The sequence below is a fragment of the Cryptomeria japonica genome, chromosome 4, assembly GCF_030272615.1.
Source record: "Cryptomeria japonica chromosome 4, Sugi_1.0, whole genome shotgun sequence".
NCBI classification, from domain to species: Eukaryota; Viridiplantae; Streptophyta; class Pinopsida; order Cupressales; family Cupressaceae; genus Cryptomeria; species Cryptomeria japonica.
This window is the reverse complement of record NC_081408.1, coordinates 656061157-656349514: the sequence shown is the minus strand read 5'-3', so window position 1 is coordinate 656349514 and position 288358 is coordinate 656061157. Positions and strand designations below refer to the sequence as shown.

Below are 288358 nucleotides of genomic sequence, written 5' to 3'. Positions count from 1 at the left end.
AAAAGCACTCTTCACATCCATCTGATGTACAACCCAACCATGAGCTGCAACAATAGCAAGTGTCAAGCGAATGGAGTTCATCTTGGCTACGAGCGCAAAGGTCTCAGTATAGTCAACACCTGCTACCTGGGAGAAACCATTCGCAACAAGTCGAGCCTTGTACTTATCCACACTACCATCCGCTGCAAACTTGGTCCAATAGATCCACTTACATCGAACCATCTTTCTCCCCTTAGGGAGATGAACTAAATCCCATGTGTTGTTCCTCATCAAGGAACTATACTCTTCCTCCATAGCTCGGTCCCACTCAGGAACACCTGATGCTTCCCAAAATGTCTGTGGATCAGAAGCGGTAGCAATGAATGCATGTGGAAGATCCTGATGTCGTGATCGAGTTCTCTGTGTATCTGAAGGATCCCCAACAAGAGAACCCGCGAACTCAAGTGTCTGTCGAGCCCAATGAGGTCTAGGTGGAGGTGGAGAACGAGGCTCCTCAACTGCAAGTGGACCCTGCGGAGGTGTAACCCTGCGAGTCAGAGTTGAAGGAGTCTCAACATTTGAATCACTAGCATCACTATCCACAATGGAGGAAGGTGGAGGAGGTAGAGAGGCTAAGCTAGGAGAGCTTTCCTCAAAGTGAACACTCCTCTCAATGAACACCTCATGTGTCTTAGGATCCATCAATCTATATGCCTTAACACCCTCAGGATATCCAACAAATATGCAAGGTCGACTCTGTGGTTCCAATGCCTTGCGTTTCTGCAGAGGTATGCAACCCATGTTGGACACCCAAAGACTCTGAAATGTCTCACAATCGGTTTCCTACCAGCCCAAGCTTCAAAAGGAGTAATACCTTACAAAGCTTTGTGAGGAACCCAATTTTGGATGTGTGTGGCACAACTGATAGCCTCGGCCCAAAAGGTGGGATCAAGAGAACGTGCATGAATCATATAACTAGCCATTTCTTTGAGAGTTCTATTCTTGCATTCTCCAACTCCATTCTGCTGTGGAGTGTATGCAACAAAATGCTGAAGATCAATTCCCTCAAGTGTACAAAAATCTTCAAGTCTCTTGTTCACATATTCCCTTCCATTATCTGTACGAAGAATCTTGACCACTTTCCTAGATTGCTTCTCCACACGAGTCTTGAAGTCCTGAAATCTGTCAAATACTTCACTCTTATGAATGAGAAAGTAGACCCAAGTGAAGCAGGAGTAGTCATCAATGAAGGTGAGGACATAGCGGGCCTTGCTAAATGAAGGTGCTCGAAATGGACCTGCTACATCGTTGTGAACAAGTTGAAGAACTTCCAAAGCTCTCCAAGCTTTCCCCTTATCAAACTTCTCTTCAGGATGCTTGCCCATGGAACAACCTGAACATACACCCTCTAAAAAACTGATTCGAGGTAGACCTATGACCATGTCTTTATTGCTGAGCTATTGAAGATAGCGGTAGTTGAGGTGACCAAACCGCTCATGCCATAGCTTACTTTCAGAATTTGAATGAGTAAGCAAGGCCCTAGAAGGTGAACTTGGCACAAAGTGGGAGAATGAATAAAGCCTTGAGTTGTCATTGACTTGTCCCACTACTACCAAGGCATCATCATCAAGTTCCTTTACCACAACTGAATCAGGTGTAAACTCAACCTTTTTCCCATTCCCATAGTGAGTGATTTGGTAGATAGAGAGAAGGTTGGTAAACAAGTTAGGAACATAGAGAACATTCTCAAATGTTCCATCATCCATGTCAACTGAACCTTTGCCTTCAACCTCTACTTGTGTATCATCACCTATGTAAATGTGAGGTACCTTAGATGGCTCCAATGAAGAAAATTGCTCCTTTGTAGAACCCATGTGACATGAGGCACCTAAGTCAAGTATCCACTGCTGTGAAGAACTTGTTGTAGCCACAAATGCTTGTCCTTTTCCCTTAGACTGTGAGGAAGAGGAAGGAGATGAATCCTTCTTTGTGTAGGCAGATGACAAGTTGATGTTGTTTTTCTTAAGAAGATTAGTTAACTCATCAACTTGCTTTGTGTGGCATCGATGCTCATCATGACCATACTTCTTGCAATATGCACATGTTGGCTTATCCTTCTTAGGTGGTGTCCCCTTCTTGGAAGAGGATGATTGTCCTTTTTCCTGTTGTGGCTATGACTTAGATTGCTTCTTCTTCTTGTTGGAATCTTTGCCTTGACTTCCTTGATTCCCTTGATTAGCCACCAAAGCCTTGGACTTGGAAGACTTGAGAAACCCCATGTTCAACAACTTAGATTGTTCCAATATCAACATTTCTGTGAAAGCATCAAATGAAGGCATAACATAGGAACTCCCCACTGTCAAACGATGAGTTTGGAAGCTAGACACAAATGTTGCATATTCTGGTGCAAGCTTGTCCAACAAGTTGAATATCAATTGAGCATCCTTTTTGTCAATTCCACAATCCTTAAGCTTTGCTCTTAGCTCATTTGCTTTGGTGACATAATCTTGAATTGTATCAAAACTCTTGGGATCCAAGTTGGCGAGCTTATTGTCAATCTTATAACCTCTGATTTCATCAACTTGACCATACAATTTTTGAAACATATCCCAAGCATCTTTGATTGTAGTACACTTTTCAATATGAAAGATGAGGTCATCTGATACATACTTGCGCAAAGTTCCAAGAGCCATGCAATTCTTAGTGAGCCATTCTAATTGAGCATTAGGATCAGCCTTAGGATCAGGTGGTGCTGCTATTGTTCCATCTATGTAATGCGTGAGACCTTTTTCCACTAATTTGCTCCATACTTTAATTTTCCATGATGCATAATTATGTGGAGTTAAAGGTGGAAATTTATGAGGACTCATTGCAACAAAAATGAAAGAGCACAAGGAAAGAGAGGCACAATCACACAAGACACCTCCCCAAATTCACTCAATCAAAGAACCCCCCCAAAAGTGATGATTTGACACTTTATACTTAGTGCATGTACAATGGGCCACTTGCAAAAAATGGCAAAGTGGACTTTTGATTTCAATTTTACAACTACCTCAATAAGGCCAAAAGAGACTCAAACTAATAATGCAAGAGATCTAAACTAAGATCCAAACAATTTACAAGTACCAAATAGGCCAAATAAGACCAATATCTGAAAGTACAATTTTTACTTAAAATCTCTGAAATTTGACCATAGATTATGAAAGTGGATGAAAAACATGCACTTTAAAAAAAAAAGACACCTGAAAAGGAGGTCGTATAAGCTCAAATGAGGCCTTTGAAGTTGCAGAATTGAGGATTGGACAGGTATAGTTGAGAGAATCTGAAAATTCTGAAAACCCTGTGCACCAAAACTAGAAAATAACCACACCACTGCAAAGAGCACGGAAAATTAGCCCAAATCAAAAAAAATTTCACCCAAAAAAGAGCAAAATTGAGCAAGTTATGGGCCTCCAAAGTTGACCCAAAAATCCAAACTGCTCAACGGAGAGGGGTGTAAAAATTTTCAAAGAAAATGTTGACTGGGCGCTGACTGGGCGTTGACTGTGCACTACTGACTGGGCAGAAGGTATGGATCCCAAAAAATAATTTTCAAAATTTTTTTTTTTCAATTTTTTTTTCAAACTAGAAAATAATTTTTTAGAATTTTTATTTTTGAAAAAAATCTGAAAATTCCATACCATACTGCCTGAATTGGGCAAAAAATTTTCTCCACACCCAAAAATCGATTTTCGCCAAAATAGGTTGAATTTATACTCGATTTTTATGGAAATGGCCTCCCGGACGCAATGGTGAGGTCGAAAACACTCCAAGATGCCTCCAAAAAGTGCAGTTCCTCAGATCTGAAAAATAGAAGACTTCCATGATGTCTCCAAAAACCAATCAATGAAGCCCCAATGGCTCTGATACCATGTGAGATTTTGCCAAGATCAAGGGCACAATGAAAAGTATTAAAATAGAGACAAAATAATGACAAGAACAAACTGTATTCTCATCAATATGAAAATGATCAACTGGATTCACCAATACAATGAATATAGACCTTCTTATATAGGCAAGGCCATATGGATGTATGAGCACACAATCATGACATGTGGCTCAATGAGAAACAAGGGTAGGTAAGAAATACTAGGGGTAGGTAGGAGAAACAATATAATATTCCACAAGAGGTGGATGACCCACCGAATGTGGAGTGTAACAACAAAACAAGACCACAAAAGGTGGAATTTCTCCTACAAGCTCTATCCCTATGTGCACACTTCCCTAAGTGTCTCAAATCCAAACTACGAAGAGATGCATTATCCTAAGTTAACTTAAGTAAAGTGTAATAATATCCATAATGAATATTTATTTACACCAACAAAAATGATAGAAAAATGTGTCCATTATTGAAAATTATAATTTCCTTTACACATAGGACACAAATATTAAAATTTCAACTCCATATGTCCCCTTGTATACTCTTCTAGGTGCATGACGACCTATCATATCTTGCATTCATCCCTTATTGAAAATACCAAACTTAACAAAATTAAATAAATATTTTTAGTTGATGCAAGATTGATCTTACACCCTTGGATGCTCCTACATCACATCTTTACTGTCAGTGGGAATGAGTGCATAGGAAGAGTCCATCCATATACTTTCCCCTATAGTTGTTGACCACCTCCTTGACAATAAAATGCAATACTGAGAAGGGATATCAACAAAAATCATATTCATCTTTTAGCCTTTCTTAGGAAATGCTATCAAATTGAATTCCACATCCTTCATAGCACTAATGGTTGACACCTCCCAAGAATCCATTGCAAAGCACTTCCCATAAGACTTAGTCACTTGTAGAACTAATTGATTCATGGCTTGTAGTGACATAATTATTTTTGAAACCCTTGAATCAATCATGCATTTCCTTACCAGTTTATCATTTACAACCAAATTAGTGTAAAATGGGTGCACTTGAGATGAAATTTTTCTTAGTTTGGTACCCAAGTATACTACAAGTATCTCAATACTCATCTGTTTATTATTATTTTTAGTAGGTTTTTTTCCTTCTTTTGGTATAAACCAATACTCTTTTCATCAATTGGACAATTAAGTGAAATATCACCTATGAAATCAAATGCTTTGTATTTATGAATAGTTTTTCTCATCAACTTTAATAATGACACAAGAACATTTGTTTGGTTGAGAATTTTTGTCATATCTAGTAGAATATATTTTAGTAATAGACTATTAGAAATATTTCTTGTACTCAAAGGCATAGGAGGTACATGCCTTTTTGTAGCAAGAAATTTTTTGTCCTTATCATTTCTTATGTTAACCTTTGAAGCTATGCCTCTTTATTACCATTGTGTTCCTCTTTTAAATTTTTCACTTTCACTTTAGGCTTAGGTGGGCCAACATCTTTATGTGATAGCTCAACATTTTTCAAATTTCCTTTGACATCTCCCTTTGTATCCCACATGTTGAACTCTATAATGAAAATGATTCTTGCATTGTCTTTATTGCTGAAATCTTGATCTCCTTTATTTCTCAATTATAATTTCTCTTAATGTAGTAATAGTAGGTGTAGTTAAAGACCTACTTATATTATAGTCTCCTTAATTTGAATCTGGCAATATTAAATTCAGTGTTGTGGACATGGTGTATATACTCCTCATCATTTCAAAATATTTTCTAATGTGAAGAGTTATTTGTATGTTTGTTTTCATCTACATCCAAGTCTAATATATTTTCATCCATAGATGACTATCCATCAATGTGTTCACACCATTGTGATGATAACATATTTATATATCAATTTTTATGGTCATTCTCATAACCATGATCTAGGTTGCTACACTCGTCACAAGGTCCCTCAACTTCAATAATCGATAGAGATGCAAAATACCTTAAAGGAGAGTGTGACGATTGACGTCATACCAAAGAGAATCTTCTATGTTACACACACCTTCCTTCTTCAGGGGATTAGGTGTCTATTTACTTGATATTCCTCTATGTCCTTAGTAGAAATGTTTTCCATTGCGTCAACTGTGTTATAAGGTTGATTAGGTATCTTTAGTATTCTATGTTGTTTCTCATTAAATAATCATCTCATTCCTAGAAATTTTTTAACTTAATTGTTTCAAAGAATCTATCACTTGATCTAACTTGTTATCAACTATAGGAGCTTTTCTATTCTGCCCCTTATCATGGGACCTAGAATTTTGAGGACACTTTTTTGTGAACCTTCATTAAGGCTCTTTGATTTCTCTTTATATTAGATTCCATTCTATATGCATCCCTCAAGGTGTGGAGAGATATATCTCTTAATAAGTATCTCATTTTAGCATCATAGGCATTGCAATATAGAACTAGGCACATAGATTCATTGGGCCTTATATATGTAGGGATCTTTGTCATGGATATAGAATTCATTGGGCCTTATATATGTAGGGATCTTTGCCATAGATAGAGAAAATATAGTATTAAAGTCAATAATAGACTCATTATACCCTTTAGTAATATAAATTCATTGATTATGAACCTTGGATTGATCTTAGCACCATAGTGTTTTGTAAACAATCTTTGAAGTTTGCCCTAAGAGTCAATGCTTGCTTCTAATAATCTGTATACCATTATCTAGCTACATTATCCAACGCACATATAACTCCATGAGGATATCTTCATCGTCAATCTTGGAGTTATCCATCAAATTATTAAAAGATCTTAGGTGATCTTCCCTAGACACAATATTATTTCCCTAGAATTTCACAATCTTATACCTCAATTTAGCTAGAAAATGGTTAGGATACCCATGTATCCATATGAAGTTTAATATTCTATACCTCTCCCTCTCCAAATTTAGAGATATACGGGGTTAAGCAATCTAAATATGGAAACTAGGAATCAAACTCATTCACATCAACATTCCATTAAAGAATAATCAATAGGACCAACTTCAAATTCTTGGGAGATTTGGTCACTAAGGTTGCTTATTCTTCTTTGAATTGGGGATTTTGACAAGAAGCAACATAAACAAGAATATACGTAACTATAAATTAGAAGAGAAGCTCAAATCTAGAAATGATGTACAAAGAGGAACTTGTGTCTGCAATCTAGTCTCAAAATGGCTAGGCACTAGAGCTAGGCACCATAGCTTTGGGGGTGTTTCCATTAGGCCAGGTGTCCAAAATTTAGATCAGGGTGCTTTGTAGATTGTCCTCCTCAATTAAATTAGAAAAAAAGTGTCAAACATTGTTACATTTTATGATAGTGTCTAGGGTTTTTTGTTTGTTCTAAATTTGAAATTATGTCTCTATCTACACTTTTTGGATTTGCAACTCTTTGTCATAGGATTTGTCACCTACACACAAAAAATAGAGAAAAAGTGTTGGGTTGTATAGGGGTTTTCCTAAGTCAAACACTGAGTAAATGTTAACCTCCACTACAACAATGATGATCGGAAAAAAGAGCTTACCCTCGGGACAAAAGAGGCTAAATCTGAAGGAAATATTTTTGATTAAGGCAAAAATAGGTTTTGAAGGGACCCGAAACCCTTTACAATGAGATTTTGAATGGATTTGGAACCCTTAACCAAAATGTTGTCATAAAAAAAAAAGTGAAAACACCACACAACCATTGGTTTTTTGGCTCCCATAGCCATATACATGGGTTTTAAAAATAGGCTCCCCACAACCAAAACAAAAGTTGCTAGAAGAACAACCAACAACCATCCTAAATCCTGAAAAAGACCAGAAAAAAACTCAAAACTAAGCTCCCTCAACCAAAAACCATCAAAATTTACATTTAGCACTACTCTTATGGGAGTAGAGAGTCATGTCAAAAGAGGGATTCAAAATCTTAGCTTTCTTACCCTTAACAGTAATCCAACCCTCTTCCACTTGTGTTGCCTTACCATGCTAAGCTAATGAACCATCACTAGTCCACTTTCATCCTAAGAATGAATGCCAACAAAAAGAGCATCCACCAACTTAGAGGTATCATCAGGTTTTCTCCCTAGAGGCATAACATTGTCAGAAAGACCACCAGATTTGATAGCTTGAACACTATCACAAGAATTTGCAGCTTGGGGCCCATTCCCTCTCTTTTTAGGAGATTCAACATGAATATCTTGCACAACTTCAACAACCTCTCAATTTGTGACATCCAGAGAGGATGCTGCATTACCCTTTGAATCAATCGTGACCACCTGAGAAAAGCTCCTTTGTTGCTTAGATTTTTTCTCAACCGTATAATGTTGTTCAGAAGCACCTTTCCACCACGAAGCCTTCAATATCTTTTTCTCAAATCCATATTGTGCAACCGCATGACCTATTTTAAAAAATCTTCTACACCAGAAGGGTATCCCTTCATAGTCCAAAGATTGAACCTAGCAACACTTAGAAGATTTAAGAAAAATCTCAGAAGGCAACCCTTTTGAAACATCCATTTCAACCATATTACGAACAAAGGTGGAATGAAGAATATTAGATGATTCATTAGCCACCATCAAAAAATCTCCAAGGGCTTCTCCCACTTCCTCTAAAAGAGGATCAACCCATAGATGATGGGGGAGATTAGGAAGCTGAACCCAAATCGAGATCTTGTTAAACATTTCTGAAGAAGGATTGAAATCAGAGTGCCAAGGTTTAATTATCAACAAAAATCTGTCCTCCCAACTAAAATAACGATCACATAATATTATATTTATGTCTTGAGCATTCTCAAACTTTGCAACAAAAAACCCTTTAGCCATGGGGGTAAATGTGAACTTTACCAGTAATGAGTGGCTCCTAATGTTCTAAGATCCAAGAATGCAGCTCAAGGAGGCTAGGCCAAAAACCCCTAAACCGACCAATCACACCTTGTGTGGAAAAAAAAAACATTGCAATCTATTTCCTCTTTCATCTCTGCCTTCAGCTTAATGGAAATGACATTTCCAACAAGAATAAAGCCTCCATCAAATGACCATCTCTTCAACCCTAACCGTGCCCTCAGAGCCTCACTTGTTCGTAGAATGCCTCCCTCACCAGAGAGGTCGTCCTTATTCTATCCACTAGAATTCAAGCCGACAGATGTAGTTGCACAAGAACCAGTGGTGGCAGTGAATGAAACCCCATCACGAGGGACAACCAACATAGAAGACGACATAACTTACAAGAGTCAAAGTAATAAATCTGAAGGAAATGTTGAATTGAAGTGGTGAAATTAAATGATTATACCTTTGATTGGTAACGCAATTTACTTAGATAAGTCCTCCAATTGTTGATGCAATAACATGATAACTCAAAACAAAATCCATCATAAAAACATTCTTGAAGACAACTTGTTGTAGCTTGATGCTCCTTGTACTCATATCTACTCCTAAGGAAGAATATTTTCTCTTAAATTTGAATTTCTATTAGCTTTTTTTTTTATTGATAAATATGTCTTTATATTGATATTAAAAAATAAAGTACTTTATCAAAAGAAGTCATCAAATTTATGTAGACCATCAAACATTCCCCGATCCATCTATAACAGACAAAACAGTCAGAACACCTATAACCTTCCTGACCTAAATACATAAAACACAAGGGCTTACCCCTAAGTGTTGCATTACTATTACAAGAAGAAACAAAAACTAACATGCTTCCATTGCCTTTGCCAACCACTAGCTCCCCCTGACCAACCATGAGTTCCATTCCATCTGCTTCGTCTTAATGGCTTGAAGGTTCTCCTATCATCAGAGCACGAACCGACTTCAACTTCATCAAGCCAATTGGCCTTCCTTGTTTGCGTTTCAATATCGAATCCCCTGTCATTGGTGTAAGTTACTCAACATGTAGCCCCCATTTAGCTAGCTCTTCTTTAATGCTATGTGCATTCTTATCCCTCAAGTACTCTTTGACATCGTTCATTGGACAATTTGGGGTGACACCTTGCACACTTCCTTGTTGTAGTTGGCACTCCAAAGGAGGAATGGCCTCATAGGTGGAGTGAACTTGCTCACATGTAGCCAGTTTTCGCCAGGGCAAACAAAACCTTTACCATCCCTCGCCATTCTCATGAATCTCTCCAAACCCCTACACCATTACTCTTTGACACAATTACTCATCAACCATTTCACTGTGTCTTTGGACTCCAATTCAAAACACCATGCCAAAAACATTGTGGCTATGTCTGCATTAGTTTGGTAGTGGAACTATGCATTCATATACTCATCTCCCAAAACAATTTTAACTCTAGTCAAGAAATCACGGTCTTCAAACTTGAAAGTTTGTGACAATCGCTCATCAGAAATGTGTGCCCAAAAGCCTACCATGGGTTTTGTCACCTATAAGAAAAAAATTGGTTCCATTCCCCTTTAGAAATGGCTTTGCACGTAGAGTGTATCTCAATCTTCCCTTGGATGCTAGAAATTGCACTAAATCTCTTCTCATATGAAGTACTCAAGGTCACAAAAACATACTGCCACCAGACTTAATAAATAATGTAGATTACACTTAATGTATTGATCTCGCCAACTAAGCCTTGAGAGATTTCCTTAAATGCACCTGACATATCAGGGAGTAGACAATTAAATTATCCCATTCTTATTTAGGCTCACCATCAAAATTGAGTACAAAGCTTAGTCTGTTTTTCACCAACAAAAATAAATTGTTGCACCATCTCTCATCAATAGTATGGTAGGATCTCCTTGCTTGGATACACATGTTACAAAATCAATTCAAATTACCTTCCATTAATTAGTCTAATTGGCAACATTGATACAAAGCCTCTTCTTTGATCATTCAAAATTCGAACCTATCCACCTCATCCACCAACTAGCCTACCACCTCACCCCCCATCATTTGGAACCCATCCACCAAGGCCTTAAATCCCCTTCAAAATTCTGGTCGTTTGGGTGGTCAATACACAATTTAATCTCCCCTTCTTGGAGATTGAAAGCTAGATTAGCAAACTCATCTGCCTCTTTGTTACCATATCTCAGGACATGGGATACCTTGTATCTTTGGAATTTGGAAAGAAGACTTTTAATAGATTGAATGTCTCGATCAATCTTCCAATTTTTGACCTTTCCCCTTAGTATAGCATGAATGATAATCTGAGAATCTCCTTCGAGGTGTAGATTCTCCACCCCCATCCTACTTGCCATTTGACCTGCCAAAAGAGCCATGTTGACCTCTGTATTGTTGGAATCCACCCCTAGTCATTGACAACAACTAGCGATAATATGGCTTTGACAATCTCTTGCCACACATCCAACACCAAATGGCCCAAGATTACCTCTTATAGCGCCATCAAACTTCACCTTTATCCATCCCTAATCTAGTGGCCACCATTTTGCTAGACTAGTAGCATGTTTTGAAGGATGGACCCTTTTAGGCCCATTAACAAGCCTAAAATCAATAAGAGGCCAATGAGCTTGAATCTTACTATCCATCTAGTTGTAAGGGTTTCTCCTTAGATTAACCCTAGACATTGCCCAACTAACCAATTCTGAGATGGATTGTTCTATTCTGTTCCACAATTGATCTTCATTTTCTTCTTTTTCTAGGAATATACACCTATTTCGTTCCTTCCACACCTCCCAAATTAAATATGAAGGGGAAATGTTCCAAACACTTGAATAAATAGATTTTCTTGCCCATATTCCCCAACTTTGAAACCATGTTATTATGTCAGTAGATATAGGGGAGCACCACTCCAATCTACTTAACAATTTCATCCAACTTTCTTGAGCAATTGGGTAATGTAACAAGAGATGATCTGTAGATTCAATTTCTTTCCTACACATGATGCACCTAAAAGGGCCCACGAACCCCAACTTAATTAATCGTTCTCTTATAATAATTCTGCCTCTCAGAGCCAGGCAAGAAAATGATCCTTCTTTTCACAAGCAGTTGGCATTCCAACACAAGTGGTACGACCAATTTTGAATCAAGCAAGTTGTACCCATTTTTTACTCAGTACTTACCACTTTTTGATTCGCACCATATCAATGTGTCCTCCTCCTCTATAATCTTAATGAATATTTGGTTCAACATTTCTCTAAATCAGTCTCCTAGACCAGCACCACTCAACATACTCCTAGCCTTCTCCATCAGTGTCCTATTCATTCTTTCTACAACTCCATTCTGTTGTGGACAATACAAAGTTGTCTTCTATTTGTTAATGCCACAGTCTTTATTAAATCTATCAAAATCATTAGAGCAAAATTCACCACCATTATAACTCCTCAAACATTTAATTTTCTTTTCAGTCTGCAACTGAACCATTGCTTTAAATTCTTTAAATTGACCGAAAACTTCAAATTTACTCTTTAGAAACTATACCCATTTCCTACTAAAATCATCAATAAATGAAACATAATATGTGGATTTTCCAATCAAAGGAATATCTACATGACCAAACACATCCGAATGAATAAGATCCAAAACACCACAAGATTTATGAGAACTTGAGTAAAACTGAACACCGTTTTGTTTTCCATAAATGCAATGCTCACAGAAATCAAAGTCAAGATTACAATCATTCAAACCTTCAACAAGGTTTTTATTTTTCAAGGTCCTTAGACCCTTTTCTCCAATGTGGCCAAGCCTTTGGTGCCATAACATAGTCTTCTCTACAGGTAACTTTGTTTAAGAAGAAAGAGCACCCTTAGGTACCCAAAAGCCATTTCCATCTCCTGAAGGTGAAACCCTCAAATCTTTCAATGAAGTATCCACATATTTAATTTTTACAGAAGTCTATTACACTCAACAGTGTATGCGTCTAGCTTATACAAAGTGTCGAACTTGACACCTCTAGCAATTACCATAGCACCCTTAATCATCTTACATCCTGCTTCATAAAAGACTACATGCACACTTGCATCTATCAGTTTGCTCACAGATAATAGATTTTGTTTTAATCCAGGGATATGCAACACACCATTAATCTTTTTTATTCTACCATCAGAAAACCTGATCCTAACTTTACCTCGACCAACGATGTCTAAATGTGAATCATCACCCAAGTACACCTTACCTCCATTAAATTCTTCATATTCAGAAAACCAATCTCTATTGGAAGTCATATGAAAAGATGCACCAAGTCAATTAACCAGGCATCATTACCTGCATGAGTCGCCAAAGCTATAATAAATGCATCACCATCTTCCTTCTCGGACTCAGAATCAGAATCAAAATTCTTCTTTTTCTTCTTTGCAGTCCTTATAGATGTGACCTGGTTTACCACAATTCCAACAAATGACTTTGGACTTTCTAGGAGATTTCGATCTCCCTCTCGATTTGGACTTATCGCGCTTCTCATTCTTCTTGCCTTTCTCTTTAGGTCCTCCATGAACAGTTAGGGCTTCCTTTGAACTGAGGGATACCTTCCTTCGCATCTCTTCACCAAGTAGGACACCCACCATATCTTCAAACTTCAAAACAACAGAAGTACTACCGATAGCCATAACAAGAGAATCCCACAAATAAGGCAAAGAACAAAGCAAGATCTGGCATTTCTCCTCTTCATTCATCTTAACACTGACGAATACTAATTGAGCCACCAACATATTGAATGCTTCTAGGTGGTTTGTAATTCATCCACCCTCTTCCATCTTCAAGGAATACAATTTCTTCCTCAAGAAAATCTGATTTAATAATGATTTCACTTGATACATTTCACCAAGCTTAGTCCATAACGTCTTTGCAGAGTTTTCTTCGTGGACATTGATTAGAACAGAGTCTACCAAGCACAATCTGATTAGACCCTTGGCTTTTCGGTCCATAACATCATATTGAGCCGTCATAATAGGATCTGAGGGATTTTGGACATTCGCATCAACAACATCCCACAAATCTCGATCTATTAGCAGATCTTCGATCTTCAACTTTCACATCTCAAAATTCATTCCATTAAATTTCTCCTCCTCTATTTTCCCTGACGAACTTGCCATCTAAAAATTCCCACAAGATCAAAAAGTGTTTTTTGCACAAGCTCCCACTCAAATTTGGATCAGTTAAAAAAATCCAACAATCCACAACTGAAACCAAAGGTGATCAAGCTCTGATACAACCTGTAAGGAAGTTAAGTAGCAGAACAACTTCCTACACTAACCTTGAGAGGAGGGTAATGTAATTTTTTTTACAAATCATCACAACAGTTACAAAAACTGAACAAAAATACTCATAAATAACATTCATACCACAACACAGGGATTTACTTGGGGAAAACCCTTTCGGGAAAAAAAAAAACCCCACTCCAAAAGCCACCCAATATATTATTCAACAATAAAAAATAGATTACAATATACTTGTAGAGAAAACTCTTCATAGGAATACTAGAGATTCAAAGGTAACTCAATAGCCATAAGACTCTTACACACAACCTCTATCTCACGCACCTCCTATATAGGAGATACAATATAAGAAATTGTCAAACGGTATTACAAAACCATGGGCTAAAACCACCCAATAAGGTGTATCCAACCTTATCTCCAATCTAGATGCCCTATGGCATGTTAAAACACACATCAACATGTGCCCCTCCCTTTTACAACTCATTTATGTGTCCGATACAAATTATATTTCCTATTTCAGGAGTACAAACTTCTGGAGGCCATAACTTGCGAACCGTTTGAAGCGTCGAAAAGCTTGCGAAGTTCTCTACCACCTCATAAGTCACTATGCCATTTACACCCACTTTTCAAGGTGTTTCAGGGCCTCTAAAGTCCTCAAAATTAAGTTTAAACCTTTCATTGGACCCATCCAAAATGAAAACTTTAATATCTTCAAAACAAGCTGTGATCTTGTGACAAAACTTTACCAGAATGCTTATCTAGCCAACCAGAAGCTTTGGGGAGAATTTCGCACCATTTCGTGCTGAAATGAAAACTTACTATAAATAGTAACCTCATGTAAATGCAAGGTTGAGACACCATTTTCCCTACATTGATTAGTTTATTCCAAAGATTTGATCTATTAGCTCCTACAAACATATGAATACCCTGAAAATTACCTGGTAGCCTCCCCATTCTTATTCCGAAGACCCTTGCAATTTCTCTCTGAACATCCACCTAAGTCTTTAAACAATAGAAATTTGACTTATGCCAATTAACTGCTTTCCCAAAGATTCTGTAGTATTTGTCTAGTGTAGATCAGATTACTCTAGCTTCCCTTGTAGTGGCCTCTCCCATGAGAAGTGTGTCATCAACAAATTGAGTGTGTAATTGCCTCCATCTCATGTGCTACCTTGATACCTTTCCATCTAGCACTTCCTTTGCATTTGCTAATCACCCTTCCTAAAGCTTCCACTGTAATCACAAATAGGAAAGGGGATAACTGGTCTCCTTGCTAATCCCTCTAGAGGTGGAGAAAAGTCCTTGGGGGCTTCCATTAACCAACACAAAGATGCACGAGGTGGATATGCAACTCTTGATCCATTCTAGCCATTGGGGATGAAATCCAAATTGATTGATGAATTTGAGAAGAATTTTTTGTTTCACATGATCATAAGCCTTCTTAATATCCAATTTAAGGAGCATTCTATTGGTTTTTGCCTGTCTTATTGACTAGATCACCTCATGTGCAACTATGATGCCTTCTATAATAGATCTATTTGGTGTGAAGCCGCTTTGTTTTTTTGAAATTATCTCAGGAAGAATTCATCTTAATCTATTTTCCATGACTTTCACTATGATTTTGTAGGTGGTATTGCACAATGAGATTGGATGAATGTCATCAAAGGTCTGCACTGCTTCTTTCTTGGGAATGAGTGCTATCAAATTATTATTCAACTCTTTTGACAAAAATCTTTTTTGTCTCAATTCTTCTACCATTTCCCATAAATCTATCTTAGTAATTTCTCAGAATTTTTGAAAAAAAAATAGGGGGAAGCCATCCAGACCCAACGCCTTATCTCCATCCATAGAGAATAACACTTGTTTTTCCTCTTCCATGGACACCTGTTGAAGAATCCTTGCATTATATTGGTCATTGATCAAATGGGGAATATATTCCAGAGCCTCCTCATCTCTCTCCATAAGATCCACATTAGCTGTAGACAACAGATTTTTGAAGTAGGATATTGCCTATCTATTGATGTCTTCCATGTTGGTGAGTAAGATTCCCTACATATTCTTAATTTAATTGATTCTATTATTCCTCCTAGCCTTTACAAAGATGTGGAATAACTTTATATTACGGTCCCCTTCCCATAACGAACACTCCCTCGATTTTTGATGCCAAAATATTTCCTCTCTTGTGAGCACCTCCAGTAGCTCTGTTGATGAAGGGTCTTTTCCTTCTGAAACTCCACTTCAATCATTCCTTGTTGAATGAAATTTTCATTTACCTCTACCAAATCCATCTCGATTATGGTCTTTTCTATAAAGGGCTTATTTCTTTATTACCGCCTTAAGATAATTAAACAGGTAATAGATAACCTTGTGTTCTAAGTTCTACTTAATAGCCCCTTGTTCTTTATCTCTTACTATTATTGATAAAAGGTATATGTTACTCCTTGACTAAAAACTAATATCAAATAAAATTTGTTAGAGAAGTGTGTACAAATAATCTAAAAGCCCTTAGTTCATCAATTCAAAGAAATAAGCAACTATAAATAGAGATCATATCCACTCTCACAGTGGTATCCTTAAGGAGTATGAAGCCAATGTTGTCAAGAACTGGGATTTTGGTCATCATATGGTTACACCTAAGGTAAACCCCAGGGACAACATTAGTTGGAACTTTCCACCCCAAGGATGGGTTAAAATAAATTTCGATGGAGCAGCCAGAGGGAATCTTGGTCAAGCTGGCTATGGTGGGGTGATACGGGATCACTATGGCAACTTCATTTCTGCTATTGCTCTCCCTCTTGGTAAACAGACTAATAATGTTGTTGAAGACATATGAGCTTATTACAGTTTAAAACATGCAAAACATAACAACTGTAAGCTTGTTTGAGTCGAGGGGGACTCAAAGAACATTATCAACTACCTAAAGGGCAATTCTACTATGGCTTGGAATGTTGATATTTGGATTAAAAAAGCTAAAGATATTATTAAACCTTTGATAAATGCACTTTTGTCCATGTTTATAGACAAGCCAATGTGATTGCTCACTTCCTTATCAACAGGGGAGTGACGTGTAAAGACGAGCTTTATTGGACCCATGGTGACAGGTTGGACTTGGAATTTGCCATGCATTTGCTCCACGAGCAAAGTCAGGGGAGTAAATTTAATAATTACTAGTGTCATAATGACTTTGAGTGTTTCTAGAATTGTGAATACCTTCCGTTCTGAGACAGGTGGCTAGAGAGGACATAAGAATCAATGCGAATTTATTTCGCATGCTTTGTGGACGATTTTATACATTTTCTGGAGGCTTGCTTTAACTCTAGAAATTCTTCCCAGAGAGTACTACAGAGAGCTCAATAAAATGGGTGGTGCGAGAAAAAGAATTGAGTCGCCTGGCTGTGTGCAGCTAAAAAATGAGAAGAAGCTTTGGCATATCTTGGAGAAAGGTGGGCTCACTCCATACATTGAGAGGCTTCAAGGGAGAAATCAAGATGTCACGAGCTATTTTGCTAAAAACTGGAAGGATGGAACAATTGTTGTTCATGGTCGGAAGGTCCTGGTTGATGAAGCCCTTATTGCACAAGTTACTAGGTTATCTATGGATGACATGAAGTATTAGTTTTGCAGAATTTCCCCAAGAAGGAGGCAAAGCGGGGGCTAAAATCGTTAAGAAGACGACCATCTACTATGATATTGCAGTCATTAAGTCTTTCTGGAGAAAGCTTCTCAAGGTAATTATGAATTACCTTACTTTGGATGGTCGATATACTAGGGTGTATGGCCACCACTTTGTTATTTTGAATCATTCCGCCATGATGTTAAGATGTCTTTCCCTTTCTACCTTATGTCTGCTCTTAGGGCTAATTTTAGTGACCACCGCAAGAACCCTGCTAAGTTTCCCATTGTGCATGAAGGCCTGCTCATCCTTATTGATGACCATTTCTATGCTCTTCCCCCCCTGATGATTTTATCCACATTTCTTCTGAGAATGATGAAACTAGTGCAGGAGAGTCTAATATTGAAGCTTCTGAGTCTGGGTCTGAGATTCCACCTCCCCTGAAAAAAGCTAAAATGGAAATTCCTTTGAGCTCTAAATCCAAGATGAGGAAGGTTTCCAAAGGTCATAAGAACATTGTTATGTCTTCCTCCTCTACTTCGGCTGAGAATGGCTCCCCCTCTTCGAGTGAGAAAGAAGATGATGTTAAGAACCCTAATAACCCTAATGTCCTGACCTCTCCTTCGTCCTCTAAGGAGACTAGTAATGTGGGTGGTTGGTATTGCTGACCTTCATCCTAAAAGTGATGAGCTAAATGATAAGAGGGAGGATTATGAAAATGTGCTGGGTATGGCTCGTGATCATGCAATTGACACTTTCATTTTGTTCAAGTGGTTGTTTCATGAACTTAAAGAGATCCAGATTAACCAAAGAGCCTTGGGAAGCAAAATGGATTCTTTCCCTACTGGTTCTTCTCATGGTAATCTGAATAATGAAGGGAATTGGACTGAGGCTGAGAAGAAGTCAGTCATGGACTGTATCAAGAAAATAGGGGAAGGGGTTGATCAGCTGAAAAAAGGTTGGAGGAACGCATAGCGCGTGTTGAGGAAGGCTACAACAAGATCCAGGACACCCTCAAGATTATTATGGTTAGTAGTCACAAAATTGCCAAACAGTCCGCAATGGTCATGAATACCATGGTGAATAGTCTGGAACAACCAAATAAGGTTGTTGTTGTTATTGGTGATGAAGCTGAGGTGGCTCAAAGTGGCGATGGACCCTACAAAAGAACCCGAGGGAACATGAAGAAAAAGGCGGCCTTTCAAAATTTGGATCATAAAGCTATGAAGGCTGTTGTTGACACTATGAATGCCTTTGAGGCTGAGTTCATTGAGACCCTCAGAAGCCTAATGTAATTGGGTTGTTTTTTGTTGCTGGTTCTTTCTGTGTCTGGGTTTGGTCTTTCTGCTATCTTTTTGTGCTCGACTGGGCTTTTGCTTTCTCTTTGGTTGCTATTTTTTATGCCTATCCTTGTAGCCTGTTTTGTTTTGGATGATGCTTTCTGATTCTATACCTCTTAGAATCATTTTGTAAAGGGTTTGAGGGCCCCTTCAAAACCCATTTTTGCCTTAATCCAAAACTAGAGATCATATCCATTTTTCAAAAACAATGTTATAATATAACTTCAACAACAACATGGACATTATATACTTCTAACAATTTGACATTATCATAATAAGAGCAGTTCCCTCTTTTTCCAACTCTTTACAATACAAATCCTTTCTCCTTTTAAAGAGAGAGTGCAAGACAAAGACTTCTTAGATGAGTGGCACTTGTCATGTTAGAATTTTATGATGGGTAACTATCTAATAGTTTGAGAAGTATCCATGTGAGTTACTTGGGAGGTCACATTCTAATTCTTGTTGTAGAATAGTTTGATTAGGATACAACTGCATTGTAATTGTTTACTGATGAGAGGATGCAATAGACAAATACATATGGTGAAGTGAAACAAAAAAGAATTGATCTTATTTTTTCCACATTAGTTGGATGTGCCTTCATGGATGTAGACACTATATTTGGCTCCCATTGCACAACATTCATTCAATTTAAGATTCATTATATTTTTTATTTTGCTTGTTATACTAGAGTTTTTGGCCTTTCACAAACCATGTCACACTTTCGATAAGTTCCCAAACTTGCTAACTCGTTGACATTTAGGATTTGACCACTTTTTTATCTTTCTTTCTTCTTTCTCTTTCTCTTTCTCTTTAGAGTGTTGCATGCTTCAAGTGAGTTGAAGAACCTATAAACTAGTGTTGTACTTTTTGTAAGTTTGTAAACTTATGGACTTAGTAAAATCAAGAGATTTGCAATTTTTTTTTTGTGTTTTTGTTCTTCAATCTTTCACAATTGCTATTGGCATAGTGAATCATATCTAAATTTACACTTTTTGTAAATAAGAACCACATCGCCCTTTCAAAAAGTTCATAAACCTAAGAAATTTTGAGACTTGAACTCATTCCTTTCCCTTGTCGCACTTTTGGAAGGTTCACAAACTTGTGAATCTATTGACATTTATAACCTTGTTGACATTTTGTCAAGTTCATAGACTAGAAAACTTAGCAATGTTCATAAGTTGGTGATCTTCACTCATTCCTTTGTCGAGGTTTTGGGAGGCTTTCAAGCTTGTGAACTTCTTGACTTTGGCAACAAAAGCACAAAGATAAACACTTCACCAATTTTAGTTTTTGACAACTTAGATGTTTGACTAAAGTATAAGGGATAAAATACCATAATAGAGACATCTTTTGAAATATACTTCCATTTGAGATCTCTAAGATCCGTTATAAACAATAGGTCAAATATGATTGTAACACAAAATGGAAGGAAATCAAGTAAAAAAATACACTCCATATTTGAGTCCCAATAAGTTGACATTTCACCTAAGCCTTAGTTGAGCCTAATTCTCCATCCCTAGAGGATCTAGATATGACCATCATGTCCCTTGTTTCTTGTCTTGGTTCAATCCCACAATTGTGACCTTGTTCATTTGGTTGAGGACTACAATTATAGCTCAAAACTTTGAATCCAAAACCAAAATGAATCTTAGGCTCAAGTTGATTCACTTCCAACTAGCTATCACTCAACAACTCAAGCATAAGTATTCAAATTTGCATGCTAAGGTGTTAAATAAAAATAAAAATTCCTAGTTAATTTAGGAAATCAATCACCGAATCTAAAAGCATTTAGAAAATATTAGTCACATCAAATAACATAACATCAACAATTGTAAAATATAAGGACAAAAATAGACATTTGCATTTTTGCTTTCCATGTCTTTGAACTTTTTTGAAATCATTAAATGACCCAAAGGCTTGACTAAGACATATGGTGGGAAGATTTTCAATTTCCTTTCTTAGCACAATAGGTTCCAATAGTGCTTATCAACAACACTGTGTTTAGATTTCAAATGCAAACACAAGTCTAAAGACTCAACATGTAATGTATAAAATTCTAAAGCACATATTCAAAATTGCAAAAATAGCATTAAGACTATAATATACAATTAAACTAATATGTCGTTTCCTAATTTATTAGAGCTTCATAAACACAAATAGAAAATCAAAATAAGATCATACACTTATAACAAATTTCCAATTAACATATCCAAAACAAGAGCTGTGATACAACTAGAGTCCCTACCTTTTGCCAAAAAAATGAGATTTGTTCTATGTTTGTGTTGAAAAATGTCAAGTTGAGCATTGAACATCGAAGATATTGTATGCACAAAATACCTAAGGTTATTTGGAATAAAGAATCAAATATAGAAAAAGGAATTTGAATCTCTAGTAACATATAACATGTAGATTAACATTATAATGTAATATTAGCACAACATCGATGCTTACATCCTATAGAGTGCATCATTTGTTTATCATGTCTTCAATTTTGTATTGGTGGTAGAGGGGATTGGTTTTAATTGAAGAATTTAACAACCTTCCCTTTTCTTGAGAACATATTTATATATTGACAACATAGTTAAAAATAAAAAAATGTTTATAATTTTTTAATTATTTATATGATTTTTATCTCAACTCTAACTTGTTTAAATTTAATTATATTAGTTACATAAATTAACTAATAAAATATTATATTTCTTTTCAATAAACGAAAAAGATACACAAGGAAAACATAACATTTAGATAAAGATGATAAAATATCTTCTTTACCATAGCTAGACTTTTGCATATAAATGATTTTATATAACAAAAGCTATATTTCCTTTTTCTACTTATATTTTGTTTTTATATACAAAGTCAAATTCAAATATATGATTAGGTGAACTAAACCTTAAAATAAATATTATATATAGTTTCTAGATAGATATTAGATTTCCTAAACAAATAATACAATTAGAATGCATAAATTACACAAGTAAAAAATAAAAGTAAAACTTGTATTCAAATTTAAAATTTAAAATGTATTTATTCAAAATTTAGTGTCATAGGTGTATTATAGGTGAATGTGAAATATTGACAAAAAATTTCTTAAAATATTGACTATTGATTTAAATTTATGTATTATTATATATTACAAAATATAACATTAATATAATCAAAATTACACATAATAAAAAAATTGAATTCAAACTATAATTTTTTCTGTTCAAATTTACTAAACAAATATTACAAATAGAATGCATCATTTACACATAAATAACAAATCAAAATCAAACTATACAAATTTACTAAACAAAAATTAAAAACTAAAAACTAAAAAATAAAATGAACATCATAAAACTAATAATAAAACTCGTGACTTCTTTTTACTTTCAAAATGTCTTCTATGATAGTATAAGCTGATTTAATAGTTAATGTGCTCATTTTTTTTGATAAACTAAATATAAATAATAAATATAATGAAATAAATATTTACTCATCTCATCAATGTATAGAAATGCTTGCAGATTTTTAATTTAGGCTTTCCTTGATTTGATGTGCTCATTTATTACCAGGCATTGCTTGCATTAATGGGCTCGCAATATTTAGAAAAGTTTAGAGAATGTTTTAGATTTTTCTTTGCTTATTGTTCATTGGTTGGAAGATTTGTTTTAAAAAGTTTTAATTGAAAAAAAAAAACCTTAGCAAATGATCAATCAGAAAAAAAAGAAAATTGTAAAAATAAAATTTCAAAAGTTAGAAGGGTGCAGACTATAGAATAAATGTTTAATGTTTAATGTTTGTTGACACAATTTCCAAACAGATATAATTGAAAACATTAGTCTGCAGCCTATAAGACTATAAGACAAGGGACTAATAAATATTAATACCCTTATCCATCTTTAGAGTTTCTTGTCATATTCCGTAGTTTTCCAAATACAATTTCATTATCAAAATTGATTGTAATATTTGAATGTTAAATTAATCAATTATCCTATAATTGAAAAAAAATCTATTTTATTGTTTTATATACAATCCTTTTCTTACAAGATTCATAGCAAAACAGCTATTTTTGAGGAATTTGGTTCTCCAATGTTAGATATTATAGCTCCTTCCTTAAATCGAGAATTTTATTTATTTAAATATTTATTTATAGATATTTTGGGTATTCCAACGTACGAAATTTTCATAAATCGAGAAATTAAATTATTTATGAGATCTTTATTAAAAGATAATTTATAAAATCTCTCATTTTTCTTTACAACATACGTGCTACTGTATAAGCCGCATACCTTCTCCGCACTTTAATCCTTTGTAACGTGTTCTCTGCAAGTAGTCAAAACCTCGTAAACAAAACTGCTTAAGAAAACCCAATTTCCCCAAATTAGGAATCTCGAACACAAAAACAAATTATAATCCATTGTTTCTTTTTTCAGAAAAATGATTTTTTCGGATCTTTCAATATTGCTAAAAATTTCTGCTAACGACAAGGAAGAAGGCCTTCAAATATATCTTGCTTGTTTGTACTCTTACTCGAACTGACTATCGGGCTTTCGAAAATTTTCAATTTTTTTCTGATACCCAGTTTCTTGTTTGTAATGGAGATAGAAGAGATCATGATGGTTTTATTGAGGGCATCGCAGCTGAATACTAAGATAAACGATGCAATTGAGCGTGCAGTCAAAGTGGATATTAATTTGAACAAGGAGAGATTCGAACAGGGGACGTCATCAAGTTGTGAAGGAGGGGCAGAGGCCAGAAATCTCATCTCCATTAGAGATGCTTTGGAGGCGCTAGAAGACCAGCTGGAATGCTTTCAGGTAAGACTACCCAAGTTTTTTTCAATTGTGTGCTGCATATTTTGTCTGGTCATAATTTGTGGAACTACTATAGGTTAGACAAATGTCAAATAATTTTTTCGAAGGGCTAATGGATTCACGGTAATGACCTAGCATTTTAATTTTTAAGTTTTAAGAAAGCTAAATAAAGCCTGGGGAATCGATTCTAATGCTGGAATTCAATAGAAACAATTTTGTAAACTAGTCGTATTTTGATAAGCGACTATTTTGGTCGTAATGGCTCATCCGGTCATCATGCGGGTGATCATTATTGAATTAGGATTTGAATCAATTCAAGATTGACAATACTATTATATGGATGTCAACCAATTCTTCTTGTTTCTCCTGCTCATCAACCTGTGTAGCATCTTTAAGATTAACATTCCAATATCGCTAAAGCTTGGCTATACTTAGGATTCTATTGATTTTGAAGCCACAAAACACTATGCATGACCATCAAGTTCTCTTCTTGTTGAGAGGTAAGTCTCTCCTCCTTTTATAGATTGGACGAAGTTGTATGTTTATCAATTCCTCTTTGTAGCAGAGGAATTGGCAACTTGTGAAAGAAGGTGAGTGGCAAGTATTCTCAACTGTCGTGCATTCTGGCATGCCACTTCCAACCTCCAATAATGTTAGTTTGAGCTAATGTAGCTCTTTCCATCCTCACCTTTGATTTGCTAAATAATGGACTGCAAAGATTGGAAAAAGCTAGCCACTACTTTCAAATTAAAGAAGACTTCTTATCTTTATTCATTTTTCAAAGGGCATTCATGAGCTCTTCTTTCACCTCTTCATTATGAGATGGATGCATTCTTCCAGGACTTGTTACATATCATTTGGGATTTAGAACATAGGCTGTAGCATGGATGGGGTGTTCATAGTGTTCCACCATTGCATCACAATAGGCCTTATATTCTCCTCATAAAATCCCAAATTAAGATCCCTGTTATGAATGACTCACACCATCTATCAAGTATAAATCTGTATGTCTAGGAGAGTTTGTATCAGTATATCTTATGACCTGCACGACAAATGAAATGAAGGAGCAAACATATCTGCACACAAGTTACAAAAATTAAAATTTAAATAATATTAAGACTCAAATGATAAGTGTGACAATGAATGAAAATGATTTATAAGTTTGAAACTTTAATAAATTGGTAGCAATTAAATAATTTAATAATAAAATCAACAATTTATTATGTCATTGTGGAGCATCAATCATCCTCAAGAATATTTTGTTTCACACTTTTACCTTTATTTGTGCTTGTGTCCACCCATCTACCCCTTAGGTTTCACCATCATTAATTGTTGAGGTTCTTGCACCTCAAAATTCCTCTAACAAAATTAAGTAGCTAGCATGTTTAGTATCTATGGGTCTGAGTTCTTTTCTTGAAAATTTCTAAACAAAGCAAGTGAGGTTTGATTGTTGCAAATAACCATTTGTATGTCTTTAAATTTTTCCACCACTACCTTCACCAAATTGATGTTCCAAGTGTTTTTCAATATGTTCTTCAACACATAAACACAACAACCACCATCAAACCAACTAACTTACGTACATAGGCTGAGTCAATCACCACTTTTACAACATGAGAGGGCCCAATCTCTACTATGGCATCCTTCAAATTGTAAAATTGAAAATTTGCATCTTTACTCATCTTTGAACAATTAATAATTATAATAAAATAAAAGCTAATTGAATACTCTTCATCAAGCAGGGTGGTGCATAGCTTATGTTCTACAAAAGGGGCAATTTCTTTTTTGAACATTTGTCTAAAGAGGGGAAAATGTGCCACATGAGATGATATGGTCTAGACAAAATAATAAAATTGGCATTAGAAGACAACCACTTATCATGATTGCATGTTATGCATCTCTACAACACTAGTAACCCTTCTCTTTCCCTTGGTAAAACTCTCCCCCCTTTGACTATCAACATCCATATTTTGGGTAGCAATGACATACTAAGTTGCGTAGTCTCTATTCCCATTCTTTTATTTTTTGCCTCACCCTCCATGTACAACCTAGTCACCTCAGCCTTCTCGTCTAGGTTTTCTTTTTTGGAACCTTCTATCCTTTGTCCACTTATGCACAAAAGATGAGAGTAAACCCTTGTGTAGTTGCCCTTAAAATTTTTGTTGCACAAATGATGTAGCCATACTCTACTCCCCATTTTTTTTCCTTTTCTTGTTTTAGTCTATGGTCGTCGCAAATTGTAGAAGGGGTTTTTTAGGATTGAATTGACCCTTTAGTTTTTGGGGAGTTTAGAAAGATATTCAAATAGTGTTCCACGGGGACGTGTCCCCCCTCAAAATGTAGGGGACATCCCCAAGAAATAGTGGTGTTGATGATGTCCCTTCGCCATCCCTCCTCCACCACCAAGTTTCCTTTGCCGTCTCCGAGACGTTTCCTCACCAGGGGGGCATTTCTCAGAAGTTTCTTGTGTTAGAAACGCCAATGGGGACTCTATAACATTCCCAAGACTCCTAGATGTCCCTCAACCTTGGAGGGGACTTGCAAACTGACTTGCAATTTTTTAAGACTGATTAGTATGGTTGAGTCTTAGGCTGTCTGGCATTGTTTGGGGGCGAACATAGTTGCATAGAGTGAGTTTTAAGAGGCTTTAAGGGGTTGTTTGGACCTACAATGGTGATGTCTCAGACCTGCAACATATTTTCCAATTGTATCAGACCTGCATTGTTGTATACAGTAATTTAAATCAAAATGTGTGTTCCCTACCTATAGTGATCATTTCAGCTGCCTTTTTAAGGTATTTTCCTTTATCATTTTCTATTGGATGCTAGTTTCATGCAATTTAGGCAATCTAGAAAGTGTCTTTTCAATGTGCTGCCCTGTACCAACATTTGTATCAGCTTGTAATCGTGATCAGTACTTAATAGCAGAGATAAGCATTGTTTCAGTTTGCATGGTTCTTATGCTTGTTAAAAAATAAAAGACCATCTAGAGTGGTCATTACACATAAAGATGTTTTTCATGATGACAAAATTGAAATAGATATATGCTATTATTTCTATACCTTGATCTGAAATGATAGGGGTAAGTTAATTAGAGCTTTTACTATCTTTAGGGTTGGATCCTTTTAAGATACTCCAACACAATCTTTCTAGTTTCTACTTATAACTTATAGTTCAAAGTTCATTGCAATCATTGCAATGTATTTACTTATTCCTTATACAGTTATATATATACATATTTCTAAACTAATGTTTCAAGTACTATATGTATTATGTCAGCACCACCCCCTACCTCTGTCCCCCTGCCGTCCCTCCGGTGTTTCCAAACTTAGGCCCCAAGTACCCTTGCACCCGAAACATGTTCCCCTATCCCTCCGAGGAAACGTCCCCAAACCCCGTGGAACTATGTATTCAAATGAGTTATTTGAATTCACATACCAACATCACTCCTACTTCCAAGGAAACCCCCAATACTATCTCAACAACCTTTTTCTTGAATTTGAACCTATTCATCCTCGCTATCCATATTGCTGCTCATTGTTTTGTTTTTTTGAAAATTCAAAACACAACTGCAAATGCAAACATAAAATAAAATGAGCAGAAAATTTTCCCTTTAAAAATGCAAAAATGCTTAAAAACAAAATTGTGCAAATGAACAATGGATGGTATAGTTACTTCAAGTAACATGGTTTTGATCCTCTCATGCCTCTTCTCACTATTGTAATCTTGTGTTCTCCCAGCGAATCTCTTTCTTTGCCTTCTTCACATTGTGGAAAATGGCAAAATGAGTTTGTTTTTGTTTTTAGTTACTAGTGTGGCTGTTTTAGGTTTAGGGTTAGTGCAAAAGGGTGTGGGGATACTTCTGGGCCCTCTCATCACTCAGATTTTTCAGTTCTGTGTCTTTTTAAAATTTTCATGTTGGCTAGGTCATAGGGGATGGCTAGCCATCCCCTGTCGTTCCATTCTGTTTCCTAAAAAATTCTGCTATTTTGGAAACGTTTCTGAATTTTCTTGGAATCAAGTATGGCTGGGGGCATTTTCGACCCATTCCTGTGTCCCTCAAATGTTTCCTATAGGGTATGGGTCAATATAAAATGTAAGGGGTGCATCCCTAGAGTGCATATAAACAAATGTTTCTTTTCCATCTGGTGCAACCCAAAAACAATTTAAATTTTTTTTATTTTTAAACTAGAGCAGGAGTTCAGGGGTGGCAAGCTCCTAGCGGTTTTGAGGAGCATTGTCCTTGCCACACCATTGTTTATGATTTTTTTGTTTCTAACCAAGCTCCAGACCCTTCAAAAATCATGCTTGTTGAGGCCATAAAGCAGTATTAGGCCATAACTGACTGAGAATAGATGGATCATTGCTGAAGAATGGGTGCTCTTGAGTGCAATCTTATCGATCAAATTTTTGGTTACTTATCAAAGTCTGCAACCTAAAAAATAGGTTTTGATAGAAAATTATAAAACAAGCATTTTGCAGGCAAACTGCAAAACTGGATGAAAAAACTGCAGTTTGTTTGTGATTAAACTTTCATCAGAAATTGTACTGGCAATCATAGGAAAATATCAAGCAGCCTCGGGAATCAGCCAGTCATCAGAGGAAAAATTGGCAGCCTGATACAGATCAGGTCACCAACTGGGCCAAGCAGTGATTTATTGAAGATTTTTGCTACTATGATTGTGCCTATAGATGTTTTTGTGTACGATTAGCCTGACCTATGAAGCAAACGATTTGAAGGGCATACATTTATTTGTAAGATCTCTTTGCATGTAATGCTTTTTATTGATTTTGCAGGCTCTACAACAACAGCAGAAAGCTGAAAAGGAAGCAACCTTGACTGACCTTGAAGAAAGCAGGAAAGAACTCTTGGGGAAGTTGAGGGACTATCAAGGGAGGGAATGGGAAGTTGTTCACGAAGCTCTGGCATTTGCAGGGGAGACACTGGATGAGAGTGATGAAATACCTCTTCAATCATATCATAAACTACCGTCACCAAATGCCTCATTTTCTGTAACAGATGGAAAGTCTGCAATCTACTATAAGAGTACAGACTGTTCTAGGGAGATTGCTGCTTTGAAGCAACTTCCGTGGAAGGAGGAAATGTATGAACTATGCATTTCTGAGGAGAGTAATGATAGGCAAGCAGGTGAGGAAGTGATTGGTAATGAAAACATGAAGAAGAGCAATAAAGTGCCAAAGCAAATTGTGGGCATTGTATGTAATAGTATTTCTAGATTTATAGGGACTCCAGTAGGTAAGTTCATTATAGTGGCAGCAAAAGCAGGATTTGCAGCAGCTGGTTTGCTAGCCGTTCTGCATTTAACAGAAACTGGGATGAAAAAGAAAAGGATGCAAGGTATCACTGGAGCCCATAATCCTCCGCAGAAGTCCATTTCCTCCCCACTGAGCGAGAAGACTCAGGATATAGTTCAAGAGAAATGGCCTTCTGGAAAATTTAGAAATATTGATTATGATATGGAAGATTGTGTTCAAAAGGAACGCAGTGATTTTCCATCTGATCAAGAAGGGGCAGTTCCTTATGTGTTTTATGGTCGTGGCTGAACAGATAATGGTTTGTCTGGACTTGCTTTTTTCATAAATTACTGACGAATGCAAATCATTAAGCATGAAGGTGAGACATGGACAAGTTAATAGGTAAGGTCATTTGGGGCAAGGCAGCTTCAGTGTATGATGAATGATTTTTATTTTCAGTTCCTGGGCTCAAATCTGTTCCTTGCACTTGTCTGTTTATGAACCATGCTTTATACCGGGTATGCTGAGAGCAGGCTATGCTATGCTATGTGTCAAAAATACTAGAATGGATGGCAAGAACTTTTGGAGTGTGTACCTTGAGATACCCAGACACTGGATCTGGACCTGAAGCATTTTGCAATCACCCCAGTAATGATGCAAAGGCTGTTGTGCTTGATCCATGTTATTTAAAATAATTTTAATTTTAATGGTGCCTAACGAGTTGCCCTTTTAAAAAGGACTAAGATAGAAAAACCATTTTAGGAAAATAACAAAGTGCTGGGCAATAATATCGTTTGTCCTACACATAAATTAAGCTGATTTAGCATTTGCATTAAGCCTCGTAGTCTATATTGGCTTATTCATTGAATATCCGAGTCCAAATTCAAGTCTGTAAGTCTGAATATCTGAGTCTGAATAGATGTCTGTAAGTTTGATATAAGCTTCATTTCTTTGGAGTTTGCCTGTGATGGATTCATGATGAAGCCGTTGAAGAAATTCTTAAAATACCCATTTTGTGCATTACATTGAAATAGGAATGAATTATTGATATGCTTTATCCAATAAGAACACAGCTCCATAAGTTTTGCAGATCTTAAATCTTGAATTCTCAAAATAATTTGAGACGTAATAGTAGTCTATTACATTATGTGGAAATACGTGGCTGCACTTTATTTTTACATAGATGTGACAGTGAAATGCCAATGCATATACAGAAATGCAATATGCACACTGAAATAGAATGCCTCTATTTAAGGTTATTGTCTTTGGAATGCTTACAAATTAAAAAGGAAAATAATGATTTGCAAAAGATGATTCTGCTGTGAGCAATACTTGTAAATTATATAGGATTTACTTGGGAGAGGTCTATGAATATAATGTGTTATCAAATCCTCAAGAAAACCAAGTCTACTGCTCCAACTTATTTGTTGTTCCTGCAAATCATTCACTGGATGTCCTAGATTTTTTCATTAGTAACTAGTTTTTGAAGTCTTGATGCAGACATTAGAAGGAGCTAAGCATCGTTCCCAATTGATTGTATATAAATATTTATATCTTGTATATTTGAAACTCTAACCAATAACTTCTTTCCAATGTTCAATTCAATTAAACTCAAATTGTATAGCAAAACTTTCTGTCATGTCTCAAACACCTAGATCTCACGAAAATGGGTGTATGTTTTGTTACGAGGAATATTTGTTAATGCCATTGAATTAATCTTCACTAATTCAAGAAGAACCTTTCCATTAAACTTACTCTAGTCATGTTGCAGAGCACAATTGAGAGCCACATGGCTTGCAGGCATTTGCATAATCAATTTTATATTTTATAAGATGAACTGCTTACTAGTTGTATCCTTGCAAAGATCAATTGATTGCTCTCAAATCATCTGGCGAAAGTTGCTTCAACACCTAATTATATATCTCATGCAACATTCTAAATAGTTGGTCTTCCACGGTACATTTTTTGAGTCTTGAGGAAAATCTTCAAGTTTTGAGGAGAAATTGATATTTTGTTAGTGCTGGAATTAGCCTCTGGTTCTTGTCTTTCAGCCTAATTTGCTTTATCCTTTTTCTGTATTTGCCAACTTTGAATTCTTCTTTACAGTGGTTAAAGAAAGCCATTTGTCTTGCTACAAACCATGGTAGTACTGTAGTAACAGATCTGATCATAAAAAATAGTAAGTACATTTGATCTGCGCTGGAAAGGAAGAATTATATAATCAATTATAGGGATGCGGTACATCACGATTTCAAACCGTTTGCATATTAGCGTGCTCTTATCAAATTGAAAGTGACATCAATCATGCTTACCTACTTGGCTTATTTAAGAAGTGAATCAATTCAAGCAGTTAATGGTCATGCAATTATCTTGAATTTTGACTTTGCTTGTGAATTTCTATCAAGATCCTGACAAGATCGATCGCCATGCAATTATCTTGAATTTTGATTGCAAATTTCTATCAGTTGCCAATGTTATAACAATCCCATCTAAATTTTGTCAACACCCAATGGCGTTTACTTTCATCTATGACCAATCCAAGGTGGATTTCAAACAGTATTGATAATCTAGTGCAACACGATTGGGTTGTTTCAAGGGAGAATCGCTCGGAAATGACCATATATAAATAAAAAAGATATGATGCTGGTTGATGTTGGGTAGATAATGTTGTTACATCACCAGTTCTAAAACATGGCAGGCAAGAAAAATTGAAATATAACAAGTTTTAAACAACATTTTAATACAAATAGGCTACACTAGTTAACAAAGGGTGCATGTGATCGGATAACAAACACCATCATTTTATTTATAAACTACTGAGTTTTCTATGGCTCTCCTTGCCAACATCTCTCTTGCTCAAATGTGTTTGAACTCCTAGACCGTCCTTGCCATGACTTCCTCCCCCTTGGATGCTCACATGGGGGTTGCCACTTCTGGCGCTGCCATTGCAGATGGGTTGGAGGCCCCCACGTTGATCGCTGACCCCTCTGCCTTTGCAAATGCTGCTAGTGATCTTGTTGTGTGCTCCCAAAACCTTTTCTTTTGGTCGACACAACTTTGCTCGTGTGGCTTATTCTGCGTTGCATCCCTCCAAGGGGATCCAACCTCTCCCTTGTGCCAAATCCTCCTCGATGGTGGTTTGTGGACAAGACGTTGTGGATAACATCAACTTCTACCAACGTTGCGCCCTGGTGCGCAGATTTACTGGTTTTTGGCCTTCTCTCTTGAACCTTCAGCGTTTGGTAAGTGGCTCCTGGAAGCCTTTGGTCGCGCATATCATTGAGCTTTTTCCTTGTGCCAAGGGTTTTTTAATTGTTTCCTTCACCTCCTCTCATGACCAGGACCTGATTTTGGGCATGCTATGGTCCTAGTGAGACCACTCTCTCTCCATTAAACCCTGGACAACTTCGTTTAACCCTCTTATTGAACCTCTTAATGTGCGTCTAGTTTGGGTTCACCTCCCTAATCTCCCCTTTTATTTTTGGGAGCATTCTTGCCATGAGGCCATTGGCAACTCTATTGGGCATTTCTTGAAGGTTAACGATGCTACCTCTTCTATGGGCCACTCCACTTTTGCTCGCATCTTAGTTGATATTGATATTTTTGTGCCTCTCCCTACGGATGTGGTTTTAATGGTTGGGGATAGGCCCTGGGCCCGACCATTGGACTTTGAGGGCCTCCCCTTTCGATGTAGGAGATGCTTCACTGAGTCATCTTGCTTCACTTTGTCTGTTGCCTCGACACAAAGGTGCTGCTACTTGGTGGAAAGATGCTACTGTTGAACACCTGATGATCAATGCTTTGGACTCTAACTTTGAGGGGTCCTCTCAGGAGGATGACGTCCCCTCCCGGATGATTTTGCTGCTGAAGCTTCAGACCCTCTTGTTTATTTGGTTGTTGCATCCTCCATCCCTGTGACTTCTCCGGATCTGCAATGCTATTCTCCTTTGGCCATTTCTGCTCACAAATCCTCTCTTTCACAACATCATAAAGCTGTTTCATCCCTTGCTATTGTTGTTGATCTGCTTTCTGCGGGTCCCTTCTTGCCAAACTCTCCTTTTGTTGAGCCTAATGATAGCATTGCCTGGACTGTGTTTTTGTCACAAAAGAAAAGGGAAATCTTCTCCCACCCCCCAAAAAATCTTCTCCCACCCCCAAAAACCTTCTTGGCCATGGCTCGAGTGTTTCGCCCCCTTCTTAAGTTGGGTTTTGGGTTGTTTTTGGTTTGAAAGGGTCTTGTTTTCATGTCAAGCCTTGTTGTTTTTGGGGTTTGTACCCTTGTAACTTGTCTTTACCGCCTATGGGCCGTTGTATTAAGGGTCAACACCCTTGTTTTTGCTGCTTCTTTAATAAAAAACAAAGGGTGTATGTGAAAGATTGAAAGCATGAACAACAATATTACATGGGAAGATATCGCTTTATATAAGCTGGCAACCCAATAATAAAAGCAAAAATAATATAACAAAATTCTAACCAATGATTGATTTAGGCATAACAATTTGCCTATTACCAAGCAAACTTCAACAACAAATAACTACAAATAATGACCATGTTGCCTAAATGTTTCTTTTTATAGGTAAATGCCAACCTTTAAAGTTGTAAAACACTGTACAAATTCAAACCACAAGCACAATAACCCTGCCAAGGCACAAGGCTTGCAAGCCTAGTGGCCCAACGAAAATTTGAACCTTGGTGGTGGCCTCACCTAGTGTTTCAACCACTACTCTAAATGATTCACCCCTATGTTGACTAAATGTTATTAGCTAGTAGTCCCCCTCAATGTCTAAACTAGATAAAATCTCAACTTTACTTAAATTTGACAAATTTATCTATTTCGAGAGCATTAGTCATTATGTCACAATTAGTTGATTGGTAGCACAAGAATAAAGATGGATATCATCATTCTCGACCAACTGGTGGATAAATGGTGATGAATATTAATATGTTTGGTTTTAGGATGATAGCTTGAATTCTTTACCATCCCAAGCATACTCCAATTGAGACATGATAAAAGGTTTGTGGTGTTCGCTCAAGTTGTAGATTGACTAAAATTCTTAGCAACCGCACAACCTCACGATTTTTACTAATGATTACCTTATATTCTGTTCTCATGGAAGACAAAACAACTGAATGTTGCAAGTTGGACCATCAAAAAGCTATTCAAAAGTATAAACATGAGTGTAAACATTCGACTATCAACCAATCCAACCCATTTAAATTTAGTATACATGAATAGCATGAAATCTACAAATTGTGTAATGGACACCCTAGAATGCCCAAAAACTAAACCAATTGCTGATAGGAATATAGTCAAACAATTTGCATCCAACTCCTTATTTCTCTGTTTAATGTTTAAACCCTCTTATGGCTTCGGAAATGAAATTTTTGTTTGTTTTTAAGTCTTTGCATTGATTTGAAATCACATAACATGAACTAGAAGGAAATTACAATAGTATGCAACATGAAGATTGAACTACTGCTGATATGATATTATTTTCAGAATTAATAAAATCAAATCCATAGCAGATTTTTTAACTCACTAAATACTCCAGCATTTTTGACATAATGTTCCAACAACGACTTCCCATCTTGCTGCTACAGTAACATGAATAGTGTCGTGCTACAGTAACATGAATAGTGTCGTGCTACAGTAATGTGAATAGTGCTACGCTACAGTGCTGCTACAATATTAATTGTTAGAGTAATTGGGTATTCACTTGATTAATTAAACAATATTTGTTTAATTCTTTAAATTCCCTATTATCTTTTTACACTTAAGCTAACATTAGGTGCATAATAATTAATTCTTTTATTAATTATTATGTGCAAGCCTAGGTTTTCCCTTTTAGGGTTTCTTGACCTATTAGAGGTTATTTTTCTTTTCTTTGTATCATTATGTCATTACACATTTTGGTGAATATTGAGCTCTCCTCTTTTGAGCATATTTTTTCTGTGTTTTGTTCTTTAGATTGTTTTGCTTCATTGCTTCTCCTTGTGACAAATTGTTTTAGCTTGCTAAAGATCTTTAGGCTCCTGTGGTGTTGTGTTTCTCAACTTCAACATGGTATCAGAGCTCAGATTTGCAGCTATCTCTTCCTGTTTTTGAGAATTTTTGTATTGGAAGCAGATCTGGGGTTTCAGACAATTTTTTTGTATGCTTAGGGATAGGCCCTTTTTTAAAAAAATAAATTTTGAGCACTTTGGGCCTAAACGGACCTCACCATCGTGCTCAGAAGGCCCAAAAACCCTTATAGTCATATAAAATTTGTCTATTTTTTACTCCTGAGCATTTGGGTGATTTTTTTCTCCAAAACCAGGGCGTACGACTTTGGCATGCAAATCGAGAAAAAAAAATTCAATTTTTTTTTTTTGTCTTTTTACGGCATGCAGGCCGGATTTTTTTATTTAAAAAAAAAAATCATAATAAAACAAAAAAAGGGTGCAAAAAGCAAGTTTTGTTTAAATTTTATTTTTTTGGTTTTTGAGTTGCGCATGGTACTAGATTGACAATCTGGCTGCCATACGACGACCGACCCTACTAGTCCGGCCCGCCAGCCAACCCACTGGCCCCCTGCCCCCGCCGCTCACCCCGCTCGGCCGCAGCACCGCCTTCTGCACCGCCCGCCCCGCAACGACCAACACCTCCCACCGCGGAGCCACTAGCACCGCTCGCCGCGCAACCAGCAACGCCGCTCGACCAACAACACCACTCCACCTCCGCCACCCGCCGCTCCGCCGCTCTTCATCGGAGTGCCACCGGAGCTTGGCTCCTCCACCAGACCACCACCCTTTAGCCTTTTTGAGGGGGGGTTCATTTTTTGGCCCTATCTTGAGCATCCAAAGTCGGTTTTTGGAAAACGAATAGGCGTCAGAAAGCTTGTTCTGAGCCGAACGTCATGGAGTTGGATTTTTTTCCCGAATCTGTTGTTTGACTGTACTTTTTTTTAGTCAAAGTCGGGCCTCTTTTCTGCACTTCCGGGGCCATAGATTGTGCAAACGGACTCCGTTTTTCGAAAATGAATAGGCGTTGGAAAGCTCTCAGCATGCTCTATTTAGATTTGTGGTCTTTTTTTCTCAAAATTTTCATCAAGTACATGAGATATCAATTTGAAGTTTTTTGGCTTATGCACTACTTCCTTCTCATCAGTATGTACTAGGGTTTGGGTTTATCTATTGTGGGGGGTGTTTTTTTCTCGCTTTTTGTCATTTATATTTGAAATCAAGAACACCAAAACTCTCGAAACAAACAAACCCTTCTACATCTTCTCTCTATTATGAAATATCACATAATAAAAAAAACCAAAAAACATGTGCAGGTGCAGAGTTTTGTTTTCATGGCAGATCCTTCAGTTGAGTTGTTGACTTCACACAACTATCACACCTGGAAGCCCCACATCACGAGGCTTCTCAGGGCACGAGGGTTGTGGTCTTGTTTGGATGAGTTTCAACCTGTATTGCAACGTCCTTATGAGATTCTTCAGCACAAGAACACGATGGATGAGGCCTTGGGTTTGCTCTCCTTGCATGTCTCAGAGGGCTATGTGGTTGAAGTTTGATTCTCTCTTTGGGAGGGTTAAGGAGATTCAAGCATTGCAGATTGAGGCAAAGTTGGTTTCTTTGTCACCTAATTCCTTTCCCACCATTGAGGATTTCTTGAACAAGTTCAAGACTACCAAATCTGTTCTTCAGGGATGTGGCAAGATCAAGACAGACACAGAGTCTTGATTCTTTCGAAACTTCGGGGTCATTTTCAGTTTTTTGCCTCTGCTTTCTACTCCACCATGGATGGCTTGGGTGCTCGTTTCAACATGCCTACCTTTGATGTCTTTTGTGAGCATTTGTCTCGTGAGCAATCTCATCTTTCTCAACTAGATATGCTTTCAGGATCCAAGAAAAAAGCATTGGTTGCTCAATCCTCTAAGGAGAAACAAAAGCAGAAACCGAAACCGAAGAAGCCTTCTGCAAGTAGTGAGCATTCCTCCAAGCCTGCTTCTAAGTCTAAATCTAAACCACGATTTCCTCCCAAGCATGGGAAATCTTCACAGTCTGGTGAGTCTTCCTCCAAGACTAAGAAGAAATCAGGAGATACTTGCAGTTTTTGTGGCAAAGAAGGACATCCAGTTTCCAAGTGTTGGAAATGTTTAGAGGCTTTAGAGGAAGCCATGTAGCAGCATCACATCTCCTCACCTCAGGCATCTCCTCCTTCCACAGGGAAAGGTCATGCTCTTACTTCTCGAGCTTTGACCTATGGGTCCACATGGATACTAGATTCTGGTGCTTCTCACCATATGACTCAAACTCAATAGTTGGTTACTTCTCTTGCCTCTTGTGGTACTTCACAGATTGCAGTGGATGACTCAGTTAAGCTTTTAGTCTTGGGTTTAGGTTCTGTCTCATTGGATGGGGGTACTCTGTAGGATGTTTTGGTTGTTCCCAACATCTCGACGAACCTCCTGTCCATTTATCAGATTTGCCACTCTGGCTCTGGTAAGACAGTTGAGTTCTCACCACATGATGTGGTTATTCGGGACCTCCATGATTCTGATTTAGTTGTTGCTACTGGGAGTGTTGATACTGCTTCTCGTCTATACAGATTTGATGGATTTGAGCCCTTAGTGGGTGCAGGTTCGTCTCTTATAGCACATGCAGATTCAGTGAGTAAGCTTTGGCATGAGCGCTTGGGCCATGTCAATTACAAACATCTTCAACAAATGAATACACAGGCACTTGTTTTTGGGCTCCCACAAATTCCTGCACTGATGGTGTTTGTCATAGTTGTGTGCTTGGCAAGCATCATAGAGATCCCTTTCCGAAGGGAAGAGCCCCTCGTGCTTTGGCACCCTTGGAGTTGATTCACAGTGATCTCATGTCATTTCCCACTCCTTTTTCTGGGGCCAAGTATGTGCTCACTTTTATTGATGACTTCTCCAGACGCACATGGGTGTACTTTCTTAAGTACAAGTCTGATGTCTTTGATTCATTTCGAATCTTCAAGACATTTGTTGAGAAGCAGTTAGGTTGTTCTATTCAGCGGATACATATAGATAATGGGGGGGAGTATGTGAATCAGGCTTTCAGAGATTTTTGCATTGAGCATGGTTTGCAACATCAGTTTACTGTTCCCTACACCCCTCAACAGAATGGTGTCGCTAAGCACAAGAACAAAACTTTACGGGAGATGACAAATTGTATGATTCAATCCAAGTCCATGGATTCGTCTTTTTGGGCTGAGGCAGTCAATTGTGCCAACTATATTCAGAATCAGATGCCTCACAAGGCTATTCGACATATGACTCCTGAGGAGGCTTGGTCTCATAACAAGCCTGATGTTTCTTTTTTCTGAGTGTTTGACAGTGAGGCATGGGCTTTTATTCCTGATGCTCAGAGGAAAGCCATGGAGCGAAAGAGCCAACCTCTCATTTTTGTTGGCTACTGTGAGGATGTTAAGGCGTACAGGTTGTTTGATCCTGATTCCAGAGAGGTTTTGTTTTGACGGGATGTTCAGTTTGATGAGTGCCTTGCCATAGTGGATACCTCGACTCCAATGTCTACTCCTCTACCTACTCCTTCCATTGCATCTCTTCAGGATCTTTTTGAGGATGATTCTGATGATGGTGCTGATGATCCACCATCCCCACCTCCACCTGCTCCACCTCAGATGCCCAAGTGGGCTCGCTTTACTGTTGAGGTGGTAGGTCGTCTGGCCGGTGATCCTTTAGATACTCGTCGGACCCGTTCTCATACTGTGGGTTCTAGTCTTTTGAGTCATGCTATTTCAGATGATCCTCAGAAGTTTTTAAAGGCTACCGGTCGTCCTGAGTGGGATTGTGCTATGGAGGAGGAGTATTCTTCTTTGATGAGGAATCATACTTGGGATCTCTGTCCTCTTCCTAAGGGCAGAAAGATGGTTAGGTGCCGCTGGTTATATCGCACCAAGTATGTTGTTGATGGTTCCATGGATAAGTACAAATCACGTCTTGTTGCGAAGGGTTTCTCACAGGTTGAGGGTATTGATTACTCCAAGACCTTTGCCCCTGTCGCCAAGATGAACTCCATTCGCTTTGTACTATCTCTTGCAGCTTCTTGGGGTTGGCCTGTTTTTTAGGTGGATGTGAAGAGTACCTTCTTGCATGGGGATCTACAGGAGGAAATCTACATGGAGCAGCCTCAGGGATTTGTGCAGGACAGTTCTTTGGTTTGCAGACCGACATTCATTGTATGGTCTTAAATAGGCCCCTCGGGCTTGGTATGAGAAGATGGATTCTTTCTTGCTTTCCACTAGTTTCATCCACAGTCATTCTGATCACACAATGTACATTCAACTTCTTGAGGGTGAGATCCTGATTCTTGTGCTATATGTTGATGATCTCCTCATCATCGGTAGCTCATCCTCTATGATTCAGCATACTCAGCGAGCCTTGATGGATCAGTTTGAGATGACAGATCTTGGTCTTCTGCACTATTTCCTTGGTCTTCAGGTGATTCAGTCTTCTAATGGGATCTACATTTACCAGCAGAAGTATGCTCTTGACATGCTTTGGCACTTCGGCATGCTTGATTGCAAGCCTACTCCCACTCCATTTCAGTCAGGGGTTGTTTTGATCACCACTTGCCCCACTCCTTCACTAGATTCTACACTTTACAGGGAGTTGGTTGGCAGCTTGTTGTACCTGACTCACACCCGTCTTGATATTTCCTTTGTGGTTGGCCTTGTCTCTCGATTCTCCCATGATCTTCATGAGAGTCATTGGCAAGCAGCCAAACGTATTTTGCAGTACATTCAGGGCTCTAGTTCTCATGGCATTCACTATACATCAGGGGACCCTCACATTGTTGGCTACACTGACTCAGATTGGGCTGGTGATGTCACTGATTGGAAGTCTACTTTTGGCTTTGTTTTCTGTCTTGGCTCTGGTCCTATCACATGGTCTTGCAAGAAGTAGACTGCTCATGCATTATCATCTACTGAGGCTGAGTACCGCACTGTGTGCTTGCCAGTCAGGAGATCTTATGGCTTCGACAGTTGATGACTGAGTTTGGTTTTCCTCCTGATAGTCCCACTGTTCTTTGGTGTGACAATCAGAGTGCTATTCATATTTCCCGCAGCCCGGTAGAGCATCAACGGACGAAGCACAATGAGCTTCACATGCATTTCATCCGCCAGTTGATTCAGGATGATGTTCTCATTCAATCAATCTTCAATCAGTTCAATATCTTCATAAAATCATCCCTTCAAAACGACATAAGCATTGGACAAGAAGTGAAGAAGGTATGAGCAAAAACACCCTGTAGCTGGAGATGCACCCAATCTGCCTGCTAATGAAGCTGATAGCAATGGATTCCAAAGGTCAAACCCTAAAGGAATGGCGTCTGTCCCCTAATGCCAAGAACGAATCTGCAACTCACACATCAATTTCTTCTCATATTCAACCCCCGAATGAAGCCACACAAGCTTCCTTTTATTCTTTCTCCAAGGGTCAACCCAACTCACTTGAGCAATGTGGGATAAAAGATGTGCAATATAAAACATATTAAAATATTCACTTACTATGTCACTGATCGGAAGTCTACTTCTGGCTTTGTTTTCTGTCTTGGCTTTGGTCCTATCACATGGTCTTGCAAGAAGCAGACTGCTCATGCATTATTGTCTACCGAGGCTGAGTACTGCGTTGCTGTGCTCGCCAGTCAGAAGATCTTATGGCTTTGATAGTTGATGACTGAGTTTGGTTTTCCTCCTGATAGTCCCATTGTTCTTTGGTGTGACAATCAGAGTGCTATTCATATTTCTCGCAACTCGGTAGAGCATCAACGGACAAAGCACATTGAGCTTCACATGTGTTTCATCCGCTAGTTGATTCAGGATGGTGTTCTCATTCAATCGGTCTTCAATCAGTTCAATATCTTTATAAAATCATCTCTTCAGAATGGCATAAGCATTGGACAAGAAGTGAAGAAGGTATGAGCAAAAACACCAAATCTGCCTGTAGTTGGAGATGCACCCAATTTGCCTGCTAATGAAGCTAATAGCAATGGATTCCAAAGGCCAAACCCCAAAGGAATGACTTTTAGAATGTCACAAGGGAGGATAGACGTCCCTTAATGCCAAGAACGAATCTGCAACTCACACATCAATTTCTTCTCATATTCAACCCCCGAATGAAGCCACAAAAGCTTCCTTTTATTCTTTCTCCAAGGGTCGACCCAACTCACTTGAGCAATGTGGGATAAAAGATGTGCAATATAAAACATATTAAAATATTCACTTATGTCTCCTTTGGGTGCCCCTTTGATTTGCACACATCCCCATAAAATAAATATTAAAGTAACACTTTAATATTTTATAATTAAATTAAATGTTACTTTAATAACACATTAGACATTAAAATATATTAGCAATCAGACTCCGAATAGCGCAAGTGATAGCTCGTCGGAAAGCTCTCACTGAGGAGTATCGAATCCAATCACCAAAGCTAGCCTCCATTGTGTCCTGCCGACTTACTAAAAATAGTAAGTATGCCTGAAACTAAGTAAATCAACTCCGTTTTAGCCCAAACTGGAAATGACTTGGCCAAAACACTCCAGGATCCCCTTAAACCCTTCGTTAGCCCTCGAGACCATGTAGAGCTAGGCTAATGCACATACACTTGGTCAACTGCTAAAGTGGGGACATTACAAATTGTTAGCATACAATGCCAAAGTTGAGGGTCCTTTGACATATCAAAGTGCACATTTTATAGCTTATCAATGTTCCTCTTGTGGCTTGGACATGAATCTAAAGGACAACTGATTACAAGACAAAGTATGCAATTGTAGTAATATAAATTGAGCTACCTACTAACTAATGATGCATTGTGGCAAAATAATGTAAGTTGATAGTATCGTTGCCATCTTGAACTCTACAAGTGCTTTGACATATTTAGTTTAGAAATTAATTAGTGTAGAACTTTCTACACCTTAATAGTTATGTAGAGGCAAAGATCTATCATGTAAAAAACATAACAAATTTAGATTTGACACATTGAGTAATATTGACTCTACTCTTAATGAGGGCAAGATGTTTGACAAAGACAACCAAGATCACTATGTCACTATGTCACCATCAGTAATTTTAGTGTAGAAAATGGGGTAAGTGTAACTTTTTCTAAACCCCCAATCTCTAAGATATTGGTCGATTTTAAATTATTAGGCTCTAGGAGCCTACTTAAATTCATACAAAGATTTAAACAACTTGCAAACCAAATATTCTTTTCTAGAAAGCTAAAATCCTTGTGGATAAATTATATAGACATTTATGCAAAGTCTCCATCTAAAAAAGCACCTTTAACATCCATTTGTTATATCCTCAATCCAAATTACACAATAAGTGAGACAATTAGCCAAAAGGATTACCATCTTCATAATTGGAACAAATATTTCTTCATAGCCTACTCTTTGATGTGCATATCATATAGCGACAAATCAACCTTTGCAATTATCCAAAGAACCACTTGATTTATATTTTACCTTGTAAAGATATTAAGCTTCTTTCCTTGATGTAATTTATGTAACACCCAAGTCTTATTTTGTGCCAAGGCCTAAAAGTCCACCTTCATTAATCCAAAAAGTGGACCAACAATATTAAGCTACGAGTTCACTTGTAACAAGTCAAATATTCACCTACAAGAATGCTACAAGTTTTAGTTCCACCCACAATAAGTTGAAAGTTCACATGCAGTAGTGCTGCAAATCTTAGTTTCATTTGCAATAGTGCGAAGAATTTTTAAGTATGAAGAAAACATCACTTGAAGTTGAACCATTCCTTGCAATATTATAACCTTGTAATATTTCATCATTGTAATTCATGTGTTTCTGATTAGACAAATGCTTTGGGCTGGAGCTATGAACTCAAAGAGGGTTTTGAAAAGGCCTAAAAACCTTGTACATCAAGAAAGACAACAACTTCCTAAAACTAGAACCAACAACAAAACATGCCTTAAAACTAAAAAGGTCCTAAAATAATAAACAACAAAGGGATAATCATGACAACAATCAAGGAGGTTTGAATCCATAAATCACCAAAGAGTATCGAAGTGGAGTTAAAGCCTGACTTTTTGGGCCATCCTACCTTTTTTGAAGATCTAGGCTAAACTGAAAGACATAGGCACAACATTTGGTTTTATCTTTGTCATAAAAGGGTATCTCCTCACATCCCCAAGAAAACCCACAACTACAATGTCTAACTCCTTTCCTTTGTTCCTCAAACCAAAACACTCCTAACAACATTCTAAAATTCTTTCCCATGATTGAGAGATGAAATGGTACTTTTTATAATAATATGGTGTTTTTCTTTGATATCTTGGCAAGAATGGAAGAAGTTCCCAACTTTATGGCAATAATTTAAACCTACAATTAGTACTCATAATGGATTCTCTTCTCACAAACATCAAGTTTGGAACATAGTTTATGGTATTTGGTAGCACCTTTTCAATATCAACACTCACACAAAATCTAGCAAAAACCTAATGTTTCATAGGTTTCATGACACTATCAATAGATAAAAACTAACCAAGTGAATTAACTATATCACATTAGTCTAATGAAAGCCTTGGGAGCCTAATTGAAATAAAGACCTTGTTAAAGTTTTCCTTGGCAACATTAAAGCCAATAGACCATCTTTTTAAAGAAGATCAAACTTACCAAGGAACTAATGAGCTTTTTGTAAAATTGTGTATTTCTCAATGGTTTCAAAAGAATAAGAAAAATGTATTTGTTATGGCAGTCGTCCAGATCTGATTGGATACTCACCATCTTTTAAAAGCTTGACATTGAGACAACATTAAACTTAGACAAAAGCTTGAGAATATTCCAATGATGAGATTTTCCAAGCAAGTAAAGGTTCTATCAACAACAACGTTAGGAACCGTTAGAATGAAAGGAGCTTCACTTTGGTGTAGTCTATAAACATTCTCGGTAGGGTTAGAAGAGGAACTACCACTGCCGGCTTCAAAGAAGATACTGCAACTTGCATAACATTAAGAAGCCTTGGATCATAGTCCTGAGTAACCATATTAGCTAGTAAAGCCTCACAAAACCAATGCCAAGAGGAGGCAATATACTAGAGGATTTTATACAACCTCCTTGCAAATTTATCAAGTGTAATAGTAGGTGGAGATCCTTTGTCCCCATTGTAACCCTAATGGAGTTCCCTAACATTTTGAAGTCATCCTCAACAAATGCCAAACCATTAACAATCACGCCCCTAATAGATACTATGACTAGAGGAGTCTCCACACAAGGCTTGATTGGGGTGGACCTAGAAAGGAATTGAGTTGAAGAAGCATCCATTGAGGAGAGAGAAACACCCTCACATAAGACCCCGAGAGAAAGATGAAACAACCCATCAATGAAGCCCTCCTCTTGCACCGAATTAGCAAGAAGCTTAAACACAACAGGGGAGATAAAAAACCCATTCAAAGTTCCTCCTTTGAAGCAAGAGGATTAAAAAACCCTCTCCAAAATAGACATTGATGGAGTGATAGTCATTTGATGCACTTCATAATTCACTAATCCTCTATTCATAAATCTAGCGAACTTTAATCCTTATCCTCTAAATCTGGAGTGTATAGCTAGTCCTCTTATTCATCACCATTTGAGTCATTGTCATCATCATTCTCACCATTGTCCTTGAAATCCTACAATTTCCCACTTCCTTGTTCAAAAGTTCCCACCCCCATTTGTCATCTTCACTTTTACAATTATTTAATTCATATATTAATAATAATAATCTACAACAACATTAAGATCCCTCAAAATGAAAGTAACTTTACTTTGGTGTAGGTTAGAAACATGCTTAGTAGGGTAAGAAGAGAAACCACCCATTGTTGGTTTCAAAAAAGATACCCCAACTTGCACAACATTAACAAGTCTCAAATCATAATCCTTAGTAACCAAGAAAGATTGCAAAGTCTCGACAAACCAATGCCAAGAGGAGTAACTATACTAGAGGACTTTATACAATCTCCCTGCAAATTTATCGAGTGCATTGGGTATTTAAAAGATGGCAAGGAACAACTATTAGACATTGTTGCAAAGAAAGTCGTCTTGCAAAGTATATTCTTGAGCAACAAAAACTTGCTCATAGTATCAAACAAAGGATTGGTGAATATCAAGAAACTCTTGGGAGAGCTATTACATTTCTTAAATATGCTTAATAGTATGGAAAGTATGGTGTAAATGAGGGTACAAATTTCAATTTTTGATGAATTGTTTAATCGACATTTACTGGTTAGCACTTGGTTTCAAAATTTAAATCGCCACAATCACATCTCATTGGGAAAGGCTTAAAGCTCGAGCAATGCAACTAGCCCGCTACCCCAAGCACCACTCGCCTCCTGTTCACTGCTGTATTGGCGGCATAAGAGTGATGAGTTTTTTTTTTACTAGATTAGTTAGCCACGATCCTAATTGTTTTACCATTTTGGGAACTTTACAATGATTTAGAAAATCATAATAACCTTTCACCAGTGTCCATTTTTCATAAATGAGATACCGTCAAAAAGCTAGATTAGTCTACTTTCTAATGAATGAGGTTTTTTTTTCAGATTCTACTGTTTGGTGCCAGTAATTGCTACTTGAATTTAGATCTATATTTTTGTCTCTCGATCTTGTATTTTTTTGCAACAATATTTGATTTTAATGATCCTAGTGATGTTGGAAAAGTATTTGGGATCTCTTCCAAGCCATCCATGCACTTTTTCCAAATTTGTTTCAAGAAAATTTTATTTCATTTTTTTGGGGTATCCTGGAGGACTACTTGAACATGCAAATATTTAGGAAGGTACTATTTTGATCAAATCACTTCATTTCAGCTCTAGATCATATATCGATCTCATGTTGCTTCAACCAAATTTCAAGGCTGCTTCGTAAAGAGTTTTCTAATGTTCCTTTGCAACAGGACAATTAATCATTTTTTCTATTGCTTCAATCAAATTCCAAGGTTGCTCCATAGAGAATTTTCCACTATTCTTTTGCAACAAGACTATTAATCATTTTTTCTATTACTTCAATCAAATTCCAAGGTTGCTCCATCGAGAGTTTCTAGTGTTTCTTTGCATTAGAATCATCTTGTCAATTAAGATTCCATAATTTGCTCCAAAATGAGCTTCCAAAGTTTCTTTGCAATAGGTTATTACCATTTTAGGGGGGCTCTATAGTCTCTTTTTCCTTCCTATGGAGGGATAATTCATTATGAATTCGTGATGGATGTAATCCTTGGGGGGTATCATTGAATCCATTCATCATCACTTGTTTGTATCTTTTCTTTCTTTTGGAGAGGAGTTTTGTTCTACTAGGTTTTTTCTTTTTCTTTGTTTGTGAGAGATCGCATTGTAAATAAGTACTTATTTATGGTCTAGTAGCCACAATCTATAATCATAATCATCATCTTTGCATCATTTTTACATGTCTACTACTCCCTAAGTTGCACTTAAGGTGTGAGGGTGGGGTGGGCGAGTGGGTTGGTGAAGGTAGTTTACCTAACTGATCCAACTAATAAGTCCTATTCACATGTCAAGCTTACTTAAGTTCTACAAATCTTTTTACAAGTCTTAGTTGTCATAAGATCTTATCTTACCATTTACATCTTGTCCTAAGTCATTTAATAGTTATCAAATTAGTTGTCTCAATGTCATAATCTTGTCTAATCCTACCTATCAACATTACCTTTATAAGTAAAGCCTCATATGTACATTGTATGATTGTATCACATATTCAATCTTCCATCCATAATCGAGCAAGCTATTCTTTCCATTCTCTTGTGGAGGGATAATTTTTTTTATACATGATCTTGGGGTGTGGGGAATTCACAATTCCTTGGAGACCTTATCCTGATCTTGGGCTAGTGCAGCCACGCTTTAATTTGAGCGCCACATACTACATGAGCATCCACAATTTGCTTTTGCTATTGTAGCTAAGCCAGTTGAAACTAGGCACCTGCGCTGAGTGAGTGAGCTTTGAGGGTGGTGGTCACTAGGCCAAGCTCTCAAGTGGCGGTTTCATATGAGCAATGAAAAAAATGAGCCAGTTGTCACCCAAAAATGTGAAAAAACTGTGAAGTACAGGTTATGGCATTATTCCACCAAACTATCCACCCAACGCCACGTAAAAAAAGGATGTGGCTCCAAATTCTAAACGTGTTTCATGTGTGATGTCGTGACTTTGTGATTAGATGATCAAGTAATCCCAAAAGATGCTCAACTTGATTTATGAATATTTATCATTTCATATTTAAATGCTATTTTTCACTGGACTCTACCACAACTCTTAGTTGAAAACTTGGCATGCAATTTACAAATCATAATGACTAACCAAATTAAAAAGTATGTTCTCTTTTGTTCATGGCTACAAATAATTGCTTTTATTGTAACCCAACAAAAAGAAATTATAGGTATAGATGCTTATTGACGAATTGTTACAATATCTTTTCTAGTTGATAGAATTAGGCTATTAGATCTCAGGCCTTACTGAAGAATTAGTCAAAGCTATCATCTTTTACAAGAGCACCGCTCCCTTTCTACCAAATAATTTATTCAGCTGCGTGTTACATATGCCTACATAAAATAATCTCTTCTAGAAAAATGTTTTCACATCTTTACTTTCTTAAACACATTTAACAGGGAAATATTGCAAAAACTAAAACGTGGTCAGGTTGACGATTTGCATGCAAGTGTTTTGAGTGCGCTCTCATAATATTCAGCAATTTATTTTCATATTGCAAACATTAAGGGCAGATAAATGAAAAGGAGTGTTTAAAACTTTAATGTTCGTTAGACCAAAGTGCATCAAGGAATCAGGAGATCATTTTTTTGAAAATAAAACTTTAAGAGGTCTCAGTAGAAATATACATGGGCATGGCATATAACTAAGCACACAATTTGAAGCCTTTTTTGTGATTTTGATTGATTCTTTAATTGAGCATTCTTGCAAACGGATTGGCAAATACCATTTTAAGTGCATCAGTCACAGAAATCTCCCAAATTGCTGTCAGCATAATACAAAAAGAAACTCTAAAGTTGTTAAATAAATAAATAAAATATTAGAGAAAACAATGTTTGATAAACAGTGGTTTCTTTATTATCTATTTTCTTTATGATCTTTCTTTCGAAAAATATAGGCATGTTGTTGTCTTATTATAATTTTTTTGACTAACTGACCATAACATTATTTAGAGAGATTCTTTTCAAATATGAGAGGACACTTTTGATGCCCACAAATGACCAGAAGCCAATCAATGGTACATCATATAACTTAATACTAGATACACCATGGGGAGGGATTAGCGTCTCCCATCATGTCTATAACGTGTAGCTGAATGAAATTGCCATCTTTTCTTTATAAACATATTTTACTTATGTACTTTCTTCAAAGTTTTGAGGGAATGTAATTTGTAGAGGAAGCTCGTTGATCAATGGGTAGTCGTAAATCTTCAAAGCCTTCTACTGGGGAGAAATAATGATCAATCATGTCTTGAGTCACATGCTCTAATTTGTCAGGATTCCACTGCACATTGAAAAGAGAGCTCATGACATTCCACTAAGATAATAATGATGGTTGCTTATTAATTCACTGTAACAATGAATTTTTGTCTCTTATGGGAAGGATACAACCAAAACATTCATTCAAAGAAATAAAAACCTGCTTATGGACTAAATCTTTTGGACATTTTTCTTCTATCAAAAGAAATCTTAAAATTAAAGCACACTAGTAATTGATTATCTTATATGAACATCAAAGGTTTAATAATACGTTTTCTTCACCAACCACTTCTAAGGCTAAAAACATAGAATTTTATGAGCAAGAACTGATATGTTGGCCCTTGTACTACATGTATCAATATTGTTTTATATTGTAATATATGATGCACACATTGAAAGAAAAAAGTGAGCAAATAAAATCTTAAACCACCCAAGACTTTTGAATTTTGAGTTTACCTTTGGATTTCTGTCTTTGTCCACCAATATTGCTCTGCACCCCTGTATGTAGGCCATGGACCTCATTAGAGTGCTAATTAATATAATATAAAGTTGAAAAAAATCATCAGGTTTACAAATATTTATGCTATCACCTCATAGAAATCATTGGAAATTTCCCGAAGAAGGCAATGACAACTCAGTCTATACTCTCTAATTAGACACTCGTGTAGATGTTGCTTCCTGCCTTCTCTTACCTGGAGCCAGATAGATACACCATAATTAGAATTTGTCTAAAAGAATTTAACCTTGATGAGCAAAATCAACAGATCTGAAGTCATTGATAAATTAAATTCCAGTAGAAAGCTGTTCTTGATCCAACGTGTGAAAAACATTTAGTACTGTTTTAAGAAACAAGTATATCCTCATGCAACAAGATATGATTCCCCATGTCTGGTGGAACAATCCCCAAAATTGATCAGTATGTTTTATGCTGGGGAAAACCCTGATAAAAAAGTATCCATAAGATGATCCTTCAAAGTCCTGGACATTAAAATCTTAAGCTATACTAAACTAATCATAAATGGTACATATATGCTTTGAAAATGCATAAGAGGAATCTGGACATCCAGATGGGCTCAGGATCACTTAATCCCCTTGGTAAAAACTTCTGAAATGTTATCAGTGACAGAATAAGAATTTATCCAAACAAGAAGATAGTTGACATATTATCCATGCTGATCTCCACACAGAACGCTCCCATAGAGTTGTGATTGGTACATAAGTTAGCTCAAGCTTTGTGATAGTGGACAACATACAATGTATTATAAGACATTTTTACACTAAGTATATCTGAGTTGACATTGATCAAATCTCCCATTTTTCACATCTAAAATGCACATATTCTTGTGAAGAGCAATAGAACATAGAGACAAGCTTCAAAAGGGAATTGGTAGGAGGTTGCCATCCCACCACATTGCTCAATTTTTCCTACAAAACTCTAGCAAAAGTTTTGTCAAGGAGGATTAGGGTGCTTGCTTCCAGGAATGTCAGAAAGAAGCAAACTCATTTTAGAGGAAGATATACCCTTAATAACCAGCTTGAGAAATTTTGAGTGGACACAAGAGTTGAGCAAAAGAAATTTCTTTTAAAATTTTATAAAGCCTCTAACAGGATTGATGGGACTTTATTCTGAACAGGTTTGATTGGCTCCTTTTTCCACTAGTAATTGGAGATTTTTTGTAAGCCTTTACAAGAGTCAGTGTGAGAAGAGCCCTTTCAGATTGAATTCACTCAGAGATCCATTCAACAATGTTGTGCTCTAGCCATCTTCCTTTGTGCAACTGCAGCGAATGTGCTTTCTTATTTATTGAGACGGTCAAGTGCAAGGGAAAACTAGATGTATTTCCTTAACAGAAGGTTATCAATTATTTGATGTTCATTTTGCCGATATTCTGCTTTGAAACCTGAGTCAACTCAACATTTTTTAGAAGACACTATTTTTCATGTAGACATGTTTTGAGAAGATATGGTGTCGTTCAAAGAAGAAAATGGAGGTTTTCCTAATTGGACAGGTTGAACCCAAAGTTAAGTTTATAAAACCAAGGGAAATGATCTGCTAATTGGGTATTCCTTTTGATGTACACTTGTTTATTGCTAATCAATGAAAAAAAGATTATGGCTAGATCTGAAAAACAATTCAAGTTCAAAATAACCATGATTTCCCTCTTGCTAGTAAGAATATGAATTGAATTTTTAGGTTTTAACTCTTCTTGCGCTTTCCCCTTAGTTACCAGTGTTTTGTTTGGGAGGTCAAAAAATCAGATATCTGGAAGTTCAGAAATATTTTGGTAGAGTTTATATAAGAATTGAAAAGTTTGGACCAAATTGGACAAATCCAACCAGTCCAAAAAATCCAGATCTGGATGGATTTGAACTAGATCCAGCTTGTTATGTTTTTCACTCTCATATGCCATAAAAGATATTGAAAAATTGTTGAGAAACTTTGTGTCCTATGCCCCACCTCCTACCCCCTATTTTCTTCTATCTTCTCTCCCGTCTTATACTTCTCTTTTTATGTCATGCCCCTGCCTTGACTTCCCTCATAAACTACCATAAGGAAAAGCAACTAAGGAATATATCTATACTTCCAGAAAATTGTCTTATTATAGAAGACTTCAAAATTTTATGTCATCTAAGTTGGACCCAGACAAACAGGGAGAAGGTGTTAATTCGATCCTAACAGATGCTAGCATTCTAATTTCTAACCCAGCACAGAAGCATAGGCCAATGTATACACACCAATGTATACCCAGACTTAAAGGAAAGGCTTCGTAAAATGACCCTCTCCAAATTTGATGGATCCAAAAAGTCTACAGCACGTCCATGGGTTCAAAAGTTGGACACCTATTTCCCATGATGGAATAAAACGCCATTAAATTTGCCATACTCCACTTAGAGGGAACAGACACGGCCAAAACCCACAACTTATGCCAACATTTACCTGCTAGAGTCAAATCAGAAGCTAACAACATATATACATACATCAAAGCATGAAAGATAAAAGGATTTAGTTCGATGTTGTAACAAATGGAATCGTAGCCAAGGCATGTGAACTGTTTGACAAATTGCCTTTAAGAGATGTCATTTCAAAGAACGCAATGATTGTGGGATGTGCACAAAGAGATTTGTTGAAAGGACTTTAGAAAGTTTCTAGCAAATGCGATTCGAAAGTGTAAAGCCTGATTCCATGACCTTAGCATTGCAATGGCATATTTCCAGTCATACAAGCATAAGAGACAAAGATTTCTGTCAGATGTTATACCTGGAAATGCACTGGTAGACATGCACACAAGAAATAGTTTTCATTGAAAACATGTATATTGTTTGACAAAATCCTTCAAAGAGAGTGTCATTGCATGGAATGCAATGATTGCAAGATGCACATAAAATGGATTTGTCAAAAAGCCTTAAAAAATTCAAGCAAATGTATCAGCAAGCGTAAAGCCAAATTCCACAACCTTACTCATGTCCTACTTGCTACATGCAAAGTTGGAGAAATTGGCATGACAAATGAAGGCAGTAGCCTATTTCTAGTTTCAAGATGTCTACTTAATGTAATGGAAGAGAAGGAAAAATAATTATGTATTTGTCGCCATAGTGAAAAGTTAGAAATTGTCGTTGGTTTGTTAAATGTGACCCCTAGAACATCTATTAAAGTTGTTAAGAACCTTCAAATACCTTTTGATTGCTACGCTGCATTTAAATTCATCTCTCGTGCTATGGATAGAGAAATTCTTCTAACAGATGTGAACCGTTTCCATCATTTTAAACATGGAAAATGTTCTTGTGGAAATTACTGCTGATGCTAAACGAAACAATGTGAAAAGTAGGCTTGGAGTATAATAATGTGCACTATATCAGATGTCTGGGCAACATCCATTAAAGCATGACAAAAGAAAAATTATTGTTAGATGTTGCAGTGACCTTGCTAGACACATGCAAAATGTGGTAGCATAGTTGAGGCATGTGAAATGTTTGACATAATGCATCAAAAAACGAAATCTCATGGAATGCAATACCCGACCAGATTTAAACAGAATGGTTTAATTAGGTGAGTGTTGGAAGTTTTAAGCAAATGGAACCTTCAGATGAACTTCTGAATAGTTTCTTAAGATTACCAAACTCTGTGAGTATGCAACCAACATTCCCCTGCGGATACCAAAGATGGCTAACATTTTGGAACAATGAGGGCTCAAAAGTCTTAGAAATGAGCTCTTTGGATCTATTTGTATTATAATTACTGCATATAGAAAAATTGTTTTGTTATGAAAAGATCAGATACTACCTTTTCTACCAGTTTCCTAAGTGCGATTCATACACTTCTCAAGCAGAACCAACAAAATGGCGAATTTTGGGTTTCCGTACGCTGGACGATTTCATTTATAGTTAGAGAGATGAGGCATACATGTATAATTTGAAAGGAATTGATTTCTAATGCTCCGTGGACTAACTTATGAGAATGGGAAACATAGTGAATGTCAATTTCTAATAGATATTAGTCTACAAATTTTTCTACAATGGTTTGGTTGATGAGAGAATGTTCACATATTTCAACTGCTTTTAATGACACTGCCTTTGTTGCTTTGAAGTTTGAACAATTATCAAGTTCCTATAGTTGATCTGGGCCATTATTAAGAGAGAAGTGATTCACCTCGTAGTTGGGCGAAGGAGGTTCTTGGATGCTGAGAGAGACTATGGAGATACTTCTTGCCATGAGAAAGATTAAATTTCAGCTTGCTTTTTGGAACTTATACGACTCTCATTGGTGCACTTGGAGAAGCTGGTGAGATGGTCATGATAGTTTTATGTTGAAAAAAATGCAAAAGATATCATACGAAGTTTACACCCACCTATTTACTACCTTAGTATGTACAATTTCTAGAGGAAGTAAGCTAAATGCTACATTATTATTGTTGGAGGAAATAAGAAGCGATACCTAGAATGCAAACACCAGTTTATATAATGTTTGCATAAATTATTTTAAAAGGTAGATAAGGTAGATATGGCTTGGAAATTTCCACATAAAATGAAGGTACAAAACGTTATGCTAGAGATGTGACATATACAACTACGATTCATGTGCTATCAAGAGAAATATATTGTGAAGAAGTTGATCTATGTGAGACTATGGAACTTACTAAGAGGGTGCCATACATCTATGCCTAGAATACATTGATTATGGGATTTCAAAATGTTGAAGACTTAGAAGAATCATATAAATCACTTAACAGAATGGGAGAGAAGAGGGCTGCAAATCAGATGTCATAGCATACAATTCTATTCTTACTTGCCTCGAAATAAGAGGAAAAATGGTGGAAGAGTACAAAGCTTAATGGCATAGATAGGCCTGTTTCCAAATGTAATAACAATGAACATCGTGATGGATAGGTTGCTTAAGGGCCTTGCTAACAGAATTGAGAATCTAAGTACTATTAAGAAGTCAGGTCATGTTTGGATCATTGCCTAAATGAATTCAATGCCAAGTCTTTCATTCAAAAAAGCCTAATATGAACATTGTTAATGTTTCGTCAAATTTAAAGAGTAGTAGAAGGAAAAGCTTAGGGAAATGTGTGAGATGCTTGGGAAGTGTGCATTATTTTTTTTATGACATGCATCTACAATTCATTTTTTTTTGACAAAATGCAATTAACGGATTGCTTTCATTTGAAAAATCATCTAATTTGGATCTTTGATATGTTGATTATGGACTAATGAGGCCTTGATTGAAGAGAATTTTATCCTAGACATCTTATCCCTTCTCTACTATGCACCATTTTGTGTTTTTCTATATGAAATATGCATCAGTTCATGCTATGCAACTAAGTTCAGACATGTTTAGATAATGCTCAGTTCCAAGGATGTCTTTGTTGAGACATGGACCAGCTAGGACTCGAACCTAGGACCTTCCATACACTGCTGGAGTGCTCTACCACTGAGCTACTGGCTCCTCTTGGACCAGTCCATCATCGGTTCAGGTGTGGCTTATTTCCAACACCAACACCCCCCTTAAGCCACACCTCTCATGTGCTTGGGGCTCCTAGCCTGGACCTGGCTCTAATACCATGTTGAGACATGGACCAGCTAGGTCTCGAACCTAGGACCTTCCATACACTGCTGGAGTGCTCTACCACTGAGCTACTGGCCCCTCTTGGACCAGTCCATCGTCGGTCCGGGTGTGGCTTATTTCCAACACCAACAGTCTTTAGAAAGTATTAGAGATGGTACAAGTAAAGGAAAAGGGGCTTTTAAATGAATTCAATTGTACAACTTGCTTCTTGGAATTTAAGGTCATAAGTCACGAGTTTTGTTTCTAATATTATCTTTTATAAAAGTGACTTTTGTCACATGTTTGTGATAGGTTAGAAAATAAGCTATGTTTGTGAAAAAATTGGGAGATATCTAACTAAAATGAAGCTTACTTTATTTTCCTCAAATTGTGTAATGTCCCCACTTTGAAATAGAATTTAATGGTAAATAATAATAATAAAATTAAAATGCAAAAGAATAAAAATTTAATAAAAATAGAAATATAAAAGAATATAATTAAATATAATTTAAATTTGAATAAGTTAAGGAATGCTCAAAAGACATGGAATGGAAAGTTGTGACTCCCTCAAACATGAGATATAGAAGGGTGAAGAGAACCTCATTTGAGAGGGGTATAATTTGGTAATCAGAAGTGCAGATCTGATTTAAATAAGAAGTGCCGATCTGATTGTGAAAGGTTGTGTCCCTTTCAAAGGGCAGAAATAATGAAGAGTTGCACTCTTTCAAAGGGTGGTAATGGTGAAAGGATATGTCTCTTGCCAAAGAGCATACATGATGAAGAGGTGTGGCCTCTCTCTCACATTGAGAGATATAAAGGAAAGGAATCAAAGCAGCCAGTGATATCACCATCGATCAGATCAGAACTGTTATTAAGTTGCAGGCAGTAACATCCTTGTTCTTGGTGGTATGCATGGGGATAGAGATCGGCATATTAATCAATCAGCAGTCAACAGTCAAGGGGAGAATTATTCAGCATCGAACAAGGATTGAAGGAAAAAAGGATATGGCATCATGTTTGGAATAATATCAAACAGCAACAAGAAGAAGAATAATACAAGCAAGGTTACAATAATTTGCACAACAGTCTGAATTCTATTGTAAAATATTAATTTATTGTGAAATGAGAATATGCATTAGCAGACCCAAGGGAGCATAAAATAAAAATATATAGAGATTGGAATTGCTGTCTAAGACAAACACCCAACCGTAAATAATGTTAATAACAGTTTGATTAATTTGTAATCTTTTTTTTCTTTTTTTAGACTGCAAGAATTGGGTATAGCACCCCCCTATAAGCTGCAGTGCGCCGGGTAAACTTTTTAACGGGACTGGTGATGCTGGCGCAACACGTCCTCTGGTACCACGTGGGCTGGTGGGGAGACTAGACCTCGTGACCTCGTGCTTCACCACTGGAAGCTCTCGCCAATCGAGCTAGGCCCCCAGCCCCTTGATTAATTTTTAATCTAACCAATAGCTGGAATGCACGGTTTATTATCATGTGACAGCGAATTAATTACGAGAATAATCTGTGGCTAATAGATGTGAAAGTGTGCAAGGAAAGTAGTGGTTATGAACAGCCAAGAGTCATATCTTTTGCAACATGACTTTCATTGCCATTGAATAGTATATAAGACAATCGTTCCAACTACAAGAAAGTGCAGCGATAAGTCTGGCTCTCAAACATTCAGTGAAATTGATTTATAGTTGCAAACAGCATATGGCCAGGTATATGGCATTACTTAATAATTTAAGCAATTCATTATTGAAGATTTATAAGCTAATAATCAATGAGGAATAAAGTTAAGCTGTAATGTATTAAAAAGTAAAATTATGTAAGAATTAATCACAATTTATAAATTCAGAATAGGAGCTGAATTTTATAAGGGTTGATAACAGTTATTATATATGTAATAAAAACAGAAGTATGAGAGCATAACAATAACTTTTGTATAGAAACCAACATTAATTAGAGGAATATGCATATACATTTATAAATTGTTAAATTCCATATGAGATGTATGCACTTGAAGAAGTGGTTCAATCTATTTGCTGCATCTCGTGGGAAGAGGTTTGAGGTGTAATCCAATGGTGACGAGGGGCTCACAAGTGGTCATAGGATCTTGGGAGTCAAGGAACCAGATTGCACTCTCCATACCGAACTCGCATACCGAACTCGCAAGATGCTGTGTGTATGGGTGATGTGCTTGAAGGACAAGCAACATGGGCTGCCAAGTCTAGCAAGGAGGTTAGAAGCAACCATTCCTTGGGCTTGGTAGACAATGGACCCGCACAACCCCTCTCATGTCTCATATACCAATTTCTATCTGTTTTTGCACTAGAATGAATTAGATCTAATTATAATTGAACATGTATGTAGGTGTTTGCTTTTCTTTTTGGGTGCAAGTTATCCTCACAAGACTACACTCATCTAACATAAGGTCTGTCTCAAACCTTAATCCTACTTATCTCATTCATGATTTCTTGATTAAGAAATAATTACATTGTAGTATTGAAATAATGATTTCATTCAGATGATAAGAATAGTAATTGTCTCCTAATTAATCAATTTAAATCATAAATGTGTTGAGACAGATTAATTATTATTAAACTGACCTACATCTAGTGGGGGACATTACAAATTGCAAAGGTAGCTAACCAGGTAGTTGTAAAGTGGTTACCATGTAGTTAGCTAAGAGGTAGATAAATGTAAGGCTCCTGCTATTGTAAAGGAGACTTTTACGAAGGGGAAACTCTGGAGAAATTCTCACAGAGAGACTTTTTGATGACTTTTGGCTTTACGCTTTGTACAAAAAGGGTTTATGAAATTGTATAATTTCATAAAGATAATACAAAATTCTTTTGGCTCGTATGTTCAGAACGTATCTTTGAGTTATTATTATTATTTTTTCGTATGTCAAATTGGTAATCCCTTTATGTCTGGTGGAAATATTCTATTATCTATTGAAATGCTTACTAACCATGCAATTGATATTATGAACACTCATACTTTGATATCTTGGTTTGACTATGCTAGGACAACTTGCTTCTTCATATGCTGTAATAGGATTTCCTTCTTTCATCATCATTGTACATCGAATTTTTTTTTATAAAACCCCATTGTAATTTGTCGTCATTTTTTGAATCTTGGTTGATATTCGTATGCCTATCACTGGGGTTTCTATTATCCATTTTCCTTTAGTTTTTTTTTCCTCCTTTTCATACTTTCAGGTTAATAGTACACAAAAACTTATAAAACCCTCATCATATGAGTGAGCTGCCAATCTCAAACACAGAGGAAGATTGCAATTTCGTAGCAATCTTTCCAACTGTTGGGACATTTGTCACTACTTGTTGGGCAATTCACTTTGAAATTTGTAGTGACAAATTTGTTTACCAACATACACCACGGCCCATTTATCAAAGTATTTTTATATCCTTGACAGGAAAATAAGGATAGTGCACATATGAGCTAATTAATTAAAAAGGGACATTATAGAGAATGCGTTAAATTATTTAAATTTCTTATCAATTGCTGTCATGATATTTTCTCAACCGCTTAAAAGGCATATGAGGGAGAAAAGATGTTCATTGGTCTTTCAACATCTTAGGTTTTCATCTTTCTAGATTGTGAGATTCTCAATCACACTACTTATTCTTGTTCACTAGTGCATTTGAGGTATTTAACTAAACAAAAAATGATATTGAGCTTACTTATGTATGTCTGGTCAAAGAAAATTCCACGTTCCAAAATTATCATTGCCAATAAGGAGAAATCTTCGTAAGGTCAGAAGTCTTGTAAATTGCTATTCAAGTAATAGGGTGACATAGAACAAATACACAATATTTATTTCCACGAAGTTATTTCAGACTTTAGTAATAGTTTCATAACACCACAGGGAAAAATAAACTTTTATGGAAGTATAAAAATATAGAAATTCTAGGCACTTATTTTGCTAGCCAAATGAAATTCTAATGCAAATTAGTAATCAATCCTGGTTTCAATGTAGTTCCTAAGTTTTATAAAATGGAAAACACAAGAGAGATTAGATCATAAATCAAACATAAAGATATAACACTTTGTTGTCCTCATTTTTGTTTTAAAAAATGATGGACCATTACATAAATTTTTTGTCAAAAAATAAAAGTTTTACTCTATGACACGCTTCCCGAGGCAAACTTTCACCTTACCCCTGGATTGGACTAATCCTCAAACCACGTTTCAAATTTCATCGCATTCTGGGTCCGTTTTCTATGTCATTCCTTCAATTTCGGGTTTTTTCTCCCTGACTGCAGGTGGGAAATTTTCCTTAAGTTGCAAGTTTTAATGTTTTCCTTTGTTTTAGTCTTTGTACGGAAATTTTTAGTTAATTACAAGTGCACTTTATGAAAAATAGAACTTGTAACTTACTTTTTATTTCCCCCTTGTTGCTTTTTGACTTTTAAGTCATTGTAGGAACTTTTTAGACATATTACATGTGAACTTTAAATTATAAAGTTTAAATAAAACTTGTAATTCTTTTAAAAAGTTCCACTTAAGTGATTTTAAGTTATGGTAGGGGTTTTCTCCTCCATTACAAGTTTTATAAAGTCACTTTAAGTTGTAATAGGGATTTTATTTCCCTATTACAAGTTTTAATTTTAAGTTGTTTTTGTGACTTGTAAAATGAATTTTATTTTCCATTTACTAGTCTTTTGTTGAGTTGTTTAAAACTTGTAATGGGAGTTTTATTTCCCTATTACAAGTATTTTAAACTTCTTGTTTGCTCTCAAAAACCTGATTTTGCCTTATGAGGGGAAAAGTGAACATTTTAAACATGTAAAAAAGGTTTAAGAAACCCGATTTTCCTTATTGCATGCATTTTAAACTTGTTCTTTCCCAAAAACCCGACTAGCATTGTTGAAGGATTTTGTTGACAATTTCCACCAATTTTTGTGGAGAAATCTTAGGAGGAAGGCGTTTTGGATTCCTTTTTATTTTCATGCATTTTCCAACTCTCTTCATGCCATTTGGAAGACATTATTGCTGGTTTTATGGTGTTTTAACAGCAAAAACGTTTTTAAAAAATGCCACAATTTTCTTCTTCAAATGCCACAAATCTTGCCTCTCCTAAGTCGTTTTGGATTCTTTCATCTAGGCGTGGAGGTTGAATGTATTATTTGACCAATTCTTCATGCTTTTGGAAGGTGTTTTGCTCCATATGGCATTTTGGCAAAAATGTGGCTAGGGTTTTGGAATGTGGTTTATTATCTATTTAAGAGTTTTCCTCTCTTCTTTCAAGAATTGTTTCTTGCTTCTTGGAGGACATTTTGATTGATCAAGGTATGTTCTTTTCTCTTTTTCTTGTTTGTTTGGTTTCCTTGATCAATTTGTATATATGTTTGTTTTGTTAGTTCTTGTCTAAAATCGGTTTTGTGAGAGATTTTCCCCTTTGTTCCAAGTTTGCAAACCAATTTGTGAATTGCATTGTCTTTCCCCATTTTCCCTCTTTGCTTTCATTCGGAATTTAAAAACCCGTGTAAAATTCTTCAACTTATATTTGTTTGAAATTTGAATGCCTCAAAAACATATTAGGAATTGTTTAATGCACACAATCATTGTTGGTATATTGTTGAACAGGAAACATTAATACACAGTTCTGGAGTAATACTAATATCTCAAGCCAAAGTCCACAAGTTACAGTCTGTTTGCAATTTTTAACCATAGACAAGTTCAAAGTATGACAATAGAAACTCTGTTGAAACTCCAAATTCTTACTAATGTTCAGTGCTTCAATGGCCTTAATTAATTCTCAACTATTTATATGCAACACTTTCAGGGATATTTGAAACATCTCTACAAGAATCCACAAAGAACACATACTTTGCTTTTTATTTTCAAATGCTAGGTACGAATGAAATTTTGTGTTACATTTGCAACTTAAGAATAAATAGGAATGAACAACAATGCACCTGGAAAGTAATCCGTTTGTCTCGAACCATTGAATGAATTTCCATCACCATGCTTGCAATCGGATTGCTAGGGCAACAGTAATAGTTACGATTCTTCCTTCTACTGTGTTGTCACAGAAATACCAAAGAATAGTGTGCGCTATATAATACGATTCCGCCAGGGAATGGAATGACATACGCTGCTATAGAATATGAATCCACATTGTACAGTTTAATTAATGCGAACTGGTCCACGAACTCAGCATGGAAAATGCCGGAAATTCACAAACTCCACGACGGTCTTATTTGGTCACGTTCGCATCATACGGTGTCAACACGGAAAGAATGTCAAATGCGGTAAGGACTTAAGAATCATGCAAGCCTTTTGCTTCCAAAGGAATAGAAGTCAATATAACATTCAATGCAACTGGTTCTACGCATATGCCAGAGAAATTATACTTCAAACTAAGCCACCGCTCCGGAATTTGAAATAGGAATGAACGCACACTGTGATATTCTCCTTCAACGGCTATAGACCAATAGGTCAAATTTTGATTTTGACGAAAGGCCGAGTAATGATACTTCAATTTCTCACGTAGAGAAATTAATTACCAATTCATCTGAAACCTCTGTAATCAAGCCTACCTGTATCTACTTGTGGTGACTTATTTAAAACCAAGCCATCGGGAAAAATATTCCCGTAGGAAAACCAACTAACTCTTGCAATGAATTATTAAATAATAGTTTATTTAGAAAACTAGTACTTAAATAATAAACTTTATTGAAAAAGTAAAATTAGCTAAATAGCTCAACTTAATAATTATAGTATATTAGTTCATTGGAAAACTAATATAAAATAATTAAAGTTTACTTTATTCCACCAGAAGACATTAATTTTTCGAGGACATCACAACCCGATTGCAAGTGAGATGAAAATAATTGATCTACCCCTTTGGTTGAAAAATCTTAACCATCTTATGGTGAAATTCCAAGTTTCAAAGTTGGAAAAAGCTTGTCTTTCCAAAATCGGGTTTTTAAAACTTGATTACAAGTAAAAGTTCTTCCCATTTTTCATATGGTCAACATGGAAAAGTTTTTCAAAAATCCATTCATAACCATCCGCACTTGTTGTTTTTGGTCATAAGCTTCATTTCCCTCATATCAACATATCATTCCCACCATTTCATCCACTCATTTCACACCTTCATTCATTTTTCCCATTTAAAGTCTTCACTTGCAGTCAACCATCCAGAACCCGAAATTGGTCCAAAATGCACTAAAAAAACACTTGAAAATGAGTTTTAAAGGTCCAATTACAAGTGCAAACTTGTAGTTACCCATTACACATATGAAGTTGCATGTTTGTTCTCCACAATTGCAAGTTAATGCTCTTGTTTTTCTCACACATGTAATACAACTTCCAGAACCCGAAATTCACTTGTGAGCCCATTTTTGCATCAATTTACCCCTTCCCTTGTTAGTTCGGTTTGCACACACGATCTACCAAATCAATGGATTAAGGCATGGGCCTTATTTGGCAAGTAGATTTCAAGATTGGAGGATGATACAAAGAAGAGATACAACAACAATACATGGTTGAGAGCATAGAATGCTTTCAAGACAAAGATGGTCATGACATGAAGAGAGGAAGGCAGCCCTTTCCCTCTTGAAAAGCTAGTACTACCCCAAAAAAGAAGATAAGGATGCAAGTTCCCATTCCAGTTCAAGGTGTCTTTACCAATCCAGAATACTTCAAGTTCTAGCATCCTGAAGTGACATGAAGATCATCACAAACAAAGGATGATGCAGTTAGAGTCGTGTCTTTAGACACATGGAATACTTTTAGGTATGCATTTGTAATTTTGTTTTGACAAGTTACATGTAAAAAAAATAACTTTGTAATTGCAAGTTAACTCATTACTTGCACTTTTGTAATTACATGTAAAGCAACTACAAGTTGTGTTCAATTAGGACTATAGTTGGAATAAGTCATAGTTAGTTATTGAATATGTCTTGGTGGTTGAGAGAATTTCTCAAGTTAGTTGGGATCCTCCCACCTTTTTCTCATGACTCCTCTGTTGAGACATGGACCAGCTAGGACTCGAACCTAGGACCTTCCATACGCTGCTGGAGTGCTCTACCACTGAGCTACTGGCCCCTCTTGGACCAATTCATCGTTGGTCTGGGTGTGGCTTATTTCCAACACCAACAGCCCCCCTTAAGCCACACCTCTCGTGTGCTTGGGGCTCCTAGCCTAGACCTAGCTTTGATACCATGTTGAAACATGGACCAACTAGGACTCGAACCTAGGACCTTCCATACCCTGCAGGAGTGCTCTACCACTGAGCTACTGGTCCCTCTTGGACCAGTCCATTGTCGGTCCGGGTGTGGCTTATTTCCAACACCAACATCCTCTCCTATAAATACTTGAGGGGGTCTATTGTAATAGATATCTTTTTGGCAATGCAACAAAATTCTGCCAGTTTGTATGTGCACTCTAAGACTTTGAGCGTAGATGTAAATCAGATTGCTTTCAATAAAAGAGGCAAGTTGTGTTGAGACTTTGTGCCAATTCAAGTTGTTATGTGATGACATTTTCTAGAGTTGATTGTGAATTTTGTTCTATTGTGAAAGAGGGATTTAAAGCCAATCTTGCAAACTTTGAGTTGCTAATTGTATTTAGAGTTGTATGTTTAGTTTTCATATTTGGTCTTATAGACTTTGAGTTGCTTATCATACCTGAAACTAGTGTGGAAAGCTCAAGTGGGAAGATAGCTTGTAGACTCTGTGCTGCTTCTATTTTTAAGACTTGTGCATGTAAGGTGAAGTGCATCATGTAGTTAGACTTTGAGTTGCTACATATTGTGCTTAATTAGCAGAAAATCATCTAAAAAGGTTGATAGGAGAATAGATAGTAAAAGACTTTGAGCTTTCTTTCTGTTTTCCCGTCCCAGGGAAGTGACGGAGGTCTTTGTGCCTTCATGGAAACTTTGCTTCCCTTTATGTTCCAAAAATCCTACAAAAAAGTCTCATTTCTATATTTACTATTTTTAAGTTAACTTGCTATCACTTTTCTGTGAAAAGAAAAGGATATTGGCTTTCTTGAAGAAAGAAGAAAGACTGTTGTTTCATCCTGTTTAGTTTTAGATTAGATATAGATAGGGGGAGCCTTCCCTTAATTAGGAGAGTTTTACTCACACACTGTGGTTGAAGCCACAATTTTGTATATTTCCCCAGGTGTACAATATTTTCAACCAACACACTTATTATATGTGAATTTCAAGTTTATAATAAATACATCCAGTTAATAAATTGAACAAGTGATCCATCAAATTTTTTCATGCTTCAGGTAATCAACCTGATATTTGATTGAAGATTGCAAGAATAGTCAAGCATGCACCCATGTATATATTAGATAACATTACGTTCTTCATCAATGATAATTTGATAAATAAGTTATCCATCTAAGTTAAACCACATACATAATTACTAAATCGGTTCTTTCCTTTGATGATCATCCATCTTAATAGCCATGAAACAATCAACCATAACACTGATGCCTTGAGTAACACATAGCCAACCTGAATTGCTCATAAATTTAACTAACAAAATGGATGAACAAAGAATTAGAAAATGTAATTAAATAAGATGCCATACCGATCTTAATGTAATTTTAAGGCTGACTGGTGATGCCTTCTTTATTGACTGAATGCTCATCTTCAGCCACTTATCAGCCACATATTTACTTTCAAGCTCCTGTTATTGTTAAAAAATAAAACACAAAACAACAAGTGTCATAAAGTGAAAACCATTTTCCATATTATTTGCCATTTACATATATTATAGACATTGTAGCATGTTTACAACGAAAGAAACCAACTTGCAAGTGATTATATTCAATTTTAGAAAATACCAAAAAATAAAAAAACTTAGTCCCTACTTTTAGAAGAGAAATGCCCTTGAATATTGGGAGAGCCACTAGGAGGATGCTATTTGTGTAATTGCACAAAATAATACCTGAGGTATATTCATCTTGCTTAGGTTGATATTAAAGATATAATGCATCTACATAATCTTTAGATAATCCTAGAATTAGTTTATTTTATTTCCTGATTTTCTCTAGATAAAATTTTGTGAAAGTCATGCTTTCATTTTATTTCAGGAGATTGAGTTCTTCCCTTATCTCCTCTTTCCTTCTTGTCATGTCCCCTCCATGATCGTTATATATATAAGACAATAATTAATTCATATAATAATTACCAACGAATGAATATTTGAAATTTATTTATTTATTAAATATTATTATTTAATTAACATTTATTAATAGTTATAACTAATAATATTCTGTAAATGATAAGGATTGGTAAAAAGAATACATACAAAGCAATCATATGGTTTCTCCAACAAACAAGAATATCATTTAGACTAATTGACATTAACATTTAATTGGACAAAAATTATGATAAGATCGTTTATGTGAAAGCAAGAATAATATCGGATATTAGTTCCGATCATTCGTAAATAGACAATACCATATGACACGAAACTTATGGAAACTACACAAACCTTCGACTAGTGATTGACTAATAGTCGATTGACTAAGACAAATCTGTTAGAAAATATATTAATTATATGAACCGTTAGTCACATATATATTCGATACAGAGAGCATAAGCTATGTTTGAAGGAAGGTGAACTACTATTATCTTATGTATGGCAACCATTGCTTTAAACTCCATATCATCTTCAACGTCAAGGATTTGGAAAGAGTTAGCATTAAGTCTCCAGTATGATCGAAGCTCTAAATTGGATAACACAATGATGTTATGGCTGACATGGAACTCATGGGAGAATGAAATAGTCAATACCGATGTTATTAGAGACAAAAACCTGGATAAGGACTTGTGTTACCCGTAAAACCTCAATTGCTATGTAAAGACTTTAAAGAAATGTCTCAAACCAAATATATTCCAATGCAAGAAAGGGAGCAGTCAAGTGTCTAAGTATCCAAGAGACACGAAAGAAGTATGTTGAAGACCAAATCGATAAGCCCTATACAATACCCAAGAACCGCCATCTTGGATTAAGATTAGTGATTAGGAGTTATTTGGAAGGATATGATAACCAAGACCAAATAAAATGATTAAGAATTATCGGCATCCACTAAAGTGTCTATTTAAGTTAATGCATCAATTTGTAAGAAGGAAAAAGACGACCATTAAACTAATGGACACAAAATATTAATGAAGAATCACAACTCTCAAATGGAAGGGCAGAAGGAATGCATATAATGCCGATCAAAATAGATTGGAAGAAAGGAAGGAGGGAGCGGGGGAAGATTGCGGACTGCGGAATGCAAATAGGTAAGCAATTAACTTACACTCCACAAGGATGTATATGTGTGTGGACGTGTGTGCCACAAACACACATATACATTAATGAGGATTCCGTCGTATGTGACATAGTATACCAATCTCTGGGGCAGATTTATAGTAGTATAATAATATTGTCTCATGGGTATGTAACAAATAAATATATGTATGTATGCAACATAATTGTAAATATTTAGGAACAATAATAGTAATTAAGGAATATGTAGATGCAGACATAAAATATGTATGCAGCATATTTGTAAATATTTAGGAACAATAATAGTAATTAAGGAATATGTAGATGCAGACATAAAATATAGATGATGATGAAATATAAAATGTTATATGAATAACAATAATTTGGCTATGTGATGGAGGCTATTGGGAGAAAAGTCCCTTAGCCTAATTCAAGGATTATGATAATCCCTGGTAGGCAGTATATATTGAGTATTCATATGCATATGTGTTAAGGCTTGGGTGTCAAAAGCTCACCCAAGAAAAGACGGATCTGGTCGATCCTCTCTAGTAGACTTCGATGATAAGATGTATCATCCAAGGCAAGGAATTGATCATATATGATGGTCTTCCTTGGTAGGCATGGATGTAAGATGTTACATCCAAGACAGGAATCGAATTATCCATCGATTTCTTGGTATGGCTTGGAACCAAGATGGTTTCCAAGAAGGCGAGCATTACAACCGCCTAAGGACATGTCCCATGATTGCACTCGTATCCTTTTTATTAAATAAGAATTGAGATTAGTTTTAATTAAGTAATTGAAGTTTAATTGCAAATTGGATTAGTTATATATATATTGTTGCATTCTAACAGTCTGTTTTGCAGGACAGTGATCTCTAACTAGTAGTGACATTACACTTCTCCATAAAAAGCAAATTCATTGCATTTGTGGAAGCATGGTTTGCAGACTCAATTTGGTGAATAAGATGTGTGCTCTATTCATTCATACTTCCATGTGATTAAGTCTTTATCTATGCATTAGGTAATTTGCTTTAATTCTATTTAAGCTCCTTAAGTTAGATTTAATACAATACAACATAGCATTGAATCTTACAATGTGTCAAAGCATCTTTGTAGCCATCCTACCAAAAATTTGAGCCTTAATCTTACACGGTATCCAAGCAGGTAAGATAAGATGAGCACACGGTTATACTCAGAGGTGGGGAGCGCGATGGGGGGGCGGGGGGGAGCGGGGTGGTGAATCAGTATAACAATATTCTTTCATCTTTTAAACCTTGTTTAATCACTTCAAGATTTAATCATAATTAGCACATATGTAAAATCAAATAATGAGCAACACAATTTATGTGGAAACCCTTGTGGGAGAAAACCACAGCAAAAATATTGCTTTTACTAATCTTCTTTCTACAAATTTTGTAGACACCAACCTACTAGAGGCAACAACCCTGAAGAAACTCCAATTTTTTCAATTTGTAGGCACCAACCCTTATAATATGAGGCACTAACGTCACCAATATGAAGCACCAACTTCACCAATATGAGGAACTGACCTGTATATCAATTTCTCCTCTATATTTGCTATAATTCTCTTCTCCAATCTGCTATAATGTTGATTACAAATCTGCCACAAAACTGATTACAATATCCTCATAAAACTTATTAAAAATCTGCCACAAAACTGATTACAATATCCTCATAAAACTTATTAAAAATCTGCCACAAAACTGATTACAATCTCCTCATAAAAATTAATACAAATCTGCCATGAAACTTCTCACAATCTCCCCATATAATCTGCAAATTAACTTCTCTTAAAACTTCTTCATCTGCTGGTGTATATGATATGCTTATTTGTCTTTTACTCGACAACACACACACTTCATCCCTATTCACCAACTCCTTTTATGCCTTCCAAGGAGTGTGATCGTCTTTGAAAGACATAGCATTTCATAAGATATGTCTTTTCCAAGTGAGGTGACCACTACAAGTAATTATTTTTGCATACAATGTTTAAGTCGCACCCTTTAGCTTATGAGAAAATCGCAACATTAACATATCTTTAGCAGACCATTACAAAGTTGCATCATATATGTGATGTCCCCGTGCACAGATGTACTTTGGCAGCCATGTCTCTATATGGAGTTGTCATAAATCCATGGACACTCAAGTGGAATGCCTGTAGGAGATGCACCTTGAGGCCACTCTTAATGCCTCTGGGTGCCACCCTCACCATCAGGTTGGTAATTTGGTGTAGTGGTTGGGCATTAGTGGTATCAGAGTTGACGTCTTGAGGTCAAGACCCACGAAGCATGGTGGGCATATGATGTCCTTGTGTGTGGGAGATGAGCCCTTGCGGCCACATGTCTATATGGAGTTGTCATAAATCCTCGGATGCTTGGGTGGAATGCCTACGGGAGATGTGCCCCTAGGCCACCCTTAACGCTTGTGGGTGCCACCCTCACCATGAAATATCCCCCTATGGATATTAATTTCCAAATTTTTTCACCCAATGTTCACAGAAATTCAACAGCCATTTTTGTATGCAATTGACTAAAATTTAATCAACAAGATTATACTGATAAACGTTAAATTTCAGATTGAAACAAGAATTTTGAAATAGGAAAGATTGTTGCTTGAAATCTTCAGTGATGCAATTACCAAAATCCAATCGTAGTCACAAAACTTATAGTTAGATTGGATAACTAGCATAACAATAAGCACAATTGAGTCACCTGTATGATAACTCCTCCTGCAATGGGTTTTCGTTCACCACCTCCAAGCTTGAGGGTTTTCGTCCCCAAACTAGCTGAAAGCCAAAGCTTCCCTGAATTTTTCAAGAGAATACAAAACCAAACATAAACCAAGCATGCCCAAAAGGAGCCTCTCCAAGTTAATAAATAGCTCAACCTGTGGCTCTTCGTTCACCCACTGCCTGTCTCTTGGAATTCCCTTCTATTTATTAAGTGACTTTACTTTATAATTTGTTGTTGACATAAAAAGTCACTTTTAATCTGCATTAATAAATAATTAGATTAAGTTGTCTTTTAAATTATTATGTTTGGACAACTTAAACTTAATTATTTAATGGGTTTTCCTTAAAAAGGGACATTACACACCATCAGGCTAGTCTTTTGGTGTAGTGGTTAGGCCTTAGTGTAATGTCCTGTTTTATTATTTAAGGCTAAAATGGTGCAAAAGAAATTAAAATTAATTATTTAATATTATTACCTTAAAAATAAATTAAAAAGGTAATTTTGTTAATAATTAATTAACATAACTTTAGTCAAAAAGAATAATTAAAGCCATTAACAAATAAATGTGTGGGAAAGCAAAAAAATGAAAATAATGTTATTTAATTGTTCTCTGCAATGGTGAATGATATGATTGGTTTTTAATAAATTCTCTTCAGTGATTTGAGAGTTTCTCAAATATTGGGTTCTTGGGTTGTGTGCCTGGAACTTACCATTTTTGTCAGTGGAAGATCTGACCTAGATGGGGCTTGGAAGATTCAAGCAAATTCTTCAGCTAGAGCATTAATGGAGTTTCACGATGATTAGGAAGTCACAACCTACAAGTATTTCAAAGTTATTTATTGTAACTAAAGTCTATTTATTTCCTGTTCTTTATTTGGCACAGTCATTGGAGGTTATTGCTATCTAGAGCCATGGAGTTGAAACATTATGCCGCTTAGTGGAAGCCTGATGAACTTTCGACATTTCTCGTTTCTATGAATTTCCGTGCATATGTTTGACGATTACTATTGTAGTCATATAATATTGGTGGAGAGATATTATTCTGCCATTCCCGTTGAATTTGGAAATAGAAAGACAAATATAAGATTGGAGGTTTTATATTTCAATATGGTCAGAATTACCAAATATGTTGGAAATAATTATTGATATTATCGGACTTAATATATTTATATGACTTTATGTTATATTATTATCTTTGATTGCCATGATATTTCATTCAAATGAGTCAAGTCAAAGAGAAGTTATATCACTTATTTGTATTAAAAAATTGAGGCCTATGGCAATTGTACTTTGTGATATTATCGGCCATAATATTATTGTTGTGGTATTATTGAAGACAAGAAATGGACAAGCCGATGGAGTATAGCAGATGGCTGAATATTGATTGAAAAAACTATATATTTGATAGGTGCGAAAGGATTAAGGCTGTGGAATACATTACGGGCACAAATCAAATGAAATGATTAATACCTGAAGTTTTCTCTACCTATGCGCATATAATATTCCTCGTCTGGTTTTGCTAATCGCCTTCCTTTACAAGATATTGGAGTTCCAATTCAAGAGATGTGAAGACTGAAATATGCCAAAGGCAACAGAGATTCTGAGACCCGAGCCTATACGAGGTGATTTCTGATGATATAATCTGAGTTATATTGCCGTGTGACTTTCTAGAGACAATAGGTTCATAAGCATATTCTAGAAGAATATTGATGTGTATTATGATTAGCATAGGTTCAGGATTATGATGACATTTCATCTATGAATTGATATTTAACGCCTGACACTTCTTGTGAATTGTTTTCTTCTGGTATCAACAAGACACTGCAAATTGGAGACTCTGTAATCAAGGAAGGAACTTCCTAGAAATTTATGCTCTAAGAGTTAACTCTTCCCAGACAGCAAATGATATCAGGTTTTTGCATTGCTTTATAACTATTCTAAATTTGTTAAACTTGATCACTGTTAAGATTGACACAATGGTATACATTGGTAGAATCATAAAAAACTACCAACAAACTCTTTAAATGTTTCACGCATGCAAAGTGTTTGTCATGACTCATAATTCTTGAAACAACAGTGTATTGGAAAATAAGATATGAGGTTTGGTTGATAATCTTTTGATAATCTTTTGTAGAATTAATTTTCAATATTTGTTGAGAAAGAGATCAATTTTCAATATTTGTGGGGGTTTTGGGGTTCCCTTGTTGGGTTGTCCCCTCCTTTTTGTGTTGCCATTGTTTATGTTGTTTTTGGTTTATTTCTTCGGGCACTGTTTTTTGGTGTTCCCGTTGTGGGCATGCCCCTTTTTCTGTGCTCTGCAGTCCTGTCGTGACCTTTTTCACACATCGCCCCATTGCAAATGGGGACCCTCTCCTTTCCGCTTTCTAGGGTTTTTTGTTAGTGCCCGTGGCCTTCCGCTTCAGTTTTGCTTGGTTTTGTCAAGTTTGAACGGTTTGAGTCCTAAAGATTGAAAGTCAGTTTGTGCAAGCCAAGTGATAACAAAGTTCAATTACCGTCAAAGTGCCTAGATAGGCCAAAGGACAAAGAACGCAATTGATTTGAACGAATTTGAACAACTTTCTCTTTTTAGAAAGTTTGCTTTTTTGCTTTTTCCTATTTTTTAGGAAGTTTCGTTTTTGGCATTTTTAGCCCGATCCCCGGTATGGCTATTTTTAGAAAGTTTTCTCTATTTTTTAGGGTTGTCTTCTTTTTTATTTTTCGAAGTGGGGACCTAGGGTTTGCACTGGTACCACTGACCTGCTTTGATCGCGATCGAAAATTTTCAAGTTTTGACCTAAAACGCTAAGTTCCTACATTTTAGGGGTCATGATGCTTCAGATGGTTTGCCTGAGTGTGGATTTCAAATTTCAATTTGGTTAAAATTGGAGAAATTGTGGAATTTTGAAGTTTTCCAAATATTTTCTAAGTCTGGCTAATCAATGATTGATGGTGAATGTTATGACAGGAAGACTCAAGTATCCGCCCAAGTTGAACTTCAAAAGTCCGCCCTCATGAAAGGAAAGTGGCATGAGTTCAAAAGTTCGCCCAAGCTGTGGTCTTCAAAAGTCCGCCCAAGGTGATAAGTCATGAACTCTCCAAAGTCCACCCCGTGAAGAGGGATGAAAAGTCCGCCCTATGGAGAGAGTTGAAAAAGTCTGCCCTATGGAGATGCCTAAAAAGTTTGCCCTAGGAGGAAGACATATGAAGTGAACATGAGAAAGTCCGCCCATGATGGAGACTCACAAAAAGTCTGCCCAAGGATATGGTGAATCGCAAGTGGTCATGAAAAGTCCGCCCTCCCACTTGAGAAGAAAATAAGTTGAACTCCAAAAGTCCGCCTTGATCAAGCTCTCCAAGGTCCGCCCATGATGAAGAAAGTCTGCCCTCCAAGTTGCCTAAGAGGTGAAAAGTCTGCCCAAGTTAAAAAGTATGATGCACAAAGTCTGCCATGAAGGAGAGGAGAAAAGTCCGCCCTATGGGATGATGGTGAATGGTTATGGCCTGTCTAAACTCCGCCCTATGGGATGATGGTGAATGGTTATGGCCTGTCTAAACTCCGCCCTATGGGATGATGACATCAAAGCATATCTATCAAACTCCGCTTTGAAGGTGTTAAGGGTAGCAAGAGGTAAGTCTAAGGCAACCAAAAGTCCACCTCGGAAGACATGAAAGATGATTTCAAAGTAAAGAAAGTCCGCTCTACTTGGAGGTTGAAAGATGGTGCCTATGTCAAGAAAGTTCGCCCAACCTTGCAACAAGTTAGAAGCATGAGCCAAAAATCTGCCATATGGGAGAGGTAAAAGTCCGCCTAAGGAGATGGTGAGTGGTCATGAGAAAATCCGCCCTCCCACTTGAGAAGAGAACAAGCCTATTGAAGTCCGCCTTGCTGCAGGTTGAAGTGCCTAACTCTTCTTCAAAGTTTGCCTTCTTGATGCCTTGGTGCCATGTGTTGCTCAAACTTTGCCATCCATGAGCTAGAAAGTCCGCCCTACACTTGGAGGTCAAGCAAAGTCAACAGCAAGTTCGAAAATAAGTTTAAAATGCAAGTGATGTCATCAAATCCATGAAAGAATTCGAATTGCTAACTGATTTAGAAAGTTTTAGAAGAAGATATAGTGCAGATTGAGAAAGAATTCGAACTGTGGATGGAATTAGAAAGTTTTGAAAGAAGATATCTCAAGATCAAGTTTGAATTTATGGACTAAAAATCAGTTTAGAAACTTGCACTTTGTGAACCATGAAGAAGATTTTCGAACTTGAAGAGATGACAAGCCAACTAAAGACTAAAATAGAAACTTTCTTTGTAGATACGATGGACTGAGGATGAAATAGAAACAAATTTTGAAAAGATTTGCGTGTTTCTAATTGTGAAAACCAACTCTAATACAAACACATTATTCATTCTCTCATTTTTGCACAATAAGAGTTTGAATTTTATGAAGAGCGAGAGCATTTTCAAGCAAGCTTCTTGCAGGTCTAATTTTTTTTAAGAAGTTTTATTGCAAATTGGAGGTGTTGTAGGGTGATTTCTTGCAGATTAAGCGAAATTTTAATTTTTCAACCTCTTTTTTATCAAGCATCTGCAGATTTTGGAGTCCAATCAACTAATAGAAGGCAGAACTTTCGAGTTTTTTGAGTTTTGTTCCTTCTATATTCTCATTTCTGTCAAAGGTGAAGTTGATTGGTGGGCAGACTTATCAATTTTCTCAAATTTTTTAAGTGTATTGGGGGTGCCTTTAACGGGTTTATCCAAAATTTTGATAAGAAGATTATTTTGGATTGAACGTTCTTTCTTTCAAGCATGACCTTCTAAGTATTCGCAGCTTGTTTCAAAGCTAAAAGTGTTGAGAAATCGGAAGATCAAAGCATTCTGCCATCTAACCTTCGAAACTTTGCACTAAAAGATAGTTTTCTAACTTAATTTCCTTTGGTTTTGCAAGTCGCAAATGGTAGTAGAAGCGGGATCATCATAGAGATCGCAGCTGGAGGTTTAAGTCAAACGGAGGATTGAGGACAAGTTCACGGGCAAGGTTCATCTGGGCGTGAAGATTATGGGAAATGTTTCACAAAGAAAATTCCACTTCCCTCAATTATGATGAAGGCATGGAGAAATTCTTCTCCAAATTTCAGGGTATCAAGAAGGAGGGCATGATCACAACGAATGTCTGAACAACTTGATCCTATCATTTCATATTTGCAAGGGGTTATCTAAAGCTTTCACCCTCCTCTTGCCCAACATAAATTGGGGCCACAAAGAAGCAAGCATAGAGTCGTCAACAAGCAATTATTCTAAGAAATTCAAACAATTTTCATTCCGAGCTTCATGGGCCTGCCAATCATTCCTCCTGAACCAGGTAGAGAACCTCGTCCAATACTTTAGAAGTTCAGCCAGATTTGGATTTCAGCGACGAACAAGAACACGTTATCACAAAATTGTATAGCTTGGCGTGGGAAGTGAAAAGAAAAACTCCTGATTGGCATCACATGTGTTTTATCCTTGATGAGGAACTAGAAATTGCTGCACGTAGCAACGCTGAGATAAGAAGAGAGCAAGAGCCAGCTCCTGTACCTGCTCTTGCACCGCCTCAACAAGATTAGGAGTAACTTACGCTGGGGTGGCACCTCGTCATCTTCCGACCAATCAGATTGGTCCAAGTCAACATGCCCAGATTCAATGAACTTGACTCGTTCGAAAAGGAAACTAGGCGCATACTTTAGTGAGAATGGCAACTGTGCCACTTGTTATGTTCTCATTAATTCAAAATGATAGAGTTCTGGGAAACCCTAATTAGGGTTTATAACTTTCAATCTGGGCCCTTGATCACTGTTTGATCTCGATCGTTCATCATTTTTCGAAAAACTATATAAGGCTACCTCCTCTCATTTGGAGAGTGTGAGGTTTCTGATATATTGTAGCGTGAAGGTCATGTTTTAAAATAATACATTGCATGTGCGCTTTCTCTTAAGGCTTTGTAATCTCTGTTATTTGAGTGATTAGCATGGTTTCAATTTCCTCAACACATTAGTTAAAGTTAATTTAGATTTGCTTTCATGTTGTTGTTAAGGAATCTGATCAGAGATAGAGAAGATAATAGTCTTATGATATTTAATAAGAATGGACTTAAATGAGATTATTTCAATGAATATAGTTTCCTTCGATTTGTATCTAAATACAAATCTGTGATATTAAATTTTCTATTGCAATGTCGACAGTTTTCTGAGAATTGCGATTTCCACAATTATTGATCACATTACCGAAAGTGTTGCTGCTCATTGCATACCTATACGGGGATGAAGGGCCATGTCCACGTAGGGGCATGACTCTCCATCTCCCCTCCATCGCATTAGTTAACAGCGATGGTGCTTGGCTGTCTTAACTAATGCAACTCGATAGTTATCGGGATTATATAGACCATGTCGATTTAATATATGTTATAAATAAATATGCATATATATATATATATATATATATATATATATTGATTTATTCAATCCGATGGAAGCTATACACTTAAGACTCCCTCTTAGCAAAAGAGGATTGAATTTCACAATTGAGTCTTAAGGAACAACCTTCTAGATATACATATTTATTTGACATGATCATTCACTTGGGAATATTTACTAATGAAATATTTCGTATCTCAAAGAGATATAGATTATCTGATATCCACCACTCTGGGACAACAACTATTTGAAGCCTTATCAGATTACTACCTTGATTCTAGTGACAATTATAACATGTCATTATCATTGGGGAAACAAATTTAGTATCATGATATTCGGCACATTCCGGGACAGCAAATTAATGTAGTCAATCATGATATTGTTGTTATCATAATTTCCGACATATTTCGGAACAACCATTTAATGATAACAACTCAGTAACTCGTCATAGGAATTTAGTATCAAGACTTCCGGCACATTCTGGGACATCAACTTAATGTAGTTAATCTTGATAACAGATCAGCTATTGTTAAAGTTGTCACCTTACAATAGTGATCTTACACTTACATGAAAGATCGTCACCTTTCACGACACAACACATACATGCAACATTGCATCCAAGATATTCATGAATATATCAAATCACATGTGAACAATATTAATATTAGAAATTTTCACTATAGTTTAGTCATACCAAGTTTACCTCTAAGGTATTCCACTTTCAATTTTGCAAGAGGTTTGGTGAATATGTCGACACTTTGCTCTTCAGTGCCGATGTAGGTCAATTTGATAACATCTCTCTCTACCATGTCTCTTATGTAATGGTATGGGATCTCTATATGCTTGGATCGATTATGAAAGACTGGATTTACAGAAAGTTTGATGCAGCTTTGATTATCACAGTGAATCACAGTGGGATCCAGTGGTTTCCCAAATAGTCCAACTAGTAATTTCCTTAACCACACTGCCTCACGAGCTCCCATGGAGGCAGCCATATATTCGGCTTCAGTGGAACTCTGAGCAACTGCTGATTGTTTTCTGCTAAACTAGGATATCATAGCTGATCCAAGACTAAAACAACACCCTGTTGTACTTTTACGATCAATGGAACTGCCTACCCAGTCGGAATCAAAATACCCTTGGAGTTGTATCTCAGATTCTCAACATTTTTATACTTCAGGCCAAGTCCAATAGTGCCACGCAAGTATCTCAGAATATGCTTAGCCGCCATTAGGTGAATCTTCTTAGGTTCGCACATGAAGTGGCTTAACACATTGGTAGCATAACAAATATCAGGGTGAGTATTTACTAGGTACATAAGAGATCCAATGATTTGTCTATAGTATGTAGGATCTGTAGGTTCTGAGTCTATTGCTTCACTTTTGAGCTTATGAAGATTTGTTTCCATTGGAATGGAGAGAGGTTTACAATCTATCATACCAAATCTGGTCAGGATATCTGTGGTGTGTTTTCCTTGATTTAGGAAAATATAGTTCTCTTTTTGCCATACTTCTAGGCCCAAAAAATAGTGTCGCAGACCTAGATCTTTCATATCGAATTCAACCATAAGATCTTGTTTGCATTTTGCAACGAGGTGATCTTCTCTTGTTATCAACAAGTCATCAACATAGAGAACAAGTATTAACATGTCACCATCCAATATTTTGAAGTATATGTTAGAATCTACTTCATTTTTGGAATATCCTAGTTTGGAGAGATAACTATCTATCCTTCCATACCACGCCCTGGGAGCTTGCTTAAGGCCGTAGAGAGCTTTTTTTAGTCTACACACATAGAGGTTTCCATCCTGTGTAGCAAAGCCTTCAGGTTGTTCTATGTATACTTCTTCCTCAATAATACCATTCAAAAAAGTGGTCTTTACGTCCATTTGGTGTATTTTCCACTTTTTGGAAGCTGCAATGGCAATGATTGTTCTGATAGAAGTATATCGGGCAACTGGAGCAAATGTCTCTTCGTAATCAATTCCAGCCTTTTGAGAGAAACCCCTGGCAATGAATCTGGCTTTGTGTTTTTCAATACTACCATCTGGTGCATATTTGATTTTGAATAACCACTTTGATGAGACAACTGATTTGTCTTTTGGTCTACATACAATATCCCAAACATCATTCTTTAATATAGATTGGTATTCCTCAATCATTGCATCTTTACAAGCTTGACATGTTAAGGCTTCTTCAACATTTGATGGTTTAGATTTTGTAAGTTCGGTCATGAGTGCAACATAGCATGATTGACTTCTTGTTTTCTTATTCTCTTTGAAGATTTCATCAAGTTCCACATTATTTTCTTCAATCATCTTTCTTGCCCATAGTGGTCTTTTCTTGTTGTTAAGATTTTCAGCAATCTCGAAATTAGGTGATTGAAGTTCATGATTTTCTATTGTATTCTCCCTCTGATTCTCAACTATAAGATTTTCATCTGATTTTGTGGTTTGATCATCTTTTGTACTTAGGGAGAGTTTATAAGCAGCATCTTCTTCAAATTTGACATCTCTACTGATTTCAATAGATCTTCGCCCTGGAATATAGACTCTATATCCTTTAGTGGTTTCATTGTAGCCAACAAATATACCTTTCTTCCCGAAGGGTTCTAGCTTGGTTCTCTTTTCTTTAGGAATGTGAATATACACATGGCAACCAAAGATTCTTAGATGGCTTAAATCTGGTTTATTTCCTGTAAAGGCTTCTTCAGGTGTTATATTCTCTAGGATTGAACGAGGGCATCTGTTTTGAATATACACAGTTGTATTTGAGGCTTCAGCCCAAAATGAGATATGTAGATTTTGATCATGCATCATGGATTTAGCGGCTTCAATGATGGTTCTGTTTTTCGTTCTGCGACTCCATTTTGTTGAGGATTATAAGGTACAATAGACTCCCTCTTAATCCCAACAGAAATGCAGAATTCTTCAAAATTTTCAGAGATGTATTCACCCGCATTATCTGATGTCTTTATTTTTATTCCAGTTTGAATTTCCACTAAGGCTTTAAATTCATTGAATTTTGATAGCACTTCATTTGGTTCCTTGAGTTTTATGAAATAGATCCAAGTTTTCCTAGAGTAGTCATCAACAAATATCACGTAATACAAGAAACCCCCTAGTGATGGTAATGACATTGGACCACACAAATCAGCGTGGACAAGTTCTAGAACAACTTTTGATTTGTGTTCACTTGAGGGAAAGGACCTTTTTGAGTTCTTCCCTAGAGCACATCCTTTACAAGTTCCAATATGATCAGATTTTAGGTTTGGTAATCCTGTGGTAATCTTTCATATAGAAGGCAGGGCACTAAATCGAAGATGTCCTAATCTTCTATGCCAAATTTCATTAGAGTTTGATACTTCATTATTTAGTGCTTGTTTTTGAATATTACATAATTTGTATAAACTACCATCTCTAGATCATATAGGAATAGCATTCTTTATATTAGAATTTTTAGGCCAGAGTAGAACTTTATCTTCATGGAAGGTGACATGATATCCTTGATCAACTAGTCTTGAAATAGAGACTAAGTTCCTTTTGATACCTGGTACAAAAAGAACATCTTTCAATTGTACTGTATCCCCTGTTCTTAGTTGAATTGAGAAGGTCCCAATTCCTTTCACTGGATAGGTAGAATTTTCTCTTATTGTAACTTTTTCAGTTAAGTGGCCTTCAAAGGTTTCGAATTGATCTCTAAATCCGGTTATGTGTCGATAGGCTCCACCGTCGATTATCCACATATGTTTGTTTCAGTTTAGTTCACTTGATAAAGCCAGGAAAAATAGAGGATTCTCTACTTCCTTAACTTCAACTATGGTTGCTTGAGCTTTCTTCCTTTTTGGACAGAATCTGTGAGTGTGTCCAAATTTATCACACTTGTAGCATTGAATCTTGGAGAAGTCTCTGCTTTTGTGGTTATTTTCTCTCTTCCGTTTGAACTTCCTTTTCTTCCCTCTATTGCTTGTGTTAGCATGTAGTGCTTGAATTTCTCCCTCTTTGTTTGGACCCAAACCTTGTAATATCCCTTGGCTAATCTGACCCTGTTTCGCTTATTTGAACCCCAAGGAATATTGTCAAACACTTGGCATACAATGTTTGAAGCCGCTGTAGTGAATTCTTTATTTGTCTTCTTTGGGTTTGTAGGTTGCAAATGAAGTTATGGAAAGCTTCTAACAATGCAAAGTTGTTATAGAAATGATATACTAGCTGTTTTAGACCTTTACACACACATGTAATGACTGAAATTAACTAGTACAGCTAGTTGACATTAAAACAAACACTTGTCATGCATCCCAATGTATACCTACAGCCATTAGGCATTTAAGCAAACAATTGGCATGAAAGCTAAGTTGCTGATCAATGTCGAATGTTACCATGAATGTGGAATATGCAGCTTATATCTCCATTAAACATATGCAACCTCCAAGTATTTCATGATATAATCATAATAGAAAATGATGCAATGAAATAATGATTTTCTAATACAATAACCATAGATAGAAAACCTGGAATTTCAATGGCTGCCTTGATATATTGGTTTGATTCTCCTAATACGCAAAGCCCTTGTCAAATATATATAGCTGTTCACCTTTCTAAATCCCCTTCTATAGAATTCAAACTACTGTAGCGCATTGTTCACGGCACTATAGCGCACTGTTCATGGCACTGTAGCATACTGTTCATGGCACTGTAGCGCACTGTTCATGCACACTGTTCACGGTACTGTAGCGCACTGTTCACGGCACTGTAGCGCACTGTAGTCTCTTTCAATTTGCAAACAAACTCTGAAATAAACCCTCCAATCAGCTCAATATTGACTTCTGAATGAGGCCAACTCTCACAAGCATAATCAGATGATATTGCACACCCTCTATATGCTGTTACAATGAAGAAGCCACGCTCTCCAATGCCGACAAACCTTGAATCCTGCAGAAACCCTTGGTATTCTACACTTCAATGCTCCAGAGAAACTTCAATCAAAAACTCCAATCACATAGTGAAGTTTGATTCCTTTTGCACACTTATATTTCCTCAAGAAGTTCGAACTTCTTCAAAAAGCTCTTAATTAACATTAAAATGTTATAATATTTCATTGGCATCAATAATGTAATTAAACCTCGGGTTATGTGCTCATAAATTATTAATAAACTTGGCCCCCTTATCATGATAAATAGACCCTCATTTAAGTGCTTTATAATATAAAGTCATTTTATAACTTAATAATATAATCTCCAAATAATTAATGTTTAATTGAGCCAATTAAACATTAATATCTCCATGAATACTTTGTATTTTCAAACGTCGTCTGAACTGGGAGATAACATGAGGAGACTGCATATGACCATACCCCCTTTACTAAAAATAGCAGGGGCCCATCTCTAACATCCCAAGACTTACTAAAAATAGGAAGTAGAGCAAATGATGTCCGAATGATGCCAAACAAAGACCAAACTGAAGCACTCTGAACACTGGAGATGATACCAATCCTCAAAAGACCCTCTATCCAACACATTAGCTTACGAGGGTCAGGATAATAGGCTAATCTCACAAAATCCAAGTCTGCTAAAATGGGGACATTACAAACCTCTTGTGATTAGCCAAGATTCTTCTTGAGTGCAATCATTCTTGAGATGATCGAACTTTGGTAGTGTCAGACGAGCACTAATGCCTTGAATGAAGGATTCCCAACTAGATGGTAATCCCTTAAGTGCTATTAGAGATAGCTCCAAATCATCTACATTATTTCCAATAGTTGATAATTGGTCTTTCAACTCTGAAATCCTCATGAAATAAGATGTAATTGATTCTCCTTTGTTCATGTAAATATGCATTAATTGCTGTTTTAAGGTGAGCAATCTACTTGCATTATTTATTTCATATGAGTTTGAGATGGTTTTGAACATATCATAAGCTGTAGTAAGTTTTGAGATGGTTGGAAGAATGTGATCTTTAACAGCGTCAATTATGATTTTCTTAGCCTTGTTGTTGTGTCTTTTCCAGGTTGTTTTCTCTGGCTCGTCTTCAAGCATCTTAGTGTCTTCTTCAATGTATGCATCTAATTCGAGTTCTTGAAGAATTGTTGTTATTCGAATTCTCCATGAGACAAAGTTGGATGCGCCTTCAAGTCTATCCTCCACTCTAACACTGTTCACCATGATTGCTTTCCTTCGCTTCTGAATGCAAGTCTGAAAATTGTCTCTCGTTTATTATTTCTCTACCAACCTGGCTCTGATACCATGTTAAGGAATCTGATCAGAGATAGAGAAGATAATAGTCTTATAATATTTAATAAGAATGGACTTTAAATGAGATTATTTCAATGAATATAGTTTCCTTCGATTTGTATCTAAATACAAATCTGTGATATTAAATTTTCTATTGCAATGTCGACAATTTTCTAAGAATTACGATTTCCACGGTTATTGATCACATTACCGAAAGTGTCGCTGCTCATTGCATATCTATATGGGGACGAAGGGCCATGTCCACGCTCCCCTCCATCGCATTAGTTAACAGCGATGGTGCTTGGCTGTCTTAACTAATGCAACCCGATAGTTATTGGGATTATATAGACCATGTCGATTTAATATATGTTATAAATAAATATGCATATATCTATATTTATGTTTATATATATATATATATATATATATATATATTGATTTATTCAATCCGATGGAAGCTATACACTTAACAGTTGCTAGAATTGAATGAAGGATTTGATAAGTATTAATTAATGGTGTCTCCACTCATACTTTTGGTGAATGGATGATTTCCAATTCACTATGCAAAGTTAGTCTGAGCCTATCCCCTATGTATGCCAAAACTTCGATCATAAGCACAACCCATTGAAGATTGCACCGGCTTTGTGTAGTTGTCCTTAGTGTGGCGAAGCAAAGTTTGGTTTCCCAAGAACACCTAGTTAATACCATCTTCAAAATTCGTAGGTTTAGATCAGCTTTCTTAACCCTATCCCCTTTTCCCCTTTTTTTTGATAGTCTAAATCCCGGAAAATCAAAAAAAAAGAGAGCGCCTAAAATTGATAAATCCATCTAAGTCCAGAAGCTTGAAAGACATTCATAAACGTAAGTCCCCCTTGAGATTTTCAGCATACACTACCCAAGTAGCTATCCCATTAAAGTCGCTTGTTCGCATATATAGACCTTGGAATCAGCAGTGATTTTTCAAGAGAGGATAGAATACCTTTGGGTATCTTATTCTAAATGTTTGGTAGATGATAAAACGTACACCAACAAGTCCCTTTGACCTTCTTTGTGGTCACTTGTTCGACATTAATAAATTTATCTTATCTTATCTACTTACGATCCACCAAATAAGCATTTAATCTTACAAACTGAAATTATTCATGGAACATTTGGCAAACAAATTGTTTGTCAAAAATGTTAGAGGGGTGTAATTGCAGATTTTGAGTTAGTAGCAACGAGGGATATTTCAGTGGTATTGGAGCTGGTTTTCTAGCCAGCCTGTCCGTTTCATGAGTGGAAGAGAGAGAAGATATTACAACAGGGAAATCAGAAAACACCCTAGCTATATTCATATTAGATATTATGCCTATTCATTCTAGATTTCTCTACATAATTCTACGATTAGTTTGCTTTATTTTTTTATTTTCTCTAGATAAAATTCTATCAATGCTGATTATGGATTTTTGTTCTAGTGGGATCAAAGGAAGCTTTTTCTATGGATTCCATATCAATGCTGATTATGGATTTTTGTTCTAGTGGGATCAAAGGAAGATTTTTCTATGGATTCCATCTCTAGTTCTATGTTGTGATCCCTCACAGGGCCTATAGCTAGGTTGCTGTCAAGTTTTACATTTCGAAGGAAGAAAACGCATTGTCCATAAGATAATAAAACTAATTAAAAATCATTCTAAAACCAATCGATGTTTATCTATGGATTGAAATTCCAACTCTAGTTTTATGTTGCATTTCGTCATGGACCCTGTAACTGGGTTGCTGTTTTTCAGTTGCAAAAAAAAAGAGCATTATGAGAAATATCTTGAAACTGATTAAGAATCATCACAAGAGTTAATCTTTCATGATTGTGAGATTTTGCCAAGAGCAAGAGTTCAATGAAAAGTACAAAAGAGAGACAAAATATAGGACAAGAATAAACTGTATTCTCATCAATAGATAAATGATCAATAGTTGTTCAATAGTTGTTACATATAATGTAGATGAGTTTGTTGATAGTTCTGATATTTAATATAAGTACAGATCCAATAGCCAACAAGATGAGAGGGGGGGGTGAATCACACAAACTTAATCATCAATGAAAACATTAGATTCAACCTCAGTAACATATATCAGTCATATAATAAAAAACTGTCAAACATGCACACTCAAAAGCATATGAACAATATAAATCTCATAACACCAAATTTAACGTGGAAACCCAAAATAGGGAAAAACCACTGTGAGATTTCGGACCCACTAAGAAATATACTCTTCTAGAGTATGCTCGGTTAAAAGCCAATCCTGTTAAAGATTAAAAAACACATTGCTAGATGTGACCCGGTTAAGGGATTTCCCTCAGATCTGTTAGGATCTTCACTTTGTTAGAAGTGACCTTGTCAAAGGATTTCAAACACTCATTTAGAATGTTACCTTGTTAGAGGATTTACATATAAGACTGTTAGGTCCACTCAGTTAAGAGATTTGTAATGTCCCCACTTCGAAATAGAATTTAATAATAAAATTAAAACATTAAAAATTAAATTAAAATATAAAATAATATAATTAAATATGACTAATTAAAAATTAATTAAGTTAATGAAAAGTCAAAAGACATGAAAGGAAAAGTTGTGACTCCCTCAACAATGAGATATAAAAAAGATAAGAGAACCTCATTTGAGAGGGAGGATAAATTGGAAATGAGAAGGGCAGATCTGATTTAAATAATAAGTGCAGATCTAATTACGAAAGGTTGTGTCCCTTTCAAAGGGTAGAAATAATGAAGAGTTGCACTCTTTCAAAGGGTGCTAATGGTGAAAGGGTATGTCTCTTGCCAAAGGGCATACATGATGAAGAGGTGTGATCTCTCCCTCATATTGAGAGATATAAAGGTAAGGAATCAAAAACATCTAGTGAGATCACCATCGATTAGAAAGTATAGCTGCGTAGGCAAAGGCAAGAGAGGACGGGGCACGGGAGAGCATTCGGGAGCAGACTTTCGTGACCAGCAGGTAAGAGGTAAGGTATAATATATTATAAACAACTAATGTATTAATGTTGACTAAACTTATAGTGTTTATTGAACATAAATAAGGAATGTGTTAAGGCACTAGTAATATGCATTAAAATTACCATTTACTAAGTATGATAATTAATATATTAATATTAATTAATGTATATTTCATTAAGCGTTGGTAAGAGTATATTAAGGCTAAAAATGTGTGCATTAATGAATACAATTAATTAATATACTAATCTACACATAGGGAATGGTTAAGGAATATAGATGTTATCAAGGAAGGTGTGATGCATATGTTAACAATGATAGGGTACATTTGATATGTATATATGTTAAAGAATACATTAGGAATACATGTTAACATAAAATGTGGATTAGGAAATAAAATAGTACTAAATCATCAAAGTGTATTATAAATGCAAATGTAAACACATGTTGGAGGCTATAGGGAGGAAACTCCCTTAGTCTAAGGGAGGGATTATGAAATTCCCTAGGGCAGTATATATACTGATTATTGATATGCATATGTAGGGCTTGGTTGATTAAGTTCAATCAAGAGGAGATGGATCTGGCCAGTCCACTCCAAGGACTTGGGTGATGGGATGCATCACCCAAGGCAAGGAATGACACCTGGTCTTCTTTGGAGGGCTTGGGCGTAAGAGGTTACACCCAAGACAGGAATCGAAATAACCTTCGACTTCTTGGAGGGCTTAGATGTAAGAAATTACATTCAAGACAGGAGTCGAATTCACCTTCGACTTCCTGGAGGGCTTGGAACCAAGAAGGCGAGCTTCACGGCCGCCTAAGGACATACTTTGTATGGCATTCGTATCCTTTTTTATTAGATTAAAATTATGATTATGTTGATTAAGTATTAGATAAGAATTGTGATTAGTGTTAATTAAGTATTTTAAGGTTAAATTGCAAGTTAAATTAGTTATATATGTATATTTGTTGTATTTCTAACAATCTATTTTGCAGGACAGTGATCCCTAACTAGTAGGGACATTACAGTGGTATCAGAGCTATGATCTCGCCATCCTGTAGGGTAATCATTGAATCATTCTAGTCAATAAGAAGTAATTTGACAATACGTGTATTCACGTGTATGCTTCGTGTTTGCAATTATCCATGTGTATGCTTCGTGTTTTTCATGTGTATGCCTCGTGTTTTGATTCATTTGGTAGATGACTTAGTTTGAAAAAGTTAAAATTGACATTGTTTGAGGACAAGCAAATTTGGGAGGGGTGGACTGTAATGTCACCACTTCGAAATAGAATTTAATAATAAATGATAATAATAAAATTAAAACATTAAAAATTAAATAAAATATAAAATAATATAATTAAATATGACTAATTAAAAGTTAATTAAGTTAATGAAAAGTCAAAAGACATGAAAGGAAAAGTTGTGACTCCCTCAACAATGAGATATAAAAAAGATAAGAGAACCTCATTTGAGAGGGAGGATAAATTGGAAATGAGAAGGGCAGATCTGATTTAAATAATAAGTGCAGATCTAATTACGAAAGGTTGTGTCCCTTTCAAAGGGTAGAAATAATGAAGAGTTACACTCTTTCAAAGGGTGCTAATGGTGAAAGGGTATGTCTCTTGCCAAAGGGCATACATGATGAAGAGGTGTGATCTCTCCCTCATATTGAGAGATATAAAGGTAAGGAATCAAAAACATCTAGTGAGATCACCATCGATTAGAAAAGATAGCTGCGTAGGCAAAGGCAAGAGAGGACGGGGCACGGGAAAGCATTCGGGAGCAGACTTTCGTGACCAGCAGGTAAGAGGTAAGGTATAATATATTATAAACAACTAATATATTAATGTTGACTAAACTTATAGTGTTTATTGAACATAGATAAGGAATGTGTTAAGGCAGTAGTAATATGCATTAAAATTACCATTTACTAAGTATGATAATTAATATATTAATATTAATTAATGTATATTTCATTAAGCGTTGGTAAGAGTATATTAAGGCTAAAAATGTGTGCATTAATGAATACAATTAATTAATATACTAATCTACACATAGGGAATGATTAAGGAATATAGATGTTATCAAGGAAGGTGTAATGCATATGTTAACGATGATAGGGTACATTTGATATGTATATATGTTAAAGAATACATTAGGAATACATGTTAACATAAAATGTGGATTAGGAAATAAAATAGTACTAAATCATCAAAGTGTATTATAAATGCAAATGTAAACACATGTTGGAGGCTATAGGGAGGAAACTCCCTTAGTCTAAGGGAGAGATTATGAAAATCCCTAGGGCAGTATATATACTGATTATTGATATGCATATGTAGGACTTGGTTGATTAAGTTCAATCAAGAGGAGATGGATCTGGCCGGTCCACTCCGACGACTTGGGTGATGGGATGCATCACCCAAGGCAAGGAATGACATCTGGTCTTCTTTGGAGGGCTTGGGCGTAAGAGGTTACACCCAAGACAGGAATCGAAATAACCTTCGATTTCCTATAGGGCTTGGATGTAAGAAATTACATTCAAGACAGGAGTCGAATTCACCTTCGACTTCCTGGAGGGCTTGGAACCAAGAAGGCGAGCTTCACAGCCGGCTAAGGACATACTTTGTATGGCATTCGTATCCTTTTTTATTAGATTAAAATTATGATTATGTTGATTAAGTATTAGATAAGAATTGTGATTAGTGTTAATTAAGTATTTTAAGGTTAAATTGCAAGTTAAATTAGTTATATATGTATATTTGTTGTATTTCTAACAATCTATTTTGCAGGACAGTGATCCCTAACTAGTAGGGACATTACAAGATTTCCTGTCACTTTCACAAAATAACAGTAATACAATCTATGTGCAACTTCACATCTAAAATGCTAAAGCAGATTCTTATTTGTTCAATACAATCTAGACATAGAACTAATCTTGTCTATCTGCTGGGCATCAATACTCTGTTATTCTAACAGGTCTTCAAGCTTCTGTGCTCGGTAATCACTAAGTAGCATCCCTTGTGCATACACTTGCCCGCATACATTGTTTATCAACAATTCCTTATTTATAAACAATCTTCTAACCGCTTAATCTCCTTGATCACATTTCCCATGATCAATCATAGCCATCAGATCTTCAATCTTGTCCAGGTTCATTGTATCTTTCAATCTGAAAACGTTTTACCCCACCTCGGAACTTGCACATTCATCTTGGAACTTGTGTTCGGGTAATGCGGTTCAATCTGAGCTGTAGATCTTCTTGCCAACTTTCCATTGCTTTAGATTCGTTAATAAACTTTTTCTACGGCTTGCCAATCATTGATCCGCTCCAGTTCATCAACATCTTTCATTAAATATCGCATGTAAACATTTAATGCATTCTATTATAGCTCAGTTACAACTCGATGAATACTAAACTTTACTCGATAGACATTCTGTCTTCATTAACCGACTGCGATAACCTTAGGGTTTACCGACTAGGTTCCTTGCTTGATAACATAGTATAGTATTGACCTTTACATTTTACAACATATGTATGATGTTAGAACAATATAAAACATCAATATTTCATCATTGTCTAACTTGGTAGAGTTGCCCATTGAATAACTTATCCCTTTATTCATCATATTCTTTCCTGTGTCTTTACCGACTTCTTTATAATCTTCATATCATATTTCTTAAGATATGGCAACATCATACTAAATTAAAAAATCAATTTCTTGACATCAATGACAAAATAATAATATCAAGACAGTAAAACATCTTTAATTAGTTATGTCCATAATCATCAACAACCTTCTCAATATCCTTCTAATATTGCCAACACCTGCTTATATAGGCAAGGCTATATGGATAAGTGAACACACAAACATGACATGTGGCTCAATAAGAAACAAGGGTAGGTAGGAAATAGGTGTAGTAGGTAGGAGAAACAATATAATATTCCACATGAGGTGGATCACCTACCGAAGGTGGAATTATCACTCCACAATAAGTGGATATGATAGAATAGTAACAAGATCACACCATAAAAGGTGGAAATTCTCCTACACACTATCCCAATGTGGCACAAACACCCAAGTGTCTCATACCCAAACTACTATGAAATGCATTATACTGAGTAAACTTAAGTAAGGTGTAATAATATCCAACATGAATAAATAATTACACCAACACCCCCCCCTTAAGTGCAACTTAGGGGAATGCACTTAAGTCTACAATGCAACTAAGCAATGCAAGATGGGTCTCGGCTACGAGGCCATGTTAGGTACCCATGTACAAATGCAAATGCATGCAAACCAATGCAATGAAATCTTTCATAAAGTGGGGAATGATTGAAAAACCCAATGGGAAAAAACCCTCCCCCAAAAGAGAGATGGAAACTATACAAGAGAACTCTCATAGAAGTGTGAGAGGAACAAAACCCCATGTGAGGAAAAAGTCCCCCCCATATGAGAGAAGAAGAGAAGCTAGGTAGCCCCACCTCAATGTAGAATTTGCACCAATAATAGAAGCTCGAGAATGAATGAAGAAACTGCTCCATGAACGTCAGACAACATTCCTCCCCTTAGGAAGAAACAAAACCAAAGGTGTATCCATGAAGGCTCCCCTATCATGAAGGGAAGATGTATGAAAAAAACTCATGATGAATGGAATCTCTGAAAACTACTCAAGTGTCCCCATGTCGATGCTGAAAAATAACCCCTCCAAAGGTGGTGAACTGCTCCACACTGTTGTAAAAGGCACTCCAAGATCTAGTGGAGATGAAAGTAGAACAAGTCCCAAAGACTCACATGTCTCCTGAAAGGATAAAAAGACCTCCAACTGCTATACATAAGAATTTACAATCATGTCAACCTCGAAAGAATGATCATGTAGAGAATGAACAAGAGGGTCAGAGTTTTCCCTCGCAACAATCGAAGAAGGATCATCTTCATCAAAGAGGAGATGAATATCACCAATGATGTCTCCCAAATCTGCAATGTAGGATTCCACAAACAAACCTGCAATGTCTATCAAGTAATCATCCCATGAAACTGAAGCTGGAAGACAAGATATATCCTGCTGCACTGAATCACAAGAAGGCAAAACTGTCGCACTATCCGCATCATCAGGTGCAATATGTGATGTGATATCAATAGGAGGAGATGAAACACAAGACTCAAGAACGAGGTCACATGTGAGAATCCCCAAGTTCAAGTACCCAAAGTTCTCAAAATCTGAATCATCGCAAGAAGTGTGATCATCATATGTAGAATCATCATATGTGAAATCATCCTCATCAACAAAATCTGAAAAGGAGTATAACCGAGATGAATGATCAAACACCCCAGTCGCAATGATAGCTCTAGTCTCCAAGTCTCTAATGAAAACCGACTCAAGTGTGAACTCCACAATTCTCTTAGTTGCCCCATGTGTGATTTGATAGATGGAAAGGAGATTGTTTGTCAAATGGGGTACACACAACACATCATTGTACCACATCATTGAAGAAGTTATCTGCAATGGCAATAGATCCTTTCCCAATCACATCCATATATGTATGATCGCCCATCAAAATCTACGGCATGGTGCAAGGCTCAAATGTAGAAAACATAGACTGCAAAGATGCCATATGATGAGAAGCCCCTGAATCTAGAAGCCATCTCCTTGAATCATGACTTGTAGTAGCACAAAGATCTTTTCTTTTTCTTGTTGCAAAAGAGTGAGTCTTCCCACTTTTAGAAGCCATGAATGATTGTCCTTTCCCTTTTGATTGTGAGGAAGTAGAAGGTGATGAATCCTCCTTCTTGTAGGCATTAGGCAAATCAATATTGTGCTTTTTGAGGATGTGTGTGGGCTCATCAATCTTCTTAGAATGGCAACGACGCTCCTCATGACCAACCTTTTACAATAGGCACAAGTAGGTCTCTCCCTCTTTGGTGAATTGTCCTTCTTGGAAGAGAATGAATCTCCTTGTTGTGGAGAAGGTGATGCTTTGTCCTTAGGCTTTGATTGCCATTTCTTCTTGTTTGAGTTGTCCTTTCCTTGATTTCCTTTGTTCCCTTGATTTGCCACTAATGTTGAAGACTTAGAAGTCTTAAGAATGCCCATGCTTATCAACTTAGTTTGTACCATCATCAACATTTCGGCGAAAGCATCAAATGTAGGCATTGTGTAGCTTGAACCCATTGTCATCCTATGGGTTTGGAAACTAGAAACAAATGTTGCATATTCTTGTCGAAGTTTGCCCATCAAATTGAAGATCAATTGAGTATCCTTCTTATCAATGCCACAATCCTTAAGTTGTGCCCTCAACTCTTTTGCCTTAGTGACATAATCTTGTATAGTATCAAAGTTCTTGGGATCTAAAATGGTGAGATCACTATCAATCCGATATCCCCTAATCTCATCAACTTGACCATACAAGTCTTGAAACTTTTGCCAAGCATCTTTGATTAGAGTACATTTCTCAATATGAAAAATGAGATCCTTTGATACATATTTTCTTAAGGTACCAATTGCCATGATATTTTTAGTGAGCCAATCCAAGTGAGCAACAGGAACAGCCTCAAGATCATCGGGAGCAACAATAGTTCCATCAATGTAATGAGTTAGTCTTTTTTCCATAAGTTTACTCCATTCATCAATTTTCCAAGTAGCATTATTATGAGGAGTTAAGAGAGGAAACTTAGGAGAACCCATAGCAGCAAAAAGGAAGGAACACGAGCACAAAAGAACAAGAGACACCCCCCCAAATTCAATCAATCAAAGTACCCTCCCCCAAAATGATGATTTTGGCACTTTATATGTAGTGTGTGTACAATAGGCCACTTGCAAACAATGGCAAGGTGGACTTTTGATTTTGTTTTACAATTGCCCCAATAGGCTGAGAACTACAATGCAAAAGACCAAAAAGATAGATCTATGCAATACAAGTGCCAAATTGGCCAAAAAAGGACCATATGCTGAAAGTACAATTTCTACTCAAAATCACTGCAAACTAATAGCAGATTATGAAAGTAGACGAAAAATTATGCACTTTAAAAAAAGAAACACTTGAAAATGAGTTCATATGAGCCCAAACAGAGTCCCAGAAGTTGCAGAAACGGGGATTGGACAAGTACAGTCACCAAAAACTGAGAATTCTGAAAAATCTGTCCAGCAAAATCAGAAAATAATTCCACTGCGAGAAAGTAAACGAAAAATTAGCCCATTTCAAAAAAAATGCACCAAAAAAGGAGCAAAAAAGAGCAAGATATGGCCTTCCAAAGTTGAACTGCAAAACTGTAAAGCTCAACGGGAGGGAGCTGATAATTTTTTTAAAATTGATGACGTCAGCAAACTGCGCGATTAAATTTGACGACCGTATGGCCGTCGCAGAAAACTTCACCCCTGCCTGCGTATCATTCGTACAGTACGGACTTGCTAACGTGGTGATGTGACTGGCCGAAAAAGATGACGTGTCGGATGACTGGCCGTATGGACCTGTTGATGTGTCATGTACTTCTAGTGAGGTGGCACGATGACTGTGCCTGCTGAGTTCGAGGCAGGTGGCACTCACGGGCTTGGGCAGAGAGGCCACATGGCACTGAGCTAGCTGGGGCACGAGCGGAGATGGCATTGCAGGGGTCGCTGGCAGACAGGGGCCTAACCGGCGGGAGGCAACGACAGGAGACCGACGGGATGAGGTCGGGTGTCGGAGGTCGTGCGCCATCGAGGAGGTGAGCGGCACCGAAGGTCAAGTGGCAACGGTGACAGGGGCCGACGTGAGTGCAAGTTGTCGGCAGAAGCGGTGTGGCCGGCAGGTACACGAGTGCCGACGTATGGGTGGCGGGAGTAGCCTGGAGGGAACCTAGCGTTGAACGGCCCTCGGGAAAGAGAATGCCAACAATGGAGGAAGGGAAAGCACGTGTCCCGACGAGAGAAAGTCTGCGAGTGCTGGCAAGTGTGGCTGCCAGTTGGTAGGTCTGGCGATAGCAGTGGGGCCCAAATATTGTACGGTCCCTGCCAAAAACAAGTACAATAGTCTATGACGAGTATGGAGGGGTGGTCACGGGACCCCCCGAAAATAATACAATTTTTTTTATTTTTAATAAAACTTTTCGAATCTAAAAAACTGTGAAATGATTTTTTTTTTTTTTGAAATAAATAAAATTCGCAAAAAAAATAATTTTAAAATTTTTTTTTTTTGAAAAAAATCCATACCGCTAGCCAAATTGGCTAAATTTTTTCTCCAAGGCCTTGAAATCGACTTTATAGTCCAAATTCTTGGAAACGGCCACCCAGACGCGATGGTGAGGTCGGATCTAGTCTAGGACGCCTCTAGAAGATGTTGCTCCTCAAATCTGCCTCTTGATGCCGCAATAATGCCTCTCAAAGACGAATCAATGACGCTCTAATGGCTCTAATACCATGTGAGATTTTGCCAAGATCAAGAGCTCAATGAAAAGTACAAAAAGGAGACAAAATATAGGACAAGAATAAACTGTATTCTCATCAATAGATAAATGATCAATAGTTGTTCAATAATTGTTACATACAATGTAGATGAGCCTACTTATACAAGCAAGGCTATATGGATAAGTGAACACACAAACATGACATGTGACTCAATAAGAAACAAGGGTAGGTAGGAAATAGGTGTGGTAGGTAGGAGAAACAATATAATATTCCACATGAGGTGGATCACCCACCGAAGGTGGAATTATCACTCCACAATAAGTGGATATGATAGAGTAGTAACAAGATCACACCATAAAAGGTGGAAATTCTCCTACACACTATCCCAATGTGGCACAAACACCCAAGTGTCTCATACCCAAACTACTATGAAATGCATTATCCTAAATAAACTTAAGTAAGGTGTAATAATATCCAGCATGAATAAATAATTACACCAACAATGATAGAAAGAAATGATATATTCAATTAGGATTTAATGCTAGAAGATTCCCTACAAAACCTACATGGCTATAAAAAGTTAAAAACAATTTAAAGCACAATAGCTTAAAACATATATAAGATAGCAAGCATAAATAAACCATTCAACATTGGATACCCAAGGCACATCATGAATAATAACATCAAATTCCATCATATGAATTCGGATTTTGTCTAAAACTGAACAATGTTAAAAAAATCCATGAAAGTCATATGCAGTAAAACAGTATGGCTAGCTCTCATCTTAGGAAGTTACATTAAGACGCAACTTACAAGAGTAGACAGAATATCTTCAACGGTTTCTTTCGCGAAGCACTTGTCAATTATATCCAACCTGTAAAGATCATAATGCATCACAACATCAGGCAAAGAATGTTTTATTACAACAACAAAAACAAGACACTATTTTTTACCCTTACATACCCAAGGCACATGACACAAATGTTAATTCAGACTAATAGATGGAAAACTTTTCTCTCAAGGGTATGTCTATGATTCTAGACCGTACCAATTAACCACACCTAGGTATGCATTCCCATTCTTACAATAACTGATTTATCTCTACATATTGCAAATTTGCAGCTATAAAAGTAAAGATTGTTATAATATTCTAGAAAAAGAGTTGAAATTTTGCCAACATGAATAACACAAAGGTTCATAGGAATGTAAGCCAGATTCATTCAATTAACCTTCAACCATGAGTTCCAATCTATGGTGGCCTATACTGTTGAGGATACTGAAGGTGCTCATATTTTTATACATATGCAGAAACTATATGTTTTAGTGTTAGTCTCATTTGAAAGTGGGGTAATAAGTCAATGCTTATTACCATAAATGCTAAAGCCTTGAATAGTTGTGTGCCATTCATCAATCCTTTGTTTACATATACCTGTTTATATCAAGCATTTGTGCCAAAAGCTATGTTAGTTACTATCACTTGCACTCAAAAGAGGTGCAAGGGTTATGCCCATAGGAAAATATGTGTAAGCTAATATGTTAGAGAGTACAAGATAATTTGTATGTAGAAGATACAATTGTTTTATTTACCAAATTTTGTAGGGCAATATTAAAATACAGTGTATCAGTATAACTATGTTGTATGTAATCATTAGATTCAAGGCCATTTATGCCAGAAGTTTTAGATGCCATGACAATAATCAACCTAAGACACCATACCTCCTACAAGAGGAAGGTCAATAGCTAAAGACACTAAAACTAACCTAGAAAGCAAAAAAAATTGGGGGTCCCCATTTGCAATGGGGCGATGTGTGAAAACGTCAGAACAGATATGAAAAAAAAATTAGGAATATAATATAATGGTGAATATGATTTAGATTTGTAAAAGAGTATTATCATATTTAGACAATAAGACTCCAATCACACATCATCTACTATAACAAAATAATTTAATTTAAAATTTGAATAAAATATTACTTGAATGACCAAAACAACATTGAACTAAATATTAACCTTTACCTTTACCTCAAGTAATCTCCATTGTTTCAAACCCTAAACCTAGAAACAATTTCATAAATGCGAGCTTGGAATAAAATAAAATTAAAAAAATTCCTAGTATAAAGCATGCAACAAGTTCGTGAACCCTGCAAATCCAACAATTAAAAAAATTATAAAAACAATAAATAAACCATAAATTAAACTTCATAAAACTTCTTTGCAGAGACTATGCAAGATCATTCATGCAGTAAAGTAACATCTAAGTACCATAAGCAGCCATGAGAAAAATAACAAAAATGAAGAGAATAACTATATTTAACATTTCAAAGCCTTAACAACTATGGTTGATCAAATCACTTACCACAAATAACAAAGTTAGAATCAAGCGCACGACCTCTACAACCTAAAGAACCAAACTAATGATAACAACTATACTAGAATTAAGGGAAATGGAAAATACAAAGAAGAAGAAATCTTGGTTTTGGAAACACGCTGGAAGTCACAAGTCACAAGTCAATGTGTCAACCTTTCATGGTAGGTAGTCCCATGCTAAATTCGAATGTCTACCTTCTACAGGCAATTTCCAAAGCAACTACTCCAATACTAAATGCATCTAATTCTGCATTGCTATGTATCAAATTAAGCTTTATAATAAAAAAAAATTCTGATACTTCTTTGTTGAACAACCTAAATCGGCCTCAACTTGCCATGAATTCAGGTTTAGTCCAAGCATTCTTTTTTTAATTTCTCTGTTGACCTTCAACTCTATTAACATGGATGATCTCAAGTACATCTTACATTTCAGAGTGTGCCATCAAGGGGATGGAATCTCTGTTTCCTGACACTAAGATTGGCATCAATGAAGTGATTGAAATTGTTACTCAAAATTCATCATTGACTGGAAAATCTTGTAAAGTCCCCTTCCTAGGTGACAAGCAGTTGAGTAGGGATTGGCCTATCATCTGGTTTCCATAGGCCAGTGGAGTGAAGAGGGAACCCATTCAGGAGTCATGGAGCCTTGCAAGGGGCTTTGTGAGCCAATTCAGACATTCAAATGACAGTTCCTAGTTTTTAGGAGGGATCCCTATTTTTAGGGAATGACTGAGAGTTGGTTTCGGGGTGTCTAGGAACCATTCTAGATCGTTTGAGACCATCTACTATATTTTAGGGAGGGGTCCTATTTTTCAGGAAAGACTACTAGTTGACAGGTTGACCACCCGGAGGGCCACAAAGCATAGCAGGATCGCTTTTGAGCATTTCCAAAGGTTTGGAGACAGTTTCCTACTTTCTAGGAGGATTCCTACTTTTTAGGGGATCACTGTCAGTTAGCCTGTAGGACTCAGGTGGCATAGGTGACCATAGCACCTCAAACGGAATTCCAATCTGAGTCCCGGATCTCATTTTATTAATAAATAAGGAAATATTTTAATATTTCTTAAGTTTGGACTTAATAAAATAATAATAAAGTGATATTATATTCACTTTATGGGGAAATAAGTTATAATAATTCATTGGCCCTCTTACCTTTAGCAAACATTACTATAATAATGAAGGGGCCAAATTAAAATAATGATGGAGGCCCCTTGTGGTTCGATTTTCATAAGGAGACATAAATAAAATAAAGTTATTTTATTAATAAAAAGGGAGATGAAACCCTAATTCGAAATTAGGGTTAGAGCTGAAATAAAAAGTGAATTTGATAATCATTTTGGCATTGAGTTGTTTAATTTTTGAGAGAATATTATCTTCTACAGGTCTGCAATGAGTTTGGTAGAGTTATGGAGTGGAATTGGGGACGAAAACCTCCATTTCTTGGTGGTAGGATGAAAACCCTCACTTTTCAACATACTGATTTGCCTGGAATGGTTATATTTGGTCAAGGAGGGCTAAAATCAGAGTTTTAATGACAGCTACAACAGGTTATCATTCTGAAATTCAGATCTGGGCAGGAATATGATCATTTCAATGAAATTTGTGCACATTTGGGGCCAGGCGTACTTTCCCACCTAGGCTGTACCATTCTAGCTAGCCTGGGAGATCAAATAAATAAACAAGAGGGTTTTGGAATCAACTTTTGCCAGAGAATTCATTGTTGGGATTGGATTAAGGCAGATTAGTGGTTATTTCAGAGAATCCATATCTCATTTGAGCCTACATGTGCAATTTATTGGGGAAAAGAGGTCAAATTTGGGGAGTTAGCATCTAAATCAGATCTAGCCTACTGTATCTTTAGCTCCTACATCTATTTCAGCTCCATCATTGTTTGCTCTTGTATTGCACCGTGTTGTGTGCTCTTCTCCTTCTTTATCAAGGGTTAAGGACAAACCATTCCTCAAGGTAGACCTCCCCATCCACTGAGGACTATGCAGCATCTTGTGGTACCTTTTGTTCCTATGGTTGTGCCTAGCACAAGCAAGGGAAAGGCATTTGCAATGTGAAAATCTAAGGCCCACCCTCCATTTGAGTTGCCAACCTAGCTGATATCCCTCGTCTTGGTTAGTCATGGTTAAGGTAGGCTTGTGCCTTATGCTTGTCCTTCACGTCTAGCTCCTCTATCTCAGCCTCGAAGGTTGCCCCATGTTCCTTCGACTACTCTAGATTAAAATGAGGAAGGGTGTTTGAAGTTGAGCCTGTGGTGCCTACTATAGTGGCACCTCCTACCTCATCAATTGGGCCTTCTTCTTTGTCAACAACAACATCAATGGCCTCTACTATGGAGCAAGAATGTGACCAACTTGCTCATGAGCGTAACCGTCATCAGCAGTTGATGGCTTTGAAATGTGAGTCATTGGTGTCCACTCTTGCTCCCGCTATGTCTATGCCTGATTTCACTCCCATTGCACCTACTGATAGCTCTGCATCTGGATCCACTTTCTCTCCATCCTCTGTGTTGCTTACCACTGCCCCAAGGTCTTCATCACTTCGTCCTTGGAGCATCTGCTTATCACCTCACTTCAAGATATCCCTCTATTTTCCCACTGATCAAAATGTTGCGTACACAGGTGGCGTCTAGTGCAAAATTGTCTAGTCCTCTCGCTTCGCCTTTGCATCTTCATCGCAACTTTGCTAGGGGTCCTCAAACTCGGTACAGTTGATGGAAGGCGTTTGCCTTTGCAACAAATTAAGGGTAAGTTTGACCAGAGCCTTGTTCCGAAGTTTCGTCATTGGAAATTGATTTCGACGACTTATGTGTTTGCTTATGTGCTTGTAGTGGAGCAAGCTCCACCTTCTCCTAAGTTTGTCACCACTCCTCTTTCAAGAGCCACTAGTGTGGCTCCTGTTTTGTTGCCTCAAGCCGAGTCACCCGCGTCTTCCTCGGATTGGGTCCTATTTGACTCTTTAGAGGTTATTCCAATATTGTCTACGATCTTTACACAGTCGCTAACTCTTGCCTCTCGAGCTCTTGTTGTTGGTGAGGTGCCTAGTATCAGCCTAGCGATTGTCCCTCTTTGAGCTTGTTCCCGCTCCTTGTATGATCAACTTTGGGAGGACGATGATCTAATAGGGATGATTTCTAGGACAATACTCTCCTTATCTTTTAGATTAGCGTGTGCCTATCTATGTTCCTTTGTGCTTTTCTTTGTATGTTTGTGCCCTCTTGGAAGACCCAAGTTACTCCATCGTCGGTACTTGGATATAGGGGGTCATATTTGTTTTTATATGTTTGTGCTCTCCTGGAGGACCCAAGTTACTCTGTAGGTGCTTGGAAATAGGGGATTATCAATCGTGGCCTTTCTTCTATTTATCGTATCTTGACTTTCAACATTCGAGGACAATGCAAAGTGTTTGGGCATTTAGGCCTTTTCCATATTGACCTGAATTTTTATTTTATCTATGTCTTCATGTGCCTTTCTTTAGATCCAAAAACAAAGGCACATGAAGACGAAGATAAAATAAAAATTCGAGTCAACATGGAAGAAGGCCTAAATGCCCCCGATGCTTGCATCCAAATGTTGAAAGTTAAGATACGTCAAATAAAGGAAAAGGTGATACAAATAAAAGGGCACAACAAATAATCAGTGTTCCATGGGGACGCGTCCCCTCCCCTTTTTGGCCACGTCTCCCTGTAAGAAACGTCTCGGGGACGAGGGGATGGGACGCGACTTCCCCTACCGTCCCATCACCGCCACCCAAGTCTGATTAGGCTCCATATAACAACACAATTAGCATTGAAGAAATCTTGGTATTTAGATTTAGTATTTCAAATTTCCTATAGTCATTTGAAATGTAATTCTTATACTGTAATACTGTCATACATCTTTTCAAAACTAGTTTTTCAAGTACTATATGTATATGTATAACTATATCAGCACCACCACCCCACCACCCCCCCGCTGCCGTCCCCCCCCCCCGTCCCCAATGCCCGTGGAACACTGCAAATAATCCCCTATTTCCAAGCACCTATAGAGTAACTTGGTTCCTCCATTAGAGCACAAACAAATAAAAATAGATATCACCCACTATATCCAAGTACCTATGAAGTAACTTGAATAGGGCCCTAGTCAAACATGTGCTTTGGTTGTTGTGGAAGCGAAGGCCTTACATCAACCATGGCAATTTAAGGACCCCACGAAAGTTGCAAGAAAGATGTGGAGGTAAAGCGTAAGGAATAGACAATGCTGCATTGGATACCACCTATGTATGCAACATGTCAATCGAATGGGAAAATAGAGAGATAACTAGAAGTAAGGTAATAAGCGGCGACTCCAAGGGCGAAGTGATAAAGAATTGTACCTGTTTAGGATGAGGCTCATCTACAATCCTCGGGGCAGCAGGAAGCAACATAGAGAATGGGGTAGAAGTGGATGTAGATGTAGAGCTAGTAGCAGGAGCAAAGGGAGCAAAAGCAGGCACAAACATAGTGGGAGTAGGAGCGGACACCAACAACTCAACCTCAACCCTCAAAGCAGCCTCACATTCACAAGCCATCAACCACTGATGATGCTTACTTTCAAATGCAAATTGGTTCTAGCATAGATGGAGACTAGGAAGAAAAGCCTAAGAAGGCCTAGTAGCATCCTACTCCATACGAGAGGCCATTGATGTTGTTGTCCACAGACAAGAAGGCCCAACCTATGAGGCATGAGGTGCCATTGCACGAGACAAACACCTACCATTATCATACCAAGCAGGATGAGAAATATCAGCTAGGATTGGCAACTCAAACAAAGGGCGAACCTTAGATTTCAACAGCGTGGGTGCCTTCCCTTGTCTGTGCTAGGCATAGTTGTAGGAACAAAAGACACCACAAGAGGCTGCATAGTCCTCAGTAGACAAGGAAGTCTGCCTTGAGGAAAGAGTTTGTCCTTAACCCTTGATGAAGAGGGAGTAGAGGACACAACACGTTGCAATACAAGAGAAAACACTGATGGAGGAGCTAAAACAAATGCAAGAGCTAAGGATAGAGCATGCTGGACCAATTTAGGCGCTAACTCCCCCATATTATACTTATAATATGACTTATACAGTAGATCACTACCGGTAAGCATAGGCCCAACCGAAGCAGGCCTAAAATGATGAAGCGAAAAACCCTCATGGGCCACCAATGGCTGGTATTCAATATCCTAAACGTGCATTGTACCCTCGTGAGGAAACTTTAAACATTTGTATACCACTAAGGGGACCACATCCATGGCAAATAGCTAGGTAATACCTGGTTTTACACAGAATAGATTCAACTTACGGATAACAACAAATGGGCTAAATACTGCCTTGGATCCCACAAGGACCATCAAGGTGGTGCACCCCAAGGTGGAACAAATAGCCCATCATGTGTCCAAATAGTAGCATGACACTCGTTATATCTCGCTTGATGAAGGCCATTAATGAACAAAGCTTCTTCCGAAATAACATCGACTCTGCACAAAGGGTCAATCAAAACATCCTTAACAATGTTACCATTGATCTTCACAGGGATGTAGAGAGGAGCAGGCTCCCCATAATACAAAGCATCCAGAGGTGTAAAAGATATATTTGAACATTTCGTCCTTTGGCTCAAGGGTGAGATCAGAGTGATAGTGACCATATTCACATAAGGGCCATCACTTGATGCAAGATTAGACGATGCAAAGATGAAATTGAACAAATGTGGTGAAAACGGATCAATGTAAATTTGAAGCTCACAGTTTTACTTATCAACAAATTTATTAGATTTTTTCTTTCTATCACCAAACCGAATGGCACTATTATCTATATGGTCGTGGACGATATGTCATAGACGCATATAGCTCTTAGTGTCATGGCCAAGCACAAAATGGTACTGGCAGAACTTTGAACCATCTTACTAGTGAGGGTATGGTTTGTTGTTAGGATGTGCTCTAATCTTGGGGAGACTCACTAGATTATCTTTCAACGACTTTTACAATATGCTGAAATAGGAATTGGATAACTTGGTGAGTACACGATTTCGTTGAGGTTCCTACACATTTTTCTCAATTGCTTGAGGAATAGTGATTACATTTGCCACAACTTTGTTCTTTCTAGATCCACCCAACGAAGATGCACCTCTAAAGGTATCGACACGAGAGTTCGAAGCATAATCTCCAAATTGAGTCAACATATGCTACTAATTAGTGAATGTGGAATAGAGATTAGTAAAGTTCCCATATTATTTAGAGAAAGTTTTTCCCTCAATGCCTGCTGCAAATTTCCAATAAACATTCTTTGGAGATCACCCTTTCGTAAGGCAAAGTGGACTTTCGTCAATGTAGATTGGTATCGCGACATAAAGTCAGTGATTTTCTCATTCGGCCTTCCTTTATGGCAAACTAGGTCAGCAATAGTGGCCTTGCTACCAATGTTTGCTTGGAACCGTTTGAGAAATAAATCCATTAACTAATCAAATGTTTGAATAGAATAATTTGGTAAAGAACTGTACCATTCTAACGAGGTCCCTTAAGAGATTCGGAGAATAGTTTCACTAAAACATAATCTAGATTATGATAGTCACTAGACAAAGTAAGAAAGGAATCTATATGCAAGTGCAGACCTCCATCTCCATCATACCAATTAAACTTCAACATCTTAGCTCACTAGGGAAGATGTTTAAAATGTGTAGCACAAGCCAATTGCAGCAATAGTATGGTGGAAGTGAAGATTGGTTAGCAGTAGTCACAAGGTTGGTGAGATGTTGTTGCAGCTATCACATGTTATGCAGGATGATATTTAGGATAGGATTATTAGGTGAAGGAGCCAAAGGCGAGTTATGCATAGCAGTGGAGACGTGTGCACTAGAACCACCACCAACACCAAAACCAATGCCAAGACTAGGGCTAGTATCAACACCCACGCCAACGCTAGCAAAAGCAGCATGAATAGTGGAAGTTGTAATAGAAGAGCTAGCAGCCATGCTAGTGTACACCAAGGGAGGTTGAGAGACATTGATACTCAGGATAGTACCACCAATCAAAGGGTCAACTGCAGGTCCAGTATCCACCATGTGAATTGTCGCTTCAGGAATAGTGGTATCAAACTGATTGTCCTAGGGGTTAGCATCAACAAGAGGAACATGGGATCTAACAATCATAGATAATGCCCTTAATACATCCAAGCCCCTACGATCTGAAATATGTATTTCCCTCAGATTGTTAACAACAAAGAGAGCCTAAAGAAGGACATTTCCCCGATTTAAAAATCCCAAGAAATCCCTTAAGTTCTCAAGAGATTGAATCTCATCAAACAAAAGTGTCAAAGAAGACTCGTGATCCACAAGAACAGGAGACCCTAGAGCAGTATTCACCAACGTATTATTTCGGGAATTGGGATTAGAAACAGATGTAGTAGAGCCTCCCTAAATAATGCCTAAAGGAAGAGTCCAGGAAGCAAAAGGATCATCGGGATCTACAGTCGCAAAGAACATTGGGCTAGGTTTTGTAGGACTATAGCGATTTGGTGGGATGGTAGGTTTAGAAGTTCTCCTCACTATAACCCCAAAAGTAGTCTACGCTATAAAGCTCATAGACTAGCCTCACAATGTTCTGACAACCTCAAGAGTACACAAGAGAGAAACCTAACACAAGCACAGAATTGTTTAAGTTGTGAAAAAAAAATTACGAGATTCTTTTTAAACAAAAAACCATACAAGAGGCAAGTTCACGTCGGGTTCACCAAAATGTAAAGTAGGAAAGTAAACCGCTTCAAAACGTGGTCAAACCCCTCAAAGACTCACTAACCTCCTCTCCACTTAGAGCAAACCTTCAAAGTCCTCTAACCTCCAAATCTACCTACTAGGGATGAAAGAAAAGTACAAAACCAACTAATGCTAATAGAATAATATTATTTTAATTATAGAACCCAAAAGTACCAATCACAGAGATTATTTGATGAGCTACGTACACTCTGTGTAGGACGTACGCGTAGGTCAAGGACAAAAGTATAGCATGCAAACATCCTGTACGAACGACGTACAAAAACCAATACAAAAAATACAAGGCAACCAGAAACCCTATGACTATACATTGGATGCTACGAAAACACAAAAAGAGATGATGAACAAAATTAAATACACAACACATGGTGCAAAGAAGAAATCTCAAAGAGGTCCAGCAAATGAAGTCTCCAATTAGCACAATGCTTACATTCGACGAACCTGCACATAGAAGAGTGGAGACGAAATTGTTGGGGCAATGATTTAGAGGTCTGCCAAAGTCAAACCCTCGTTTAGGTGTTTCCAACTCCACGAACAATCGAGGTTGATAGATTGATAAACAATAATAAAAGAAATGATAACAAGGAGATGATATGAAATGATATGCCAAACATAGAAAAATAAATAACAGATATGACATGCAAGATAGAGAGAAGAAATTCCCCTTCAACACCAAGAAAGCGGAAGCTTGCTAGGATGAAGATGAGAACAAGTCCTTCGAATACGTGAAGCTGCAATGATGGTAAGTATGCAATAAAACCAGTGATAAATCCTCAAGAAAAAAATTAGAGAGCTTCAAATAATGATAGAGAGCCAAAACAATCAAGAGAGAGAGCAAAATGAGCAAAATCGATAAGATAAAGGGGAGCAAAAGACATCCTGATGTTGGTCAATCCAAAAGGAACCGTTACACAGCCAGAACTAGCAGGTGTAATGTCTCAATGGCCACCTTCGATCTAAATATTTACAGGTCGAATGTTTGGCACGTGAACATCTCTACGGTAGTCACGTGTCTCAAAATAAAAAAGTCCAAATGATCGAGAACTCTGGCAAAAAGGATGACAAGACAGGAAACGTAGGCAAATGAGGTGGAAGCTTAGATGTCATTTGTCTTTCAACTTAAGGCAAAGGCACCATGTGACGTGGAGTTGCACAGGATGCAATTTACGATGTTACAAGGTCATTATAGACGGTGGGAGTAAGGACAATCTTGTTTCAATACAGATGGTGGAGAAACTAGGCTTGAAAAAGGTAGTGCGTCCTAGTCCTTACAAAGTATCATGGTTGCAAAAGGGGCCTCAGCTCTTGGTCAATGAACAATGCAAGGTGGATTTCCATATAGGAACTTACAAAGATCAAGTAGTATGTGATGTTACACCCATGGATGTTTGTCACATTTTGCTTGGGAGACCTTGGCAATATGACAAGAAGGCTATGCATCATGCGAAGTACAATACTTATACTTTTGATAAAGATGGATGAGAGCATACTCTTACACCCCTAAAAGAAGAACACGTTGCTACTGAACCAAACTCAAAAGTGTTGCTGATGAGTGGTAAGGAATTCTTACACCAAATGAAGGAAGAGGTAAACTTCGATTTGATAGTAAAGCCTAGAAGTGTAGTCACTAGTTCAAAGTTGACTGATTTGCCTCGAGAAGTACAAGATATGTTGAATGAGTATGTAGACATAGTAGTGTATGTTCTACCTAATGATTTACCTTCATTGAGAAGTATCATTCATCAAATAGACTCGACTCCAATAGAAAATCTTCCAATTAAGGCAGCTAACAAGATAATTCCAAAGGAGAATGAAGAAATCAAGAATCAGGTGCAAGAATCGTTGAAGAAAGCACTAATAATGGAAAGTTTGCTTCCTAAAAAGCTTTTCTTCCACCTTGAGTGCCAATTGATAAGCTTCATCAACTGATCTAGGAGAAAGTGTATTGATCTCATCTAGAATGGTGAACTTCAGACCATTAATATATCTTGCTACCTTTTCTAAGTCACCTACATGTCCTACTCTTATAGTTAGCCTACAGAACTCCTCTATGTAGTCTTTTACCGACATGTCTCTTTCTCTTAGATTTTGAAGTGTTTTGAATAGACTAGTTTGATAGTCTTTCGGTATGAACTTACCCTTTAGTTTGAAACCATTATGTCCCAATCTTTGATCTTGGACTTTCCCTTTCTTATCCTCTCCTTTTGCACTCCATCTCACCAAAATGGATGTGAGAACGTTCAACCTTGTAACAGAAAATTTCACCTTCTTTTCATTATCAACTTCTTCATATTCAAAGTACTTGTCTAATGCATCAATCCAATCAATAATTTCTTCAAGCTTCAGTCTACCCTCATACATAGGAATCTCCATCTTAGGTTTCTAACTGATTCCCATAATAGCCTTGATCATTCTATCTTCTGCCCTCTCTTCTTCTGAGACAAGTACATTCATATCTACTTCTCCTGCTACTGATTCTTCCTCAATGACAACTACTTGATCTATGCCTTTCCTCTGAGACATTTCAACATCCTGTAGTCTTGTCCTAAAATTCTTAATCTCCTCTAAAATTTCAGCATTTGTATCTGGTCTTCTTCGACCTCAGCCTCTTCCATGGACTCTGAATGCCATCTCTTGACAGAGAAAGTCTTCGTTCACCCCTACAGGAGTTGTTTTCTTCTCGGATACCAACAATGGTATAGGACTGAAAATTAATTTTCTTCTCATACAAATATTAATTCCCAATTGATCAACTGTTTCACTGATCTAAAATGAACTGAGATATCAATCTTCTAACATGCTCTGATGCCACAAATGATGTCAAACCTCCTTAGGGAACCCGTACACAACATTTGATGGTGATAATATATATTATACATGTAGATATTCACAGAACCTAACTAACTACACTGACACCATACACACATATAACCTAACCTATTAAAATGATAAGAAAACTCCTAGCACATTCCTAGACCCTATTTTGCTTAGGAGGTGACCTAGGTGCTTGTAGCCCTTCTCAGAGACATTTTTTGTCATATGTTTTTTCATACACCTGATAATGGAGATCTGAGACCTGATTTGGATACTTATTGGCCCTTATTAAACATAACTAAAATTTAGATGGGGTTGATTTGTACGGAATAGGTCAAAACTTTCCGTTTACAAATAAAATAGGCTTTTTTAAGGACTGTTTTATAACAGCAGAGAATAAATGGATTGATCACACCCTAAGATTGATAAGGAAGGTGTAAATAGGCATATATAACATGCCTAAACACTCTTCTAGCAGAAATCATACATTCAAGCACAAGAAATCGCAAAAGTACAGTCATACTGCCCTGTAGGACAATGCAGAGCAAGGGTTTGACGGAAAAGGCATCTGCACAGGTGGAAAACATATGAAATTTTGCACACTTTACTGTACACCTATAATAATTAATAATCCAAAATTTGGAGAAGTTTAGCCGGTGGAAACATAAAGTAAGCCGTTGCCCTAGTTTGAGGCCAAAAAACACAAAATTGGGTATCGAGACCTCAAATAAATTTTGTTTGCCTTATTTTGTCCTTGTTTAAATGTCTAGACCTTCACAGCAGTGAAGGGATTGCTATAGATTGCTGCTGTTAAAATCAAGCTTGCTGTCCTGTTTATCAACGACATGATAGTTTTGTAGCAGCATGAACAAATCTCAATAAAATTACTTCAAACTTCACACAATTGAAATATTCTTGTCATAAAACATCTGTACATACATAATTCTCACAGATTCATAAAGAAAAGGTTCTTCTCCTATGTTTAGCTCATCAAAATCCTTTCCTAAAGTCACTCACCTAACCCTAAAGAAGCTTAACAGCATGCTAGAGAGGGAAAATCCATTAACTATTACTGTAGCACGCCTATATGATTCCCTTTCCACCTCATTTTCATGATGGCAAGGCTTTATGGCCTTATTTAATTTATAACTACTCAAACTTGACTTTTTAACTTATTTACAAGGCCTTGTTTGCCTCCTCCATGACATTTACACAAATTTGAACTACATACAAATGGAGGAAAACAAGCTTGGAACATACCTAGGAACCTAGACCTTATGAAAGTATTATTATCTATCTCCTACCTAGCAAGGATGCTCCTATATCTCCATTCAACTTAGTTCTGAGATTCTCACCAGTGAAGCTGACCTTAGGGAGACCTCTCAGCCTGATGAAGCCAATCATTGTTGGTCTCCCTGTTGTACAATTCATGAGCCTCTTTTTTATAGATTTCCTTAGGGAGATTGTGTTGACACCAATTTGCTAGAGTTTGATTAGATTGGCCCCAGCAGGGACATGGTTGACCAAATGGTTCAAGACATGGCCATTAGCATACATTGGCAAAGTTTGTACACAAACGAGAGTTGCAGAAGGTGTTACTTCATGAACTGGAATACCAATGAGCCATTTGTATCAAAGATGTTTGTGGAAAACTGTGGATAAATGTAAGCAGTTCCTAATTTGTTTGTCCAATAAACATAGGATTCGTTAAAATAATCTAAACCACTGCCCATTCAGAGTTGTTGATCCAAACTAAAGAGTAAGGTGATGATCAGTGATGCACTATTTGGATCCACCATCACATTATAGTGGCATTGACTCAACCAATACAAATCAATTGGTAGTGGCATGAATCCCAATACTGGTAGGTGGGTGGCCAATAACAATACTGATCAGCAATAGCACCAATACCCAATCAATAGATTGGGTAGGTAGTGGTGTTGGTGGTCGAGCATGTTAATATCATCAAAAATCAATTGGTAGTGGCATGAATCCCAATACTGGTAGGTGGGTGGCCAATAACAATACTGATCAGCAGTAGCACCAATACCCAATCAATAGATTGGGTAGGTAGTGGTGTTGGTGGTCGAGCATGTTAATATCATCAACCTTTTGCTCTTATTTCATATCTAATAAGTACTAAACAAAGAGCAAACAGACACCTACCTACTCTCATACATAATAAAAACGATTTTTTATATGCACTATACTAACTATGACATAGCATTTACGCTACAAGCAAATGCACGTATTTCCCATAATACACATCAAAATTCAAGCAAAATAAGGAATTCATGAGACATGGCACCTTTGTTCTAAGGTCCACAAACTTTCTGAAGAATGTATTAATGGGGAGTAATGAGATACCTTTGAAATGCACTACCATCTTTGACACATATTTTATCTGAAAATCCATCAATCACAGAACTAACAAGATTTGGATCTGCTTTCTCCACTTTAGCTAAAGTTTCTTCCAACAATTGCAACCTCTGTTCATAGATGCCAGTTAAGTAACTGAGAGTTAATAACAAAATCTATTAAACACTAAAACAAGCCAATATATCAAATATATTGAGTATTAATTACAAGCAAAGAAAACAACAGAAGAACTAAGGCACATTCTTTACTTGTGATATTAATAAAGATCAGTGTGCCTTTCAATTTCCCATTCTCCACAAGTAGATAAGATATCGTTTCAGTCTAGTAATGGGACTACAAAGAAAATTTCCTTCTCCTTCAGAAGCTATTAAGCATAAAATCCTACTTATTGTCTTGGGAGATGCTATTTGTTCTCTTTATGAGGTAAACTAGGGTTGTAACATAGAAATAGGGATGAGATTGAAAACACAGAAGTCAAAAAACATATGGTTGTCCTTTAACTAAAAAGAAGTGAACTATAAAAAGCATGAACAGATCTTGGGGTGCACATCTTGCAATTGAATTCAGGAGAACCTATGAACAAGACATTGCTCCAGCATCTGAATGTGAGAAGGATCAATTGTACGTTGACGATACCAATGCACCTGATGAACAATGTATTACAATGGATAGCTCGCCATGCCTTGCACTTGAAAATGAACACCATGAAACAAAAGTTGAAGAGTCAGTTGAGAATACTCCGGCAGTAATAAAGGAAGATCCAGGAGTTGAACAAGCAATTAAAGAAGAGGACGACTCATTCTTTGAAGAATTCTCGTTTATGCTACAAAAGAGGATCCTTGAGATTGAATTGCAGGAGTTTTCAAGATATGAACAACAATTCAAAGGGGCGCTTGAAGATTTCATCACCATTATGCTATTTGAGGAAGTGTTGAAGGATCTTGTAGAGGAAACACAAATGGAATCACTGCCAAATTTTTTTCAAGATAAGCAAGTTACTGTGAGTGATGTGATCCATCATCAGCTCCGACCTCCTGAGACTATGCTTGAAGAAGAAAGGCCACCTGAGATTATCTTTGATCAACTAGAGGAGATGTTTGAAGCTCGATCCATCAGGGAGTGCTTGATTTTTTAAGATATGCTAACAAAATTTCATGAAGATGCCTGGTTTATGCAAGATATCTCAATGAAAATAGAGAATCTTGAGTTATTCAAAGGGGCGCTGAGCTTGTTTCTAGAAGAACTTCCTAATCAAGATCAACACGTTGTGAATGCTCGTGGAATAGTTCATCACCAATGGCGACCTCCTGAAGTAGTTGGTGACCTCGCTTCCGACAATACAGTTCCGTCTGACCCTGAAATATGCCAGGTTGTCTCTTTCCTTAATCCTAGCTTTGAAAGTTATTATGATTTTGATTATGGGGATTTTGGGAAAACAACTTGCATCTGGATTGATCATGGTCCTAACGAATTACCCTAGTTGATCATTTTGAGTGAAAATTTGCCTGAGTATGAGAGATGCATGGTGAGAGTTTGCCTATCTGTGTTTAAGGATGAATTTGCCCGATTGAGAACCATCACGTTTGCCATGCTCCTGTTGCACAACCTGAGAAATCATGTAAAGTCATGTACATATTTTGCTTCTTTGAGTCGTGTTGAGTCTGGGACTCTTGTATATAGGTTTAGAGTAGGTTTTCTTTTCGTGCCTTTAGTTAGAGGTCTTTTGAGCCTTGTTCTTAATTTGCCTTGAGTCATTTGACTCATGATCTAGTGTGGCTCGGGTAGTTTAGTTGTTTGCCTCCTTTTGGTAGTTTGCTTTTGGTGTGCACTTTAGTTTAGTTTGCTTTGGGTTAGTCCGTCGGTCGTTTGCTTTAGTTTAGGTGTCTTGAGTGGGAGCCTCCATTCGTGAGAAAGGCGTTTGTGTTGTTGCTCACACATTGGCTACATCCTGGATCTTATGTTAGACTCATTTCCTAGATATCTATTCATGAAGTGCTCGGAATCCGAGGTTGTTCCTTTCCAGTTTTATCATCTGATCAGGACCTGTATTTGACTTGGAAGGGAATCATTTTCTGTATCTTAATGCCAACATCTATTGAATACTATATCTTCACACATTAATAGACTCCGAGTCATTATGGTTATCAAGCAAAGCTGTGATTGGTGAAAAAACTAAAATCTGGCTTCAGCGCCACCGCAATCCTCAAACCCTAGTAAGCTTCACTGCTTACGAGCCAAAGGAATTGACGGAATGAAAAAGCAATATCAAAAAGAAAAAATGAGAAAATGAAAGAGAAAAATGAGAAAAATGAAATGAAATGAAATATCAAAATTGGCTAAGGGGAATATACGGATAACTCCATCGGGGCTATAGACGCCTGGCTGGCAATGGAGCAATGTTCGTGAGCTTGCGGCGATAACCTCGTCGGGACTATGGACGTCTAGCTGGCAGCGAGGCTCTATCCAGGATGCTTTTGAAGTTTAGATAAACTACGTAGCCGATCACAGGGGAACCTGAGGGTCATAATTGTCTTGTCGAGAGGAATGAATACACTTGCACACACCTGGGTAATCAAAGACTAAGTATTTTGATCTGATTGGGGATTCTTCTTCCACTTTGAGTACATTTTCTAATCTCTTGATGAGCTAGGTTGAATTTTCCGGAGGTTCTAGGTGTCAATTGAGTCTTTATCTCTGAAATGTTTCAGGAACATTTATTCAAGGTGGCCCTAGATGTTGTGACGTTTTCACACATCGCCCCATTGCAAATGGGGACCCCTGCTTTTTGCTTTTTAGGGTTTGTTTTTTTTAGGTCTTTTAGGGTTTTGTCGGTTAGCCTTTGCATTTTTTGAGTGCTGTTGGGGAGATCAATAGGATAGCAGGTCCTGCTTGAGTGATGTCCTGATCCTGAAATTTTGGCTAAGTCTGAAAGTCCTGATCCTGAAATTTGGCTAAGTCTGAAAGTCCTGATTCTGAAATTTGACTAAGTCTGGAAACTGAAAAACCTCAAAAAACTAGATTTTGCAATATAACTCCTGGAGGTCTGAAACCACTCTCAAACATCCTGAAGTATATATGGAATATAACTTAAAGTATAAGATCACTTATACTTAAATGTTATATTCCATAAAAATTATCCTGATAGAGAGTTCAAAAAGTCAAATTTCGCTCCTGTCCTTCACTGAGGATCCAGAGCGAATTTCGCTCCTAACCCTCTCAGGAGGTCCAAGGCGAATCGCTCCTATCCCTCACCAAGGGTCCAGGGCGAAAAGGTTTATTGGAGTCATTCCTGACCTTGTTTGGTCAAATTGGAACATCAAAGGCATGGTGGAGGACGAAATGAACGTGATAAAGCATCCAGACTTGATTAAAAACAATGAAATGATGAAGTTTTTGCCTAGAAGGTCAAAGGCGCTCCTGTCCCTCTCCAAGGAACCAGAGCGATTTTCTTTATATGCACAATTTTAGACCTTTTTGGACATTAACTCTTATTCATAGCGTGAAGTAAGATGAAATCTTCCCTAGCAAAAGAATTTCGAGATGAAAGATGAGACAATTTGATCATGGTGACAAAAATCGCTCCTGTCCCTCACTGAAGGACCGGAGCTTGATTTTCAAATTTGCGCTGTTCTTGCAGGATCAGGACAATTTTATGATTGGAAGAGATCAAGGAGGGCATGTTTTGTCCATTGAATATAATTTGAGTGGTCCACAAAGAAGGAAATCAACCCAAGTGATAAAAGGCGCTCCTGTCCCTCACTGAAGGAGCAGAGCTTGAATTTCAAATTTGCACTATTTTTGCAAGATCAAAATGATTTTATGATTTGAAGAGATCAAGGAAAACATGATTTGTGCGTTGAATATAATTTGAGTGGTCCACAAGCAAGGAAATATACCAAGATGACAAAAGGCGCTCCTGTCCCTTGCTGAAGGTCCAGGGCGATTTTTACAAAACCAATAACTTCCCTCCAAGGTTACACTAAGGCAAGATTGTGCAAGGATGAAAAAGTCTTCTAAGGCATGGTGAACAAAGATTTGACTTCAAAATTTGCTAATCCTAGGCTAAAATGCAAAAGTCGCTCCTGTCCTTCACTGAAGGCCCAGGGCGAAAAGCTTTGGAACAACTATTTTGCCTTGCAAAAACAAGTTAAACATGTATGGAATGGATGAAAGAGATCATCACTTACCCCACATTGAGAGTTGGCAATTAAAAGGACGAAGGAATAAGAGCAAAAGTAAAAATCGCTCCTGTCCCTCTCCAAGGGTCCAAGGCGAAAAAGTCTTAAAGGCACCTTCCTCTTAGAGATCAAGTGAAATCAAACTCAAAAAATCCAGTTAAAAATGCCATTTAAATGTCTAGATGAAGTTTTGGGCAGAAAAAGGGAGGTATGCAAGGACTAGATTGAAAAATCGCTCTTGTCCCTCTCCAAGGGTCCAGGGCGAAGTTAGTGGCGTTCTTCATTTTTTACCATATTTTAAACATTAATATCCTCCAAATCGCATGAGATACCAAACTTGCCAACTTCAAAATATTTGAAAAAATTAATTAAATTGGCATTTAATAAAGAACATATTGGCATTTAGTAAATTAATTTTGAGCCTCAAAAAATCGAACTTTTATTGTGGAGGCATCTAAAATTAATTTTGAATTTAAATAATTAAAAATTAAAGGTAGAGCGCACAAGGCATTATTTTGTCTTTATTTATCAAGTCGGCCTTCTTCTTAGTATTTTTTATATTTTATTTTAAGGCTTATTTGCTAGGTCGGCCTCATGGTTGAAGAAGTTGAGCGCTCTATAAGAGAGGAGTGTTGTGGACAAATGCAAATCATTCATTCATTGTTTTAAAATGCGAATTGGAGGAGCAAATTGGAGAGGCGAATTTCTTGCTAGATTGAAGGTGAATTTCCAGATTTTGGAGAAGCTAGTGGAAGGTGAAATTCTTTTGAAGCTAGAGGAGGCGTGATTCATCCAAGAGGAGGCTATGATCTACACTTTGCCTAGCGAAATTCATCTATTTTTGAAAGGGAGACACCGCTAAAGAAAAAGAAGAACTTAAGAGAAAAAACGTATGTTACCATTGTCATGAGAAATGGGAACGTGGCCACATTTGCAAAGAGGGAAATGAAAGAGATATGCTTAGAAGAAAAAATTTGTGTTTTAAGTGCAAAGACAAGTGGCAACTGGGTCACATATGTGGGAGGAAGAGCCAAGCACACAACTTGGAAGCCTTATCTAGCAATGAAGAAGAAGAACTCAATGAACCCCCAAGCAAAAAGAAAAAACTTACCGAAGACGTGCAAGTATCATTAGCAGCAATTTCCGTAGCCTCAAAACACCATCCCTTTAGAATCAAAAGTGTGATCAAAGGGCAGAGAGTAATTGCACTACTGGATAGCGGGGCTACCCACAACTTTATTGATAAAAGCTTGGTTAAGAGGTTGAAACTAACAACACAGGAGTTTAAAGGGTTCCAAGTAGCCCTTGCCGATGGATCCACTTCCTTGTGTAACAAAAAAATCCTTCAATTAAGCATAACATTAGGGAAATACCCCACCAAAGAAGATTTCTATGTGGTCGAGTTAGGGGATTCAGACGTAATCCTAGGAATTCATTGGATACACTCCTTGGGAAGATTCTACCTCGATCACCCCAAATTGGAATTATGTTTCACTCAAAATGGGCAGGAGGTACTAATCAAAGGGTTGCATGATGGCACAACCAGAATGGTAACCTCCAAAAGAATGGAAAGGATTTTTAGACGTAGTCAAGGAGAGTGGGCTGCCCAATGCATGGTACTAGACCAAACTTCAAACCAAGGGGAAGCCATTCATATTGATATTAAACCCATTATTAGAAAACATAAACGGGTGTTTGAAAACATCCCAAAAGGACTGCCACCCAAAAGAGGTTTTGAACACACTATTGAACTTGAAGAAGGTGCAAAACCAGTAATCTCCACCCCTTATCGCCATCCAAGGGGCTATAAGGAAGAAATTGAGAAAGCTATCAAAGAGCTTCTAGAAATGGGGCACATTCAACCTAGCTCCAGTCCTTTCGCCTCCTCCGTTGTATTGGTAAAAAAGAAGGATGGGACCATGCGGATGTGCATTGATTATAGAGCACTCAATAAGAAGACTATAAAAAACCGATACCCCATCCCTAGGGTGGATGAACTTATAGATGAATTACATGGAGCAGTATACTTCTCAAAAATAGATTTGAGATCAGGATACCATCAAATAAGATTGAGGAAGGAAGATGTTCAAAAAACAGCATTCCGATGCCATTATGGCCACTTTGAGTTTTTGGTCCTTCCATTTGGCCTTACAAATGCCCCTGCCACCTTCCAGTCATGCATGAACCACATCTTCAGGGGGCAGTTAAGGAAGTTCCTGTTAGTATTTTTTGATGATATATTGATTTACAACAAAACTTGGGAAGCACACTTGAGACATATAGATGAAATATTGGGCCTACTTGAACAACATTCTCTTTTTGCCAAAATGTCAAAATGTGAGTTTGGGATGGAAGAAATTTTGTATCTTGGTCATAAGATCAGTACCCATGGAGTTAAGGTGGATGAAGAAAAAATTGAAGCCATCAAAAACTGGCCAAAGCCCCGAACCCTCACTCATCTCAGAGGTTTCCTAGGTTTATGCAGTTACTATAGAAGATTTGTTAAAGGATTTTCGAAGTTAACTTCTCCCTTAACCAATTTAACTAAGAAGGGAGCATTTTTATGGTCAAATGAAGCCCAATCCGCATTTGAAAAGCTTAAAGAGGTGATGAGTTCTTGCCCCGTCTTAGCAATTCCGGACTTCTCAGCACCTTTTGAGCTTTATTGTGATGCCTCGGGAGAAGGCATCGGAGCTGTCTTAATGCAAAAGAAACATCCCATAGCTTTTGAAAGCAAGAAACTTAGAGACACAGAAAGGACCTATTCAGTTTATGATAAAGAAATGCTAGCTATTATGCATGCATTAGAGAAGTTTAGACAATACCAAGTTTATAGTTAAAACTGATCATAACAGCTTGAAGTTCTTTCTCAATCAAAAAGATTTAAATGATAGACAACAGAAATGGGTGAGTAAACTTCAGGCATATAATTTCGACATAGAATGTATGAAAGGGAAGTATAATGTTGTGGCAGATGCCCTCTCAAGGAAGCCCTACTTGGGGTCTTTATCAGTCCTATCTACAGATTGGAAGGCAGCTCTAAGTACCAAATATGCCAAAGACAAATTCTCTAGCAACATTCTAGATGGGAAAGAAACAGATGAAAATTACCGGGTAATTGATGACCTCATCCTCTACAAAAACAGAATCTATATTCCATCCGGATCAAATATGAAAGTAGACATTATAAGGACTTATCATGACCTTCCTTTAGCAGGTCATCAAGGGTATCATAAGACCTACAAGCAGATCAGAGAAAGATTTTCATGGAAGGGGCTAAAGGAAGATGTACTGAGGCACACCCAAGAGTGCATGGTGTGTCAAAGAAATAAAGAAGAACACACTTTTCCTTCAGGATTACTCCAACCACTACCCATCCCAAATCAAAAATGGGAGAGTATATCCATGGACTTCATAACAGGACTCCCAAAGGTACAGAATAAAGATTGCATTTTTGTAGTAGTAGACAGATTAACGAAATATGCACATTTTATGGCCATTCCTTCAAGTTTCGGAGCATCACAAGTGGTCGACATCTTCTTTAAGGAAATCTTCAAGCTACACAGTTTACCCAAGAATATTGTGAGTGACAGAGATAGACGATTTCTTAGCATATTTTGGCAAGAACTATTCAAGCTAGCGGGGACAGAGTTAACGCCAAGTACCAGTTATCATCCACAGACCGATGGGCAAACGGAAATCGTAAACAAATGGATAGAAGGTTATCTAAGGAATTATGTTTCAGGTCAGCAGAATGCTTGGGTAAAATGGCTTCATCTTGGAGAGTATTGTTACAACACAACCCATCATATGTCAATTAGAATGAGTCCCTTTAAAGCCCTCTACGGGTATGAAGCAACATCCTTTGGGGATCTCATCCGCTCAGAAAGTCATGTACCAGGTGCAAAAGATTTCCTCCAGCAAAACACGGATATCATGAATGCCCTTAAAGATAATCTTCACCAAGCACAAAATCAACAGAAACTGTATGCAAACAAAAAAAGAATTGAAAGATCTTTTGAAGTAGGAGACTTGGTATTTTTAAGACTCCAACCTTATAAGCAGTCATCCATTAAAATCAGTGGAGCTGAGAAATTGAAACCACGATTCTATGGTCCTTATAAAATTTTGAGAAGGATAGGTGAAGTGGCCTATGAATTGGAGCTACCAGATCACAGTAAAATACACAATGTGTTTCATGTATCCCAACTAAAAAAGCTTTTGGGTCTACACATTTCCCCTTGTACCGAGCTACCCCCAATTGATAATGAAGGGAAGTTGATTTTGGAGCCTGAGCTCATCCTTGACAAGTGAGAAAGAGAATTAAGAAGGAGGACCATAACGGAGTACTTAGTCAAATGGAAGAACCTTCCTAGGGAAGATGCCACATGGGAGGGAGATGAGACCATTAATCATCTTAATCCCAGATTGCTTGAGGACAAGCAATTTTGAGTAGGGAGGGCTGTCATAACCCCACATTTTTGTAATTATTTAATAAAAGATAACATTTATACCTTCCATTATTTAAATAGGAAATGACTCCTTGTTTATATTAATATAATGATCATGTTTTAATTATTAACTCTTAAATTAACTTTACCATAAAATATTGTTAAATAAATATATATTTATTGATACATAACATTTACCAGATAATGTGTTACTAAATAAATATAAACTATAAATATACAATATAAAACTTAATGCATTATAATTATTATTATTATATTATCACATGCGATATTATTAAATAGAACCATATCAATATACAAAAACAAAATACTTACAATATATCAATGCCTTATAAAATAATGTTAAAAACCTTAAATATTATTACGAGCATATTTTACCCAGCAAATCACATTATATGTGATACAATGCGTATAGTTTAAGGCATGATGCGGTGCGTAAGGTTTAAGGCGCCGAAAGGAGTTACGGGGGGAACCAGGGAGCGATGACTCCAATAGTCACCACCGCTCACCCCTCCCTCAGCAGTCACGACCCATGGTCGGGTCCACGCCAACCCCTCCCGATTGGTATTTAGAGCATGACGTGAGGCGGAAGTCAGAAAAAAAAAGGAGAAATGCACAAGGGATAGGATCGGGTGAAGACAAAGTCAAAAGCGGGAAGTACACAGGTAAGTCACTCATCCGCCAATATTACTTCTGCAGTAAGTTTATTTGTAAATCAGTAGGGTTACATACCTAAGGGTAGATGTTCATTAAAACCATCAATACATAAATGTATGTAGTTTATTTAATTTAGTACATAGCATATACATAGATGTGGCTAGAATATACATAGATATGGCTAGAATACAATGGTATAGAGATTAATATAATGAAAATCAATATAATATATTAACATATAATATATATATATATATATGGGTATACAATGTGAATAAATTTCCATGGACTAAATTAACTAATAAATAGATTACAACTACAATTTGAGGAATAAACAGCATTATTCAATTAAGGACTAGTAGGAATGAATTAAGATATTACCATGTTAATGAATGAGACAATTTGCATATCCAAACCTAATGAGATTAATGAAGAATAGAGTAATAAGGATAACAAGAACTAGGCCTCTGTCAGGTAGGCCACCCACTGCGGATGACTAAAGGTCTGCCGACGGTTGGGCCAAGGGGGAGTGTACCGCCCTTGGGCCTGATAAGCACTACGGGCATCCTATTGCAGCTAGACCTCTTGATCTCATTAGGAACTAAATATGGGAATTGACTTATTGATAACAAGTGACCTTAAGTGAATTGGCTAATTACACTCTAGGTAAATCATCCATACCAAAATCAATTGTTGAAATTCATTGTTTATATGTTTTTTTTTAGATTGCGGATTTGGGGGACATTACATAGAAAATTGAAATGAGCTGCCTATTTGTTTGCTTGAGCTATTTGCCTACCTAGTTGAGCTACTTGTTTACTTGCTTGAGCTACTTGCCTACTTGCTTGAGCTACTTGTCTGCCTAGTTGAGCTACCTGGTTGTCTGATTAAGCTACTCGGTTGTGTGGTTGAGCTCCTTGGGTGTCAAAATGAGCTGGATGCTTGTCCATGTCACCTGCCTACTTGTCTACTCTTGAGTGACTCATCACCATGGAATATTGGTGATCTATTTAAGCTGTTGCGATTTTAGTGGAATTGTATTATTTTTTCTGGTGCAATAATGCTTCGTGATTTAAATTCAAAAGTGGAATTGTATCAATTGATTTTTGCCACGATAGTGCCTGGTGAATGGTGGCTAAGTTAAAACGCACGTACTCCATGTGTTTGGACGGGGCCATAACTTATTGTTGAGCTTTTGTTTTTTAATCAAATTCATTTATTCTTTACTCTATTTTTGGGCGACGGCTTCAGGTTCTAAAGGAACCATTTATATATTCTAAAGAAAATATTTAATGATCTGTTTCTTCTCTTCCTTAGTGAAAAAAAGGTATATATTGTGGCTTATGTGTTGGAGAGTTAATAGATATACTGCCAGCTATTGATAACAAGGAGTGCCTTGAGAACGGAATCGGACTGGATATAGAAGTTTGTACTGTGGGTTTGACATATCAAGAAGGGAGCAGAACATCCTGACTAGAGATATAGGCAAGGTGTGAAGATGCTAAGTCATAATAGAGGAGTACTAAATACATTGTGTAGCATTAAAAGGACCAAGAGGTTGAGAGTTCTATGAGAAATTTGTAATCAGATTGTATTAGTTATGAGAAATTTGTAATCAGATTGTACTAAATACATTGTGTAGCATTAAAAGGACCAAGAGGTTGAGAGTTCTATGACAGATTTGTAACCAGATTGTATAAGTTGTGAAAAGGAGAGTTCTATGATAGATTTGTAACCATATTAAAGGAGTCGTGCTAAGGAAAATTCTATGAATTAAAGAAGAGAAACTTATCAAAATTAGAGATTCTGAGGTTGGTGCCTCATTTTTGTGGAATAGGTGCTTCACTGGTGCTATTCGTGATTCAAGACGAGTTGGTGCTCACTTGTGTAATCTAAGTTGGTGCCCAGTTTCAGTGAATAAAAGTTTTGTGTGCCATGGTTTTCTACCTGAAAGGATTTTCCACAAGAAATTTCGGTGTTTGCATCTTGTTGATTGCTCTTCTATGTTTTTTGTGGTTTCAATTTATTAAAAAGTTTAAAGTACTAATTCACCTTCCCCCTCCCCATCCTAGTATTTTTTGGGTTCTTTTCAGGTTCTTGGTCTTTAATGCATCAAACCAATGGATCCCAAGGGCACTGCACTAAATGTTAGATCAAAAATACAGACTGAAAATATGCTTAAATTTTCAAACAAAACTGTTCTTAAATAATTGTTCCATATTATACACATTTAAATTGACAAATGTAAACAATACCGTAGAATGCACAAAATGAGTTGCAAGACCGCAAGTGACTAATTCTGCTCCATCCAATCTCACGCCGGTCAGACCCACATATTCACCTGCAAAATAGAAACCCTGTCAAACAAGTGCAAAGAATTGTAAAAATGGACAATGATGCAGTAGGAAGGTATTAATTTTCATACAAACAAAACTACCAAAATTGAATAGCAAGATTAGCAATGCAAGGGAGTTGAGAAAGATTGTGCCATGTCTCCTAAGAGGTTCAAGATCAAATCCTTCATTGTCTGGTTATATACAGCATTTACAACATAAAAGAGCAATTTTGGCTACAATGCAACTAGCTATTATGAGGGTTCTATGCACAAATTGTCCATAGCAATGTAACTAGCCATATTTATAACAATACTTGTTTGTATATATTCATTCTAATTGCATCAGTCAGCTATAAACAGCTCTAAGCCTCCCTAAAATTCCCAAAAGAAAATCCATTCTCCCAAAATAGTAGTGGCTAAACAAACAGCACAAATCTTCAAAGCAGAACTTCATAAATTTCTACACTATCATGCCTAAAGAATAAGAACTACACCTAAATTTTCAACAAAGAAGGAAAATGGGTGCTACCTTAAAATGGACCATCAAAAAGTCTCTTAATGTATAGATGTAATGGAAACAAGACTATGGCTTATCGAAAGTGTTATTTTACACGTTATGCTGGAAATATAGATTACATTATATAGTGTATCATTTAGATAAGTAAATAATAAATTATCATGTTAGTATGTTAATAAATAAATAAACTTGTTAGTGGTTAGTTGTGCAGAAATGGTTTCCCGTAGCAAGTTATTTGGTTTGGGTAGTTGCATAAGAAGTTGAAAAGTGTAAAGGCTTTATAAAAGCCATTGTATTCTATCATCATCTATATTGATGATCATTAATATTAGTTTACATATTTGTTATCATCTATGAATTCAAATATGATGTAGTTTCAGTCTTGAATGCTCTACCTATTTTTCAATAGGTTCATATGGCACATCCAAGGCCTTGAACACTTTGAATCTAAGTGTGAGGGACTTGGAGACCTTTAGGTCAATGCAGATTTCAATGTTGCCCAAGGAATATTGCATGTGTGTATTTTAGTACAAAAAAGAAAGCAACAATGCTTTTTAAGGAGGCCCTTGATCTGTAATGAAATGGGGGTTGTCCCTGACGTATAAGTCACCCACCTTCAATCTTATTGAGAATCCTCCAAATATAGTTCTAACTCGATCAAGTCAAGAGGGTCACATAGGGTGAAATTTGTCCAAGTATGGGAAAACTTCCATTGCTCATGCTTTGGAGCGAACTTCCTTTGCCTTGGTTTTAGAGCGAATTCCTTCCTTGGCCATCAAAGCAGAGTGATTGCAGTTTTTCTAGAGGAAGGTAGCATGAGGAAGATGAGATTAAGATTGATAAACTTCCTTTGATCCTTTAGAGGGGCGAACTTCCTAAGTTGACTGACCTTGCTCGTTAGCTTGGCATAAGCAAGAGATAGAAAAGAATTTGATGGAGGAATCCCTTAGATCAAGTCTAGCTAAATATGCAGGTGTTCCTTCATCATCCAAGTGACCCAATTGTACGTCAGTAAGAGGTGAGATACAGAAGCAAAATTTGACCAAGTGTGCGAAAATTTCCATTGCTCCTCTCTAGGAGTGAAATTTACTTCATTTGCTCCAATCTTGGAGCGAATTTTGCTTCCTTTGCTCCTGAGAACGAGCAAAATCCCTCTCCTAGCCCTCCAAAGACTTCTAAAACCCCATTTGATCATCATATGATGTCTTAATTTGAGTGACAAATGCAATCCTCGCGCAACAATCATGAATTTGAGCTAAGTACGGGGTCATTTCCTTTGCTCCTTCTCAAGAGCAAAATGGACTTCCTTTGCTCCTTCACAGGCACGAAATTCTCTTCCTTTGCATATTTGAGGGTAAGAAATAAGCTTAAGTGCCTCTAACATCATTTTGATCAAGGAAATAGGTTAGAGCATCATGATTTTAACAAAGGGAAGCATCACGATGGTGAATTTGAAAGTTACTTCCATTGCTCCTCTCCAGGAGCGAAAAACAATTCCTTTGCTCTCCTTTGGGAACGAATATCCCTTCCATTGCCCTTGGTTAGGAGCGAAATCATCTCCAAAGCATTCATTGAGGGCTTTTCATAACCTTTTTGTGCATGAAACCAAAACCCTTTTGTATGAGTTGATAAGACTGAGATAGAGGGGCGAACTTGGGATCATTTCCATTGCTCCTCTCCAAAAGCGAAAAAGACTTCCTTTGCTCCCTCCCAAGAGCGAAATACTCTTCCATTGCTCTTCCATGAGAGCGAATTCACCTCTAAGGCATCACGTGAAGGTGGTTTGATGCATTTGAGGGGATGGAATGAAGGGTAAATGGAAGAAATTAAGTTAAGTATTGAATTTGAGGTCATTTCCTTTGCTCCCTCTAGGAGCGAATTTCACTTCCATTGCTCTTGGTTGAGAGCAAAATTCCTTCTAAAGCCTTGAAGTCAATTTGACACAATTTCACGCATGGATGGCTAAAATACTTAAAGGTTTGGGCCAATGGAATGAAGGTAAGTGGATGAGATTGAACTAAGTGTCCAAATTGCAATGACTTCCTTTGCTCCTCATTTGGAACAATTTTCACTTCAATTTCTCCTCATTGGGAGCAAATTTGCCTTCCTTTGCTTGAGCTTAGGAGCGAAATTGATTATGAGCCTTCCTTAAGGTTGTTTTGATACCTTAACATGCGTAGATAACAAAATACCCCAAACTTAGGATGATGAATAGTGAATTTGAAGTTACTTCCTTTGCTATCCTTTAGGAGCGAATTTCCCTTCCGTTGCCCTTGGTTAGGAGCGAAATCATCCTCAAAGCATTAGATGAAGGTGATCTAATGAATTTCGCACATAAAGACTAAAACTTAAGGAATGAGTTGGTGGAATGAAGAGTGTGTGTGACGATTGGCTAAGTATCAAAAAAATTCCATTGCCCTCCCCTTTGAGCAAAAAGTGCTTCCATTGCTCCTTCCTAGGAGCGTAATTACCTTCCTTTGCTCTCCTTGAAAGCGAAAATCCTTCATTAAGCATTTTGATGATGATTTAAAGCATTTCAAGGCACAAGAGGGTAAATTGATAACTAAGTGGGCTGAAATTAATGTCACTTCCTTTGCTCCTCAATTGGAGCGATTTTGCCTTCCTTTACTCCTTTATGAGAGCGAAATGGATTATAAGGCACACTTTGGAAATCATTTGAAGGATTTTCATGTTAGGAGGATGAGAAACCTTGAGGCATGAGTGGTAAAAGAGAGAAAAATTGATGAAATAGGGCTAAGAGCAGATTGGAAGGTGATTTGAACCTAATTTCCTTTGGCCCTCCTTAGGAGCGAAAATCACTTCCATTGCTCATCCACAAGAGAGAATTTCTTCTTTTGTCATCCAAGGAAGTTGATTGCACTTTATTAAGAGGTAAGTTTCGTATGCCAAGTTTTGCTAAGTGTTGCAGAACTTCCTTTGCTCTATGATAGGAGCGAAATTCCATTCCTTTGATCCTTCTTAAGAGCGATCTCCCCTATAGGTGTCCGTGTGCCTATCAGACCTGCAACACATAAAATAAGAGACCGTGTCAAATTAAGAGATTATGAAGGTTATATATCATGTATGTTTGATGCCATATTTGTTTTGTTTTGCAGATGTGAAAGGAAGATGAGGCAAATTGCAAAGCAACACCTTGAAGGAATAAGAGAGGGAGGATTACAACACCCCACCACCATGCAACTTCAAGAAGAAAACTTCATCGGCAAGCATAATGATATCAAGGAAGGTGACTACTGAAGAACATGATCCACACATCCAGGGATGTAAATGAAAGAATCCAAAACATGAAGGGAATCACAAAGAAAGAATTCCAAAGGAGTGAAGAAGAATTCATGACAAAAGGGTTCATTCCAAGCCAATATCAAGATCCAAAACTAAGAGGAAGTCAAAATCTACACCCTGCACCCTCATGGCTTTCGGCATTGATGATATTAAAGAAGATAGTTTCACAAGAGTTAATCAAAGTTAGAAGATCATCATCACTGCTGAAGTTGGATAATGTTAAGTATCAAGAGATATTATTTACTCATTCATCCTGTCCACAAGTGCAAGTTGAGGTGGCATCCTAGTCACCATTTCATCAATCAGAGGGTTTGTTGTGACGTTTTCACACATCGCCCCATTGCAAATGGGGACCCCTGTTTTTTGCTTTTTAGGGTTTGTTTTTTGGTCTTTTAGGGTTTTGTTAGTTAGCCTTTGCATTTTGAGTGCTGTCGGGAGATCAATAGGATAGTAGGTCCTGCTGGAGTGAAGTCCTGATCCTGAAATTTGGCTAAGTCTGGAATGTCCTGATCCTGAATTTGACTAAGTCTGGAAACTGACAAACCTCCAAAAACTAGATTTTGCAATATAACTCCTGGAGGCTTGAAACCACTCTCAAACATCCTGAAAGTATATATGGAATATAACTTAAAGTATAAGAAATGTCACTTATACTTAAATGTTATATTCCATAAAAATTATCCTGATAGAGAGTTCAAAAAGTCAAAATTCGCTCTTGTCCTTCACTGAGGATCCAGAGCGAAAACCGCTCCTGTCCCTCTCCAAGGGTCCAGAGCGAAAAGGCTTAGTGGAGTCATTCCTGACCTTGTTTGGACAAATTGAGACATCAAAGGCATGATGGAGGACAAAATGAACGTGATAGAGCATCCAGACTTGATTAAGGACGATGAAATGATGGAGTATTTGTCTAGAAAGGTAAATTCGCTCCTGTCCCTCACCAAGGGACCAGAGCGATTTTATTCATATACACATTTTTAGACCTTGTTTGGACTCGAACTTTTATTCATGGCGTGTAAAGAGATGATATTTTCCTCAGCGAAGGAAATTTGAAGTGAAAAGTAAAAAGATTTGGCCCTGAGAGCAAAAATCGCTCCTATCCCTCACTGAAGGACCGGAGCTTGAATTCCAATTTCGCATTATCCTTGCAAGATTTAAGTGGTTTTGCGATTTGAGGAGGTCAAGGGAAGTATGTTTTGCCCGTTGAATATAACTTAAGTACGCCACAATGAAGAAAATTGGCCTAAGTAACAAGTTCGCCCCTGTCCCTCTCCAAGGGACCAAGGTGATTGGCTAGGGCGCTCTTGTCCCTCTCCAAGGGACCAGAGCGATTTTCCCTCAAGGCAAGTTTTTGGCAAAAGGAAAGCAAGTTTCGCGTTTGAGGTGGATGGAGGAAGACACAATCGATCCGTTGAAGATAATTTTCGAAGCTAGCAAAGGACGAATTGGCTTGTAATTGCAAAAGTGCTCCCATCCCTCACTGAAGGACCGGAGCTTGAATTTCAAATTTGCACTGTTCTTGCAGGATCAAGACAATTTTATGATTTGAAGAGACCAAGGAAAACATGATTTATCCATTGAATATAATTTGGAAGGCTAACAAAGGACGGATAAGCTTGGATTTGCAAAATAGCTCCTGTCCCTCACCAAGGGACCAGGGCGAAAATGCTTTAAAGTGCACTCATTTCAAAGATCGAATAAATTGAACTCGAAATTCTAAGTAAAAATGCCATCTTGGACGTCAAAAATGAGGTCTTGGACGTAAAAAACAAGAAGTGTGAGGTCTAGAATGAGATCGCTCCTGTCCCTCACCAAGGGACCAGAGCGATCTTGTTAATAGCCATTATTTTTCATGATTGGACGCCAAATATCCTTCAAATTACATTAAATGCCAGATTCGATAAAACCTTGAAATATTTTTGGCATTTAATAAAAGCGCATGGTATTTAATAATTAATTTTGAGCCTAAAAAAATCGAATTTTTTAATTATAAAGGCATTTAAAATTAATTATTATTATTTTAAAAAATAAAATAAAATTGGAGCGCTTGGGGTATTATTTAATGTTTTTATCAAGTCGGCCTCTTCTTTTATTAATTTTTATTTATCTTTTGGCCTATTTTTCCAAGTCGGCCCAGGGAAATGAAAGGATGAGCGCCCATATAAGAGAGGTGTGTTGAGCGATTTTAATCCATCATTCATTCATTCACACAAGTACGATTTGGAGAAGAACAACAAGGTGCGAAATTTGGTCTAGGAAGGAGCGATTTTTGTTGAAGGCCAGAGGTGGAGCGAATTTTCCTCAAGGCGTTGAAGGCTAGAGGTGGTGAAGTTGATAGAAGAAGCACATTTTGAAGACTTCGATCCATATTTTGCCTAGCAAACTGGCTTAATTTTGCATCTTTTCTTAGATTTAGTTCTCAAGTGGAGGCATCAAGATGGCGACTCCAAGCTCGAAAGATCTACAAGTCGGAAGACTCTCCTCAAGGAAAATCAAGCCAGATCAAGGACGATCAAGCAAGGACAAGGACGACCTTCTTCGATCCAGTCTAGCATCGACAAGGACGGCCTTCTTTGGACTAACGTCATCAAGGGCGACTTCTCCAATCCAGTATTCCAAGGCGAGGTACATCAATCGTCCTGCACATCAAGGACACAAGAAGTCAAAGCAAAGCGTTCGTTGAAGAAGCAGATAGTACCAGATGAATTAATTAAAGCTAGCTTCTCAACAACATCAAGTTGAATATTTACCAAGTTACAAGTGTCAGATGAGGTGGCATCCTAGTCATCACTTCTCCAGTCAGTGTGGTCCACCTCAGCATTTCCAGATTCAATGTACCTAACTCATGGAAGGTGGCACAAACTCCGATGTACCTACCCCAGCTATCCATTGGTCGATTTTTCCAGAGAGGACATGTGTCCAAGCAATACAATTATTTCATTGGTCAAGCATTAAATGTTATGTAATGGTTGTAATAAACCCTAATTAGGGTTTTCATTGTTGAATCTTGGCCATTGATCTTGAATTGATCTAAGCCATCGAATTGTATTGAGGGCACTATATAAGCCCTGGCATTTCATTTTGTAAAGGGAATTAGAGGGAGTTAGAATATAGTTGAAAGCAATTAGATAGATAAGTAATAAGATAGAATAGCAATTAGAGTAGAGTAGAGAGAGAAGGCAAAGATTGTTGCCAAGATGTTGTTGTAAAAGACTTGTAACTTCATTGAAGAAATGGTGAAATTTATGGGTCGATTCGACAATTTGCATGGTCTTTATACTTCTCATGTTTGATTTTATGTTATTAGATGAGTGGAAGAAATGTGTTTGATTGATGGTGAAATTCGTACATCCATACTACTAGCAGTTTGTTGATTGCAGACTTGCCTTGTGTAGTCAACTGGAATCATTCAGCTTAAGCTTAACTTCAATTGTCGCTTCTTCATTGATATGCATCAACCTGATGGTGTCTATGCCTGCAGTGATGATTTGAACATCATAAAGCTTTCCTTCGAAGATCGCACTAACCTTGTGGAGATGGTCCTGGGATGTCAAAACAAGACTTAGTTAGAATTTCATCAAAGATCATTCATTGCTCTTACATTCTTAGTGTTAAGATTAGATCTTTTCCTCGCCCTCATCTTTTTCCTTTTTTTTCAAGTCAAAGCTAGTAAGAGCCTGTGTTCCAGCAATATTCAAAGCAGATCAGAAGTTCAGGCATCAAATGTAAGTCCCCTTGTGATTCCAGCAAATCACATCATACCACAGAGAGCCTATCCACACGTAGAGACCCTACATAAAAGAACATTGGAGTCACCCTGATTGATCCTTTTCTGCGACATCTTCAGCAATCAGAGACTTTATTCAAGAGAGGATAAGGTACCCTTGGGTATTTTATTCTGTGTATGATTGTGTACAAAATAAACGTCAACAGAATTGGCGCTAGAGGGAGGGCAGTACTATCACGCCTCGATCATTATCAAGTTGTTCATAGATAATCATATTCGCAAGGAGTTGTGCAGGACTTTTGTCCCTCCTCCCGCGCACAACAGAATTGGCGCTAGAAGGAGGGCTGAGCATTTGAAAGTTCGATCTTGTCAAGTCACATAGCTTTTGAAGAAATTTTCCAGAGCTTTTTACCTTCCTCCATGCTCGACCAAAATTGAAGCAGAATTGAATTAGGAGTGCCTGACAGCGAACACGAACTCTTGGATCCAAGGAAGATCAGTGGAAAGCTTTTTCTCAAACACTCGATGGAAGGTGATCGTTGGATCGTCAGTTGGACTTGCGCAAGAAGAAATCAAGCTGGAACCAGTTGAATGTTCAAGTTGAATCCGAGATATTCAAGATCTCTCTTATTCCAGAAAATCCAAAAAAAGTGAAAAATAGAAAATCAAAAAAAAAAATCAAAAAAAATCAAAAAAAAAAAAAGAGAAAAGATTTCTCAATGGAGCGGCAACAGTTTCACGAGGAGCAACATGTTGATTTTCCTGAACTTTGGTGGAGATTAGATACACAACTTTATCCACGCAGATTGTCCGAGTTCGCAAGACCAGGGCAGTGTCGAGTCCACGAGACAGAGGAACATGATGAAATGCATTGCTTGAAGTACTTATCAAGGATGGAATCGGCAGCACAGGGAAAAATCTTCTTTTGGGATGTCCAAAGGCCAGAAATAGAAGAAAACAATTTTAGTGTCCCAGAAACCAAAGATCCTCTTCTAAGCTTCATGTGGATGATCGAGAGTCAACTCATTTTGGATGGTGAAATGCGTTTGGAAAACATATTGCTACCATTGTGGTGTAGAATTCACAACTCACCGCACTCTGAATTTACTTGCTCAGCATGTGAAATGGCTATCAATCAAGTCAGAAACCAGTTTGGAATGCCAACTTTGTCCGAGGAAGAATGCATTATGAACAAATCTTGGGGTGTACATCTCGCAGCCGAATTTAGGAGAACCTATGAACAAGACATTGCTCCAGCATCTGAATGTGAGAAGGATCAATTGTACGTTGACGATACAAATGCACCTGAGGAACAATGTATTACAGTGGATAGCTCGCCATGCCTTGCACCTGAAAAAGAATACCATGAAACAAAAGTTGAAGAATCAGTTGAGAATACTCAAACAGTGATAAAGGAAGATCCAGGAGTTGAACAAGCAATTAAAGGAGAAGACGACTCATCCCTTGAAGAATTCTCGTTTATGCTACAAAAGGAGATCCTTGAGATTGAATTGCAGGAGTTTTCAAATGGCCTCATTGAAGAAGACAATCAAATTGAGATGTTGAACAAAGAGATGCAAATCGTCATAAGTGAGCCCAGATATGAAGAACAATTCAAAGGGGCGCTTGAAGATTTCATCACCATTATGCTATTTGAGGAAGCATTGAAGGATCTTGTAGAGGAAACGCAAATGGAATCACTGCCAAATTTTTTTCTAGATAAGCAAGTTACTGTGAGTGATATGATCCATCATCAGCTCCGACCTCCCGAGACTATACTTGAAGACGAGACATCACCTAAGATTATCTTTGATAGACTAGAGGAGATGTTTGAAGCTCAATCCATCAAGGAGACTCTCATTTTTGAGGATATGCTAACAAAATTTCATGAAGATGCCTAGTTTATGCAAGTGAAAACAGAGAATCTTGAGCTATTCGAAGGGGCGCTGAGCTTGTTTCAAGAGGTCTTTTCAAATCAAGATCAACATATTGCGCATGCTCGTGGAATAGTTCATCATCAATGGCGACCTCCTGAAGCAGCTGGTGACTTCACTTCCAACAATACAGTGTCGTTCGAGCCTGAAATGTGCCAGGTTGTCTCTTTCCTTAATCCTAGCTTTGAAAGTTATTATGATTTTGATTATGGGGATTTTGGGAAAACAACTTGCATCTGGATTGATCATGGTCCTAACGAATTACCTCAGTTGATCATTTTGAGTGAAAACTTGCTTGAGTATGAGAAATGCGTGGTGAGAGTTTGCCTTTCTGTGTTTAAGGATGAATTTGCCCGATTGAGAACCATCACGTTTGCCATGCTCCTGTTGCACAACCTGAGAAATCATGTAAAGTCATGTACATATTTTGCTTCTTTGAGTCGTGTCGAGTCTAGGACTCTTGTATATAGGTTTAGAGTAGGTTTTCTTTTCGTGTTTTTAGATTAGAGGTCTTTTGAGCCTTGTTCTTAATTTGCCTTGAGTCATTTGACTCATGATCTAGTGTGGCTCAGGTAGTTTAGTTGTTTGCTTTCTTTAGATAGTTTCCTTTTGGTGTGTGTTTTAGTTTAGTTTGCTTTGAGTCGGTTTGTCGGTCGGTTTGCTTTAGTTTAGGTGTCTTGAGTGGGAGCCTCCATTTTGTGAGAAAGGTGTTTGTGTTGTTGCTCACACGCTGGCAACATCCTGGATCTTATGTTAGACTCATTTCTTAGATATCCATTCATGAAGTGCTTGGAATCCGAGGTTGTTCCTCTTCAGCTTTATCATCTGATCAAGACCTGTATTTGACTGGGAAGGGAATCATTTTCTGTGTCTTGATGTCGACATCTGTTGATTACTATATCTTCACACATTAATAGACTCCGAGTCATTATGGTTTTCAGGCAAAGCTGTGATTGGTGAAAAATCTAAAATCTGGCTTCAGCGCCACCGCAATCCTCGAACCCTAGTAAGCTTCACTGCTTACGAGCCGAAGGAATTGACGGAATGAAAAAGCAATATCAAAAGGAAAATGAAAAAATGAGAAGAAAAAAAAAAAATGAAATGAAATATCAAAATTGGCTAAGGGGAATATGCGAGTAACTCCATCGAGGCTATAGACGCCTGGCTGGCAATGGAGCAATGTTCGTGAGCTTGCGGCGATAACCTCGTCGGGACTATGGACGTCTGACTGGCAACGGGGCTCTATCCAGGATGCTTTTGAAGTTCAGATAAACTACGTAGCTAATCACAGGGGAACCCGAAGGTTATAATTGTCTTGTCGAGAGGAATGAATACACTTGCACACACCTGGGTAATCAAAGACTAAGTCTCTGGGTTTGGTTAAGGATTTTCCTTCCACTTTAAGTACATTTTCTAATCTCCTGATGAGCTAGGTTGAATTTTCCGGAGGTTCTAGGTGTCGATTGAGTCTTTATCTCTGAAATGTTTCAGGAACATTTATTCAAGGTGGCGCTAGATGTTGTGACGTTTTCACACATCGCCCCATTGCAAATGGGGACCCCTGTTTTTTGCTTTTTAGGGTTTGTTTTTTGGTCTTTTAGGGTTTTGTTAGTTAGCCTTTGCATTTTGAGTGCTGTCGGGAGATCAATAGGATAGTAGGTCCTGCTGGAGTGAAGTCCTGATCCTAAAATTTGGCTAAGTCTGGAATGTCCTAATCCTGAATTTGACTAAGTCTGGAAACTGAAAAACCTCCAAAAACTAGATTTTGCAATATAACTCCTGGAGGCCTGAAACCACTCTCAAACATCCTGTAAGTTTTCCTTTTTGCTGATCGATTGAATTATGGGCATACATCCTATGTACCTTGTTGTTTTACCCTTATTCGGTGTTCTACTATTTTCTGTTTTCTGTTGTGTATTTATATAGGAATGTATTCATTTCTTCTGATACTGCAATTGTCTCCTCTAATCGCTCTGTGAATTTCATTGGTTAATATCTCAAATTTCATAGTGCTTATCGGCATGCTTTCCTCACTGTTATATTGGCATGTTTTCTTGCTTCGTTGTAGCCAGACTCTTTTACCTGTGCACATTCTTGTTTAATCGATAGGTATGACCGGTATGTAATGATCGATCAATACCATCGATTTTCTTTGGTTGACCGACTATTGATTCGGTGTGAAATGTCATGTTCGCTGACTTGTATATTTTGACACCAAACCTTGTTCGGGTCTGGCCTACATTCTTGTTTCTTAGGTGGGCAAAATTAAGGAGCTTATGGAATAGATGAATTAGCGGAATCTTTTACGATTGATAGTTATTTTAAGGAATCTTGAGAGCTAATGTTAATAAGCAAAGGTTGATGTATTAGTTGTGTTAATGCCTTAAGGTAAAGTAAAAGTGCCAATGAAAGGATGAATGAATTGTCAAAGTGTTAATGTAAGGGATTAGTGTATTAATGTACATGTTATATCAACCTTAGGAAGTTATGTGAAGCTATCATGTTGGGGTAATAGAGTTAATATTAACTATAGACTGAGGGACGTGAAGTGAATGGTTATCAAGTTGAATGTGTCTGCATTCTCCTTATCGATGCGAAGTGTTCTATGTATGTTAAGACTAGCTTGTATGATATGGAACCAAGGGGACTATTGATGGGTGACTTGTGTGTTTAAATCAAAAGTTGACTAATATTGAAATATAGATGAGCTTAATGCAATCTTCTTATTGTGAATTATATTATTTGTTTGGTTGGAATAAATATTTTGCCTTGGATAAAATGATAGAACATATAGAATGCTTGAGTTGAGATAATTTACAAGGTTCTTGGAAGGCATTTATTGATTTTCATTCGTGTTGTGCATTTTAGCTTGGCTTAAGTAGACACTTGTGCGAAATTTTGAGGAGTAATTGATATAATTTTCTTTTATGTATATATTATAGATTTGTTAATATTCATTAAGTATCACATAGTAGTTCCTTCTAGTATCCACCAAAGTTGACTAGATATTGGTTGGGTGCATGTTAGTATTTTCACGATTTCTTGATGTGCAAAAGGGTTCTTTGATGATGCAATAGAGCCCAACGGAATGGTAAGCATATAGTGGATTAGCATTCTTGTGATCATTCTAAATATTGATTTTACAACACCTTATTTCTTACTCTCATTTGAAAATTGTAAATTGTATTGACACATTGATCTTACTCAGTCTATGCTTCCACACACAATGTTTTGGGAGGTAAATGTTATGGCATCGTCTTATATGAGTTAATCACCCAAACTTGGTAGAGGAATCATATAGTCATTTTATTTATGTCCTTATAAAGTCCATGTCAAAACAAATAGGAGGACATTAGTTTTCATGAGGATTATGGTCATTAGAGAATGTTATGGATCCCATTGAGTAACAATTAGGATATTGTGGTCAGGTGGTTAAGCAAGTAGGGATTTTTAACTGAAACTACAATTCTTTCAAAATAATTGTAAGGGGTATAGAGATTTACTTATAATGTAATAGGGATGCTTGTATCTTGGTTATAAGAAGTTGTTATGTCATAGATGTTTTGATGGTTTACTAACCAATTTAAAATATTTATTGGCAAATATTTTCTTTGTAGTCTTAAACAATTAATCGGTGGTTTATTTTTAGCATATCGATTGATATTATATTAATGCATAGTCCTTGGATTATTTAACTTTGATCATCGATTAGAAGAGCACTAGACTATAGGAAAACATGAACTCTATGATAGGGTCTCAGTATGGTCAGCAACTTGATGTTTAATAGTATTGCATGCTCGACATGTACGTATTCTCAGTTGTTTTGTTGATCACTGCATCCCATTGAACTTGTGGAGAACCCACACCAAATAGTTTCTTGTAAAGAATGATTCAAATTCCAAGCAATTATTATAATACTATTAGCAGTAACATTTATCATGAATAGTAATGATTTTATGGTGAGTAATAAGACTTGAATAGTTGTAAAACAAGCCAAACCCTTGTCTATATCTAGGTATTCGTCTCTGTCTCACCTTAGTGGGTGGCAGCCAACGAGAGATCTGTCTGGGGAAACTGGACCCTAGAAAGGGTTGCATAGCCACTCTTATTCCATCATATTAGATGGGTTTTTAGTTGTTTTCACGAACTACGATGTCTCTGCACATTCACGTAGGCAAGGCCATCTGTGATGACCCCCGAGACATTAGGTCTAGCCCTTAGGTCATGCTCCTTTTGGGTCTCCATTGATCTTACTGTAGCTTTCCATTTGTATGTATATCTTAATCGTCGTTATAAAATCAATAATCATCTATTGTATGATCGAATTGGTTAAAGTATTAGTATGATTCGGTGTGGAAATCACTTATTCTAATATATGCTATTGTGTATCTAGACAAGTAGACAAATTTGTGGATGTAGGTCTTAGGAGTAAAGGAGTTGCATGATGATGGATTGGTGAGAGAAACTCGTGAACGAAGAAGGTATGAGTAATTGTACCCAGTAGAAGCCATGCGCTATTGTTTATCAACATTGTATGGAATTAGATACTTGCTATAATATACCTGTGTTGAATTTTTATAAATGCATTATGTGGTCTCAAAAAGAATATTAATTTGTTGAATCCATAAGTTGGACCGGGTTATTACAATTCACCATTGCGCTTCATTATCAGATTGTTGGAAATTTCAACTAGAAATCTCTCTTGAGGGTTTAAAAGGTGGAAGACATATTGCTTCAAATTTGGAAGCTTATTTGCCATATTTTCATAATTGCTTGGACCACTACAGTTTGGAGGTGAATGCCATGTTTTCGAAAGGTTTTATATTATTGTTGGCATTTACCATCATTCAGATTTGTGTTTCAGACCTAGCAAAATTTATATCAAATTTCAATTCAGAAGGGTTTGGATTTGTTTGAGCAAGAACTTGATAGAATTTCATTGCTAATTCGTACAAAGGGTTTGATCACTTACCTTGGAGACCTAGAACTAACCTTTGGAGGTGATTTAAGGAGCTATTTGAAACATTTGGGGCAGTTTCATCCTTGTTTCAGCATGCCATAAAAATCAGATTTATATTCAGATTTGTAATTAGCATCCATATCTGGTTGATTGGCATTTATGCATAATAATATTGAAGGCAACAATCGGATATGTCATTGTATTGATACTCATAAAATGACGAATAATGAGAGGCCTAGGTGTTTGGAAAGAAAGAAATAGCCAGGTGTTCAGGGACTCTCCCCTTAATGCTTACATGGTGTCCTCCAAAAATTGTAGAGCCATTAAGGAAAACTTTCATTTTGGGGTCTCTTCTTCTAAGCCTAGGGCTTGAATTCCACTGATTGACTATGATTTGTAGGTTGCTCATAGCTGGGATCTCCAAGTTGATATTTCAATTCGTATAAATAAACTCAAAGCTCCTAGAGATAACATTGTTTGGTAGGCCCCTCCTCCTGGTTGGGTTAAGTTTCACTTTGATGGGGCGGCTAAGGGAAGGTGTGAAATGTTGCCAACTCATACTAAAGATTTGATTGCCTATGACAGGCTTCAGACTGTGGGCTTTTTCCTTTACAATGATGTGTAATTATTGATGACACTACTCCTCATTATAGCCACACACTTTGTGGGTAGTAAGAATGACTATCCCTATGTAGTCAATTATAATGGCGTGCTTATCAACAACGATGGGGCTTTTTGTGGTGTCATACGCATAGTGAAGTGAAGGGATTTAGCTACGGGAGGTGACAAGAACTGTTTGGAGCCATTTACTTGTGAAGATGTGAAGAACAACAACATGATTTAGAGAATTCTTTATAAAGGTGGGTTTTCTCCTTACCTTGAACGGCTACATGGGTTCGACCCCAATTTATCTAAAATGTTCCTTCAAGGTTGAAAAGATGGTTATGTTTCTATGTATGGCCAGAGATTTAACATCACAGAGAAGTTGATTGCACATGTAACTGCGCTTTCAATGGAGGGTAGAAGTTCTTCAAGGACCGAAAGTCTACTGATGCGGCAGTTCAGAACTTCCTGAAAGGGAAAGAGAACAAGCATCCAGTGAAATGGCCTAACAATGGCTACGAAAAAAAGTCTCTTAAACCCCTATGGGTGGCAGTTCTCAAGGTACTCATAGAGTATTTTACCCTTGATGGTTGATATACTGTAGTTTATGGTCATCATTTTGTTTTACTCAACTATTTCAAACACAGAGATAAGATTTCCTTTCCGTTTTATCTTCTTTCTTTGTTGAGAATGGGAATTAGCGATCATTGAAAAACCCCTAACAACGCTATCGTTCATGAAGGGTTAATCTTGTTGATTATGGAACAATTAAAGTTGTCCAAAGGAAAGACCAAGATACCCCTGTTTTGGGAAATTCTGACAATGACGACAACAAGGATTTGAAGGATGTGGGCTCGAACAACCAAGATACAGATGAGGATGGTTGCCAAACTAAGGATGACGATGATCTTGATCTTATAGACAAAGATGTGAAAGGGAAGAAGTCTGGTAAGGAGGTTAAAACAAGCAGAGCCTCCCCTGTTTCTATAATGTTCCTACTAGGTAGAGATCACTCTCCTGCAAAACAGATTGTTAGAATAAAACAAATATATATATATGACTAATCTAATTTGCAATTAAACTTCAATTACTTAATTAACACTAATCTCAATTCTTATTTAATAAAAAGGATACGAGTACAGTACTGGGACATGTCCTTAGGCGGTTGTGAAGCTCGCCTTCTTGGAACCCATCTTGGTTCCAAGCCATACCAGGAGATCAAAGGTTAATTCGATTCCTGTCTTGGATGTAATTTCTTACACCCAAGCCATACCAGGAAATCGAAGGTTAATTTGATTCCCGTCTTGGGTGTAATTTCTTACACCCAAGCCATACCAAGGAAGACCATCATATATGATCAGTTCCTTGCCTTGGATGATGCATCTCATCATCCAAGTCTACCAGAGAGGACCGGCTAGATCCGTCTCTTCTTGGATGAACTTTGTCAACCAAGCCATAACATACATGCATATAGATATTCAATATATACTGCCTACCAAGGACTATCATAATCCCTGAATTAGGCTAAGGGAATTTCCTCCCAATAGCCTCCATCACATAGCCACATTATTCATATAACATTCTACATTTCATTATCATTTTTTTCAATCCATCATTTATGCCCATATTTACATATTCCTCAATTTCCCTTATTGATCCTATATACATATAAATATTCTACATACATTCATATATCATTTGCTACATACACATGAAATAATATCATTATCCTACTATACTGTGTCAAAGAGATTGGTATACCATTCATACGACAGAACCATCATAAATATATGTGTGTGTGGCACACACGTCCACACACATATATATCCTTGTGGCATGTAAATCAACCGCTTACCTGTTTCGCAGCGTGTAAATTATCTGATGTATTCCATTGTCTTCGTATAATTCCCTTCTTATATCATATTCAGTTCTATTATTGAAAACCATCCATTATATTCATAATAATATGTATATTTATAATTTATGCTCCTATAAATATATAAACATAATCTTATCGATATTATGTCAAGTATGTATGTATGTATATATATATATTATTATTTTCTGATTTGAATATAAATAAATTAATAAATTATATTATATTATCAAATATTTATCTATTACCTATTATATATATAAATTATTAATACTATTATTAGTCTATCTAGAGGTTGTAAGGCAGACAGATCTAACATGCGTCAGATCTGGTCTGCCACTATATATGATATTAAATATGACTGTCATGCATATTGCAGTCTATTTAATAATATTTATATTAATATTCACATATTACTATTACTATTAAATTCTGCATAAAAACATTGACCAGCTTCATATATTAAGCATAGCTAATAAGCACATCCCCATGCATCCCACCAAAAGCAGGGATGTTACTACCCGTCAATGAATATGGAACTGCAGATGATAATAATCTCTTATTCTTCGATCTCTCTTCTATGCCCTCCTCTCAGAAATATATTTAATTCCTTTATATGCTTAAGAAGACACAACTATTGAATGAGAGACATCTCTACGTAATAGTCACCATGCGTTAAATCGTGTCCCCTTCATTATTAACATATACTTTGTTTGCATTTTTATTCCCAAACTATTTATTAATCACACCTTTATGGCATCCCCTTTTTTTCTTTTAACAAATCGCACTTCATAAGATGTCTAATATAGACTCATCGCAGTTGTATTTAATCATTAGTGTGATTAAGATATAAATACATATATGTTTAATCTTCAATCGTTGTTCATTTGCTTGATTGTTATCTTTGTTGTTAAAGTCAATCATTGCTTGTATTTATAATGAAGTCGCTCCTTACTTTCGTGGATATAGTCGCTGCCTTTGGATATCATCACAGACACCTTTAGTATTAATCACATTTTGTCATTCCAAAAATAGCCACACATAACTTCCATCTTTAGTGAATTGTTATTTATATTATATTGTTATTACGGACTAATTCTTTGTCTTCCATAAATATATAAATTATATATTTATTATTTTAAATATATAATTTTTGTTTACAATTAAGAATATGTAAATTACGTTTATAATTTATAATGTATAGATTATGTTTAAAATATTAATTTATTTTTGTTTGAATATTTCAAGAATATTATTAGTAATAAATATTAATTAAATAATAATATTTAATAAATAAATAAATTTCAAATAATCATTTGTTGATAATTATTATATTAATAATAATACCTATTGCCTCATTTAGGATATATATAACGATCAAGGAGGGGACATGACAGTTTCCCCTGTTCACTCTATTTCTACAAATCTGGATGAAAGCGAATATAACAACTAGAGGTGTTCAGGGGATTCTCTTCCAGCAACTGACAGGGAAGGTCCACCTCCATTTCCAAGAGACCTTGACAAAATTCCCCGTTCCTTAATTCTGATAAAGAGAGCCCTGATGATCTCTTGGGAGTGGCCAGGAATGCGGCAGTGGATATTTTCAGGATGCAAAAGTGAGATTTCCATGAAATGAATGAAACTAATATCAAAATTCGGTCCCTTCAAGTAATTTTGATCTCATTCAGGCTTACGGTTATTTGTGGATTGAGAAGGAAAGAATGTGGTAGCCTCACAGCAAAAAGCTGTTAAGGATGTTGAGTATATGAAGCAGGACTATGAGGGTAGAATTACTAGATTGGAAGCCAATTTTAAGAAAATTAATGACAATCTCATTACCCTAGTCAACTTTAGCTATAAACTTATTAAGAACAGTGTTGACAGTGTGAAAATAATGACAGAAAAGTTTGAGAAAATGCATGAAGCCAAGGTACAATTTGTGGATTGGGATGCTTTTGACAAGGGTAAACAGGTTCTTCAGGAAGAGGAGAAAGGGTGCAGCACTCATCTCAAAAGAGCTGCTGAACAGTCAAATCAGAATCTTCAGAACATCAGAAAGATTTCTCTTAATGTTTCCCAGCTTGAAGCAGAAGCGGCTGATGCTTTAAAAAGCTTGAATTAGTTCTTGTGTTGGCTGTTTGTTTAGTCCTTTGTTTGCTATGGGTTGACTGTCTTTTTTCTGATTGTTTGCTGATGGCAGCTTTTTGTATTTAGAGTTTCAGGTCCCTTCAAAACCTGTTTGACCCTTAATCAAAAACATTTGGTCACACAGTTTGCAGGTTTGTGTGTTTCAGTTTAGCAGAAGTCTCTCATCATATTTGACAATGTAAAATTGTAAATCAAACATGAAAGAAGACTATAATGATATACCAATTGATATGATGACAAACAAACTGAAGTCCAAAATATGGAAATGATGATCTATTACAGAACTTACAGAATAATGATAAGTTATTTTTGTGACCTTTTTCAGCAGTCCTGAACTATTATAGCAGACATAGACATCATCTAAGTAATACAGAGCATTTTGTTAGAAAATTTCTGCCATTGGTGTGACCAAATGTTAATGGGTTAAGTGCCAAAATTTTGGTGAAAATTAAGTAGGGAATCTTACAGCATTCTTGAGATTGCACCAATGGCAAGGAAAAAGACGAATAAAGAAAAAACCCCTATGATTTAAATCACACAGAAACAGCAGAAAAGCACAATATGAAAAGACTTAAAGAACAGAACTCTGCATTATTTATTGAACAATCAAATCAAAGGGCAGATCAGGTAATATGAAAAATATCAGCAACTATGCGAAGCATGGCAATCACATACCCTCACAATATAAAAGACAGATTTCAGGCCTCCTGTATGATAGGCCTTCAAATGGCACAGAATTGAAACCTCCCCTTCTATTACAAGATGGCTAACATTAGAATTCTAGGAATCTAGTACCTCCAAAATTCAGTGAGAAAAATCAATTTTATGCAGTGATATAATAACAGAGACATACCCAAGAATCCTGGAAGTCTTGATAAGAAATATGATGCACCAACATCAGGGTGTAGACCTAGTCCTGTTTCTGGCATGGCATAAAGCTGCAAAATTGCATGTGTCTCAGATATAACACATCTTAAATTTAGAAATTAGAATACAAATATTCAAAGCAATCAAAGACCCACAATATATGGCTCAAAGCTCAACAATCTATCATCCCATCAACAACATAAACGTCTTTAATCTAAATTCAGTTGCATCCATTGATCGTGAGGATGAAAACACTGATGGAGGAAATAAAAAGTCAGAAAACAAAAGGCCTGAGGCAAACCATGACTGCAGATGATTTTACCAAGTGAAAAATGATTATCAACTAATCTGTCGTTAAGGATGTCCCCTAAGAAAAGGATCGGTGTTTAGTAACTGAGCATCATACAAAAAGCATGGAATGTTAACCATATCGCATCTAGATAGAAACAAAACCTACTCAAACTTTGGGCAAATGATATCACTTCAAAGTGTCTTTTGCTCAGGTGTAAATAGTATGTAAGGATTTCTCAATGGGAAATTTAACCAGAACTAAAGATAGTTTCTTGCAATTCACCCAACAACAGAAGATATAGTGGATCTAAACCAAAACCCTTTTGACAAGTTTGCTGCAAAAATTGCTGAGTATTTTATCAAATAAGCATGAAGAGTAAAATAAGTACAGTCTTCTCTGTTGCAACTCGAAACTTCCCATGAATGGAAATACCAGAACCTCCTCCCATGACAATCCCATTCAGCAAAGCAACCTTCAACAACAAAGCCATCAGCGATCTTAAGTCACATTTATGATATTTGGAAAGGGCAAGATTACAATTGATTTGTCAGACATTAATTAAAAAGCATTAGCTCGCTGTATTTTAATTTAAATGGAAATCATATTATGAAAGCCAACTCACTTGAGGTTTTCTGCAAGTTGCAAGAATATAGTTCATGATATATTCATTCCAGAAATACTGTGTACCATGACTGTAATCACCTGATTAGCAGAATCAAAAAAGTAAATATCAATGATAACAAAGGAATGAGCTGATCTTGCTTCTATGGCATTTTAGATTTAGCACCACACATAGAACAGTAGAAGATGCAGAAAGATAGAAAATCCCTGAAAACAAAGCAAATTATGGCAGAAAGACATAACAAAATAGTATTTTAAATCTATACACTTTAAACTCTGTTATATTATCTAATGGCAATTCAAACAAGCATCATGGCAAAGCCCTGTACATGGGTCAATAGTTGATATAATGAATAGAAGTGTAATATGTAAACCAGACTTATGAAGATGCTAAATTAAATTTTGATGGTGGTCCAAAGGCAAATTGGGTGAAGCCACGGCTGGTTTTATGATTTGTAACTTCGACAGAGAAATGTTGGTAGCTGATTTTATATAAATTGGCAACAAAACCAGTGATGTTGCAGAATGAGAAGCTCTCTTAGTGGACACCATGGTGATTTCTGTGGCAGGTTATAGGAGACTAGAGGTACATGGAGATTCCAAAATTTGTAGTGCAAGCTGTGAACAAAATATTGTACTAACTGGAGCCTTAGAGCAATTGTAGAAGCAATATAACATTGGATGAAGTTTGAAAAATAGTTGATATCTCATTACTTCAAGAACAAAACAGAGTAGTAGACTACCTTGCTAATCAAAGGTTAACCAATATAATTTTTCTGCAATAGAAAGCAATGATGTCAATAATTGGGACAATCTATGGAACATCGTTAAAGATGATCAACCCCTTGAATCATGCAATTAAATTTCATTGGAAGGCATTTATGAGAAGAGGTCATAAGATATGGTGTAAAACATGCACTGAAAGGATTGCTAAAGTAATAGCTAGAATCATTGACTGTATCTCCTAAATAATCCACCCTGCAATTGGTACAAGCTGATAGCAAGATGCAATAAATGGATGGCAATGGTGTCTCCTGTGGTGATCATTTGTTCTTGTTTGTGTTTCCTTCCTTGTGAGCTCTACAACAGTTTAGGTTTATTAGGTGGTTGTCATTGGATGTCAAGGTGGGGAGAGGGTTGTGATAGGGATCCTCTCCATCATGGAACAATCAACAATGTATTATCAATTCATCATAGACTCGTGAATATTTTAAGTAGACATCTCCCAATGTTCTCAAGGTGATCAAGGCAGTGTTGCATCCTAATAGTATCTATGACAATGGTTGTGTCCAGTCAAGTAGCTCCATCTTGGTAAATTTCAAACATAAACTAAAGGTGGGTGTGGAGAAAATGAGATTAGGGCTAGTTTCGAGGAGCTACTAACTATGTTGCATTATGTTGCATGGGGATGCATCCTCGGCCTTGGTACACCTGTCCCCATATCGAGGACACTATGGGGATGTGGGGACGTTCTTTTCCCGTTTCCTGCAGAACGGATGTTTCCTGTCATGAGAGGGGATGTTTTTGGGCCGTGGGGATGGCCAGAAGTCCCCAGGACGGCCAAGGGACTTTTTAATTTGGCATTGGAAATAAGTTTGGGCTATACGGAACAGCCACAAGTCCCCAAGACGGTCAGGGGACTACAAGGACACCCATGGCCATCCCCTACAGCCCAAACTTATTTCTAATGCCAAATTAAAAAAAAAAAAAAAAACCTTTTTACCTCGCATAAAAGGTCTAGCTGGCTCCACCAAGACCCCAAAAAAACAATAAAACAGTAGAAAACCTAATCTAAGCATTAAACAAACACATAGAAGCAAAACTCATTCATTTTTTACATTTGCAAACAACAAGAAGAGCAGCAAGAGGAGCCCCACATAGTGACAATGACTTACACAAACACTTGAGCTTTGATCTTGATTTAGACTCTTAGACCTACCATGTGCTGATTATAGACAGCCATTTATTTTCTAGGTTCAATCTTGACATAATTATGGACAGCTTATTATGGACTTCCATGTTTTTTGTTTATAGTTTGTCATTTCATAGTTATGGATGTTTAATATTTATGTCTATTATGGATGTTTATGACATATGTTTATTGACAATGATGAATGAAAGCATTTGAATTTTGGTAAAATGTTTGTCTATTCTCATATGAAATTTCAATTCAAGTCTAATGCTATGTATTAATGTCTATGATGAATGTTTTATCATTTTTATGATATGCGTATTTGAAATTTCTCTATATTTTTAAAAGTCCCCCTATTTTTAAGCAATCGTCCCGTACCAGAAACACGTCCCACTATCCCATGTCATCATTGTCCCCAAAACTCCATGGAACATAGACTAATAATAAATATTTTGGTATGCAAGAAGATGTTGTGGCAAAGGAAATGGTGATGTAACAACATGCATAGGTGTCGCAAGCATTAGGGAATGAGAAGACTCAAGTGGATGGCACTTGGCCCCTTAATGCATACATTCTATCCCTAATAGAGTGTAGTGTCCCCACTTTGAAATCGAATTTAATAATAAATGATTATAATAAAATTAAAACATTAAAAATTAAATTAAAATATAGAAAAAAAAAATTAAATATGATTAATTAAAAATTAATTAAGTTAATGAAAAGTCAAAAGACATGAAAGGAAAAGTTGCGACTCCCTCAACAATGAGATATAAAAGGGAGAAGAGAACCTCATTTGAGAGGGGGGATAATTTGGAAATGAGAAGTGCAGATCTGATTTAAATAATAAGTGCACATCTCATTATGAAAGGCTGTGTCCCTTTCAAAGGGTAGAAATAATTAAGAGTTGCACTCTTTCAAAGGGTGCTAATGGTGAAAGGGTATGTCTCTTGCCAAAGGGCATACATAATGAAGAGGTGTGACCTGTCCCTCAAATTGAGAGATATAAAGGGAAGGAATCAAAAGCATCTAGTGACATCACCATTGATCAAATCAGATCAGAATTGTTATCAAGTTACAGGCAGTAACATTTGTGTTCTTGGTGGTATGCATGGGGATGAGCTTAATATGTATGCTTAGTATATGAAGCCTGATAAAGTTGTTACGTAGAATCTAGTAATAATATTGTTATAAACTGCAATATGTATGACAAGTCATACTTAATATCATATATATTCATAATACATTAGAAGTTAGTGTACATATAGTCTAAATCATGTTATTGCTGTCAGTATTTAAGATGATGGGGATGAGATGTTCCAAAGAGGGGCAGTCTAAATCCAAGCAATAGGTTAAGTCCCAAGGTAGGGTGGGGATCAGCGACCCATAAACCTTGAGGGTATAGACCCAAGATAGGTAAGGGCTTGGATCTGTAAACTTTGAGGGAACCTATTGTAGTTGGTCTCTAAGCGCTTTGCTAACATACGTAAACCCTTCTCCCTTAAAACTGAAGTAGTAGCAGGGTTTGATATCTATATTATTAACGATATTAATCATCTAATGAGGAAAATACATAAGTACTTGTTAATAACTAATTTTAGAATATCAATCAATTTTAATATATTGAAATAGATCAGATAGGGGACATTACAAATGGTATGAGAGCTATGATCTTGCCATCCTGTAGGGTAAGATTGTGTGATAAACCCGCATCAGCCCCTGATATAAAGTTATGTAAATAATATTAAGGATAGGGATCGAGTAAATAAAATTATTGTAAATACATGACTAATACGATAAAATAAGCATTCTATTAAAAAGAGGAAATATATTTAAAATAAGTATTATATTAAATAGATTGAAATACATTTAATATAATAAGTATTATATTAAAGAGGAAATACATTTATATAATAAGGAAAGAATTAATTAAAATATCATATATTTTACATAATGAAAGAAGTGTCATTTTAATATATAACAAATAAAACAAAAAGAATTACGTTTAAATATTAAAGCAGATTTAATATCATTATATTTAAAAAAGCCACCCCCCGATTCCCCCGCACCAAGAGGTGCGATGGTAATCGCAGCATGGGCTGTGATTGCCACCGCACCCCTTGGTGTGGAAGGGGATCGTGGGGGTTCACATCCCTTCACAAGGATATAAAGGGAAGCAGCCACCGCAAGGAAAGGAGGGGGGAAAATAGAATACGGGAGAGCAGCCAGGAGCAGACCTCGGGACCAGCAGGTAAGAGGTAAGGTAAATATATTATAAATTAATATATGGGAATAGTAACCATTGTATATTTCATTAAATATTAATTAGGTATGATAATTAATAAATGTTAATGTTAATTAATATATGTTTCATTGCGCATTAATTAAGGATGATAATTAATATGTTAATATTAATTAAAGTACATTTCAATGAACAGTAGTAAGATTATATTAAGGCATTAAACATGTGTATATTAAGGAATACAATTAATTAATATACTAATCTGTTCATAAGGAATGATTAAGGAATATAGGTGTTATCAAGGAAGGTGTAATGCATATGTCAACAATAATAGGGTACATTTAATATGAATATATGTTAAAGTATACATCAGGAATACATGTTAACATAAAATGTAGATTAGGAAATTAAACAGTACTAATCTTCAAAGTGCATTATAGATACAAATGTAAACCCATGTTGGAGGCTATAGGGAGGAAACTCCTTTAGTCTAAGGAAGGGATTATGAAATCCCTAGGGCAGTATATATACTGATTATTGATATGCATATGTAGGGCTTGGTTGAATAAGTTCAACCAAGAGGAGATGGATCTGGCCGGTCCACTCCGAGGACTTGGGTGATGGGATGCATCACTCAAGGCAAGGAATGACTCATGGTCTTCCTTGGAGGACTTGGGTGCAAGAGGTTGCAGCCAAGACAGGAATCGAAATAACCTTCGATTTCCTGGAGAGCTTGGATGTAAGAAATTACATTCAAGACAGGAGTCGAATTCACCTTCAACTTCCTGGAGGGCTTGGAACCAAGATAGGTTCCAAGAAGGCGAGCTTCACGGCCGCCTAAGGACATACTTTGTATGGCATTCGTATCCTTATTTAGATTAAAATGATGATTATGTAATTAAGTATTTTAAAATTCAGTGGCAATTTAGATTATATATATATATTTATATCTTTGTTGTATTCTAACCAAAGTTCCCAGACTCGGACTCGGCAAGGCCGACTCGACTCGTGACTCGGCGACGACTCGGCTATGACTCGGCAAAATAAAAAACCCTTGAAATTTAGAGATTTTTAACGATTTAAAACTTGTTTCATGCACCCATTATTGAATAAAGCTTAAAGACACTATAACATCATCAAATAGAAGCTAATTTGATCACATACATAAACATACATCCATCACATGCGTAGAAATGTAAATTGTAGCTGAAGGAAATAGAAAACATAGATACATAGAGTTATAAATGTTGTCAAATGTATATAAAATCCATGACATCAAATGTTCCCAAACATATATATAACTGTAAACAAAAACAAGTCTATGGCTCAGGCTCTAGCTCATCCTCAGCCTCAGAGTAGTCTGTCTTCCTCCTACAAATGCATCTAAGGTAGGTCCTGGATGACTGAGAAGCCATAGTCTCCGCCCGTGAGGTGCCTGTGCCGGATCGTGCTCTATCCTCCTCCTCTGCCATAGCCACAGCCTCAACCTCTCTGTCTGCCTGGTCAACCCACTCATGGTCCTCCTCAGTGAAGACGGGATCGGTAGACTCAGTGATCCACTCAGACTCTGGATCGATCTCCGCTAAAGTGATCGGAGAGGAGTCAGTGTCCAAAATCTGTTTGGTCCTAAGACAGAGGTTGTAATCAACAAAAACAAGATCATTCAACCTCTCCACAGACAATCTATTATGCCTCTTCGAGTGGATGTGCTCGAACATGGACCAATTGCGCTCACATCCAGAAGCGTTGCATGGCTGGCTCAAAATACGGATGGCAATTTTTTGAAGGTTTGGGGTTGAGGGCCCAAACATTTGCTACCATCTATCTGAAATAACGAAAAAGAAAAAAAAATCAAACTCATTTCCAACTTTAAGGCTAGATTATAAAATCAAAAATTAAAATGCATTCCATAAACTTAAGAATCTTAAGTTTACATATATTTCTACCTGGCTGCAATTGTGTTCGAGCCTCTATGCACATGCTGCTTGCGAAGATTGCCCCTTCTCGATTATTATATTTATCCAGCTGGAGCGTTGTACTTGAGGCTGTGCCATCAGTACACAACTTTTGAACCACTGTATACAGGCCACTAAGAACCTCCTCATCTGCCTTGAAGTCATCACGGAATCGAAATGCCGGATTGAGGTAATAGGCTGCTGCATGGATGGGCCTGTGAAGCTGGTTTAGCCATCTCCTATCAATAATCTCCCAAATGGGGCCATACTTATCCTCATCTCCTGCATATATGGACCTAATGGCCTCCTTGGCCCTATCCATACCCTCATATATATAGCCCATAGAGGGCTTCTCCCCATCAACAACTCGTAGGAGAACTACGAGGGGCTCAGTGACCTACACATAATGTTAAACAAAAACAATTAAGTCACAAATTAAATAAAAAAAAAGAAAAATTGCGAAGTTAAATTGTTAATAAATTAAAATTAAATTACTAAATAGTAGATACTAGATAGTAGATACTAAATGTTAAATTGTAATAAGTTTACCTGCACGGTTTCTCCACAGGGGGTCCAAAAACCTGGCTCATCAAAAATGCAATTTACCACATCTATCCCTGCAGTGGTCGTAGCATAAGATGAGGAAGTCCACTCCTCACCAACAAACATACGCCTCAAAGCCGCCTTTGATTTTATCAAGGATTTCAGTGTGAGGAAGTTTGAGGCAAACCTCGTGATACCAGGACGAGCCAACTCCTTTTGCCCCGTGTATTGCCTCATAATGCTAAGGACCAATGCATGATTGTAGATAAACTTGCTGATATTTTTGGCCCTTTCAACTATTGATTTCACCCATTCAAGCTTACCAATATCCTTCAACATGAGGTCAAGGCAATGGGCCGCACAAGGAGACCAAAAAATTTTCGGGTGCCTCTCCATCAAAACTTTACCTGCAACAATTTTAAGTTAATTAGAAATTTTGAGGTGTTAAAAAAATTTTAAATAATCATAGATGCCTCTCCATCAAGACTTGAAAAGTTCAAAATTTACCTGCAGCAACATAACTTGCTGCATTATCTGTCACCACCTGCACCACATTTTCTTCCCCCACCTCTTGTATGACTTCCTCAATAGCCTCACATAAGTATGTGGCATTTTTCACATGTGAGGAAGCATCAATAGATTTCAAGAACATGGTGGATCCTGAAAATAGAGTTTCAAACTTTCAACAAATCAAAATTTAATTTATTCAATGCATTTAGGGAAGTACAAATTAGAATGAATCATGATCAATCACCTCCGCAGGAAACAAGAAAATTTAGGAGTGTTCTATTCCTCCTATCCGTCCAACCATCTGTCATGATGGTGCAACCCTTTTGGCTCCAAGACTGTCGGTGGTCCTCTAGCTCAACTTTCATATCCTCAACCATTTGTAACAAGAGGGGGCCACTTAACTCAGCATCGATAGGGGCTTTAAACCCCGCACCACAAATGGTTATGGAATCTACCATGCCTTGCCAATAAGGAGACCTGTCACAAATAGATTATGATTAGACAAAGTAGAGTTCAACTTCAAACTATAAATTTACTTTTAAACTTAAAGCAATCAAATCAAAAAGAATTACCTGGCTGCAATAAATGGAATGTTGCAAAAGTACCAAAACTTGCAAATTTGTTTTCTTGCAGCATCATGAACCTCCTTGTTCCAACCCATGCCCTCAAGCGAGGGTTGTGCCCCAGGAGTACTACGTGGCACAAAATAACTATCCAACCTGGATTTCCGAACTCTAGGGCCAAAGGTAATAGTGCCACTAGGAGGAGTAGAAGTAGAAGCACTAGCACTGGCAGAAGCACTAGGGTGAAAGGGAGGCATGGAAGAACCCTCTCCAACACAGCCTACGGATGTGGATGCGGATGCGGATGCGGATGCAGATGCGGATGCGGATGCGGATGCGGATGTGGGTGCATGGGAGCCAATAGCACTTAACTCTTCCAATTGCCTCTTCTTAGTTAACTTTTCTTGTTCATGTGTTTGTAATTGGACATAACAGAAACGTTTTGCCTTGGGAGTTTGTAATTTGCATACCTCAATATCATGGCCAGGTATGCCGGCAATATGGTATTTAAATCTATTGATGCCACCAAAATTAATTTCTTTACAAAAAAAACATTTTGTTAGATTTTTTTGTCTGCCAATAAAGTCTTCAGTATATTTCCAAGCCTCATCCTTTTTAGGCATTGTGAAAAATGAATGTTTTTAAACGTGAAGGCTGCTGCAATAAGAAAATTTAATAAAGTTATAAACTAATAGAAAAAATCAGCAAACCCTACTTTAAAAAAAAATAAAATTGTAAATACATGTTTACAATTTTTTTCTAAAAAAATGTAGGGTTTGCACTTTGCTATTATTCTACTTCTCTCATTGTAATTAAGCTAAAAAAAAAAAACATTCAAGATTTGGAAAGTTAACTGTTAAACTAAAAAAAAATTAACAAACAAATGAAAAAAATCCATTAACATACCTAAAAAAACCAGCAAAATCTACCTTACCTCTTTCAAATGAGTTGAGAAGTCTTGCTTTGGACTCCTTGATGCTCTCAATGCAAGCCTATGGCCTCCCCAATGTGATTTGTGGTCTCCTTGATGCTCTTCTTCCTTGCTGGTTGCAAACCTATGGCATCTTGTTTTCCTTCCTCTCTCTCACTTTTCCTCTCTTCTTCTCACAACTAACAATTAGAAGACATCTTAGGGTTATATGAAAGAGAAAGGTAAAAAAAAACAAATGAAAAAGCTTTTTTTTTTTTGTTTTTTAAAATCCGAATTGCCCATATCGCGCGGCCGAGTCCTGGAGCTCGGACTCGGCGAGTTTTGGCAAAACTCGCCGAGTCTGAGCCGCGAGTCAGCAAAACTCGCCGAGCTTGGCTCGACTAGTCAGGCGAGTTTTGCCAAAACTCGCTGAGTCTGAGCCGCGAGTCAGCAAAACTCGCCGAGCTTGGCTCGACTCACCAACTCGGCGAACTCGCCTGACTCGTGGCAAGTCTGGGAACTCTGTTATTCGCACATATGAGTTCCCGTAATTTATGTAAACCCTACTACGGGTTCCATAGAGTAAACATTGATTGGTATGTATTCTTACCTGCGTTCCTTGCTACGCTTTTCACCCTGTCGTTATTCCTTTGCACTCCCCTGTGTCCCTTTCCTCCTCACGGCTTGTGCTTTAATACCGGCGGGGAAGTGTTGGAGTGGACCCGTCCAGGGGTCGTGGCCATTGAGGGAGAAGGTGAGCGGCAGTGACTGTTGGAATCACCGCTCCCTGATCGACCCGCACTACCTCTTTGGCGCCTTGGTTTAACAGTCGCCGCATACCATACAATGTGCTCACTGGGTGTAATACGCCCTTTCCTAATGTAGTTAAGGTATGTCATAACTAGGATGCGTTAATTATAATATATTGATTTTAATATATTATAAATAATTTATATTGTATATGATACATTTTATATTGGTTCTATTAATAATATTGTATGGTAATATGATATTATTCCATAATAATAATTATAAAGTATTTTGATAATTTATATTGTATATCAATATTATATTTTCTATTTATTGAATAACACATTATATGGTAAATATAATATTATGTTATGTATCAATAATTATATATTTATGTTTATTCAATTAACAACATTTTTTGGTAAAGTTCGGTTAACAGTTAATATTAATAATTAAAATATGACCATTATATTAAAATAAAACAAGGAGTCATTTCTGATTAGGTTACAATAATAATGGAAGGTAGAAATGTTTTTATTAATTAATTACAAAAAACGTGGGGTTATGACACGAGGTTCCATCCTTAGCCCTTTTTCTTAGTTCCCCAGAACTTCGGAACCCCGAGGTTCCGAAGTTCTTTCCTTGTCTTCCCCACTTCAAGAAACCGAGTTTCCGAAGTCCCCAGACTTCTTTCCGACTGGCAACTCTTCCGGATGGCGTGATCAACACTCAAAGCTTTAAATGTTCGGATGACTTTTGTGACTTGTGCATCTTCTTTTATGGAGCCACAAGGGTGCATTTAATGTTTTGGCAAGATTTCCATCAAGAGAGGTAGGAGGCCATGCTTGTTGTAGTGACTTATGTCATGTCTGCACACTCTGACTTTGGAAGGTCAGTCAATCCACTCTTCTTAGGGTTGCCTTTTCAAGGTATAGCTAGGTTGCTTGCATGTACAAAGGTCAAGTGCATGCACTTCCCTGCACTCTCGGACTGACATACAGGGGTCATGATCACTCTTGTAACCATTTTTCTATGTAAAGGGTTCTCTCCCTGCTGGCTTGAGCTATTCTATGCTCTCTCACTTTTCTTGTATTATTATGTATTTTGCAATTGTAAGTTGGCCATTGGCCTTATAATTAATTGAAATCACCATTCTTGCCTTCTTTCAACTTATGTATGTTGTGTAGGTTTCCGTACCTTCATCATAGGTGTGTGTTATTTGGTTCTTCTCTCATATATGTTGTGTTAAATTTAGTTCTAAGTGTGACTTGTGGGAAACATTCTCCCCTCTTGACATTCAGCGAATTCTAACCTCCATACATGCATTGGGGTCCCTCATACAACTAAAGTTTATGCATCTCCTGGGTGTTTTAGTTCATTCTTTGTGTTATTTCGGGTAGGGGGAGAAACAATCTCTTCTTGGTGCATCACCTCCTTTTGTTTTAAGCATTTCTCTCTTCCCTTTACCTCTGCAATTTGTTAGGATAGCCTTAGGAGTAAGTTTTGAAGTGTTGAGTTGGTTCAACACCTGCACCTGGATTGAGAAGGAAGTCGGTCTTCTTCGAAGATTCAACCCCCTTGCGCAAGGTCCCACATTTCGGGGTTGTTTCCATGTTTCACAAGGTTGCTGAGTTTATAGCTCAACAAGGGTGCGATCTTTTCTTATAACAATAACATCCTCAAAACCCTAGACGCCCATCAAAAGAGTGTATGGCCGACAAGGGAGAATATAAAACCAGCAAAACAGGATTTATACCTGTAAGAATTGGCAATGACGGTGGCCACCCAAGATCCAAAGGCCTATTGAATAGCACAATAACAACAGAGGACAATACAGACAAGAACAAATTGTATTCTCATCAATGATTCAATAAGCTAAGCTAAAATACATAGGCGACCCCCTTGGTTATATAGCCAAGGTGAGTGAATGAGACAATGACGAGTGTTGTTGCCTCATCACATGATAAGAAGAGCGAAAAGCTATCAAGCCACCTAAAGTGGTAAAGTGATCACATGATAAGACCAATAAAGGTGGATCACACACCAAAGGTGGAAAAGTGCAACCACGAAAGGTGGATATGATATTGTAATAAGTCATATGTCCACCTAACGTGGAGATGCTCCAACTACTCGTATACAATTCCCTAAGTAAGCCTAAGTGTAATTAGGAACTAGGAAAGAATAAACCAAGGTAAAATGCCTTAATTACACCAACACCCCCCCTTAAGTGCAACTTAGGGGAATGTAGACTCAAGCTAACAATGTAAGATCGGTCCTGGCTACTAGGCCATGTTAGGTACCCATGAACAAATGAAATGCAGCCTCTCAAAAACAGAGAAAGGGAGAAGACCCAATGGGAAAAAACTTCCTCCCAAAAAAGAGATGAAAACACAAAATAACTCTCAGAGAAGAATGAGAAGAACAAAGCGACATGTGAGGAGGGCAATCATCATATACATCATAGAACCTTAACTCATATCTGCTAACAATTTGTTAGTTTTTAACTATGATATGTGCAGTAAAGAAGTAATTTTGAAAGTTTTCAAATCAAATCTACGTACCTTTACTTCAGAGCATCCATTTTTGTATTTTTTGCTTCTAAAAAACAAAGCAGCATGGAAATAGGAAAATAATGGCTGATCATGGGAACCTTCATATCAATGCTAGTCACTATATCAAACGAAACTTTTCAGGTCTATCTCCAATGAAGATCTGAGGACACATTTTTTATATCTTTGAGTTTTAAAAAATAAATGAACTTTTTACTTGTGTCATCAGAGATGACTAACCATCCCCAAACATTTCTGAGGTGTCCCTGCATCCCCTGGACATTATGTCCCCATTTTTTAGGATATTATAATAATAAAAATAATACAGAAATGGTCAAAGGCTATGAAATAGAGATTTCTGAATTTGACTATTCAGATTTATCAGGGCTGCTGTATTGAGTTGCTTCTGCAGATATAATATTATATCCCATGAATATTCCATTATATCTTCTAATGATTTATTTGAGAACATTATATCCGAAGACATCGCTGCAGTTTAAATATTAATGCAAATGCTCAAACGAATAAGTGGTATTTTATATTGCCAGTCGTACACCTCCAAAAGGGAACCCCATGTTTAGAGGGGAAAATTTCTGACAATATCTGAAACAAACTTATTTGTCTGATGTAATATACCTACATAAATACTTAATCAAATTAATAATGTTCTTATATTAATGTTAAATTGTATTATATATGTGCCCATCTAATTAGTCATTAACGTTAAAAATATGAAAGTAATCATCGTTGCAACAGCAAATCGAATCATTAAGGAAAGGCATGACAGTAATAACAATCAGGTCAGTATGAAGTGGTACGTTCTACATGAGACATGCCTCCTGTGACACAACCAATCCTTTCAGAAACATATAAGATGGAAATCCAAATTATTCCAGCAGGCATTGAATAAGAAAATGGATATTCTGGTTAACATATTGATTGCTGAAAAAAGCATTTGACATACAACCTGGTATGTTGAAATACTTACTATTACAATTCTGTTAATTCATTCTGATAACATTTTGCAGTAAATTTATAATAATGTCTCAAATATGTATATGTCTGAAATACTTACTACTACAGTTCTGATAATTCATTCTGATAACATTTTGCAGTAAATTTACAATACAATAATGTCTGAAACATGTATGTATGTATGCATGTATGGATGTATGCATCTATCCATGTATGCAATATGCATGTATGTATGTATGTATGATCAGACAAATAAATATTATGTAAATCAGAAAGAACTCTTAAGTTAATAACATTAAGAAGATTATGTTTGTATATAATGCTGGTTACTACAGTCAGTATTTTAGAAAGTTGGGGATGGAGTTGTTTCCAAAAAGGGGCAGTCTAAGTCCAATCAATAGGATGATTCCCAAGATAGGGTAAGGATCAGCATCCCTTAAACTTTGAGGGCATGGTCCCAAGATAGGATAAGGGCTTGGATCCGTAAACTTTGAGGGAGCCTATTGTATTTTGCTCTCTATGCACTTAACATGATCATCTCCTTCTTCCTTAGGACTGGGTACTAACAAGGATTGAGCATTGCATTAGAAATTATGGTTTATGAATGATAGAATTAATTATTGAGTATGATAGATTGGGAATTAGTTCACTAATAATTGATAATTGTTGGCAATATGACAGCTCCCAAGTAGGGGACATTACAAATGGTATCAGAGCCTTGATCCTACCATCCTACAAGGTAAGGGCTAAAACAATGAATACATTCTAGTCAATTAGAAGATCTATCAACACATTTATTCACGTATATGCTTCGTGGATTAAGTGAATTTATATGTATATTTCATGTGCTATGTATATTCTCATACATGCTTCATGATTTATGTGTGTTCAACATATACACTCCATAAGTGCATTTCTCATATATGCTTGTACCTTATTTGTATGCACTACTTCACTATTTACATGTATGATATGTGGATGACTCATGCCTTATACATATCCATGTGTATACTTCATGTGTATTTGTTTATCCATGCTTCATAATTGACATGTTCGATTTCTGCCTAATGTGTTTTCCACGCGTGTTTTTCTCATGTATGCCTTGGTCTTAAGTGTACTTATGTGCATGATTCATGCCTTACATGTCTTCCTCTGTATACTTCATGACTCATCCCTTTCGTGTATTCATATGTATGATTCATGCTTTGCGTAGCTGCTTCATGTTTTACGTATATCCATGTTGCTTCTCTCCTTACATGTATTCATTACTTCATGGCTTACAAAGACTCATGGCTTTGCTTCTCGCCTTACATGTGTCCATTATTTCATGCCTTATGTGTACACTTTATGTCTTATGGTGTTTATGTGCGTTACTTCATGCCTCACATGTATACTTTATGCTACGTGTATACCGCATGCCCTTAGTGAATTCATGTGCATACTTCATGCTTAATGCGTTACATGTATTCATGTGTACTCTTCATATGTATTCATACCTTATGTGTATACTTCATCTTTTACGAATATGCTTCTTGCCTTATGTGTTTCATGCTTTACAGCTTATGCATATTCACGTGTATGACTCACGTCCTATGTATTCATGTGCATGCTTCATACATGATATATTGGATTCATACATAATGTGTTTACAATGTATGTGTTTCATATGTACACTTTGCGCCTCTATGTAACATATGCGCTTCATTCATACCTAACGTGTATTGCTTCATGCATTACTTATGTTTATGTTTCAAGACCTGCATGTGTACTACAAACCTTGCATGTATTCATGCAATTTCTTTATGCTTTCCATGTGTGTATGACCATGCTTCATGTGTATCCATGGATGTGCTTCTATCTTATGGGATTACTTCATGATGTATATATTATTACCTGAATAGACCTTGCATTATGTGTTTTTAATATAGTTATTTTATTAGTGTTCTTATAAATAGCTTAAAGGCAATATTCTTACATTTAAATTAAAATGGAGTGCATGCTTTAGACTATCAATACACTTCTTTATACAGATAAATTGGTAAAACATTAGTAAAAAACATAGGCATTGTTGAACATAATCAATGCCATCAAAATCTATAACTGTATGCCCTAGGATGGAAAGGAAGAATGTGTGAAAATTAAAAAAAAAAGCTCAAACACCAAGAAGTGATAATGTAAGAACTCAACGATCATACAAAGTTTGCTTGTCATAAAATGTGAAAAGAAATATGTTGAGAATGTTGTCAAACAAAGATAATAATAGCCGTTTACAATATATTCTTGACAAAAAATAGCAAGAGCGCAATAGTCATAAAATCATGTAAGGAGCAGCCTATAATGACAGTACACGTTCACAAACCCTAGACAATAAATTGTATTTCCACTGTAGATGATGGTGTCAAACTTATGATATTAAGACTATATTGACCGCATGGTAAATACTTTAACAACTCGTCAAGGAAGTCATGGTAGGATAGGGTTGAATATAACCAAGATACTGAGAGAAACATCATTAGTGTAGAATCTTCAACTCATAAGTTATATTAGAGTAACGCACCAGAAGCTAATTATGGGGAATTAAGGATTACAAATCTCCAAAGGTTGATTTGATAAGATTAAAGCCGACGTTGCTTGAGGACAACCAATCTTGGGTGGGCTAGACTGTAATGTCCGCATTTGTAGGATATTCAAATTTATCAGGGCTGCTGTGTGCAGTTGCTTCTGCAGATATAATATTATACCCCATGAATATTCCATTATATCTTCTAATTATTTATTTGAGAACATTATATCATAAGACATCGCTAGAGTTTCAATATTAATTCAAATGTTCAAATGAATGAGTAGTATTTTATATTGCCAGCCGTTCACGTCCAAAAGGGAACCCCATGTTTAGAGGGGACAATTTCTGACAATATCTGATAAAAACTTGTTTGTCTGATGTAATATCCCTACATAAATACTTAATCAGATTAATAATGTTCTTATATCAATGTTAAATTGTATTATATATGTGCCGATCATATAATTAGTCATTACTGTTAAAAATATGAAAGTAATCACTATTGTCAAAATCAAATAACTAAACATTACTATTAGCAAATACAAGGGCACCGTTTTATGATGAAAAGGCATTGTTGCAACAGTAAATTGAATCGGGCATGATAGTAATAACAATTGGATCAGTATGAAGTGGTACGTTCTACATGAGACATGCCTCCTGTGACAACCAATCCTTTAAAAATAATATAAGATGCAAATCCATATTATTCCAGCAGGCATCGAATAAGGAGATGGGTATTCTGGTTAATATATTAATTGCTGAATAAAGCATTTGACATACAACCTGGTATGCTGAAATACTTACTATTACAATTCTGTTAATTCATTCTGATTGCATTTTGCAGTAAATTATAATAATGTCTCAAATGTATATATATAAGTTAATAACAGTAACAAGAATATGTTTATATATAATGCTTGTTACTACTGTCAGTATTTAAGAAAGTTGGGGATGGAGTTGCTTCCAAAGAGGGGCAGTCTAAATCCAATCAATCAGATGATTCCGAAGATAAGGTAAGTATCAGTGTCCCGCAAACTTTGAGGGCATGGTCCCAACATGGGGTAAGGCCTTGGATCTGTAAACTTTGAGGGAGCCTATTGTATTTTGCTCTCTAAGCGCTTTGGCAACATGATCATCTCCTTCTTCCTTAGGACTCGGTAGTAACAAGGATTGAACATTGCATTAGAAATTATGGATTATGAATAAAAAAATTAATTATTAAGTATGATAGATTGGGAATTAGTTCAGTAATAATTGATAATTGTTGGAAATATGACAGCTCCCAAGTAAGGGACATTACATTTCCACTCTAAGACGACCCTTCTTTTGCCGACTACATGTTCCCGGGATACATATGTCCGAAGTGAGAGCAGATTGATCAGTTTAAAGGCTCCATTGTTGGTCAACACACTATAGCAAGAGGATGTGGGTGATTTGCACAATTTGGAATCAAGTGTGAGGAGGCCTGGGATATGGGAGACCATTCCAAGTACTGTTGCAGCCTTAGGAAAAGCTACAGGCAGTTTGGACAAGAACGTGTTGGGTTTGAATGCGCTGGTAACCTGAATTACGCGCCTCTCAAAACAGCTGATTCTGATATACCAAATCTGCTGCTACCTAAGGTCAAAATATTCTTAAGACGCATGTTGTAATCTGCTTTTGGCCACAGCAAACTGTAATACAAAAAATAAATATAATAAGTCTTTTTATTAGTGCGAACTATGTGCTATTTTATCAATGAATGTTAAGTTTATCAATGTTTATTTATCATCATTGCATTCCAAAACCCATTAAACAAGCATGAAAAAAAATCTTGCATTCAGCAAACTCTTAAATAGTGTGCACAAGAACTGTTTGACGGAATATCCGAGAAATAAATTGATGAAAGTTGGCAGATATTGAGCATAGAAATTTGGGTAAGATCATTACACCAGGCTAAGTCAGCTAGGATTTGTTTTTCTTTTACATTTTTAAGTTTATTCTTTTAAAGTCTTTGTATAGGCACGTTGGTAACCAAAACCATATACCACTATAGAAGAAAGTCATTTGTATTGTTTTTTCTCTAAAACACTACATAGTGGCACATCCTAGCTGGTAAGTTTGCACCACTAATTACAACTATTTTTTTAAACTCTTCTTTTGAATTTGTTTCTATAGGTGCATTTTGCCTAACTATTTTGTGTCTTATAAGGAATGCTCTCCCTTTTTTTTAGCAAAACAATTATATGGCAAATGCAAATATCTAAAGAAATATTGAACTTCCATATGCTAGAGCATTGATGACGAGAGTCACACACCTATGGTCTTGGGCTATTTTTCAAACAAATCCAACTCTTTGTAAAGTTGCACACTACCAGGCATGTGCCACTAGTCATTAAAAAAAAAATTTGATGCCATCACATTTTGGAGATTATTCTTCGTCAACACACCTTCATGCACCTATGCATGCTAATGAAATGGAATGTTTGCAAAGTGCATTTGTTATCCCTCTTTGGCACATCTCTCACATTAAAATTCCATTGTAATGGTGTGTTGACAACCAAAGGTGTGCATAAATACTCTAACCAACATTTCTTTGTTTTATGGTAGAAACTAGTGGGGCTTTATATTGGCACATCAATAACCTTTGTCATGCATCACTAGCCTAGAAGCATTTAATGATGAAAAGTTTGCCACTTTGAATTGGCACATCTCGCATAATCTGCACGTGCCAATACATTGACCAAAACCTTTCCACAATGGCATACCTACAACCTCTCCCATGCACCTCCACATTGCCTTTGTGTCATCCTTTGTTGTGAGCATGTATCATTCACTATGCAAGAGTTTTCCATTCTTCTATGCACCTCACATCAATGAATCCTCTTCCTTAATCCAAACTATTTTTTTTCATTTTCAAAGACTTGTTGAACATAGCCACATGCCAATACACTATGCAAAATAGTTGAAAGGCTTTGGCTCCTTTCTTGAGGTGTCCCTACAAGCTTCTTTACATGCTTGTACATTCACCATCTTTTTCTTTGGCATATACTAAAGAATTTCAACATGCCAATAGATTGGCTTGTCCCATTGCATGTCTAGACTTCTTTTAACATTTAAATTAGCGAACCTGTGAGGTTAGAAAGATGAACCAATAGACCAATGCATAGAAAACAATTTCAAACACAATAAGGGTAGATAAATGAAGTATGCATTTGATAAGGTTGACAAAATACCAAAAACTTGTATGGAGACAACACTCTCAAGCCTGGCTTGACTTTCTCCACAAGATAAAGCACACAAATTAATAGCTTCATAACCATAGAAGTAGCTTTTATAGTAAGGGTCCTAAATGAAATTAAAACATTAAATTTAAACAAACAAAAACACGCAAAAATATGTGATGCATGATTATTATTTACAAGTTATATGCACGAACTAATATTATTATGCGTGCTAAAATAAAATAAAAATATTATGTCCATAACAGCAAATTGTCTTGAAAATCAGCTAATATATAAAAACACCTAACGTAATGGCCATAAAAGCAAGGCATACCTGAATTTCCTGCAAGACAAACATTTGCAACATCTCCACCAGAACAAAAGGCCCTTCCTATACCCTACAAAGTGAATGCCACATAAAATTCAAAAATATGTCTGTTATCCAGATTTGCATGATCACCTTCATAAGTCATTTCAAAAACTGGCATTTGATGATATAGGCTGTCTTAAGTCAATATGTGTCTTTGCTAAAATAATCAATCAAAACGAAATTGCTTAAGCTTGAATCTTTACATAAAATCAACAATTTGAGAGATACTCAATATGCACATAAAGATCATTTATGTATAAAACACCTATATCTAGCATAGTAACACATGAACACATACACTATAGAATATCCTTCTTGAAACAAGATGATATTTTCAGAAGAGCTTTTATAAAGGAAGATAATCTCGTCTATGTAGACTTGAGTTATTCAATCTGAACCCCCTTCCTTTTCTTAACAATTAAATGAACCCATGACCCAAGATCCAAGCAGATTGTCCTTCTGGTTGTTTCTAAATACCTATTGCAAACTGAAAGCATTTCCTATCATATTTGATATTCCACTAGGTAGATGTTTCCCATTAGGAAATAACTCCCAGTTGAGACTACAAATGTTGGTGTTGGAAATAAGCCACACCCGGACCGACGATGGACTGGTCCAAGAGGGGCCAGTAGCTCAGCGGTAGAGTACTCCAGCAGCGTATGGAAGGTCCTAGGTTCGAGTCCTAGCTGGTCCATGTCTCAACATGGTATCAAAGCCAGGTCCATGCTAGGAGCCCCAAGCACACGAGAGGTGTGGCTTAAGGGGAGGTGTTGGTGTTGGAAATAAGCCACACCCGGACCGACAATGGACTGGTCCAAGAGGGGCAAGTAGCTCAGTGGTAGAGCACTCCAGCAGCGTAGGGAAGGTCCTAGGTTCGAGTCTTAGCTGGTCCATGTCTCAACAACAAACACATGAAACATGTTAGTTTCAAAACCTTTGAAATTGAGGGAAAAACAAAGCAAAGCATACCATAGTGTCATATAAGCATTATCCCTCCAATAGAAACATGGGTGGCATTATGTTCTCCTTTTCTCTCACTTATAAAACTTCGATAATGAAAAAAATACAATTTAATAATATTTCTTTCAATTTTAAGAGCAATAGTTTAAAGATAGCAACAACTTAGAGAAAGCATCAAGCTGATGAGAAATGGACAGTTTCAATAAATTAAAAATTAAATAGAAAAGACATTTCTGCAAATTCATGTGTAAAAAAGTACACTAGAACACAAATAAGGAAGATTTTAACTAGTTTTCCAAAGATGTGCAGGTTTGTCTTTTGTTCAAACCATTTGATTTGCCTCAAGTGTCACCATAAGACATGGTACACATGAAGAAATGCCACTATGGACATGGTTCACTTGTGAACCTCCAAATTTTGTAATAGTTTAAAATATTGAGTCGCACAACTTGTCACTAACAAGCATATTTATACAATGTTATTTTAATCCCTTTCATTGATTGTATGCTCTTACCTTGCCCACATCAGAATTTCAATGATCAAAAGGTGCTAGGGTTTTCAAGCTTTAGTCATTATGAAATTACAAAAAAAAAAAATCAGAAAAATTTCAGTTTGAAACATTATAAACAAACTTCCCCAACTAAACGCATAGCACAAAAATCCTAGAAAGTGCATTGTTAGCTATGAAGAACACATAAACTTTGCTCTCTTGATAGCCTTATTCCTTCATTGAAGGTATTATTCCTACAAAAGGAACCTAACAAAAACTTCAACAAAAGATGGTTAATTGAAGGCATTACTTGTAAACAGTAAAACTACAAAAGGAACCTACAAACAACTTCAACAAAAGATGGTTCATTGAAGGTATTATTCCTTCATTAACCAAAAAAAAAAATGAATGTTGTATCACCCTCAACATATGTTAAAGCATATATATGGACACAAATAGCGACAACGAATTGGGAACAATACAAGCACTAAGGAAGGATATAATTTGAATAATGGAGGAAATGAAAGTGGAGAAAAAAAAAACAAAGAACCTCAACAACTATGATGCGCTAATTGTTAGTTTTAGTGATCAGATTCAAGTAAACTCAGAAATTAACTTAAATGTAAACACACAAGAGACACAAAACACAATATACCCTGGGAAAACCTCCCTCTTGGAGGAAAAACCCAGCATCAAAGATCCAGATCAAAACCCTTTAGTATGAGCAAATTACAATTACAATAAGGATCAGATCACTTATCTGATAAGACTCCCAATCTAGGGCAGTGCTTTGTCAATATGAATTCCTTTATGTGCAGACCCTAATCTGAAGATACACATGTAGGGTTTCGGCTGATATCACCCAACAAATCTACCAATAAGTCTGCTACCTGAAGATGCACAGATCCGAACTAGAATGGAGCTTGACATGCACAATATTTAGAACATATGTGAAGGAGATCTACAGCCTGGTCTGGCATACAAATTCGCCCAGCTGTTATGAAGCAATTCGTTGATTTAGTGAAGACCAATTTGCTAAAGAAGAGCAGAGAGGATATTCGCTAGGGCAAAATATTTGATTGCTAGGAATGATTGATTGAATGTATATATTTGATTGCCATGATTGTCTTACATAGGTCGGCCTAGCCTCCTTAGGCCGACTTCTTCATATTATTTTCCTTTTGACAAGTTTCGTGCCCAAATCAAGTTACATTTTCCAATTGGGCCCAACCCAATAATTTGATTACAAGTTATATAAATAATTGCAAATCACACATTTCATTTGGGGTTGGACTCAATTACAAGTTACATTACGAGTCTCCCTTACAATTAACTTAATCACAAGTTACATGGTGTGATTTTTGTTGATTTTCCCAAGTTTTATTGGATGTATTTTAATGTATATATCTAATTCAATCTGATACTTGCATTCTTGGAATTCTATGTATTCTCAAATTGAATAACATTATACTATATATATTCCTTTGGACAGGCATGTCCTTGAACGGACATGTCTCTCCTTTAATTATAATAATTTAATCAATATTATAATGTTTCATCAATCGATTATTAATTTAGAATAATATAATAGATTAATATTGAATACTAAATTTTATATGATTAATAATAATATAATAATATAACATAATAATATATTATTATTAATCAACATATATTATATGTATTCTAAATGATCATTCGACTCAAGCTACAAATATTAACACTCCCTCTTAGCTAGGGAGGATGATCAAACAAAATGTGTAGTGATCTCCCATGTCAACACTTTTGGCCCTCACCATAGATACACAAAACATAATTAACACTCCCTCTTAGCTAAGGAAGATAAAATCAATGCAAATGCATTAAGTCTAGATTAATTATGGAATAGAAAAAAAATATTATCTCACTATGATATCAGGAAGTATGGTATAAACAAGAATATCAAGGCACATAATATTCACCCTAACTCAAAAATATCATCCCATGATATTGGGAGTATTTGCATCAACCATATGATGCTCATCACAGGGGACCATAGTCTCAAGGTGTGAATTTGCCTCCGTCGGTGATTCTATCCATGATCTCTCACGTGGATTGCCTCAGTGGACGATTCTATCCACAAGCTCTTACGTGGATTGCCTTAATCGTTTGCTGTCAATGCTAACAGCTGATAGTTATCGGTGTGTTATCCTTGACAACCGATAACTATCAGTGTAGACTAACACACCGATAACTATCAGTGACTAACATAACACTACCCGATATACAACCCGATCTAATGCAATCCGATAATATATATTAATCGGAGTCATCATTATGTTAGATCGATATTCATCTAGATACAAGATTCATTAGATAGATGAACATGAGAAAGATGCATAGTATGATTTAATCAATAGTTTGGTCATATGCAAATATAGAATGACTATCAAGAATGATTCAATTGCTTGATGGTTTTATCATAGTTATCGATATGATAAATGATTGAATGAGAGACTTCATTTATCTCTCATTCAATCATTTATCTTACCGAAGCTATTATGCATTAACACTCCCTCTTAGCTAGGTAAGATGAATGTAGACAATATATTCAAGCATCATAATTTAATAGATAGTGATCATTTTAGTCATTCATGAGAATCATACCATCTAATCATTTGGTATGTAGTATCACCTAAACACGTGATCCTGAAGTTCATCACATCAATCTTGCGATTGATAGGATATCACCTAAGCATGTGATATTAGTATTGCCTACACGCATACTAGTTGTGATAAGTGCACTAACATTTTATACAAATGTTATATCACCTAAATACATGATATGAAGTATCACCTAGACACATGATACAAATGTCCATCACGTCAATCTTGTGATGACAGGATATCACCTAAGCACGTGATATCAGTATTGCCTAAACACGCAATACTTAAGGATAATCATATGAGAAAGATTTAAATTCTCATCTTATCCAAGTTGTGGTATGTGCATTAACATTTCATATGAATGTTTTACCCATAGATGACATACTCGCCGAAAACTCGGCGAGTGACAAAAACTCGCCGAGTTTTTGGGCCTGGCGAGTAGTAATGACTTCTACTCGCCAGGAAACTCGCCGAGTTTTTGGCGAGTTTTTGAAAAAAACTCGCCCGTGTTTCCAATACAGCCGATAACGGCTTAAAAATTCATTTGTTTTTTGTTTTCCAATTATGTTTTGGGCTGAGAAGGGGGAAACTCATTTGGAAGGCTTGGAAGGTGATTTGGGGTGGTTATTGAGTGATTCCAAGTGGATTTGAAGGGGATTTGAAGGGGATTTGAAGGGAAAATCAGATTCCAAGTAAGTTTTTTAATTTTTTTTTCTATGCTTTTTTAAAACAATTTGTTTATTTTTTGTTGCATTTAGATTGATTACAAATGATTCCTAGGTAGTCTAAATCATTTCTAAGTTATTTACACAAGATTTAACACAATTCTTGTTGAATTTTCACAATTTTTTTGAAGAATCTAGTTTTCAAAAAAAAATTCAAACCCTACTTTTTTTTAAAAAAAACTTCGAATGATGTCTAAATTTATTTAAACTAATGTAGATAGTTTGCTTAGCGCTAAATTGTTTAACTAAAATGTTAATTTTTTTTTGCACTTTGTATGTGTAGGTTAAGTAAGCATTAATCATGGCAAGGGAGCAATGGCCACTAGATCCATGCCCATCTGGATTTATAGGCACCCGTCCTAGAGGTGCTAGAGATGGGGCATGGAGGTATGCCTATGAGGGACCCGATCCTGGGTCAATTATATGCATAAAGTGTGAGAGAATACTTCATGGAGGCATCAATCGCCTCAAATACCACCTTGCAGGAATAGATAGGCATGATGCTAGAGCATGCCCTGGGACCAATGAAGAAATAAAAAGACAAATGAATGCCCTACTTGCAGCTGGGGAAGAGAAGAAACTGCAAAGGGAGAGGGCAAAACTAGCCATGAGATCAGCCATAGCTGAATCTCAAGGTGTTTCTATTGACCTTGAAGAGGAAGAAGAAGCACTTGAGGGCATAGTGGGCTCTCGGCGTGGCCCACGTATCCGCAAACTGACCATCAGCTCGCCCATTGCTTCTGCTTCCTCTAGTAGAGTACCTGGCCGGGGCCCTGTTCCACTTCCATCACAACGATCAGGTTCGATAGGTGATTATTTTGTGCCCAGAAACACACCTGGAGGACAACCATCATTAGAGGCTAGTGGATGGAATAAGGAGGTACATGAGAAAACTGACATTGCAGTTGCTGATTTTTGGTACTTCAACAACATTGCATTCAATGTGGCGGAGAATGCTTATTGGTTGAATTTGGTGACTGCTATGACAGTTTTAGGAAAGGGGTACAAGGCCCCTTCTCGCAGGGATTTGAGTGGGAGGTTAGTAAATTACTACATAGTCCACTTGATTTCATTTTTAATTATTTTTTAGATTTCTTGTTTATTAAATCAAAATTGTGTACTAATACCTAATTTCACTTTGCACTTACAGGTTGCTCACAAATGCAGTTGCTAGGGCAAGAGAAGTGATGGAGGATCAAAAAATTGATTGGGCAAATTATGGCTGCACCATTCTTTCTAATGGGTGGACAGATGGCAAGAACCGCACCATCATCAATTTTTTGGTCGCTTGCAAGGACAATGTAGTGTTCTTGAAATCTGTCGATGCCTCCAACAAGGTGAAAAATGCAGAAACATTGGCTGGAATGTTGGAGTGTGTCATCATGGAGGTGGGGGTAGAGAATGTGGTGCAAATCATCACAGATAATGCAGCAGCATATGTGTCAGCAGGTAGGATCCTTTTGAATTATCACCTTTAGGCATTAGCAATATTCTCATTTGTTGTGGGCTTTGTTTTACTTGGTTGCATATTTCTTAAGAATAAATTCTTCTTTTGCAGGAAGAATCCTCCAAGAGAGGCACCCCACTCTTTTTTGGACACCTTGTGCAGCACATGTCCTTGACCTTCTTTTGGAGGACATAGGAAAACTTGAGTGGGTGACTCCAGTTGTGGAAAATGCAAGGAGGATCACCAAATATATCTACAATCACCCTTGGGTCCTAAATTTGATGAGACAACACACGCAAGGGAAAGATTTGGTGAGAGCTGGTGTCACAAGGTTTGCAACGATTTTCTTGACGTTGCAAAGCATTCTTGTTGCATTGACTTCTTTGAAACAAATGTTTGTGAGTGGAGAATGGCTTAACTCACCTTATTCAAAGAAGCCTGAAGGAGAGGCTGTCGCATGCATAGTCTTCGACAACCAATTTGCACAAAGGGCTGCAGAGATTGTGAAGGTTGTTACTTCAAAACTTTAATTTTTAAATTTTAGTTATTCTTGATTCAAGTCTCTCATTACTAATTTGTAACTTCATTATTTAAATTTTGATCTTTTTGTAATTTGTATTTTTCAATTGTAGGTGTCAGAGCCCTTGGTTCGAGTTCTTCGCTTGGTGGATGGGCATAAAACCCCAATGGGATATCTTTATGAGGCCATGGATAGGGCCAAAGAGTCTATCAAAAATTACTACAAGGGGGATAGGCTCAAATTTGATCCCATTTGGGAAATTGTTGATAGGAGGTGGAACAATCAGCTTCACCAACCCATTCATGCAGCAGGGTACTTCCTCAACCCTCGTTTTAGGTTCGGGGGTTCTTACTCAGATTCGAATGGAGAAGTCATGGAGGGCCTCAGTACATGCATTGAGAGGATGGTACCTGATGTTGAGGAGAGAGACCTCATTGTGAGTGAGCTCCAAAATTATGAGGGAGGAAGGGGTAAGCTATTCTCTTCAGAGCTAGCTAGGAGAGGAAGAACCACTCAAACCCCAGGTATAACATTTGCCATTTGGATTTTGGGATCTAAAGACTAAAATGATTGATAAATTATGTTTTCTCTTTTCTCTTTGCTTTCTAACTTTTCCATTTTATTTATTTTGCAGATGCTTGGTGGCAAAATTGGGGTGGAAACACCCCACATCTCAAAAAATTTGCCCTCAGAGTCTTATGTCAGCCTTGCAGTTCATCCAATTGTGAGCGCAATTGGAGCTTGTTTGAAGCAATCCACACGAAGAAGAGGAGCAAGTTAGCGCAGAAACGGCTCAATGACCTTGTCTACGTGCAATATAATCTTCGATTGCGCGTAAAGAAGGTAGAGGAACTAGAAGGTGGTCCAATTGACTTGGATGATATAGATCCTTACAGTGATTGGACATCACAGGAGCAGCCTCCATTGTTTTCCGACACTGACATCACTGATTTGGAGAGGCAGGCTATGGAGGAGGGGGGTGGATTTGGTTTCAAGCTGGATGACATTGAGGAGGATGAGGATGAGGATGAGGATGAGGATTCATTGCCAGTGCCAGAGGCAGGTGGAGACATAGCTTCATCCAGGATGGAGGATGAGTCTCAATCAACCATACCGAGCGAGGAGGCACAGTCACGCCCAGTCCCACAGCAGACTTATACGACTAGACAGTCTAGACCCTCTAGTTCTACCTCTCCCCATGTTTTTGCTAGAGCTGGGAAGAGGAAGTTGTAATTGTAATTTGTGATGATGTATTTACTTTTGGTTTTACAAAAACTATTTAGTAATTTACTATTTTGCTTCAGGCTTCCAGCCATCAGCATTCCTCATGAGGATGCGATTTTGTAGACACTTTGCATTTAAATATATCTAGAATCAGCTTGTTTCTTTTGTGTTATCATTTATTGACTCATTGGATGCATCTTCTCATTAAAAATTGCAAAAAAAATGCGTTTTTTACTAAGTTTAAGTGTGTTTTTAAGTTGCCGAGTTTTTCGCCGAGTTTTTCCAAGTTTTTCCCGAGTTTTCGCCGAGTTTTTTTCCAAGGGGCTTGGCGAGTCGAGCCGAGTCGCGAGTAGTTCAACTATGGTTTTACCACAACACAATCATGGCTTCATCCATGATTCACCAAAGATCCACCATGATAACTGGTTTGGACATTATAAGATCGTCACCTTATAATGTCTCCATACAAGTGTTCAGTATCTTGAGAGATCGTCACCTCTCAGATATGAACCCAGGGGATAAAATCCAAAAATGTCCTGTCATGACAAAGAAGTTTACACATTAAACATGCAAATACAAATTGCAAAGAAAATTACCTTTCTATCATACCTAAACCTTTTCTGAAGTGATCAACCTTCACTCTAAAAGAGGTTTTTTTTTTTGTCAGAATATCTGCAGTTTGATCTCCAAGGGAAAACCCCCCTACTCGAGGGAGAAGCACCCAGCATAAAATGTTTTCTTTATATATCAAATATGTCTAGCAATAATGCAAGATACGGGCCCAATATATGTTGCTTCACTCCTTGAAGCAAATTTCACAAGAGCAAATCTAATTGGCCTTCTTCAGAGGATCAATCTTCTCTAACTAATATATAAACTGCTCTTCACATAAATTGAATGGATCAGAGAATGAGTTTGCATCTTCTATATATATGAGGGAGGCACCCTTTCACAAGGGGTCGGTCCTTAATGACACCATTTGTCTCTTCACAAGGGTGACCACTACAACATCAACACTCCCTCTTAGCTAGGGAGGAATCCTTGTTAATAATATAGTCATGAAATGACATCCACCATGGCTACTCCTAGAGAGTGGAACACGATTCATCACGGTACTCAACATGATGATATCCTGTAATATCCCTTGGCTAATCTGACCCTGTTTCGCTTATATGAACACCAAGGAATATTGTCAAACATTTGGCATACAATGTTTGAAGCCGCTGTAGTGAATTCTTTATTTGTCTTCTTTGGGTTTGTAGGCTGCAAATGAAGTTATGGAAAGCTTCTAACAATGCATAGTTGTTATAGAAATGATATACTAGCTGTTTTAGACCTTTCCACACATGTGTAATGACTGAAATTAACTAGTACAGCTAATTGACATTAAGACAAACACTTGTCATGCATCCCAAAGTACACCTACAGCCATTAGGCATTTAAGCAAACAATTGGCATGAAAGCTAAATGGCTGATCAATGTTGAATGTTACCATGAATGTGGAATATGCAAATTATATCTCCATTTAACATATGCAACCTCCAAATATTTCATGATATAATCATAATAGAAAAATGATGCAATGAAGTAATGATTTTCTAATACAATGACCATAGATAGAAAACCTGGTATTTCAATGGCTGCCTTGATATATTGGTTTGATTCTCCTCATATGCAAATCCCTTGTCAAATATATATAGCTGTTCAACCTTTCTAAATCCCCTTCTATAGAACTCAAACTACTGTAGCGCACTGTTCACGGCACTGTAGCGCACTGTTCACAACACTGTAGCGCACTGTTCACGGCACTGTAGCGCACTGTTCACAACACTGTAGCGCACTGTTCACGGCACTGTAGCGCACTGTTCACGCGGGTACTATTCACGCGAGTACTGTAGCAGTGGATGAAAAAGCTTGATTATTGCAGCAAGCTGAAAGAAAACTCTGTGAACGTTCTGTGATAACTTCTGAATGAAGATATCTCTCTGAATGCAATAGATCAGCTGATATTTCACAGCCTCTGAACTGCAACACTGAAGATGGCTCGTTCTCCAATGTCTGTAGACAACTGAAACCCTTGGCTTCGTTCTCCGGAAGAAGACTTGATCAAAAATCCATTTCATAACATAATGATCTCAAATCCCAATGAAACCCTTATATCTCCTCAAGAGTTCGAATTTTCTCAATTAGGTTTTATTTAAATAAATTCGAACTTTTCTTTTTAATTTTTCAATAGTTTTCGAAAGCACTTTTAATTATAAAATATAATTAAAAGTGGCCCCTTCAATGATGGGCGACCCCTTTAGCAAAAATCACTTAAGTTATAATATTTAAAATATTATAACTTTATAACATAAGCTCCAAATAATTAATATTTAATTAAATCAATTAAATATTAATATCTCTCTCAACATATGCCCGATGCACGAATTGTCTGAAGCTGACGAAGAAGGAAGTGATTCTGCACGTGACCAGACCATACTGCTAAAAATAGCAGGGGTGCTCCGCTGAGTGCTAAAAACTGTTAAAAATAGCAATCAGAGCAAATAGAGTCCGAACGAAAGCCAACTGATAACAATCTGACAACTGAAGCCAAGCCAAGCTCCCTCAAGACCCTCTATCCATCCTATCAGCCTACGAGGGTCGCATAATAGGCTAAATCCACCGAACTCTGATGCTCGCAAAATTGGGGACATTACATATCCATCATGGCTACTCCCATGTATGAGAATGCATATGAAGTATGAACACAAGTGCCCATCACAGAGTTGCTCAACATGATGTTTTCATCTCATCATGACGTTCACCATGGCTACTCCCAAAGGGTGGAACAAGGGCCTTCACCTCAAACTTCTCCCTCACAGAGAAGAGTGTATTAACAAGGGCTTGCTCCTCAAACTTATCTCTCACAGAGAAGAATGCATTAAGCATATTTTCATGATGGTGTGGCTCCCTCTGATATCAACCTTCTGACCTCCTTGTCTAAGGTTGCTTCTAATGAAATGTTAGACTCCCTCTGAATCTGATATCAACCATCTGACCTCCTTGTCTAAGGTTACTTATGATGAAATATTAGACTCCCTCTGAATCTGATATCAACCATCTGACCTCCTTGTCTAAGGTTGCTTCTAATGAAATGTTAGACTCCCTCTGAATCTGATATCAACCATCTGACCTCCTTGTCTAAGGTTACTTCTAATGAAATATTAGACTCCCTCTGAATCTGATATCAACCATCTGATCTCCTTGTCTAAGGTTGCTTTTGATGAAATGTTAGACTCCCTCTGAATCTGATATCAACCATCTGACCTCCTTGTCTAAGGTTACTTCTGATGAAATATTAGACTCCCTCTGAATTTGATATCAACCATCTGACCTCCTTGTCTAAGGTTGCTTCTGATGAAATGTTAGACTCCCTCTGAATCTGGTCTCAATCATCAATTCGTTTATAAGCATCAATTTATTTCTCCCTTTAATTCAATTTTATTGTGCTTTTGTCCTGAAGGTATGACAGAGAGAGATTCCAAATAGCTCATAAACTAAATTATCTCGAACAGAAATACCAATGATGGAAGCATACAAGATTTTACTAGCCAATATTATAGCATAAATTACAAACTCAATAATTCATGTGCCTTAATAAAACATGGAATACTTATCTTAAGTTTAAAACATTTCCTTTCATAAGGTGAGCCCATATAAGAAATATCACGCATGAATCATCTCTCATCATAATTCCCTTTGAATGATGTAGAACATTTTCATAATTTTGATCAACACTTTCATTATTATCTGCCACACACAGTCGTTAATAACTTTTGCAATTTACCAGATTTATCCAATCTCTTCGGTGAGATGTTAGAAAATCTAATTACAAACAATTCCTCCAAGTTATAGCCAAATCCAACGGTTAAAACAGAAGTTATGACATTTTTCCCAAAACTGCTAACCCTAGGTAGGGTTTCAAGTGACCTGCACCAAAGTCGTCATATCTTGCACAAAACTGAATCAAATTTGATGAGATAAACATATTTGAAAACTAGAAACACAGATCTTTCCATCCATATATTATAGTCCTCATTTTGAGGCCAACCAAGGGCCGTGCAATGGCATATTTCAGACAGAAAATTCTAAAAAAACTGAATTCTCCAACCCTCTCCAACCTCCAAATTAAACTTCACAGGCCTGAGCTCTGATACCATGTTGTTTTTCCCAGGTTTTATTGGATGTATTTTAATGTATATATCTAATTCAATCTGATACTTGCATTCTTGGAATTCTATGTATTCTCAAATTGAATAACATTATACTATATATATTCCTTTGGAGAGGCATGTCCTTGAACGGACATGTCTCTCCTTTAATTATAATAATTTAATCAATATTATAATGTTTCATCAATAAATTATTAATTTAGAATAATATAATAGATTAATATTGAATATTAAATTTTATATGATTAATAATAATATAATAATATATTATTATTAATCAACATATATTATATGTATTCTAAATGATCATTTGACTCGAGCTACAAACATTAACAATTTTGGGCCAGCCCAATAGAAATTTAATCGCACGAGTTATACACCAAATTTGAATTGCATTTATGCAACATTTAAATTTGAAACATAATCCGAGCTAGCTATAATTTCAACATGTTGATTTTAGTGATCAGATTTAGAATAACTTAGAAATAACACAAAGCAATCACACAAAAGAGACAAGACAACAAGAATACCCTGGGAAAACCTCCGTCTTGAGGAAAAACCCAGCATCAAGTCCAGATCAAAATCCTTTAATCATGAGCAAATTACAAGTACAATGAAGATCAGATCACTTATCTGATTAGGTCATCAACCTAGGGCAGAGCTTTACCCTATCTAAATCACTGATGTGGAGGCCCTAATTTGTTGATCCCACAAGTAGGGTTTTGGCACCACAGAAGAGGATGATCGCTGCTCTAAATTAGTGAGTTAGACAACTCAATATCGCCCAGCATAGTCACCCATAATTGGCACAAGTATGCTCCACAATGGTGACCAGATTCGGGTCTGGAATGGAGCTCAAAATGATCAATAGTTCGCCCAGATATAAGGTAGATTCACAGCTCAGATTTGATAATAATTCGCCCAGCCACAAGAACAGAAATTCGGCAGAGTATATGAGGTTTGGATGCCCTAGGACAGATTTGTGATCCTAGATCAGATTCGCTTCAACAAGAAACCAATTCATTGAAGTTCGCTCACACTTGATGAATATCCTTTCGTTAATGATGATGATTGCAGTTGGAAGCAAATCACATAAGGTAGAGAGATATATTTTTGCTTGTGATTGATGATTTGTGATCCTCAAATCATCTTGCTTATTTATGAATTCATGTCAACAATAAACCTTGGTCGGCCTTGCATATTCTGGCGCCAAGATATAATTTTGAATTTACAAGTTACATATGGGTCCTGACCCATATATAATTTACAAGTTAAATCAATTGCCCAAATAGGACCTGCCCATTTTATTACAAGATACAAGTATTGTAATCACTTAAGTTATTACAATATATATTTGTCATCAAATAATTCGAACTAGCTATTTAATTTCAACACTTCCTCTTAGCTAGGGTGGATTATAGCGAGTAACCATATATTGTAATAACACATCATGGACTTCTTTCATGATATCCATCATGCACATCCGCAGAGGATGGACGTGAGATACAACCATAGATATCCATCATACACATCCGCAGAGGATGGATTCAAAGAATATGGTCATGGATTCCTTCCATGATATCCATCATGCACACCCGCAGAGGATGGATCCACCTTGCACTCCGCAAAGGGTGGGAGAGGTATTATACCTCAAAGAAACTACCACCTTGCACTCCACAGAGTGTGGTCCCACCTTGCACTCCGTAGAGGGTGGAAGATATACACAATGTATCATAGGAGCTGAAAACTCCCTCTTAGCCAAAGTATATTCCAAAGAAACAAGGTACACATGTTAGTTTTATCATAAAACATAGAATTATGATCAAGAACATCCTTGTAATAATCATATAACAATTGTAAATTCAGAACTGATTTGAATTCAAATGTTTAGCCATACTCTCTCAAATCCAACACTAGATGTAAATTAGATTTCAACATCAATGGTTAGAAAACAACAATATGTTTAAGCTTTACAAAATATAATGCATTCACTAAGTATTATGGGGAATATGTAACTCCCTCTTAATCCCTATCTAAGTCATAAATTCATAAAACTTGTTGATTTACTCTTACTTAGGAAATGGACCCATAGCATAGTTTAAAAATCTATCAACTATATACTTAATTGAAAGTGAGAGTTGAAAGCTTGTATAGGCTTTCATATCTAATCCCGATGGCATGAGCTGATTTGAGGTTGGACTCCTTAGGCCATGCAAGAACTCTTCCTTTAGAAAATACAACCTAATAACCTTTATCTTCTAGAGCAGATATAGAGATTAGATTCCTTTTTATTCCAGGTACAAACAAAACATTACTGAAATGAAGGGAAATACCAGAATCTAATTTTAACGAAGTAGAGCCAAAACCTTTTACTGCATAACGAGCATTGTCACCAATAGTCACATGAAAGTTGGACTCCAAATCTAAGAGATGTTCCCAATAGCCTGTGATGTGTCTAGATGCACCACTGTCAATCAGCCACGTGCTACTATCTAACTAAACATTGCTTGACAAGGCTGAGACAAAGAGGAAATCTTCATTATTCTATTGTTCTGAGACTTCATTTAGGTTTGCTTCTCCTTGTTCGAGTTGAGACTGACAGTCCTTTGCAAAGTGACCATACTTGTTACATCGGAAACATCGTATGTGAGACAAGTCCCTTGGCTTCTTCCTTGAATCAGGATCAGTGAGTCTGAAATCTCTATTTCCTTTGAAGTTATTCTTCTTCCAATGGCCACCTTCCTCCCTAGCTGAGAGGACATGATGAAGATTGTCATGAGGGCTTCTGATTTTTCCTTTAGCAGCCAACAGTGATTCTTCTTGAATGCAATCTCCCCTCAATCGATCAAATTGAGGAAGCTCAGCTCTTGCATTGATTCCTTGAACAAAAGGTTCCCATGATGGAGGAAGACATGATGAAGATTGTCATGAGGGCTTCTGATTTTTCCTTTAGCAGCCAACCGTGATTCTTCTTGAATGCAATCTCCCCTCAATCGATCAAATTGAGGAAGCTCAGCTCTTGCATTGATTCCTTGAACAAAAGGTTCCCATGATGGAGGAAGACCATTTAGAGCCATCATAGTTAGGTCCACTATCTTCAACAGTCTTCCCAACAATAGAGTTGATCCTTTAGCTCTGAGATCCTCATGAAGTAAGCAGCTACAAGTTCTTCCTTCTCTAATTTGATGTGATTAAGTTGTTGCCTTAATGATAGTATATGACTGGTGTTGTTGATCTCATACATCTTTTCCAAAGTGCTAAGCATTTCTTTTGCAATCTTCATTTTGGAGATGCTTGTCACAATATGATCTTTGATGGAGTCTATAATTATCCTTCACGCTTGGTAGTCCTTCTTCTTCCAAGCTTCCTTTTCTTCTTTGCCACTAGTTTCAGCAGCATCCTTACTAACATATTCAGTAAGGTCATTCAAGGCCATCATTATTCTGACCTTCCAAGAACTGTAGTTGACAGAACCTTCCAACCTATCTTCAGTCCTAAGAAGCCATGAAAACTGAACTTTGAACAATAGGTTACACTGAAAATTGATAAATCTGATCACAACTATTTACGAACCAAGCTTTGATACCATGTTGATTTTATGGTAGTGCTCGTTAACTACAGGCAAACATCAGATATGTTACCTTCCCAACCATAGACGATAAGCTCTTATCGTCACCCCCAAGCATCAAGTCCAGATCAAAATCCTTTAATCATCAGTTTGAAACATTACAAACAAACTTCCCCAACTAAACGCATAGCACAAAAATCCTAGAAAGTACATTGTTAGCTATGAAGAACACATAAACTTTGCTCTCTTGATAGCTTTATTCCTTCATTGAAGGTATTATTCCTACAAAAGGAACCTACAAACAACTTCAACAAAACATGGTTAATTGAAGGCATTACTTGTAAACAGTAAAACTACAAAAGGCACCTACAAACAACTTCAACAAAAGATGGTTCATTGAAGGTATTATTCCTTCATTAACCAAAAAAACATGAATGTTGTATCACCCTCAACATATGTTAAAGCATACATATGGAAACAAATAGCAACAATGAATTGGGAACAGTACAAGCACTAAGGAAGGATATAATTTGAATAATGGAGGAAATGAAAGTGGAGAAAAAAAAAACAAAGAACCTCAACAACTATGATGCACTAATTGCAAAGGCAAAACTCACATCAGAATTAATTGTCACAAGGAATTGTTCTGTGATATTAGTCAAGTTATAGTCATTCAATAAAAGAGTTCCCATACAATTCGAAGAGTAAGACCACATAAGTGCTCTTTGCACAAGAAGAGTAGTTGACTCTGCCCAAAACACCACTGAAACCACATAATAACAAGTATCTCTAGGAAGCTATCAAAGTCGAAGAGGCAATAATAATAACAGATTCAATAGTACTAGAGGAGCTTGGAATCAAATACAATACAACTCTAAAAGACATCTTAATTATTCCATTCATTTTGTCATCTAGGAAGACTTATGGAAGGGATGATGTCGTCAACATATTTTGTCTTAATTATATTTGTTCAATTGGTTATTCCCAACTATGTGTTAATTATATGTCGAATTGTGGGAGTTATTGGAAATCTGTTTCTTAGTAGTTGTCAATGCTTTTGGTTACTTGGCAACCAACAGAGATATTATATAGATCTCTTCTAATTAGGGAAAGTAGTTTGAACTTGTGGGTGTTCCTTCAAATCAAGTTTTATATGAGAAAATATATTGAATCAATAAAGCAATTATTGGTATCGCTTTGCAACTTTGTAAAATCCCTTGCTAACTCTGATCCAAATTTGCTGATTAGGCGCTCAAGGAATATCGTCAAACACTTTGCACACAATGTCTGATCTTGCTGATTAGGACTTTGGTTTACCTTGCTATAAGTTTGTATGTTGTAAAAGATGTTTTTTGAATGCTTCCAATGATGCAAGATGGATTATTAATGTAATAGAAATGATGTGCTAACTGTTCTTCACCTTTCACGTGCATATAAGTGACTGAAATTAACCTGTGCAGCTAGTTGGCATATTGTCAAACACTTTCCATGCATTCTAGTTAGCCAACATGCACTTAGAGCAACTGGGATTTATGACAAACACTTGGTGTGTAAACTAGAACGCAACTTAAAGCATATCAACATGATTGCTGGAAACAATGAAACTCCACCAGAAATAATGATGGCTGGCTATAATTCAAATCTTTATTAATTCCTCCTTCAAAGACTAATACAATGACATGCATACTAGGAATTTAAGAATTAACTTGGTATTGTGATTTCAGAATTTGCAGGCAGCCATATCAGTCTGATCATAATCTTTTCTCGCAGCAACAATGGTTCTTTCTCAGCAAAAACCCACGCCAATATCCTTTCATTAATTAGGCGCTAACCTGGATAGAGGAATGAGCTCAAAAGCTAGGCAATAAGAAAGCCTCATCAAGCACTTGGGAGTAAAAGAGGTACATCATTCATCACGTCAGAGACAGAAAAGAATCAACCAAGACGCAGACGTCAGATAAGGTGGCATCCCAGTCACTGCTCCTCCAGTCAGATTGGTCCACCTCAGCATGTCCAAATTCAATGCACCTGACTCATCGGAGGCAGCACAAACTTCAGTGTACCTACCCCTGCTTCCTATTGGTCCTCGCTCCGGGAATGTAATTTTCTAATTGGCTAAGAAAGTTTGTTGTAACAAACCCTAATTAGGGTTTCTATCTTGTAATCCTAGCCATTGATTCTAAGTCAATCAGAGTCATTTGTTTGTAAAGGGTTCTCTATATAAAGCCATGGCTCCTCATTTGTAAAGGTTAATAGTTAATTGTTAAAAAATAGGAAATAGTTAGAAAGAATAGTCAATAATTAGTAGCATTTTAGAGTAGAGTAGAAAGAGAAGGCAAAGATTGTTGCCAAGATATTGTTGCAAGAGACTTGTAAACTTCATTGAAGAAATGGTGAATTCTATGGGTCGATTCAACAATTTGCATGGTCTCTATACTTCTCAAATTTGATCTCATGTTATTAGGTGAATGGAAGAAATTTGTATGATCAACGGTGAAATTCGTATATCCATACTACTAACGGTTTGTTGATGGCAGACTTTCCTTGCGTAGTCAACTAGAATCATTCAGCTTAAGCTTAACTTCAATTATCGCTTCTTCATTGATATGCATCAACCTGACGGTGTCCATGCTTGTAGCGGTGATCTAAACATCATAAAGCTTTCCTCAGAAGATCGCACTAATCTTGTGGAGATGATCCTAGGATGTCAAAGCAAGACTTAGTTAGAGTTTCATCAAAGGTCATCCATTGCTCTTACATTCTTAGTGTTAGAAATAGATCCCGTTTCAACCCTTATCCTTTTTTCCTTTTTCAAAATCAAGGGCTAGTGAAATTCCACGTTCCAGTAATATCCAAAGCAAATCAGACGCTCAGGTCATCAAGTGTAAGTCCCCTTGTGATTCCAGCAAAATCACATCGTACCGCAAAGAGCTTATCCACACGTAGAGAACCTACATATCAGAACCTTGGAGTTACTCCGACTGATCCTTCGGCAAGATCTTCAGCAATCGGGAAACTTTGTTAAAGAGAGGATAAGATACCTTGGTATTTTATTCTGTGTTCGCATGTGCATAAAAAACACATCAACGGGTATGTAAGGGGTTGTACGGCCTGAATTAATGGAGCCCAGCAATGAATAATTTTTGCCCTATGAATAACCTCCTCTCCATCAGAAAATCTGCTTGAAACCCTTGATTAAACTTCCTCCAATTTGTACAAGTATGGCCTCTAAGTGAAGCCACTCTGGTTTACTACCTTCAATGGTTGTTTCACCACCTCTAAATAGCTGCAACACTTAAGAGTTGACGTTCTTCAATGGCTGCAAGTGCTGGAAATCCTTGGTTTCTTCCCACCGCTCAAGAATGAAGAATAACAAATGCTCAATCCTAAAGATTTCGATCTACTCTTGGCACTTTATATAATTCTCATGAAGGAGGTTGATTTCCTCAAAAAAAACACCTTTTAATCATTTAATGGATTTTCAAGTTTGCACTTTGATAATTTATAAAAGCCTCCTTGGTCTAGGCGCTCAACAATTAATTAAATATTATGGCCCCCTTTTAATGATGACTTGAACGGTTGAACCCTTCATTTAAACTGCAATTATAACATTATTTTATAATATGCCTTAAATGATTAATTATTAATAAAGTAATATTTTATTAATAATTAAAATAGCATAACTCCATGAATACAAATCATTTCTCAATTCCATCTAAACCAGGGGGTCAACCACTGCATCTGGTAGCCTTGCTAAAAATAGTAAGGGTTCCTCTCAATCAACCCCTAACTTACTATAAATACTAAGAATGAGAAGCTGAGCCCTGAAACTCATGCAAATGCCAAGTTTGAAACTACTGAGCATTGGAGTAGGAAAAATAACCCATTCACTGACTAGGTCTCTGCCACAAAGGACCCTCTATCCAACTCCATTAGCCTACGAGGGCCAAAATAATAGGCTAAACCATCCAAAACAAGTTCGAGCTAAAAAGGGGACATTACAAACTTCTAGTATAAATCATTTATTTATAATTATTTTTTTTACTCTGCAATAGATAGTTGTTATCATCTTTATAAATAAACATATAGAAGTCCAAGATGCCTCCTATTATCTCTTTTAACCACCATCCACCTTTGTATCTCCCAATAAAAATTATTGAAAGCAAAATGTTACAAATTTTATCCATCTTTTGATTACAGCAATATTCCCAATTTTCTTTCCTATTTAATAGTTATTTCGTATCTCACTATTTTCATTTTCCTTTCCAGACAACTATTCATTTGCATACTGTGAAAAACACCCTACCATTTTACATGAGTAACTCAATAGGAGCTCAATTCGCATCATTATAAGAGCAAAACTTCTCTCAATAAAATAGAGCACCTAAATTGTTGGTTTCATTAGTGTATAGACATACCTTGATTATCAATACATTAACATTGTTGTCATTCTCCCACTTCAAAAATAGCTCTTTCAATCGACAATTCTGCATAGTCACAGCAGTCAATGCCATCATCACAGTCCATTTTAATAAAAATAAATACAGGGTCAATTTTTACTTTCAACAACCTATATATAAAGAGGACTGGAAATAAAAAGTACAAGAGACACATAAGCAGAGATGAGAAGACATATTGATCTTTTGTCAAGAAATGCTAAATATGATTACTAAACAAAACCCGGTTTTAGTTTTTTGCTTACAATACAAAATTAAGATATTTCATTTAAGAACAGCTAACGATCATCCAAAAATATGATAACTTCTCAAAATTAACTATTATTTGCAAATAAAATATGCTCTGTTATTGGGAAGTCATTGAGAAGAAAATTCTTGAGACATGTTTCTTCGCTACAAAGAGAATTGCCTTTCAAGGCATACCTGAAGAAGCTCAAGAATTTTGGGAGGTACATCAAAAATTTGCAAAATCTTTTCTTACTTCCCAATCACTCAAATCTCCCAAATTTTGATTTTCTCATTGAGACGATGCCAGTCTCAACTACCTGACTGGTCAAACTTGGACCAAAAAATACAACTTGATTTTATCTTCCCCATGATTAACTAAGTCAACAGCACCACTTCTCATGTTCAAAGAACACCATAAATACATTTCAATAGACTTTGAATCTTCAGAGGCTTGAGGCAGCTCATCTAAGTCTTCTCATCATATTCAACTTCATACTCCTAACGAACAAAAATAGCCTACAATTGAAGAGTGAACTATCTAATTCTCAAAAATCTCCATGCATTCTTCCAACATTTTTTATCAAAACGAGGAAGCCCTAGAAATGGTACACTAATTCAGAGTGAGAAAGTCCCAGGAAGGGCAGGCTAAATTAGAGCAACAAAGCCTTAGGAGAGGGTATGCTCATCTAATCAATTCGGAGGAAAAAAATTCACTGAAGGAATTACCATGAGAGGGACTGCAAATCACCGTCAAATGAGAAAAATCACAGATCATAACCAAAAAAAAGAAAGAAAGAAAGGCAGAAATCAGAAGTCTGTTGCAGAATCCAAAAAGTAAAGATGAACAGTGACAGTACTGTGCAGTGCTGATGAACAGTGACAGTACTATGCAGTGCTGATGAACAGTGACACTACAGTGCTGTGTGGATAAAAATTTATAGTGGTCATTTTTTTGTGAAATCTAATTGTCAAATTTGTAAAATAAGCCCAATATTTTGCAAAACTATTGTCAAAACCTGCACTATATCAGTCTGCAATCGCTTATTTCTCTGTCAAAATCTGGAATCTTTTCCTATAAGTTAATCCCCTAGGGCCATTGTGGAAGCTGGTTGGCATTTTCTGTTAGTGTTTTATAGCTTCGGGAGCTATTTTCCCTTTGTTTAAGGCAGGTCAGCCTTCTTGTAAACAATAATATTTTATATCTTTTATTCTCTAAGGGGGGCCGACCTAGTGAAGAGGTCACCTATCCTTGTATATATGAGAGCTGATTTCATCTCATTTGATAATGAATTCAATCACTTCATTCTTACCTCCAGCAGTAGTTTGCCATTCCATTTGCAGTAGATCAGACTTCAAGAGGAAGCATATTTATTTGTACTTAGCATCAAGGAGTGATGCTATTATTCATTGTATTAATTCAGCCTTGAGTAAGGCCAGACTTGTAAGCAGATTTATGCTCTTAATCATTCAATATATGGAGATATATCTTGCTGGGTTTTTCTCACTCGAGTAGGAGGGTTTTCCCAAAGTATCTGTTGTGTTCATTGCTCTATGTGTTGTTGTATTTCTGCTTATTTCATTTCTGATCCTAAAACTAACATGGTATCAGAGCGGATTCAAGAGATCCGATCAGATTTAATTAAGCAGATTCTCTATGAAGTTCATTTTAGGCATTGAATCTTATGTAGTCTACTGGCGTGGTACTCAAGAGGAGGCATCTGTATTGGAGGCGGATAAGTGGAAAGTCGAGCATCTAGGGCCTGAACATTCGCGTCTACTACAAAGCTATTATCTTATCATACAGCACTGCGTGAGCCTGTAATATCCATCGGCAAATTACACAATCGACTCCCAGGGCTGCGGACACTATACATCACCAAGAATCGTGAAGGACAAACAGATCTGAGTATAGCGACTATCATTTGGAGTGACTCCTGATTTGCTCGTGGCTGCGTAGCCTCCGTGCTCTCGCCACTCACCAATCAGAGCTTTTCTCCACCTACAGATACTGAGTACTAGCGGCACCATTTGGAATGGAATTAGGACCCAAAAGGAAGCAAAAGTTGAAAATGCTGGCGGGACTATATCTAGTGAATAGAACTTCAGATTATTGTCCAAGGCGCCATCTTTTTGTAGTGAAGAGTAGCAGATCCTCCACAAACCTATATTTTAGGCACATCTATTCTCGTTGCAAGCGATCAACATTATTGAAGGCCCTATATTTGACTGCCTAGCCTGTGGTTCCTTCGTGATCGGGTAATCACATTTGCCGTTGCACAAAACAATTGCTAAGACAGGCGTTTGTTTTCCTGTTAAACTATTCTGACAGTCCATGGTGGCTTTAGTTGGTGTTGTGGGTTGTATCCTTGGCAGCATCGAATCTCACAGGTTGTCAAATTTAAAGGGATTGGTATTTCCATGATCGCTTCCATACTTGTGATCTGCGATTTCATTGTTTTGACCTCTGCAAGGTCGTGTGACAAATTTGTTGGTGGGCATACAAGGTGGCTCTTTTCGAGGTACTATTTCTTTCACTTTGAATCAACTATCTATCAGGCTGCTTGCTAGAGGTTTGCATGCTGGAGTGTACTCTTGCCTTGTGCCCCAGCTTACTTGAGCTGGTGATCAGACTATACCCATGGCTGGTGCATTATCTACTCACCCCATGCAAGGAGTCATTGACCAATCTCATTCACAGTGGTGACTATTTGCTTGGCGTTTGAGGTTACAACATTATTTCTATAGACAATTTTTGTAGAAGTCGCGTCTTGCTTGGAGATCAATCGGAGCACCTTATTTGCTATATTGGCCCCTCATTGTTTTTTGTTGATCCTTGTGAAGGAGTGCGGCATATTTTGGAGGATCCACATTGGCACTTCATTTGTTCAATACGCGTGCCATATGAGTTGGATCGTGGCTCCAGATGTAATTCAATTTCTTTGATGACATTGTCCTCAATGAAATCTTAGCTCCATGTTCCTGTGTATTTGATTGACTGGCCACTATTGCTTATGCTTGGCAAGCGTTGATATCCGAGGGCATTCACAGCTCCATCAGTCCTGGCAATCCTTGGCTCGCGAATTTATTCATTGGAGGCCCAAATTTCACTTCATCGGTAGTTGCACAGCATATATTTCATGTTTGTTCTACGTTGGGTGATCCGGTTCAGGCGGTTTGTAAGGTCGAGCCTTCAACCATTATTACTGGCAGATTGTTTGAATCAGCACTTTATTCATTTATTGGCAGCAGCACACATGCATTAAGTCACATCGATTTGTGCCTGAGATTGGAGTTTTCGTGGGATTGGGAATCAATCGAGCTCTCTTCTGGCTCATCCTCTCTTGTTTGTACCGATTATTCTATCGATCTGAGATTGGACCAATATATTTTGATAGTGGTCATTATATTTGGCATATGTTGCATGGTGTTTAGAGGTGATTTGAAGCACTTGGTGTCTTGGCCTTGGTGACATCATAAATGGCCGATTGGTGTGCTTCGTTGGTGACTTGCTTGACAAAGGTGCTTGGTGCTTCTATTCATATGTTACGGAATTTTGTTGTTGGTACATTCACCGTCTCAATGGAAGTTTGTTGTCCTATTTTGGGCACATCTGGAGCAGATCTGAATCTTTAGGTGCAAAGAGCGGGAAAGAAAAATTTGTGGATTGAGAGGAAGATTAGACAATAAAGAGATAAGTATTTCATACCCTTGAATAATGTTCATGAATCTTTTATGTAGTTATTTGGAATAGTGAATCATGTATGCTTCTAGCATTGGTATTTCTCTTCGAGATAGGTTGATTCTATGAACTATTAGTAATCTCCCTAAAGATGCTTCCAGAACGGATTAAGGAGCATAAGGATGATGAGAGATTGCATTCAAGGGAGGAAGAGCTTGATGCATCCTATGAGGAAGTCATGCAGGCTGAAGAATGGAGACACAACTTGCTGCCATGGAGCTGAGTTGGTGGCACATAACTGGAGACATCTCTCAAAGAGGAAGAACCTATTCAGATTGTCGTTGTGATCAATTTCTTCAAAGAGGAGGAATTAACATTCAGAGGGAGTCTAACAAACCAACAGAGGCAACCTTGGACGAGGAAGTCAGGAGGTTGATGCTAGTACTTGGAGCTTCAGAGGGAGTCACATCATCATGAAAATTCCTTGTAGTGTATATTTCTCTACGATGGAGAAATATGAGGTGAAAGCCCTTGTAGTGTGTATTTATCTGAGACGGAGAAATATGAGGTGAAAGCCCTTGTAGTGTATATTTCTCTAAGACGGAGAAATATGAGGTGTGATCCCTTGTTCATCTCTAAGACTAAGATGAGACGTCATGTTGAGAGACTCCATGACGACATCACCTTGAGAGACTCCGTGATGTACCCTTGTACTTGTGTTTCTTTCCACACATGAGAGTGTTGTGACCTAATCACACATCACCCCATCCCAGATAGGGACCCCCCTAGCTTTTAGGCCCCTTTTGGTCATTTGGGCTTGGTTTTTGTGTGTGTTGGTAGCAATCTCTTCAAATCTATCCGCGTTGCGGATGTTCGGGGGTCAGTTAGGGTTAATTTGCTTCTCTGTCAAGCAAATTCTATAAAGTCTAGGGCCTGTTTTGTCTTCTTTCTACGGTTTTGCCTTTTGTCCTAGATTTTAGGGGTTCCTGTTAGGATTTCAGGAAAACTGAGCATACGACTGGAATCAGGACCCTTCAAGGGACCTCCCAGTAAAATTTGAGCCCAAACGGGGCAACTTTCTATTTTTAGAAAGTCCCTATTTTTTAGGGATTTTTCCGAGTCCCGGAATGTCGCCATTTTGCCAAAAATCAAACTTACTATTTTTAGTAAGTTTCTATTTAAAGTAAGTCATTATTGCACCCTAATGGGGATCTAATACTGACACCTGGAAAGTTTCTATTTTTGGAAAGTCAGTACTGGCAGGGTCAGTTAAACAAGGCGACAGGGATCAGGCGTTCACAGACATTTCTAATTCTGGAAAGTCAGACAGCAGACAAAGATAGCCAGAAATGGGTCAAGTGTTGGAAATCCATGCCTAAAATGGAAAGCTCAGGAAAACACTTTAAAAGCACAAGAGGTCAAAATATTCTAAGTCTGGAAGCCATTCACAGGTGGGAAAATCCATGTGTCCATGGACATGTTGAAAATGCGCCCAAGTCTAGACTGGGGTGCCAAAACCAAGAAGCCATTCATAGGTGGGAAAATCCATGTCCCCATGGACATGTTGAAAATACACCCAAGTCTGGACTGGGGCGCCAAAACCAAGAAGGCATTCACAGGAGGAAAATTCCACCAATCCATGGACAGGGCTAAAATGCACCCAAGACTGGGTTGGGGCGCTGAAACCAAAAAGGCATTCACAGATGGAAAAATCCGTCACTCCATGGACATGTTGAAAATGCACCCAAGTCTGGATTGGGGCGCCAAAACCAAGAAGGCATTCACAGAAAGAAAACTCCACCAGTCCATGGGCAGGGCTAAAATGTGCCCAAGACTGGGCTAGGGCGCTGAAACCAAAAAGGCATTCACAGATGGAAAAATTCGTCACTCCATGGACATGTTGAAAATGCGCCCAAGTCTCGACTGGGGCGCCAAAACCAAGAAGGCATTCACAGGAGGAAAATTCCACCAGTCCATGGACAGGGCTAAAATGCGCCCAAGTCTGGGCTGGGGCGCTGAATTCAAGAATGCATTCACAAATGAAAAATCCATGAATCCATGAACGTAGTGAAAATTCCACCTGAGCTAAAAAATTGGAATTTTGCCTAAGGCATGGAATCCAAGGATTCAAGGAGGAATAAAAAAGCAAAATTCCCCTCAGGGGAATTTTCGAATATGCTATTTTTAGACACCAAATCCCGACCAAATGTGGAAAATTTTATAGATTCAAAATCAGGATGAAATTCTCCATCCAATGAGCCTGACACCTTCACCATGTACCTGACGCGACTTATGCAAAATAAGTTACACATGAGGTTATCTCCACAAGCAAGTGCCTTGGTCCAGAGGTATGGCGCTGCGTTCCTGCAATTCTCCAAATTCACCTATATCAGGATGCAAGGGTTCTCCTTCTAGTCTTACAAATTGCCCAGATATCCGTCAGACAAGCTTATATTGCTTGAGCTCATGAGGCAGTTAACTACCTATGATCAGCTACAAAAGAAGAAGAAGAAGAAGAAGCAATCTATTGAATTTCCAATTGTCTTGGGGGATTTCATGGAGATATGCCCAGGTTTGGAGGCTATTGAAAGTGCAGCAGGGGAATTGGCATTCTATTGCCTACCATTTTACACATCCAGGGCCCAATATGATCCTTACAGCCATATTAGGAAGGTTGCTGGTGTCAAATTCATACACAGATTCCACTTAGAGGATTACTGGGCAAGTGTCAAGGATGACCTTGAGGTCAGGAGAAAATGCATTCCAGACTACCCCTCGACACCATCAAAATAAGTGAAATTCATCAGGTACCGGACCAGAGTTTCGTGACTCGCGGCGAGTCACGCGAGTCAGCAGGCCGGGTGATCTCCGCCGGGTCACGGCGACCCTGACCCGAGCCCAGACGAGTCACAGGGTGTGACTCACCTGACTCGCCGAGTCAACGAGTCACCCCCTGACTAGCCGAGTCAACAAGTCGTGACCCGGTCGGCGCAGCTGGCAAAAAGTGGACGCAAAAACAAAAAAAATACAACACATTTTTATTATGTTTTGTGCCATTTACCTTTGTTATAACCCTAAAAGGGATTGCCATTCAGTTTTATGAGTGGAAGAGAGGAAAAATGAGAGGAAGAGAGGAAAAAAGAGAGGCATAGTTTTGCAACTAGCTGAGAGGAACAGGTGAAAAGCTTGCACAAATCACATTGGGGCAGCACTACAGTTGCATTGAGAGCATCAAGGAGCTCATTTCAAACACTTGTCAACAAATTTGAAAGAGGTAAGTGTTAATTTTTATTGATTATGTTGGTTTTTCTTCTATATTTATGGATTTTTTCATTTTTTTGTTTTTTTTTTTTAACTTCAACTTTCCAAATCTATATTGTTGCTTGCATACTTCAATGATTCAATCACAATGACATAAATAGAACAATAGCATAGCAAACCCTAGACTTTTTTTTTTGAAAAAATTGTATACATGTATTTATAATTTTTTCTAAAAAAAATCTAGGGTTTGCTCATTTTTCTGAATTGTTAATTTCTTTCTTTGAAATTTGAAAATTTTCAAGAAAAAACACAATGCACAAATTAGTCTTTGCTGATTTTTTTTAATTAGTTTAAAATTTTAAATTTAAAACTTTGTCAAACACAATGCTCAAATGGTGATTTGTAAAATTGTCTTATTGCAGCAGCCCTCACGTTTTGAAAACAATTTTTTTTCCTAATGGCTCATCCTAATCCTCCACCTAGGAAACATGGTCAAAAAGATGAGGCATGGAAATACACTGAAGAATTCCCTGGTAGACAAAGAAATCAAACCAAGTATATGTTTTGTAAGGAAATTAACCATGGGGGTATAAATAGATTAAAATATCATATTGCTGGCATACGTGGTCATGATACTGAGCCTTGTGACAAGGCAACTCCCGAAGCAATCCGTTTTTGTTACGTCCTATTAGAAAACTTTGAAATACATAAGCAAACAAAAAAAAGACAAAGAGAGGAGTTATGTCATATTGGTTCCCCTCCACCCACATCCGCATCCAGCTCCGCATCCACAGCTGCATCCATAGGTTGTGTTGGAGAGGGTTCTTCTATGCCTCCCTTTCGTCCTAGTGCTTCTGCTAGTGCCAGTACTTCTATTCCTACTCCTAGTCACATTTTTGGTCCTAGAGTGCGGAAATCCAAGATAGACAATTTTTTTGTACCACGCACTACTCCTGGCGCACAACCCTCGCTTGAGAGCATGTCTTGGAACGAGGAGGTCCATGATGCAGGAAGAAAAGCAATTTGCAAGTTTTGGTACTTCTGCAACATTCTATTTATTGCAGCCAGGTACTTTTTTATTTGATTGTTTTAAATTAAAATTTAAAATTTTATGGTTTGAATTTGAAAGTTGAAATTGAAATTGAACTTTTCTTATTTAATCTATTTCAATTTGTGACAGGTCTCCTTATTGGCAAGGCATGATTGATGCAGTAACCATTTGTGGGCCGGGGTTTAAAGCCCCTAGTGATAATAAGTTGAGTGGCCCTCTCTTGTTGGAAATGGTGGAAGATATGAAAGTTGACCTAGAGGACCACCGCCAATCTTGCAACCAGAAGGGTTGCACCATTATGACAGATGGTTGGACTGATAGGAGGAATAGAACACTCCTAAATTTTCTTGTTTCCAGCAGAGGTGATTGATCATTTTACTTCTCTATATGCATTGTGATTGAAATTGAATAATTTACATTCTAATTTATTGATAATTAATTTGTTTTATTTTCAGGATCCACCATGTTTTTGAAGTCCATCGATGTTTCCTCACATGTCAAAAATGCGGCATACTTATGTGAGGCTATTGAGCAAGTTATAGATAAGGTGGGGGAAGAAAATGTGGTGCAAGTGGTGACGGATAATGCAGCAAGTTATGTTGCTGCAGGTAAACTTTAAAAGTTTTCTTTTAAGTTTTAACTTTTAACTTTTAAACTTTTAAGTTTTTAACTTTTAAATATTAATGGTAAAATTTCTTGATACTTATCACATCTAATTCTTTAACTAATTTAAAATTGTTGCAGGAAAACTTTTGATGGAGAGGCACCCAAAAATCTTTTGGTCTCCATGTGCGGCCCATTGCCTTGACCTCATGCTGGAGGATATAGGTAAGCTTGGATGGGTGAAAGAATGCGTTGAAAGGGCCAAGAATATATGCAAATTTATTTACAATCATGCATTGGTCCTTAGCATTATGAGGCAATACACGGGGGAAAGGGAGTTGGCTCGTCCTGGTATAACGAGATTTGCCTCAAATTTCCTCACATTGAAATCCTTGTTAAAATCAAAGGCATCTTTGAGGCGCATGTTTGTTGGTGAGGAGTGGACTTCCTCATCCTATGCTACGACCACTGCAAGGATGGATGTAGTAGATTGCATTTTTGATGAGCCAGCTTTTTGGATCCCTTGTGCAGAGATCGTGCAAGTAATTTTATAAATTTATAATATTATATGCATATTTTTGTTTTGTTTTTATTGCGCAACTTTGCAATTTTTCTTATTTTCATGCACACTTGTGAGTTAACTATTTTTGTTTAACATTATTTGCAGGTCACTGAGCCCCTAGTAATTCTCCTACGAGTTGTTGATGGGGAGAAGGCCGCTATGGGCTACATATATGAGGGCATGGATAGGGCCAAGGAGGCCATTAGATCCATATATGCTGGAGTTGAGGATAAGTATAGGCCCATTTGGGACATAATTGATAGACGATGGCATAACCAACTTCATAGGCCCATCCATGCAACAGCTTATTACCTCAATCCATCATTTCGTTTCCGTGCTGATTTCAAAGCGGATGAGGAGGTTCTTAGCGGGCTATATTTAGTAGTACAACGGATGGGCACTGATACCACAGCTACACTTCTCAAGATGGATGCATTTAATAATGCATCATGGGCAATCTTTGCCAGCCAATTGTGCAAAGAGGGTCGGACAAAATTGCAGCCAGGAAGAAAATTCTAAAGTTTATGACATGCATTTTAATTTTTCATTTTATAATCTACCTTTAAAGTTGGAAATGAGACTAATGTTTTTTTCTTTTCCTTATCTCAAATAGATGGTGGCAAATGTTTGGGCCTTCAACCCCAAACCTTCAAAAAATTGCCATCCGCATATTGAGTCAGCCGTGCAGTGCTTCTGGATGTGAGCGCAACTGGAGCATGTTCGAGCACATCCACTCGAAGAGGCGAAATAGATTGTCTGTGGAGAGGTTGAATGATCTAGTCTTTGTTCATTACAACCTCCGTCTGAGGACCAGACAGATTTTGGACAATGACTCCTCTCCGATCACTCTAGAGGAAGTCGACCCCGAGTCCGATTGGCTCACTAAGTCCACCGATCCAGTCTTCACTGATGAGGACCTTGAGTGGGTTGACCAGGCAGACAGAGAGGCTGAGGCTGTGGCTATGGCAGAGGAGGAGGATAGAGCACGATCAGGCACAGCACCTATGGCTACTCAGACTGGCACATCACAGGCAGAGACTATGGCTACTCAGTCATCCAGGACCTACCTTAGATGCCTTTGTAGGAGGCAGATAGACGAGGCTGAGCTAGAGCCTGAACCATAGACTTGTTTTTTTTTACACTTTATAGTTAAATATATGTTTGGGAACATTTGAAGTCATGGATTTTATATTATACATTGGACAACATTTATAACTCTATATATCTATGTTTTCTAATTCCTTCAGCTACAATTTACATTTCTACGCATGTGATGGATGTATGTTTATGTATGTGATCAAATTAGCTTCTATTTGATGATGTTATAGTGTCTTTAAGCTTAATTCAATAATGGGTGTATGAAACAAGTTTTAAATCGTTAAAAATCTCTAAATTTCAAGGGTTTTCTTATTTTGCCAAGTCCTTGCCGAGTCAGAGCCGAGTCACGAGTCGAGTCAGCCTTGCCGAGTCAGAGCCGAGTCCGAGTCTGGGAACTTTGATTTTTAGACACCAAATCCCGACCAAATGTGGAAAATTTTATAGATTCAGAATCGGGATGAAATTCTCCATCCAATGAGACTGACACCTTCACCATGTACCTGACGCGACTTATGCAAAATAAGTTACACATGAGGTTATCTCCACAAGCAAGTGCCTTGGTCCAGATGTATGGCGCTGCGTTCCTGCAATTCCCCAAATTCACCTACATCAGGACGCAAGGGTTCTCCTTCTAGTCTTACAAATTGCCCAGATATCCGTCAGACAAACTTATATTGCTTGAGCTCATGAGGCAGTTAACTACCTATGATCAGCTACAAAAGAAGAAGAAGAAGAAGCAATCTATTGAATTTCCAATTGTCTTGGGGGATTTCATGGAGATATGCCCAGGTTTGGAGGCTATTGAAAGTGCAGCAGGGGAATTGGCATTCTATCGCCTACCATTTTACACATCCAGGGCCCAATATGATCCTTACAGCCATATTAGGAAGGTTGCCGGTGTCGAATTCATACACAGATTCCACTTAGAGGATTACTGGGCAAGTGTCAAGGATGACCTTGAGGTTAGGAGAAGAATGCATTCCAGACTCCGCCTTGACACCATCAGAATAAGTGAAATTCATCAGGTACCGGATCAGGTGAAGGACGATTCAGATTTGACGCAACTCGAATTCGAGAAAGTGAAGGATCAACCTATCCAGTTGCCAGATTGGTCAAAGCCTGAGGTAGATGATTTGAACATCTTAGCTAGACCAGTGCTAAAATTCACCAAGCACTGGATTGACAGGCAGATAAGAAAGTTGGTAGAAGACAATGTCCATTTGACGTACCAACTTATGGGAAATCTGGACTCCCACAGCAAGGCTATTGAAAGCTCTTCACAGGTTCAGGTAGGAAGAGAAGCCCGGATGGACAAAGGAAAAAATGCTCCAAAGAGGCCAAGAGCAACAAAGATGAAGGATATCCAGCAGGAAATCCCACACGAAGTTCAACAGGAAGCCCAGCAAAAAGAACCTCCACAAAAGAGAGCAAGGACAGGAAGGGAGCATTCACCAGTTAGCTCCTCGAGCGTACGGGAAGTGGAGATGTTTCCACATCCCATAGACACACTCCCAAGGAACATTCCAACATCAGATATACTCAGCATCAATGCTTCACAAGGCCATCACCAACCAAGAAACCAAAGGCAAGAAAGTCCCCCGCACCAGGAAGAAGTTCACCAGGATAGCTTCGTGGAGACTATCCTTGGTGAAATCGAAGAGGAATCTCAGGAACAGGTACATGCAAACAATCATAGCCATTCCATCCCCACGCCTGATTGGTTGATAGGCAGATTGGGGAATGAAGCAGAAGGAGGAACCAATCATGCTCAAGAGTTAGAACAATTATTGAAGAGGATGGATCGACCACCTAAAAGGAAGGCTCCCCGAAAGTTTTCCAAGGTAGTCAGGGAAGAATCCGGATCCCGAACTTTGCACATCGCTGAACCTGCAGTGGATAAAGATAGGAGTGAGATTAGGCAGGAGGAATACGTCATCAGACAGATTGATCTTGGCCATGCTTCCATCGGTCAAGTTGTGGGGGATTTTGAAGATTCCTCCTTAGCCATGAAGGAGAAGTTGCTGAAGTCAAAGGCAAAATGTAAGCGGCTGAGGGAGGAAAATAGATTCTTATGTGAATACGTCAGGAGTTTCAAAAGACCCCTCAGGGAAGCAGATCCTTCATCCACTCCTCCTCCCTTCCTTCCCAAGGAAGTAGTTGATGATGCAGAACTTATTAGGACAATGGCACAAAATTCTCGAGAATGGGTGGAGGATGTCTATGCTTAGGCGGGAAAATTAGTTGAGGCTCTAGCTCAGCTTCATTCGAGGTTCGTGGCCCTCCTAAGCAAATTAGAGATAGCGGAAGGACTATGGGAGGATGTGGATGTTTACCAAGACTTAACCATTTCCCGGCTCAAGGCTCTGACGAAAACTCCAAGGCAAACCCTAGTGGACGGGAAAGTGATCCAAGAGAATGAAGCCTATGACTTTCCCCGATGGTTCTGTGCCATCTGTTCAGGAAAGAACACCCTTGACAAATTCAGCATTGATTCTGTCACCTTGAAGGAGTCTATCAGAGGGATACAGGAAGAAATCCTTAGTGCCATGGAAGCTTTATTTTCAAGGAAACTCAGTGACGGAGGAATAACGGTGAACTCCTTGAAATCCCAGTTGCACGATTTCTTCTTCGTCGATTTGTTCCCTAAGGAACATTTTGCAAATGTTTCTTCATTCTCCAGTATGATGAAGAAAACGCAGGAAGTCATGGCAGAGTGGGAGAGCTTCTTTTCCAGAAGCGAAGAAGAAATTGCCTTGATGGAATTCAACATTGAGAACGTGCCAAGTGTCTCCATCGGAGAACTAGAAGCCTTCGTCGGTAGATTCATTGCATACGCCATTAATGAACAAGATAATGGTCGTCCATTTTTGGACGAAAGTCTTTTGACTGAATAGTGATGGCGTATTTATTGTTGAAGGAATATTGCCTAGGCGTGGACCAGTCAACGCATGCCACCACCGGATAAGGAATCTTCTTGCATGACGCCTTCTCATTATGGTTTTATGACAGATTCTTCGTGCATGTCGCCGTCACTTGGCGAATGACGGGCATTTATGATGGTGTTGGTTATATTCTGCGCATGGTCAGCATCATGAGGCATTAAAGTGGGCGCTATTTTAAGCTCTTTTAATTAATTGTGCATGGGCATAATGGGTTATTAATTGCAGATTCCCACCTTGTTGCACCTTGAGTGGGGAATCTTTAGGGCAAACCCTAATTAGGGTTTTTGCATGTAATCATGGCTTGAGGCCTATATAAGGGGGTGACCCCCTCATTTGTAATCAGGAGAGACTATCGTCTGAGATTGTTGCTAAGAGTTTTTTGAAGCAAACACTTAATACATTGTTCAATTGTTGGTGTGTCCTCGTGTTGTTATGGAGCTCGCATGGTCTCATTCTCTTCATAGATTAGAGTTGTTTTCATATTGTTAGACGAACTGTATTTGATAGGATTGCTTGTTGCAAAATTTGTGCTCATACGTTTGGTATGCAGCTGATTGTTGCGTACCGTGCAAAGTTAGCCTGAGTCTCCATTAAATGTGTATGTCTAACTTCGATTATCAGGAGAAGTTGTTTGATTTGATGGTTTCTCTTGATGATCTAAAAATCCTTAAACACACCCCCTGAAGATTGCACCGCCTTCATGTAGTTGTGTGTTGCTGGCAAAGCAAAGCGTGGTTGGATTTTGCAAAGTTATCCCGTCTCTTTGTTCATAGGATTAGATTACTTTTAGTTTAATCTTTCTCTACCCTATTCCTATTTACTTCCTACATAATTCAAAGTCCAAAGATCCAAAACAAGAGCTTTTATTGCAAATCATCCGTACAAAAGATCCTTGAGCTTGTATAAGTTTCTTCAACATATGTAAAGCCCCTTGGGTTATCAGCAAACCCATCAAACAACTGAGTCACATCCACACACTGAAGGAACCTTGGGAATTAGCCGTTTGAACTTTAAGTAATCCTAGCATACGGACTAATCTTGATCAAGAGAGGATAAGGTGACCGTTGGTGACTTTATTCTGTGTTAGACGAGGTCATAAAAAACACGTCAACAGGGAGTAGCCATGGTGGACGTCATGTTGAGAGACTCCATGATAAACACTTGTACATGTGTTTCCTTCCACACATGGGAGTAGCCATTGTGGAATTCATGTTGAGAGACTCCATGACGACATCATGTTGAGACTCAGTGATGAACTCTTGTACATCTCTGAGATTGAGATGTGGTTTTTTTTTATGGGTGTAGCCATTATGGGCGTCATGTTAAGAGACTCCATGACATAGATATCTGGAAAATACCTCCATAGCTAAGAGGGAGTGTTAGTGTTTTATAGCTTCGAGAGCTATTTTCCCCTCGTTTAAGGCAGGTCGGCCTTCTTGTAAACAGTAATATTTTATATATTTTATTCTCTAAGGGGGGCCGACCTAGTGAAGAGGTTGAAGAGCACACAGTTATACTGAGAGGGGGGGGTGAATAAGGTATAACAACCAATTTAAACTTTTCCAACTTCAAACACAAGTATATAACTTATCTCATTAACATATTCATTGCATACCAACATTCATATATGATCTAACTAATATGAACACAAGTAGAACACAAGATATATACGTGGAAACCCTTACAAGAAAAAACCACGGCAATAAATGCTTTTATAAATTTCTTTTACACTGTTTGTAGGCACCAACCCCTAACTCTATTTGTGAGCACCAACTCCCAAATCCAATTTCGTGAGCACCAACCCACTGGAAGCACCAACTCCAAAATCTGATTTCGTGAGCACCAACCCACTGGAAGCACCAACTCCCAAATCTGATTTCGTGAGCACCAACTCCCCAATCCAGAATTAGTGAGCACCAACCCACTTTATATAAATCTGAATTTCCATCTTGACAATGTTGCTATCTCAACTGATGATGGGCAGTTTAATCTTTTGAATATATTTCTTCCTCACAAGCATATATTCTTCTTCATAAAACTGTTATATTATCTTCCACAAATCTGTTATGATCTCTTCATAAATCTGCCATAATTCTTCTTCAAAATCTGCATTGAAATCTTTCTTATATCTGCTGTAAATTCTTCCTTAAATCTGCTATCATAATGATCTTCACAACATACACTATATCTTTTGCAAAAATTCTGACCATGAAAGTATTTACAAATCTGCTGTATACTTCATTACAAACCTGCAGAAACAGTCTTTTCTTCAATTCTGATATAATATCCTCATAGGTCACCCTCTCTACTTCTGAAGCATAATCATATAAACTTTATTCAAGTTTCTTTTTATCTCTACAGCATATTCTTCTTCATCAAAACTATCTGGAATATTACTTCAGAAAATATCACTCACAGCATTACACATAAGTGTAGATATTCTATATTTTATTCTTCACATCCACTATAATACACTTTACCCACACAGCATGTTCGTCTGAATTTTCTTCTGTCTAAATTATATTTTCAGAATTACTTACTCACCTTGCACATTACTCAATTAATTGCAACAGCCATAGATTTTACTCACATATTCCACACATATTTTTCTTCAGATTCCACGTATTTTCTCCACTCTTATCTCACATTCTTTTTATATCTTTCCTAATACTTTGAAGTGACATATCTTTTAGAAACTAAGAGACACGTCCCTATTAAGCAAACTGAGATTTCATTTATGAAATCGCACCTCTTCTTATTTTCCTTAACATACATCACACCCGTATTATCTTCTCTTTTAACAATTCACACCCTTTTGGAAATACCAATCGAAACTCTTCATATTAATTGTTTATTATTAATTGCCACTTTATATTCCTTTTTATTTAATCGCTGCCTTACTTATGACTATACAAGTCATTACGTAGGATGATCTTTTTGTCTTTTAGTGGGGGCCAGCATAATGAGGTGGGCCCCTTTTTTTATTTCTTTTATTTTTTACATGTCTTTTTCTGTTTTGTCTTTTTCATTGGTTGCTGTTAATGAATAACTTTGTGAACTACGTATTAATTATTGACTACGTAGCTGTCACACAGAACCACGATTTGCTACAGTATCAGATCGGTATGTTATAATATCTTAGAAATACGGTATGCTACAGTATCCATTCACAGGCATATAAATACAATTGGCTGTATGTCGTGCCGCCTCCTAGCATATATCAGACCAGTGTAAATCTGTGTGATAATATTTGCATATTTTTACTGCTTTTTACATACTATTCTCTGTAGACAATACATGCCATTTACTGGAACTGTTCACTGCTGTATAATTCACTGCTGGGACTATATAATTTACTGTTTTCTGTAGGCCCTTTTACTGCTGTGTACATACTATGCTTTGTAGCCATTTACTGCTGTATATACAGTATTGCCAATCATAAATATATGCTTTGTACACCCGACTGTGGCATCAAGACAATAAAGTATACTAATTATTTTGACATCAATAACAACATTTCCATCAGAGGTCGTCTATTCCATTTGCAGCAGATCAGACTTCAAGAGGAACCATATTTATTTGTACTTAGCATCAAGGAGTGATACTATTATTCATTGTATTAATTCAGCTTTGAGTAAGGCCAGGCTTGTAAGCAGATTTCTGCTCTTAGCCATTCAATATATGGAGATATATCTTGCTGGGTATTTCTCCCTCGAGTAGGAGGGTTTTCCCAGGGTATCTGCTGTGTTGTTGTATTTCTGCTTATTTTATTTCTGATCCTAAAACTAACATTTTCTGCATCAACAAAGGGATTTTAGAAACTGCATTTACAACCCCAATGACCACAACTTAGACTTTAAATGGGGTGGAATGGAGCACATGAACATGAACATAAGCAATAGCAGGATGCACATGAGGGGCTTGGTGTCTAAAACACAACCACAATGATAAACCAGCATAACTGTAATGAGACAATTGCTTCCATAGATGGTGAAGGCAACATAGAGTTTTCCATCACAGATGCTACGGACGAAATGGACAAGGAGGTTGATGGCATGGCATCCAATGAGAATGCTAACAATAACAATAACAACAATATCCTAACAGTAATAATACACTGGGAGCCCTAGAAGGGTATTTCAGAAACACGAAGGAAGTATTCAAAGAGTGGCAAGCAATGTGATAACCCCTACGGTATCACCTGATGTAAAATTATTTAATAATGTTAATGTAGTTACATAAATCTGTCCATTTTAATTAAATGAATATTTGCTATTTATTTGATTAAAAATCCACAAACCATCAGTTAATTAAATTAATATTTAATTAATTCATCTTCAAACATTCTCCTATTAATTAAATAAATTATTCAATTTATTTTAATTAATTCATTAAACCAAATTCACAATCAATTAAATGAATAAATCCTATTTATTTAATTTAATCCCCTTTCTTCTTTTAAATAAATTAAATTAAACATTTATTTAAATCATTAAATCCCCTCCCACTTGCATTCTCCTAAAAATGCAACTTGCACCTATTTGTTGAAAAAAATGTTTTATTTTAATAAAAATCCTATTTTCCTTCACCCACCAAACCCACTTGCAATCCTAATCCCCTTCTAGATTCTTCTAAACCCCTTTCTAATTAGCCTAATCCATCTCCTAAATATTGTCACATCCCTAAGCAACTTGGAGTCGCTTCTCAGAGACTTCAAAGTCTTTGAAAAGCATTTAATGCTTTGTGTGTTCAACAATTTAACCTCTAAAGTCTTCCAAACCACTTATGGCTCTTACATGACCATTAATGGTTAAATCCACTTGCACCCATGGTTAGAGACTTTGACCCCTAACTTAACCCTCATGTGACTCATGTGTCTCCTCAAGCATTTATTGCTTTGACCATGGTTATCCCTTTAACCTTTGCACAAGAGTTTATCCATTGGATAAAAGCATTATTCTTTGGATAATGAATTTATTCACTCAACCCAGCCTTAACCTTAACTCCCAAGTTAACTCTCAGGTTATGTCAAGCATTTAATGCTTATTCCTTCTCCTCACAACTCGTCTCATGTTGACACTTGTCATCCTGAGATTGGGTTGAAAGCCCTCACATGGATTCAATCCTGACCCTTGTTAAGATTACTCAATCTCAACCATCCATTACTCCATTTTTCCTATAAATAGAGCCCATTTCTTCATAATCCAGATCCTGAAAACTTTTACGCATCATTTACATTATAGTCATTTTTAGAGAGCATTAGATAATCAATCATATTCACTCTTTTGTTTTAAAATCAACACTAGCTAATTAGATAATCTCTTGTTTTAGCTTTTGTTCACATTCGCATAACATTTTAGATTAATCATCATTTCAATCTTGAATCTTCACAAGGCATCCATAGTGCAAAAAGTTGTTGAGAGCTACACTAATTTGGAACTTGGAGAGGAGAGGAACAAGGGAGAAGGAGCGAAGAGCATGTTAGAAGGCATTTGGAGATGCCTTGTTGTATTTGCTTCCATAGTTAAATATTTCATCATGTTTTTAGTGTCTCTTTTGATATGCCTGCTTCGACTAGTTTTTGGTTGATTGACACTAGCATCTATCTTTGTTTCGTGTGTTTTTGTGTGTTATACGACCACAGGGTTTAGTCTAACATTGTTCATTTTGCAGAGCATCAGTTAATATATGGATTAATTAAATAAGGTTATTGTAAATAAATGATTAAAATGATAATATAAGTAATATATTAAAAATAAAGGAAATATATTTAATATATAATAATAAAGAAAAATATTATTTAATATTTAATATATTTTAAATGGCAATATAACAATGTAATATTTAAAGTATTTAAAACACCCATATTCAAAGCACAATGTAATTAAACTATAACGAGCCCTCCCCCCCAATTACCCCCGCACGAAATGGTGCGACGCTGGGCTGCGATTACCATCGCATCCCTGCATGCGAAAGGGGACCCATGGAGGGGTACAACCCTTCACGGGGTATAAAGGGGGCAGCAGCACGCAGATTGAAGGGGGAGGAAGGCAGCGGAAGGTATAAGGAGAGATTGCGATCAGTAGAGGCAACCACAGATCGGAAACTACTGCTACGAATAGAACAGGTAAGTAATGAAGTAATATATGTTAATGCTTATTTACTGTATGTTAATGCTTATTTACTGTATATATTAATGAATATAAGTAATTAATATGTTAATGCTTATTTACTGAATATATTAATGAATATAAGTAATTAATATTCTAATATATACATTAATGAATGAATATTTTAATACAAATGTAATGAGTGAAATTAATGCATATTTACATATTTTAATGAATGTAATTAATGCATATTTAATATATATATGTTAACGAATACATATTAATGAATAGTTAGGAATATATGTCAATAAATAAATGTGAATATATGATAATGGATGTTTCCTGAATATACGTTATGGAATACATGTTAAGTTAGGAACATGTAAATGTAGATTATGAAATGGAAAATAGTAATAAATTGTAAAATGTAATATAAATGTGATAGTATGATGGAGGCTATAGGGAGGAAACTCCCTTATAGCCTAATGGAGGAATCATGATAATCTCTGGTAGGCAGTATATAATGAATATCTATATGCATATATGTATGGCTTGGTTGACAAAGTTCATCCAAGAAGAGACGGATCTGGTCGGTCCCCTCTGGTAGACTTGGATGATGGGATGCATCATCCAAGGCAAGGAATTGACATATGGTCTTCCTTGGATGGCTTGAGTGTAACCCAAGACAGGAGTCAAATTAACCTTCGATTTCCTGGATGGCTTGGGTGTAAGTAGTTGCATCCAAGACAGGAATCAAATTAACCTTTGATTTCTTGGATGGCTTGGGTGTAAGAAATTACACCCAAGTCAGGAATCGAATTCACCTTCGATTTCCTGGATGGCTTGGAACCAAGATGGGTTCCAAGAAGGCGAGCTTCACAGCCGCCTAAGGACATATCTCCGTATGGCATTCGTATCTTTTTTATTAGATAAGAATCGTGATTAGTGTTAATTAAGTATTTTAAAATGAATTTGCAAGTTGAATTTTATATATATATATATATATATATATATATATATATATATATATATATATATATATTTGTTGTATTCTAACAATCTGTTTTGCAGGACAGTGATCCCTAACTAGTAGGGACATTACAGGCAAAACTAGCAGCATGAGTATTTAGGTGTGTCATTGTTCCTTCCATTTTTGAATTCCCCTCCCATCATTAGCCCCAGCAATGTTGGGTGGCTCAGCAGCAACACAAAATGGAGGCCTAGTTATAATTTTATTGGCATGGCTTAGTTAAGGAGTCATGAGATAGTTTGATGCAATGTCCCTTTCTAGATTTTATAAATACACAAAGTTTCTTTTGTATTGTGATTTTGTAAACAACAATACTAGATAACTGAAATACTTAACCCATATTTAATACAAAATATTATGCAATACCAGATTATCTACAATTGCTAGATTGCAATAATATTTCCACTGATAATCCTTGAAATTCAGTAAATTGGCCGAATATTAATTCAATATAGCACAATCAACAAAACCCACACATAATTTTTGAATATCATATATGATAATATAGATCTACTCACAAGCTGGCAGATATAGATTCCAAGAAAGCCTGTTCAGTAAGCTGTGACTGGGCTCACAATGCCTTGGAAGACTTGTACGGGTGTCATACAACACTCCCCAAAAGCTGTGATCAATAAACAAGAGTACAGCAAACTATGTAATCTTTATGCTCAATAATAATATGGTACAGCAGCTCCAATATAAAATGCCGGAATAGGAAATATAGGAGCAATTCCTCTAAAGGCTGCACTGAAACTACCAAAAGCTATGGCTAGCTTTATTAGAATATTTAATTATATTTTAGTCACCTATATTTAGTTCCTTGTTTAATGGTCATTTAGCTTTTTAGTTAATTAGTTTTTAAGTTTTATTTAGCATTTAGCATTAGCTTTTTCTTTTTAGTTAATTAGCTTTTAAGCTTTTTTTAGCCTTTAGCTTTTTAGTAGTTCACTTTAAACGACTTGTTCATAATTTAGAACATCATCCTTGTAATTTCTTTATATACGTTTGTATATTGTTGAATAGATTATCCGATTATTGGATCATTCATTCAATTTATTTTTCATGGTAGCAGAACAGGTCGATGGGATTCTTTAAAGTTTGGCGAATTTTTTAATAAAAATTCATGGCCTTCTTTCTGGAATATTTTCCAGATTTTTTTTATTGTTTTTTTATAAAAAAACGATTTTCCTTTTTTGAAAGCTTTTTGAGGGTTTCGAGGGTTTCTCGTTCATGGGCGAATTTATTTGTGTTGGGCAGCAGTTCATGTATTTTTTTAGGGTTTGAGAGATTTTCGGGCTTGCAACCTGGAGGTTTTTTTTTTGCACATTGAAATTTTCTTAGGGTTTCTGCAATTTTCGACTAGGGTTTTGACCCTTCAATTCAAGTCGAGATTTTCTTCTGGTTGCAGATTCTTGATGGGTTTTTCGAGACCTCAACTGGGTCATCGTCAGATTTTTTGGGTGCATCGTTTTCCATGCCTCGATTTTTGAGCCGTCGGATTTGCATTCTGATTTTAGATTCTTAGTGGGTTTTCAAGAGCTTTCCCCAGTTGGTCTCAGATTTTTCTAAGTGCCTCGTTTTCCGTTCCTTGAATTTTGTGTTAGCGAATTTGCCTTGGAATTTAAAAACAGTCAACATTTTTTGCTAATTCTGTGGACGTCGGGAATTTTGGTGTCTACTGGGTGCCATTTATGTTGTACATCCAACCTAGGGTTATTTTTTTTCAGAAAAATCGTTTCAAGGGTCTTTACCATCTTTTTCCACAAAAATGATGATTTGTATCTTTAGTTTTGGAGGGTTTGCCGATTTTTCCTCAAAATCATGGTTTCAGGTTGTTAGGGGTAAAAACGTATGTTAATATGAATAATAATTATAAGCGTGTTATGTGTGGTTATGTTTTGTTGTTGCCGAAAGGTTCCCGTCGGGTAGTTGGGAGTTGGTGACGATTGGCAACTTGGCCAACTGTCGGGTCTATATATTGTTTGGTTGGAACCTCGGCAGGGGGGGATCATGTATGGACAATTGGAGACATTGGAATAAAGATATAACTTTCTGGTCTAATTATTATCAACTGTCATTTATATTATGATCTACAATTGCTCTGTTCTATGAATGCTTAGTATACGCAGGTACTACTGGGTTATTGATTATCCACCACTATACCGTTAGGGCTAAACATTTTGGCACCGTTGCCTGAACGAACCTGGAGATAACCATGGCGACAGGCGGAAGCAATTAATGGGCCGACCATTTAACCAGCAATTAATTGTCGTGGACAGCGACACGCACGAAGAGAGTACCGCAGAAGAGGAACGAGAGGATCAGTTGACGGCAGACTTGGTGGAGTTGTGGGACGTGTCGGTCACGCAGTACGTACGGTGAGAGGCTCAGGAGAGAGCCGTCTCGGAAGGTACAGTACATGGTGAACTCACCGTCAGCACCCTCGTCTTTGACCTACTCGGAAGTATTCCAAGGTTACTCGCCAGAAATTTGATTGCACTCCAAGACCAAAGAGAGAAAACGGCAAAGGAACTTTGGCGGCAACAAGTTCTCCGATGATACGAGGAACGGAGTCGTAGGGAGGAAGAGGAGAGGGAGGTCAGTCAACGCCGTACCTCTGGCACTTGATGCCCCTACGGCCGAACAAAGACAGACGTACCACTGCTATCGAAGGAGTAAACAAGGGAACTATACGGTGATCCCTCCGCATAAAAGAACAGGCCAACAGGAGACAGCAACTAAGAGAGGTTGCCGACTCAAGGAGTCCGGAGAAACACAACAGAAGTCGGAGTGTGAGTCAGAGTCGTAGTCGAGAAAGGCAAAAACCGTGTACGTGGAAGGAGTTGGCCGAGGTCGCCAGGAACTTGCCACTTCCAAACGTAGCGGAGGAAGATCTTGCCGACCAGGCCCCACACTCGACGTCAAGTGAAGAAGACTCCGGAACCGAATCACAAAGCACCCAATCGAAATTTTCCAAACAAGGAGAGGAGGCAATACGAGACCTGCACGAAGAAATCGCCACTATTTTCAAAGTAACATTGTCTGGCACTAAAAACTTGTCGTTGTCAGAGGACATCAAAATAGGAAGATCGGACCCGGAAACCCCGGGAAGGAGGGACTATAGAAGTGAAGGTGACCAAAGCCCGGTTAGCAGGGACCCAACCAGACCAAGAGCGTACGGCACCACCCGGACACATAGTACCTTCCTGGCATATAGCCATTTCCAGGCACTACATAAAACCGCACAGAAAAGAACGATGGCACACACCCTGGAGAAACAAAAACTTCCAAAATTCATGGGCGACGGATCAGAGGATCTCGTACGGCATTGCAAGACATGCGTTACCATCTGGGAAGCAAATGGCCAGGACGACCGGGACTACTAGGTGAAGGCATTTTCAGCCACCTTGCGAGGAATAGCGATTGACTGGTACACAAATCTCGATGTGCAGCATAAAACATCCTGGAACAATCTAAAGAAGGCCTTCGAGGGAGAATTCAAACTCCTACGGGACGACAACGAGATTGTGGCGGAAATTTACAACACCAAACAAGGAAAAAACGAAAGTGTACGCGCATATAACAGACGACTGAGGGAACTACTGAACAAAATGGAGAACCAGCCGGCGGATGGCCTCAAGAAGCGGTGGTTCGTGGAAGGATTGGTATCATACCTAAGAAGGACGATGAAAGTAGTACCTCCGCCATCGTACGATGAAGCATACAATCGTGCCATGGATATTGAAAGTGAAAACAAGACATCCCGGGGGAAGCGACTGAGCAGCGATGGTGACAGTATGGACGACGACAGCGATGGAGGATCAAAAACAGTGCAAGCACTCCGCAAAGATATGATGAGGATGATGAAGGAGTTAAAAGGTGACAAAGAAAGTAGTAGGGAAGGAAAAGAACTATGGTGTACTGACTGCAAGACCGAAGGGCACACTAAAGGAGGTTGTCCCCGAAAAGTCTTCTGTGACATTTGCCAAATAACGGGACATTCCACCAAGGAATGCCCGTACAACTTGAAGGCACAGAGCACACAAGTGCTCTATGCCCAACCCGACCAAACCACACCACCAGCAACGCCTCCAAGGCCAACAACAAACCCTGATGCCTCACCCGGAGGATACAGAAACAATCGACGAGGGAACAACAGATCCAATAATAACACACCAAGGAGCAGAATTCAATACGACAGGAAGGGGCAACCCATGATTCAATGCAGGAAGTGCAATGAATGGGGGCACTTTGCCCGAGAATGCCAAAACGGAGGTGATGTAGGAAGTTTGTTGTGCAGATGGTGCGGTCCAAGGAATCACGAGGACATAGATTGCCCAAAGCAAAAAAGGGGTGAACATGCTCGATGTAGATGGATCAAAGGAAGACGTACTGGCAATCACAAGGTTGCAAAATAAGAAAGCCATGTACCCGGACCCTCGCACAGAAAAAGAAAGACTTCAGGAGGCAAGGGCAGATATCTAGCAGGCGAGGGCTGGAGAACGGAGGGCCTCGCACCTGGCCGCCGATACGTCGGTCCATACGAACCCAAAAAAAATTATCATGAAGCAGATGTTACAAACCACAATACCTGTACGGGTGTACGACCTTCTGCAGACCATGCCACAGATAAGGATGGCTTTGACAAATATAACCATGGACACTACCTCTGGACAGGAACACCAAACGGTGGCGGACCCATGTAGTACAGACCCAAGGAAGGAACTTGGTACGGATGCCATGAATCCTATGCTACTCGCAGTGGGCGCTGGGCGGAAACCAGCAGTAGTAGAGATGGATATAATGGGGCAAAAGCTTACTAACACCATTGTTGATGGCAGGTCCGGAGTCAACGTACTACCAGAGGGAACTTGGCGAAGCCTTGGTAAGCCTACCCTCTGGCCACGAACCTTCCACCTGGTCGGTGCCGACCAACACGATATCAAACCCCTCGACACCCTCATGGCACAAAAGGTGGTAATTGGGACGCAGCAGTTCATCCTGGATTTCGTAGTCATTCCGATGGAAAGGAAAGCGTACGACGCTCTTCTAGGAAGGGGGTGGCTGATCATGGCCAAAGCTAACCACAACTAGAAAAGGAATACGCTCTCAATCGAGAAGGACAGGCATAAGTATGTAATTGATCTCAAGAACCAGTCTGTCAGCGAAGAGCTCGCGTCATCAGACTCCGACTCAGAAGATTCCAATCGATGGGAGTGGAGTTCTGAAGGAGACAGAGGAGGGAAAGAACCCGACGAGGAAGGAGTGCTGGAACTAGATGAATGCTCCGAGGATGGAACCAGTTCACTGGCAGGACTTTTTCATTGGCAAATGGAGGACTATGAGCTCTTCCACCTGGAGTGTCACATACTTCAAATATGTGAGATAGGAGAATCAAGCGGCGGGATGGAAGAACAATCCTTTCCCCCGAAGTACGGTAGATACCAAGAGGGAATGGCACGGATGGACAACACGCCAGCACACCAATTTGAACGGGATAAAACCATCAAGTACGAGGAACAAGGTGTGGAGAAGGTTAATCTAGGCAATGAGGCAAAACCACAGTTGATACTTGTAAGGGAAAAAGCAACTAAGTCCAAGTCGGCAAGTACTAAAAAATTGAAATATCAGGAAGATGAACCTGACAGCCAGACAAGACTGAGCGTACAAAAGGAAGTAGTACACCGTACAAATCAGTGGCATGCTGCAAGGACAGAAGAAACAGTACAGAGCACGTGTACGGACGCCCAAGAGGGGACAATTCCGTATAGGGTATGGAGTGAACGATCAAGAAGGCACGAAAATCTGAGGGCTATACCGTACAACGTACAATTTGCAGAAGATTGCCAGAGTCTATCGAACAACGCAGAAGTCATACCGTACGACATACGGATTCAGGGCACAACAGACTGGAGCCACTGTACGGGGTATGGTGTACTGAATACAGGAAGGGAAAGGCTTAGGCTGTCGTACGTGTACAATATACAAAACTCATCTAAAGGGGAGCAAGTGTACGGCATACATGCTCCGTACAGTGTACGGCACATAGTGACTAGAATTGTGGCACGAGGAAGAGTAGACCGTTCGCCATACTAGTACGGCTTAGGAGAAACAGGGGGTTGTCAACTTGTAGTACCATACGGCATACGGAGCTACCGTACGACCATAACCCTCGAGGGTATACCCCCACCGTACGGTGTACAGCCCACTTCCACCAATACGTGCAGAGCAAAGATATCCGTACAACAACCAGCATTAACATTTGCCAGACAAACAGAGACATTCGAACGGCCAAGAGCACCCGTACGGCCAACATCATCAACATCTGTACGGCAATCAACATCAACCACACCCACAAGGCAAAGTCCGTACGGCGTACGGCATCAGTCAGGTAGACAGGGAGATCCATACAGCATAAGGTACCAGGTGGACAGGCAGAGACATCCGTACGATAGGCACTTGTCAAGACAATCAAGGAGACCGTACAGCAAGGAAACGAAGAGTGACACAATGGGTCGTACCAACTAGCGAGATAATCTGTCAGGCGGTTATAATAACGACTTGGGAAGGGGTATGGGCAGAAAAGCAGAGAAAGGCAATTGCAGTACGACCATGACTGCCACAGAACTTGCCAGCAGCAGGAAAACCAGGAGCAGACTGAAGGCAACAAAGGACGCAAAGGAACTCACGGCAGCAAACGTAGCATTCGAGAGTGTGGCTGGCAGTGAATGTCGTACTTGGTGGCAGGAAAACCCTCCAGACCATGTGACGAAGGAATCGCTTAAAAAAGCACAGGTCGACCACGCTGTGCAGATGCCCATATTTAACATTAAAGAGTTCAAGCCAGTCCTACGGACCATGGTATCCGGTTATAACCCTCATGAACGAGCTTCGGTCATCCAGTTCCAAGGGTACACAGTGCGAGTTTCATTCAAACTAGAAGATTGGCATGGAGGGCTACGAGCGCAATGGAAGAGTACGAGCGCAATGTTCCAGAAGATTGGAGAGGGGGAACCGTCGCCACAGCGACGGATATCGTTGCCACAGATCAGTTTGGTTGTACTTGCAGCAGGAACAGAAACCAGTACGGCAGCGGCAGAAACTGGTACGGCGGCGGCAAAAACTGGTACGGTGTCGGCAAAAACTGGTACTGCAGCGGTAGAAGCTAGAACAGCGGCAACAGAAACTAGTACGGCGACGACAGAAACTAGTACGGTGTCAGTAGAAACTGGTACGGTGTCGGCAAAAACTGGTACGACATCTTAGCTATGTTTTATATAATTCAGTTTCTCTTGTCTGAGTCGTCTGGAAGACGACTACGTTTTTGGGGGGGCTAATGTTAGGGGTAAAAACGTATGTTAGTATGAATAATAATTATAAGCATGTTATGTGTGGTTATGTTTTGTTGTTGCCGAAAGGTTCCCGTCGGGTACTTGGGAGTTGGTGACGATTGGCAACTTGGCCAACCGTCGGGTCTATATATTGTTTGGTTGGAACCTCGGCAGGGGGGGATCATGTATGGACAATTGGAGACATTGGAATAAAGATATAACTTTCTGGTCTAATTATTATCAGCTGTCATTTATATTATGATGTACAATTGCTCTGTTCTATGAATGCTTAGTATACGCAGGTACTACTGGGTTATTGATTATCCACCACTATACCGTTAGGGCTAAACACGGGTTTCAGTTTGGTTACCCAATGTCAAGTTGGATGGATTTTGGTATTCTTGGTCATTAACACTTTTCGAATCCATGGAGGGTCTCCACCGCAGCAAAGTGTTTTTTTTCGTTCGTGATCAAAAGACCTGCAGTGTCTTCTATAGGGTAGTTAGTAGATAGAATGACCATTAAGGGAAGGTATTAGAATATTTAATTATATTTTAGTCACCTATATTTAGTTCCTTGTTTAATGGTCATTTAGCTTTTTAGTTAATTAGCTTTTAAGTTTTATTTAGCATTTAGCTTTTTCTTTTTATTTAATTAGCTTTTAAGCTTTATTTAGCGTTTAGCTTTTTAGTAGTTCACTTTAAACGACTTGTTCTTAATTTAGAACGTCGTCCTTGTAATCTCTTTATATACGTTTGTATATTGTTGAATAGATTATCCGATTATTGAATCATTCATTCAATTTATTTTTCAAGCTTCAAGATGGTTCATTTGGACAAATAAATTGGTACAGCCCAGCAAAGGTACAAGCCAATAACAGTAACAAGATTTTCTATTTAGAATCAAATTAGATAGATAACTTTCGAAAGCAACCACAAAAGTGGAACTGAATTTGAAAACTTCCGCCAACTGGAAATCCCAATATCCAAATTGCAACCAAAATAACTACAATCATTCAAAACAAATGCAATTCCATAATGGAATCAGCTAAACTATAAAATAAGAGGGTTTTCATCCTCCAGATTGCTGCAGCAAAGGGTTTTCATCCTTGAACATGGAGATAAACAAAATGCTCAAGCTCGGAAATAGGGTTTGATAACAGTAACAATGGATGCCCTATTTGTGCCAAACTCACATTTTATATTCACTAGTTTGATTTTGAGTTTTCCTTTCCCATCTAATATTTCCTCAAAAGGTGTTCAAAAATATCTTAATAAAATATTTCAATGGAGCAACTTAAATAGAATAATAATACATAAGTTGTCCCCTTTACAATGTTACAAAATAAAGCTATTGGGACAACGTAAAATATTATTATATCATTTCCCTAACTTTATACCTTAGCCTACAAGAAATAAGAAAGTCTATAGACCTCAAAAAATAATTGGATTATGAAAAAAGCACATGACATGTGATAGCTGTTGTTGGTTGATCTGAAAGGAACAAGTGGGGTTGATCCTAACCTTTTGGTTGCACGTGACCATAATCATGATTAATTGTTACAAATCTTGCAGTTGTGATAGAAGAACACAACAAAGTTCTAGCGGACTTGTTTCTCCAATAGTTGTAAATTTGATGATTACTCGCATAATTCACAAGTGTTTGAAACTGCAAACTAAATGATAACCCAGGATCGAGTGCGAAAAGTAGAAACTATTAAAAAGTATATACAGATGATTAAAGAAATAAAAATAGGATTACAAAGTTAGTCTCCAAGAGAATAATTCAAATGCTCAAAAAGTGATATAGCATTAGGAAAGCAAAACAGCATGAAGCTACAAGAAGCAAAAATGATGCAAAACAAGCTAGGAGAGTGACCATGTATAGACTAAGTGAGCAAGTAGGTGGCAAATACAACCAATAGGGAGAGTACACCAAAAGTACTCAAGAATAGTAACTACATGGAAGATGCTAAAACCTCACACTAATACTCACTTAATTAAGCCTAAATTAACAAATGTAGAAAAAACCTACATTACAGGAAAAATAATACCCACTAGAAACATTAAAACTAACACTAACACGCCCCCTTAAGCCTAGCTTAGTGTTGTGACATTTTCACACATCGCCCCATTGCAAATGGGGACGCCCGCTATTTTGCTTGGTAGCATAGTTGTCTTTGCATAGTTGTCTAGCTTGGCAGTAGTTTTGGTATCTTTAACCTCTTGCTTGAGAGGGGATGCAGTGCAACTTCTAGGTCAGGTCAAAGTATGGATCTAAGGGGTGATTAATACAGATGCAAAAGCATATGGATTTCAAAGAATCGATGTTGTTCATTTAATCAAGGAGACAAAGCTCCTTTAAATAGAGTTACAAAGACAACGTTTCTAAAAGAAACAATCGTTAACTAGAGGCGAAGTTAGAAACAACTTAAATGACCATTAATAACACAAAGAAAGATATTATAGTAATAGTGATAGGCAGTCAAGTGAGCAAGTGGACTTCCTCAAGTCAAAGCATGGAGGCGAGGAACAATCAATTGAGAAGAAGGGTTTGATGAGGAGCAACCAAGGTCTTGATGGTGATGTTGAATAGAGGTGGCAATGAGTTGAAGCTAGAAGCAAAGCGTATGAAAGGGAGCAAGTGAGGATGCTACAGCAATCGAGGAGATTCGATCACATTGAGAGATCACACTTACTTCATCAGCAAAAACAAGAATGCAAGGAAAGTTAGTATGAAAATCATCAGCATGAGAGATGGAAGCAAATCAAGCATGACAGAGTCTACGTCAAAAATATGAAGGAAGACTCCATCAGCAAATAGAAGAACCCATGGAAGAGGCTCAAAGGAGAGAAGACTTCCCAATGGGTGATAGCAAGCAAGGCAAGGTGACAAATTGCTCCACATGATAAACACCCCAACATTCATCAACATTGCAAATGAAGTGTAAGGACTCATCATCACAAAGTAAAGATCAATGTAATGAAAGAGCAAGCATGAGAGTGAAGGTGCTAAAGGAAGGAATTTTACAAATATCTTGAATTTCCTTTGGAAATCCAAAAATCATTGCTAGTATAGCAAGAGAGTAATCCCAGACGAAGGCTAAGTGAAGGTGATCAGGTCAAAGAGGATGATGCAATTTGGGAATATCTCCCATCATCGTCACATCAGGCACTTGGAAATGTTGAGTATCAAGAGATATTACTCGAATCACAAACTCCACTTTGTGGTGAGTTACAAGGAGTAAGCTGAGTTGCGCCCAATCATCTTTAACCCAACCACATCCTTCCAAGTCAGGGCATCCAAAGTCAATGCACTTAGAGGTTAACTGCCACATGTGATGGCACAAAGTTCAACAAACCTAACTCATTCAGAAGTGGAGCAAGTGACACATGTCACTTCATCAAATATTGTTTATCTTACCTAACCTCATCATTCATTGGTCAACATTCAAGGAAGGACGTGTGTCCTATGTAATGTAATTCAATCATTGGTCAAACAGTAAATGTTATGTAATGGGTGTAACAAACCCTAATTAGGGTTTCTATCTTTCAATCTTGGTCATTGATGTAGATTTGATCTTGGCCATTCAATTGTATTGAGAGCACTATATAAGGCTCCACTCTCTCATTTGTACAAGTTAACAATTAGTAGGTAGATTATTAGCAAGTAGAGAAGAATACAGTGGGAGAAGGCAAAAAATCATTGCCAAGCTATGTAAAAGAACATGCTTTTTTCATTAAAGTTATGGTCGAATGTCTTGTTTCTTCTACAATCAATATATCCTCAGTGGTATGAGCCTGAATCTATCAAATACCTGCACACCCAAAATAGAAAGATCTATCTAAAATGCTGAGAGAAACCATGCAAACAGGATGAAAACAAGACAATAAACACCAATTCAATGTCTATATATTGATTTCAGCTGCCTATTACAACAATTTCTACAACATCTCTATGCTACTGCTAAGATCTAACCTATTCTAACTCATAAATCTAACTATCTAACAATCTCTAACTATCTAACCATCTAACCCTTTACAAAAGAAAGGCCTCTGCCTTTTATAGATATTTCAATTTTGAATCGAAGGCTAGGATGGCCTGCATCCAAGGGCTGCAACTTGCCATCCAAGCCTTAACCCATGCCCAATTAATTCTTAGTCATCCATTCAACCACAATTTCAACTACCTGCCACTATTTGGCTTCAATTTGAGTCTATCCGGTAGTTGGACATAACTGTTCACAACTGACTTGTTTCCCCTTTCTTTCAAAATATCTGAGTGGGACCTACAAGCAGTTTTACACTTAAACAATTTCAGCTTTTTAGAAATTGAATTCCTGGAATTAAATCCAGCTATGTGCTTTTTCTCGAGAAGGCATAAACTTGCAGCATTAAAAGTGTTCTTTGATCTTTGGTCCCGGTGGTGGACTTCATCTTTGTTCAGCGGCACGGTTCCCAATGTTTGGTTGCTCTCGCGCTCCTGCAGGGTGTTCCCACATCTTTTTTCTTTTTTCCAGTCTTCAGTGCCTAGCCTTGATTGCGATCCTTCTTCGATTTGCGTTTCGGGTCTTTCTCTTGGTTCTCTAATCACGTCCTGCGACTTGCGAACGATCAATTTCACTTCAATAAATCAATTTGAAAAATTAATTAATTTAATTTAACAAATATTAAAATTTAACGCCTCGAGGGTCATTTGAAAATTTCCCAAGTTTTAACGCTTTACTCCTTCTGTGAATTTAGTTGTTTGTGGCAATTTCGGGCAAGAGGGGCATTCGAAAAGTTTTAAAGACTTTGACATTTTCACCCCTTAATGGTGAATTTCGGGATCTTGGGCACTTTTGCAAACTTTGGGATTTTGGAGTGTTTTGCCAACTTTCACTTTTTAACATTTTGGCTAAAAGGTCCGAATTTGGCCATTTGGGGTATTTTTTCCGACTTTTCACTTTTCAGATTTTGGCTTAAAGGCCCAAATTTGGCCCTTTGGGCACTTTTTGCAACTTTTTCACTTTTCAAATTTTGGCTAAAAGGTCCGAATTTGGCCATTTGGGCACTTTTTGCAACTTTTTCACTTTTCAAATTTTCACTTAAAGGCCCAAATTCGGCCCTTTGGGCACTTTTTGAAACTTTTTACAATTTTGGACCTCTAGCCAGTTTTTGCAACTTTTTGCAATTTCGGACCTCTAGCTAGTTTTTGCAACTTTTTGCAATTTCGGACCTCTAGCCAGTTTTTGTAACTTTTTGCAACTTTGTGCAATTTCGGACCTCTAGCCAGTTTTTGCAACTTTTTGCAATTTTGGACCTCTAACCAGTCTTAGCCAGTTTTTGCAACTTTTTGCAATTTCGGACCTCTAGCCTGCCATTCCAGCGACTTCCCTCACAGCACTCATCATGCAAAGGCTAACAGACAAAACCTTAAAAAAAACTAGAAAAACAAACCCGAGAAAGCAAAAAGCAGGGGTCCCCATTTATGGGGCGATGTGTGAATACGTCACAACAGCCCCATAGAGGCCGAATTTGGTTTTAGCAGCACTTGACCCTTCATATCCCCTTCCTCTTCCGCAAAGACAGAAATGCACAAACCGGGGGGTCCCTGTCCAAGACGGGGATGGGTGTGCGATTCGCACAACAGATACCAAGTGTGGTTCCTAATCATCTTGCATAGTTGTATCCCTCTCAAAAATACCAAAAGCCTCTTGAAGAGACTAGATGAAAACCAATAGCAATAAAGACTTTGAAGAAGAGATTTTATTGCTTTCTTTTTAAGGCAATTGGTTTTTGATCCTTTTTCTCTTTGTCAATTTTTTGTTTCTTACTATTTCTTACTACTTGTTTCTTTCTATTCTTTTGGTGAGAGAGATGGCAAAGACATCTAAAGATGGCTTGGTGAACTAAGTACCAAGAGCACTCTTAGTGGCATGAAAGGTAGAATCAAAACTAAATAGTTAAAACCAAGCTTCCAGAGAATAGTGACAATCAATTGTTCATCTTTCTTTTCAATTCCATGCTCTTTGAATTGCAATATGTGAGAGAGATGGCAAAGTCATCTAAAGATGGCTTGGTGAACTAAGTACCAAGAGCACTCTTAGTGGCATGAAAGGTAGAATCAAAAACTAAATAGTCAAAACCAAGCTTTGAGAGACTACTGAGGATCAATTGTTCATCTTTCTTTTCAATTCCATGCTCTTTGAATTGCAATCTTGTGATTTCAATTTTGTGAAGAAATACTAAATGGTGTCAAAATTGATTGGGATCAAATTAATGAGCTTTTTTTCCAATGAATAGCCTATCATAGAATCTTGAGTCCGAAACAAACTTTCCAATTAGTCCCATTTGGTAAATATAGAGATTCGATATGAAAGAGGAGATCGATAGATATAGGCAAATACAATGCTATAAAGACTTCATCACATTTGTTAGACCATTTACAACTTTTTTGCAAGCAAATGAGGTCCGAATTCAAACACAGTGTTGTTCTATAAAAATCAGCTTTTCTTAAGTAGATTATCATTCTCAATCTCCACTCAAAATAGTTGTATGGTGTGAACTTTGATCCATGATGCAAAAAAACTAGATATATTGAAGATAAATATGCTGAAAAGAAGACAACACAAGTGCACCCCCTGTTACAAGTTGTTGAAATGATCCCCCTAGGAAGTACAATATGTATCACTTTATGATTAGTGACATTTAAAATGCAAACACTAAATTTTTTACATCTTGTAGGTCCCAAAAGCAGCCAAAATACTGAAACTACAACTCAAGTACAATATGAGATGAAATAGAGAGCACTAGTGAGAGGTATGCAAAAATTACATACTCTAAAACCAATAGGACCCAAAAAGGAATCCATACGCACAAGTTTTGACCTTAATTCTCAAGACAAGAACTACACAGCAAATTCTGGAAGAATCTTCAATTTCTAGAAAACTAGAGTATCAAATCAGAAAACCAATGACCCCTTTGCCAAAATCACAAAATTCTACCCCAAATCAAAAAAAAGAACGAAAAAAGCCTTTGTATGTCTAAGAACAAGCCTCCTAAAGTTGAACTGCCAATATCACAACTACCTTGCAAAGGTGGTAGAGTTGGGGAGCAAGATCTACTAGCAACATAACAAGGCAATCCGTTGAAAAAGTCAAATGTTGCCAAAATATTCCCTTTTGACCTAAAGATGCCAAAATTGTTAAGTTCATTGGAAACAACCTCCATTTAAGAATAGTGTCTTTTTCTTAAAACAAAATCACCAATTTTAAGTGTAAAATCACCTTTCTAAAAAACTAGTGGCTTTATAGAGGAATATTCTAGAGGCAAAGCAATGAGTGGCATGACCAATGGGGCTGGGGCCACCCAGGTGGTGGTGGTTGCTGCCAGACTGTGGCATAGAAGGAATAAGTGCAAAATAAATGTTTGGGATTTTACACGATGAGACCACACAAGAGAAGGAAATAGTAAAGGGTCAAACATTTATGACAAGACCTAGTGGTAGTAAGAAAATAAAAACACGTGAAAAGGAGACTATAAAGAATAAGAGAAAGACAACCACACAAACAAATGAAACAAGACACACTACAAGGAAATGAACCTGATAAACATAAACAAGATAAAAGGAAAACTATATCAAGCTATGTTACCTGAGTTCTGGGACAGGGATGGTGGGACAAGTTTTTGGGACGGCAAATTTTTTTGCCAATTTTGGGGATGACTATATAAAATATAGGGAAAATTTAAAATATTTAGGGAAATTTTAAATGTTCATATGAAAACAAGGATAAAGAAGGTATATGTACATTATAGAACCTTAACATACCACATTTGTGTTAAAAATTTATTGTCAATACTCAATATGCATGCATAATTCAGAATTCATTGTCAATACAAAGTATGCATTCATAATTGAAAATACATTGTCAATATGCCAACACTTGTTTGTATGTAGTTCATTGTTTCTTTCTGGTTGGAGGATATTTTGATAGTCTTCCATTTCTATTATGACCTACAATTGCTTCTTTATGGCACTACAAAGTTTTAGGTGTTTGTGAAATTCTATACCAAGCTGTTATTCATATTTCTGGGTGCTTTTGGCTATGATTCAGACCTATTTACCTTTCATAATTGTGAAAAGTCCAATATTGCAGACCTGCAACCACATTTTTACGCACTAGCGAGTTCCAAGTGTTTGAAATTTATTACCAGGCTGCTGCTCATTATTTCTAAGTGCTTTTGGAAGTTATTCAAACATGTTTACCCATCATATTAGTGAAAATCCAGTTTTACAGACCTGAAATAAAATTAAAAAATGTTTGTTTTTTTTAGCATTTGAGTCTTTTTTTTTAATGTGCTGGAAAAAGGGGGACGGCTGGCTATCCCCGGGACGTTTAGGGGACGGGGGGACGTCCCCCAACCATATTGGGGACGGCGGGGGGCCATCCCCAAGTCCCCGCAACGTCCCCGGTACGGAGAAAAAGATTTTAGCCCGGGGACGCATCCCCGGGTTACGTAGATATCAAGTGAAAAAATTCTACAAAGACTCTCCTCATTACTCCTCGAATCTCAAACTTTAGAGCCCATGACAAAGATTAAAGAGTTCATTTCACAAAAAAAGTATCTACAACTTGTGGTAACACTGTCACCAACATTGTTCCAACCTACAACATCTAGTCCATAGGTAGACCTAATGCAAATCTCCCCTATTCAACAGTTTCTAATAGGAGATATTATGCACAACACTGCAAAGGAGAGACTCTTAACACTATCTAGTCCACAGGTAGACCTAATGCAAATCTCTCCTATTCGACAATTTCAAATAAGAGATATCATGCACTACACAGTAAAGGAGAGACTCTTAAAACAATATATAAACATCAATAGTCCCTAGATAAAACATTGGCAAAGTGCAAGCACAACTACCACATATAAATTCAGATATCTACTTGTCATTGGATAAACAATTAAGGTTGGTTATAAGTAGAATTTTGCCAAAATTGCAAACAAGGAAGACAAAAAGGAAATTCTAGCAGAACAAAAGAAAAAACAATTGGAAGAAATAACGACCGCATGTGCCACCACCCAAACCAAATTAAAGATGGAAATCAATAACATGAAAGGGACTCACCCCAATGTAAACACATTATATCAAATTATATTTGGGTTGCCCTGCACCCACTTGAAAAATAAATTGAATGAATGATTCAATAATCGGATAATCTATTCAACAATACAAGCGTATATAAAGAGATTACAAGGACGACGTTCCAAATTAAGAACAAGTCGTTTAAAGTGAACTACTAAAAAGCTAAACACTAAATAAAGCTTAAAAGCTAATTAACTAAAAAGAAAAAGCTAAATGCTAAATAAAGCTTAAAAGCTACTTAACTAAAAAGCTAAATGACCATTAAACAAGGAACTAAATAAAGGTGACTAAAATATAATTAAATATTCTAATACCCTCCCTTAATGGTCAATCTATATACTAACTACCCTACAAAAGACACTGCAGGTCTTTTGATCACAAATGAAAAGAACACTCTGCTGCAGTGGAGACCCTCCCTGGATCTAAAAAGTGTTAATGACCAAGAATACCAAAATCCATCCAACCTGACGTTGGGTAACCAAACTGAAACTAAAACCATGATTTTGAGGAAAAATCGGCAAACCCTCCAAAACTGAAGATACAAATCATCATTTTTGTGGAAAAAAATGGTAAAAACCCTTGAAACGATTTTTGTGGAAAAAATCGAACAAAACCCTGAAACTTTGCATGGCAAGAACCAAAACACCACGTGGTAAGACACCAAACATCACGCAGTAAAACATCAAACATCATGCAGGAAAACACCAGACAACATCATGTGGTAAAATACCAGACATCAGGTGGTAAAACCCTCATTTTTGAGAAAAAAAATCAAGCAAAACCCTCCCATGATTTTTTATGGCGAAAAATAAGAAAACCCACACAAGCTTTGCAAATGACAGATAATAATTTTTAAGGAAAAAATTCTAAACCTTGCGAACAATTTTTGAGGAAAAAAAATGTGAAAACCCTGGGACCTGTAGGACGAGGTCTGGCCTAAATCAATCTGATCAAGGCAACGATATTCAAATATCGTGAACATGCACTGTTTCCAGGTGTTGTGGTAGCTGTTGAACTTTTGACTGTGTTCCAACATGATGTTGGTAAAAGATGCCATCACAAAAATGGATGTTGAACGAGGTCAACCTAGTGAAAGCATGAGATAGAAAAATCTGATTCAAAAATCAGAATAGAAGCAGCTGCACAAAAAATCTAAAACCTTGGAGGAGAATTCTGACACGAATTCTAAAACGCGAATTTCGAAGTTTGGAAAAAACCCAGAAATTAAAATTTTCTGCAAACTTAAAACATCATAAATGGTGCCCAGAAGACAGCAAAAATTCCCGACGTCCACAAAATTAGTAGAAATCGCTGACTGTTTTTAAATTCAAAGGCAAATTCGCTGGCACAAAATTTGAGGCACGAAAAATGAGGCACACAAAAAATCTGAGACCAACCCAGAAAAGCTCTCGAAAAACCCACCAAGAATCTGAAATTAGAATACAGACCCGACGGCTCAAAAATTGAGGCACGAAAAACAATGCACCCAGAAAAATATGACGACAACCCAATTGAGGTCTCGAAAAACCCACCAAGAATCTGCAACCAGAATAAAATTTTGACTTGAACTAAAGGGTCAAAACCCTAGTCGAAAATTGCAGAAACCCTAGGAAAATTTTCAATCTGCAAAAAAAATCTCCAAGTTGCACGCCCAAAAATCTCTAGAACCCTAAAAAAAACACGAACTGCTGCCCAACACAAAGAAATTAGCCCATGAACCAGAAACCCTCAAAAAGCTTTCAAAAAAGCAAAATTGTTTTTTTAATTAAAAAAACAATTAAAAAAAATCTAGAAAATATTCCAGAAAGAAGGCCATGAATTTTTATTAAAAAATTCGCCAAACTTCAAAGAATCTCATTTACCCGCTCTGATACCATGAAAAATAAATTGAATGAATGTTTCAATAATCGGATAATCTATTCAACAACATACAAGTGTATATAAAGAGATTACAAGGACGACGTTCTAAATTAAGAACAAGTCGTTTAAAGTGAACTACTAAAAAGTTAAACGCTAAATAAAGCTTAAAAGCTAATTAACTAAAAAGAAAAAGCTAAATGCTAAATAAAGCTTAAAAGCTAATTAACTAAAAAGCTAAATGACCATTAAACAAGGAACTAAATATAGGTGACTAAAATATAATTAAATATTCTAATACACTAGGGTACTAAAACTTCAATTAGACAATCTACAGAATCACATAATGGAAGCCTCAACTTCATATGATACAATGAAGGATTTGGAGCACAATATTAGGGCGTTATCAAGGCAGAAATTGAAAATTTGTATGCTCAAATTCACCAAGTACTAAAACAACTAGAAGTTTGATGGTGCAAACAAAATAATTCAAGGAGGTAATCAGCTCATAGCTAGCACAATTAACAAGTCTCCTAGTGGACACAACTCAAGGCAAAAGGCAAGATCCATGGAGATCTCCAATTCCATCATAAAGAACTACTACTAAAGATAAATGGCCATATCCACCTCTTACAGCAAGCCAGCTCAGAATGGATGCATACATAAAATAACTTGCAGCGCATATACAAGAACATTCTACCATTAGACAAGGGATATAGTAATTTTGCAGACATTTTGGCAACAGCACACAGTTTTGGAGAGTTTGATAACCTTGATCATTTTTTGAACATTGGAGAATAGAGCCAACAAGTTTTAAGGGCAAAACATGGATTTACATGGGAAATGATGTTGGTAGGACATTGTCACACCACTCCTATTACGTTGAAAACCCAAAAGCTGACCTGATGCAAACCACCATTAAAAACCTTCGAGAACACCAGGGGCCAACAGCATAAAGAATTCACCCCAAGAAGATACAGCAAGGCAAAGCCACCAGGCAAAGCCACCACAAGTCATGTGCAACACATACAACCAACCTGGGGCATATACAAAGAGACATACTAAGGAAGAGGGGCACATCCCTACACCATGTACTTATATGTATCGTACATATATATAATAGATAGAGGAAGTAAATATATGTGAGATAGAGAGATAAATAGATCACAATAAGATATATGATATGTAATTAAGAGGATAAGTGAGTTAGATTGTATAAGGAACAAAGATGTTTTAAGAGTAAGACACAAATTACTGTTTACTGCAAGTTCATATGATGAGTATATGATGGTTTATGCTACATGTGTAATGTCCCCTTTTTATCTAGTCAAAAAAAAGGAAATATGAAAAAGAGAGGGAAGTTGAAAAGGAGAATTTAAAGAGTTTCTCAAAAGCGCTATAAAAAAGTTGTGAGAGGCTCATTTGAGTTATGTTGAGTTTATTCTTTTTCTTTGATTGAAACCCTTGTGGTTCTCGAGGTTGGAATTCAATCCATCTCAGCCTCCTAGAGGATGAAAACCCTCTCTGCAAGATCAATTTCAGTGGTAGAAGATTCCACCCTAACTGATAATTGGCGGAGTCACCTAGATTTCACAACTGGAGTTCAAAGTTTGGGGTTTTTGGAAATTTGCAAAGTCTCGTTCTGAGACAAATTTCTGAGATATCTTATTAAATTTCAGAATAAGGTATTTTTGAATGGTCTATTGATTTGCATAGATTGGGATTAACTGCAATATTTTTGGATAAATAAAGTTGGACACCAGGTTTTATTTTGAAGATTTTATTGGAATAAAGTAAAGTGTTTATATCCATGTTAACCATAGCTTTATGACTTTATCCACTATATTTTACTACTTGTTTGCTGAGATGAACTACTCGCCACTCGGCAAAACAAGCCAAGGCCTGAAAAAAAACTCGGGAAAAACTCGGCAGCTTAAAAACACGCTTAAATTTAATTAAAAATGCATTTTTTTTGCAAATTTTAATGAGAAGATGCATCCAATGAGTCAATAAATAAGAACACAAAAGAAACAAGCTGATTCTAGATATATTTAAATGCAAAGTGTCTACAAAATCACATCCTCATGAGGAATGCTGATGGTTGGAAGCCTGGAAGCAAAATAGTAAATAGTTTTTGTAAAACCAAAAGTAAATACATCATTACAATTACAACTTCCTCTTCCCAGCTCTAGCAAAAACTAGGGGAGAGGTAGAACTAGAGGGTCTAGTCCTAGAAGTCTGCAGTGGGACTGATTGTGCCTCCTCACTCGATATGGCTGGTTCGTCCTCCATCCTAGATGAAGCTACATCTCCACTTGCTTCTGGCACTGGCAATGACTCCTCATTCTCATCCTCTTCCTCCTCAATGTCATCCAGCGTGAAACTAAATCCACCCCCCTCCTCCTCCATAGTCTGCCTCTCCAAATCAATGATGTCATCCTCGGAAAACAATGGAGCCTGCTCCTGTGATGTCCAATCATTGTAAGGATCTATATCATCCAAGTCAATTGGACCACCTTCTACTTCCTCTACCTTCCTTACGCGCAATCGAAGATTATATTGTACGAAGACAAGGTCATTGAGGCGTTTATGTGCTAACTTGCTCCTCTTCTTCGTGTGGATTGCTTCAAACAAGCTCCAATTGCGCTCACAATTGGATGAACTACAAGGCTGACATAAGATTTCGAGGGCAAATATTTTGAGATGTGGGGTATTTCCACCCCAGCTTTGCACCAAGCATCTGCAAATTAAAATTAGGTTGAGAGTAGCACCCCTCATCGGGGTCTGAGGGTGAGAAAGAAAGGGGTAGAGAGATAGGTCTAGATCTTGGGGGAGAGAGGAGAGAGTGAGATGGAGTGTGGTAGAGAGGGAGATAGAGGAAGAGTGATAGGGAGATAGATAGGTCTAAAATTCGGTGCAGATAAAGTGAGTGAGATAGAGAGAGCCAGAGAATGTTGATAGGAGCATACTGATTACTAAAATTTGACTAAATCTGAAAAATTAAAAGATCTTCTAAAACCTAGAATTTGCATTATAACTCCTAGAGATCTGAAACCACTGTTGGTGTTAGAAATAAGCCACACCTGGACCGACGATGGACTGCTCCAAGAGGGGCCAGTAGCTCAGTGGTAGAGCACTCTAGCAGCGTATGGAAGGTCCTAGGTTCAAGTCCTAGCTGGTCCATGTCTCAACATGGTATCAGAGCCAAGTTCAGGCTAGGAGCCCCAAGCACACAAGAGGTGTGGCTTAAGGGGGGGTGTTGGTGTTGAAAATAAGCCACACCTGGACCGACGATGGACTGGTCCAAGAGGGGCAAGTAGCTCAGTGATAGAGCACTCCAGCAGCGTATGGAAGGTCCTAGGTTCGAGTCCTAGCTGGTCCATGTCTCAACAACCACTCTCAAACATCTTGCTAATATATACATGAAATATAACTTAAAGTACAAGTGCTTAAATGTTATATTTCATGTGTATATTCTGATGAAAAGAATGAAAATGACCTGAAAAAACAAAAATAGATAAAGTTTTGACGTGTTTGGGCCGAGTTTTCAGCAAGTAAAAGTCAAAAAAACTCGCAGAGCAGAAAAACTCGACGAATTTTCAAAACTCGTCAAGTACTCTGCGAGTTTTCCAACTATGCATGTTTGGACATTTTTAAAATCTATGGAAAATAAAGATATGTGTTGGGCATAAGTTTTAAGTTTAAAGTCAAATATTATTTCAGAGTCCATATGAGATTCCTTTCCTCCTAAGGGTCGGGGCTGAAGATAATCGGGTTTAGGATGGGTACTTAAGCTTGTATGCCTTGGCATTTTTGAAGAATTTTTGAAATAATTAAACAAATCGAGTGCTTTCAATTAAATATATTGGCATTTGAAACTAAATACATTGCCGCTGCCTTTGGATGCCAAATTGGGTATTGTAATCATTTTTTGAATGAGTAAATTTTCATACCATTACAAAGGAAAGAAAAGAAGAATATCAGTCTGCTTATTGGTCTTCTAGCTCTGGCGTGAGTCCAAAAGGAGCAAGGCGATTGTTTTCTACAAATATTAATCATTGAATGCTTCAGGAAAGGGTGACTACTCTTCTCTAGTATATGAACATTTCCTGAAGGGACATCAAGTATATAAAACTATCTTGGATTTTGATTGATGTTAGTCGGAGGAGTGCTATGGTAATGATGTGGCCATTATACACCCTTGGCTTGCATCTTCGTTGTCCTATGTAAACTTTCAGAAATGATGCACTCAAGCAATGTCAAGTTGTGAGCTTTCGGTGTTGGATGTGACTTTTTTATCCCTTCCCAAACCTATTCTCCCTAGCATAAAATGTATAAAGCATTATTTATTAGTGCTTACAGTCTAATTTGTGGCGTGAGGGGACAAAACACAGCTCCGACAAAATATCTCAAGGTGGCTAAACTTCATTGAGTAGAAGATGACTTGGGAAGTGCTCAGGAATGTTTCAGACTACAATCTTTTCTAGTTCAGTGAGGGACTATTCAGAGGATTCCATAAATACATATCTTGCATCTTGCTATGCGAATTTGGCACTCTGACTCATGTTTCTGGCATAAGTTTGTATGTCAAGCCCCTGCCATAAAAGATTTTCTCACTGTACTTAGGCAAAAAGAAAAACAAAAATAATAAATAAATTCAAATATATATAAAATCAGAAAATTATCTTATTGAATAAGACTTCACAATTTTTTCTAGTGCTGAATGTTGAAGTCGACATTCACACCAAGGACTTAATCATTCAACGTTGTTGTTATAAACTGCCTAGTAACAATCTCATACCCATCTTGGAGCAAAAAAAGAACAGAATTAAATGAATAAAAATAGACACATTCGATCTCATATTTCTTCACATAATCGGTGATTTGTTAAGGGTGGTTGACTTAAGCAAATCAACTGATAGTTGTCTCGAAACAAATCATTAACTAGCAGCGATCCCTTAATGAAGAGGCAACAGACAGGTATGAAAGACGCCATCTTTGGGAAAGTTGTGACCAAGTAAAAAGACACACCTCTTCATCTCTTCTTGAAGGTATATAAGGCAAGGAGCACTCAAAGGAGGGCATGGAGGACATAGAATCAGAGCAGAAAGTTCTTATACATAGAATCTGCATGCATCATGGATTTGGATCAGATCAGTATTGATATAAGCAATCTGCATTTCGGTATACAGCCATCTTGTGTTATAGCAAATATTGTGGTATGCATGATAGAGATATTGTTTTAATATATAATTTCTTATGCATTTGGTATAGTTAATAAAGTGAATGCTAATCAATCTAGATTCTTAATTTATTTATTAAACTTATTTATTCTCCCAAAAACAATCATATGTGGGTGAGGACGGAGATGCATTTGGGAGCGCAAATACAAGTTTCCCCTCTAAGTAGGCCACCCCAAGTTGGATGGAATTGTCTTGGTTGGATGTTCCTGCCACTTGTGAGCCAAGGGATAGAGTTGTCTTGGTTGGATGCTCCGCACCCTTGGGCTTAGTTGTGGATGGCCTCGAGCACCCTTTGTGTTATCCTCTTCGATCCCCATTCTGGTTGGTTTTGGGAAGTTAAAGAAACAATCATATATGGATTAATAAGTAAAGATTATAAGGAGTATAGCAGACCGGTTCCACAATGTAAGCACACCACCCCGAGTGGCATGGAATTGTCTTGGTTGGATGTTCCTACCACTCGTGAGGCCAAGGGATCAAATTGTCTTGTTTGGATGTTTCACGCCCTTGCGCTTAGTTGTGGTGAACAGTTTCCAGGCACCCTATCATATTTTCCCCAATCCATAGTATGGTTGATTGTTGGAAGAGAAATCAGAGAGTTCAATTGATATTACATGATTTGCATATAAAATGCCATTTAATTATTAGTGCAATTGATTACATAGCATTTATAAGTTATTGGAACCCTACTCCATATGGAAATATTTGACCAAATGCATTAATTACATTTCAAATGTTGACTAACATTATTGCGGGTTTTAAACCAAAGTTAATATTGAAAAGACAATTGCTAATTGGCAAATATGTATTTTAATTAACTATATCTCTTTTTTAGTTGAACTTAAGATTTCAGGGCAAGATTTAAGTATATCCCAAAAGGGGACATTACAATTGGTATCAAAGCTTTGATCCCACCAGCCTGCAGGTTAAAGGGTCATTACAGAATTCCTCCCATGATATTTTATGGCACTTTACCTCATGTCATACATGCAGTTGTCTCGAATAGCACAAGAGTTCAATGCCAATACTAATCAGCAATGGTCTCACTGCTATAAAGAACCTATGCAGAGTCTGAATCAAACTAGTGCATATCAGTGCTTTAATTATAACTTTTTGTTCTCTCCTTTTTGTGAATAAGAATGCAGTTGATTGTCTTTGTTAAGATGATTTTGTATTGTACAAGTTTTCTAAGATGCATCAGAGATGAATGATCTATCCATTCAAAGAATAAAACTCTAGTTTGTAGGAACTACTCAAAAAACAAATATAACTGATCAACAGGTGTTCACAAAACAGAGATTTCTATTTCTAAGGCTACTTAATATTAGACAAGCCCTTGAAATGGGTGCTACTGCAGGCAATTACATTCCTAATTGTTGTATCTAATCAAGATAGTTATTAGCTCCTGCAAAACTCATCCAAATAACAATCAAAATATCAAAACAAATTATTTATATAACGAAGTCGCCTATAGAGATGTGAAATTTTATCAAGTCACAAGTGAACAAGATTCTAAGAGACAGCTGGCAGAAATCACCCTAAAATTTAAATTGTTGAAAGTTAGATATGTTGTATGGGGAGTTAGAACTTCAAATAATTTTCATTAATGAATCAGGCAGGCGAAAGATATAGAACTGACTTTAATTAATCTGAACCTTGTTATCGGAAAAAATGTATAGTTTAGTAATGTTAATTATTGATAGTCAGTTAGCCGACGGGTAGGTAGTTGGAGTCGCGACGGTTGTGTCGCACCCCTTCGGCTGACATATATTGTACCACCTCCGAGTGTTGGAGGACATGGAATGTTGACGACAGATTATAATATGAACATCTTTTGACATTAATGGCAAGCTTATTCTGGTACTTCTTTTGTATTTGCATTGTGCATTGCTGTTCGATTCCTGTATTCTTCCTGTTTACCCAGTGAGGTAAACATTTGGCGCCGTTGCCGAAATTATTTCGGGAGGGACGGGAATATACTACATGGCACAGGGATAATGGGACAACCATTGCCCGAGGGGACGAGCAGTAAACCTGACGAGGATCACCAAGAACTATTCGAAGGAGAACGAGCACTCACAAAAGATTTCTCTTGCATCCTTCAAGCGGCCATCGAAACACACGTACGGAGGGAAGCCACCATTGAGGCTGTTCCAGAGGATGCTGTGTGGAGCGGGCTTGGTGTAAGCCCGACGGTGAATCGGTTAATGAGCAATTTGCCTAACCTTCTGGCTCAAGCATTTTTGGCTCTTCAAAACCGCAGAGAAGACACCTACCGTGAGAACCGACGACAGCAAATCTTACGAGAATTTCATGAGCGCCAGGATGACGGATGTAGGGAAGACCGACGAAGGACAAATAATCCTTAAATTGTGAAGGGAGAGAAATAAAGAACACTGTTAGAAGCAGAAGAATTATGTTGATTGTATACAAAAGAATGAATTAATAAAGACGTGTTGTGTTTTGGTTTATGTGTTGTGAAACATGAAATTGTACCACAATTAATGCCCAATTTATTGAATAAAGACAGAAATAAGAAATTAGAAACCGACGAGTGGGAGGCTGCGCAGAAGGCTTTGATTCTGGAACAACGTGTAGAACGTAGACGGAGGCTGAGGCAACTTGCCGAAGGACGACCTGCCGAAGGGTTGCCCGAAGGGAACCAAGGAGGTGTCACGAAAGGTGCAGAAGCCGAGGGGAATTTCTACGCGTCGCCAGACTACTGTAGAGCGAGAAGCCTCGAAGAGTTTCTGGAGGAAACTAGGTTACGGAGAGAACTAGTTGAAGAGACTCGAGATCGGTTCAAAAACTTATCTCTCACGCCACAAAGGGAGGATCACCGAAGGGAGCCGGGCACGAGTGACGGCGAAGGGGGAGCTAACCGCACGGTAGTCGCTCTCACGCCACAAAGGGAGGATCACCGAAGGGAGCCGGGCACGGGTGACGGCGAAGGGGAAGCTAACCGCACGGTAGTCGCTCTCACGCCACAAAGGGAGGATCACCGAAGGGAGCCGGGCACCGGTGACGGCGAAGGGGAAGCTAACCGCACGGTAGGTACAAGGCAGAACACCGTACCTTTGGTCACCACCACAAGAGACATCAGCGGCATCAGAGGGAGCAGCGCCGGAGGGCAGACACGGCCACAACCACCTCCAAGTGGACGACTTCCATCAATGGCGACCAAACAGAAGTTGCCCAAATTCAACGGGGATAGCAAAGATGATCCCGCACGGCATTGCCGTACCTGCGAAACCATCTGGACAGCCAACGGGGTGACTGACCAGGATGAATGGATGAAACAGTTCCCCGCCACACTGAGAGGAGTGGCTATTGACTGGTATTCAGACTTGGATAAAACCGGGGTAACTACGTGGGATGAATTGAAGAGAGCATTCGAGAAGGAATTTCGGCTTCTCCGAGATGATAATGAGATAGTCTCCGAAATCTATGGAACAAAGCAAGGAAAGAAGGAGACCGTACGGGCATATGGCTGCCGGCTGAAGGAATTAGTCGGAAAGATGGAAAGCCAACCAGCTGATGGCTTAAAGAAGCGGTGGTTTGTCGAGGGTCTGAACCCTAAGCTACGACGAAAGATGAAAATTGTGCCTCCGACATCCTACGAGGATGCATACAACCGGGCCATGGACTTGGAAAGTGAAAATAAGACGGCCAAAAAGAAGAAGAATAGATCTTCGTCATCCTCTGAAGATGATACGTCGGAAGAAGAGAGTAGCAGTGATGAGAAGCCAAAGAAGAAAGTCACGGCCCTTCAGAAGGATATGGAACGGATGTTAAAAGAGTTTAAGACAATGAAGGGGACCACAAGCAAGGATGATGAACTGTGGTGCACGGATTGTAAGGAGAGCGGCCACGCAAAGGGTGCCTGTCCCAAGAAGGCATTCTGTGACATCTGCCAGATCATGGGACATTCTACGAAGGAATGCCCATACAATCTGAAGGCACGTAACCAGCAAGTGCTCTTTGCACATGAGCAGCCCTCCACATCGGATTCAAACAATAGTGCATCTTCCGGAGGCTACCGAGGAAACCGACGAGGCGGATGGGGGAATAATAATAATTCCACCAGAAACAGGGTCCAATACGATGCGAAGGGACGCCCAATGATTCAATGTAGCGCTTGCAATCAATGGTGTCATTACGCACGAGAGTGTAATAACAATGACACCGCTCAAAAGCTATGTCGGTGGTGTGGCCCCGGTGACCATGAAGATGCCGATTGTCCGAAGTCTGGCGTAGGGGCCAATCTGATTGATATCGAAGGCAACACACGGGATAAAGAAGCCATCCTTGCTCTTACCCGAGGGCAGGCAAAGGAAGCCCGATACCCCCATGTTGTTGGGCACAAAGGTTGATAAACCCAAACCGAGAGACATGGACGCTCCCATACTAGGAAGCTCGGCAACAAATCCAGTTGTACTTACCGTCAACAATGGCCGACACCCAGCCGTGGTGGAGATGGGCATCCTGGGCACCATCCTGACGGATACTATAGTAGACGGCGGTTCCGGAGTAAATGTCCTTCCGGAGGACACATGGAAAAAGCTAGGAAAGCCCACTCTGTGGCCACCTAAGTTTAATCTGCTAGGTGCAGACCAGCACGGGATTAAACCCCTCGGCATGTTGATGGCACAGCAAGTCACCGTGGGTGCACAACCTTTTGTACTCGACTTCGTGGTCATTCCATTGAAACAGAAAGGGTATGACGCCATACTTGGAAGAGGATGGTTGGTGGCAGCGAAAGCAAACCACAACTAGAAACGAAATACACTCTCGATGGAGAGCGGAGGCAAGAAATTCACTATTGATCTCCGGACGCAGTTGGTGAGCGAGGAACTTGCCTCTTCCTCGGGATCTGAATCCGAGAGGGAAAATGACCCACGAGACGAAGGGAGAGAGGGGATGGACCCAGATGCCGAAGGCATATTAAAAATCGGAGGTTGTTGTTCGGAGGATGACACAGATTCACTAAATGGATTGTTCCACTGGCAGCAGGAGGACTATGAGATGTTCTCACCCTCCTGTAACGTATTAAGCGTCGAAGGAGAAGGAGAGGAGCCAGATCAATATCCTCCAAAATACGGGGAGTATAAGGAAGGAGAAGCTACAATGGACAACGTACCCGCACATCAATTTAGAAACAAGGAGGCCATGAAGTATGAAGAACCGACGCTGAAACCTTTGAATCTAGGTACGGAGACGGATAAGAAAATCATTCTGGTAGGAGATGATTGGAACCCAGTGCTGAAAACGGCCGCATTCAAGATTTTCACCGAGTACAAAGATGTATTCGCATGGACTTATAAGGATTTGAAGGGAGTCCCACCGGAGTTATGTGTTCATCGTATTCTGTTGGTACCAGGCACAGTACCAGTACGGCAGCGACCGTACAGGATGAATAAAAACTATGCTGCAAAAGTACAAAAAGAGATTGAACGAATGCTGGAGGCCAAGATTATCTTTAGGGTGCAGAATAGCGAATGGGTATCCCCCATCGTAATATCCCTCAAAAAGGATGGTAACGAGATCCGGATTTGCGTCGACTTCCGGCGACTCAATGCAGTTACCATCAAAGATCCATTTCCCATACCGTTCACGGACTCTATTCTTGAACAGGTGGCCGGCCATGAAATCTATTCATTTATGGATGGATTTTCCGGCTATAATCAGATATCAATAGCGGAGGAAGATACGCTGAAGACGACATTTGTGGTGGAGGACGGAGTATATGCTTACAACCGGATGCCCTTCGGTCTCTGCAATGCTCCGGCAACGTTCCAACGAATAATTCTCCACATTTTTGATAAGATGTCCGTGGGTAGCTTCAAGGCGTTCCTAGATGATTGGTCCATCTATAGCGGGGAGGAGACGCATTTGAAGGCACTGAGAGAATGTATGGACAAGTGCCGAAGGGCACGACTCGCACTGAACCCTAAGAAACGCAGATTCATGGTACCTTAGGGTAGACTACTGGGACACATAGTGTGTAAAGCGGGACTTAAAACAGACCCGGATAAAGTTCGGGTGATTGTGGAGATGGAACCCCCACAGGATGTCTCAGGGGTAAAATCTTTTTTGGGACACATCGGATATTACCGAAGGTTTATAAAAAATTTCTCCCAGATATCTTACCCCCTGGATAACCTCACAAGAAAAGGAGAACCGTACGTATGGGGAACGGCGCAGTCGGAATCGTTCGAAGAATTGAAATCACGACTGTTGGCGGCACCAATATTGGCCTACCCAAACTGGGACAGAGAATTTCATGTGCACGTCTACGCCTCCAACCATGCAATAGGTGCAACACTAGCACAAGTTGGGGATCATGGGTTGGATCACCCGGTCTACTTTGCCAGTAGACTACTCTCGAAAGCTGAGAAGAATTACAGTACAACTGAACGGGAAGCGCTTGGCATGGTTTACGCAGTACAGAAGTTCCGGCATTATTTGTTGGCGACACCCTTCACCTTCTATGTAGACCACCAAGCTTTGATGTACTTGGTGAATAAACCTATTATTCAAGGACGGGTGAGTCGGTGGCTGTTATTACTGCAAGAATTCACATTCAACATTATAGTATGGCCAGGGAAGAGCCATGTGATCGCTGACCAACTGTCACGAATCAAGTCGGGAGAACGAGCGGAGGGGGTGAATGATGATTTCTCGGATGCGCACTTATTCCGGATTGCGGTTTTACCATCCTGGTACACTCGTATTGGCGAGTACCTATCGACGTCCCAGTTCCCTCGGGACATGCCACCAGGGGAATGACGCAAACTGGTTCTGAGGAGCCGAACGTTCCAACTGATCAATGGACTCCTTTACAAAATGGGGACAGATCAAGTACTCCGCCGATGCGTGATGGAGGAAGAGATACCGGGGATTTTGAAGGAAGCACACGAAGGGCCCGCAGGAGGTCATATGGGGCCGGACACGACGGCCAGGAAAGTACTGTTAGCCGAACTATGGTGGCCGACGCTACACAGCGACACCAGAGAATGGGTCGGAAGCTGTGATACATGCCAGAGGGCCGGAAAACCACTAAAACGAGACTTTATGCCATTAAACCCTTCAGCGGCACAAGAGTTATTCGAACGTTGGGGGCTTGATTTTGTGGGGCCTTTAAAAGTCAGCAGACCGCGGCGATGTACATACATCGTGGTAGCTACGGAATACTTGACAAAATGGGTCGAAGCACGGGCCCTACCTAATAACACCGCTGTGAGTACAGCCAGATTTATTTATGAACAAATTATCACGAGATATGGAATTCCGCTTCAGATAACCAGTGACAGAGGAGGCCATTTTGTGAACCATGTGGTGAGACTCCTTACGACGGAGTTCAAAATTTTTCACTCCTTGTCCAGTCCGTATTATCCGAGGGCCAATGGTCAAGCGGAGGCGACCAACAAAATTCTGGTTTCGGTCATCTATAAGTCGTGCGGGGTAGAAAAGGAAGATTGGGAGGAGCGACTACCCTCTGTGTTATGGGCATACCGCACCACCTACAAAGTAACGACGGGCCAGACACCATTTCAATTAATGTACGGACAGGAAGCGGTAGTACTGATGGAGTTCATGGTGCCAAGTCTCCGAATTGCTATTGAGAATAAACTTGGCGATATGGAGAGCCTGAGGGAGCGCCTGTATGCCCTAAACAAACTCGATGAACGAAGGTTGATGGCACAATGGGTGACAGACGTGGCCCAGCAACGAAGGAAACATTGGCACGACCAACACATTCGGCGGGCAAGGTTCACCCCGGGCAGTTAGTCTTGAAATATAATGGACGAAACGAGATTAAGCCTGGCAAGTTCAAGGTCAAGTGGTTAGGCCCCTACAGGGTCCGAGAGGTCGTAGCAAACGGGTCCGTCAAACTCTGGACCCTCAACGGACAAGAAATTCCGGAGGCTGTCAATGGCTCAAAACTTAAAGTATATCATCAGAGGCTGGAGCGGGCGAGCAGGCAGCTCGACAATTGAAAAATATATATATATATATATAAAAGAAAATTCGAAAAAAATATATATATATATAAAAGAAAATTCGAAAAAAATATATATATAAAAGAAAAATTAAACAATAATTAAAAAAAAAAAAGAAAAAGAGAGAAAGTGGCCACCATACGGTAGGCCCACCGAAGGCGGCATCGCCACACGATGGAACCACCGTGCGGTGGAGCCACCGTGCGGTGGAACCACCGACGGTGGCACCATCGTGCGGTGGAGCCACCGTGCGGTGGAGGCCACCGTGCGGTGGGAGCCACCGGAGGCCGCAAGTTTAAAACGTCGTGCAAGGAACAAAAATAAACGGTAAACGCCGCACACCGCCGAAGGGAAACAAGGACGCCGCACACCGCCGAAGGCAAACAAGGAGACACCGCCGAAGGGAACCAAGGTTGTAAACGCCGCACACCGTCGAAGGGAACCAAGGTTGTAAACGCCGGACACCGCCGAAGGGAACCAAGGAGACACCACCGAGGGAGCGAAGGAGACACCACGCCGCAAGGAAGAGACATCGCCAAGGAAAGGAACATCGTCGAAGGCACACCACGCCACCCCGCGCAAAGGGAAAAGGAACGCTAAGGATAGAAGAAGCCCATGCCGCACGAAGCGAAAACCCCACGCACCATCCTCCGTGTCAATTTGGGAGTTCGAGTTAAGAAGTAGGATATTAAACTGGCAGGGAAGTCGTGGCACAAGGCGGGTTGAAAGAGAATGTATGGCTTCATAAGGAAGATGTGTTCTGTATACTTCCTGCTTCTCCATTTCCTCTTCCTGCTTCTGCATCTCCATTTGCTTTAGTTGGGGATTCGTTTTGAAAATTTATTGTCTGCAGCCGTCAGATTGGTTGTCGGGTTCGTGAGACTACAGAGCCACAGGTAGACCAGCCGCACGGCGGCAGCCAAAAAAAAAAAGAGAAGGCCGTTACAAATCAGTTACAAGAAGAAGTTAATGGAGTCGGCAGGTAAAAGAAATTGGAAAAAACAGTTGCAGGATAGCAGCCATAGAAATAAGGATACGCGAGTTCTTCCTTCGGGTGCTCGCATAGCCGGTAGCACAATGCACGCCAGGCAGAAGAGAAAGCCACCACAGCAGCATGCCGCACGAGGGAAGAACGCATTGACCCCACAGCATATCACCTTCGAGGGATTGAATGGGTCCGAATGCAGGAAGTGGTGGCAGGATACACCAGATGATGATTTGGTGAAGAAGAGCCTTCGGAAAGCAGGAGTGGAGTGGGCCATCCGAATGCCTGTGTTTGCTATCCATGAGTATGAGGGAGCATTACGATTCATGGTTGATACCTTTGATAGCCATTCACGGACGAGTACTTTTGATTACCTTGGGAAGGATATCACGGTATCCTTCAAACCGGCAGATTTTACGAGAGTGTTTGGCATTCCAAGAGTACATGGCAAGAAAGTGGAATTGAAAGCTAAGAAGATGAAGCGGGAGGAAAAAGAATATTGGATTAAACGAGTATCCCGAGACTTGACCACAGCAGAATTAGAGAGCATTGTTGATGCCACGAAGAGCCGTGGGATGCGTAGGTCTTTTGTTGCAGAGGGCCATTGGCGGTGCATAATGGACATCGGACATCGCTCTCCCACAGATCATATTGATGAATGGACTTCTGAATGGCGTTGTGTATGATTGGGCTACATTGTTATCAGAGCGGATGTGCGAGTTCTTGATGATGGAGCATCGCACGTTTTACATGCCCCACTATGCCATCGGATTGTTTCTGGAGGCCACGCGAGAAGTAGTACCGGAGGCAGAATTGGAGATACAACCGCAGAGACCATTGGCAGACGGTGACCCTCCTATCATGCATTGGAGACACCTTGACATTGGCCATTCTTCCGCGAAACGGAAAAGGATAGTAGAGACCCCCTCGGCAGAACCTGATAGTGGAAGAGAGACTTCCAGCAGCGAAGAGACTTCGGAGGAAGAAGATTCGGCGGAGGATAGTAGCAGTAGGGCGACAGAAGAGGGGAGGATGGAGCCCGCGGGGGAGCGAGTCTTGTTTGCGCCACCCTCACTACCACTTGGCACACTTGTGAGGTCATCTGCGGGAGTGGGAGGCACGTCCATTCCAGCTTTTGGGGAGGGCCGCACACCCGTTGCACTTGGGCCAATGCAGCAGGTGGCATCATCTTCCATCGTACCACCTCCGCAGGCTAGTGTGCCACCCGCGGGACCGCTTCCGGCCATAGAGGCACGTACAGAAGGCTTGACGGAGTCGTGTGGATCACCGCAGCAAGTAGTGGCAAAGGAGGAGCACAGGGAGGTGGTCGACGCAGAGCCTCAGGTGCGGTTGGACGTTGTGGGATCCGAGGCAGTAGTGACTGTGTCTGCCTCTTTGTTGGAGGAGCCCCTGGAGAGACACACTTTAGAGGTGGAGAGAGGCCCGGAGGTGTTCAGTACGGATCCATCAGTGGAGGCTATGGGGAGTTGGCTAACCCGGCGATTTCAGATGACGGTGATGCCACCAGTAGGAGCTGCTGTATTCTCACCCCGACGAGAGCCTCTGACGGAGGTGGTAGACTTGGAGGATTCATCGGGTGAGACACCGGTACCAGCAGTAGGGCATGAGATAGGGGAAGTCGTCCCTGCTATCCAGGAGCAGGCGGGGGTAGAGGAGACACCTTTGTGCCAGCAGGATGCAGCAGTTTTGGTCCCACTAGAGCCCCCTACACCTATATCGGGGTCCCATCCTTCGGGGCAGGATGGGGAGGACATTGAGGCTTACTTAGCAGATATGGTGACGAGGGGTCGGTGAGTGGTGGCAACGGCTCAGACACGAGCTTTGCAGCAGGTTGTGGAGGAATTAGAGCAGGTCCTCCAGTTTATGCGAGTAGGCTGTTCGACAGCTTTTGCTGCATGCTTTGAGTCACAGGGGTGGCCAGCTATTCAGACAGATGCAATGCTTGAGGCCTGGAGTGTGCCTCAGCCCGTCGTGGAGGCCAGGGTGACTACTCTCGTCCGACAGATTGAGCAGGTTTACAGGGATGCCTACTATGCACTGCGGCAGACGCAGCATGAGTCCGCGGTCCGCGAGGCTGCTCGTACAGAGATAGAGAGAGATCTCGCCAGACAGCAGGCTTCTTGGGCAGCCGAGAGGACGCAGTTGTTAGCACAGCTTGAGACAACTCGTGCAGAGAAGGTTGCGGTTGGCATCCACCTGTCGGAGGAGCAGAGTGCGCGGTGCCTTGTGCAGCAGGAGTTGGATGTTGTTACTGCAGAGCGGGGTTTGTTGCAGACTCAGTTGGTCGGTATGACAGAGTCCGCGGATACCAAGGAGAAGGAGTTGCTGGAAGCTGCGCATATGGTGAAGACGGCTTTAGAGAAGGTGTTGGTGGCGGAGTGGGATGTGGCAGCACGCACTCAGCAGGTTTATGACCTCTGCGCCCGCCTAGCGGCCCAGACACCAGCATCCCAGCCTTCGACTTCAGGGACGCTTCCTCAACCCCCTCCTTGACTTTGTTTTGGGTGTATATATGCATTGTCTCCATTTTGTTGTTAGTCGTCGGAGACGACTTCTTTTTGGGGGGGGATGATGTTATCGGAAAAAATGTATAGTTTAGTAATGTTAATTATTGATAGTCAGTTAGCCGACGGGTAGGTAGTTGGAGTCGCGACGGTTGTGTCGCACCCCTTCGGCTGACATATATTTTACCACCTCCGGGTGTTGGAGGACATGGAATGTTGACGAAAGATTATAATATGAACATCTTTTGACATTAATGGCAAGCTTATTCTAGTACTTCTTTTGTATTTGCATTGTGCATTGCTGTTCGATTCCTGTATTCTTCCTGTTTACCCAGTGAGGTAAACAAACCTTTTGTAGATGACAATTTCTCTAAGATGTGAATGACTATTTACTTTCTCTCCCTAAGTCAATCTATATATGTACATGTTTTAGTGAAATAGAGACGGCAAAGGTACTGTTATGCAAGGTTAAACTCTTACTCTTCCCATGTAACTCTTTACTTCTGGTAGTTTCTGGTAAGTGATATCAAGAATTAGTGGTTGGTCTGGTCCTTCTAGGAGAGCTGACAAGGTTGATACTGATTATAGACTAAAGTCGCCACTTGGATCGTCCACCCTTCCTGGGAAGCAAGCCCTGAGTGCATCAAGTCTTGGAAGCAACTAGCAAACTTGTCTTTGAACCAATCTTGGTGAATCCCTTCTGTTGAAGCACAGCAGAGTGCTCATGCGTGTGTCATTTTTCCAGATCTGATCCAATTCCTTGTTTGGAGTTGCTCTACTAATGCTGAATGTGCAAGACATGGAAATGAGAATGTGGAATTATGTGTACTGATCTTCTCATGGGTAGATGCCACAATTTGTGAAGCAAGGATCACTTCTGGAATCATGTAACTCTTACCTCCCATACACCAATGACACTCAAAAGATCTCGATATACAGGTACATTGGCAATCCTACATGAGAGTGTTCCCAAAAAGAAAATCACCGGCCTACATTAGTGGTATTTCAAAAAAACACCCTCACTTTGAAAGGTTAGATGCATGTGATAGATGACACTATTAGGTAATACATACCCCTTACATGAGCTAACCCACACAAGTTTGTTGTATGCAATAATACACCAAATAGTCCTTGTACAAGAAATAAACAATGCATAAATATTCAATAAATGACTATTATAAAGTAGATAGGTCTTGACCCTGGCAAGTTGGGGATAATTAATCAAACCCTCTTCATTAAACCCCCTGCAAGGAGAAGTCGAATCTAAAATACAAATGCCCAATCAATAACTCAGATTTTTAACTCGTTGAGTGTACAGGCAAACAAATCGCAACTCAAGTCCCTACTACAAGTAAGGCAAGGATGAAAAAAAGGAGACAGTACCTAAAACCATCTCTAAACCCTTCTAGCAAAGAACAGTTAAGACCATAGATGTGTGTCATGCTTCTAATCCTCATTTTAATATGTGAAAAGATTGCCCTTGCTTCAAAGAGATATCCATGACATTGTGCAAACATAGGGCCAATCAAATCAGTTTTACAAATACCATTGATGCTACTACAAGATTACCTTGTTCCTTCTCTCAAAAAGATGAGAGAAAACTTGTCTTAAATTTACAAACCTTGCAAATTTTCAATGCCTGGGTTGTGTTGTACAAATTGACAACTCATGATAATGTCAGAGTTACACAGTGGAAGTACATTGTTTGATAGATTTTCATACAAAGGAAGTTAGAAATTACAAAGACCAAACAGTTTCCTTGAGGAGTCAACTTAATCATCCCAATTTAAAATACGAGCACAGCATTAAAGAGCATAGGCCCAATGCTAGGGAGGCAGTGCAAGTGGAATGCTCAAGTGACTTATATGTTCACTAAGTAAAGGACCTTACTGTTTTCAAGGAATTGTTGCTGTAATCAGAGTGCAAAGGTTCATAGACCATCTCAAACTTCCTCTTGGTTCACCTCCCTAAGTCAAGACCTCTTGTATGCTGAAAGGCTTCAACCCCATAACCACTCTAGCTTGCTAAAACTATGTTCTTGGGGTCTGTCCCACAAAAGGTGTCAAATTCATGTGAGGACAACTTGTTTCAACTGGCATTGATGTCTTTTGTGCTTTTCATTCACCATTTGTGTACCCAATTTGACCAAAATTCAATTTTAAGGCCTAAAAAGGCTACAAGCAATTAGCCCTCCTTTTGGGGTTTTGTGCTCACCCTGTTCAAGTGATGGACTTCCAAACTGAAAGGTTTATATTTTTGGATACCCTTTTGGGAGTTCTTGAAGATTCATCAAGTTTGGGGGTCCCTAAGTCCTTCTCCATGACTGTCCCAAAAATGGGCATAAAAGAAGGGTTTTGGAAGGGTTTGTTGGAAAAAACCACATTCCAAGCTTGCGAACCTCAAAATGACTCAAAGACACCTACTCCTACCTTGTTGGTTAACAAGGCTATAAACAAAAGGTTTAAACCTCACAAAGTGAAAAACAAGATTTTCATGATATGCACCAAAAAGGAAATGCAACATTTGACAATTTTTCACTTTTGCCTCCTACAAGCACTTTTGTTTTGCAAAATACCAATTACAACTGAAGCATATGAACATAACCAACATTAAATACAAGAAGGAATCCAATTTGCCCTACACAAAAGGCAATAGGCAATTACAAATAGTAAATAGTTCACTGTCAAGTAAATGGGACTGCACTTTTCCTCTTTTCACTGTTTTTCCATTTTGGACCTGCACTTTGCAATGTTAGAACCCCTTTTCACAGTCTACTTTTGTGTTTTCTTAACAAAACTCTGCCTTTTTATGTTTAGTGTCCTTCATACCTGCAAATTTCAAAAGGGAGATTACATTTACAATCCTTAAACAGTGTAACAATCAGTCCTAGATGACTGTGGCAGCCTGCTGGGCGTTTAACATTTTGCCTAAAGAGATCATTGTTTGATCTTGGCATTTACAATACCCATGGGCAGGGCTTTCACCTCTCCTTGTTATTGTTTTCAAACAAACAAAGTATTGACAAGGTCTTCACACACCAATAAATGGTGGAGAGCAAAATAAAGGAAGGAAAAACTACTACCAAACAGTGACTCACTGTTTTGGATTACAATTCTTAAAACTGAAACATATAACCTTCCTTTTCCAGGCTTAGGAAGTCTCTTTGCTTGCATATATCACTTGGGCAACAAACAGGTCCATTCATCAAAAGAATGCAATTGCTATGGAAGAGCAAAGCATTAAAATCTCTTCAAGATCCTAGCCAAATGGCACACTTGCCTAGGGCTTAATGGCCATAAAAACTCCTTGTACCTGCACTCTTGAAACCAAAACTCATATTTACATACTTTACAAATTGACCAACTGGTTCTTGAGAAGCCATGAACACTTTAGGACTCCAAGAAACCAAGTTGGTCAAGCATTTTGCCCAAATTCCTAGACTGGGCAGTGAAACTGTCAAAACCAAATATTTTTGCACAAAACTCAAAACTTGATGAAATCAAATGCCACCAAACGGAAAAGTTTAGGAAAACATGTTAGAATCAGAAAATACAAGAACAGTATGGCCAAGTACAGCAGGTGTATGGACTGCTGTTCACATGGAGCCAAAAACTAGAGAAAACCAAGTAAAAACTAGTGCAAGTTTGCAAAACTTCTCATAACTTCGAATGATCAACCCTTACAAAAGTTAAAACAGGAGTTTAAATACCTCTCCAAGTTGGTTAACCTCCTGTATGGACAGGTACATGTCCAAAGGCACTTAATTTTGACATTTTGATGCTTAAATGACAACTTTTGGTGCCTAGAAAATGCAATATTGACCTCCAAAACTAACCATCATCTAAAAACACTTCTTATACCTTAAACCCAAACATAAAACATGTCTAAAACCTTTCAAAACCAAAAACACACTAAAAACTCACTTTTTACAACATTTTGCCAGGCAACACCAAAACTGGCAATTTTGAGCAAAAGTTGAAAACAGGAAACCAAAACCACAATGAGTTCAAAACTCATCCAAACAACCTAGAACAACTTCAAAAAGCATGCTAAACAACTTTCCAACTTAAAATAACACAAATCAAACCTGAGATGAAAACAGGAGCTGAGAATGAGCTAGGTGCTCCTGCACCACCCAAAACTTTGGTCTGCTCCCCGTCTTTATCAAAAAAAAATTGAGAGCATAATGTAGAATCAAGATTCAACTTGTAGAAACAACCATATTGATGACAGAGTGAGCCAAATTATTTTGTCATGTCATGGTTACGTTACACATATACTACCAAAAAAAATTGGTAAGAGATAAAAAGGTATGACCCTCTCTCTGATTTTATACCATTTGGAAGTTCAATATTAATCAATTATGTATGGCTAAACTAAAGGGGAACAAATTAAACATTAATTGGTTCATCTTCCAAAAAAAACTAAACAGTTAGCGTCACACCTTAGTGGCCATATTGGGTGGCAATGGGTTGGAAATGCTGTCAAAAAACAATCCTAAATAGTCAACTTGTTAAGACCATAACTCTTTTGTTATTGATCTGATTTTCTACTATGATCCCTTTTAGAGATGGAATCCAAACAAACAACATTAGAATATCACATCTTAGATAGGTTTGATAAGTACATAATTATGTGGAGCATGCCACCTAATACATATTAGGTTATCTCCACTATTATTTTGTTAGTGTTAGTAAATCTATATTCAGAGTATTAGGGTTTAGGTTGATAGAATAATTAAATAAATATAAGTTTGAAGGTGGTTGTTTGGGAGGGGCTTTAGGAAGTTATTTACTGGATAGGTAGTTTCTCATAGGAATCAATGGTTATGTAAATCCATTACTCTATATAAAAATCAATCCCCAAGAAATAATATTGTTTTTTTGTTTATTGCATTCAATCATGATGTAAATTGTTTGTGGTGCGTTTACCAATTCATATGGTATCAAAGCCATTGTGTTGGTTTAGGAATTTATTTGGTTATTATTTTTTAAGAGCATCACAGTTACTAGAATAGAAAGCAGCTAAAGAATAGATCCATTGGAAGATTTTGTTTGTCCAAAAGTCAATACAAATCTTCAAGTCAGAATCGGGGTCACAACTGTTTGAATATTCTACCAGCAAATTCAATTTTCTCAAAACCGAAGGCTATCTCTTTTATTATTTTTTATGTTTTACTTTTTTTGTTTGAGCAGTAAGAACATGGAAGGGGCAATACTTTGAAGTACACAAAACCTTACTCAAGTTGAAAACCATTTTAACATTTTGTGTGCTACACAGTAGAACGGCAACATGAAACACTGCAGATGTATGAATTTTGAAATATCATTGCAAGATTAGAATTATGAAGGACTTGAGGATGCAGTTTGCTTGTTTTTAAAAGCAAATTTTAGCATATATTTTCGATCTGTGCCTTATAGATGATATGATAAGATGAGCAGTTTTAAAGTTATTTTGGTAGAAAATTCAAGAGTTCAAATCTCATAAAGCTATTTTTCTGAGGCTTTATAGACCTTACCATGTTACATAAGGTTCTAGATATGGATTGGCACATAACATAGCAGGTGAAGTTATTATCGTTGATGTGGGAAAATCACCGTTGATGTGGGAAAATCACAAGTTCCATGCTCATAAAGTCATTTTTGGTGTTTTTAAATTTAAATGCATATATGCCATATCAGCCATTTATAGGTTTTGACACGTTTCAGATCTGTTGATGTTATTATTTTTCAGTTTTCAAGACTTCTTACCACATATTTAAAAAAATCGTTGTAATGGGAGCATTTTCAATTGAAACTGAAACCCGAATGCCTATACAGTCAGGAGATGTCAATGGTGTTATTGCATCTAGCAGCTAAGGCCAAAGGAGTTCAAAGAGGACATTGGAGGACCCGGATAAGTATGGAGGAACATTCACATCTCAAGTTATCTTCTCACTCAAAGATGGTAAACTGCTTCAGAGGCATCTAATCTTCTTATTTGGATCAAGGAGAAAAATTGTGTACTTGTTGAATAGTGACATTATCACTACTCATTGGAAGAGTGGTGTGGTTAGTGGGTCCTTATCTACATTTGTTGCAAGTTCAATGTCGTATATGCTGTTTGTAACAATTTTTGAAGATGTCTAGCATGTGTCCATATCCATGGTGGTTGATTTATGTTGACAATGTGTGTCCCTAATAAACAACTTTAATGAAGAGTAGTGTGTCCACCTAATTCATCAAGAGATATTTGGTACTAATGTTCTTACATTTGTTTAGAGTGATGTAACAAGAGGGGAATGTTGTAAATATTACATCTTAGATATGTTTAATTAGTAAATAATTATGTGGAGCATACCACCTAATATGTATTAGGTCACCTCCACTATAGTTTTGTTAATGTAAATAAATAAAGATTTAGGGAGTTACATATTAGGTTGATATATTAATTTATTAAATGTTAATTTGTAGGTGGTTGCTCAAGAGGTTAATGAAAAAGTTATTCCTCTATGTAAAAATCTATCCCCAAGAGATAATCTTACTTTGATTTTTAATTGCATTCAATCATCATGGTATAAATTGTTTCTTGTGCATTTATCATTTCAATAATCAAGACATTCATGATGGCTTCAACTCTTTATGCCTCTCTGATTCTCCCAATCTAGGTCATTTCTTTAGTCTTTCATACATTGGACATCACAATTCTGGAAAATTTCATGTTCTTTATTTAAACCACATCAAAACAGCCTTCCAAACACAACCAAAACCACTATTTTACTTTGCACCATCTCTTCAATGCCTCAAGTATTCATTGTTTCCATAGAAATAGCAAAAGAAGGTTTGGACATAAATTCATTTGTAATATTCCTAGCCTATTCGTACTAAAAATATGCTCTTTGTTCCAAAGACATTTCGTCAAACTATTCTCTTGCCTTTAAATCAATTGTGCAATTGTTTTCTTAAGGCAAAAATTTCTAATTGATGGTAACAATTTACTAAATAACACTTATGAGCATGTAATTTTAAGCAGTTTTTGATATACAATGAATAGCGTTACTCATAACCAACTAAAATAGTATGAACATTATATTTCAAGAATTTTGATTCCTTCCTAAAGCAAAATATAAAGGTTAACTTTCTAACCTTCATTCACAAATAAAGTGCACAACAATTCCATTATTCTTAAATAATCTTCAACTCGAACTTCTCTCCACTAGATTCCAATCCAAAGAACCACACATTAACAATACCTAGATTTGACATTCTCATAGAGTACAATACGTCCAAAATGAAGAAGATACTACTCTTGAACGCACGAAGGGTAGAGAAGATAAAACAAAAATCTGCGTCCTCCTGTAATGCAAAAAGAAATCCCAATATTCCTACCTCACCTGAAGAGCTTGGGTATTTGTCTTCGGTTTACCGAACTGTATATAATAACTCCTATTACCAACAACTACTGCAACCAATAAAGTCTTCTTAATACGGTGTTTTGATAAGCATCGAACCAAAGATATATGTATAGAGTATTGTTGGGCTTCTAGCTTACGATTCGTTATGAATTTTTGTAACATATGGTAGCAGCCGCAATAAACATTAATCTTCAAATCCCTACTGTTAATGGCACCATAAATGAATTTTTTTACTTCCATAACCAACAATGATTGTTATGATGCTACCAACCAGAGGATATGGCATGATGCTTGTACATATTCATAAGCAGAATACCGAGTTGTGCCAAAGCCTTCAACAAAATGGAATATCCCAACGCCTCTCTTATTGCTCACGCCAGGAGAAAGCAACAATCGCCATGGTAAATGTCATTCACACCTTTAAGCCATAAATCATAATGATGAACCCTACATACTCAAATATGGAATACCCACACCAGATAATAGTTTCCTTATTTTTTATATGTTGGAACGCATTCCCAGCAATGAAGAAGTTACTCACACCACTAAAGATGATTATCGATGCCTTTCAAGGTGTCCAGTTTATTCTTGATGCTTTCCAAGGTATATCTCGATACCCTTACCCTTTCTGAAGAAAGTAAAAGCATTCATATGTGAAAACAGCCCTTCATAATCTAAATGATCGGGCCAATAAACTTCTAGCAAAGTAATGGATATTAGTTGATGATGCGAATAGAGGAAATAAGAGTAGTGGCTTGGTTTTGTATTCAAATGGCAAAATTAATGAGTTGCGCTTAGAACATAGAAAATGTGATTTCAATGGCTAATATCACACACACCACCAACAAGAGATAATGATGAACAATAACAATACATTGACACCATAAAATATTACATGGACAAATAATCTGAATAAAATATTGACACCATAAAATATTACGAATAAATTGATCCCAATTAAGCTTCATGAATACAACCGTATTTAATATAAACTACAATCAACATCATAAGTACGTGATGCCTTCGAATACTTCTGATAAAATATTATTCTTCTGTCAACTTGTAAAATATGCTAGCTCTGAATTAAATTGATATTCTTTATTTTCGAACCTCTACCAAATTAAAAGAATAATTTCTGACTTCATTGATTCTTGTAAACTTCATTGTAAGCCCATTTGAAGAATGTGTGATACTTCCTCCACCTAGGGCAGATTTCTCAATACCGAAAAAAGAAACCTCAAGCACATCCCGAGAATAATTAATCTAAGAAAACTTTCAAATCAAACTGAATAGAAATTATAAAACCAATCATGCATCATCAATCTCCAAAAACCATAAATATAATACTCTTTTTCAGTTGTCTGTCAGTTATTATTAAAGTGACTTTTAATTAACTTTAATTCCCTCAAGCCACTTCACAATTAATTAATATAATACTAACTAATTAAGTTAATCCCCTTTTTTGGGGGTGACCCATGTAGTACAGCGGTTAAAACACTTGCTTGGTGAAACCGCCACCAAGGTTCAAATCCCCGCTGGGCCACTTGGCTCGCAAGCTTGGTTCTTTCACTGGGCTGGTGTGCTCGCGGATTTGAACAGCAATAGTGTTTCGGCACCTTACAAAGTGCCCATTACCGATCAAAAAAAAAAAGTTAATCCCCTTTTTTTGTAAACTTAAGGAATTAAATAATATTTATTTCCTCAAACTTGTCACAATGGGGGCATTACAAGTCCTCCCATCCAAAATTGCTTTTCCTCAAGCAATCCGGCTCCAAGGTCCCAAATCAATCTCAAAGATCAATATGAACTTGTGCTGGAAACACTATGTTGCAAAACACCTACCATTCATATCCACTTATCCCTTCTAGAAATCAATCAAGTAACCAACTATATCATATGGCCAAAGTTACAATCGTATCTTTTGTCCTTATTCGATGATCATTGTGCTACTCTAATACCCACATTTATCAATTTTTCACCAAAGTTAAAGAAAGACAAACCATCATAAAAAAAACATCGTAGCAGAATGACATACCTCAAGAATGACTTCGAAATATGCACACATTGCTTCCAATCTCTTCTTTGGCACTACCTTCAGAGGATCATCATTCCACACCTTCAACACTATCTTTCTTCCATCAATAGCGAACTCTAACTCCCTTGTTTGGAAATCTTGACTATATTTACCAAGAGAACGCAACCACAAAATGCCCAATAGATCATATCTTTCTCACCAATCCCAATCCCAATCAAATGGAAATCGTGGGTGAGTATGTATCCATCCAACTGGATGCTTAACTATGGAATCATTTTATTGCAACATGTTTTGAATCCATTCACCATCTTGATTCTAACTCCTAGAATGTCCTCAACTTGTATTCCTCGTCTCACTACAAGATCTTCATTGATGACATTGTGAGTTGTTGCATTGCCCACCAAATAAACTACTATGTTCCATCAACAATCCTCTTACTTGGAAAGGATAATTTGTAGAGCCTCTTGATATGCAAGCAATGGTACTATGAGCCTCCTCAAGCTCATTTTTTGAGCTAGTATCTATCACCTTGTCCTCTACATCAGAGGTGACCTCAATGTAGAAGGCTTTGCCTTTCCCACGACAATTATGACCAAGTTCCCATGATTCTTGGCAAGTGAAACACAGCTTCTTCAGCAACTCACTTCTCGATTCAAAATCCTTTGACGGTGCTGATTTAGGCAGATTGGGAGTTCTTATATCTGTTTTGTCATCTTGCTTCTCATTCTTAGGTGAGAATCCTCTTGATAGATTTTTGCCTTTTGAACTAGAAGACTCAATGGCCCTAGCTTTCTTGACTGCCTCCTAAAATGAGCTAGGACTAAGGGCTTTAATCTAGCATCTAAGTGGATCCATCAACCTATTCATGAATAAGACAATTATCGTCCTCTCAGAAATGTTTGTAACTAGCGCAAAGAATCTCTGAAAATCAGTAATGTAGTTGTCAACAGAACCCCATTGCTTCAATTGTGCCAACTCCTTGAAATGGAGTTCGGGATCCTTGTTGTCAAACCGCTCTATAAGTTTCTCTATGAAATCAGCAAAGGACATGATCTGATCATGGCCCATGGTAACCATGTTGTGGTGCCACCCCCCATAAGTGTGTCAGGGAAAAAGTGAGACTAAGTATGGAAACCCTAATCCCGCTCTCATACACACTCATGGAATACACAAGAGCCTAGGGAGGTAACGCATATCGACTACTTCTTATGAGAAAGAGAGAGTCATGGATTACCTCTTAGGTTTTCTATTCCTTTGCTATAAATGAGAGAGAGGGATGATGTCAAATGCAATCTAACCTAGAAAGCAAGTAAACAAACAAGTCCTAATCTAAGAATGCAGATCAAGGAACAACCGATACATTGCTGAAAAGTACAGATGAGAAGGCAAAATCAGAGGTGCACCTGTGTCTAAAATCTAAGCAAAAATGTCTGGGACTAGGGTGCCATGCTACTGTCCTGATTCTGCAATTTTCAAGCTGCAACTAAGAGGAGGGATTTTGAGATCTATGAACTGCTGATCTGCCAAGTCCTGCTGACAGAGGGCAGGACCAGGGCACCACGCCCCTGTCCTTGACAAGTTTTCTGAAGTTCCTGAGTGATGTAGATGCCTGTTCTAGACCTATACCTGCTTCCAGATTCCTGCACCTGCAATCTGAAAAGGGGAGGTTTGGGGTGGCTATATAGGGTTTTGTCGTAGTCAAACCCCCATGTTGATGATTTCCACCTCCACAAATAGCCGATAATGTACTGAGAATGTGTGTGCAAGAACCTTGTGTATATGCAAGATCCTAAGAATGAAAGTAAACAACCTAGAGCAACCCTAAAGAGTAAACCCTAATTGCTTATAACTGACAAAGTAAATGCTCTAAATCCATAATACAAAGTGATCTAAAGCATGAATATGAATCAAAATGAAGCTTATGCAAAGATTTGAAAACAACATGAAACCATACCCAACCCCAAGGGAGAGGTACAAGCCAATCGTCAGTCGATGATCTCCTATCGTTCTTCTACATCTTCACAAGCCCCCAATTGATAAAATGATGCTTGATGAATCTTTGAAGGATGAATGTTGAATGTTGTTGAAGACTTCAAAGATCTACTCTTTCGCTGCAAAGAAGGCTCTAATACTCCAAAAACCTATTCTTAGATTCCTAGGAAGAAGACCCCTTCAAATGAAGAAAGAGAGCTCTTAAGTATGAAACCCTAGATCTTAATTTCATGTTTAGGCCGACCTAGGATTTGAATTTCCCACTGATATTTTGGGGTTAAGCATTATCATATCATAGGATTGTGCTCCAGAAATTTCGGGAAAAAAGTCGCGGACCATGTGCATTCCCGCAACGTCCGACCAACTTTTCACCGAATTTTCAGGGCCGTTAGATATGATGATATTAGAGTGCATCCCAAAGTTACAGCTGATTTTGAGATGTTTTAATATGCGAAATCGGGCCTAAACAGTCAAAATAAGACATAATTAGGGTTTATGATTAAATGATTCATTGTAGGAATAAAATGAAAAGGGGCATGCTTAGGGAAAAGGGCCCAACTTTATAATATGTAAAGTGATGAAACATGACTTTAGATTTAATTAAATTAATTAATTAAATGCTTAAAGGGAAATGAGAAATGCAAGATGCAAGACACACTAAGGCGGGCGCTAACCTAAGTGTGAAATTGTACCACCCTAGCAAGGGTGTACAATTTACGACACTACAGTAAGCAACTCGTCTAACTGTATGGCAGCATATTTGATGGCTTCAATTTTGGGCATTGAGTTAAGTTGGAAGTATCAAAGAACACACACTAATACTGAGAGGGGGGGTGAATCAATATTAAGAGAGTTTTAAAACTTAATTCAAATCTGCAAATATAACTTTAAAAAAATAAGCAATCCACACATGCAAGAACACAGAAATTACGTGGAAACCCCTCAGGAAAAAAACCACAGCAAAATGTTGCTTTTATTTATTTCTTACAATCTGTAGGCTTCAACCTACGTAAGATACTAATCTTACAAATGCGAGCACCAACTCACGGGATGCACCAACTCAGTACAAGGCATCAACCTCTGTCACAAATTGTGTTCATTGTATTCACTTCAATCTTTCCTCGTCATAGATCTGCACTTTGCTCATCACTCATTCAATCAATAAATTTCTTAACATAGAGCTGTGTGCTATTCTCTTTTTTTTTAATCATTAATATAATCAATGAATATCTTCACACACAAGAAAACTTCTTTCTAAAATGTGATTCCAACCATTTTTTAAAACCTGTTTTAGAAACAATCTTGGTAAGAACAAATCTTTTATTTTTTTTCCTTTTTGCTCTCAAAATAAAATAAAAATCTAAACATGTTCTGGACTTGGGCGCCCAGATTTCATGATAAGATTTGAAATTTTCTTTTAAATCTTTTTGTAATCTTCTATCTTTGGCGTCTAATCTTGCTTTTTGACAACTCACACCCAGCTCACCTTATCTTCTTTACTTGCTGTTTAAAACTGTTTTTCTTATCTTAAACAATATTACGGTGGTGTCCACTTTCTCAACTCTCTTCTGTCTTTTCTTTAAAACTGCTTTATGACTGTTGTCCTCTTCCTTATCTGGGTGTTGATATATCTTTTTAAACTGTTGTTTGTTTTTCAAATAGGCATGCATTACATGCACATTTCTTTCTTTCTAACTCTAACATACAGCAGCAAACACTTTCATATGCAGCACTTTCTAATACATGTCTTGCAGATTTCAATCACAGTCTCATGTTTTGCAATTTTGCAGGTTTTAACACTTGACATCAATGACAATAATCTAACAAGTACGTGTCCACCTTCTGAACCCAAGCATGTGTCGTCAACTTCCCTGAACCATCAAAGAAAGGTAAACTAAGCTTAACGATCTTCATCCTAAGATCATTATTGTGATCCCTATTGCCCACCTTCTGAACCCAATCATGTGTTGTCATCTTCCCTGAACCATCAAAGAAAGGTAAACTAAGCTTACTGATCTTCATCCTAAGATCATTATTGCGATCCCTATTGCCCCTGTTAGGCAAATGTCTCATCCCAAGGTGCATGTAGTCCTTGAGGGACATATCCTACTGCAACCCTGCATCAACCCAATTCTGTCTAAAATGATCCAGTAATTCGATGAATGTATGTGCATTTTCTTCCTGAGGCTCAACCATGCAAGGAAAGACAAGCATCATAGGTCTAGATCTGGATGTCAAGGCACGCTCATAGGGCATCCTATTGCTGATTGAACTTTCACCATTAACATTGTTACCTCCCATATTGTTTGTATTTGCTTCGCCATCATTTCACTTAAGATAGATAAACATTGATTTCTTCGTTAGGCTCTCTGTTCCGCTGCCTGTTGCCCTCAAACTAGAGCATCTAACAGGTTCAAGAATCTCTCTTCACCTACATCTTTGGCTGCCCTGTCGCCCATGTTTGTATTCTTCTGTTTACTCAAAGGTTCAAGACTGTTTGCACTATTATCACCCTGATGAATGCCCAATATACTTGAAGGTATTTCACATTCAGGAACTTGAACAAGTTGCCACTATTTCTTGTATTCTTTGTTATAATACCTTCTTTCCCTATCACTCATGGAATCCAGAGGTTTGCAAGTTCACCCGCTCTAATACCACTATAATATTCCTAGCCTATTTATACTACAAATCTGCTCTTTGTTCCAAAGACATTTCATCAAACAATTCTTCTGCCTTCAAATCAATAGTGTGATTGTTTTTTAAATGCATGAATTTCTAATTAATGCTAACAGTTTACTAAATAACACTTATGAGCATGTAATTTTAAGCAATCTTTCATACACAGTAAATGGCATTACTCGTAACAAACTAAGATAGTATGAACATTATATTTCAAGAATACTAATTCTTTCCTACAGCAGAATATAGAGGACAACATTCTGACCTTTATTAGCAAACCAAGTGCATAACAACTTCCACTATTCCTGAATTATCTTCAACTCGAACTTCTTTCTGCTAAATCCAATCCGAAGAACCACAGATTAGCACTGCCTGGATTTGACATTTGCATACAGTGTGGTTTGTCCAAAATGAAGTGGATACTACTCCCGAACACAGGAAGGGTTGAGCACATAAAACAAAAATCCCAATATCGAGCAATACTCCTACTTTGCCTGAAGAGCTTGGGTATGTCTTTGGTTTACTGGACTGTATATAATAACTCATGTTAACAGAAACTATCTCAACCAATAAAGTCTTCTTAATACGGTTCTTTGAGAAGCATCGAGCCAAAGATATATGTATAGAATACTGTTAAATTTAAGTGCTAAGGTGTTAAACAAATTAATTAACCATAATCAGACTGTGAATAAACAGTAACAGTGGTAAAACACAAGACACAAATTAATTAACCATAATCAGACTCTGAATAAACAGTAACAGTAGTAAAACACAAGACACAAGACACCAATACCCTAGGAAAACCTCCCTCTTGGAGGTGAAAAACCCAGCCTTAAACTATAAGATGTATTATATCAATTGTAGGCAATTACAATATCACAGACTTATCTCTGATTGCTGTCCTAACAGCAAGTTGCCATGATGATAGATGATGCAGCCCTAATCAGCAGTAGATGACCAAAGAAGTGGATCAGCAGAAGATGACTTCAACAGGCTGAAGCAGAATCTTGACAACTTCGCTTAATAATCCTTGAGGTTCACCAAAGTGCAGACCAGCAGATTCGCTAAGGATAGAAGAATAGATCGCTTAAAATAGAAGAGCAGAGATAGGAAGAGCAGATTGCTATTTCCAATGTAATGAATGTATTTAACTTCATCTTGAATATATATATATACCCTTCTTTTGGTGATGGATCTCCTTAGGTCAGCTTGCAACAATATTGATTTATTGTTATATTGTCATTAACATTTACCACGTTGGACATTTGGGTCCAACCCAATGCCTTAGCACGTTACATTTTGGGCCCAGCCCTATCACATATTGAATTGCATTTCCCACGTCACATTTGGGTCTAGCCCAATAATAGTTACATTGAAATAATACATATATGATTTACATAATCCGAACTTAGCTAATATTTTTCAACAAATACTGTCAGGCTTCTTGATCACAAATTCCTGTGAATGATAAATCTTCATCAGAAAACAAAGTTCTATAGCATATGGTAGTAGTTGCAATTAACATTAATCTTCAAATCCCTGTTGTTAACAACACCAGAAATGAATCTTTTTACTTCCATGACCAACAATGGTTGTTATGATGCTATTGGTCAGAGGATATGGCATGATGCCTATACATATTCATTAGCAGAATACTGAACCATGCCAAAGTCTTCAACAAAATGGAATCTCAATGCCTATGTTACTACTCATGCCAGTAGAGAGCAACAATCGCCATAGTAAATGTTATTCAGACCTTCAAGCCATAAATCATCATAGTGAACCCAAAGAATCAAATACAGAATACCCACACCAAATAATAGTTCCCTTATTTATATACGCTGCAACGCAGTCCCAGCAACGGAAAAGTTACATGTACCACTGAAGGTAATTATCGATGCCTTCCAAGGTGTCTGGATTATTGTCGATGTCTTTCAAGGTATATCCCGACACCCTTATGTTTTCCAAGTAAAGTAAAAGCATTCATATATTAACACGGCCCTTCATAATCTAAATGATCGGGCCAATAAACTTCTAGCAGAGTAATGGATATTAGTTGATGTTGCAAATAAAGGAAATAAGAGTAGCGGCTTGGTTTTGCATTTAAACACGAAAAATTTATGAGTTGCGCTTGGAAAATAGAAAGTGTGATTTCAATGGCTAATATTACACACACCACCGGCAAGAGATGATAAAAAATGACAATATTCTCCTCATTCAATAGACAGATAGTCCGCATAAAATATTGACACCATAAATTATTACGAATAAAATGATCCCAATTGAACTTCATGAATACAACTGTATTTAATATAAACCACAATCAATATCATAAGTACCTGATGCCTTCAAATACTACCGGTAAAATATTATTCTTCTGTCAACTTGTAAAATATGCTAGCTCTGAATTAAACTTATATTCTTTACTTTCAAACTTCTGCCAAATTATAAAAATTAATTCTGACTTCATTGATTCCTGTAAACTTCATTGTAAACCCATTTGAAGAATCTGTGTGATTCTTCCTCCTCTCCACCTAGGGCACATCTCTCACTGCTGAAAATGGAAATCTCAGGCACATCCTGAGAAGAATTAATCTGAGAAAACTCTCAAATCAAACTCAATAGAAACTATAATACCAATCATGTATTCATCAATCTCCAAAAACCGTAATATAATACTCTTTTTCAGTTGCAGATCAGTTATGATTAAAGTGACCTTTAGTTAACTTTAATTCCCTCAAGCAACTTAACAATTATTCAATATAAAATTATTAACTTAATTCCCTTTTTTTTTAAACTTAAGCAATCAAATAATGTTTATTTCCTCAAACTTGTCAGAATGGGGACATTACATCATTCCCTGGGAATTTTATCCAATGCTATCAGATGAATGACAAAACTATTCATGTAAGGCCATACTATATTCATTTCTGCACATGGCAGTGTATATCTGCTCCAAAGTAGTTGTTTGTGTATACATAATTAATGTGATATTTCCTTACGTAAGGGTTCTCTATATACTATTGTCTATCTCCATCCCATGACGTCTAAAGTTGTATTAAAATGAAATTTATATAACTCCATTCCATGACATTTAAAGGTGTACAATAATCAGTATTTAAAGTTTTATTTCATTCCTTACTACATTATGATTAAGGGAAACTTGAAGTGGACAGGCAATACTAGAGTCGTTCTTCTAAACATTACAATAATCAGCATTTAGAAAAAATAAAAAATAAAAGTTGAAGGTAAAGAAAGTACAGAATGTAAGGAGAATGATAATAAGTAAAAGATAATGAATTTGACAATTCTTCTACTTACCATAAAATTAGACAGTGCATTTAGTTGCCGAGGCCTATTCAGTATTATTGTCCTTGAATAAAATTTCTCGTCTGTCAGGATCTACAAGAAAACAAAAAAAATTATCAATGCATTCACCTAGAAATGAAAAAGACCATCATGGTTGACCCCAAAAGAAAAATCCTGAAGCCTCAGATGAAGACGAGACCTCATCAAAGGATGGTTAGCATTCAATGCATCCCAAATCAAGCACCAAGGGTATAATGATTATTTTAGCCATCATCAATCCCAATATAGGTAGCGACAGATACAACCCTCAACAGACCTCCCATGGAAAGCCCACCATCACATATGGTTTATAACACTGAATGTTCTACATACTCTCTCTGTAGAGTTGTCATGTCCCCTCCTTGATCGTTATTTATAATCTAAATGAAACAATTATTATTATAAACTAATATAATCAACAAATGATTATTTGAAATTATTAATATTTAATTATTAAATATTATTATTAATATTTATTAATAATTAATTATTAAATATTATTATTATTATTCACAAATTAATATTGAAAATTATTATACAAAAATTATTTAGTAATATGTGAATCACATTTTATTATTAATAGAATTTAATATTGTTAATACAATTAATATTACTAATGCAATTTAATATTGATACTATTAATATAATTTAATACTGTTAATACAACTTATACAACTTATACTGTTAATATGATATAGGAGGCATGTATTAACATAAAAACACTATTAATTTAGTATAACTTAAAGGTGCCAAAATGACATAATGATGTTAATGTAACCTGAAACTAATACAGATCATGAGTCTTCAATCTTAAGAATAAAAACTTATACACCTTCCATCGCTCAAAATCATCTTATGCTTATTCGATTAAAATAAGAACTAGAGTAAGATGTATGATCAAGGTCAAAAAAAAAAAAATATTTTAAGAGTCACGATGACAAAAAAATGATTGCAAGAGTTATATATAGAGAGGACACGACTTCTCCCATCTAACCCCCTTTCGTAAATATTTAAGGGAAATAATAAGTTTGGAGGAAGGCATCGAAAGAAATATTTTTTTTTATTTATTTCAGACCACAGTAGCAGAACTTTCTCACACTGCATAATAAGGGATATTAATCCACCCAATTACAAGGTAAAGACCCAGAAGCACAAGGTTGAATATTCAGATACAATGCCAACCATAGCAAGAATATAAAGACTAAAGTATACACGGAATATAACCAGATAATCATATAAGGATATCATCTGCGATCATGGAATAGATGAGAAATAATTAAATATAGTCTTTGCTCATAAATGGAGGAGACGGGGGGAAGAATATCGGATGCTGGCAGTTGCTGGGCTATCGAACTGGTAAGCAGTTTCTCAGTGGTACGTGAAAATAAACTTACATTATTTATAATATGAAAACTCCTTTCTTAATAATAATTAAGGTAACATGGTTAGAAGGACATAAGCTACACTAAATATATGCTGGGAAATTACAATAACAGCAGTAAATAATATAATAATAATATGAATGATTAATTATTAACAGTGACAGCAGAAATTAATATAATATAAGGAATTCACATCCTAATTTAATAGTAGAAAGAATAATAATATGATATGGTAAATCAAGGAAAAAATAAGTAAACTATATAGAGAGAGAGAGAAATTACATGAATATATACACAGAAAATAATTAGTAATCCATTGAAGATTATAAGTAGAGAGTACTTAACCAGATTTACATTGACACTAAATGCATCAAATATAAATAAATAAATTTATCAAAGAACACGACTACCAATTAATTTAAGTATATCAAATAAGAATTAAATCAAAGATACAAATCAGAGGTTCATAAATAAATAGGTAACAGGATAAATAAATAATTGATAATTTTTGTTAAACGAAAACAGAATGTCTTAAAACAATCCTTAACCATAACCAGTTCTGTATTTTCTATTCTCCAAGGGAGATGGGTGCTACTAGCGAAGGGCAGAGTAAAACCACTTCAATTAAAAGCCCCAAGGGTGAATGGACTAAGTTCCGGTAAACTGGATCAATTTTATATTCCAATTCTCACTCTAGGTTCGAATGGTTGTCTCGGGATTAAATTAAGGGAATTATCAATTGGGGAGATATATCGGTGCTTATAAAAATGAAATTATTATCAATTAAGATCAGAACTATTATTAATGTCACAGGCAGGACAGGCTTATTTCCGATGGCATGCATGGTGGTGTGATTAATATTTATGCTTAGTATATGAACCCCAATAATTTCTTTATACAGAATAATATTAACAGTCTGAAATATGTATTATAGGAATACATAAGTTCATGAAAGTGGCAGACCAGATCTGACATGCGTCAGATCTGTCTCCCACTACCAGCCACTGAATATATCCATCACTAGTAATATTTTAGGCAGCAGTAGTAATAATAATAGGTTATTAGGAAATATTAAAATCATTGTCAACATATATATATATATATATATATATATACATAAACATATATATATATCACTAAGGAATAATATAAAAGTTATTAATAAGGATATTTATACAATAACAGATATTAATACAACAAATATAATTAATGTAATATCTTTTAGAAACTACTCTGCAGTAACATATAATAATCCATTAAACTCGTAATAAAAAATATGTAAATGATTTATAGACGAACTGGAATAAGATTAAATTATCTAGTACTTGATAGACTAAAGAAAGAATATCACAGATCTGCTTCATGTTAAGATAGCCTTGACTCTTAATTAAGATAGTTTAAGTCATCAGTACTTTGAAATAGATTAATTATGGTTCAAATCGGCCTAAACCTAGAAAGGGACATTACAAGAGTGTATTTCTCATTCAAGACACACAATTGTCACATCATCCACTGGACTGTAGAAGCTCAAAGTTTCTTACCACTAAAGGCACAATAGCTGTACAAACTAGCATGCTCTATTCATGCTTTTCCATATCATAACAATGGACATAGCACCAATATAATCCAAGGAAAACATAAGGTAGGTGGCAACCAAATCCAAGGATTTTACAAATGTAAATGATGGATTTGTAGTACTTACTGTTCATAATACCAGTTGGGTTGATGCAATCTTCCAAGAACCCCCACCTATGACAATCTACTATATAGCTTTTCCCAATAGGCTTAAATTCTTAACCATAAACAGAAACCTAATCGGCAAATGTTTCACCATTCAAAAAATACAATTCAATCATGAAATTACCCAGCTGAATGAATTTTTTGCACTAATAAAACACATAAATAAGTATATCCCAGTGAAAACATCAATTTGTCATTAGATTCCGTTATAATATCGTGAACATTACTGTACATAACAGATATTTCAACATAACTGTTGCATAACATTAAGTTCTATAAGGTAGATAATAAAATTTTAATTTGTGGTTCTGAATCGAGTACAATTTGATTCATATGAAAGCATGGATCTTGACAATTGTATTGAATGCGTGTGATCCATTTTTTGGAGCAACAATTAAAAAAGTTAACAATGGACAAACTTTAGCATTCAAAATAAAACAAAACTTAAGCACTTTAGAATGTAACCTGATCTTAGAATGCTCTATGATTGAGTATCTATACTTCAAAAGGTTCCCAAATGGTATTTATGATTTTATATCGATGTTCATTTATACAAGACTCTCTCTATATAAAAAAACTATGGCATTGTTACATAAAAAATGTAAGGACTAGCAATGATGTAAAATTAAAATAAAGACACTGCAATTCTAAATGGTCAAGAAAACATGAAACCTGCATGACTTCTTTTTCACAAATTAATTTCATTGTCGATGTAGCTCCAACACACCCACATGACTTTTAAGAAATAACTTGTTAGATTCATAGCCCATTGTCATTTTTCCATGTTTATCACCCGAAAACACACTTTCTAATGGTATTAGATTCATTTTATCGTGATACTGATGCCTACAACAAATTATCTTATTAAGATCTAACACCAAATACATAAGTATGTAATATATTTAAGCACAAAAAATTACAATTAACTTCATATATTAAGAATTCTGAAAAATATTTGGAGAAGCAATGCAAAGCAGCTAAAAATATATTTGACATTTCTTCAATCATATGTTTTCCACAAATGAAAAAATGAAAAGGTTGAAAGATACTTTAAATAGTTCTAAGATGATTCACAATATTCTAGACAGCAAGCATCTTTAACTGAAGCCTGGCATTACCAAAACCAGGTTATAACATAAGGTAAATATTGGTCATATAGCATCCAAGTGATAAGACAAATATGAATAAGGTTTTTCTTACTCACAAGAGAAAATGTTCATCAAATTCAATAAGAACCTGACTCAATTGCCATTTAACAGATGTGCCTCTTTATTTCCCTGTATGCTTGAAGATAATATAGATTATTGACTAAAAAAATGTCACTCTTATCACAGGTATAAAGAGATTTTTGCTTACCAACCTATAAAACAACTGGCATCAGAGTCAATGTTTTACATTCTTTACAGAATGTACACTAATCTGTTCTAATGTCATAATTATAAAAGATACAGTATTAACATGTTTTCATACAAACAATACACAAGATGACCAACTACTTTTAAGTTTCTAAATTCAATCTACTTGATAGTTTACGGGCATAAGAAATTACAATCTCAGGTATACAAATATTGCAATGACTAGTCTAGTAGGGAAACTTTTCCTTGCACCAGCGCATGCCTTGAAGGCCTTGGGGCTGTGCACAATCAATATGCACGTGCAGTTTCCAACAGATCGTTAACAAACGCATAATCATGTAAATCTGTCTCATATATGAATTAGAATTAATTAAGGAGGTGCATGCTGTTAAGATGTGGAAGCATTTGATCCAAATCTATATTTGATTCCACACATATTGTTGGTATAGAATCTGTTATATGCTTGGATACAACTATACAAAGTAATTCTAATTCTCCCCTGATTTATATTCTTTTATATGTCCAATATGTAGTAATTACATATTTCTTTGTATATGCCTATCCAATATATAAAGCATTGTCAATCAAGGAGTATCACCCTGCAAATGCTCAAGCTTGGCTGATCATCAATTCCAAAAAAAAAATTAAGATGGCCTTCTTCAGCTTTGAGGGTTGATTTTCAAAGCAAACTGTGGACACTGCTATGCACTCCCTACTATCTCTAGTGATAGCTAATCTTTTCATGGACTGTTCTAGAGAGAAATCTCACAATGATTTCTCTTTGAAAACAAAAAGGTCGAAGATCTTTGTAGATGACACAATTCTATGTTGATCACACAGGATAAAGTACCTTGAAACCTTTCGTACTCATTTAAATAGTTCATTCATATAGCTGTTTTTATTCACTTAAAAAACCTATTTTATGCGGACAATATGCTCAACAAAGCCTTTCCATCTGCACAAGACTCAAGGATCAATAGAAATGAAAGACACGGCTACAGCAATGAAAGGTAAGAAATGAATGTTTGCACAGTAATTAATATGTAAAAGGTCAAAAGCTGCCCAATGTGATCAACAAATTCCAGACACACAATCCCCGGCTACAAAATTCAAATGAAGAGAAAAAAAATACCTGACCAAACCATGAATGAACACACTGATCAAAATATTTAATTCATTACAAGCAAGACATGGTAATATTAAACAATCATGGGTTAACATATATCTGAACAATAAGACAAAATGTTTGCCCAGAGACCAAATTATGCACATTCATGTTACAAAAAAGGCAGAGCTTTGCCAGAAAATCTTTCTTTTTTTATCTGAAAGAAGAAGCTACAATATATATAACAGAGAGAAGATAAGGAGGAAGAAAACAAAGAGTGGAAAGAAAATCCCCCAGAATAAATGCTCATCATGCCAAAAAATTATGGGACTACTCCTTGAGGCTTGAACACTATTGTCGTCCACAATTTGAGAGTAAAAATTAATGTTGAAGCTACCTATATGAGTCAATTGCTGCTCACTCCCTTCTTTTCCTACATATTTCCCTTTTTTCTGCATGCTAAAACCTCAAATCTTATAGCTCGGTTGTCTCTTCTCCACTTCCAGGTCATGATTTTATCCCAAACACTTGCTTTGTTTGGTATTAGGGCAACGTGCTTTTCACTCTATACAATATGAGCTCTATTAAATATTTACCAATTAACTTTCTTTCTCTTTTGATATAATGATTTTAATAAACTCGTTTGATTTTAAATCATATGAGCTCAGAGAATAATATTTAATCTTTAATATTTTAGGAGGTTGTAGGCTCCACCTTCAAAATGGCTTTCTTAAAGTCTATAAGCTCACCCTTTAACCTTTAATCTTTTACTTTGATCTTTGCCTAAAATGAACATACTGGAAAACAAAAGAATTTAAAAACTTAAATCTATATGCTCCAGGGCCCACCTTATGATTTTGTTTACATTATTATAAAATTTCTGAATTCATGAGGATTTGTAATGTCCCCTTTTGGGGATATACCTGATTTTTTATCCAAAATAACAATTCGAACAATACAATTTATTTACAAATAGTATTCTATAAATAAATTACATAATTGCAGTTAAACTTAGAGAGAATTGTAATTAATTAACACCAAAAATTATGATCATAAATAATCCCTATTGAAAACAAAATATCCTAAATTCATATGGATCCATTTCTTAGCTTATTTCCATTAGCCAACCATATTAGGAATGCAATGGGAAATCATGATAGAGCATTGGGGGACTTGTTGTGCCTTGCACACACTCCCCGTCGTCGACAGGGTCCCCCCTTTCTTTTTGTTTTCTCGTCTTGTCCTCGCTCAGGTCCTAAGTAGGATGTTCTAGTATTTGCAAGAGAAGACGCAACAATTAGGAATTTGAGGCATTAAGGAGATGATCCTGCGGGAGACTGAGCCGACCTGCGTCTTAAGTCCTAAGAAATTCGCAATGAAAGTTGATCGCAATTTTGTTTACAAAGGGGAAGATGAATGAAGAGCCTGATGTTGTCAAATCGACGACACTCATTAGCAAGCTGAAGGCCTGAAGCAAGAATGCCTAAGGCAAATCAAAATGTACCTTTTGACAGAATTGCAAAGTAATGAGGATGAGTGAACATAACATTTTTTCAAGAATCGGCAAAGTGAGTCAAGCATGAGCCAATGATTCGAAAGTCGGCTTAATAGCCCGAAACGCAAAGTTGTTTCCTCAAATCGGCCTAGACGGTCAAAGTGAACTTCAAAACATGTCAGAGTCTTCTTTTATGCCAAAAACTTCAAAAGTTAAAAACCACGTAGTATACATATTTTGGCCCGAAATCATTCAAAGATGTAAGTCGCACAAAGAGGAGTTTAAGTTCGTGAAATGTAGCTTTAAGCCGAAATTACTCAAAACTCCAAATCAGGTGAGAAAATCGCGAAAGAGAAGTTCACATTTGACCCGTATTGCCCAAAAATTCCCAGAAAGTTGAATCTCGCGAGGTAGTCTTCTTGTTAACCAAAATCATTCAAAGTTGTAAATCACACAATAGAGGTATTGGGTCCGAAAATGATCATAAAGAAAATCACAAGGTGAGGACTCAATAAAATGTTAAAAATCGCACATTTCTTTTCAAATACCCAAAGTTTTGTTTCAAGCCAAGGAAGGGGGCGCGATTCTCATATTTCCTTCATCAAATTTGGCAAAGGGTTAGAAACCAAGGATTGCATTTGATCGTGTGGGGCCAAGAACAAGAGAGGCCACACCGTTCATATTCAAATCTCGGGTTGCATTGTGACGTAGGTGTTTTAAAAGACAAAGGTGAGTTTCTTATGAGGGCATAGGGCGTGACAGAGAGATTTAGCGAGTTCATAAGGAGGTCGTTCTCTCATTTTTGTGCATTTGGCTAAACTGCAAGATCCTCCCAAGCCGTTAGGGTTGAACCACGCCACGTCGGGTTGGTGCACCATTAGCATTTGTATTAGAATATTCAATTCTATGTTAGTCGCCTATTTTTAGTTCCTTGGTTAATGGTCATTTACTTTTTTTATGCAATTAGCTTTTAAGCTTAATTTAGCTTTCACGCTTAATTTAGCATTTAGCTCTTTAGTCTTTTACTTTACGATATGTTCTAATTATAGAACATTGTCTTGTAACCTCTATATATACGTGTGTATATCATTCAATGTAATTAACCGATTATTGAATCATTCATTCAATTTAATTTTCATGGTATCGAAGCATGGAAATTAAAATTTTTGAAAGTTTTTGTTATTAAAAATTTTCGAAGTTTTTATTGAAGAGATTTTTTTAAATTGTTGGAACCAATAAACCTCTTCATTGCACTTCCAGGTAAGTCTGAATTCTCCTTTCAAATGGTTAACACTCTGCAAAATGGTCATGTTTCAAAACTAATGTTATTATGTTACTGCATTGTGTAAAAACTTGAGGATTAAACCAAAGCAAACACCAACTTAACCATCAAATTGTCAGAATTGGCCCTGTAGTCGAGAATCTTATGACTTAGGCAAACTCAAAAGGTTCGGTCCGCAATGGAAAACATAAACTCATCTTTAAGAGATTGCAAACGCACGATCATCTTCAAAACAATCGCTCAAATCCAAAACTGCTTGATTTTCAAAATCCAAATCGCATTTAATCTACGTCCGAAATGACGCTTTTAGCAATACTTTCAAATTTCGACTCTCTCGCTGATTATCAATTTTAATGCTAACGTCGTCTTCTGGCCTTGCTAACCCATTTTTTGTTTTTTTTTTTAATTTTAAATCTCGCCTCGTAATCTATGTCCGGTTTTGCAAGTTAGATGCCTAAATCAGCAATAGAGTCCTCAAAGGCACCTAACTCAACCGAAGCATCACGGACTTCCAAAGCTGACATTCCTCGCAAGGTCGAAAAAATGAAGTATAAGTACCAAAGAGGAGTCGAAGAGTCAAAGGTCCAGAGTGTGTGGGACAGCATAGGAGATACAAACCTGAGGCATATTGATATTCAGGATTTCAGGAACAGAATATACTCTCCTAACGCCTATTGCAAGCCCAGACGGATGATGGAGAGTGGTATTGCTCAGGCAGCTGGTTTCCCTCCAACCATGCAAAATTATGAATTAGTGGTTGAAGCTGCTAAACATTATCAATCAAAAACCAGATTAGTGGTATTGAAAGGGATGGTACTGGCTGACTTCACGCCTGAAGCCCTTGGGGAAGCATTTGATATCCCGTTTCTTGATAATCCCACTGCCACAACTATCGATGAGGCTCAAATTGTTTATGACATGAATCCTGTTAAGTGCAAAACATTGATAAACGAAGAATGGTTTAGGGAAAGAAGACCACCAAGCACCAGAATCAGTAAATTAGACCCTCAAAAGCAATTTCCACGAGTATGGTTATATGGTTACCTTACTCAGTCGAGTCATGGGACTTCCTCAATCCAATCTCTTTGAGGAATGGATGTTCTACTTCACCGAGCATGTCTTCACTAGGAAGTCTAAGTTCGACTGGGCTCAGATCATCAGTGACAATATTCATACACAGTTGGTTGAGCTTGTAGAGAAAAAGTACTTTGCCATGATTTCCTACTTGGTCTACATGTTTGCTCGACATCAGCCGTTGTCGAGATTAATTAAGAAAGGTGAGATTGGGAATGGGCCGAATCAGGTGAAAGTATACAACTGCTACCCTCAGTTGCATTACTATGACATTGCCCACAAAGAAAAGAATAACATCGCATATGCAATTGGTCAGTATGAGCGTGTTAATGACGCTTTTACAATGCGCCTGGTTAGATTAATGCAAGGAGGATTGCATATAAGGTTGTCAAAGCAGGCTACCACCCTAATCCGGATATACAGTGCATGGTCCATCCAGTTTCCCAGATTCACCTACATCAGAATAGCAAGCTTTGAGGGAACACCGTATCAACTTCCACGTTATCCATCAGACAGATTAGTCCTCATGGAGGTAGCAAGGCAAGCACACCCAGCAGGTAGCTTACTCGGAGACAAAAAGCAATCAGGGTTCACCTTCCCCATGATTTTGGGTAATCTTGATGCACACTTCAAGAATTCAGTGCAAGCTGAAGAATCATTTGCTGAATTACCATCATATTGCTTGCAGGAACATTTCCCCAAGAAATGCTTTGACCATGATGGATTGGGAAAGAAGGCCTACGGCAAGCATTACAGGGCCAAGGTATCGATTGAGGACTATTGGAGCAATTGTTCAAATGACTTTAAGGTCCGTCGGCGGGAATATTCAAGGTTGAGTGTTCAACAAATGCAGCTTTATGAGTACCGCCAGGTCCCAGATTAAGTAACAGAATATGGAAAGTACTTGCAAGTCCGGGAATTTGAAGCAATCAAGGACCTCCCGCCAACCATTGATTGGACTCAGGACCCAATCACCGATTTTGAGGCAGTCATGGAAGGTCCAAGAAGGTACACAGATAACTGGCTATCCCAACAAGTGGAGAGGCTGACCCATGAAGGAACTCAATTCACATATAATTTGATGGGTAGTCTCGATTCCCAGTCTTCAGGGGACAAAGGAACCTCAAGCGCGCCAAAAGAAGAGATTGAGAAACCTGAAAAGAAGAGAAAGAAAGCAAGAGCCAATAGAGGGACTCAGACGTCGAAAAGGACAAGAAGAGAAAAGATCCCAATCAGGAGACCAGAGGTTACTTCCTCATCCAAGGACCCCAATTCAGAGGATGATGTGATTAAACTTGATCACCTTCCAACTTCACCTTCACAGGATGACCCTTTTGCATCGAAAGCAAATAATCCGCAAATACAAAATGAGCAAGAAACACAGGTGAGGATCATTGGTTTCGATGGACTTGAGAATCAAGTCGAGGAGGGAGAGATTGCACCTGATCAAGAGATTGGTAAACAAGAGCTCACACAAGAGAGCAAGCATGAGTTACAGCAGGAAGGCGGCAACAAAGAAGACACCACGGTTGAGGGACAAAAGGAAGAAGATAGAACCCAAGAACCCAGCAGAACTGAAGAGCAGCCACTACTAGAGGATACCTAGCAGTTGCTCAGTGAAGTGGGAGAGAACTCAGTTGTGAGTAAGGGATTAGATACTGCACCCATTCATCCTGTATCCAATCAGTTATGAATAAGCGGTGAGTCAGTTGATGCCTCCAAAGAACAGAGTGGGAATCTGGCAATTACATCTGGGCAAACCATTCCTCATGACTTGTTGATAGCCCGGGCACAGCGGAAAGCAACTGTTAAGCCACCAATTAACCTGGAGGATATCTTCTCTCGGATAGGAGAAATAAAATCTAAAGGCAAGAAAAGGCAAAAGACCTACTCTAGGATTACCAAAGATGAGCAAAGGAATTGTACGATTCATATTGCTACCCCACCAGTGGACAAACCAGCAGATCAGGTTGCCTTGGCTAACTATAACGTCATGACCATCCCGATAGGGCGAGCAACCAAAGAGCAGGAGAGGGAAGAATTCAAGGATTTTGTGCAGAATATGCTCAGACAGCTAGACAAAATGACCGTTCGGAGAGATATGTACCAGGCTCGTGCTGAGCAAGCTGAAGGGTACATAGATCACCTGTTGAGACAACTGCAACATGTCGTTGAATCCCATGATCCCCCATTGGCGTTAGCACAGAAAACTATAGCTGAATTTGACAGAGTGCGTGATACCACCAAGGCCGTCAAGGAATGGATTCGGAGCATTAAGGAAAAGGGAGAGCAAATCTTCAAAGATGTGCGAGAAATGGCTCTCCATAGGGAATCCACTCTTATCAAAATGTGTAAGCTGAGGAAAGAATGTTATAATGCTCATGAGGCGATTGCCAAGGCATTGCCCCTCATAAGGGCTCTATTTTGGACCCACACTCAGATCCCCACACTGCATATTATCCTAGATCCCTATGATGTCAACACTTTCAAAGAATGGTATTGGATTCTCAGCATGAAGAATGACATGAAGGATAACATCAACAAAATGCAAAATAAGTGCGATGACGTTTTGTCAAACGTAAAGGATCTTGGTGAAAAGATCCTCAAATCAATGGTCCCTGGCTGGAAGAGTAGTGTGATAGATAATGAGGTACAACCACAGTGGGAGGACAGGCTGAAAACCAAAGTCACCTACTCCACGGAGGACCTGGAATTTGCTAGTGGGCTACAAGCAAATATATTGTGTTTTGAAGATCATAAATTATATTGGAGAGAAGAGACGAAGAATGTAGATAGCCTCCTAGAAGGTATTCAATATAAAATGTTTAATCCTCCTATGCCTCTAGCAACCAAACTATTCGAGTTGTGCCTAAGATTCCAGGACTACGTTCGGGTAGAACGTGCAGCGGATCGGGATATCTGGGGAGAGTACTTGTGCGACGAAGTCGAATTTGTGGAAAAAGAGTCTACCTCGGGGAAGGAAAAAGTGCTTTCTTGAAAATATTTATTTCTTTTAAAATTCTAAATGCACTTTTTCCGCATAAATTTCTTTCCAATTACCAAAGTCATTGTAAATTTTTGAGCTCCGTGCAAATGCACTTTTTGGAGCAACTTTACGTTTGGTGGTTGGTAGTTATTAGTTGCTTTATGGTTGGTGGTGATATTTTGTTTTCCATTTATGGGTATGGGCAGCCATGTTTCATAGGATGAATCTAGGCCACTTGTAGATCAAATCCTGGCCATTCATCCATTTTTTTTAAATCTATATAAGGGATAGTCCCTTCCTTCTTTTTAGTAAGAAATTGTGGATTGTTGCAAAAGCTCTGCAGAAATACATTCAGACTTAATGAAGATTAAAGCTATTACTGTTTCATGTGAGTGTATGGTCTATTTCTTCACTCTTTGAATTTATGTATGCATTTTGTTTTACAAAATAATATGTGCAAGTCGATATCTGATAGAAATCTTAGTTCATACCATTAAGGATTGGTTAATTGCCAGTTCCTCTGCATGGTTAGTTTGAACTCACTAGTATGCTTAGTTCGGTTATTGAACATGGAATGTATGAATGTCTTGAATTCAACGTTTATGTTTAAAAACTTGAAAATATGTTTCCCCTTCAGAGATTGCATCAATTTTATGTAGTTGTGTGAATTGTTGGCGAAATAAAATTTGATTATTGCAAGATTTATGTCTATCAGCCTGTTGTGACGTCTTCACACATCGCCCCATTGCAAATGGGGACCCCCACTTTTCGCTTTTTAGAGTAGAAGTTTTGCCTGATTTCCTAGTGTTTGCCTTTGCTGATGAGAGGGTTTTTGAATTTTGAATAGGATCATGTGTTTAAAATGTCAAAATGTTAGAGTGATCTTGAGTTTTGCCTAAGTCTAGGGGTTGCCTTAGGGTTTCGATTTATTCTTGCTAAGTGTTGACCTTCTTGAGTGTAACGTGTTTTTTAACACACGCGTCAGTGATTTTAAAGTGCCAAGGTATTCCCATACCTTTTTGGAGTTGTTTTCTCGCTCCTAGTTATTATTTAAGTTGATTTTGCACTTTATCCTGACAAATTTCCTAGTGTTTCGCTCAATTTTTTGGAAAATTTGCCTAAGTCCAGTCTAATTTTGAAGTTTAAGTGATTTTGGGTGGTTAAAATGCCAAATTCCTAAGGGAAATCCATATTCCAAGGGTTAGAAGGTCAAATTCCATGCTAGAAGTGCTTTTCCCCTCATATTCCAGACTACCCACCCTTTTCCCCCACTCAAAATCCACACTACACATGGGTTTCCCCTGAAATCCATACTGACTATGATTTTCCACCACTGTTTATCCGTGCCTGGGTCGTTTTTCCCCTGGAAGTGTTAAAATTTAGCTAAGTGTCAGGATTTCTCCAGACTGCCATCAATTTTCCACCAGGAGTGCGGACAACATTGAGGATGAGTCCATACCCAAGTCGATTTTCCACCAGGCAGTTTTGTGACAAGTTAGTGTGGATTTTTGTGCAGACTCTCAGTCCAGACCCAAGTCGATTTTCCACTGAGAGCAATTTGATGAGTTTTGAGTCCGGATTTTTATCCAGACTGAAGTCGAAATTCCACCAAAGGGGTTTTTTTTTGCAAATGAAGTGAATTTTTGTGTGGATTCTTTATCCATGCCCAAGTCAATTTTCCCCTGACCTATTTTATGTGCAAGTTTGATGAAATTTTGTCGGGATTTTTATCCCAACATGGGGCGAATTTCCCACGAGCATTTTAATGATTTTTAATGAGTTTTTATTGGGATTTTTATCCCAACATGGGGCGATTTCCCCCCAAGGGTTAATTTTGATCTAAATTTTGGAATATTTTAAATAAATTGACCCCAAATTTAATTGTTTTACAAGTGTTGACGATTATTTAAAAATTAAAAAACAATTATTTAATGACTTGCAATGATTTAAAAAATTAAAAATTATTATTTCCCAGGCAAGTTGATTTTTCCAACACAAGTGTAAAAGTGCAAATGTTTTATCCCACATTGCTTGTGTGATGAAAACTCAAGGTGAAAACATGTTTAAAGAGAGGTGACCCGCATTAAAATATCATTATATTTGCTGAGTGTGATTGCTAAGTTGCTGATTTGGGTGATTTTCTCTAGCTGGACTATTTTGGTGAAGTGTCTACTTGACACATTTGGAGCTGAAAATTAGTTTTGTTGTTCATTTTCTGCCTATTCCCAGCTGGACGATATTTTTGGCAGCCATTGGAGCAAGTTTTTTAGAGTAATTTCTAGATTTGGGAGGTGGTGCCATGGCTGAAGTTGGGAGATTTTATTTGGGAGGCTGATTCCTCCATATCTTGATGAATTTTGGTGATATTTTTGAGTGTTAAGGGGGCTGCCATTATTTTTAGACCTTGTTGGGCGCCATTGCTGGGAGTGATTTGACCTCCATTGTTGGCTAGGAACACATTTTCAGAATTATTCTTCATTGCCCAACTCATCCACACTAAGGCGATTTTGGTTAAGGGCTGTTTGGAGGAGTTTGCGGTGCATTTTCAAGGGCTGCCATTGTTGTTACAGTCTGAAAATCCATAGTTGCAGGTTGTCTTCAGACTGATTTTCATTTCTAGCCACTTGCCAACTTGGAAAATTTTACTTGGGCGTCATTTCTTATGAGCTTTTTGGGCATTTGGTGGAGCTTCCATTGCTAATCTAAGTCTGAAACTCCATTTTCAGATTTGTCTTCAGACTTAAATATTTTCTACCAGCCCTTTGTTTGTGCCCAGATTTGACAAACTTCACTTTCAGAAGGTGAAATCCATCAAATACAAGTGTTTCCTATGACTGCGACAAGTTTAAATGACTGATTTATTGAAGTTGCGGGTTGTCTTCAGACATTGGGCGCCATTGTTGGACCTTGGAAGGGTGTCTTCAGACTTTAAGAACTAAAAATCAGACTTTTCCACACCCTTTTCCAAGCATTTTCAGAATTGTGGTATACTTCCGGGCACCATTTTTGACATTTTTCTGAGTATACTAGGTTGTCTTCAGACTGAAACTTCATTTCCAACCACACAGTTGTGCCCAAATGTGACCATTTCTGAGTTTTGAAGGTCAAAATAATTCAAATGCAAGATGTGATAGGGCTGTGACCACTTCCAGCCATTGATATTCATCATTTTCCGAGTGTCTTCAAACTTTTTGGAGCCATTTTCAGACTTTCAGAGGGTGTATTCAGACTTAAGAATCAGAAAATCAGACATCAATACACCATTTTCTGAGTATTTTCAGACATTGGAGGGAGTATTCAGACTTTGTCCTTTTTATTACAGCTTTGATATAAAAAAATCAGTCACTTTCTGAGTGTTTTCAGACCTCCAAGTGATATTTTCAGACCTGGACATTCATTTTTGGGCTCCAAATACTTGAGTTTTTGAGTTTACATGGATGTCTTCAAACTTAGCAATTATGATCAAACTTATCCTTAGTTTGAAAATCGGTTTTTCTTAAGGAAAATCTTCCAGACTTTAATCCGGACCTTCATATTTTCCAGAATTGGTGTTACAATTTTCTAAGACTACCTATCACATGTTGGGACAAATGTCAGAACAAAGTCCTGATGGTGTCCGGATTTCCACTCCATGGAATGGTGATCCAGTCAACACAAGATTTTCAAGGACAATGAGTCCGGATGAGGGTCGGATTTCCACTGCAAGGCAGAATTACAAACGAAGGAAGTTGTCCAGATAGGCATCAAATTTCCACCAAGTGAAGAATGGACAAGGATAATGCAGATGGTTTTGAGGAATGATCAGTCCATATGCGGATGAATTTCCCACCAAGGTTGAAATCAAGTTTATCGCATGGGTGTTTGATTCAATGCTTGTTTGTTTTGCAAGACTGTTACGAAGAAAGGAAGCAAGATGATCAAGGCTTGAGGTGAAGGAGAATGCACGCAATGCAGATAAGGAAGATCGATACTTCAAAAAAGATTGGATGAGGAATTCAGGATAGAGATTCCAGAAGGCGAAGATGAGGACTAGATCAATCATGAAGAAGACTTCACTTTGATGGTGAACAAATGAAGGAAAGTAAGTTCAAGAAATGAACACAAAGGATTTTACATCATGAAATCTAGAACTACATCAAGGAATTCCAATATCAAAGTGCGTCAAGGACGGAACAATTCATGGAATTCCTTAACATAAGGATGGAATGCAAAGTATCATAAGGGATTCCAAACATTGTGAAGACGAAAAATGTACAAGGCAAATTGATTAAGTGTGCAAGGCAAGTTGAGGTGGCATCCTAGTCACCATTCGTTCAATCAAAGGGTACCAAGTCAACATTCATTCAAGGAGGGAATAGGTGACACATGGCGCTACATCAAATATTATTTATCTTACCTACCCTCATTTCTTATTGGCCAATGTAATAATGGTTGTACAAACCCTAATTAGGGTTTTATATTGTAATCTTGGCCGTTGATCTCAAATCAATCTGGGCCATTCATTTCTTTTGAGGCTCTATATAAACCTCATTGTCTCTCATTTGTAAGGGAGAGTTTTTGTAGAATTGTTGGTATATGTTGCAGCTTTTGAATCATAATCATTGTTCAAATGTTGGTGATTTTGCTCTTCAAGTGTTGTATTTGCATTCATGGTTCTCAATTCCTCCAAGTTAGATTAGAATTTTAGATTAGAATTTATTTTCATGTATGTTAGATTGAGTGGAAGATTTGTTGAATTCATTTGTGTGGAGCTCTTAATCCATACCACTAGCCTCTTGCCGCTAGTAAGTGGGCCTTGTGTGGTCAACTGGAATTTAAATAAGCTTAACTTCAACTATTACGCGTCCTTTGACAAGCATCAACTTGGATGGTGTCAACGTTTGATGGTGATAGCCTGAAAATCTTTAGGTATACCTTAGACGATTGCACTAAGCTTGTGTCAATACCTGATTGTGAGACCTTGCCTTGTTTGATTCCACTAGATCCATTCATCATTTCCTACATTCTAGGTTTAGAATAGATTTCCTGAACCCTATTTTTTTTGCCCATTTTTTAGTAAGAAGTAAATCCAGAGCCATATTGATAAATCTTAAGTTGTCAGCACACCTATTCCGCATCATTCATGATAATCCAAACATTTGCGTAAGTCCCCAAGTGAACTCAGCAATTCACATCGACCATTGAGTTACCCACTCATCAAGACCTGACATGTAGAAACCTTGGAATCATTTTAGTTGATCTCATTCTTAGCATCTAAGGTGATTTTGTTCAAGAGAGGGTAAATTATCTTGGTAATTTATTTTGTAATGTTATGTGCCTAAAACACATATCAACACAACCTGAAGGTGTTATTTTTAGGTAGATTAATTAGGTATTTTCTCTCTTTTCCCATCCTTTTTTCCCCTTTTTTATCAAAAGTTGAAGTTTGAACAGCATCGTATTAAGGCAAAAAAAGAAATCTGATGAAATCAAAACTGTGGGATCTTAGGGAACCTATGCGAACAAAACCAATTCTATTTAATCACAAGTCCCTTGTGTTTCCAGCAAAACACATCAAACTGTTGAGCTATCCTACAGTCAAGACCTAACAACCGAAACCTTGAGGTCGTCCCCATTGATCAACTAAAAAAGCATTAGGGATTTCCTTATCTCAAGAGAGGATAAGATACTTACCATTCTATTATGTGTTGATCGGAGAGAGTTGTAGCAACGCGACTTTAGCCACGTCAACAGGACTGTCCTCCTCAACCATGCCCGAGGGCACGAAATGAGCCTTTGAGTCATTCAGCCCCTTGGCTCACAAGCAAACCAACTAGGGGTGGGGTACTTGATGAGGGAACCGATATTGCTGCATCTTCCTACCAATAGTTTCACATTGATTCCAAGTATGATTGCTTGACGGGAACCAAATAATCTTATATTTCTTGATGGATTGATAAGTCTATTAAATAAGTAACTTATAGTTTACTAACAGATTCATAAATGAATAAATAATAGATACAATCATGTGGCATACCAATCACTTATCTAAATAATAAAGATTGTTGTTCTTTCTTGAATTATATTCAGAATCAGATTTCCTTATTCGATGCCTTCTTCAAATGATGCTCCCTTCCCTATACCCATCATGGTGAAAAGGGTCATACCTTTTGGTAATGAAGAGATACACCTGTTTGCATTGAAAAGATACACCTATGTTGCAAATGCTGCCCTTTCCATCAAGTCGCTGCTATTCAATGGTTGTTGTTTAGTAATAATAAACCATCACTTAGAGATGAATGAAGATTAATATTATTTACTCCTAGCAAATCACCAACTAGAAGGATTTGTGACTCTTTTTCTTTGTAAGGCTTGTTGAAATGTAGCTAGGTTGAATCCCTAGCGTAATTAATTTTAAGGCCAATTAATTTTAATGTGGCCCTTGGCCTTAAAATTAATTGTATTGATATAATTGATTAATATTTAGGGTTGAGCCCCAATTTGGATAGCTTGTAATTGGGTTGGGCCCAAATAGATATCAATGTAACTTGTGAACCTTAAGGGCAGGCCCTATTTGAGCGATGATGCATATATAACTTGTGGGTTTATCTTGCCTAACGTGTGGGGTTATTTGGTTTTGGCGCCAACTTATATTTTTGTATTGTAATTTACTAATTTAGACTCCTAGCCGACCTAAGGCAAACTGATGGCTAGAGTCTCATATATATGTAATGCTAATGCAATTGCTAAGATATATTCAGCGAATATCATCTATCTGTTATCAAGCAGCGAACTCCCTTCAGTGAAATTCATTGAGAAGACAGCGAACATATCTAGTGAGCAGCGAACATATCTAGAAGACAGCGAACATCATCAATACACAGCGATCCTATTTGAAAGATCAGCGAACCCTATTGGTATCACAATGATAGCACAGCAAACTTGCTCAGGAGCACAGCAATCACCTTTGGAGGTCTGCAAATTCCATTTAAGGGGCAACGAACTTCATTCTTGTGACTATAACATCGGCAGATAAGTTCACTATTACAATGTGCCCTAGGTTGGAATTATTACTGTGATTAGTTTGTTGTTAGCTTCAAGTGTGAAGCTCATTGTAAATTCAATTGGTTATTGCCTAATCAAGAAAAGAGAATTGTTGTTGGGTTTTTCACCTCCAAGAAGGAGGTTTTCCCAGGGTATCTTGGTGTTCTTGTGTATGTGTATTTATTTATTTCTGAGTCATGTCAATTCTGATCACTAAAATCAACATGGTATTAAAGCTTGGTTCGTAATAGTTGTGATCAGATTCATCAATTACAATCATTTTTCGGTCTAACCTACTGCTCAAGTTCAGGTCAACATGGCTTCTTATCTTAGGGCTGAAGATAGGTTGGAAGGTTCTACCAATTACACTTCATGGAAGGTCAGAATAATGATGGCCTTAAATGACCTTGCTGAATACGTCAGCAAGGATGTTGTTGAACCTCAAGACGAAAAGGAGAAGGAAGAATGGAAGAAGGACTACCAAGCACAAAGGATGATTATTGATTTCATCAAAGATCACATTGTGCCATCCATCTCCAAGAAGAAGACTGCGAGAGAGATGTTCAACACATTGGAGAAGATGTACGAAGTCAACAACACTAACTACATACTTGCCTTAAGGAATCAGCTCTCTCACATCATATTGGAGAAAGGAGAACCTGTAGCTACTTACTTCATGAGGATCTCTGACCTAAGGGATCAACTTTCTACCATTGAGAAGAATGTTGAAGACAGTAACTTAACTATGACGGCTCTAAATGGTCTTCCTTCTACATGGGAGCCCTTTATTCAACGAATCAGTGCAAAAGTGGAGCTTCCTCAATTTGATCAATTGAGAGGAGATTGCATTCAAGAGGAATCTCGCTTTGGCTATGAAAGGAAAAATTAAAAGTCCTCATGATAGTGATCATCATGTCCTCACAACTAAGAAGGAAGGTGGCCACTGGAAGAAGAATAACTTCAAGAGAAATAGAGATTTTAGACCCTCTGCTCCTGATTCAAGGAAGAAACCAAAGGACTTGTCTAACATCCGATGCTTCCGATGTAACAAGTTTGGTCACTTTGCAAAGGACTGTCAATCTCAGCTTGAGCAAGGAGAAGCCAACCTAAATGAAGTCTCGAAACAGCAGAATAATGAAGACTTCCTCTTTGTCTCAGCCTTGTCAAGCAATGTTCAGTTAGACAGTAACACTTGGCTGATTGACAGTGGTGCATCTAGACACATCACAGGCTATTGGGAGCATCTCTTAGATTTGGTGGAGGAGTCCAACCTTCATGTACTATTGGTGACAATGCTCGTTATGCAGTAAGAGGTTTTGGCTCTACTTCCTTAAAATTAGATTCTAGTATTTCCCTTCATCTCAGTAATGTTTTGTTTGTATCTGGAATAAAAAGGAATCTAATCTCTATATCTGCTCTAGAAGATAAAGGTTATTAGGTTGTTTTTTCCGAAGAGTTCTTGCATGGCCTAAGGAGTCCAACATCAAATCAACTCATGCCATCAAAATTGGATATGAAAGCCTATACAAGCTTTCAACTCACACTTTCAATTAAGGATATAGTTGATAGATTCTTTAAACTATAGGAGTAAATCAGCTAGTTTTTGAATCATGTGAACTTATTACTTAGATAAGGATTAAGAGGGAGTTACATATTCCCCATAATCCTCAGTGAATGCATCGTTGTTGATTATATTTAGTAAAGCTTAAACATGTTGCTGTTTTCTAACCATTGATGTTGAAAACTGATTTACAAACAAATTGATATCTCTAGTGTTGGATTTGAGAAGTATGAATCCAAATCAGTTTTGAATTTATAATTGTTATATGATTATTGCAAGGAAGTTCTTGATTATGATTCTATGATAGAACTAACATGTGTTCCTTGTTTCTCTGAAATATACTTTGGCCAAGAGGGAGTTTTCAGCTCCTATGATAACATTGTGTATATTCCACCCTCTACGGAGTGCAAGGTGGGACCCACCCTCTGCGGAGTGCAAGGTGGTAGTTTCTTTGCAGTGTAATACCTCTTTCACCCTCTGCAGAGTGCAAGGTGACAGTGTATACTTCTCTGTAGAGAAGTTTTGGGGTGTAAGACCTCTTCCACCCTTTGCGGGCAATGCAAGGTGGATCCATCCCCTACAGGTGTGCATGATGGGTATCATGAAAGAGTTCATGATGTACTTAGGATTCATCCTCTACTAGTATGCATGATGAATATCATGGAAGGAGTCCATGATGTATATTGAATTCATCCTTTGCGGGCATGCATGGTGAATATCATGGAAGGAATCCATGATGTATCTTGGAACCATCCTTTGTGGGAATGCATGATGGATATCATGGAAAGAGTCCATGACGCATGGTCACGATGTAAAGGGATCCTCCCTAGCTAAAAGGGAGTGTTGAAATGTAGCTAGGTCGAAGCCCTAGAGTAATTAATTTTAATGTGGCCCTTGGCCTTAAAATTAATTGTATTGATATAATTGATTAATGTTTAGGGCTGAGCCCCAATTTGGATAGCTTGTAATTGGGCTGGGCCCAAATAGATATCAATGTAACTTGTGAACCTAAAGGGCAGGCCCTATTTGAGCAATGATGCATATATAACTTGTGGGTTTATCTTGCACCTAGCACCTTTTGTTAACCCTACCCTATCTTGCCTAACGTGTGGGGTTATTTGGTTTTGGCGCCAACTTATATTTTTGTATTGTAATTTAGACTCCTAGCCGACCTAAGGCAAACTAATGGCTAGAGTCTCATATATATGTAATGCCAATGCAATTGCTAAGATATATTCAGCGAATATAATCTATCTGGATTCTGTTATCAAGCAGTGAACTACCCTCAGTGATCAGCAAATTTCATCTAGAAAACAGCAAACATATCCAGTGAGCAGCGAACATATCTAGAAGACAGCGAACATCATCAATACACAGTGATCCTATTTGAAAGATCAGCGAATCCTATTGGTATCACAGTGGTAGCACTGCGAACTTGCTCAGGAGCACAGCGATCACCTTTGGAGGTCTGCAAATTCCATTTAAGGGGCAACAAACTTCATTCTTGTAACTGTAACATCGGCAGATAAGTTCACTATTACAGTGTGCCCTAGGTTGGAATTATTACTGTGATTAGTTTGCTGTTAGCTTCAAGTGTGAAGCTCAATGTAAATTCAATTGGTTATTGCCTAATCAAGATCTGATAATTGTTGCTGGGTTTTTCACCTCCAAGAGGGAGGTTTTCCCAAGGTATCTTGGTGTTCTTGTGTATGTGTATTTATGTATTTCTGAGTCATGTCAATTCTGATCACTAAAATCAACAAGGCTCTCCTTTGAAGAATCGTGGCTTATAATTTCCTTTGATTAAGTTGGCTCTTGCTGCTCTTTCAGTCAGCCCTAATTTACTTATTTCGTTGCCTAGGCTATTTTAGAAGGTTGACCCTAGGAATTTCCATTAATTCAACATCTGAATTTCATCTATTAAAGCTGCGATCTGTCATAAAGGGCAGGGGCATGACAGGATTTCAGATTTATTCACTTCAACCAAGCTCATTGATTGCCATCTCATGCTCAACAACCAATGGTAAACCTCTCATCTTCTTCTACACAAAAGCATTTTAGCTATTGTGTGAGCCATTAGATTAATTTATGATCAGATGGTTGCTGCACTCATGCTCTAACATCTTTGAAAACATATTTTCAAGATTGTGCCATCCATGATCAAACAATTGATGTTCCCTAGTGTTCCACAACAACATGTTCCCCCAAAAAACATGGAATGTATGGAATCGGGGACATCCCCAAGACTTGGGGATGGCTAGGAAACACCTCATCTCTTTCCAACCACCACCACCACAAAGCAAGAGACATCCTCAAGACATCTCCCTCTAAAAGGGGGCATTTTCAAGACCTCTCCCATATTGCGGGCATTGGGCAAACATCCAGACATCCCTAGAACTTCAAGGAAACTCCCAAAAGTCTCACATTTAAAGATGGTTAATTGTCCCTATGCAAAACACCTCCAAAAAGCAATTTAGAAAAAAAAAAACCATTGTTCTTAATGTTTGTGCCCCATACCCTAACCCTAAAAGTTTGTGGGCCCCACCCACACCCTATCCACTCCAAAAAAATCTATAAATACACCTCACATTCTCACTCCAAATCACCATCCAAATTTGGAAGGACTAAGCAACACTGTAAGTGTACATTTCATAGCAAAAGTGAGAGCAAGCAAGGCTGCAAGAGTGAGAGCACTAGCAAGAGGAACTGCAAGTGCAAAGCTTTCAACACATTGATCAAGTCTAGATCTATCAATCTTCAAGGTAATCCATGGCCCTTCATCTTTTGGGATTTATATTTTTTATTTTAGTAACTTAGTTGTTCATTCCTAAATGGCTAAACCTGAAAGGCTGAAACCAATGATTATGTGATTTTTTTAGTTTTGTTTATAATTTAAATATACAATAAATTGCTCATTGAAACATATATGGTTATAAAATACTATTTTTAGGTTTCTTGAATGGAAAGCAGCACTTAGACAACCTTACAAACAGAATTTAGGGGTTTAAGTATTAACTTTACATTTATAATAGTGATATTTTAGATTTTTTTAGTTATTTATTACATTTTTTTAATTTTGAAATGTGTTTACAAATTTGTATAAAAAAGCAAATATCATTAATCTAAAATATACAAATTTATACAAACACATTTCAAACACGATTTTGTAGCAAATAAAAAGCAAATAAAAATCGTATTTTTTATGTGTTTGAAATACAATTTGTATTTCAAACACATAAAAATTGTGTTTGAAATGTGTTTTTTTTAAATTGTATAATGGGTATTTTTTTGCAATTCCGTAGCAAATAAAAAGTAAGATTTTTGGGCAGATTTTAGTCACAATTATCAATGATTTAATGGGCAAAAAATTGTTGACCTAAGTCAACGATTTTTACACGATTATTGGGGAACCAGTTGGCGCCCCCTGCAATTTTTTCTGAATCGCAATTAATCGCATTTTTTTCCAGAGTAATGCTTCTTTGGTTATTACACCTATAGGGGTTGAATTTCTGACTCCAACTATAAATATCGGCAAAGGGTGAGGCAACTAGTTTTATTGGTAGTGCACATTTTAATTACATTTCCAAGTTATTAGAGGAATTTTCCAAGTGTCCCTTTGATATGATGCAATTTTCCACAAGGATGCATCCCCCCTCCCCTTCCCCAAAAAATCCCCACGTTTCCAAGATGAGGGTGTACCCAAAATGTAGGGCCTTGGAGGGGATGTCCCCCCACCATCCCACCACTGCTGCTTAAGACCCAAGGAAATTTTGGAACGTCTCCCTAGCTTGGGGATGGCTTGGGGACTTTGAGGAATATCCCTACCATCCCCTATCTTAGTCATTCAGGAGCTCAATCTGTCAAGATCACCTACAACAAAAACTTCCTTCTACAAGAGAGAAAATGCAAGAGCATGGATTTGCAATAACGGATGCAAAATTATATTGATACGATTAACCACATAATATACATATGGGACCTTCCTTATATAGGCAAGGCTGAGAGATAGGATTAGACATGATCATGACAAGTGTCTTAATCCTATGACATGAGACAACTAAAGATAAGACGAGATGAGATCAACAACTAAAGACTTCTAGAAAGATTCCTAGGACCTAAGTAAACTTCACATGTGAACACATGCGGATAGAACCTAGCAAATAACTAGTTAGATAATGTGCCTTGTTCACACTACAAAGGGGAAACTACTTAGGTAATTAACTTGTTCACACTAAAACACCCCTTAAGTGCAACTTAAGGAATAATAGACAAATGCAAGAATGTAGAAGATGGATCCCGGTTACTAAGCCATGTTTGATACCCATTTACAAATAGTATCTCACAAACAAAGTAAATGAGAAAAACCAAATGGGAAAAAACCCCTCTCCAAAAAAAAGAATTCAAGAAAACAATTATGTACAAAGGATGAATGAAGTGATGAATGGAGGACTCAATATGACCGCCCAAGGACTACACTCATCACAATTATACAACACATATCCCCCCATACAATAGAAAGAGTGGAACTAGATATCCCCCCCATAATGAAGTATCTCCTATGCCAATTAACAATTCTTGAAGACAAAAGAGAATCCAATGCCTGCAAATATGTCTCCCCTTTGGAAGAAACAAGTCCAACGGTTGATGTAGAAGAAACACCAATTCCAAGAAGAGAGATGAGGGAAGAAACCTCATGTGATTGTCTCCTAAATCTGATCAAGTGTCTCCATGCTAAAGTATGCCACAACAAAATCAGATGCCACCCCAATCGATGAAAGTGATAAGTCAATATTTGTAGAAACTCATGAACATCAATCTCCAAAGACAATGATGGTGTGGCAACAATTGTGTTGTAATTGTCATCAAAGAGGAGAGATAACCCCTCAAGTGTGTCCTCCAAATGTATAATCCAAATGTTCATCCCACAAAGCCAAATCTCAAAGACTATAATCATCTTGTTGCACTAAAGTACTGGAAGCCATGGAAACACTAAAATCTGAAGTAGCAAGAGATGGAGGACATGGAAGCTCAGCACAAATCTCAATAACTCCAAGGTTCAAGTGACCAAACTTCTTTTCAGAAATATGATTCACACTTGATGCATGAGTGTGAATGTCAATCAAAGGAACTGCATCATCATTTGGAGCAAAATATTAAAAGGCATACAACCTAGATGAATGATCAACCATACCAACAGCAATGATATCTCTACTCTCCACGTCTCTAATGAACACAGAATCAGGTGTGAAATCAATTGTTTTACTTGGGCCACTATGTGTAATTTGATAGATAGAAAAGAGATTGGTCGGCAATGATGGAACACAAAGTACATTGTTGAATTTGTCATCTCCGATGTCAATAGATCCTTTCCCACAAACACGCATATATGTGTTGTTAACTATCAAAATGTGTGGTAAAGTGCAAGGCTCAAATTAAGAGAACATAACCTATGATAAAGCCATATGATGTGAGGCTCCAAATTCAAGAAGCCATCACCCTGACTCAAGACTTGTAGATGCAAGAAGTGCTTTGCCTTTCATCTTATCAACTCCTTTAGCAAAACCAATTGTCCCTGACTATGTGGATGATGATGTGTAATGTCCCCTTCTTGTGCCTAGTCAACTGTTGACTGTTAGCCTAATCAATGGGTTCCAGTAGGCTAAATGAGTGTTTAGGGAGCTCCATAGATTTTCAAGGGGTTTTTGCTCAGCATGTTTCCAATTTTTAATCATGCTTCAGGATGACGCTTTCAAAAGCATTTTTGGAAATCTCATAAATCCTCCACTTTTTAAGGAGCCTATTGCTATTTTTGGAAGTCAACATAACAGCCTCAATTATAATTCTTTGTTGTCAGTTTCAATCAGCCATGGTCAGTTTCCACATCCGATCCTTTGGCAATCTTTTCATGGGCCAGATGGAAAAACTTAATTAAATGCCTAAGTTGTCATAACCCGTTCCCCTGATTCAATTATTCAATAATGATAATACATTTCTAAAATTTATCTCTCTTGATTTATTCTTCTGAACATGGCCATTATCAATGTATTCATCTAATATTAATTAAATGATTAAACAACACAATGTTAATTAAATGATAAATTAATTGATTAATTAATCAATATAATATTAATATGTTTATCTTCCATCTTGTATTTAGCCAATATTAATTAATTAAGCAATGTATTTATCTAAAATTGATTGAATTAATCATACATAATATTTTATAAGACAATGTATTAGTAATAGCTAACAAGGCTATTACTTAAAGAACATGATAATGACTTAAGGTTGTTATCCTTAGTCAAAAAGGCACCGTTTGAAAATTAATAGTCACATCCTTCCCACTCCAGCATTGCACATATTAAAGGGTCCAGCAAATCATTATGACCCGGGACAGAGAAGATAAAAAAGAATTTGGGGCACAGAATAGTGTCTAAATTATGATTGAGAATTGAGGTCTGCCTGCCAAGGTTTAGAACCGTGTCAAAGGGCACAGTCTGGTACGCTGGCTGATCTATGTAATAATGTTGCCCTCATCAAGTATATATGTTGTCTAGTTTAAGCAATATAAACAGCAATATACATCAGAAATATCGGACATGTAATGCTAACTAATATATAAATAGTCTTCTAAATCGGAAAAATTTAATTATGATAATCAGAAAGAATTAAGTTTCACAGTTTAAATCAATATAATATAATATTGTTGAATAATATAATGCTGTTAACATCACGTTATCAATATAATACATTATACTACTAATAATGTAATATAACATGATGACAGTGTAATAATGCCTTACTATAACTAACCGTTCTTATGACTATTAAGTAAATTATATGATGGAGTCTGTAATACCTTTCAATCTCACCATCCAATTATGGAGGGAAAATATAAGGAACCAAGAGCACTAGGCTCCATCAGGTACGCCAACCCCAAGTGTGGGCCATGAGGCCAAGTTGACGAGGTCCTTGGTGCTCTTGGGCTTGTTGGAGAGAGATAGACTCGAGGCACCTTATGCGATTCTCCTTGAGCTCCAAAGGAGGATAGGTGTAGCGAAAGGAAGGTTGTTGAATCCTCATATACACTTTGCAATATATTAAGAATGACGAATATATGTTCTATCATAACATGATGGAAATGTTGTCTAACTTGTTGTGCAGGTTCTAGACCAAGCTTTAGTTGACATTAGTGTCCTTCTATTCTTCTCTCTATGTACTAAAATTGTGATTCTAGGACAAAATATAAGAGGGTCACATTAGGGGACATTACATAAGTTATAATAGTTTATTATAAAGTTGCACTTAAATATAGATTTAAATTATTGAAGTGACTTCATATTTATTAGTTGTGCACTTGGAGACATAAGTATTTAATTTTTATAAAGTTCATTTATTTCTCCAAAAGGTGGGCGTTGAGATTTGAAGGCAAAATATTAAAAATTAAATGTGACTTTCACAAGAGGAAATAAAAGGCCATTTATGAAGCCTATTCTCATATGCTTGTATTTTTATATTGCTGGTAAGCCATGGGTTTTTTTCTCCAAGACTTCCTGAAGACAAAACCCTTCAAGAAGATTATCTTCCTCAGTCGTGAAAGAACTATGCTGATAGTTTCACAAAGGAACTATGCTGGTGCTTCAATGCAATGCTTTACAGAATTATTTCAGAGGGTTTGGTCTGCAGGTACAAATCGAAGGAGAAATTTGTGAAGTCTTATTCTAAGACAAGTTTCAGTATTGATGGTTTTGTTTGAGGTTGCCTGTAGAGTTTGGATGCCATGTATGGAAAATCTGAAGCTTCTTTTCTAGGCGATACTATGAGAGGTCAAAGTATGTTTTTTTAGAGATTAATGTGTTGGGCGATTGAGAGAAAATTTGGCCACTAAACTTATGTGGAGTGGGACGCAGCTTTGATTTGAGCTGGCATACAACAATCTGCTATTATAAGTGCAGAAAGTGTGTTGAACAGCAAATTGGATAAAGGGGTTCAAGGTAGTTAGACAGACTTAGTTTGCTGAGGAATGTTTGAATGATCATACCTCAAGACTCCATTAGCACTGTAATCTGCAATAAAAGTTAGCTATCTCATGGTTAAAGTCTGCAATCTCTTTTCTATTGCTCTAGACTGCTATTTCAGATTGTTCCATGGTATATTTCTGTATAAATATGCTCTTACAGCAGCACAATTGAATGAAGAACCTCTGTTACAGTTTAGTATGTTACAATTGCAAATCAGAATTTAATTTATAGCCATCTCTGTCAGCTGTCATTAAATAGCAGTTATTAATTGGAAATTGCCATCATAAAAAGTTATTTTCATGTCAATGCTAGTGACTCTCATATAGCATGTATGAATGATAAAGTAACTTCATGAATGAATGTTCCCAATCATTATTGCAAAGTGAAAAAACTACACAGAAAACTTCATTGTAGACATTGCATGCCAACTGTTTGATTAAATTTCATTGGGAAACATGTCAAAATTTGGCTATAAACATTTCTAGATTGCACAATTACAAGGTTCTTGCCACTAAAACATTTCTAGATTGAGCAATTACAAGGTTTTCATGTCAATGGAATCATTACGTAGTGTTTTATTTGTTTCTCATTATGAAATATTTGTTTTTGTTTTTTAATTTGAGCTTTTTTATCGTTGTCAAGTATTTGCCAAGTCAAAAAAAAATTGGTCTACTAAGCCCGAGTATGCAAACAATGACCTAAACAAATTGAATAGTAGCTTAAATCAATCATGGAGACCCATCATCTTTAAGCTTAGGGATGGATGTTGCTCACTTTCTAATCAAGGCTTAGGTTTTTCATTATTTTTGAGTCAGATACATTATTGTAACATATTAAATTTTAATCAATGACTTTTAATCTATGATTGGAGCAGAAGTAAGTAATTAATATAAATTGTAGTACATTTATCTGCAATAAAGAGTAGTCTTCATTTATTAATTTGGACAAACAAATTGTTAAGGGTGTATTTTAATTAATTATTCTTTCTCTTGATTTGAAAGTGGAATCAATCAATCAATGAAATTTTATTTTTGGTTAAGACTACTTGTAATGGAGTTAGATATTTAAAAAGTATATTATATTTTCACCAATTACGTCCTAAAGATGGGTCACAAAGCTAACCGGAAACATCAATTTCAAATTATTTTCTCCCATACACAATTTCTCCAGAAGCTTTTCTCCATACAATATAAATTGTGGAAACATAAGTCATTACTTTAGAGTTCGTCAATCAATGGACATAAAAAAAAATATTTTACAAGGAAAGACAAGAAAATGTTAAAAGAACTTGTTCTAGTGCATAAAGTTCCTTGTCGTTGATATACTACTCGGTATCCTGCATTCTTCGCAAGGGAAAATGTTGGTATACATGTAGAGGATTTTTCAGTATGGACTAGCCAATACACATATGAGAGCCCTTTGACCAGTAATGGCAATTTTCACTTTACGTATAGGATGTTCTATTTTTGTACATTAATTTTTTAATTATTGAAATGCTTTTTTATTGCTCATTGTGTCTCTATCTGCTTAGATTTAGAAGTATTACTACGACAATAAAATTCTCATAAGAAAATGGAGCACATTTGAAGAAAAGCATCTCAGGTGTCTAAATCTTTTAAATTTCGAGAGCTTCCACGACAATGATCTATCCATCCAATATTTGCATCTCTGCTTAAGTCCGATACAGCCCAGATGCATTCTAATGCACATGGAGTGGACTTATACTGTCCAAATGACAGGTAAATGTAGTTATTTAGGTCACAGCTAGGCCAGACAACATTTTGACCTATCAAACCTGCCTTGTCGTGGCCTACAAGTGAAATTCTTTCCATATACCTTATATATTTTTTAAACTTCTGTATATTTGGATGTCAAACTCGTGACCAAACTGGAAGTAAACCAACCTTGCCAATCTATGTAAAAATGAACAGGTAGAGATATTTTTCAAGTCACGTGTGAGAGAGACACCAATTTGGTGTATGGGAGCCCTCCTCATGGAAGACAATACGCTCATTGCCTTTCATCTACCTATCCTATTCATATACACTCCAGTTTTTTTTACTCCTTAGTTCTGACACCATTACAAAGCTCAGGTAAAGTGAAATTTTGCCTATTAACCTAGATGTGGAATAACAGAGTAGGCGTCAACGAGAAAACCTAAGATAATATAAACCTCTTCCTCACAATTGATGATATCACTTATAACCCTCATTTCAAAAGCCGAGTACAACATACCTTATTTTCAGATTATGGAACTTCAATACTCAAAACAGTAATCAACAGAAAGCAGAGTATGCTTGTATCTTGTACGTATTCATAGCAGTAAACAAGCAGAATATGAAGCTGAATTACATTATCTTTTTAGGACAGAGAAAGTAGATATTATAAGGGAAATCTAAAGTCATTAATTATTAAATGCTACCTGGTTGTCTTCTGCGGTTGATGTCATGATTGTCCAATTAATGATTTCCTTGAAAATCCAAGCCAAGATTCATATACAAATGAATAGTTAGAATAAAAATTAACGCTCTACATTAAATGTTCCATAACCATGACAGAGAAGAACCAAAAATTGTAACAATCCGCCTAGCTAGGGTAATTACCTGTGGGGCGAAAGGTCCGGCTGTAGAAGGATCAATCCTCAGCTCATGACACGGAATAAAATTAATTCAATATCATCTCATTTCATTTTCTCCCGTGTTTATATCAAACATTAGTTATGCGTTTTCGGAGATTTTGGCCAGCGTAATCCACTTGTCAAGCTGAATGGAGTTACCGGATTCAACCTACAACGTCTTGCAATTCAAAAGAAGCATTTCATCTCTTTTCAAATAAGCTCATTAGAACCGTAAAGTGTTTACCGATTAAGGACAATAAACTTTCCGTGAGAATTAGAATATGAATGAATGTTTTTTAATGAATGAATGTTTTTTATGAATGAATGTAAGGTCAACTAGTCTATGGGACTTACGGATAGCTAGTAAAGAAGCGTGTAAAGTTCAAATAAATCTAAACGAAATATTATGATTGTTATTCTCCTTTTGAATATTGGATCTTTTGTTGTGTATCTTGATTAGGAAATCTACAACTCTTATTATCTTTTCTTGGTCAAATAGGTTACTCAAGGTGTTTACATTTAGTGTCTCAACATAGTTGATCTGAATGTCATTTTAGGTTGGACACTCCATGATGTAACGTCATCCTATCTCCACCGCCGCGTGAGTGCAATATCTACATCTTCTATCTTCCTATTCCTCTTTGGATATCATCCATCTCCCTGTTTCACATTTAAGTTGATGTGAGCTAGTCCTTATATAAGTAATTTACATTTTTGCTTTCCACTTTATGTTCATTCTCCTGTAGTTCTTTTGTGTATGTCATGTGTGGGATTGAAATGTTTGCTATAATATTCTTTTTTCCTCCCTATTTGACATGCCCACATGTTTTCTTTGAATTTTTCTTGCACATATTTCCTTATTTCTCTATTGTTAGTTGGGCAATCTTTTAGGTCAATATCCCATTTGTTCAACCAATTAATGTTTTTGTTTCATCCATGTGCTCTTTCTATTGTCTAACTTCTCTCCCGCTACCAATTTTGGCCAACAATGTATCTCCATGTTTTCTAGCCTCCTCAAGTAACTTAGCAGTCGGGAATGCCTCAAAAGGGAAAGCCCCTGCCTCCGCTAGGACAATCTCATATGGGATAGATGACTTAATTCTTGAGGCTAGTCGTAATTAAATGTTTTTGTAATCTCTCTATTTGTCTCCATTTTCTTGTTGAAGTATTTTTTTTATTATGGTAAAAATGGGTTTTGAAGGGACCCGAACCCTTTAACAACTAATCTTAAACCATGATTAACATTGAATGGTACAAACACAAATCATGAAAGTTACCCAAAATATGACCATAAAACCAGTAGCCAAAAGACAGCAAAAAACACAAAAGACAACAGAAGAGACTAAACCAAATTCTTCAGGGTGTCCTCAACCTCCACCTCAAGTTGAATCATATTCAATACCACCTTCTTAAGGTCCTAAAGGTCTTGTGGAGCCTTTTCAGCCTTTCTCGTCAAATTTTCTCTTGTTCTCTTGTTAGGCCCAAATGATTCTTCTTGAGCTTTATCTTTATCCACATCCAACTCCATAACCTGATTACCTTGATTCGTATTGTCCAAGTTGAGTACCATAGTACTCATGCTTTCAACAATGGCTTTTACAACTTTGTGGCTCAGATTCATGATGGTGTGGAGGGAACCCTTAATGTTATTCAGTTTTTCCTCAAAACCAGAGACTTTCCTTTCGTAATCCTTATTCAAATTCTCAATGGCCTCAATAGTCTTTTTCATACAGTCAACCATCGAATTTTTCTCTTCTTCGGTCCAGATTACTTTAACATCTAAGAGTCCCTACTATTACCATTACTAGATGCCTCCATCGCCTCTAATTTACTTCTAGTTGCCCTTTGTTTAAACTATAATTTCGTCATACCCATAACATCGAAAAACTACTCTCGGTCATGCTTCAAGTGATGAGAATCAATATTCAACTTCAAAGGGGACGAGGATCTTTCTTGACCATGAGAGGTAGGGTGAGGAGAAAGAGAGCCACTCGAAGTAGGAGATGAAACAACATTATTCTTCCCTCCCCACAAGAAGGGTCACCCATCTCCGTAGCTTTCCCCTTACACATCCCAGAACTTTCCTTCCTCCCCACGGCTTTGCTTCTTTCATCATCAAGGGGAGGGGAGGAAGAAATCCTTATGTTCTTCCTTTTTTCTGAACCAGTCATGGGGGAAGCAAAATTATTCTTCACCTTCCCCTTCCCCTTACCTTTCCCCACAGTCAAAGATTTTTTGCTAAGTTTAGGAGATTTTTTAGTCTTCTTAGGGGGAACGTAATCTTCCTCCTCTATCTCAGTATCCCAATCTTCCTCCTTAGAACCACTAGAGTTTGTCTCATCCTTCTTTGAAACAAAGATAAAATTGGAAGGAGAAGGCAAAGCTCTAACATGATCATGAATTAAGACAAGAAGACCTTCATGTAGAACTGGATTTTTAACAAGGCTCTTCTTGTGGTCTTTAATGTTGGAGCTAAGGGAACACAACAAGAAAAATGGGAAGGAAACCCTCACCTAATGCTTGAAATGATTGAGAAACACAAAGTGATGGTCGAAGGCTTTGGTAAAATGCCCATCTAACGTGATATATTTCGTCAAAACTTTTAGAAGCTCCATCCAAACCGGCTTAATCTGTGATGTGTCATAGCTTCCTTGTGGAGACCTAACTAGTTTCTCTCTTTCCTTCTCAAATTTAAGAAATTTATTCAAAACAAGCACAAAGAGTTTTTTATTTTTGTAAAATTGCATGTCCTCCATAGACATACCCATTACCCCGAGATTAGCTTCTCATCAACCATCACATTTCTACCACACAAGGAAATATTTTCATTTTTCCAACCCTTTGCAAAAAGCTCGGTGGCATTCGGATCCCACCCATGAAGCTTCTCAATGTATGACCTGTGAGCCCCCCCTCACCAGCAACCACCACATGGTAGTATTCTTCCTCAATCCATTGCAATCAATCGGCTCTTCACGACACCTATCGCCCCCCATTCTAATAGTAACAGTGCAAATATGTTGAGACCAATGTCGGAGAATAGAAAACCATCTAGACCACTGAAATACCCAAAAAGCATGTGGGTGAAAATGCCTTAATCCAACAATAAATATTCTCACATGAACGATGACATTGGGAATAATGTCATAACACAAGAGGGAAATCATGACACATTGTGAAAGAGTTTGTTAGGGGTCAATACCACATGTTAGTTTATAGTGGGATCGGGTGTTTATGTTTGGTTATGTTTGAGTCGCTGAAAGGTTCCGGTGGGGTAGTTGGTAGTTAGTGACGGTTGGCAACTTGGCCAACTGTCGAGTCTATATATAGTATGGATGGAAGTTGGGCAACGATGCTATTGTACTGTCATATTTGAGAATTCAATAAAGATATCATTATTCTGTCATAGTTGTTTTGTTATTGTTATTTATGCTTTGATATATATTAATATTTTGTTGCATGAATTGTTCCAAAGGAGACAGAGGAGGGAGGGAACCCAATGAGGAAGGAGTGCTGGAACTAGACGGATGTTGTAAAGATGGAACGAGTTCATTGGCCGGACTCGTCCATTGGTAGATGGAGGACTACGAGGTCTTCCACTCGGAGTGCCACATGCTACAAATATGCAAGATTGGGGAATCAACTGGCGATATGGAAGAGCAGTCATTTCCCCTAGAGTACAGTAGGTACCAAGAAGGGATGGCACGGGTGGATGACACAGCAGCCCACCGGTTTGAACGAGACAAACCCATCAAGTACGAAGAAAGGAATGTGAAAAAAATCAATCTAGGCAAGGATGAGGACACGTAGGTGATACTCGTAGGAGATGACGAGAACCCCATACTAAAGGCAGCAACCTTCAGGATATTCCTT

At 37.5% G+C, this 288358-nt stretch overlaps 4 protein-coding genes across 4 annotated transcripts; 2 read left to right on the top strand and 2 right to left on the bottom strand.

The window, feature by feature from the left end:
• The first annotated feature begins 23215 nt into the window (after positions 1-23215).
• LOC131053579 (plastid division protein PDV2) lies at positions 23216-29850 on the top strand. Its single transcript, XM_057988205.2, has 2 exons — positions 23216-23766; positions 28560-29850. The coding sequence occupies exons 1-2, from the start codon at positions 23545-23547 to the stop codon at positions 29325-29327; spliced, it is 990 nt and encodes a 329-aa protein (XP_057844188.2). The 5' UTR covers positions 23216-23544; the 3' UTR covers positions 29328-29850.
• An 18255-nt stretch (positions 29851-48105) lies between these two features.
• LOC131053574 (3-hydroxyisobutyryl-CoA hydrolase 1) lies at positions 48106-284728 on the bottom strand. The gene is made up of 15 exons (XM_057988201.2): positions 284475-284728; positions 284294-284341; positions 252821-252901; positions 179719-179787; positions 159471-159534; positions 140466-140545; positions 140232-140315; positions 139538-139622; positions 119540-119625; positions 107966-108087; positions 93457-93517; positions 64160-64258; positions 49120-49221; positions 48986-49027; positions 48106-48554 (listed from the first exon to the last, which is right to left on the bottom strand). The coding sequence occupies exons 2-15, from the start codon at positions 284318-284320 to the stop codon at positions 48417-48419; spliced, it is 1140 nt and encodes a 379-aa protein (XP_057844184.2). The 5' UTR covers positions 284321-284341; positions 284475-284728; the 3' UTR covers positions 48106-48416.
• LOC131027324 (uncharacterized) lies at positions 146306-148822 on the bottom strand. Its single transcript, XM_059220020.1, has 6 exons — positions 148196-148822; positions 147868-148100; positions 147621-147773; positions 147120-147520; positions 146562-146967; positions 146306-146440 (listed from the first exon to the last, which is right to left on the bottom strand). Exons 1-6 carry the CDS (start codon positions 148807-148809, stop codon positions 146430-146432), a joined length of 1818 nt encoding a protein of 605 aa, XP_059076003.1. The 5' UTR covers positions 148810-148822; the 3' UTR covers positions 146306-146429.
• Positions 166457-167687, top strand: LOC131875509 (uncharacterized). Its single transcript, XM_059220021.1, has 2 exons — positions 166457-166818; positions 166929-167687. Exons 1-2 carry the CDS (start codon positions 166461-166463, stop codon positions 167525-167527), a joined length of 957 nt encoding a protein of 318 aa, XP_059076004.1. The 5' UTR covers positions 166457-166460; the 3' UTR covers positions 167528-167687.
• Positions 284729-288358: the final 3630 nt, after the last annotated feature.

Bases quoted from the DNA above. Each gene is read 5' to 3' on its own strand.
- LOC131053579 (XM_057988205.2), top strand. From the start codon at position 23,545: ATGGAGATAGAAGAGATCATGATGGTTTTATTGAGGGCATCGCAGCTG. The intron at 23,767-28,559 runs GTAAGACTACCC...TTGATTTTGCAG, and splicing joins ACCAGCTGGAATGCTTTCAG to GCTCTACAACAACAGCAGAA.
- LOC131027324 (XM_059220020.1), bottom strand. From the start codon at position 148,809: ATGCCTAAAAAGGATGAGGCTTGGAAATATACTGAAGACTTTATTGGC. The intron at 147,774-147,867 runs GTGATTGATCAT...CTCTATTTTCAG, and splicing joins TTTTCTTGTTTCCTGCGGAG to GATCCACCATGTTCTTGAAA. The intron at 147,521-147,620 runs GTAAATTTTGAA...AAATTGTTGCAG, and splicing joins AGCAAGTTATGTTGCTGCAG to GTAAAGTTTTGATGGAGAGG.
- LOC131875509 (XM_059220021.1), top strand. From the start codon at position 166,461: ATGGGATATCTTTATGAGGCCATGGATAGGGCCAAAGAGTCTATCAAA. The intron at 166,819-166,928 runs GTATAACATTTG...TTTATTTTGCAG, and splicing joins AAGAACCACTCAAACCCCAG to ATGCTTGGTGGCAAAATTGG.
- LOC131053574 (XM_057988201.2), bottom strand. From the start codon at position 284,320: ATGACATCAACCGCAGAAGACAACCAG. The intron at 140,546-159,470 runs GTATGCCTTGCT...TCTGCTAATCAG, and splicing joins TTGTCTTGCAGGAAATTCAG to GTGATTACAGTCATGGTACA. The intron at 48,555-48,985 runs GTAAACTCAAAA...TTCAATGTGCAG, and splicing joins ACAAAGACAGAAATCCAAAG to TGGAATCCTGACAAATTAGA.